The sequence below is a fragment of the Peromyscus eremicus genome, chromosome 7 (genome assembly GCF_949786415.1).
Source record: "Peromyscus eremicus chromosome 7, PerEre_H2_v1, whole genome shotgun sequence".
Taxonomy (NCBI): Eukaryota; Metazoa; Chordata; class Mammalia; order Rodentia; family Cricetidae; genus Peromyscus; species Peromyscus eremicus.
In genome coordinates, this window is record NC_081422.1 from 76,864,134 (window position 1) to 77,152,491 (window position 288,358).

At 37.9% G+C, this 288,358-nt stretch overlaps 2 protein-coding genes, 2 long non-coding RNA genes and 1 pseudogene across 8 annotated transcripts; 2 read left to right on the forward strand and 3 right to left on the reverse strand.

The window, feature by feature from the left end:
* Positions 1–694: 694 nt before the first annotated feature.
* LOC131914417 (uncharacterized) lies at positions 695–16,932 on the reverse strand. 2 transcript variants are annotated; one of them, XR_009380128.1, is made up of 3 exons: positions 16,865–16,932; positions 14,421–14,685; positions 695–1,953 (listed from the first exon to the last, which is right to left on the reverse strand). It is a non-coding gene; the product is annotated as an uncharacterized LOC131914417 (long non-coding RNA). The 2 variants fall into 2 exon arrangements; XR_009380127.1 differs by lacking the exon at positions 16,865–16,932 and adding an exon at positions 14,798–14,882.
* Positions 16,933–36,871: 19,939 nt separating this feature from the next.
* On the forward strand, positions 36,872–57,362 carry Irak1bp1 (interleukin 1 receptor associated kinase 1 binding protein 1). The gene is made up of 4 exons (XM_059268292.1): positions 36,872–37,254; positions 45,795–45,860; positions 56,602–56,732; positions 56,831–57,362. The coding sequence occupies exons 1-4, from the start codon at positions 36,943–36,945 to the stop codon at positions 57,096–57,098; spliced, it is 777 nt and encodes a 258-aa protein (XP_059124275.1). The 5' UTR covers positions 36,872–36,942; the 3' UTR covers positions 57,099–57,362.
* On the reverse strand, positions 48,314–61,729 carry LOC131915231 (uncharacterized). Its single transcript, XR_009380296.1, has 3 exons — positions 61,471–61,729; positions 50,145–50,319; positions 48,314–48,625 (listed from the first exon to the last, which is right to left on the reverse strand). It is a non-coding gene; the product is annotated as an uncharacterized LOC131915231 (long non-coding RNA).
* Positions 61,730–74,340: 12,611 nt separating this feature from the next.
* Phip (pleckstrin homology domain interacting protein) lies at positions 74,341–199,009 on the reverse strand. 4 transcript variants are annotated; one of them, XR_009380297.1, is made up of 41 exons: positions 198,761–199,009; positions 198,597–198,655; positions 198,412–198,441; positions 198,160–198,219; positions 181,705–181,855; positions 181,506–181,604; positions 165,581–165,741; positions 151,952–152,173; positions 151,562–151,662; positions 149,374–149,444; positions 148,213–148,313; positions 148,083–148,123; positions 147,268–147,366; positions 146,224–146,377; positions 145,680–145,814; positions 133,815–133,943; positions 132,197–132,422; positions 128,405–128,542; positions 127,511–127,694; positions 123,719–123,836; positions 120,767–120,907; positions 117,332–117,408; positions 114,076–114,307; positions 109,339–109,458; positions 106,686–106,793; positions 106,138–106,262; positions 105,929–106,011; positions 102,400–102,511; positions 102,178–102,239; positions 99,414–99,569; positions 98,499–98,619; positions 96,025–96,150; positions 92,471–92,540; positions 92,102–92,152; positions 90,877–91,026; positions 88,191–88,343; positions 87,321–87,484; positions 86,603–86,862; positions 85,845–86,042; positions 75,411–80,140; positions 74,341–74,832 (listed from the first exon to the last, which is right to left on the reverse strand). XR_009380297.1 is itself a non-coding variant. In XM_059268294.1 (41 exons), the coding sequence occupies exons 1-40, from the start codon at positions 198,798–198,800 to the stop codon at positions 79,503–79,505; spliced, it is 5,466 nt and encodes a 1,821-aa protein (XP_059124277.1). In that variant the 5' UTR covers positions 198,801–199,009; the 3' UTR covers positions 74,341–74,832; positions 79,464–79,502. The 4 variants fall into 4 exon arrangements, 3 of the variants coding, with proteins under 3 accessions (XP_059124277.1, XP_059124278.1, XP_059124276.1); XM_059268294.1 differs by having other exon boundaries at positions 79,464–80,140; XM_059268295.1 differs by having other exon boundaries at positions 74,341–80,140; positions 123,719–123,833.
* Positions 199,010–249,928: 50,919 nt separating this feature from the next.
* Positions 249,929–250,355, forward strand: LOC131915651 (placenta-specific gene 8 protein-like; annotated as a pseudogene).
* Positions 250,356–288,358: the final 38,003 nt, after the last annotated feature.

Consider the following 288,358-nt stretch of genomic DNA (forward strand, 5'->3'; position numbering starts at 1 on the left):
AGTAGTCACAGTTTATTGATATTTTTCTTTTTTATTTTTTCATAATTTTTTATTATTTTTTTAAATTTTATAATTTAATTTAATTTTACATATCAGCCACGGATTCCCCTGTCCTCCCACCGCCCCTTTACCCTCTCCCCAATCCACCCCCGCATTCCCATCTCCTCCAGGGCAAGGACTCCCCTGGTGATTCAGCTCAACCTGGTAGATTCAGTTGGGGCAGGTCCAGTCCCCTCCTCCCTTCACCCATGTATAGAAAATTATTTTCATAATTTTACATAGTAATGCACCACTTGGTTTTTAAATTTAGAAGACTGAGTCCCTTCCAATAGTCTTCTACTCTACCCTTCCCGAGGCCCCTGAGACCAGGGGCAATTAGGGAAGAATTGCATAAACCTGGCTGGGAAGAGTGGTCAGATACTCAGGTGAGGATCCAGTGGCCCTCTTCACCTCCTCCTTCTATGAGGGGGTAAATCAACCATCCATCAATCAGCAGAGCTGTGTTCATCTTTTGCAGGCAGACACAGTGGCTCTCACAGAGGTGCCAATTGTTCTGCTTACAGGGTAGCACACGAGTAGTAACTCCAAGTAAATAAATTCCAGAATATGCAAATAAATAAATAAATGGGTATAATAACAACATAAATAAGCAAGACACTATTTACACTTGTAAAAAAAAAAAAAAAGGGCAGTGTGACACTAGGCTCCGTCCGCAATGGTCAGCATACTAAATGCCCTTATGTTGATGCGCTGCATGTTTCATTAAACACTGAAAACTGGACATGGGGCACACACAGGGCCATCAGCTTTCCCAGATAATAAAAAAATCAACACATATGACAGCTCAGATAATTAAAGGTTGCTGATGGCCAAAAATGGACCCGCTGTGTACGACTTAGAGCCAAAATGACCAAGAGGTATAAGTTACTGACTGCAGTGAGACAAATGTTCATAAGGAGCAACAGCATTTCAGCTAATCGGCCCAGGCTGGAGTTGAGTGTCACATCAGAAGGTATGGCATAGAAACTCTGAAGAGTGGCCAAGGGGAATGGTGTAAACTGTGGGCATAAAGAGAAATACTTAACAAGGATTGGAGAAAACAGACACATTTAAAAAGCCCTGAAACTGCACGGCCTGTGCAGGGCTGGCTCTCCAAGCAGCCAAATGCAAGAATGAGAGGGCACAATGGGGGACAAGGCAGATGGAGTTGGAGCCCATGGCTGCAGCTCCTGGATTTGGGACTTAAAACATATGGAGAACCATGACGGGAGGCAGAAGAACAGACTGACTCCAAGAGATCTGCCCAAAAATTCAGAGCAATGGAGACGAAGGTGAAAAGGCCAGAGGCAGGAAAGAAGTCCAGAAGTCACTTTTGCCAGAGAAGACCATAGCTGAGCCATCACAGTATACGTACCCAGTGGTGCAATTTAGAGACCAACACCTAGAATTTCCCACAGACAACGTTTGACATTTTCTCAGCCAGTTTCATGTATTCATTCCGCAAATGTGTATCGGAAGTCTTTCTCTACTGAATACAGTTTCAAAGGCTGGGAACAGACTCAGGAACAAAGTGGAAGTAGACCTCTATTGGAAGGTGTTACATCCAAGGAGATAAACAAGTTTTTGTGTCAGGTAACAAAGGAATTATAGAGGGAAGAGAGCCCCCAAACTGTTCTGGTTTACCGATCAACGCCGGGGAAGGCTCTCCAATAAAGTTGACAGAAGGCTTGGTGAAACCAGAGAGTGGAGCGCCAGATATCTGGAATGAGAATTGTCCCAGCAGGGGAAAGTGCGTCAGCTATCAGGCAGGGTTCTGCTGCAAGCACTGAAACCATAGCAAAGTCAAGTTGAGATTACAGGACAGAACCTCATGGGCTTCGGATGGACCCTTCTGCAAAGCCATACTTCATCTTCAAATCAAGGAAGAAAAGTGTATTGCTGTGAACTGAGAGCCTGAATGAGAAAATAAAAAGTGAGACCATTTCACCTCCACAGAAAATTCCCTCGCTGACTTGCTTTGGGGATTGGGGTAGGCTAAGTACCATTCTCAATGACGTCCAGCATGATTTAGTGGCATCACTATAGCATGTTGGGCCAACCTATACACATAAGAACATAGTTTTTAACTAGGATGGTTTTTATATAGTCCTGTGAGAGGGCTTTTGGCATCTCATAAAATTTAAGGATTTGTAATCTACTTTTGACCACTTGAATATTACTAAGTCAGAGACTAGTATTGTCCTGATGTTTTAGTTTTGTCACAATTTTGTTAGTAAGAAACAACTATTGCTAAGAAAAATATAAATATCCATAAAGACCATGAGAATTAAATGTTCTTTCTAATGTCATTTACCTTAAGTTTGTATGCTTTAACCCAACTTCAACTTCAGTGACCCTTCTCTGCATAAAATGACTATCTCAGATACTGCTTAAAGACAGCATTTGTATATATCAAATTTATATATATTTGTATATATTTAATCCCTTCAGCATACTTAGAGGCCTGTAAAAGTGATGACTTATAAAGTAACTTTCATGAAGTTGCCATTCAGGTATAAAGTTAAAAGTAATGAATTTTAATTTTTAAAATTTTTAAATTGACTAAGTTCCTGGATACAACAAAAAATAAAAATAGCAATTTTGGATGAAATTAAACTTAACCAACACATTTTGTATATTTTTGTGGTTTGAAGATAAACTAATCCCTACCTTTGAGGAACTTATACTCTAGCCAGAAAAAAAGAAAGCAAAGGTGTAGCTGAAGTTTTCCTGTGTCCCACCTGGCCCATGGTCAGGACAAATCTCTCTCACCCACCAGTCCTGCAGCCACTTGGACCCAAGTAAACACACAGAAGCTTATAGTAATTAAAACTGCTCAGCCATTATCTCAGGCCTACCACTGACTAGCTCTTACATTTAAACTAACCCATAATTCTTATTTATGTTTAGCCACGTGGCTTGGTACCTTTTCTCAGTTCTGCCTTCACATCTTGCTTCCTCTGTGTCTGGCTGGTGACTCCTGACTCAGCCTTCCTGTTCCCAGAGTTCTCCTCTCTGCTTATCCTGCCTATACTATACTTCCTGCCTGGCTACTGGCCAATCAGCGTTTTATTTATCAACCAAATCAGAGCAACACACATTCACAGCATACAGAACGACATTCCCATCACAAAGGAGGGCAGGAGAAGGCGGGAGGAGGAGGGGAAGAAGGGGAGGAGAATGAGGAAGGAAGGACAGTACTGGTTCAGGAAAGGGCTGTACCATGCAGAAAAGACTAGTTCCAGCAGAGCATAAGCAGGAGCATGGCCCACTGATACAGATGACCAAGAAACAGGAGCAACTGTTCATGCCTTTGTGACTTCTTACAATGAGTAAATATAGGCCAGGCTATCACTACTGCCCAGGACTACAACTAGTACACAGGACTAAAACCAGTGCCCAGGACTACCACTAGTGCCCAGGACTCCACCTGTGCCCAGGATTCCACCAGTACTCAGGACTACCACTACTGCCTAGGACTACCAACACTGCCCAGGACTCTACAAGTACCCAGGACTACCACTACTGCCCAGGACTCCACTAGTGCCCAGGACTCCACTAGTACCCAGGACTCCACTAGTACCCAGGACTCTACTGCTGCCCAGGACTCCACTAGTACCCAGGACTCACTAGTGTCCAGGACTGTCACTCATGGCCATGGTTGCCACAGAGATTCCATTACCAACTGACTGCCTAGAGCTGGCACAAGGGAAGTGTAAGGTGAGGAACTGTGCCCACAGTAGAGGTCTTTGAATGGAGGTGGATTTTGCTTGGAAAACACTTTTGTTCTAGCAGTCTAAAAGTCCAGTTTTTTGGGGGGGTTTTGTTTTATATTTTTACTGACCACAGTGCCAACATAAAAAGAACGCTTTCTACTTTCCAATCACATTCTTTCAAGCTTGCAAATTTTTCTTTGTGCTGCTTTCTACATTTGAAAACACCTCCTCATTCTTCAAGGTCAACTACTCAACTGTGACAGTTGAATGCAATTCAAACCTATTGGTTACATTCTTTTTCTTTGGTAAAACCCCAGTTAATTACCCCAGTAGAGCTGAGATTTTAGTACAGCAAAGTGGAAGCTAAATCAAAACCTTCTTTTAGAAGGATCAATGCCAGCAGGAAGGAGTCTTGTGATCTCAGCACAGATGGCTCCTCATGTTTTGTTGAGTCCTTCTTGTATGGAAACTAGACTCCGGTAGGAGAGCAGAACTATCCTCAATTCCTCATAGTACCAAAAGCCTGAGGGATTTTTTCACACCTCAGAATTCACACTGTGGATTTGGCATTTAGCATTCACTGTGCCATTTTCCCAAACCACCAATTCATCATGGTCCTTCCTGGAAGGGCCTCCCAGCCTTACTTCCCAGGCAAATGCTATAGAAATTCACATTCATCATTTCACACATTTTCAGGGTTGACAGCAATGATTTAGTCAGTTTCAAATCTCATCAAAGTGGCTTTCAGTTTTGTATGAGAAATTGTTCTAAGACTGGAATAATGAAAGAATAATTAATTTGCTCAAACAGTCCAATGTCAGTGATTTACTCGTCCCAAGTTCAACACTCAAATCACACTGTTCCATTAGCATTTCCTGACTGACAGGCAGAAACCCCAAGAGTCAGAACATTCTGTATCAACAACTAATGGGAATGTAACTGAGCATTGATGTTTAAAAGCCCATAGAACCTGTGAGATTAAATGCTGATTGACCATAGGCCAGTTCACTGCTTAATACTAATATTCAAGTCCACCATGCAGCTCATTTGATTTGGTATGACCTTGGGGAAGTATTGTCCTTTTGAAGCTGTTATCTGTTGTAAAGAGTGTAAAGGACTAAAGACTTAAACATCAGCATGAACGCCTATGCCCACTCATTTTATTTTTATATATTTTAATGTTTATTTATTCTTACACAACGCATCCCAACTGAAGCTTCCCCTACCTCCACTCTTTCCAATTCCCTACCTACCTCCTGTCTCCTCCAGATCCACTTCCCCACCACTCCTCAGAAAAGAGCATCTCTCCTAGGGATATCAACCTAACACTGCACAACAGGATACAATAAGACCAGGCACAAATCCTCACATCAAGGCTGGGCAAAGCAACCAAATAAGGAGAAAAAAGGTCCCAAAAGTAGACCAAAGAGTCAGAGATACCCCCAGTTCTGCTGTCAGGAGTCCCCCCACCAAAAAAAAATAACCAAGATAACAATAATAACATGTATGCAGAGGACCTAGCGCAGACCCATGCAGGCTCTGTGATTACTTCTTCAGTCTCTGAGAGCCCCTATGAACCCTGCTTAGTTGATTCTATGGGCTGTGCTCTCCTGGTATCCTTAACCCCTCTGGATCCCACAATTCCTCCTCCCTCTCTTCCACAGAGTTCCCAGGAGAGCTCAGAGGAGAGGGGCCCCGATAGAGATCTCCAACCTCGGCTCTCTCTCCGCCTAGTGTTTGTCTGTGGGTCTCTGCATTTGCTCCCATCATCTGCTGGAGGCAGCCTCTCAGATGAGGCATCTAACTTTGAGAATACCAGAACATCATCAGGAATCGTTTCATTGATTTTTTTTTTTCACTTGTGATTGGTTCTACTCTGGGTCTCTGGACTATTCAGGCAGTGTCAGGCATGCGATCCCTCTCATGATACAGGCCTCAAAGTAGATCAGTCACTTGTTGGCTGTCCACTCCCACAAGTTCTGTGCCACCACTGCCCCAACACATCTTGCAGACAGGACAAATTATAGATTGAAGGTTATGTGGCCGGGTTGGTGCCCCAGTTCTACCACTGGAAGCCTTTGCCTGATTACAGAAGATGGCTGGTTCAGGGTCCATATCTCCATTACTAGGAGTTTTCACTAGGGTCACCCTTGTCAATTCCAATGAGTTTCCACTGCACCAGGTTTCCACATTGCCCCCTAAATGCCCTCCAATTCTAATCATCTCTTCCTATCCTCCCTCCTTCAATTCCATCCCACAAACTTGATTCCTCCTGTTCCTATCCCCACATGCCCCCAGTCCCCCTGCAAAATCTATTCTTTCTCCTTCCTAGGGAGATCCATGCATCCCCCTTAGAGCCTTCCTGGTTACTTAGCCTCTCTATGTCTGTGGGTTGCAGCATGATTATCATTTACTTAACAACTAATAACTTAACAACTAATATCTACTTATAAATGAGTACATATCATGTTTATCTTTCTAGATCTGGGGTTACCTCACTTAGGATGATTTTTTCTAGTTCCATTCATTTGGCTGGAAATTTCATGATGTCATTTTTTTTAGCTGCTGAGTAGTACTCTGTTGTGTAAACATATCACATTTTCTTTATCCATTATTCAGTTGAGGGACATATAGGTTGTGTCCAGTTTCTGGCTATTATGAATAAAGCCACTATGAACATAGTTGAACTTAGTGCCTGCTCAGAAAGTGTTCTGTTCAGAAAGTTGTCTCCTATACCAATTCACTCAAGCCTATTCCCACTTTTTCTTCTATCAGGTCTTTGCAGTAGGATGGAGCTCCCTTTGGGTATATACCCAAGAGTGGTATAGCTGGGTCTTGAGGAAGATCAATTCCCAACTCTCTGAGGAACTGCCATATTGATTTCTATGATGGCTGCACAAGTTTGCACTCCCACCAGCAATGGAGGAGTGTTCCCCTTGTTCCACATCCTCGCCAACATGTGCTGTCACTTGTGTTATTGATCTTAGCCATTCTGACAGTTGTAAGATGGAATCTCAAAATAGTTTTGATTTTCATTTCCCTGATGGCTAAGGATGTTGAACATTTCTTTAAGTGTTTCTCAGCCATTTGAGTTTCCTCTATTGGGAATTCTCTGTTTAGATCTGTACCCAATTTTTTAATGGATTATTCGGTTTGTTTATGTCGTTTCTTGAGTAATCTATGTATATATATTTAGGATATTCGCCCTCTGTCAGATGTGGAGCTGGTGAAAATCTTTTCCCATTCTTTAAGCTGGCATTTTGTTTTATTGACAGTATCCTTTGTCTTATAAAAGCTTTTCAGTTTCATGAGGGCCCATTTATTAATAGTCGATCTTAGTGCCTACACTATCAGTGTTCTGTTCAGGAAATTGTCTCCTATATCAATTCATTCAAATCTTTTCTCACCTTCTCTTCTATCAGGTTCAGTGTATCTGGCTTTATGTTGAGTTCTTTGATCCAATTGGATTGAGTTTTGTGCAGGGTGATAGATATGGATCTATTTGCATTCTTCTATATGCAGACATCCAGTTAGACCAGCACCACTTGTTGAAGATGCTTTCTTTTTCCATTGTGTCTTTCTGGCATTATCAGGTGTCCATAGGTGTATGGATTTATATCTGGCGCTTCAATTTTATTCCATTGGCCATTGTGTCTGTTTTCATACAAATACTATGTGGTTTTTAATTCTATAGCTCTGTAGTACAGCTTGAAATCAGGAATAGTGATACATCCAGGAGTTCTATTATTATTTAGGAATATTTTAAGTATCCTGAGTTTTTTGTTTTTCCATATGAAGTTGAGTATTGTCCTTTCAAGGTCTATAAAGAATTGTGCGGGAATTTTGGTGGGGATTGTGTTGAATCTGTAGATTGCTTTTGGTAAGATGGCCATTTTTAGTATATTGATCCTACCAATCCATGAGCATGGGACATCTTTCCATCTTATGATATCTTCTTCAATTTCTTTCTTCAAAGACTTGAAGTTATTGTCATACAAGTCTTTCACTTGCTTGGTTAATGTTACCCCAAAATATATTATATTATTTGTGGTTATTGTGAAAGGTGCTATTTCATAGTTTCTTTCTCAGTCCATTTGTCATTTGTATATAGGAGGGCTACTGATTTTTTTTAGTTGATCTTGTATCCAGACACTTTGCTGAAGGTGTTTATTATCTTTAGGAGTTCTCTGCTATAATTTTGGGGGGCACTTATGTATACTATCATACCATCTGTAAATCATGATACTTTGACTTCTTCCTTTCCAATTTGCTTCCCCTTGATCTCCTTCAGTAATTTTATTGCTCTAGATAGAACAAGTACTATATTAAAGAGATATGGAAAGAATGAACAGCCTTGTCTTGCTTCTGATTTTAATGGAATTGCTTTGAGTTTCTCTCCATTAAACTTGATGTTGGCTATAGACTCACTGTAAATTGCCTTTATTATATTGAGGTATGTTCCTTGTATCACTACTCTCTCCAAGGTTTTTATTATGAAGAGGTGTTGGATTTTTGTCAAAGACTTTTTCAGCATCTAATGAGATGATCATGTGGTTTTTTTTATTTCAGTTTGTTTATACAGGGGATTACATTGATTAATTTTCCTGTGGAAGTATCCCTGTATGTCTGAGAGGAAGCCTATTTGGTCATGTTGGATAATCTTTCTGATGTATTCTTGGATTCAGTTTGTGAGGATTTTATTGAGTATTTATATATCTATGTTCATAAGGGAAATTGGTCTGCACTTCTCTTTCTTTGTTGACTATTTGTCTAGTTTGGGTATCAGGATGACTGTGGCCTTGTAAAATGAATTTGGCAATGTTCCTTATGTTTCTGTTTTGTGGAATAATTTAAGGAGTATTGATATTAGCTCTTCTTCGAAAGTCTGGTAGAATTTTATGCTAAAACAGTTTGGCCCTGGGCTTTTTTGAGAGAGAGAGTTTTAATTACTGCCTCTATTTCCTTAGGGATTGTAGGTCTATTTAAATTGTTTATCTGATCTTGATTTAACTTTGGTAAGTGGTATCTATCAAGAAAATTATCCATTTCTTTTTGATTTTCCAATTTTGTGGAGTACAGATTTTTGAAGTATGACCTAATGATTCTTTGTATTTCCTCTGTGTCTGTTATTATGTCCCCCCTTTCATTTCTGATTTTGTTTATTTGGATATTCTCTCTCTGTGTCTTTTAGTTAGTTTGGGTAAGGATTTGTCTGTCTTGTTGATTTCTCCAAGAACCAACTTTTAGTTTTGATTCTTAGCGTGGTTCTCCTTGTTTCTATTTTATTGATTTCAGCCCTCAGTTTGATTAGTTCCTCTTGGGTACACTTACTTCTTTTTGTTCTAGAGCTTTCAGGTGTACTGTTAAGTTGGTAGTATGAGATCTGTCCAATTTTTTATGTAGGTACTTAGTGCGACAAACTTTCTTGTGTCCCATGAGTTTGAGTAAGTTGAGTATTCATTTTCATTAAATTCAAGGAAGTCTTTAATTTCTTTATTTCTGTCTTGACCCAGTAATAGTTTAGTAAAGAGTTGTTCAGTTTCTGTAAGTTTGTAAGTTCTCTGTTGTTTCTGCTGCTGTTGAAATCCAGCTTTAATCCCTCACAGTCTGACAGGACACAGGGAGTTACTTCAACTTATATGTGTTGAGATCTGCTTTGTGATCAGGTATGTGGTTGATTTTGGAGAAAGTTCTGTGAGGTTCTGAGAAGAAGGTATATTCTTTTATGTTTGGGTGAAATGTTCTGTAGATGTGTTATGTCTATTTGGTTTAAAACATCTGCTAGCTCCAGTATTTCTTAGTTTAGTTTTTGGCTAGAAGTCCTGTCCATTGGTGAGAGTGGGATATTTAAGTTTCCCATTATCAATGTGTGAGGGTCAATGTGTGATTTAAGCTTTCATAATGTTTCTTTTACAAACAGAGGTGCCCTTGTGTTTGGGGCATAGATGTTAAGAATTGAAGTATCATCTTGGTGGATTTTTCCTTTGATGTGTATGAAGTGTCCTTTTCTGTCTCTTTTGATTAGTTTTGAAGTCTGTTTTGTTAGATATTGGAATGACTACACCAGTTTTCTTCTTAGGTCCATTTTCTTTGAAAATCTTTTACTAACCCTTTACTCTGAGGTAATGTCTATCTCTATCTCTGAGGTCTTTGATGTTGAGGTGTGTTTCTTGTATGCAGTTGATGGATGGGTCCTGTTTTGGCATACATTCTGTTAGCCTGTGTCTTTTTATTGGTAAATTGAGTCCATTGATATTCAGAGATATCAATTATCAATGATTGTTAACTCCTGTTTGTAGCTAGAGTTTTCCTGCCTGGCCCACAGTCAGGACAAATCTCTGTCACCCACCAGTCCCACAGCCGCTCAGACTCAACCAAGTAAACACAGAGACTTATATTGCTTACAAACTGTATGGCTGTGCCAGGCTTCTTGCTAACTGTTCTTATATCTTAAATTAATCCATTCCTATAAATCTATACCTTGCCACATGGCTCGTGGCTTACTGGCATCTTCACATGCTGCTTGTCATGGCGGCGACTGGCAGTGTCTCCTCCCACCTTCCTGTTCTCTCAATTCTCCTCTCTGTTAGTCCTGCCTATACTTCCTGCCTGGCCACTGACCAATCAGTGTTTTATTTATTGACCAATCAGAGCAACAGATTTGACATACAGACCATCCCACAGCACCTGTTATTTTGTTGGTGGTGGTATTAGTGGTGATGGTGGTGGTGTTAGAGTTAGTGGTGGTGGTGGTGGTGGTGGTGTGTGTGCTCCTAAATATGTAAATACAACCTTCTTAGTCTGTATAATGTTACTCATATATATGTTTTTAGGGATGACTATTTGGTATTGGATAACCAATTGGAGTGCCCTTCCATGGGGAAGACTATATCTCCCACTCTCAGCACCATAGTTGCCTATGATTCTTCGTCTAGGGATAAGGCCTCTTGAGATTTCTCCCTTCCATGTCAGCATGCCTATTGGTGTTATCCTTGTCAGGATCTTGTTCAAGCAGCCTTATTGGTAAGACTTCATGAGTGTGGCTTCTGGCATTCCTAGAAGACATAATCTTACAATAAAGTCACTGTTGCTCTGGCTCTTACAGTCTTTCTTCCACCTCTTCCATGATGTTCCCTTATCCCTTTATGAGAGGAGAGGACTACACTTATCTGTGTGTATAAGAATAAATATTTATACTGCAGTTAGGGTATTTAAACCTTCTTAATCTCAGTTTTCTCCTCTGTAAAGTGGACATATGCTACAATTTGCAAGGTAGAGTGATCATAATAATGAAATGACTTCAAGTGCTTAAAAACCTACAGTGATTTATCATCATAATAATCAACTCATTATTATTGTCAGCGTCAAGTAACAGCAGAACTTCTACTATTGAAGAAATTTCCAGATCATATCTTCCCACACACATCAGGGCTTACACTGAGGGCAACTCTGTGAGGCCACACACCTCCTTTAAATAATTTGATTCTATTATTTTTTTCTTTGTGTGACAACTTTTGTTGCAAAAACATAATAATAACCAATTTTTCCCCTTTGTTGAAACTAATCAATCATTTAGAAACAGTTTCCTACTAGTTATATAGAATCTTCCAGCAAGAAGGACAATTTCCATTTTTGACTGTGTTTTTGAGTTTCCATCAGTTCTCTTCTTTATTTTTTTTTATTTTTATGTTACTGATGATCTTTTGCCTAATTTTTGTTTTCTGACACAAGTTTATGCTATATATCTCAAATTTGCCTTGAACTATGTGATAGTTTGAATGTAATCGCCTCCCCATAAGCTCATAAGGAGCAGCACTATTGGGAGGTGTGGCTTTGTTGAAGTAGTTGTGGCCTTGTTAAAGGAAGTGTGTCACTGGGGGGGGGGCAGACTTTGAGGTCTCTTTTGCTTAAACTTTGCTTGGTGTCACAGACCATTTTCTGTTACCTTCTGATCAAGAGGTAGCCAGCACCATGTCTTCCTGCATGCTGCCATGCTCCCTGCCATGATGATAATGAACTGAACCTCTGAACTATAAGTGAGTCACCCCAAAGTAAATGTTTTCCTTTATAAGAGTTGCTGTGGTCATTGTGTCTCTTCACACACACACACAAAATAATAACTGAGATAAACTACCTAATGACCCTTCTATTTCAGTCTCCTATGTTCTGAGAGTAAAAGAGTACATCCAACTTTTGACCAACTTTATAATCAGAGCTAGAGTTAGAAGTCAATCACCTTATCTGAAACTAAAGTCCATGACAATCCCTTCCCTGAAGCCAGCAGTAGGAAGTATTCCAAATTAGAAGGATTTCTTTTGTCACTCCTGAGATTGATCTCAACTGAACAATAATCAGATAAGACAGTTTCATGGGAAGACACACAAACCCAGAGCCACTTTAGTGCTATCCCAATATGATAATTTATTACATCAAATGTGTTATTTACTAATAGGTCACTCATTCAGCTAGAGTTAAATAGACATTGTAGAGTATGCATGGTACTTCATATTTGTATACACAGGGATTTTGAGTCCTATAGACAACAGTCTACATGACAGAATTAGTACAACATTTATGAAAACAATTATTAGCCTAAAGTAAATGTCAGCAGATAACAAATTCTTCAACCACAAGAAGATGCCCAAGTACAATTCTAGATTATACTGAGGGATGCTCACTGGGAAGCTTGTTGGGAAACCACAAGTATAATCATGTACTCAAAGAGATTGTTTTCCAGCATAATAATTGGTATGTGGATATAAATAAGTATGCTGAATTTGAAAATGACAGAGGGGCTGAATATAAAAACTAAGAATATAGGCCTATGAAAGGAAAGGAGTTTAATGTAAAAAGCAAAATGTAAAAAGCTTACCATCCACAAGTATTTCTTTTTTTCAGCTAACTTTGGTAGAATTAATATACTATTATTAAATTGAAAGTTGATTTTGTTGTAACATTATGAATGGTTTAACAAAACTGAATGACTAGAGAGATCATAGATAAAAATGTTAACATACATATATAACAAGCAAATAGGAATACTGGAAGAGAGTAGTAAATGCTATATTACAATTTACGTTGTTTACTTACAAAACTTAAAAAGCCAAATATATATATATGTATATACATATATATATACATATATATATATATACTATAATCATAAATGTCATTGGAAGGAGATGGCAGACTGGTGAGATGACTCAGCAGGTAAAGGCACTTATCACCAAGACCAAGGACCAAGTTTAATCCCCAGGACCCATATGGTGGAAGGAGAGAACCCAAATCTTCAGGCTGTCCTCTGACCTCCACATGTGTGCCCTGGTGTGTGTTCACATGCACATACACATGTACACATACACTAAATGAATATTTGGATTTTTTAAGATAACAACCATACACTGCAATTTACTATTAAATTACAATTTGCAAGACCCTGTCTGGGTTTGATTCACAACACTAGTAATGTGAAATAATACACATCTGCATTCTCAAAAATGAAAATAAATCCAACAATCCATGATTTTAAAACAATGAAGAATTAATCCCTAGAAATTTTAATTGAGTTTTGGGGATGAAAAAAAAATCTAAGAAACCCTGGCTTACTTTTTAAAGTCAAGATTCCATAAAATCACATGAAGCCTTGGGTTTTTAGAGAGTTAGAGAAAAATGAACTGAAATATATCATTGCGCATAATTCTTTTAAAAATGTCTGTGAGGTCAAAATTGGCATCGTCCCTCTTTTCATCAAATGGGGGCATGTGATTGGTGAAGGTAAGCCATCCAGCAATCTAGAAAAAGGTGGCATATGATGGTGTTTATTACACTCAGGGACCCAGCTCGAGGGATGGAGCACTGTGAGAGAAATATTTGTAATCTCCTACTGCCATCTTATGTAATGTCTTGTCACTGCACAGCACAAAAGAAGATAATGAAGAGGAAACACCAAAAACATCTTCTAGAAACTGGGTATCAAACTCATGCTCTTCACATAAAAATTGAATATCTATTACTTTATCATATAAAAAATTAAATGTTTGTTGCCACATCCTAAACTCTAATTACATTTAGATTTTTAAAAATTAAGCCACTGAGCAATTTGTTTATAATTCCTTCCCTATTGATTTCTTGAGCTCATTTATGGTGATCATATATACTGTAGTTTATATTCTATTTTAATGTAAAATGCTGGTTAACACTGCACATTAACCAGCTGCATGAGAAATGCAAAGTCCAAAATTTTTAAATGGATAACAATCCAGAAACAAAGTACAACTATTCTTTAAAGCAAATAGGTGAGCAAACATTGGTACGTCAAGCATAAAAGCAACAAATTTACACAGTTTTAATGTGTCAACTGTACTCAGTGCCAGAAGTTTGTTTTAAAATTACAGTGCAAATGCAGGCCTGAATTTGTGCTAGCTTTTCTATAAATTCTAAGAATTCCTGTTAAATGCATGTCTCTAATGAATTACTCCTCAAATATTCTCATACAATTTGGAAAGCTGTGGGGTAAAGAGTCTTCCTACTTTTATTTCATTGCCTAATAAGAACATCCTAACTAATATATATATATATGAATTAAGACTACTCTTATCCACATCACACACACACACACACACACACACACACACACACACACACAGCCAAGCAACCATAACTTACAGAATAAGTGTGTCTCCAAACAGAGCTGTGCTTCCTCTGATAGTATCCCTGACACCATCAGTTCCTAATGATCTGTTCAGCTTTCCACTCTGCTCTCCTTACACATTGTCTTTTGTCTTCATGCCCGTTGCCTCAGAGTCACAAACAGTTCCTGTAGTTCTAAATATTAAGTCAGTATCAAAGTTGGGAAAAATGACAGAGGACAGCACCAGATGCTTCTCTCCCTTATTCATCTTACTGGTGAGAATCATATCATCATTTCTAGCTGCCAGGAAAACAAAGTAAGTGATTATTCTGTTCATCACTATGAATCAAATTAGAAAAATATAAGAAATAGTGAAGAGTAAGAACACTGTCTACCAAGAGTAGATACTAACTTTGATCTAGAATACAATTTTAGATTCAGATAGTAGACTAAGCTGAAGTGAAGATCTTCCCTCTCTTTTCAAACATACAGCAATGCTGGGCAAAGTGTCTGGGAAAAAACACAGCAGAATCAACAGATGTACGTAAGAGAAATCTTCAAATGTGATGCCATAGACAACAGAACCAATAATAATATTAGGAGAAAACAGAAGAAACTGAAGAAATTTGTCTAAAACAAGCTCTGTAGCACACTGACAGATAGAGAACATTTCCATGGGGATGCCTTCCTAGCACAAGGTACTCAGACCATAAAGGCTGCAAAAGATGAGGCTGGTGCCCAGTAGAAAAAAATACACATGTCCTGAATGGCATACCAAATGGGAAGAAGTCACTGTCAGGGATCCAAATAACAGAGCAATCTCAAAGGACTCTACAAAAGGGCATTTGAAAGATCAATGTCTATTAAGGCAAAATTGGGACACATGGAAAAGAATAGGCAGATTCAAAACTGATTCAAGTATACGTTTTGCAAATAATAACTATAGCAGAATGGAAATAATTCTTAAATAACTTCAACTTTGCAGAAAAGGTGGAAAAGAATCTCAACTGTAGTCTGTTTAATGAAGCATTTTCTACTTGATATATTTTATGAAAAAAAATATAAACATGAGTTAGTGATCCTTTCAAAATCTTGTCTTTGTAAGACTCTTTCAACTTGAACAAATAGGAACCATAACCCATAAGAGGGCATGGGCAGTTAGGAAGGAGAACAGGAAACTATATTAACTATATTAAAAAGCTGAGGCAAGCAGATCTGGAATTAAGGACAACAGATGCTACAAAGTTCCAGGCAAACTTCAACTACAAAGTAAGACCTTACCTCATAAAAATTTTATTTATATATATATATATATATATATATAATATTACTTATATATTATATATTGTTATAAAACAAATAATATATAATATAGAAATATATTTAATGTTATATATAATTATATATGTGACGTTATGTTATATAATATCATTTTATATATATATATATACAATACATATATATCAATACACAAGATTTGACCTGTCCCTGTCATCCCACAATTCCCAAATGGTCTTTCATGTAGTTCACAGAAAACAAATGGAAAGGAAAAGGAGCTCAAAGTCACTTGTAAGAACAAATCAATATAAAAGCTACTGAATTTTGGATACAGGAATAGGAAGCCAAGGTCATCCAATCCAAAATTGTGTTTCTTTGTGGCCCTGAATATCTCCAAAATATTCTTACAGAAAAGATTGTAGTAAAATACGTAAGTATACCAGCCAAAAATCATCTCAAGGGGCAGAATTTTGGAAGCTCTGGGGATGGGAAATATGGAATAGTTTAGAGTTACAAATTTTCAGAACATTGACAAATAACATTTCTACATTTATAAACTTATGTAGTGTTCTCATCATGCAAATTTAAATGAGTGTTTGAAAAGTTGTAAAAATCAAAAACATTAAAATTTGTCTAGTAGATGGAACACCAACATTATAAGCAAAGATTAAAGGTCTTGCTTCATTTCCCATAGAAGATATGAGCGCTAATGTTCAAGCTCTTGTTTAAACATATTCAAGGTATTTTAGGAGAAATTTAATTTAAATCACTTTTCTCACTGAGGTAAAAAGGACAACAACTGGAGTAATACTCATATACAAAAGAAAGATTCTATAAAGCCTGAGACAATAAACCTTAAAATAAGTGACCTAGTCAGAAACTAACTCCCATTTCTAGACAAAGAAAGAACAAATCCTAATAGGGTTATAAATGATTTTCAGTTTTCTCTTTGATTCTTTTTTGTTTATTTGTTTTCATTTTTCGAGACAGGGTTTCTCTATGTACAGCCCTGGCTGTCCTGGAACTCACTCTGTAGACCAGGCTAGCCTCGAACTCACAGAGATACCTTTCCTTCCGAGTGCTGGGATTAAAGGCAGGCACCACCACTGCCTGACCTCTCTTTGATTCTTTACTAGGATGCCTGTGTATTGTCTTCTGTGATAAAAGAATATCAAAACCCAAAACTAACAATACAACTTACATGGCTCAGATCATCAGCCTAAAGAAGGGCACTAGGTAGATGTAGAAGATGTTTTAGATCTTTGTTCTGTAGGAAAAGCCATTCCAGAGTTATTTTTTATTTTAGTAGCTTCTGATAGATGATTAATTATTAATACAGAATCATGGAATATCAATATATTTGATCAATTATCCAATATCTAAATGATAAGTAATTTGATTTTTAACTATTTATCACAATAACTTCTTTAGTAGCACTTGTGAATGCTAAGAAAGTTGAAAAATAAGTTTCTTATACAAATAAAAATATTCAAAAAAAATCTTAATAAAGAAAAGTGACATTTTACTGGTCATCCTCCCCTCAAAAAAAAAAAAGGGAAACTAAAAATAATAGCAACTATGCCACTTACTTCCCAGTTCTTAAAATAATTTCCATTATATAGAAAAAAGGTGTTATAATAAACACATAGGAACAACTATGAAAAATGGCTGTATTATGTTTAATCATTAAAACGGAACTACAAAAACTGATCAACATGTTACAAAGTAACATAATAAAGTAATTCTTCCACAAACAACAAGTCCACACTGAAGACTGTACAGATTTAGATCACAATAATCTTTGAGAGCTCTTGATATGACAATGCCACATACATAGTACTACATACATGTAAGATCAATTACCAGCCTGGTTTTGCTGTGGAACCATCCTTTTCTACACTATGAATATGTATTGCTTTCATTGGTTAATAAAAAGTTGACAGGCTGGTAGCTGTCAGAGACCAAACATGGACCATGGAAAAGTACTGGCTAGGCCAGAGAACAAGCCCCTACCCTAAACCAGATGCCCCCAAAGATAAAGAACAGGTCAGACAGGTCAGGTAGCATAGCAACAGAACAATGGGCCCTGACCAGTGATCTTACCACCTAGCAGCCTCACGACTTGCACATAGTCCTTCACCTGCACGTAAGGCACGTCGTGCACCCCTTCCCTCCTTCCTGCCCCCTCCCATGCTATATAAGCCTTGCTGAGGAGAATAAAATTTGCAGCTTGATCAGAACACACTGTCTTGCTGTCTTCTCTTGTGTCTCCCATCCCTTTCATTCTCTCTCGCAGGTGGGTCGCCCCAGTTGACAGCCGGCTGGCCGGGGCAGGTAGCTGGGCAGGAAGTTAGACAAGAAAGCCAAACTGACAATGCTGGGAAGGAGAAGGGCAGAGTCAGGAGTCACCAGCCAGATACTGAAAAAAGGCACCAAGCCATGTGGCTAAACATAGGTAAGAATTATGGGTTAATTTAAGCGTAAGAGCTAGTTAGTAATAACCCTGAGCTGCATTTATAATTAATATAAGCCTCTGTGTGGCAATTTGGGAAGCAGCTGCTGGGTATTTAGGAGTTGCTGGTATGACAGAAACTTCTACCTACATGGTTTCCTAAAGTATAAGTATCTACATAAACTGCTGTCAACTCAAGTTTTAAGTACTGAGTCAATCCAAACCATGCAAGGTTGGCCCCGGTTGCTTACTGCTAATGGAATTATGCACTACATAACCCAAGTTGTAGCTGGAGTTTTCTCCAGTCCCACCCAGGCCCCCAGCTGCTCAGACCCAAGTAAACACACAGAGACTTATATTACTTATAAACTGTATGGCCATGGCAGGCTTCTTGCTAACTGTTCTTTTTTTTTTTTTTTTTTTTTTTTTTTTGGTTTTTTGAGACAGGGTTTCTCTGTGTAGCTTTGTGCCTTTTCCTGGAACTCACTTGGTAGCCCACGCTGGCCTTGAACTCACAGAGATCCACCTGGCTCTGCCTCCCGAGTGCTGGGATTAAATGCATGTGCCACCACCGCCCGGCTTATTGCTAACTGTTCTTATATCTTAAATTAACCCATTTCTATCAATCTATAAGTTGCCACGTGGCTTGTGGCTTACAGGTACTTTCATATCATGCTTTCTCTGTCTCTGGCTGGCGATTCCTGACTCAGTCTTCCTGTTCCCAGAATTCTCCTCTCTGCTTATCCCACCTAAACTATACTTCCTGCCTGGCTACTGGCCAAACAGAGTTTTATTTATCAATCAATTGGAGCAACACATTTACCAAATACAGAAAGACATCCCCAGCACCAAGTGATTCTTCTAATTCTATATCTTGTACGTTTGGCTTGAACTTCTTACATTAAACTCAAGACTAGGCTTGGGAAATTCTGCATTGACACCATCCTGTTATTAATGCTAAGGGACAAAGAATTCAGTGATGAGAAGTTAATAAAAGCTGTGCTAAAAAAGGAAAACACATGGTGAATTAATGGATCTCAACCTTCACTAAAATGCAAATCTCCTATTAATCTATTTAAAAAGCATCAAGAACTCAGTGGTTAAGAGCACTGGCTGTTCTTGCAGAGGACCCAGATAAGACTCCCAGTACCTACATTGTGACTCACAATCAGCTATAACTCCATTTCTAAGTGGTCCAATGCCCTTTTCAGGCCTCCACGAGCACTGCACATATACAGTGCATAGACACACACATAGGCAAAATATATAATGTAGACAAGTTACAGTAGCCACAGCACCAAGAAGTTATCTGAGTGACTGGCAGCTAAGATACTGACCGCATGTAAAGCAACACTTCTCCCTGGCTCTTACTCTTCCAGGGCTGTGAGAATAAATGCAGTATGAAAAAAAAAATAGATTTCACGTTGACTTCACCATATCTCCTATGTTATTTTTTTTAAAACTGTGTCGATCAAAAAAGAAAGGCATTTGGAGTTTCATTTGGTTCTATACCAAAGCTAAGCTCAATCTGTAGAATTTATATATAAAAATTCTATCTTTCCAGTACCCCAGTTTCGCAAATATCAACATGTTTAATATCCGTCACTTTCTTTTAAACAGATTTAAAAAAGAAAAAAAAACTATCTTCCAACTGTTCAGGTTGCTTCTCAAGGCATCTCCATGTAGCTGCTAATAAATTTTGCATTTAACTGAATGTAGGTTTAACAGAACCTTGGCAGAATGTAGTAAGAGAGATTGATGTTAATTATATTATTACTGTAGCTCACATTAACATTATTAATGCTGGCTATTAGTAATTTTAGATAATTTTATCATTATAAATATTCCTATCATTTATATTACCATTGCCTCTATAGCTATTAACACTTGTATTTTCATTATCTTTACCTCCATGTTCCTACTTAGTATAAAACTCAGAGGTTATCAAGCTTCAGAGACTATAAAGTAAAAAAGTATAGAATCATCTTTTTATTTTTAATTGTGTGTGTGTGTGTGTGTGTGTACAGGTGCTGATGGGGGCCAGAAGAGGGTATTAGTAGAGTTGGAGTTGCAAGTAGTTGTGAGCCTCTTGATTTGGGTATTGGGAACCAAACTTATGTCCTCTGCGAGATTAACCAATACTGTTAACCACTGATCCATCTCAGCACATAGTACCATCTTTATGTAAACACCAGTAGGAGTGTCACAGACTAGATTTCAATCTTGACTGTGCTTCTGGGTGACTCTGTACAATAAACTCACCTCTCCACATGGTTTCCACAAGTGCAAAGCCGAGACAATGAGATGATCTGAGACTTTTGAGAGAGTTAAATGAGATAGAATCCCTTCAGCACCTGGTAAAGCACCTCTACAGATGATCACCAAATGGGTAAACCTGACTTGGGGGAAACAAGAGAATCCTCCTGCTTTTGTCAAGTAAAAATAAATAACTGGCTGTGGAACACAAAAATGAAGTTACCTTAATGAGCTTTTCATTTTTGTACTGATAAAAATGTGTAGCCACCGAGAAAATCTATTAATGATTGCTACGAGAGAGAGTCATTTTCTTCAATGGTGTAGCCACTGTGTAGCATGAATCTTAACAGGTCTTATTAATAAAAAAAAAAAAAAACCTGGAGCTGGGTATTAGGGTGAATGCTGGAAGATCAGAGAAGTAGAACAAGCCACAGCTACCTCACCTCGCCAGTTCCTCAGCTGATCCTGTTTCCTCAGACTGGATGCCTCTGAGTCTTCATCTAAATGGATCTCAGCTGAACTGCTGCTCAAAAGCCTAAAAGCTTAACCAACCCTAGTTCCTGGTCCTCACGCCTTATATGCCTTTCTGCTTTCTGCCATCACTTCCTGGGATTAAAGGCGTGAGTCACTATGCCTGGCTGTTTCCAGTGTGGCTTTGAACTCACAGAAATCCAGATGGATCTCTGCCTCTGGAATGCTAGGATTAAAGGTATGAGTGCCACCATTTTCTGGCCTCTATGTCTGTCTAGTGGCTGTTCTGTTCTCTGACCCCAGATAAATTTATTAGGGTGCGCGATATATTGGGGAACACAATATCACCACACCACTGAGGTACTAACTTGGAAGGATAAAAGGCTCAAACAGAAAAGAAAGTGGTAACAGGGAATAGAGGTAAACACAATCACAATACATTGTATATATGTAAGAAACTGTCAAACATTTAAAAAAAAAAAAACCTTAGCTATACAAGTGTTATTAAAGACAGTCTGGCAAAATCAGTATCTGATACAGTGGATCTTCTGTTAATCTCAAATTCATAAATAAATAAATAAATCACTAAAAGAATAATAATGCAATTTCATTGTTTTGAGAGTTCAGAAATACATGTACATCTGCATCTGTACATACACATAAGCACTTCCTATGTTACAGTTTTGTGGCAATGGGGATGACTGTGCTCCTTTACCGAGTGTTTGGTGAGTAGTGGCTCTGTCGGTCAGAATTGGAGAGAACATTCAGAGTACAGTAGTGGGAGTCTTAGGGTTTGAAACTTTTCGAGGTGTTAATGGGCTTTTTGTTTAGGAAGGAAAGTAAGTACTGGTCAACTTGGGTCAGATCAAGCATTTCAAGAGAAGCATTCACAAAACTCTTGACAAAAATAAAATCTAAAAGCCAGAACAGATTAATTCACACACATACACACACACACACACACACACACACACACACACACACACGCAAAAAAAAAAACCCTATATATTATGAAAATGATTTGTAAACAAAGAAGGACGCAAAGGATGTGTGACGCACAGTCCATATCATGACTGTTTTGTCCATGTTCAAAAATAAGTCCAAAGATTGAAAGTATCAGCCACTTTGAATATTGTGAAAAAAGAGATTCTATGACGGGGGTGTCCGATATGAAGGCTCAACACACATACAACAAAAGACAGATGAGCAAGCTAACATTAAATAAGTTGGATAAATTGGCCAAGTTCATAGAGCTCCAGGGTAGAGATGGAAAGAGAATGCAATAGGTCCTAGAACGCTGTCGTCTCTGCTGGGATCCTAAGGATCCTAACATAATGCAAACTGTTAAACTTGACCTCAGGAGTTGTAGGGTTTCAGAGGTAAGAATTTATCTTTGTTAAAAAAAAAAAAAAAAAAAAAAAAAAAAAAAAAAAAAAAAAAAAAAAAAAACCTGCTTGATGTTTCCTAAAGTCTTTAGGAAGAAACAGATGAGGATTAATATTCAAATTAAACATGAGTCTCTTGATGGAGATAGATGACTAAAACCAGGAAGAAGCTGTTTACTTCAATAAGAGAGTTCCCTGCAGGAAGAAAGGTCAGTGAGAGGTGATAATGCAGACTTCTCACATCTGACAACTTCTCAATTTTGTTCTCAGCTAAAATCTGGTATAGTGTATTGATTAAAAGCTTAAACATGAGAGGGAGACTTTAACTCAAATCTCACTGAGGTATGTAACAAGGGCATCCCACTTCACCTTAACAGGATTCTTTTTCTCATTTTTAAAATGAGAATCCGGGGCTGGGGAGATGGCTCGGTTCATAGAGTGCTCGCTATGCAAGCTTGAGGACCTGATCCTTTTACCTTTAATACCCGTGTGAAAAGCCAGACACATTGGCACACATCCGTAATCTCAGCGCTGGGGCAACGGAGACAGAGGTGGTGAGGTCACTAGCCAGACAGCCCTGTCAAATCGGTGAAGTATGGGTTCAGTGAAGGATGCTGTTTTAGAAACTAAAGTGGGTATCAACAGAGAAAGACACAAAATGTTGACCTCTGACCTCCACACGCACATGTCCACAGGAGCACACATACTTGCATGTGCACATGAGCACCCACAGAAATATACATGTGCACAAACACACACACACACACACACACACACACACACACACACACACACAAAATGAGAATATATCACATGCTTTTGCAATAATTAAAACACCTGTCTTATGGAAAGAATCTGTAACAATACCTGGTCATTCATAAATGTTATGGTTATTGATACGGCTTTCCACACCTAGACTCCTAAGACTCATTCATCAAAATTCAGGAAAAAAATATAACCTCAGCAATATTTAAACCTCTCAAAACAAGATTTTTTTTTCTATAAAAATTTGTTCCCCCAGAACAGGGGCTGTCTCCAGTTATTTTACAGGCCTTTGGGACCCTATTCCTCATGCTGGGTCACCTTGCCCAATCTTAATGCATGAAGAGGTGCTTAGTCTTGCTGCAATTTGATTTGCCATGTTTTGTTGATACTAATGGAAGACCTGCCGTTTCCTGGACAGAGATGCAGGGGGAGTGGATTGGGGAATGGGAACAGAGGGGGACAGAGGGAAGTAGCTGGGAGGAGAGGAGAGAGGGGAAATTGCAGCTGGGATGTAAGATAAATAAATAAATTTATTTTTAAAAAATGTGTTCCCCACTCCTCAACTACTAGTGGGAGTGCAATCTTGTACCTACTGCCACTCTGGAAATCAGTATGGTAGTATCTCAGAAAATTGGGAATCAACCTACCTCAAGACCCAGCAATACCATTCCTGGGCATATACCTAAAAGATGATCAACCATACCACAAGGACATTTGCCCAACTATGTTCATGGCAGCATTGTTCATAACAGCCAGAACCTGGAAATAGCCTAGATGCCCCTCAACTGAAGAATGGACAAAGAAAATGTAGTACATTTACACAATGGAGTATTACGCAGTTGTTTAAAATAAAATAAAATAAAAAAGTCACCATGAAATTTGTAGGCCAATGGGTAGAACTAGAAAAAAATCATTCTGAGTGAGGTAACCCAGACCCAGGAAAACAAATATGGTATGTACTCACTTGTAAGTGAATATTAGATACAAAGCAAAGGATAAACAAGCTACAATCCACAGCTCCAAAGAAGCTAGGTAAAGAGGAGGACCCTAAGAGGGACATGCATGGATCTCCCCAGGAAGGGGAAAGGGTTAAGATCCCCTGGGATCTCCTGGGATGGGGGAATAGAAGTGAGGGGATGGGGGGGGTAGAACATGAGGGTTTGAGATGGCTGGGTTGGGGGAGGGATGGAGAGGGAGAGCAATGAAAGAGATATCTTGACAGAGTGAACCATTAAGAGATTAGGGAGAAATCTGGAGCTAGGGAAATCCCCAGGAACTCACAAGGATGACCCCAGCTAAGACTCATAGCAATAATGGACAGGGTGCTTGAACTAGCCTTCCCCTGTACTCAGATTGGTGTCTACCCTAATTGTCATCATAGAACCTACATCCAGAGGTGAAAGCAGATGCAAAGACCCACAGCCAAGCGCTTGGCCAAGCTCCTCGAATTCAGCTGAAGAGAGGGAGGAGGGATTATAGGAGCAAGGCAGGTCAGGATTATGATGGGAAAAACACAGAGATAGCTGACCCAAGCTAGTGGGAGCTCGCAGACTCTGGACTGACAGCTGGGGAGCCTGCCCTCTGAATGTGGGTGACAGTTGTGTGGCTTGATATGTTTGTGGGTCCTCTGGCAATGGGACCAGGACTTATCCCAGGTACACAAACTGACTTTTTAGAGCCCATTCCCTATGGTGTGATGCCTTACTCAGCTTTGATGAAGTGGGAAGGGGCTTCGTCCTGCCCCAACTTGGTATGCCAGCCTGTGTTGACTACCCAATGGAGGCCTTAACCCCTATGAGGAGGGAATGGAGGTGGGATGGGGGGGGGAGTAGGGAAAGCGGGAGAACAGGTGTTGGTATGTAAAATGGAAAAAAATTAATAAGAAGAAAGAAGAAAAAATGTGTTCCCAAAAAATAAAATTATACTTCTTGAAAGTATTTTCATAGTATTAAATTTTTCTACTTATCTTAGTGCTTTACACAAATTTACTTTCACGTAATAATAATTAGTAAGCAGGGCAGTGGTGGATCACACCTTTAATCCCAACACTTGGGGGGAGGCAGAGGCAGGAGGATCTCTGAGTTCAAGGCCAGCTTGGTCTAAAAAGCAAGTTCCAAGAAAGTCAGGGCTACACGGAGAAACCCTGTTTGAAAAACCAAAGTAATAAATAATAATTAATAAAATTGTTAATTAGTGATAATTAACAAAAATCAAAAATGAAGTCATACAAATAAATGTCATTGCTATATATTTGAGTTAATAGTGCTCTAGCTTGGTTTTTATTGCTGTAACAAAACACTGACCAAAACCAACTTACAGAGGAAGGGGTTATTTTAATTATACAGGTTAGGGTCCATCATCAAGGAAAGCCAGGTCAGGAGCTCAAACAGGAACATGGAGGCAAGAAATGAAGCAGATACCATGGAGGAGTGCTGTTTACTAGCTTGCATAGCTTGCTTTTTTATTCAGCTCAGATTTTCTGAGTGTTTTGTGCCTGGACTGTTTCAGAATTAACATTTTCTACGACTAAGCTATCCACTTCCTCCACCTCATCTTCAGACTTGAAATTCCCTCTTCCAAGTCTTAATCTGTTGATGAGACTTGCCTCTGAAGGTTTCTCTGTCCAGTTTCAGTTTGGGTTTTCTTTTAGAGATTCTATTTCTTTTCACGTTCTACCTTTATATCTTGAATTATGTTATTTCATTCAATTGATTGTGTTTTCACAGTATTCGTTAATGTATTTATTGATAACCTCTTTAAGGTCTTATATTCATAGTTGCTATTTTGAAGCCCTTTTCTTATGCTGATTCAGTTAAATTATTTTTCTCAGGGTCTAACACAATAGGATTTCTGGCTCCTGAAGGAGGTATATTGTCTTGTTCATGTTAGTATTTATTACGTTGGATCTAGACATATGGAGTTACGACATTTGAAATGTTTCTTGTCATAGATGTCTTGTCATCTTGTCTTGTCTTGTCTTGTCTTTTGTTGGGTGGACATTTTTCTTTGGATGTTATTGCCTACTCTGGATCCTAGCCAAGTGTGGAAGCTGTGGGATCCCTGAGTCCCAGCCAATATGGTGGCTGTGGGGTCCCTGGTAGAGAGCAGTTCTGGGTCCCAGCCAAGTGTGATTGTTTTGAGGTCTCAGGTAGAAAGCTGTTTTGCAGCTCAGTGCCAGGTAGAGAGCTGTTCTGCAGGTTGGTAGTGAGTTACAAAGGAATGAAGATGGCCTATAATGAAAGGTTGAGAGGGACAATAAGGAAAAACTAGAGGAATCTGGGATGGGGGCCAAGTACCTAGGGTTGGAAGTGGGCTAGCAGTGAGGAGGGGCTCCTGGAGGCAGACTATAGCAGGACGAAGGGTAAATCTGGAGAGACAGAATGGAGGACAAGAAGGAGGATGAAGGTCTCCTACCTGAGTACCAGCCTAGTATGGCAGCTGTGAGTCCTCGGTAGAGAGAGGTTCTGGGGGTCAGTGGAGTCACAAAGGAGAGAAAAAACTTTGGACTTTCAGAAAACTCTTTTATCACAATAAAAAACAGATCTTCTAAAACAAACAATCAAAACAAAATGCAATCCATTTTGATGAACAGAAGGATTGGTTTTAGTCCCTATCACATGGGAATTGTCCTTTAAGTGATCATCAGCCCAAGAAGAAGAGTGGTACCTGCAGAATGGAGACCCACAACTGACTGGACATGTCCTGCTGTGTTTACTTCTCATCATTGGCCTATCTGCTAATCTCTCTAGTTGGTTGTGGTGACAGTTCAGCCATGAGAGTGGACAACTCTATGTTGAACTACAGTTTTACCCTGCTGTATCTAACTTTGGCCAGAGATTTATTTTCTTTGGAAACTTTGAGTTGAACAAACACTTGAATACACCCAAAGGCCCTGCCCCCCACACATAGAGTGGGCAGAAAGAAGACACTCAGAGACCCCGCCCAATGTGTGGCCCACCCACAGCACAAGCCACTACAGTGTGCAAGTATGGGGTGTAGAGATGGGAGAGAAAGAAATGCTGAACAGCTTAAGCACTACAAAAAGAGGCAGATCTGGAGACTCAAGGAATAGCCTGATGTGAGTAGCGTGCAAAGCAGCTGTTACTGAGGGCCATGTCTGGGTCTGTGGCCACACAGCATCAGGGGTCTATGTTGATGTCCATGGCCCATGTTACCACCAAAAGTCAGGTAGATGTCTCTGGTAAGGACTGCTGCCTGGGACCACGTTGCTATCTAAGGACTGAATAGAGTTATAGCCTCACCCTACTGGCTGCAGCACTAGGAAGAGCTGGCTCTGTCCCTTCCTCACTACAGCACTTGGGACAGTGGCCCTGTACCTTGCCCAGACAGCACAGTAGGGCTGACCCTGTTGGCGAGGCACTAGTGAATCCAAGGGCATGAGCATGGGAGAGTTGGCTCCACTACTCATCTGTCTTGCTGGCCCTGATGGTGTGGATGTAGGTGAGTCCCAGTGCATGAGAGCAGAAGAACTGGCCCCACCCCTTGTTACCTGTGGCATTGGGTGAGCTAGCCGAGGCAGTGCCAGAGAACTCAACCTAGTGGTAAGGATGCGGGAGAGCTGGTGGTCTGACCAACTCAGCTATCACTCAGGTCCATGGCTATTAGTTGCCCTCCCCCCATCTATGAACTGCTGTGTTGTGGAATAGAATATATGTTTAACTATGTGAAGATGTGTTGCATTTGTTTATGCTGCATTTGTTTAACTACATAAAGATGTGTTGCTGTTTCACCTTGCCGCCAAAGGCACCTGATTGGTCTAATAAAAGCTGATTGGCCAATAGCTAGGCAGAGGATAAATTGATGGGCAGGCAGAGAGGAAAGGGGAGCCAGCCAGCCAGCCAAGGTCAGCCTGCCAGGGGCCAGACAGACAGACATGGAGGAAGCAGAAAAGCAGAACAGTACATAGATGAGGTAAACGAGCCTTGGGGCAGCACATAGATTAATAGAAATGGGTTATTTTAAGTTAAAAAAAGCTAGCTAGAAACAAGCCTAAGCTGAGGTCAAGCAGCCATAATTAATAATAAGTCTCTATGTCATGATTTGGGAGCTGGTGGTCCAAGAAAGCCTGCTACATTTGGCATGCAATGTGGGCATGTATTTTTACATCGGGCCTAAGAAAGCTAAAAAGAGAAAAAAACAAAAGGCACAACTTCCCAGCAGCCCAGTGCTTGTAGCCCACAGAGGTGCAGTGCTGCAGTACAGCAAGCACTTGAGCAGCTGGCATGTTAGGTAGAAACAAAAGCCTGCCACAGCGTGGGCACCAACTTCCTAGAGCTGGGGGAGTTAAATGCCAGTTAATGCAGCTCTCAGCCAGGCCCATGAGCCACAAAACTTAGCTCTCATGACCCAAGCAAGGCAAATCAGCCACCAGCTCAAAGCCATTTGGTGAGGTTAAGGTTTGGCTCACAGGGTCAGGGAATGCAACAGGTGCATAGTAAAGCAGGTCTAGACTGAAAAAAAATTCTTAACAAGTTCCAGTGTATTTCAAAATGTGTATCGGTGCTTAAGAAAGGAAAGAAAATAGGTAAAGACAGTCATAGGAAAAAATAAATAGTTTAAAAATAATAAAGCTTTAAAGAGAGAGTAAAGTAATATAAAGAAAAAAATCCACATAAAGATGGGAAATACACAGGGAGGCTGGATCCTGTATGGTGTTGTGTAACTTTGATTTTTTTAAATACTGATGTGTTGTTCAAATCTTAGATGGTCTTTTAATAATAAAAAAAAAAATTATCAGAGCCAGATATCAGGGTGAAAGCTGAAAGATCAGAGAAGCAGAACAGCCAGCCACTAGTTCTTACCTCTATGAAATTCCTAGCCTAAAGAGAGTGAGTTCCTATTTCCTCACACCTTATATACCTTTCTCTGCCCTGCCATATTACTTCCTGGGATTTAAGGTATATGTGCTTCCCAAGCAAAGGGTATGAGATCTCAAGTGCTGGGATTAAAGGTGTGTGCTACCACTGCCTGGATCTGTTTCTCTCTTATACTGGATCAATCTCATATAGCCTAGTGAAGCCTTAAACTCACAAAGATTCAGACAGATCTCTGCCTCCTGATTGATAGGATTAACGGTGTGTGCCACCACTGCCTGATCTCTATGTCTAATCTAGTGGCTGGCTCTGTCCTCTGATCCTCAGGCAAGTTTATAAGGGTGCACAATATATCACCACACTGATGATGAGCAAAGGCCAGCTGCTGAAAGACATTGGATTACGAAAGGGACTGCTGAATCAGACCAACCTAATACTTTAGGGATGTCTTAATTTTAAAATTCAGAAAATATGAGTGTTGGGGGAAAGGTTATGCTTTTGTTTCCACAGGAAGTGAAAGCTTGTGGGTTCCTCCAAGGTTAATAGAGATCAGGTTTGATTGGAGGAGACCTCCCAAAAATCTTGATTACAGACATAAAGAAATAAATCAAGAAAAACTACAAGACAGGTGAGGTATATACTGATACCTCTGGATGGGAACATTTCTGAGACTGGACAACAAATGTTATAACTAGTTTTCCCAGTACTTGATCATTATCTCAATTTTCTTAGGGTCCCCTGGAAATACCATTGCCCCCAGACAACAGAAAGCAGTCTAGAGAACACAACAGCCACATTCCCAAGAGATAGGGTGGGTGGTTTTTGGTCATTCAGTGGTTTATGGATGTTTGTCATCATTTAGGGGGGATATAGGAATATAGGATAAAAAGACAACTATTAACCTCAAATACTTTACATTGGTGTGGATTTTGGTATATTGATATAAAGTTATTTTTGCTATACTGAATATATGTTTCTTTTCTTGTTTAAGGTATTGTACATATGCAGCTCATTTAAAAATGTGACGTATAATTAAGAAATATGGGTTAGTAGTTAGTCATCTATAATAATGAAACTTATAGCCATGTTAGGTAATTTTTCAAGGTTAAACATGTTATATTTTAGATAGATAGATGATCTTCACATGCTTCAAAGATCTAAAGAATGTGGCATTTAAGATGTTTCATAACCTAAGGCTTTTCATGACAGTGAGGCATGTCTGCTCCTGGCAGCACCAATCTACTTCACAAAAGGATGATGCGTGTTGAAGAACATCCATATGGAGTTTGCTTTCATTGTGGCAAAGCTAGCCATTTGGACAAGAAACTGACCTTGTCTCAACTGCTGCTGACAGTATGCTTTACAAATTGGATAAGCAGGACACAAAGGCAAAAGATTGCTGAACTTTGCCAAGTCAAGGTGGAATAGCCCTTCAAAATTCCTACTTCACAAGAAAGTCTGTCAGACAATCTAGGTCTATAGGCTGAAGATGTATGCCCCAATGCTGCAAAGGAATCTTGGGTGACTGTCCTGGCATCCAGATGTCTTTGTCATTTCTACAGTTTTGAAAGTTGCTTGCTCTGCACTTCCTGTTTACTCAGGTAATATTATATCCTTCTGGGGTCTTTGATGGCGTTGAAGACTAAATAGTTATAGTTTTCCTTACTTATGACAGAAGGTAAAGTTTGAACTCACCAAGATAGGATAAATAATAGAGTATTTTCTTTGAATTTGCCAAATATAAATGGATTGGATATTGTAAATGTAATTCTTACCTGATAATTTAATTGTTCTTATTTTATATGGTTTTACTATGTTAAAGTTAAAACCTTTCCTTTTTATTTAGACAAAGCGGGGGGGGGGGGAGACATGGGATATTGTGGAATAGAATATTTGTTTAACTATGTGAAGATGTGTTACATTTGTTTATGCTATATTTGTTTAACTATGTTAAGATGTGTTTCTATTTCACCTTGCCTGCCTAAGGCACCTGATTGGTCTAATAAAAAGCTGAATGGCCAACAGCTAGGCAGAGGAGGGATAGGTGGGTCTGCTGGACAGAGAGAAAAGGGAAGCCAGACAGCCAGACACAGAGGAAGCAAGAAATCAGAATGGGCAGTACACAGATGAGGCAAACGAGCCTTGGGACAGCACATAGATTAATAGAAATGGATTAATTTAAGTTAAAAAGACTAGCTAGAAACAAGCCTAAGCTAAGGCTGAGCATTCATAATTAATAATAAGTCTCCATGTCATGATTTGAGGGCTGGCAGTCCAAGAAAGCCTGCTTCACTGCTGGGAATGGGCCAGTCCTGTAGACCCAAAGCTGCAGGATCTTCACGACACGGGGCAGCAACAGGATATCCAAGAGGAGTCCCGTGAAGAACCAGTATTGATAGTGTAGCAGATGCCAGGGGCCTCAAACCAGACCAATGACTCATTGTAATGAATACTTGCAAGTAAAGATATATGGACTAACAGGTATACTGTGTGACTTACTGTGACACACTACAGCTTTCACGCGAGTTTATTTTATTCTGTAGGGGGAAGGATGCAAAGGCAGAGGGCAGATATGAAGGGATGGGGAGGAAGTGGGACTGAGGTACATGAAGTGAAACCTACAAAGAGTCAATAAAAAGTTAAAATAAAACAGTATTTCTTGGCTATCTGTATTTTTTTTCTTCAGACAGTTGTGTGCAGTTCCGTGGCCAATTTCTTCATTTTGGACAGGTATCACTAGGTATCTGTGGCTGGCCTGGAACTCACTATCTAGAGATCAGGCTGGTCTCAAACTCACAGATTCAAGTTGGAAGTAGCAGCTAGCACCCCAGGGACTATGGAGCAGCTCTGAGGAACCTGGGAGACCCACAGAGGCTCCAAGGGGAGACAGGGTGGCGGAGGAGGAGCCAGCAGAGCTGGCACTATCTCCAGAACAACTTTAAAAAAGACAGGTCTTATGGGAAGATGCTTTTAAAAAGTGGACTCACCATATTGGAAGGCAAGATGGCACGGCAGAGCAGAGCCTCGTGTGGCAGAGAGTAACAAAGCTAGAGGCATGGCAGTGGTGAGCAAAGAAACATGACATTGTTAAGTAGGGCAGGTCCAGCAGGTTAGGGACAGTGGACCCAGCCTGCACAGCATGGCCTAGCCTGCAGCATGGAGCTATGAACTGCTTGCCCTGCTGTGGGAAGGGAAGCAGGGGGCTGTGGGTGCTGCCTGTGGGCTGCCTGACAGTCATACCTGGTGAGCCTTAGGGCAGCCTGCATTGAGGGCACAGAGGTGTGCAAGCATGCTGCTTTCTCAGATCCTGCCCCCAGGTGCCCTGCCCTGCCCAGCCACAAAATCATTCTGACTCTGAACAACAGGATATCTGAGAGGAGTCTCGGTGATGAACCAGTATTTGTGGTGCTTCCAAAACCAGAAACCTTGAAACAGACCAATGACTCACTGCAGTAAGAATTTGCATGTTTGGGCAAAAAAAATATACTGTGTAACACACTGCAGTTCGCAATGCCACTTCAATGAATAAATGTGAGATGGAGAGATTGGAAGGATGGCGGAACAGAGTAGCATGCTTACGTTAGAGAGAGGCAAAGCCAGAGACTAGGCAGTGGTGACAGCAGATGTAAAAGCATGGCTGCGGTGGATGGAGGGAGAATGTCATTGCTGAGCAGTGCAAGCAGGGTGGTGTGCAGCAGCCTAGACCTTGCTGAGGCTCTGTCCCTGAACATGCCTTACAGCTGCACAATGGCTCTACTCTGAGCAACAACAGCAAGACATCCGAGATGAAGAACGATTCATTTTCTAGATTGGGCCTCCTCCAAAGACCTCCATGGTCTTGTTGGTGTCCTCCAGAGGCCATGTTGGTGTCCGTGGTCCGCATTAATGCCAGAGACCATGTGGATGTCCTTTGGTGTCTGTAATCCATCCATACTGCCATTGGGGACCATGTTGAGGTCTGGGTTCTGTGCTGACCCTGGCTGTTATGGGCTTATGGGCAAGGAAGCTTCTTTTGCAGTGGTATCGATGACTGCAGACTACTCATAGTTGAGAATGAGAGGCATTGAAGGCTTCTGTGACAACCTCTCCCTCCTTCCCACAAAAGAAACAGTCTAGACAGGTAGCCACTGAAGAGTCCTTAAAAATTGTGACAGGTTTGCTGAAGTGTAGCTCTTCACAGTTGATGGCTTCTGGCATGGGTGAGGAGAAGGCCTCAGTTATCTTTAAGGAGCTGGCTACTGGGAGTTTGACCATGCCTAAAATGAAAATATAGGCAACACAAATTGGACCTGGTGTGTGTGTGTGTGTGTGTGTGTGTGTGTGTGTGTGTGTGTGTGTGTGTGTGTTTCTTTTGTTTTGTTTTGTTTTGGTTTTGTTTTTTGAGACAGGGTTTCTCTGTGTAGCTTTGCACCTTTCCTGGAACTCAATTGGTAGCCCAGGCTGGCCTCGAACTCACAGAGATCCGCCTGGCTCTGCCTCCTGAGTGCTGGAATTAAAGGCGTGCGCCACCACTGCCTGGCTCTGTGTGTGTGTTTCTTTCCTTTTTGGGGTGAGGACACAAAGGTGGGAGGGTGAACCCGGGAGGAATGGGAAGCAAGTGTGAACGGGGTGCACTGTGTAAAATTCCCAAATAACCAACAAAAAATATTATGCTGGAAAAAAAAGATCGTTACTATAAATGTATGGATTCTCAGAACATAATTAGGTGGGAACTGATCATCACACCAGTGACTCCCAGAAAGAGCTCTCTCTGTGGAAAGCACCATGGAAACTGAAGTTGCAGAGAAGGTTAGAGAATCCTGTGCTATCTCCAGTGCTGCCTTAATCAAAAAAAAAAAAAAAAATGCTCATCTCTGATGATACATAATGATGATGCACAATAACGATGCGTCTCTGATGACCCAATGATACAGATTTTGCTCTTACTCCATGTCTCTTCTCCCAGAACAAGAAAAGCAATTCGGATGCATGTTCTTGATTCAATCAACTTCGTACAGTTACCCTGTTCAAAATGGTTGCTAATGGCTGAGCCTTAACTCTGAGGAAGAAGCTGAACAAATAGATGCATTCATCCCCATCCATTCTCCTCCGAAAAACTCATCAATCATCGAGGCATATCTACTTTTATTTATTACATAGTTCTGTCACTGAGAACCAATCTGTCCTTTTAAAATTACTTTTATCTATTTTTCTGCATTCTGAATTCATCAGTCACCAAAACGACAGTTTTAAAAAGAAATCTTACTATTTGTTTAAATTTTCAGTACTTTAATTGCCAATAAATTGTTTAAACTGTTTCTTTTTTTCTTTTTAGTGTTGCAGGCCATTACTCATTCAGTACTTTGAGTCTGTAGGGATCGGCACATGCTCTGCCCTACTCCCTTTCATTTGCTCAAGTCCAATGTGACTGTGTGGAGACAGAGCTTTTAAAGAGGTAATCACGGCTAATTGAAGCCCCAAGAGCAGGCCTCTAATCCATGTAATAGGATTGGTCTTGTAAGAAGAGAAAGAGACACCAAGGATGACACTCATAAGGCACAGAGGCAAGGTCCTATGAAGGCAGCTGTTGCAAACCAGAAATACCTCAGAAGAGGCCAAACCTACTGATGCCTTGATCTTGAACTTCCAACCTGCAGAACTCTGAGAATCTGATGTGTTAGACAGCAGTGGTGGCCCAAGCCTATTAACAGTTTATCTGTGTTCTATTTTTTTTTGGGGGGGGAGGCAGGGGACAAGACAGCATTCTAAATATCCTTGTATACATAGTATTACAAACACTGATTTCCCCTCTTCTTGTTTGTTTTTGGTTTACATTCTTACAATTTTTTAGTGTATTCATTTTTTTCCCCAGACTTTTCCTTTATGGTTGCTTCAACGTTTGAAATATGCTTAAGAAAAAAAGGCCTTTCATTCTCAGAATTACATACAGGTACATATTTCTTCATTTTTTCCCCTTTGAATGTTATTTTCAGTGTATCACATAATATTTAGTTCAATTTCTTCAATACAATATAGCCAATTATACAACTTAATCATCTTTCCACCAATTTGAAAGTTTTATAGTCCTCTAAGTATACTTAAAACTTCTATTGTTTTCTCTCTTTTTGGCCGGTGACATCATTCATTCATTAAAGGCACTTAATTCCAAGGCTGAGGCCCTTTCAGTCCCTGGGCCTTTCTTTTACCAACAAGAAAATACAAATTCCTCCAATTATATGAGATATTTTATTTGTCTAGGGTTGTAATGAAAGACCCCCAGCCTCCCCGCCTAACATAGCTTGGCTCAGCTGCTTTTGAATAAAGCCTGAGAGGTACTGAGGAGCTCAGTTAGCCACCTGGCCCCAGAGCGAGGAACTAAAAGGTCAGAAAAAGGTCGGGAAAACACCCTGTACCCTAGACAGAAGCTAGGCGAGCTCGGGGAGAATCCACGAGCTGACCTGGGTTTGAACCTGGCCTGATTCGAATCATCCAATCAGAACTGGCCTCATTTGCATCATCCAATCAAAACCCTGTAACCAGGCTTCTTGTTTCTGTACCCGTGCCCAACCCTATAAAAACCCTCTGCTCCAGCCCGTGGGCGCGCCAGTCCCTTGAGCTTCTTGAGAGACTGTGTCGCCCCGGGTACCCGTGTTCCGGAATAAAGCCTCTTGCTGTTTGCATCTGATTCGTGGTTTCGGTGTGTTCCTTGGGCAAGGGTCTCTCCTGAGGGAAGACTGCCATCGGGGAGTCTTTCAGTAAAATCTGCATATATGTATGTGGAAGAAAGTTTTAAAATTATAATAGTATATATTCTCATCTGACAATAAACATCAGACTGAACAATTATGTTAACCTAATGATGAACCAAACGAAGAGATTACTGCCTAATCTAGCTGAATTACTGAATTATTTTAAAAACATCTAGTTTTTCAAAAGTTGAGGAAAAATCTCAGAGATTGTTGACTTTTTCAAGTTCCTATAAGAAACTACTTCCTACATTTTTTTCCCCTCAAAACTTTCTCCTCCCCATTCTGGTAATAAAATTCTAGTAGTAAACAGATCAGCTGTGGTCACAAAGACCACAGCTTGGTGATTAAGAAAATGACTATAGGCCAGGTGTGGTAGTTTTTCATCCCTGCACTCCAAAGGTAGAGGGAGAAGGGGAGGGGGGAGGAGGAGAGTGAAACAGAGAGAAAAGGAAAAGGAGGGAGAGAGGGGAAGGGTGGATTACTATAATGGTGAGCCTTGAAGAGGTAAAGTTCAGCTTCTCGTTATAATGGTTCTGTCAAGAAATGGGTCGAAACCTTGTTCGAGGTCAGTCTGGTAAACACGGTAAGTTCCAGGCCAGCCAGGTTTACAGGCTGAGACCCTATCTGCCAAAGGGGAGAGGAAGGTATATATACCAGACAAGTTCAAGACATGCCTGTCATCACCCACGCTGAATGCCAGTGCTCAAGACCAGCATTACTCCAAACATTTTAGAATTTGAGACTTGACAATCATTCCAAAAACTGTAGCTATGACCAACAGGCATCCCTTATTTTGTGTTTTCCTTATGCCTACAGTCTACATACAACGGGCCTCTCATCAACATTCAGCAGCTGAGAAAGAAAAAAAAAATTAACATTGTCCTGAAAAAACTGACTCGAAGAACCACATACTGTCCAAACTCTCATTGGCAAAACGTGGTTTATCTCAAGAATCAAAACAAGTAGTTGCAGGTAAAGATGATGGTAGAAACTAGGAGGCGGACCTGCACCATAAAACCCAGGAAGACAGGGCTGCAGGGGGGTCACACACTCCGGAAACGGAGGCCACGTCCGCTTGATGACCGAGGGGTGAAGGGGTGGGGTGGGGGGTAAAGTCACGTGGGAGGCCCGTGCTCAAGACCCGGAGGCCACGGTTGCCATGTCTCCTGCAGGCCTTGAGATCTATGGTCAACGTGTACCGACCTAGTGGGCCTCCTCCTCGCCGTCGACCCGTCTCCACTCTGCAGCTGCACCCCCGAACTCGGCGGCTCCGCCGCTCCCATCCCGGCATCCCCTGCGCCCGCCGCGCGCGGTAGCGGCGCGCGGGAGCCCGGCCTGAGTCCCCGCCTGCCCGCGGGCATTGCTATGGCAACGCAGCTGCCCCAGCCATGTCGCTGCAACCCGCCCCTCCGTCGCGGGTGTTCATGGAACTGGTTCCCTGGGCTAACCTGGGCCGGGAGAACAACTCGATCTCGGCCTTGGAGGCGCAGCCCGTCGGCAGCCGCCCCCACGTCGCCAAGGCCCACCCTGGAGCCCGCGAGGTCCACGTGAGCGGCTCGGCCGAGGTGTCCGCCAGCCCCGACCGGGCGCAAGTGGCCGTGCGGGTGAGCAGCACCAAGGAGGCGGCGGCCGAGGCCAAGAAGAGTGTGTGCCGCCGCCTGGACTACATCACGCAGAGCCTCCAGCAGCAGGGTCTGCAGGTGAGTCTGCAGGGGACGGGGTGCAGAGCGGGTGACTCTGGAGCTTTGGGGATGCTTTGTTACCCCAGTATTCATTCCAGGGCGCAGTGGATGCTTGAGCCTTCCTTCTCGAATCTAAAGGAAAGCAGTTATTGGCCACAGTGAACTTGAAATCCCACATGCAGATTGGATAGGTTTTTGTTTTTGTTTTTGTTTTTTAATCCGGTCATATTTGCTGCAGTGATTTTGTTTTTAAGCTTAGAGTGTTGAAATGTTTTCTTGAAAAGTTACATGTAAATGCTTGCCTATGTAGAATGTTGGACCATAATCCCCTTTGGGGGGTTGTTTTTATTCTGCATGTTGAAATTGGCAGGTGAGGAGCTTGAACTGCTTGCTCCCGATCAAAGGTTCATGTGGAGGGGATCTTCCGTGTAATTGCAGATTTGGCGTCCATTTCCGGTTTATGGTGATCACCTACCCCAAATTTCCCAACTTTTTTAGTTTTAACCTTTTTTTTTTTAAGTCAATATACGTAGGTATCATAGGTGAAATGCTTTTTCTTCCTAGACACGTCCGTGAAACAAATCACTAAATAGATAGTACCTTAAGCCCCCTTTAAGGAATGGGGCAAAAACGGAAATAGCGTTACTTACTCCACACTGCATCTCTGTTATGTATGTTTTAATAGCCCCATTTTCCAAATTTAGAGAGAGAAAATAATGCTCTGAACTTTAAAGAACGATATTTGAAATCCTATTCCTGAAACCACAATCAAGGTTGCTTTCAACTTTGCCACACTTCAGATACTTATGATCAAAGAAACTTAGAAGCCAAGGACAATCATCTATCTCAGGGTTATCATTGTAGAAAACAAGACCCTACCTGCAGGACCCGTGGTTTTCTGGGGTAACTCTGATTTGTTCAGAGTGAAACACAATCTTGCTTCTGTACCAGAAATGTCATACCTTCAAAAAACAGGTCTTTATTTTTAAAAGAAAATAAAGTATTGCATTTTAAGAGAAAATTTGTATTGCATTCAAAACCAGAATAATTGAAATGACCTGGTTGGGGGGGGGGGGGATCTCCTAAGCAACCTGCTGTAGTCCTGTTTGAATAATGTAGTTAGCATTTTATGTCATTGACATAGAACATGATCTGAACCCATGTTTCTAACTCCTAATATGTAAAACAAAATAAATATAGTAATTACACTCAAAGTCATTGTTCAAGGCAAGGTACAGGAAAACTGTAATTTCCCATATTGTCTTTGCTAGTGGAGGAAAGCACTCATACAGACAGCTTGCCCAACAGATGGTATAAAAATCATTCATAGTGCTTCTCAGGGTAAATTATGTTCTTCACCAAGTCCTTATAATATTATACATTTTAAACTTTGAAATATGGGCTTGTTTGTATATATACACCCCTCTGATTAAAGAGCCCCTCCCAATCTCAACACTTGCTTAAGGGATGGAACCTGACTTTCTCATCCATATTTCCTGACTTCTCTTCCTTCTTAATCCAGATGACTTCTATTTTGTTTGTAACGAACCAGACCAAAATCATATTCTTGGCATTCAACACTAATCCCTGTTATACAATACTCCACTTTTTACTTCAAATGAAGTGTGCCAGTCTATTATAATTCTTGATGCACTTATCTCTCAGAATGATTGCCATTTGAGTAATGCCCATATGCATAATGCATGCCATGAAAAATGCTTTCAACTGAGTAAAAGAGAAAAGAATGAAACAATGCATAAGTTATTTGCTCTATTGCTTGTAGATCATGAATTTATGAATTTGTAGGAAGATATAGCAATCAGTTTTAGTGTTGTTTTAATGGGAAAATGTTTTAAAGTTCTAAATAATGTTTACTTAACCAAGAAACATTTATTAAGCATTCCCTAATACTGTTCAGATTTATGTGGCACTTAACCTAGTATGGTCTTACTTCAGGGGCTGCTATAATGAAGTATCACCATCTGAGTAGCTCCTGGACAACAGAAATTTAGTGTTTGTAGCCCTGGAGGTTAGGAAGGCTAAGGCACCAACAGCTTTGGTTTGGTCTGGTGAAGATTCAGTTCATGGTACATAGGTGGCGCCTTCTCCCTGTGTCCTTATGTGATAGAAGGGACAAGGCAACTCACTGGGGCCTCTTCTTAATAAGGACACTAACTTAATAAGGACACTAAATTCCATCCACGAGGCTCCACCCTTGTCATCTAATCTCAAAGACCATTTTATACCCTCACAGTTTTAATATATGATTGGGGCATACAAGCATTGCAGATTAGAGTGAATAATTTGTTTTCTATTTTATATATAAATTTAGACTGTAAACTCCAGTATTTGCCTACTCATAATTGTATTATTTTCAATAACTACATGCCTCGGGCAGGTTGGTAGACAATAAGAGAGAGGAGAGATAATGGGGTGTGTGTGTGTGTGTGTGTGTGTGTGTGTGTGTGTGTGATATATGAAGGGCAAAATATTTAGAGACAGTTGTTTATCTTTTTTCTCCAAACCTGGCTTATCAACAGCTTCCAAAGAACCAATCACACAAGTACATTTAGTTTTTTTCTTCCAAGAAAAGCTTTAAAAAGCAACTGTATCTGTTCCTTTTTTAAATGTATATATTAATTAAAACTATATATTATAAGTGTAATTATAATATATATGAATGTGTATTATTATATGATTTCTATGTTAATTTTATTCTGTTTTGTTCTTTTTTTCCCCTTTTATTAAGCATAGATTCTTTACAGTTTCCCGTCCTCTACTCCTCCCAGTTCCTCCCTACCTCCACCCCCTTTCTGTCTCTCATTAGAAAAGAATAGAGGTCTAGGAGATAACAGCCAAACATAAATATAATTATAAGTAATAGAAAAATAAAGTGTAATAAGATAAAACAAAAACATCATATCAAACTTGGACAAAACAAGCAAACAGACCAATAAAAGAATCCCAAGAGAAGGCACAAGAATCTGGGACCCACCCGTTCACACATTCGGGGATCCCATAAAAATACTAAGCTAAAAGCTGTAGTATATATGCAGGGGACCTGCTGCAGACCCGTGTAGGCCCTGTGATTGCTGCTTCAGTCTCTGAATTCGTATGAGCTTTGTTCTCCTGATGTCCTCCAACCCCCCTTTCTCCCCCACTACTCCCGCTTCCTCCTCTTCCCTAGGGCTCCCCAAGCTCTGAGAGGAAGGATTTGATGGAGACAGAGAGAAAATAAATCCTGAGCCCTCTGCTGCTGGAATCCTATGATCAGAATAGAATAGTATGATTCATGCCACCCTGAAAGTATGTGGATAGTACATTGAGGAGATAACATTGATTTTTACCTTAAGAATTCCAGAAAGACTTCATAAAGGAAGTGACATTCTGTTAAAATGTTAAGCACTAGCCAAAAATAAATCATTGCTGTTCCACATCAGAATGCAGCAGGCATATATGTTAACAGCACTCTGAGTAATTCAGTATGGCTGGAACACAGAAGACAGCCTGGGAGAGAGTTAAGAGAGAAGACTAAAGGAGAGAACCGGAGGCCGAATGTAGAATTGTGTGGCTGTACAGCTTTACTTTTTCTCACTGGTGCAACTGTACCTGACAGAAGCAACTTGAGAGAGGAAGAATTTATTTTGGTTCACAGTTTCAGAGGGTCTCACCATGGTGGCAGGGGAGCCGTGGTGGCAGGGAAGGCTGAGTCTGTGGCATCAGGAGCTAGTCACATGGCCTGGAGCAGGAAGCAGAAAGAAAGGGACCAGAAGCAGGGCCAAGTATAACTCTGTGAGTGTGTGTGTGTGTGTGTGTGTGTGTGTGTGCGCGCGCACACACTCGCATGCACACATGCAGGCACATGCACATCTTCCTGTAACACACTCCACTTTATTCCCACCTCTAGCGGCCTACTTTGCTAGCCAGGCTCCACAGGCTTCCAAAGAGCACCACAAGCTTGGAAACAAGTGCTCAAAATACAAGCCTGAGAAGTTATTTTAGATTCTAACACAAGTGTCCTACTGGAGTGTCTCAATATTCTTTATAATTAAGACAGCTACTTACTGTTGACAGATCTTACACAATGCTGTCTCACTTAATATTCCTACCCTCTGATGTGCTAACATTGCTGCCTTATCGAAGAGAATTCTCAGGACCAGAGTGACTACTGGCAGATAGCTTGCCCACAGCTAAGAAATGACAAATTTAGATGCCATCCAAGACCTTTGACCCACGCTTTTAACTATTACAGGATGTTATTACTTTATTCTCTTGGCAGTAGATGATGGAGGTGTCAGGGAGGGAACATAGCAGGTGATGACAATAATCTCCTTTTATATGTTTGCTGGCCCAACACCTGTCTGCTATTATATGTGAATTAATTGTCTGGCCAGGCTCTGAAACTTCCTGCAAATGAGGTCATGCATTAATACCAGGAAATGATATTTTCCTGCCCCACCCTGAACAGTCTTCAAGTTAAGGTAATAAAGAACTGAGCTGAGAGACAGGAGTGGACAGGAGACCCCCAACTTCTTCACTTGTTGAGTGGAGTAATTGAGAGTTTCTGACCCAGCTGCAGTTTCTCTGCAGGGTCAATTTGAGTTGCCCCCGATGGTAATTTGCTTCACAACCCAAACTCTTTTGGTTCCTTTCTGTATAAAAAAATAATAACCCACTTATTTTTTTTTTTTGGAATTACCTTCAAAATGAACTAATCCAAACCTTGTTTCCAAATCTGCTTCTGGCCATACCCAAATTAAGATAGGGAATGGTAGGAATAGTTTGGCATATTCATTTGCTGTTGTTTTTCATGATTAAAAAACACATGCTACATATTTACACATGTGTATGTGTTTGTATATATGTAGGCTTATGAAAAACTTAGGAAGATTAGTTTATACCTTCTCCACTTGGCACAATAACCATTATTTTCTTCTGTAACTTTTCAAATTCATTAAGTCCAAAGAAGTGATATTTTCCCTTTTAACAATGGAAGTTAAGCTTTTTCCATATACATTTTTAGTTTGGAATATTTTGCCCATTTTTCCTTTACCTTTTCTGCATTTTAAGATTACCGATAACTTATGGCTGACATGTATTGCAAAAACAAATCTGCATCTGGGTTATATAACTTAGATAGTTTCAAACTTTCAAAGTTTTGACAGTTTATTTAGCCAAATTCATTAATCTTTTTTGTGTGTTTTCTACCTTTAATGTACTATTTATTCGGTCCATTATTGTAAGGCAATATGGCTATTAAATGGCACATCCTGGAATCTTTAGAGATCCTAAATAGTCCATAAATACTCTATTCTTGGAGTTTATATTGGTAAAATAACAAGTTTCATTTTCTTTTAACTAGGTAAGTAGCTGTGCCTGATAACCCTTATTAGTCAGCCTTAACTTTGCAAAATGATCTCCACGTACCTTTGAAAATGAAAACCTGTTTCACATAACTGAAAAGTCAGGTGGTTTTGTGGCTAATCAGGATTTATGTGGTTACGTCCCCTCGCTTTCCCGGTATCTTCCTGTGTGACTCAAAATGCTGCATCCATCCCAAGCCTTACATCACATGATGATAAGTCATCTTAAGAGATAGACACAGTTAGTTATTGTAACCACATTAGAAAAAAAAAGTCCTGTGGGCTGGAGACGTGGTTCAGTGGTTAAGAGCACTTTGCTTTTCGTTAAGCACTTTTTTTAAGTTGCTCTTTGCCAAGGGTCTTTGTTCGATTTCTAGTACACACATGGCAGCTGACAGCCCTGTAACTCCACTTTCAGGAGATCTGATGACCTCTTCTAAACTCTGTGGGCACCAAGCACACACATTGTGCACAGACATATATGTGAGCAAAACACTTGTACACAGAAATAAATCCAGAAGTAAAGCCTGAATGGACAACCTAAGCTTCTGTTTGTGGCGAGAGAAATGCTACAGACAAATTAACTTATATTTTGATATCCGCATGTCTGTGGTAAGCAAATGTGGGAATCCAAAATGGTTGTGATCTCTCAAGCTTCACTTGAATCACAGGCTATGACGTGAGGATTCCATACTGCCTACAATTCTGAAATATTCCAAGTCATTGGTTTTTTGCAAGGTATTTTGACTCAGATCTAGTGTAAAACATTGGGCCATTATGGTACTCCTATATTATCCATACTGTTTAAAGTATTACATCTTTGTAAAACCTTTGAGGCCATGTTCTCTCCTCATTATTATGTACTGGAAAGATTTCCTGCCTGCAGGGAACAGGGCATGTTAAATGAGAACATAGAGATGGGGTCTGTAGTTCTAGATGGTAGAAATGTCTACAGAACAAGTAGAACTTCCCTTTATATTTGCTATTAAGCATATATATTTCAGGATAATTGCTGATTTTACAATATTATGTCATAGTAAGTTTATTCAAATTTTTTCTGTATAGTTGTATGGTTTTCACTTTTTAAATTTATTCTTATATAGCTTTTTTATGGCTATTGAGCCTATTACCTTTTTCATAGTATTTAAAATAGCTATTCCTGTGTTGACTATTTTGTTTTAAAAGTCTGCCTTTTGTTGGGCGACGGTGGTGCACACCTTTAATCCCAGCACTAGGGAGGCAGAGCCAGGCGGATCTCTGAGTTCGAGGCCAGCCTGGTCTATAGAGCAAGATCCAGGACAAGCACCAAAACTACACAAAGAAACCCTGTCTCAAAAAACAAAAAATAAAACAAAAGTCTGCCTTTTATATGTATGTAGAAACAAAATTGTAACATAGTAAGGAAAGCCTCATGAAATAGGCTGACGTGGTATATTTATCAGCATAGCACTGCTGACATTTTGAGGTAGATAATTAATTCCCTTTTGTTGGATTAACCTGTGTATTGTAGGATGTTTAACAATATTCCTGGCCTCTAACTTATAGTGTAGCCAAAATGTAGTCATTTAGGTGCATATTGGTAAGTAAAAAGCCAGACCAAAAAGACAAATGTTTCATTATTCCATTCCTACGACATTCAGAAAAGACAAACCTGTGGAGGCAACTAAGTGGTTGACCGTAAAGGGGCTGCACAGGAGAGCCTTTAGTGTGGAAGACCAGTTCTTCACTCTGCTGGAGTGGCTGATACATCGCCTTATGCATCTGTCAGAACCCAAAGAGCCACAAGTCACGGAGCAAATAGTAACATTTGCAAGCTGGGGGAGGAAAGGTATCAAACAGGCTGTCAGACATGAATCCCAGGACAGAATTGAGACTGTGATAAATGAACCCAGTTCTGTTATAAACAAAGAACGGGGAAAGGCATGTCCTAAGTAACTAGGAAATAGTGTTTTAACTGGAAACTGTAAGAGTAAAAAGATAAAGGTACAGAAACCCCATGCTCTGATGGATAAGTCTGTTTTCCAGGGTAAACTAGTTCTGAAACTGCTGTACATGTATACTGGGGAGAATGGAAACAGAATGAACACTGATTCTGACCTAGAACTCTAAGTATCAAGAAGTGCTATGCTCTGCACAGCTCCAGGGATTCACCTAACTGAGGCAGAAAGGGAGTGAAGAAATGTCATACACATGGACACAGACAGACTGTGCTCTCCAATAGAGAAGCTGCAGCACCCCAGCAGCTCAGTGTGTTTATTATATGCAGTAGAGTGGGGAGGTGGGGTTGTTGTATATAGCTGGACAAGGAGGCAGGTTTAGTTACTCTCAGAGAAATAGTCTCTAGGGTGTAAGTGTGTGTGTGTGTGTGTGTGTGTGTGTGTGTGTTGAAAGTAAAGTGGCCATTTTCTGCACACACTGTCAGGCTTTGTCACCCCCATGGGGCTGAGGCATTGGGGTCCTTACATGGCTATTCCCATGTCAAACAATGCTCATTCATTCAGGACTTACTTCCTAGATTGTAGAACTCAACATTTAGCATCCTTCCATATCTGTGGGAAGATTCAGGGACAATCATGGTCATGTAAGTATATGTGTTGGTTGGTTGTGGGATCTTTCTCTCTCTCTCTCTCTCTCCCTCTCTTCCTCCCTCCCTCTCTCCCTCCCTCCCTCCCTCCCTCCCTCCCCCCTTTGGCTCATAGTTTGAGAAGTACATTGTGGCAGGGAAGGCATAGTGGAATTCTGTACTGTAATATTATGGGGTCTACTTCTGTCTTTAGTTTTCTCTATCCAAGAACTTTACATACAACTTGTTTTTAAATCATTCTAGCAACCATGTGGTATGTCTATTGACCTGATTTTATACATGTGGAAGCAAAAGCTCAAAAAATACTGAATAACTTACCAAGAGGTACACATGATAGGTACTTTGTCAAGTCAGTTCATACCTTCTATTCAAGTGACGTAAGTAACTAAAACCTGAAGTGAAAATGGATCCATTTTTGAACAAGTATTTGTAGGCTTCGGATTGATTTTATGGCAGTTCTAAGGAAGTTTGAAACATCAAGACAGGCAGTTCATCTTTTGTATACTATGTGTCTTCCTATTTCAAACTCAGGCTTCTTAATTGACGGGCAGAAACGACTAAATTCAATAGGCAAAGGTTTAGTAACTTCACTGTGCTACTTTCTGTTTCAGGCAGAAAATGTCGCCGTCACAAAGGATATTAGAAGAGTAGAAAATGCTTATCACATGGAAGCCGAGGTACGCACTGAGTGATGGGAAGCACCTGGACGGTGGGACAACTGCAGTTTGGGTGTATTCATTCTTCCGCTGGAACTTACCAGAGCAATGAGTCTTACGGCGATGATCAGAAACACTTTTTCTCAAAGTCATTCTGAGAATATGTGTCTGGTGAGGCATTAAAACAAATTTAATGAGATCTACTTAAGAGAAATGATGTAAAATGAAATAAAAACAGCAACAGGGAAAAAGCAGCTAAGTACTGCAAGACTGGTGAGCAGGAATCACTACAGAAAAGAAATTTTCCTTAGATTAAAAATTTCATGAAAAAGCTATAAAGGATTGAGACACCTTTAAAACATTCTTTTGTTTCTCAACACAATTACATGGTCACTGTGATAAAAAGTATTTAAATTTTAAATCATGTAGTCTTTATCCACATAAGCAGCACACTGTTTTCAGAATGTTCAATCCTTGCTGACTGAGGTCCCAGCATGCTGTGCTTCTCACTCTGAGGGCGGGCGGTCAGGGTTTATATCACAGTATGTCTAGTCGTGTAAGACAGCTATTTCTGACTTTCATGTTTTCATGAGACACTTAGTCCAGCTGCCGCCTTGTCACAGGAAACAAAGATGACCTAGTTAGAATAGAATCTTGTCTACCAGAGAGACTCTTCCTCTCTAGAGGTAGAAAACCCCTCCGGAAGCACCGGGTGCTCTCCTGTCAGTCAATGTGATGGTGCTTCCTAGCACTAATATTAAGGTTAGATCACTAGGGCTCCTGCTTCTCAGAGATGAAGCGTAAGATCAGAATATCAGGACAGAATGGACATTGGAAAGGTGACTCTTGTCCCTTGGGACAAGAATTTCAACAATAAACAATCATCTTCATTAGCTTTGTGATTGCTCATCTAAAATTTAGCTATCTCCAGGAAATTTACAATTATTCATTGTGGGCTTAGGCATTCATTTGACATAGTTATTTTGATAGAATGAAGAGTAGTCAGGCAGGATTCTAAATTATAGAGGTTTGATGTTAGTGGGATAGTAGATCCCTCTAAGGGTTTTACCCATTAGGAATTCAGGTTGTAATGAATATAGGAGCAGGCAATCCTAGTTAGGAGGGCAGATACTTTGTTTTTGTTTATTTTTTAGTCAGAGTCTAAATATGTAGCCCACACTAGCCTCAAGTTTATGCTCTTCCTATGTCAGCTTTCTGAGTGCTGGGATTACAGTCCAGCCCATCACTCCTAGTTGTACTTAGGTTTATTATTATAAAGGCTCACCAAGAGCTCAGGGGAAGAGATTGTTCCAAAACTTAACAAGGGATGGAAAACTGGAGGGTTTTTCAGATCACTGAGTTGCTTTAAGACTAAAGTTACCAGTTCAGCAAGAGTCCTTGACTGTGAGAATTGAGCTAAACTCTGTTCTTCCTTCTTCTGTACCTGCCTTTTTGATGTTCAGTATTCTGATTTCTTAAGAAAGCACTTATATATATAGAAACACTATACTGTACATTCCAGTACATGGTTGCCATTAGATCATCACCAGTTGTCAGTGGAGACCATGGCAATACATGCTTAGTCCACTTTTAATATTATACAAAGCTTCAGAATACTAAAGATGATAGAACTACTATGGTTTTAGTAGGACAGTACCTTACAGGTTGTGGTCCAGCTAGTCTCCCAATGGAAAGGCCAACAATCTGGTAGTTGCTCAGTCCACGAGGCTGGGTGTCTCCAGTGGTCTTCAGTCTACATTAGAATCCTAGAGAAGGTGGTTCTAATGCTGGTGAAGGAACGGACTCACCAGCAAGGGTGAGGGCAAGCAGACAAAGAGCAGAAGCTTCTTTCATCCTGTCCAGCTCCTTGGCTTTTAGCTGATTCCAAATGGAGTCCGGTTGACAACAAAGATTAGCCAACCCAAGAAGAAACCAGTAAAAATAGAAGTATTTGACTAATACTGTCAGCCAGCCTGACCTGCTTGACATTTATAGATCACTTAGTCCCCAAACCATGCGCCCATGCCTTCATCTGGAGTGTTTTCCGAGACAGATTATGTTCTGGGCCAGTAGCCTTAAGCACAATTGAAACATGCACAGTACATTCTCCAGCCATAGAGGAATTATGTTAGAAACCAATAGAAAGAAAGTTCTCTGCAAGAGCCTGAAAATATTTGGAATTTCAGTACCATGCTTTTCAGTAACACATGTATTAAAGAAGAAATTGAAAGGAAATTAAAAAGTGTATAAGTAAGTTTAAGAAAGACATCATTCCAACTGTGTAAACCTTTCCAGAAACTGAAAAAGGTGTAATACTTCCCAGCTCATTCTTTGGAGTCAGAAGATAATAAAATTTGGTGTGTGTGGAGTATGGGGCAAATATCAGAAAGAAAACTATACATCAGTATCAATCGGATGTTTTAAATTATAAACAAAGTTTTAGCAAATCCAATTCAGTTATATCTATACACATAATAGTGGTTCGTTTTAATTGTCAATTTGATATAATCTAGAATCACTTCAGATTCTCAATGAGGGATTGTCTAGATCAGGCTGGCCTGTGTGCACATCTGCGTAGGATTGTCTTGATTATGTTAATGATGTGGAAGACCCAGCCCACTATGAGTGGTACCAGTCTCTGTATTTGGGTTCTGGACTCTGAAAATGGAGGAAGTGAGCTGAGTGGTCGGTCAGCATACATACGTTCATTCCTGCTCTGCTCTTGACTGGAAGTCACTGGCTGCCTCATGTTCCTGTGTTGGCTTCCCTCAGTGCTGGATTGTGACCTGGAATTTTAAAACAAATAAACCTTTTCCTTCTTCAAGTTGCTTTGGTCAGGGTTTTATTACAGCAACAGGATACTAGGCCTCAGATACATACACAAGACAATCCATAATAGCCAAGTAAGATTTATCCCAAGCATAAAAGATTGGTTTAACATTTGAAAAAAATTGATCATTTTGAGTCACTATATTAAGAAACCAAAAGAGAAAAATGACAGGCTCGTTCTGGTAGATGCAGAAAAGGCATTTAATAAAATCCATCATTATTTCTTAACAAAATTCTTAATAAAATTTAATAAAAATAACAACAAAAATTCTCTGCAAACCCAGTGTAGTGGCATATAACTTTAATCTCAGTACTAGGTAGACAGAGGCAGGCAGAGCTCTATGAGTTGTGGACCAGCCTAGCCTATGTAGTGAGACCCTGTCTCACTGTATCAAAATTAATTAATCAATTTGATAAGGAGCATCTATTTAAGAAACTGCAGGTAACGTTATGCCTTTATAATGAAATACTGAATACTTTGTGCTTAAGATCAGGTACCATATAAAGATGATGGCTGCTCTTATGGCTTCTTTTTAACATTACACTTGAAATTCTAGTCAGTGTAGTTTGGGGAGGGGACAGACAAGGATAAAAATATCCAAACTGAGGAAGAAATAAAACACTTTATTTAGGAGCAACATTACCATCTATCTAGAAAATGTTATGAAAAAAAAATCTACTAGAAGTAATAAACATAAATTTTAAATGTCAAGGGATACAGCTGATAAAATATGCTAAAAACCATAAAACATTTCTGAGAGAAAGAACTAAGTAAGTGGAGAAATGTATCTTGTTTGTGATTTGGAAGACCCAACATTATTGATTCTTGTTCTCCCTAAAGTGAGTTATACATAGATTTATTACAATCCTATTCCAACTCCTAGTTAGCTTTTAAAAATAGAAATTGGCCGGGCGGTGGTGGCGCACGCCTTTAATCCCAGCACTCGGGAGGCAGAGCCAGGTGGATCTCTGTGAGTTCAAGGCCAGCCTGGGCTACCAAGTAAGTTCCAGGAAAGGCGCAAAGCTACACAGAGAAACCCTGTCTCGAAAAACCAAAAAAAAAAAAAAATAGAAATTGGCAAACTGAGTCAAAAATACATTCAGAAATGCAGAGTATCTCCAACCACTTTGAAAAAGCATCTTTAGTTATAATAGCCTCAAACTGGAAACAAATATTTCAGACAAACTGTGGTTTTATCCACATAACAGAACACCACATAGAGTAAAACAGTTATGCAGGAAATGGCTGGAACTGCACGTGCAATGTGCCAAGTTAAAGGAGTCTCCAAAGATGGCATATTCCTGGAAGACGCAGGTCTGTCAATCAGGCACAGGTTGGTTAACTGCCAAGGGCCTGGGAGTTGAGGAGCAACCAGTAATAAAATTAAATGAGATTTGTGAAGTAATGGGACAGATCTAATTATTTAGAAGAAGGAGGAGGGTTCATGGCCTAGGGGAAGACTTGGAACAGCTCACCTCCAAGGACCTCTAAAGCCCAGGAGCCAGTTCCACAGCATACTGGAGAGTCTTCAGTCTGACTGGAACAAGCTGGGGGTCTCCACGGTTGCCAAAAGGCCAGCAAGAAGCCCATCACCAGGCAGATTGTGACCATCCTGTGGAAGACGCGTCACCCTGAGCACTTCTTCTGCATCTACAGCCAATAAGAGCAGAGATCCTGGAACTTCTCTGAGGTGCTGACACTTCTGTTCCCCGTATGGAAGTGTTCATAAGAAGAGGGAGAAGCCTGCTGCTGGACACATTATTCTGGCAGTTTGCACCCAAGTGTGGTGGCTGTGTTGGGGCCATCCTGGACAACTCCATCCCACTCTGTGGCACCCTGAGTGCATGTGTGCTGGGAGTGTTGCCCGCTTTTTGTCAGCAGTTTCTTTGAGCAAATGGGCAGCAGTACTTGGAGGCACACTGCCATGGGCAGTGGGATTTTGTCCTCCTGTTATCAGCTGCTACATCAAGAGCAGGGCCAAGAAGTTCCAAATACCTGAAGTCAGTGCCTTCTGCCTCAAGCTGCTCAAGAAAGGCTTCTTCAAGAATCGAACAGCAGCCTCACTGCCAGAGCTTCCTCAAGCTCTTCTACATTGACCTCCTTCATCTGCCTCTTTCCCCAACTGCTGCTGGGACCCAGGGACCCAGGGGTGATGGGGCACATCCAACAGAAACTGGGACCTTGCCATCATCAGGTGCTGGCACAGGACAGAACCAGGATGTTGGGATCTTGCCAGGTTCAGTTCTCTAGAACCTGAGGGGCCTCCTTTCCAGTTCTGTGGCTATCCCTCCCAGGCTTCCTGCTTTTTGTTTTTTCCAGAGATGAAAACTGGGACCCAATAGGCTCCATGTGCATCCCTACAAATGGCCTGGCCAGACCAGGCTAAGTCAGCACACCACACCGAGGCCTCTCACACTCCAATTTAACCAGTGGAGTCAGGGCGGGAGAGCAGACAGGATCAGCAGAAAGCCTTTTCCCCCATGTTTCTCCCAACCTTATTACCTTGAGACTACTGGGGACACCTGGCCCCCTCATAAACCCCTCCATCCAAGGATGGATGTGCCCATAGGCCACTGAAGGTCTTTGGGTTTCCACTTTACCATCTCCCAGGATTTGAATGACTGCCTAACTTCCTCATTGCCCCTTTCATACATGCCTCAGGTTTACTGAAAAGGGACTCTCCAGCAATAATGTTTCATAGCCATTTTCTCCATCTCTGGGGATGTTGTGAGGTGGGGAATGTTGCCCCTGCCTCAACACTGCACATGTCTCAACACTGTACCAAATTTATAGATTCATTTATTGAGGTTTTAATTTAGATTGCTCAAGTTGATTTTACTTCTCTATGCAGGTGATTTTAAAGACATCCCCTTTTTTGTTTTTGTATTCTTGCAATGACCTTGGCTTTGGCATGGGGGAAGCAATTTTTTTGTTTCTTCTGAGAACAAGCAAATTAAGTTGGGAATAGCTCTTGACCTCTTTTGTAACTTTACAGCCTCCTCCTCAGGACTGTTTTTAAACAGCTATATTTTAAAACCTCTTCCTTACTACTCAGGCCAAGAAGCTCTTAATTAAAACTAGTTTAAGGGGATTTGACCCTTTTGGACCTGGAATTCTGAATCTCATCTGCCCTGCCTGTGGGGGCCCACAGAGGCTCTCTAGTGAGACCTTACTCGGGGTCAGAGAACCTGGGCTTGCTTTACCCAGCAGGGCTGCATAATGGGATGATTTGGCTACAGGTGTGGTTACCAGGGTCTACACTTGGCTGTACAGTGTGCTTTGATCTTGAAAGGGAAAGGTCTTTTGCCTCACCTCTGGGCATTGTATAAAAAGTCCTTTGGAATAAAATTTGAGGCAACTGGGTATTGACCCAGGGCCCTCCCAAAGCTATCCTGTATCTCTGTCTAGGTCTGTATTCTATAATACTTCCTCATTCATCTCTCCTCCCCATGTGAACCCATCTGCGGGTTGGACTGACACCTGCCTAAGGAAGGCAAAGGGGAAAGTACATGTTGTGGAGCCAGTTCCTGTCTGAGTAAGCCATCGGGAAGCCTATGTTCCCCCATGAACCTGTTGGCAACAAAGAAAACCCACAGAACACATATAACCCCTCACTGCTTCTCTGGGGCTCACCCTTCTGCCTTCTCTTGAGAACTGGTGTCTGATTTTGACCCAGAAGACCATAAATGTCTCTGGTCTTGATTCCACTGGGTACATCACTTCCTCAAACTTCCTAGAGACTGGGCAAAGGTGGTTCCCTTTTCACAGGTGAGATTCATGCTAGGAGCATCTGAAAAGAAGGCCCCAAGTTAATGCAGGGGAGGAGTCTAGTAGGGTTTGAAGTGAAGGACAAGATCTTATCAGAGCAACAGGAAGCTGCATAGTTCTGTAGTAGGCTTTTTTGGACCACCATCCCAAAGTCATGACACAGACTTATTATTAATTATGAAAGCTTGGGCATAGCTTAGACTTGTTTCTAACTAGCTCTTCTAACTTCACTTAACCCATTTCTATCAATCTGCATGCTGCCATGTGGCTCGTGGCTTTTACCTCTCCTCTTGCATGTCCTGCTTCTTTTGCATCCATCTGGCTACTCTGCCTTTCTTCTTCCCCAAGATCACTCTGTCCTCAGAAGTCCCACCTAACCTCTTCCTGCCTAGATATTGGCCATTCAGCTCTTTATTAAACCAATCACAGTGGCACATCTTCACATAGTATAAAGGAATATTCTACAACATTTCCCCCTTGTCTAAATAAAAAGGAAAGGTTTTTAACTCTAACATAATAAAACTATAAGCAGTAAGAACAATTATCAGGTAAGAAGTACATTCACAATGTCCAGTCCATTTTTATTTGGCAAGTTTAGAGAAAATACTCTACTATTTATCTTATCTTAGTGAGTCCAAAATTTTGTGCCTAACTTACCTTCTATCATAACTAAGGAAAACTGTAACTATAACTGTCTTCAACCCCATCAAAGACCTGAGAAGGATATGTTACCTGAGTGGACAGGAAGTGCAGAGCAAGCAACTTCCAAAACTATGAGAAATGACAGAAACATCTGCTGCCTGGACAGTTACCCAAGGTTCCTTTGTAACATTGGGCATTCATCTTCAGCCTACAAGCCTAGAATATCTGACAGACTTTTCTGTGAAGCAGGAATTTTGAAGGACTGTCCCATCTAGTCTTTGCAAAGTTTGGCAGTTGCCTTCTTTCATATCCTGTTTATCCAATTTGGACAATATACTGTCACCAGTCAAAGCAAGGGCAGCTTCTTTGCCCAGTGGCTGGCTTTGCCACAAATGAAAGCAACTTCATATGGAGATTTTTCAATGCCCATCATCCTCTTTTGGAGTAAATTGGTGCTGCCAGGAGCAGACGTGTCTCACTGTCATGAAAAGCCTTAAGTTATTATACATTTTAAATGCCATATTCTATAGGTCTTTGAAGTGTTTGAAGATCACCTATCTAAAATATATCTCTGTATGACCTTGAAAACATACTTAACATGGCTATAAGTTTGATTATCATAGATGTCTGTTAACCTGTTTTTCTTTATTATCCTAAATCACTTTCAAGGACTAAAACTACATTATCTATTTAAATGAGCTGTATAGGTACAATACCTCAAACAAGACTAGAAACATGTGTGTGTGTGTGTGTGTGTGTAATAACAAAAATAACCTTAAGTTTGTGTCAATATACAAAAATCCATACCAATTTGAGACTGGTGGTTGTTCAAAAGTAGACTCAATAATCCACTCTTTTATCCCATGATTTCTATACTATATTCCCCCTTTTTTCCTTCAGAAAGAGATCCCTGAATCTAATTCCCTTTGTTTAGCTTTCTTCCTGACCATGACCAATAACAACTTGTGACCAACCCCCCAAATGATAATGAACATCCATCAAACAACTAAAAACCACCCACCCCACCTCTTGGGAATGTGGGCATCATGTTCTCTAGACTGCTTCCTGTTGACTGGGGGCAATGGCATCTTTGGGGGACCTTGAGAAAATTAGGATAATGGTCAGGTCCTGGGAGAGCTAGTTGTAACATTTGTTATCCAGTCTCTGTGCAATGGGAAAGCGCAAGGCTTATCTGTAGTCCTGGCTAGAATAGTCTGTGAGGCTGGACCATCTCAGCCAGCAGCCTTGAAGCTGTTTTGGATGTAGACCTCTGAAGAAACTGCAACAGAGGCATTCTGAGAGGCTTGAGTACCTGAGCCACCTGTTTTCATTAGTGTCTGTTTCCCTTGCTCTGAAAACACACAAACTTTCAAAGGTCACACACACACACACACACACACACACACACACACACACACATACGTGCATTAACACAAGTATGGACTGTGCATTGTACACAAGCCAGCCAAAGATGATTTCCTTTTTTTTATGTTTGAGCAAGTAAAATGTGTGTCACCTTTCTTGTAGTTTTACTAGGTTTACTTCTTTATGTCTGTAGCCAGGATTTTCAGAAGGTCTCCCCCGATCAAACCTGATTCTCTTTAACCGTGAATGAATCTACAGCCTTTTATTTCCTGTGGAAACAAAAGCATAACCTCTTCCCCAGTGCAATACATTTTTTTGATTCCATCTTAAAGGTTTTTCCCCCCCATCTGGATCTGTCTTCACTGAGCATCTGCAGTGTTCTCTGACCACATGAGACAAATCTTAAACTGTTATGTCACCTGCTGCTCAGCTCAGCTTAGTGCTTGGTGCTCTTGGCTGGCTCCAGGCCACAGGCAGCGGCTAATAGCCACATCTCTGTATGCTGCTGAGCCTACCTGAGAGACCACGGTCACCAGGAAGCTGCAGTTGACTCCATGTTCCGAATTTTTTTTAACCTTTCTCAGGCCTTATGTGGATATATGTAGCCCCATGTTGGGTGATCTCATGCTCATGGATTAAACAGGAGCAGCCAGCCCTGGGCATTGGTCAAAGGAAGGAGTCCAGAAGGATCCATAGGTAGATGACCTAAACCAAGCATCAGCCTCTAAAGAGAGGCCCAGTGTAGTGAAATTCCAGAAGAGTGTACTATCAGGGCCAGGCTGGCAGCCAGCCCAGATCTGGGGAGGTCAGCCTGGTCACTTCAAAGGTTTGATATTGATTGATTGGTTTTTGGAGCTGGAGAGATGGCTCAGTGATTAAGAGCACTGGCTATTCTTCCAGAGGACCCAGTTCAATTCCCAGGACCCACACAGCATCTAACAAACATCTGTGACTCCATTTCCAAAGTATCTAATGACCTCTTCTGGCTTCCATAGGCACAGCACACGCATAATATACAACCACACATGTAGACAAAACTCCCACACACATAAAATAAAAGTAAATCTTAAAAGAATGGCCTTTGAAAGAACATGGATAATATATTGAAGTGGAGATACGGACTCACTAAAAGGGAAAACTTCAGGCTTTGGAATTTCCCAGTCTTGCAATTTAAAGTGACCCACTGAATCTTTGTTCCCTTGTCTGTTGCTCTGACCAGTATTTACTAAAACCAGATGGAACACTACTCTTCCTTGGCTAACATTTATGATCAAACACTGCTGTCCGTGCTGTATGAGGTCAGTTCCTCCCGCTCCTCTACAACCTGTGCGTATTCATTTTAACAGCTTGAGATTGTGAAAGGCCCTCTAATAGAAAAGAGTTGGTCTTCCATTAAAAGCTGAAAAGACTACAGCTTTCAAGTTTTGCTGAAATGAGACTGCTGCTCTATGTTTAAAGGTGGATACATAGGGAAATAGATTCACTTCTGTGTGTAGTAAGACCACTGGAAAGGGACACACCTCAGTGGTATCAGTAAAGGGTGACATACTCACTACCAATCAGAATCTAATTGAATAAATTAGACTAAGAAGTCAGAATGGTATCAGGGTTAGAAATTAGCCAAATAATGAAGCTGAAAGGGAGAACCCTCCAATTTTCAGAAAAAGTAAAAATGAATTTTAAAATGTTTAAAAAAAAATTTTAAATATACAAGCTAACATCAGATCATCTTAAATTTCATAGTCACAAGTCTTTAATAAGAAAATATTACAGCTATAAGCATTAAATGGGTTTTTTCTTATCTGGTGTATTTGTTATTTGTTACTATAAAAGAACCTTATAATCTGGCTTTACTCCTTCCTTTCCTTTCCTTTCCTTTACTTTCCTTTCCTGTCCTTCTTCCCTCCCTCCCTCCCTTCCTTCCTATCTGTTTATCTGTTTGAGACAGGGACTTGCTGTGTAGCCCTGTCTGACCTGAAACTTGCTTTGTAGACCAGGCTGGTCTTGAATTCACAGAGATCTACTTGACTCTCTCCCCCAAGTGCTGAGATTAAAGGTGTGCACTACCACACCAGCTTGGCTTTACTTTTTATACTCAGATTTAGACGAAATTTTAAAACTACATGACAATAACTTCAAGTATCATTTCACTTACAGGTCTGCATTACATTTACTGAATTTGGGAAAATGCAAAATATTTGTAACTTTCTGGTTGAAAAGCTAGACAGCTCTGTTGTCATCAACCCACCTGAGTTCTATCACACTCCAGGTTCTGTTGAGAATCTTCGGTAAGTTGAGCACATCTTTATATTATTCATCCTAAATAAAACTACTGAGTGTGGCAGTTCCTTTAATGTCATATTAATCTTTACTTTCAATCCCTAAGGCGGCAAGCCTGTCTTGTTGCTGTTGAGAATGCATGGCGCAAAGCTCAAGAAGTCTGTGACCTTGTTGGCCAAACTCTGGGAAAACCTTTACTAATCAAAGAAGAAGAAACAAAAGAATGGGAAGGCCAGATTGATGACCAGTTATCCAGACTCCCAGGCTCATTAACTGTACAACAGAAAATCAAAAGTGCAACAATACACGCAGCTTCGAAAGTGTTTATTACTTTTGAGGTAAAAGGGAAAGAGAAGAAAAAAAAGCATCTTTAAAATCCAACTAAAGCATACTGTATTTGTATTTCCAAATCTGTTTTTATATATTTTATAATGCTTATTTCTGTCCTGAACATACATGTTGTATGGTATACTGATTCTCTATAAAATCTGCCGCTTTTTGAACATAATCCACAGAATGCTTATGTTCACTCTCTAGTTTCCAAAACACTCTGAGAAATACTGTGAGAAATAAATGTATTAAAACACACTTTTGTATACTGACAATTTATATATTGAAAATAAAATGAACAAAAACCAGCTGATGTTGAATTTCTGCTTCCAAGAATAGTTGTTATGTCTTGTGTTTATGTGTCCAGTTGTACAGAAATAGATCAAATCTGAGCTGCATATCAAGAAAAAAAATTGTTTATGTTCCATAAAAAAAATGTTTCCCATTTCATCACAGTCTATATCTTTCTTTTTAAAAATTTCCTAGAATATTTTGATTATATTCTTTACCCTCCCCCAACTCCTCCTAGATCCTAACCCCAACATCTACCCAACTTTTATATTCTTTCTCTCTCTTAAAAAAACAAAATAAAAACAAACCAAAGTATGCACATGCTCTCTCTCACTCTCCCCCTTCTCTCTCTCTCTCTCTCTCTCTCTCTCTCTCTCTCTCTCTCTCTCTCTCTCTACACACACATACACACACACACACACACACACACACACACACAGAATGGATTCTGATTTTATTGGCCAACTACTCCTGATTTGATCATGAGGGCTGCCCTGAGGTGTAGTTCATATACCTTGTTGAAGAACAGTGTTTTTTCTCTCTCCCAGCAGGTACCAATTGCAGACAGCTTCTTGGTTATGGGTGGGACTTTGTGCCCACTTCCCCTTCTCTGTGCTGGATTTTATCTGGCTTAAACGTGTGCAGGTCTTGTGCATGCTGTCACAGTCTCTGTGAGTTCATATGTGCATCAGCCTTGTGTCTGGAAGAAGTATTTTCTTGGAGTCATCCATCACCTTTGTTTTTCACAGCCTTTCTGCCTTTTCTTCTGAATAGATCCCTGAGCCTTGAAGAGAGTGTGTTTGTTGATGATTAAGGCTGAATGCTCCAAAAATGATCTGCACATTGTCCAGTTGTGGATTTCTGTGTTAACTACAGTCTACAGCAAGAAGCAGCTTCTCTGATGAAGGTTCAGCAATGCTCTGATCTATGGATATAGCAATATGTCTTACAAGTTATTTTATTGCTATGTTCCTTTAGTAGAATAATAGTATGTTCCCCCCTTGGGCCAATGGACTAACTATTTTTAAGTTCTAGCCTCATTAACAGTGTCAGGTGTGAGTTCCATGGGATACTTGCTCATTCATGTTCATTTCTATTTTATTCATAAAAGTAGAAATTGGCAACAGCTTAGATGTTTATCTACTTATGAATAGGTAACAAAATTGTAGTATATTTACACAATGGAATAATATTCGGCTGTTAAGAAAAATGAAATTTTCAGGCAAATGGATAGTGCTAGAAACAATCCTTCTAAACTGAAGGAACTCAGATCCAAAAAGATACACATTGCCTTCTTTATGGGTTGGTGTTAGGTTTTAAGCTTTAAATATATGTGTTTCAATCAGAGTGACCACAAAAGTTAGGCCCTAGTAAGAGAATAAGAAGGAAGAGTGAATCTTCCAAAGAAGGGGAAACAATATAGTGTTATAAAGGGACAATGGAATTAAAAAACAAAACAAAGCCCCCAAAAATTAGAATAGGAAGATTAAATGAGGGGAGAAATAGAAGGGGAGTATGGGGACCACGAACACTGACTTTTGAAGTCATGTGAAACCTACTACTATAGAAGCTTCCTAAAGTATACACATTCTAAAAGGAGCTTATGCTGTGGAATAATCCTTCTGTACACAGTGAATATGTGTTACTCTCATTGGTTAATAAAGAAGCTGATTGGCCTATAGCAAGGCAGGATAAAGTTAAGTGGGACAATCAAACTGGGGATGCTTGGATGAAGGGGGCTGAGGAAGCAGGACACGTAGAAATTGAGGTAACAAGCCATGAGCCACATGGAAAGGGTAAATAAGAAATATGGGTTAAGTGTAAGAGTTAACTAGTAACAAGTCTGAGCTATCAGGTGAGCATTTATAATTTATATTAAGTCTCTGATTATTTGGGAGCAGGCAGTCGGGACAGGAAAACTCCACCTACAAGTTTAAATAGGGTACCATATAGTGGAGGAGACAATACCCCAACTAGATATATGCCACCAAATAAATTCCTCAGTATCAGGAATAGGTTACTTCTTTTTGCGATGTTGGCCAACGGGGTCCCATAGATACCCCCCTCTTCACCAAACATCATAGGCTTTTGCCAAGGCTACTCTCCACAGCCTGAGGGTAAGGCTCTACTGATGAAGACTCCACTGATATCACTGAACATGGAGAAATTGAGCTGGTGCTCAACAAGAAGATTCACCTCCTATGACTAAGGTGCTACACATAATCCTGGAGGAAAAAAGTAATCATCCATCTCACCCAGCTGTAAAGCCTGTGAGCTAAAATAGCAACCTGCCTGCAAGATGGGGCCACTGGTACAACAGTGGTACAGATGTTATGAGAGTAACCAATCACTTTTTTTTTATGTGGGTAGACTCTTCTTAACCATGGAAGGTTAACACACACACATACACACACACACACACACACACACACACACACACACACACACACGTATATGCCTGTGTGGTGATATATTGTGTATTTTAATAAAATTTGCCTGAATATTAGAGGAGAGAACAAGCCACTAGATTAAACATAGAGGCCAGGCAGTGGTGGCACACACCTTTAATCCTAGCACCCAGGAGGCAGAGATCTGTCTGGATCTCTGTGAGTTCTAAGCCACCCTGGACTACATGAGATTGACTCAGTCTAGGAGAGAAACAGAGCCAGGCAGTGGTGGCACACGCCTTTAATCCCAGCATTGGGAAGCACACATGCCTTTAATCCCAGCACTAGGAAAGTTGAGACAGGAAATGATATGGGTGGGAGGAGAAAGGTATGTAAGGCGTGAAGAGACAGGAACAAAAGCTTTTTCAGCTGAGGAAGCTTTTTCAGCTGCAGCCCTTTCGGCTGGAGCTCTGTCAGGCTGAGGAGTTGGTGAGGTAAGAGGTGGTGGCTGTGGCTTGCTCTGTGCCTTTGATCTTTCAGCTTTCACCCCAGTATCAGGCTCTGGGATTTTGTGTTAAAAGACCTTTAGAATTTCAAACAACATGCTTGGCTGCTTTTATGGTTCTATAATATAAGTTGAAAGTATGAAATATCTATAGATAATCTTATAAGGTTAGCAAGCACATTTTAAAGATTATTTATTTAGTGGGTGTGAGTAAATGCCACAACCAGCAAGTGGAGCTCACTGGACAACTTTGTAGAGTCAGTTCTGTTGGGTCCGGGGTCACACAATAATGGGAGACAGACCACACAAAGTCTAATAAACAAAAAGCAGACTTTATTCCAGAAAAAAAAGAAAGAAAGAAAGATCACCACGGGGCACAAAAGCGTGTCAGCTGGCTGAGACCACAGCCACGGTTCGGGATTCTGAGGATGTGGCAGTTGGAGGGGGATCATGAGCCCCTTCTTATAGCATTAGGCGTGGACAACGGAATTTTTACAGTTTTGAAGTTAAACTTGTAGAGACAAATTGCTTTTAGGTTTTACAATTTTCAATTAACAAAGTTTTAGAGGGTTTTAGCTAAACAGTATTTGTATATCCCTGCAGCCCTTCCTGACACAGATAATTGATGTTTACCCAAACCTGCGACTTTTCCTGACACAGTTGTGTTTCCATAGCGGGAGGAGTATGAAACAATGTAAAGCGGCTTGTCACGTAGAACACATTAAAAGTTAACTTTGGTTTCAGTAGTAAGTGGCAGGGGGTTATCAAAATACCTAACCCCAGGGCTACAGAGGGCAATCTTCAGTAAAAAGCTAACATTTGGGTTGCTGACGGAGCTGCTAATCATAAAACACAGAAGGGCCCAGTTCAAGGTTAGTCCCTATTTGCTGGCAGAGCTGAAGGCTGTCAGTTTCCATCTCTTAAGTTTTTAAGGTTTTATTCCTCCATTCCTATCTTATTCCTGTATTTCTGGACCCTTCAGTTTCACCTTCCAACCTGCTGAGGTGGTGCCTTCCTTGTTTCTGCTGATAACAGTTTGTAGTCCAGACCAGCTGATCAAGAGCTTCCTGGCAGCCCTCCTGTCCCTACCTCCCATTTTGTCATAGGCATGCTGTGGTTACAGATGAAGACTAAAGGTATAAAGTTGTTTATCAGCTGATAGCAATTTAACTTCTAATCACTGTGTGACAAGACTTTTCCTGGTGAGACACAACACAACACAAATGTACTCACCCGAGAGAGCCCATGGTTGACCCAAGTATGGGTAGCACCAAAGTGCAACTGGTGAACCAATGAATTCTGCAGGGATCATCTACAGGAACAGAGGTGAGGGGTAAAGGAGCAGAAGTGATTCTAAGACAGCTGCATCACCAAAGCCCCCTAAGCCTAGGTGACAGTCACAAACAGCTGCATCACCGAAGTCCCCTGAAGCCTAGGTGACGGTCAAAACAGCTGCATCACCAAAGCCCCCTGGAGCCCAGGTGACGGCTCACAAAGCTGGGAACCTGGAGCACACTGCACAGTCTGCAGGCAGCTCAACAGGATGGAAAGTGTACTCTCCAGGTGCCTCGATTGGTCTAAACCTCTTCCAGGCAGCTCTTCTGGTTTCTGCTTCTTCCAGGCAAGGTGGTCAGGTTTCAGAAGTCTTTGAAGCTTGGTTTGTCTGAGAGTGACCCTCAGCAGTCTTTACTCTTAGGAGGGAGGGGCCCAGTAAATCTGGTCAGTTTCAGAGACTTCCTTACTGAAGCTATCTTGAGTTGTTTTCCTTTTGTCTTAAAGAGTTTACCTAAAGGGCTGGAGAGATAACTTGGTGGTTATGAGCACGGACTGCTCTTCCAAAGGACCAGGGTTCCAATTCCCAGCACCTACAAGATGGCTCCACAACCTTCTGTAACTCCAGTTCCAGGGAATCTGCTGCCCTCTTCTGGCTTCCATGGGCAATGCATGTACATGGTGCACAGACAAGTGGGCAAAACACCCACACACATCAAAAACAAAAACCAATCCCAATTTTAAACTTTGTATGGTGGTGCACACCTTTAGTCTCAGCAGCTGGGAGGCAGAGGCAGCCTGATCTCTTTGAGTTCAAGGCCAGCCTGGTCCACACATAGTGAGTTCCAGGACAGTCAGAACTGCAGAGAGACCCTGTCTTTAAAAAAAAAAAAAAAAAAAAAAAAAAAAAGCCGGGCGGTGGTGGCGCACGCCTTTAATCCCAGCACTTGGGAGGCAGAGCCAGGTGGATCTCTGTGAGTTCGAGGCCAGCCTGGGCTACCAAGTGAGTTCCAGGAAAGGCGCAAAGCTACACAGAGAAACCCTGTCTCGAAAAAAAAAAAAAAAAATTACCTACAGAATAGAATGTTTCGATCTGGAGGGAAATTGCTAAGCACTGACAAAGCATGTACTGGTCTCGTGATGAATGACGTAAGGGACCTCACTCTAAAACTAGAACAAATCTTTCCTGACAATGTTTTCTTACGAGCTCCCTTTAAAAAAGGTACAAAAAGCAGAGTATTACAATTGGTATTAAAAAGGCAAAAGATTGTTTACAAAGCAGAGTATTACAATTGGTATTTAAAAGGCAAAAGACTGTTTTTCTAGGTATATTTGAAACAGACCCACTATTTTATATATATAAAATAGAAAAGTCTATTAAACAAGGTTTATTTATAGTAATCACTATTAAAAATCAGGAGTCCACTTAGTCACAAGTACAAGTCTGTTATAGTTGTAATTTAGCTTATTTTATGACAATTCTGATAGGACAGTTAGTTTAAGCTGAATATAAATAAATAAAAGCTGGGAAATAATGTGTAATTCAAGATGCAGTCCCTGGTATCTTCATAAAAATTACTGTGTCCTTCTCTGTAATGTAGGTCAAAGAAATACCATTACGGTCAGTTTTTTTGTTTGTTTGTTTGTTTTGGGGTTTTTTTTTGTCAAGAATGTGATACTGAGGATCCGGAAACATAAAGCATGAATTATAAGGTCAAAACAGAATTAATACATTTCCTACAACAAAATTTTGATGGAAAGTGAATGGTTATTTGTGCTAGGAAAACAAATACAGTTTAATTAAAATCAACCTAGATACTTTTCTACTCATAATTTAATGTAGCCTAAGTTAGTTCAAAATAAGGTATGTTAAACGTTAGTGACTAATCCACACCCGACATTATTCTCAGGGACAGGTAATAGACATCTATCAAGAAGAAGAAATATTCTCTTCTTTAGACTTACTTATTTTTATTTATGTGTATGGATGCATGTGTGCTGGGTGCCTTCAAAAGTCAGATGAGAGCATTGACCTCCCTGGAACTCGAGTTGCAGACAATGCCCAGGGCGGGTGCTGGGAACTGAACTCTAGTCCCTCGAAAGAGCACTCTTGACTGCGGAGCCATCTCTCCATCACTAAGAAATACTCTCAAAACCTTTTACCAGAGAGACATTTGTTTCCACTCTTCTGTCCACAATCTATATCTGTCTCAGGAGATTTCCACCCAGTCGCCAGATACTATTAAGGAATCAACCTCCACTCTACTATTGCCCCAGGACCAGCCCACCTCCCTAATCTCAGTGGTCCTACAAAACTAAACAGCCTTTGACTTGCTGACAAGAAAGGAGGCACATGTCTCTTCCTCAACAAAGAAAAGAATGTTGTTACTATGTAAATCAATCTAGCTAGTTAGAAAGATGGGATTAAAGACATCCATGAGCTGGCATGCAGATCCAGACCCTGGGAGCTAACTCAAATTAAGGACTCTCAGTATGGCGGTCTGTATCTCGTGTCTCTCCTCTGCCCTCAGATTTCGATCTTCCACATAGTAATGATTGCCCCATCTCTTCAGAATTTTTCAGGAAGGAATTAATGAACTACCTTGATGTTCAGTGAAACAGATGCCTCTGTCAGAATTCCCTCAAGTTTCTTATCCATTGCCTTCCAGCTTGAGCCCCTGCTTTGGACCAGCATTCCAAGCCCCACCTTTTCCAACATCCCTACTCAGCAGGAAGCAGCTTACCATCTACTACCTACCTACCTATCTACTGTCACTCCTTATTGTCAATAAAGGGCTAGAATGTTAGGTCCCCAAATGAGGCCCCAAAGTGGTAGTGCTGATGACAAGGACCCGTCTTCCTCCTGAAAGGGATTAGGGAACAGAAATCTCAAGCATTTCTCAGAAGCCCCTAAAGGCTGGCTGAATGCTCTAAGAGCAACTGTCAGCACCTACTCTACCTGGAAAGTTCCCAGGCTAACCACCTGGCTGTTCCAGCTTCTGCACAGCCTCCCCCTGCCATATAAAACCCAATAAGCTTTTGAAGTTGGACGCTGTCCTCCATTGTCGAAGGCAGCCCGGCAGTGGGGGTTCTTTCTCTCCATGGAGAGTGGATGGGTTTAGTGTTTTGTTTTGCACCTACTTACACCAACCAATTGCTCCCAAATAAGTGTGCCATTTGTAGATGATCACCAACTTCACATCAAAATAAACAGTTCTGAATGCAAACTAATCCAAGGCAAGGGAAGAGTAAGCAAGTCCGAGTGCTTTGGCCACAGTGGGTATTAAATTTTTTAGGGTTTCATATACTCAGTATAACTGATGGGAAGTAGGGAAGCAAAGGGGAACATTTATAGCATATGAGATAAAAAGCCAAGGAAGCAAGAGAATGTGCTAAAGTGGACTGGTCCTGAAACAAACTAATCATGCCAGAATTAAAGAAATCTTCCACCTGTCATGTGGCTTCCCATCTAGTGCAGCAGATGGGGGTGTGGGATGTCTATCTTTCAAAATAGAAGTGCCCTTTAGAAATAAGATTCTATCACCTATCCTCTTTGACATTTTGGACAGAAAATAGGAAAATAGTTCCGCATTTCATATACATCCATTTTATCCTGATCACATTAATTTGTAATCTAATTACCTTTTATCTGTCCTTCCCACATGACTGTCAATTCCTTATGTTGGACAGCTTTTTTAACAGGGACCATCAATAGCAGAGCCGCTGAATGCTGGTTTACACAGACTCAGAAAAGCGAAGGACATGGCGTTGATTCCAGATGTCTGTCCATTTGTGCTGTGTTTGCCTGTTATCTTTAATGAGCATGCTGTTTCTCCAAAGTTCATCTTTCTCACAAGAACATCTAAGCAAGTACAACTGAGTGGCAGGGTGCTTGCCTCACACACATGAGGCCCTGGTCTGGAAAAAACTATAGTTGTGTGAAAGCATACACTCCATTGTGTAAAGTACTCTCACGATGTGTTAGAACTGTCTGTTACAAGCCTATTGCATCAGCAACAAGTGTGTCTCTGCCCTGTACCTCCTGTTGCCTCTGGAAATAACACACACTTGTGCTCACAGCAGGCAAACCATCAACTTCTGCCCAGAAAAAAAAAAAAAGATGTTTTTGAAGTCCTTGTGTAGCTACTGCAAAAGAACACCTAATAAATTTCATTAACTTACAACTTTTAATAAACAATGCTTAAATTGAGTTTGTTTCCATTGGAATTAATTTAATTCCAAAGCTTATTTAGAAAATTGTATTTGTATTTGATAGTAATAATGAATGTGTAGCACATACAGTTATACTTTTTCCTTCTACTGAATAAATCATATATATGTATTACAATTCCATCTTAAAATAATTAGTGCAGTGATTCAAATAAATCAACTCTAGCCCAAGGGAAGGAAAAACCATCAAAAGCATTTTTTAAGTTTATGCTAAATTAATCATGTAAAGTTCAAGGTACTGCATTCCAAATGGAGCAAGGAGTGAAGTATAATTAATTCAGAGTTGAATGTCAACCGAATAAAATTTAAAAAAAAAACTTAATCTATCAAATACCACCCTACCTCAATATACCTGCAAAACAGGTTTCTTCATCTCCATTGTTTCCATCACTGTATTCAGTGATACAGATTCATATGACTTACACTACTGCACCCATTTCTAAAGTGATAGATTCAGTGATACAGATTCATATGACTTACACTACTGCACCCATTTCTAAAGTGATAGATTCAGTGATACAGATTCATATGACTTACACTACTGCGCCCATTTCTAAAGTGATAGATTCAGTGATACAGATTCATATGACTTACACTACTGCACCCATTTCTAAAGTGATAGATTTAGTGATACAGATTCATATGACTTACAATACTGCACCCATTTCTAAAGTGATAGATTTAGTGATACAGATTCATATGACTTACAATACTGCACCCATTTCTAAAGTGATAGATTTAGTGATACAGATTCCTATAATTTGCAATTGTCAATTTTAATATGCAGGTGGAATTTTTAACAAGAATTTCTTTGCAAACCACAAGGTCAGTATATATTTGAAGAATGATTATTGGTTTCATTGTGGAGAAATTTTGAGAACTCACAAAATTTCCAAGATGTTATTCCCCTTCTTAAATATTGTAGTCATTTAAATATTTCCTTATTTAATATTTAATTTAAGAAGAAATAGAGAGTTGAGTCTACACTTGATTATTTTATCTATAAATGATTAGGTACTTCACTGGTCTATATTGACTCTTTTTTGATTAATTTTATTTCATGTGCATTGGTGTTTTGCCTGCATGCATGTCTGTGTGAGGATGTTGGATCCCTTGGAACTGGAGTTAGAGTTAGTTGTGAGCTGCCATGTGGGTGATGGGAACTGAACCTGGGTCCTATGGAAGAGCAGCCAGTGTTCTTAACTGTTGGGCCCTCTCTCCAGCTCCCTATATTGACTCTTAACAGTATACAACTCTTATAGTGTTTGGAGATGATGCAGTAAATGCTACAGCAACCACACAACTGACTGACAACACTTGCAGCTAGCTCTGAAAATTGGGCAATGTTTGCCTTCATGCAACCACAGAATCCCTGCCAACAGGAAGGTAGAAATGCCAGCAGCATCCACAGGGCCCAGAATTACTTCTCACTAAGGAAGAAGCAGATGGTAGTTGGGAATAATACATTTTTTGAAGGACAATAGTTACTGTTATAGGTCTTATGATATCACTTCTAGAAATCTAGATGGAAGGTAGGCAGTATTTTCAATGCTAAGGTTTCAGTTTCCTGCTTATATTTGAACACTCATAGCCCAGTAGATGTTAAAACTAGAAAGAATGTGTACAAGGTAAAAAAACCGTTAAATCATCAGAAAGATGGGCTCTGATACAGTTGTTGTTAAACTTGAAAGCAATATCACTTATTTAGAAATGGCAGATGCTAAAATGCTTGAGATGAATAAAACCTGATTATATTAGCAAACCCTTTTTTCTTTAAGGCAATAAAAATCAAACTCTGAAGTCTCTTTCCCTTTGACTACCCTGCTTCATGAGCAGTACAAAGTTGCTGTTCCCAAGGATGCCCTTTCTCCAGTCATGGGTGGTCAAGACAAACGGCCCCTAAGTTTGCACACAGCACACGACATAACTGAGTCTCCCATACCACGGCCAAGGCCAGACATCTGTTCACTGTTGCCAATGAGAAGTTGAAATGACAGAAGGGTTTTCATGACTGATTTGGGGAAATGGATTTTGTAATTTTAAAACCATATAATGGTATTAACTAAAATCATAGAAACTAAGTCATTTATATTATTCATATCATACAGTTCTACTTTTATACTCTGCCAAAAATGTATCCTCCTTTCCAGCCAAACCTGAAACAAATATTTAGAATAGACGTCAAGTTGCCCCAATTGTTTCCCACAGTTTTCTCATAAAAAAACAAAACAAACTAAAATGAAAACTCCATAATCAAATGGAAACAAAAATATCAAAGTGGATTCTTTTTTCAAGGCTTTAAAGAGACTTTGTATAGACATTTTACATACCATTAAACCATCTTGCCTGTGGCAAATAGCTTCCTTATATAGAAATTATTTAGACTACTTTTATTCTCAAGAGCTACTGATGGGTTTAAATCCATGGATTACATTATTACATGAAAATTATATAAACATCATATATGAGAAATCTAGATAGCCAGATATATAAAGCTATCAAAGCAAAGAAAAGGATTAATCTTCTGACATATTCCATTACTACTGATACTTAGGATTTGAGGAAAGTTCATCTGCCTTGCTCTTTTTATTTAACAGGCTATTTCTCACTCTGTTGCCCAAACTGGCCCAGAACACCTGGCTTCAAGCAACCCTCTCTCCTCAGCCTCCTAAGCAGCACCAACACACTGTCTGTCTCCTCCTTCTAAACAAAAACTTATCTGTACTTCCCATTACCTGACCTGGAATGTTTATGCAGAAATAACATGTATAGACTACTAGAATCTTGGTGAATCCTTTTAAAGATTTGTTTTGTTTTTTAATTATGTGTATGTGTCTGTGTGTGAGTATGTGCACAGGTTTGTAGTTGCCCTCAGAGGACAGAGATACCAGATCTCTCCAGAGCCAGAGTCACAAGCACTTTTGAGCCATCTAATGTGAGTGCTGGGAACCCAACTCTGGTCCTCTGCAAGAGTGGTACCTGCTCTTAAGAACTGAGCTGTCTCTCTAGCCCCAAGAAGCCTGGTAATCTTACCGATAAATCAGAAAATGGCTTTCCTAACCTTAATTTACACCCAAAATATATAAGTAAAATGTGTTTTATAAATTAACTCGAAATACATTTTGAACATGTAAATTGAATAAGACTCCAAAAGCAAATATGAAAGCAGACCATATGTTCTAGCCTTGCCCTTCCTGTGTGTGGTAGTGAATGCTTTATATGAGCAGTACATACCTACATTCTCCAAAGCTTTTCCAGCAGTCATGGGTGTCTGGCTTGGTGTGCTTAGCATGCTTGAGATTCTAGGCTCATCTCCTAGCACCCTTCTCCAAACAGTGAGAATAAGTGATAAAACTTTAAAAATAGCATGTATGTTAATATGGCAAAGTTAGAACTGTCATTTCAAGACAGTCATATAATTTATCCAAGCATATGTATTTCCTTTAAACCAAGAGGAAATAGACCTCTTATGCAACAAGAGTATTAAAATACATAAGCAGACATGAAAGCATGCTCAACAAATTTGCGGTTGTCCTTAGAATAAGACATCATAGTTCAAGAATATTTCATACCAAGAATGCAATCATTCAATCTGTTTCCATAACATTTTTCTGGACTTTTTTGTCTTAAATGACCTAACAAAATAAAATGTTTTTTTTCTTCTGATTCAAATTTGTAAGGAACAATACACCAAAATAAAGAAACCACCAAGTGAATGTGTTTAAAATAGCTAATAGTTTTCACATTTGCATATTTTCTACAAAGTGACAGCAGCAGACCCATCACTATGGGCATCAAATCCGAGATGGTAGTGACAGGGAGCACAGGAAACCCTGACATTGGGATATATAAAAAGAAGCCTGAGATACAACCAGACTGTTCTTCTCGAGTAGGTCAGTCTCGGGAAGGAAGCCACAGAAACAGCAGTTCTTCAGGGTTAGATGACAGAAACAAGATGGAAGGCTCTTCTGAGAACATAGAACATTATGTGATCCACCTCATGTGCTGAGTATACCAGGGCCATGAAGGGAGGGCATGGGACTGGAGAAGGGGTAGAAGAGCTAGGTCCATGATCAGTATGTAAAAGAACACCAGAAAATCATTTGTATCATCTAGAGAAGTGGTTTTCAACCTGTGGGTCATGACCCCTTTGGCAAACCTCTATCTCCAAAAATATTTACATAATGATTCACAACAGTAGCAAAATTGCAGTTATGAAGTAGCACAAAAAAAAAATTTATGGTTGTGGGTCAGCACTGTATTAAAGGGTGGCAGCATTAGGGAGGTTGAGAACCACTGATCTAGAAGAAGAATGTGAGCAACCAGCTGAGTTACCATTTAGAGGAAAAGAAGAACCTGAGATGATGATAAACTTGAAAATTAGACCCTTAAGAGAACATGAAACTTTTTTGGTATTTGTGTTAGAGGTAAGTAGAATGCCACACAAAATATGAAAAATATTTTAGAAAGAATGCTTCTTACTAAAACTTTTTCCTGAAGGAGTATGCTATTTTTTTTTTTTTTTAAATCAACTTGACACAAATTAGTCACCCAGGAAGAGGAAACCTCAATTGAGGGATTGCCTCTAATTGAACTGTGGGCACTGTTTTGTGGGGAGATGCATTTTCTTGTTTGGATTGATATGGGAAGGTCCAGCCCAGCCCAGCCTGGGCAGGTGGCCTGGATTGCCCAAGAAAGCGGGTTAATCAAGTTATGGCAAGCGAGCTATTCACAGGATTCCTCCACCACCTCTGCTTCACTCATTTCTTGCCTCCAATCTCCTACCTTGACTTTCCTCAATGATGGGCTATAATCTAAGTCAAATGAACTCTTTCCCCCTCCAAGTTGCTTTTGGTCACTGTTTTATCACCACAACAGAAGTCCAACAGCTATCTAACTGGACTGAGGCCCATTCAACAGAAGGGAAATCATGACTGGGACTGAAACCCAAGTACTCAGGACTAGTGAAGTCAGGGATCTTAGAAGAGAAGCCACTGCTGGCACTTACTACACCAGCACAATTTCAACTACATTCTGAAACTTATGCTTCTGCCCACAAGGAAGTCCAGCTCTCACCCTTCTTCAGAGTAGCTTCTCTTTACAGCAAGTGAAAATAGTACAGAAAATCACAACTGGACTTAACACAGAGGGAATAGATTATGGGGAGTACAGCTCCTAAGGAGAAATCTTCAATATAACTGCACCCAATGCTCAGGGAACAATGTGGGAGAGTGAGCTCTGGAGTCTGTAAGAGTCAAAGGACCAGAATGTCTGCTGTGAGACTGTGTCTCCTAAAAATGGCTGCCTAATGAAGACCTGAACAATGACAATATTAATAGACACAGTAATGTAGAAGGGAGAAAAATCTCATGGAGTCACAGTACCCCTAGACAAAAATAAACTCCTTCAGGTAGAGAGGCAGAGAGAGGAAGACAGACAGAGACAGACACAGACACAGGGGTGGGGGTGGGGGTGAGGGTGAGAATGAATGACAATTAGCCTCTCTCAGGGATCAGCCTCCTAATTGGTTATCCAATACAAAATGGTCAGCCCTGAAACGATACACACACAAACAAAAATAAACTTAGCAGGTTATATTTATGTGTGTACCTATGTTTTTATGTAACAATAATAAACAAAAAGAGGCCATCAATTTTTGGGATGGGGTAGACGTGGGAAGGGTTGAAGGGAAGAGACATAGGAAGGGTTGGAGAGAAAAGGGAAAGAGGAAATGATAAAACTATATTTTAATTAAAATGTTAAAAATGCTGGGCGGTGGTGGCGCACGCCTTTAATCCCAGCACTTGGGAGGCAGAGCCAGGCGGATCTCTGTGAGTTCAAGGCCAGCCTGGACTACCAAGTGAGTTCTAGGAAAGGCTCAAAGCTACACAGAGAAACCCTGTCTCGAAAAACAAAACAAAACAAAACAAAACAAAAATGTTAAAAATAATAATTACAGAGGCTAACCCAAAGAAAATCTTTTCTGGAGATTAATTTTAATTTTGAAGATTAGTCATTATTTGAGTTTTGATATTATGACATCCAACATATTAAATAACTTGCTCTAGCAGCCATTTCTTCTGAGGAACAGTGCTTCCCAGGCTGCAAAGATCTAGCCCCACAAACTCTGACATTTCTATGCTGACTTGAGCAGAGCTCTTTTGCCTATAATTCCATTTCTACTGTTCATTACTTGATGATTACTTGTAAACAATTCATTCACTACAACATTCCAAAAAAATAGAACATGGCACAGAAATAGAGAATTAGTTGCAAAATCTCCAATAAATAGTCCATTTCCTTTCTCAAGTGATTGTATTACTTAGATAATATAACAATAAATTTTGTAGGTGCCTACTTAAATAATAGCCATTAAATTTGTTTTTGTGTGTGTGAATTAGCATTACTCCATTTTGTTTGAAAAAAAAAAAAAAGCTACTTTTCACTACTATGGGAATTTAGTTAACCTTTGGTTCTCCAATAGTAATGACAGAAATACCTCTAAATTTTGCAAGTGTTTTGAATTAAGTGACAGTGATTGCTACAGGGATTAATTACCAGGCTCAATATAAAAGCCAAATAGGAACCTCACAAACGAAGACGCTGGTGTGCTCAGTCCAGTAGTCTCACCCTCTGAGCACTTGCTGCGCCTTGCGGTTTGTCTCCTAAACTTTGTGTAAAGACAGCACCCTTTGTCACATACAGTTCTCTTTTTCCACCAGTCGATTAACAAATGACCAGCTAGTGCTTTCACTGAGATTTCTCCGAATCTTTGGAGCTTGAATAGCTTACCCAAACCCAACTCTTCACTGTGGGTACTGGTGCTGGTGCATCACTACCCACCTCAGTGCTGATGCAGGTCACTTGAGCCATCACTTCCTGCTTGTGTAGAAACCAGCTAGCTACACCAGGTGAAAACTTGAGTCTTCTCTGAACATTCAGCCCTGGTCATGCACATGACATTCTAAACTCTCTAAAATACACAGAAATTTTCCAAAGTCTTTATTCATTCATGCAGGTTTTTAGCTTTTTTTCCCCCATAACTAGTACTTTGTGGTAGGGCTGCTGTGGCTAATGGATCTGCTTTTAAATGCTTTGGAATGCATCACACCTGGAGGAGCAATTCAGCCCCAAGTTCCAAATAGGAAAAAAACAAGGTAAACCACTGAGCCACTAGTTAGGTCAAACACAGGTCTTTGAGAACAGAACTTATTAAGGCTTTCTTAGTACCAAGAATGCAGGCTGTACGTTCATGATAGGAAGCTGGGGATGGTAGGCAGATGAATTAAAATACTCTTACACTCTAGGAATTAAGCAGCTTCTACCAGGTGATTAATTTTGCTTTCTCACAAGGCTAGATCCTAAATTTAGAAAAATTAAAACTTCAGGATGTTTTACATTAAAACTACCTTTGAGATTTCTGCTTGGAAAACGAGATCCTTTACTGTTTTTTAATCAATAGTAAACAACAATTTACAGCAATGTTATTACAATATATTGTAACAGCACATCAAAACTTCAAAGATTCAGCAAATGTCACACTGCAATTTGGCTATGACAAAACAGCCTGCTTGGTGGTCTACATCAAATGGTAAATTTAAGACCCAGATACGAAGGTCAAGCTTTAGATGAGACTAAGATAGGCTATTTGGATTGAATTACACTTTAAAGATGAAATCCAGTCTTTTACCATGAAGATCAGACACGAAATGGCCTGGCTAGGTTACTCACTCCTTCACTGTCTGGAATTTTCTAATCTCAAGACCAGGGCTTCCATTGCACCATGTTTAGCATGTCTTACTGGCCCAAGATATTAATGAATTGGATCTTTCCTACAACTCTTTTCCTTAAATAGTAACCAACATATGGTAAATGTGTTAAAACCAGAACTACAAGGTCTTACAATTAAGCTTAGTCAGGGGCTTTGTGGCCTTTAATCTTACTGTCCTTAAGTATCAGGAAAACCTAGATCATAAAACTGATGTTATGACAAAAGAAATCAGTTTAAAGTAATGGTTTTGAACTAATTTTTCTTTGGTGGTTTTTCTAAGTATATATCAGGTGCATCAGTATCATTTAAAAAGAAAATATACCTGAAAATCATTACTTGTTTCAACTTAGAAATTTATTTACATGAAATAATTTAAATGCAATTTCTTAGAGAGAATGATTAGTAGTAACACAAATTACCATGTTTAAACTTAACTTTAAAGTCTTACATATAATTCCATATAATATTTATCCTAAAACTGGAGATTCTTAGAGTTCTTAAATATGTGTGGCAACCTAAAAGATCTGTAGGAAAAGATTAAAAAATAGCAATTTTTTATTGTTGTTTTGAGACAGGGTCTCATGTAACCCAGACTGGCTTTGAAATCCTGATCCTCTGGGAGTAAAACATGTTACCACCATGCCAAGCTGTAAAACAGCATGCTTACAGATCTGTACAAATACCTTTACAAAACTTCAGCTTTAAGTAAATGTTTATGCAAAATGTTCCCTTGACATGTAGCCCTCATAAAAATACCAAAATACTTAATTATCACCAATGCAGTAACTTATATACAACAAGCCAATAAAACTGTTTTAAATAGACACATAGAAAGGCAAATGAGTCTTTATTTTTAACCTTTAGTCACTCTGGAATTACATTAGTTGTCTGAAATCTTTGATAGTGATTTTAACATTTCACAACTAGAACAATGGAACCTCTAATGAACTAGAATTTACATAATGGCTTCTATATCACAATCACTTTGGTAAGTTGCCTACTGAGTATGTACCAACTGCTTTATGGTGTCCAGAACTAACCAAAACAAACAAAAGAGCAAAGAAATCATGAGGCTCTACAAAATGGCTTAGAAAAACAAGTTTTCTATTTATTTAAAAATAAGTTTATAGTTACTACATTGCAGGGACAGGAATTCTTACACATACATTCTAGTTTGTATAAAAGGATTCCAAGAATTATGCATCAAAACTAACATAGAAAGTGTCCACATAACAGTAAAGAAAGGTCCAATCAATATGTACAAAAAGAAAGGGCCTGCTACCGCGGTGCAAGACTGCCGTTTATGACATGATACTCCAGGTCTAGAAGAAATAAAACAAAAACATCAATAAAGCTAAATAATTTTTAAAAACTCTGTCACTTATTACATACAACAGATTTGCTTGTGTTTAACATTGCTTTCTGTACAAAATAAACATAATTTTAATTTGAAATGTGTCAGTTACAACTTTAACCCTTTAGGTCAGTTGCTTTTCAAAACTTGAGCTATGTCCTACACGTCTAAATATCCCATGGCGGGATTTAGTAGTTTTCTTAATAACTTTTTAAGACCTGTCTCTTCTTGCAGTTTCAATATGGTCTAAAAATGTAACATTGTATCTTATTTTTTAATTTATTGTTGTGATAAATCAACACCCACATCCTTGAAAGTAATCAGCATGTGTGTGCATCTATCTGCTTTGTAAGTGCATGTACTATAATACAATCCTGAACCTATCTTCTTAGCTCTTTAAATGTAGAAACTCATCCATATACTACTATGTATTTGGTTTGTGCCATATAAGGTTAATTTCCTGATATTTTTATCTGCATTAAAAGTTTTTCAAAAGAGAGCTATTGAAACTAAAAAATATATTTATAGCTCAGATAGTCTACTCACTGTAATGTGTGCAGGGTCACCTCCAGAGCGCTCACAGTGGTACTTACAGTCTTCTGACTCAATCTGACCTCTTCCTGGGGTACTGTACATAGTTCAAAATGACTTTTCATTTGGAGCACTTTGATAAGTATAATTAAAAACAAAATAGTTTCTTAGTAGATGCATAAATTTTAGTTCAAGTCATCCAGAAATCAGGGGAACTAGGGAAAGTCTGCACTTTTTTTTTCTTTTTTGATGGAAACAAAAGGTGCACTTTTTCCAATTTTAACATAAGACAACTTATCACCAAATCAAGCTACTATTGTTAGCAGTATCTTCTAGATAAATAGGGAGTAATTCATTCTAGACAAAAGAAATGCCCCCAACCCCGTTCTCATTTTTAAAATACTACACTCTCTGCATATAGGATAAACATTGATAATAGCCCTTTAATCACTCAAGTACGTTGGTCCTTTCAACCTACTCAAAAATGAACTTCAGGTGAACAAAATATTAAAAATCACTTTGTTTTCTTTAGAGAGAAAGCTTAAAACCAGTTTCTTTCAACTTAACATTTGAGACAAATTTATAGATAGCTATGGATGTATAAAACGGAATGTCAAAATTGAACACTGCCGACTGAAATTAATCATGCAAATGCTAACATCTCACAGGGCCAAAATTTTATTTCAATACACCTATGAAAGTATCTGGTTAATCTACGACGCTACAGCTAAGGGACAGTTCTGTTAACAGTTCTATGGTAAGGGAATGTTTGCTGTTCAGGGTCTTACATAATTAATTTCCAAGGGAAACTGATTCTAGTCAATCTCTTCTCTCTGACGTGGCCTAATCACCCAACAAATGTTCTACAGTTATTCTAACTATAGTAAGACAGTTCTGTACTAATCCACCAGTCTTTAGAGTTGGAGTGATACAACGCAGTAAATACAATGGCAATAAGGCCCTTAATCTTCAGTTTATACTTGTATGCAGAAGACAGATTGCTCTAGAGAAGGCTGTGAAGGGGGAGATTTTAAGAACCTACATATCTGCTTCCAAAGGCTGATAGATTGTATTTAAAAGGAGTCTTTAAATAAACTGCCCTGTGACAACATTAAAATTCTTTTAAACTCGAGTTTTGTGAAGTCAGGATAACATAAAAGAACAAAATTAGGTATATAAACTGATTTGGGGGATGTTGCTGCTGTTGTAGCCCTAGGCTTAAAGTTGGTTTGTAGCTAAAGGTAACTGAACTCCTGATGTTGTTGCCTCCACCTCTCAAGTGCTGAGATTACAGGTATGTACCACTGAGCTCAGCCTGGAAATTGATCTTTTATGTTCCATGCACTAACAATTTTAATTTCTAAAGTTTCCATAAACTTGATATTTTTCTTATTGCTTAACTAAGACAAGTGCCAACAATTCCTTCTGGTCTATAAACAGTACATACATTGATGTTAATATCTCAAAGGAGACTTTTCCAAGTGGTAAAACCCAAAACATGATGACTTAAATTTCTTAATTCAACTTTTGCAATCTACAGAAGCTAAATTATAAAAATATAAAATCTGTATCTGGTATTAATATATCTTAAGGGTTTCAGTTACAAATAATCTGATCCAAGTCATTCTGCTTTACTAAGAAACCAGTGTCTGAAAAAATGTCCAAACATGGTCATAAATACACAGCGTCTTTAAAACAGAAATAATGTATTTCCTTGTTGTAGGAAAGATGGAAATACTTATTTCACTGCTTAAAAGTTGGAATTATCTGTGCACCATTCAAGAGGTCCTCCACACTAAGACTGTGTGCGCTTCCTTTTACTGAGCACTCCTTACAACTGCATTTTTTTTAAAAATGGATTTCAGTCTATTTTTCTAATACAATGCAGATAACATCAGGAAATTACATTTTTTCAAATAGATTCCCTTCAAAAGCAACTAGTTACTTTAATGACTTAAAATTTCCAACATACACACTATCATTTTTCAATAACGGTGAAATTGACTCATTTTTCTATATAACATGTCATCCATTTCTGCATTATGAAGAGTTAACTACTTAACTTTAATTATATAGTTCAATATATTTGTTAGAAAAAAATAAATGTACAAAAACCTAAAAAATTTGAAATTAGTTTTTAACTGTAAAATCACAGCAATCCAGTCAGGATCTGGAAAATGGTTCACTTAGTTTCACTGGAGGGTTTCTGTACAAATTTCGTTACAAATGATCTAAAAAGCCCAAATGCATCACTTTTCATTCTTCAAGACAGTTAAATGACAGTTAACATTTGTCCTTATCGGAAACAAGGAAATAATTATATAATCTAATTATATATTTTGCCAAGGTTCAATTAAGGACTTTATTCTCTACATCAGGATCATTCATGCTGATACATATTTTTCCCATCCTTTCTTTTTAAAAATGTAGTATCTGAAAATTTTGGTTACATTTTTGTACCATATCAGTCCTCAGAAAATACTACATTCTTAAAACTTAAAAGAAAAAAAGTAATTTTAAACAATAGAAATGGCATTTATGTTGGTTTTCAAGGTATAAAATAACTAATGTACCATAAACAAATAAATAACTGCTTTCCTTTTCCATAGCAGTACATATAGTAATACATTCTCCTAAGTCATATAGTTATCATTTACAATAGACAACTTAATTTTACTAATGATGCAAAAAATAATAGAATACAAGGCACAATCATTAAATGGGCGTTTCTCTTTAGAGTGTATATTGAGATACCAGCGTGATAAGGATACCGTAAAAAGTGCAGAAAAAACACAATGTGCAATGAGACCACTGTATAAAACATGATTGCATAAAAAGTGATTTGGCCTATTTTTAACTTTTAATAGTTGAAAATAACCAATCTTTTCCTTAAAATTAAACTATAAAGTATGACATTTTAAAATTGTTTTTATTCTACTACTATCTAAAAAAATCCTGAAAAAAGAATTTATACCTGGGTAATAGTATGCGTTTGTATATATATATTCAATCACACCCATTTATCAATATACACACGCACACAGACATGGTTCTTTGTAAGTCATTTTAGCCTATTGGAAATGTCTGAAATTTAAAAATGACATTAATCCAGATCAAGTAAACATCAAATTCCATACTTTTTTTCCTGTATTTTCCTTGAATCCTTTAACCACTTAAACATTGTCTCTAAGATATCTCTGTCAAAGGACCCACCAGTGCATTATTTTCCTACTATTAGTACCAAAAAAAAAAGAAAGAAAGAAAAAAAAGATACAACTCAGCATAATTCTGTAATCACTTGCTCTTTAGAATATATAGCTTTTCCAGTATTGAAAAGTGTATGTTGTCCTGACAGTCAAAAACAGGCTTTCCACTGCACTGATTCTCAGTCTTTGGCACAATAAACAGAGATAGAGTGACTGATACAAGAATCAAGGTCTGAAAAATTAGACAGTCAAATGTTTTCCAATGTGGATATGTTTCCTTTGCATCAATACATTTATTTTCTCCTTAAGTTTGGCAGAAATGGAGTAAAACGAAAAGCTTCCTCTAGATGTTCTGTAGTTGAACACCCTACAACTAACACTTCTCAGGATAACAAATGGTGGGATCTTTAAAGTTAGCTTTAGAGGAAACGTTTCTTAATGTACTGCTACTCTGTGTAACATCTTTCTTCCTAAGGGCATGACTTCTGTATCAGTAAAAATGTATCTTACTTGGTCAAAAATAATTCAATTTACCAGGAAACATTCTATCACTAGGAATACTATGCTTCAAGAGTGTAGCAGAGCTGTCTCTTCCATAAATAAATCAGGAATTTATAACAGGTCCTCAATTTCAAACAGTGAATGAAATGAATGTGGAAATGAATAACCTACCTAAGGGCAATAAATAGCAAACATTTGAAATATATATGTATATAGATTTTCTTTTTCATTCAAAGACGTAAATTATTTTCTAAATTTGTTTGTTTGCCTCCTTTTTTCCCAAGTCAAATTGTAACATTCCCTAATCCATCATAGCAGCCAGGAAGCAGAAACCTTAGTTCTACTTACTCCTTAACTGTACCTGCTTCATAGACTCTGAAGTACAATATTTTGCTTCAAGTTACCAACCAATTAAATTAGCCTTTGCTTTTTCAGTCAACTTTCGGACCCGTCCTCTACTAGAAGTCCCAAAAGTCAAAGAGGTGTCTTCAAATAACAGCTGCCTCTGTTCTTCTTCTGAGTCATCCTCATTATAGAAAGCTGTCCTTCGACCTTGGTTTCTAGTTCTCATATGAGGTTCAGAGCCTTTGAGTTCTTCAAACTCTTCTTCCTCATCTATAGGACCATCTGTTTTTTTCCGGTTACTTCTCCTTAACACTTTAACATTCGTAGGAACTATGAGTTCTGAATCTAGGTTTTGTGTTTTCATCTTCCTTTTGGGTTTTCTGCCTCCACGACTCTTTTTCTGTAACAAATCCTCCTTAACAACATTCGTTTCAGAAAGAAAGTTGCATGTTGAAGAAGGAACCACCTCAGCCCTGATTGGAGGCATGTTATTTTGCTCAGAGTTTTCTTGCTTTGTACACTGAAGTTTCTTGGGCTTTCTACCTCTTTTCTTGTGTGTAACTTCACCACTGCTGGTGTTAGCTTCTGCCTTAGGCTTCCTCCCAGGCCCTCTCTTCACAAGTTTTGATGGCTGTCCTCCATGACCATTTACTTGAATGGGTCCTGCTATAAGAACATTGTTCTTACAATCTCCTGAAGGGAAAAAACAGTACACTTAATATGTTGTTTAGCCCTCCAACTAATTGGTAAAGGTACTAGAATACTTCTATATAATAATACAATAATAATAAACAACAATTTAAAAAAAAACTCCCACTAAAATAAGAGAATTGATAAATTTCTGCAGCTATTACCTAGATATTTTTATTTTAAAAATGTATTGTGTGTGCACTTGGATGACGATGTCATCTATGTGTGAGTGGCACATGAGTCACCACACATCTGTGGAAGTCAGAGGGCAACTTTTGGGAGAGAGTTCTCTTCTACTTTCACATGGGTTCTGAGGACAGAAATGAGGTTGCCACAGAGACTTGCCAGGCAAGCAGTTACCTGCTGGCCCATCTTATTGGCCCCTGGGAAAAGATTCTTATTGAAGACAGAAAGAGACTTAAGTACAAATAAAAGACCCAAGTTAATACTGTCATTGATAGCAAAGAGTAGAAATTCCATGTCTGCCTCCTTTATTACACATTCTAATATGTATGTTAAGAGTTTTGTATGAATCACATTAAATGATCAAATTCACTTGCAGTTTATCACAACAAAATCTTTTACTGTTTAACTCACTAAACACAGGGTGTTTCTGTATCACCACTTTTAAGAAATTTAAGTCATGGAAAAATATTCTTAGAATACTAATTTTGACCTTTTAATTTGGTCATACCAATAAATGTTACTCTCTTCCTTTCAGTCACTTGATCAGTGAGAAGATTCAACAATAAAGACTGGAAAAATTCTAGCTTTTCTTTCATCTCTTATGAATGTGACCACAATAACTTCTATATCAAAGAAGAGTCTGGACTCTGATGATCTCTGTGTGTTCCCTGGACATACAAAGACTCTTCCTTCTTAATTTCCCTACCCAAGATGATTAGGAATATATCCGCTGCAATAACTTGTATCACTTACTCTCCATAAAAACTGCCATAGCTTTGATGCTCCTCACCTACTCTTATTTACAAATGTATAAATAAGTTACACCAAAAAGCCAAGCAATGTGGTACACACATGAAAGTCCAACTGCTGGGGAAATAGAGCCCAAGGGACCATAGAGCTCAGTGGCCAACCAACCTGGCCAACTGGGGAAATCCAGGCACAGAGGTCCTGTTGCACGACTACTAAATGGTCTTATAATAAAAGCTGAGGCCAGATACCAGGGTGAAAGCTGAAAGATCAGAGAAGCAGAGCAAGGCACAGCTACCACACCTTTTATCTCACCAACTCCTCAGCCTGACTGGGCCTCTGCAAGAGAGAATTCTTGTCTCCTCCGGTCTTATATTCCTTTCTCTGCCCAGTCATATCACTTCCTGTCTCAACTTTCCTAGTGCTGGGATTAAAGGTGTGTGCCACCACTGCCTGACCTCTGTGGCTAGCTCTGTCCTCCGCTCTTCAGGCAAGCTTTATTTCCTAAATTACAAACAATATATAACCATAAGGCCCTGTGCCTCAAAATAGAAGGTGATTGATTGAGAAACACTTTACATCAACTGCTGACCACCACATGCACACACACGTGTGCACATTCACTGTAAGACAACTGAATAGGAGTTTTTCTTTTTACATGCTATTCAAATAGTCTATCTCTTCATGTAATTGAATGGCAAATGATAATCTGTAATCACACAATATTGACACTGTATCAATCATGTAATGTGGACTATTATTTTGGTTAAAAATCTTACTGTTAACCAATCCCATGATAAAAGGCAAGAAATTTACCAAGTCAGAGCAAGGGGTGAAGAGGAAAAAAAAAAAACAAAAACCTGCAAGCCTCCCCCCATAAATGATTTTCTTTAGATCAGCTCTTTACAACTGTGAGGTAAAGGTGTGGTAGAGAAATGTGGGAATGTGCATAAAGTAGCGAAGGATATTCCACGAAGCAAACTGACTGAGGTCTGTGGGTTTTTTTTTTTTTTTTGCTTTACATAAAGACAGACTACTGATAAAAAACACTAAATATAAGCAGAGGAACTGGATCATTCAAAAAAGATCAATTACACACACGTATCAGAATTTTTTTTTTTTTGAGATACTGTGAAAAAATCTGACATGCAAATTATGGGCGTAGAAAAAACAAAGAAATATAATGCTAGACTTTCCAGAAAATCACAGAAGAAAATTTCTCAAACCTAGAGGAAGAGATGCCTTATGCAGCTACAAGAGGTCTAACTGAACACCAAATAGAAAGGATCACAAAACAAAAACAAAAACAAAAAAAAAAAACCCTACCCCACAACGACATCCCGTCAAAACACTAAAAACAGAATAAAGAAAGGGTAGAGAGAGAAAGGTCAAGTCATTTACAAAGGCAGGTCCATCAAAATAACTCCTAATTATTCAACTGAGATGTTTAAAACCAGAAGGCCTTAGAAAGATGTATTCCAAGTTCTGAAAACCTGAAACTGTCAGCCTAGATTATAATGTATAGCAGCAAGTCTATTAATAGAAGGAGAAATCAAAGCTTCCCAGGATAAGAACACTGAAAGAATTTAAGAAGACTAGGCCAGCCCTACAAATAATACATAGAAAGAATACATAGAAATGAAGAGAAAGATAAACACACTCAAGGGGCCACAGAAGATAAGTAAATATTAGGATAATAATAATAAAAAAAGGTCCAAGAAAACCCACAGACAAAACTAAACCAAACCAAAAAAACAATAAAACACACAAAAACCCCAACCAACCAAACACCACAGTGAAATGATAAGAACACAGACAAAACGTTGAATACTCTGAATGTTAATAGCCTCAATTCCCCAATAAAAATACAAGGACTAACAAACTGGGTTAGAAACAGGTTCTATTTTAAGATAAAAGAACCGAAAAAGTTGTTTTAGGAAAGAAGAATCATGAAATAATACCTAGTACTCTAATATCTGACAAAATGGAGCACAAACCAAAACTAGCAAGCACAGGTACAAATGAATTACAGGGAACAGAACACAAGCCACACGAAGGGGAGATGGGGGAATACTCAAGAGTTCTATGTGTAAGTGGAGATAGGAAGACTGAGGACAGCATTGGAGGAGGTTAGTCCAAACTAAGAATATATGAAAAAGTATTATGGAAATCCACTATTTTGACAGCTAATTTCAAAATTTTATTTAAACTAGGATTTTAATAGAAGAACCTTGTATGAGTGGCTACTGCTGCTCCCAGAAGATATGGGCTAGTAAATAAAAATCTCAGTGTCTGGCTCAGGATCTCTCTGAGTCATTGGTAAGGAGCCCCCAGAAGCACCCAACAACACAAGCTATTTCCACTGACTTTGACTGCTCACCACAACTAGATAGTTAAGACCTTACTGATGAAGCCATTCCTCACTTTGGGGACAGGGAAGAAAATCTCAATGGATCCCCAAACTCTCTCCCTGCTGACTGTTCTTACACAATACCAGAAGGTGCAAGTAGGTTTCAGGAGGAGAAAAGACAACATTGGTCTCATCCAGAACTGAAGCCTATATGCATAATACCAAGCTATCAGGAAACATCTGCCCACTGGAACAATGTTGTTTAAGGGGTAATCAACCATTTCAACTGGATTATGAGGCCTGTTCCAAAGGCAGAAGTTCATGCTTACTACTATATATCTTGGTCAAAAAGCCCATGACTTAGGAGACTATATGCCCTAAGAGGATGAACAGCTGTTTTTTGGTTTTTTTTGTTTTTTTTGTTTTTGCTAAATGCTCATACTGTCAAATGGCTTATTACTAAATATTTAAGTTTCTACCAATAGATTTGTGTTGCTATAAACTTTGGTTGGAGAACCTGCTTTCTTTAGTGGGTAGTGTTTAATGCTGAGACCCCTATCCAGTCCAAATGCAGAGTGTAACTGAGTGTTCAGCTGTGAATGGGGAGGAGAGTGGTGCTGACCTATGGACATAACATGGCTGTTATATACATCAACTCATAGCAGCTGTGGTTATCATCAGTACAAGATAAAGCCAGTCAAAATTTCAGCATGAATGGGGTAGAGGCCCCTGAGGCTCCATGCTTGGCAGAGTAGCTACTGGAAGTTAAGGACTAATGAGGGAGACCAATCACTTCTTTTAGGGATGTGGCTGGTAGTGTATTGTCCGTGTCTTAGTAGGTGGCCACAAACACATGTGAATAACTGCAGTATTAACTGGACTTGGGGTATTAGAGGAGAATATGGAGTTTGGAGGAAAACAAGCAGGACAACAGTGGGAGTCTGTAGGAGAAGTAATAGCTTGATCAAAATACATTGTATAAATACATGAAATTTTCAAAAATAAAAAAATTAAGAAATGCTAAAATGCTTATTAAAACACTTATCCACCATATGGCAAGTATAGGTGATTGTCTTTCAGAGGACCTGGGGTATGATTCCCAGCACCCACAACATGGTTCACAACTATTTCTAACTCCAGTTCCACGAGATTTGACCCCCTCTTCTAGCCTCCATAGGCACTGCATGCATGTGTTTCAAAGACATACACGCAGGCAAAACACTCATACACATAAAATGAAAAAATAATTTTTTAAGAATCCCAGAAATGATATTGTGAGAGTTAAAAGGAGACAAATTAAGAGGGGGGGGGGGGAGACCATCCAAAGAAGGAAGAAGGCAAAGATAAGAGACTCTCCAGTGGTCCAGGAAGAGGTAAACCAGGGAGGGAAGAACGGGTGGAAATGGGAGGATGAGGCAGACCACAGAACTCAGTGAGACAATGATGGCGAGGAGAGAAGACCTGAGAAGTGAAACGGAGGAACAGCTGGGAATTAAAGGAATTATACCCATGGAAGGAAGACAGAGGAGTTTAGGAGATGTTAGAGACGAACACACAAAACATAAAAATCTAAAAACAGTTGAACAGATTTGGATGCTAGATTGACACCCAAATTTTAGTCTTTGTAGGTGGGTAAAATATGATGTTTTAAAATGGACAAAGCCATTTAACCAAGAAAATTTGAGTGAGGTTTCTGGTCAGAATATTAGGGAAGAAACGTCTAAGGCACATTTTTTTGGAAACTATAATACAAAATGCTCATTAGTGGGCTATCTTTGTAATGTGGTAATGAAGCCATTCTTTTAATAAGCCTTACGGCATATTTTATTAGTTGCTTTCTCCCGTCTTTCAAACATAAAGCCTTTACAAAACAACAAACAAACCCTGCGCTGCAGGTTTTGGATTCCTAAGTATAAGGCAACAAGAGTTGAAAACCAGTGAGTTACCATTAAGTAAAGGTCAGTGTATTTTTTTTGTGACCTATGGTCTATTAACAGTTTATATTTTTGTTCTAGAAATATGAATACTGGGTTAACAAAATCCAATTTGTTTAGGTTTTTAACAATGAAGCAAGAAACTAGTTTACAACATTCAAAGTGTTTAATTCTAGAATAAATTTTTAGTTCCATATAGTTTTTTTAATCTTTAAAATTGTTAACAATGTTTTGCTTTTAATACAAAGCTGCAAGTTACTAGGTTTACCAGATTACACCCTGTAACTTTTAAATTGACACCTACCATCTCCTATAAAAACATTAATTGTAAGAAAGACCTACCATATACAAGTAACACTTTTATTTTTACTTTTTTTTGAGGCGGGGTACTCATTACATTGGCTTGGCCTCAGACCTGTGAACTTCCTTTCTCAGCCTCTCTACTGAACAACCATGTACCACCACACCCAGATATTAAGTAACATTTTACCTTGATCAATGACAGCTGATGACTTTGGAAGTGTGGATGCTTTTGACAGTACAGAGGACTTCATTTTACGTTTGACAGGCTTTTCCTTTTCCATGTTTTCTTTTACAGAGTTATTCCTCGTACCATGGCCAAATGTGGGTTGGTCAGGGCTTGGAAGCGTACTCAAGACCTTGGAATGTTTCACAGAATTTTCTAGCACTAAAACACAAATGTAAAAAGATGAGAAGCTAAGACTTAGTGAACTCCAACATAAGCAAAAGGTCTGGGATTGCTTCTAACCTGAATTGCTTCAATTAGCCAAGAGGACAAAAATTGAGTGATACTTTAGGCTTCTTCACAAAATCTTTCTTTTCTGTTATACTGGGATATAACCCAAAGCCCCATGTATACCAGAGAAGCCCAGTAATCTTCTCTCTAGTAAGAAATGGCTACAAGAAAATTTTAACAAGTGCAGCCCAACTAGAAGAAGCTTTCTCCTCAGTTTAAGATTATGAGGCAAGTCTTGGCAAATTGCTAGCAAGCCTAGGGTTTATATTTGGGTAGTCTCTATCAGTTTGCTATTGTTTTGCCCTACAAAAATATCCCTAAACCTCAATTTTCTTTTTCTCACTTAACCAATTTTTCAAAAAGAGGAAAAACAATAAAGAAAGCAACAACAATAACTTCAGGTAATTACTAAAACTCACGGAAAATCAAAAGCTTTTTAAAAAAGAGAAAAAAACCTACACCCTGATGTAGAAAGTGTGATTAAGTCTTACTTGTTTTTCCTGGCATGGCAGATGTATTATTTTTTGAAATAAAAGCTTTTGTGGCTGATGATGTAGATGGCTGCTCAGTGATAACTGGATCTACAGCTACACGGTTGCTCCTGGTTCGAACCACAGAATTGGATTCTGGTTTACCATTTATCTGAGCAGCATTATGCCTTGGCAGTACTGATCGTGTAGGTACAGAGAATGGAGAGGTAGATATTTCTGATTTCAGTTGGGGCTTTAAGATCCTTTTTTTCCTTTCAGGGCTGTAAATAACATTAGAACATTGTTAGTCACTCTTAATTCTCCACATAAGTGGTAAGAGTTTTATAACATTGTTGAATCCAACATTTGTACTATCATGAAATATGTTATAATATGAGATTTGTAGTGGATTTCATATGGTTGTGAGCCTTTGAAAAGTGAATATTTAGTGAAGGATCATCATAAATGCTAAAACTATATGACAGAAAGCATGATGCCATCATTATCCTAAAAATGCTGTTTTACTGTATAGATTTAGCAGTTTGAATTTAAGCACTTACACTAGTAAAGCTTTAGTTTAAAAGATTAAAAATCCTCCACATCATAGGAACTTGCATGTCAAATATATCATTCTGCAATATAGGGAATAGTAAAGGAAGCATTAAAAACCACCACGTTCTGCCATTTTGGATGACAAAGTCACAGATTAGCTAACGTCATCGAAAAGACACTTAAGTACCTTGAGGCGGCGCTGCTGGAAAGGGAGCTGCTTCTGTTTCGCTTCTTCCTCCTTTTGGTTATAGTATTTCTTTTATGAAAACGAAGAGCAGACTTGTAATCTGACAAAACTGAACTAATGTGTTCTTCAAAGAAAGCAGACAGGCGTAAACTCATGCTGTAAATCTACGGAGAGAAAAAACATCCATAAAACTGGTTCAAATGAAATTCTTCAAAAGAAAATGTCCATTTAGTAAATACTATAAATATTTTTTTGGTAAAATTTTTTAGAATTTAAATATTGCTGTTTGTATTTTTTTTTTGGTTCTCTTCTGATGCAAAGTATTTTACAATTGAATTATTTTGACTATAGACATTTGAGTTATTTTGAATTTTAGACATTTGAGATATTTAACAGAAAAGATTCTCAAGTTGGGAGAGTGGAAAAATTCCTCATTGTGAACTCTTATCATACTTAAACCACCCCAAAGGGCTGGAAACTCATTCCCTTGCTATCTAGGACTATAATCAAGATGATCTCTTCACTCTTATACTGCCCATTTTGTGAAGCTGTGTTTTGACCAAAGGTGACAGGCTGAACTTTTACAAGTCATTCTCAATTGGTTCTACTCATTAATATGGAACTAGGTAGGCAGAAGGCTCTATTTAACAAGACAATCAATCACACTACCTTTAAAAAGGCAACTATTCCTGAACTGCTATCAGTGTTTAAATGACATCAATTTGAATCACAAAAAAAGTACAGTAGAAAGCAGTAGGTCACTATTAATATTAACAACATAATAGCCAGTTAATTTTGCTCAAAGTTTTAAATAAAAACATTTACAGATTTGACATCCTTTGAACAAAATAAAATAATTTGATGATATACCCTTGATCTTTTGCTTGGTGTATATGCTTTGGAATTACTAAAAATGAGCCTGACATCTTTACATAACTCCATTGGTGACTCGTAATTCCCAGCCTCTAAAGTTTCTCTGACAGTAGCAAAGTCCATTGGAGTGTCAATGATGTCTCTATAGTCCTAAGAGAGAAGGAAACAGTATTATTACTACTACCAAAGTATCATTTTACAACACAAGAATTCATAGGCTTTCTATGGCAAGTTAACTCACAGAACTATTAACAACCATTTGTAAAACCAAAACAGTAAAACCTTAAAAACTTCGGTCCACTTATACATCTAATGAATGTCAACTCATTGAAGCACTATAAAATTATAAAATGAAGAAATACAATCGAAGTGGGGTTGGACAGATGGCTCAGTGGACAAGAGCACCTGCTGCTCTTGCAGAGGATCAGGGCTCAGTTACTAACACCAACATGGTGATTCATGACCATCCTTTGAGTTCAAGGGGATCCAATGCTCTCTTCTGAATTCTGCAAGCATCAGGCATATACATGGTAAACATACATGCAGGCAAAATGCTAATATGTGAAACAAAAATAAATCTACAACTTCCCAAAACATCCCATCTATATAAAGGCTGAAGTTACAGTCAAGTTTCAGAATTTACCTATTTAGGTACTTTTGAATAAACAATAATAATAAATGTAAATAGATGTCAAAAAGCCTGCATTCTTTGCGTAAGGGACAATAGAATTGTTGAAGTCAACTGGATATAAAATAGGGCAACAAGATGGCACAAAACAGAGGTCAAAGGAGAGCTAATGATCTCTGCAGTATATGGCTAGGAATTTATTTAGTACTACAGAGTATACTGAACTTTTCAATAGCACTCATTTCAGCTTTGGATTATTTTAATCCTGTTTCCTTTTGCTTTTACTCTTTCTTTTCTATACTGAGATGTGAACATACATTATTGATTTCAAGAGTTCTGATATACTGCAGAGTACACTCAGTTTTAAAATTCTCTACACTACTGTAAGTGTATCCCACAAATTCTGATATTCAATTGTATAAATTGAGATTATAAACCCATACATAGCACACCAGAGCTAAGAATGACCTAGGTTGTGGAAGGAATTATTCAGTTGGTTTAGAGTGGGTTCTCAATTCTTTCCTAACTGTGGCCCAAGGCCACGTTTGTTTCTGTACAGGGTTAATATTTTTTTTTATCTCTAGAATAAAAACATTAAGGCTCAAAACATAAGCAACTAATAGCAATAAGTAAATTGTAAATAATTTTTAAAACTACAACGAATTTGCAGGAATTAAAGGGAAGCCAAGCTTTTGAAAATCAGAGCGAGCTGGGCGATGGTGGCGCACGCCTTTAATCCCAGCACTTGGGAGGCACAGCCAGGTGGACCTCTGTGAGTTTGAGGCCAGCTTGGGCTACCAAGTGAGTTTCAGGAAAGGCGCAAAGCTACACAGAGAAACCCTGTCTCAAACAAAAACAAAAACAAAAACAAACAAACAAAATAGAAAATCAGAGCTTTGTATATAGCAAAAACTCAATCCTGGAATTCTGGGAAGGTGAGTTTCTCATTAACCCAATTTACTCCACTGTTACAATTAAACATTTCTTTTGCGTATTTAATGAGTCTGCTTCTGGCTTTCAAAATTGAAAAATTATTTTATAGTATCTATCAACAAACACTTGTCTATATTCATCATTTCAAATTAAAATGTCTATATAAAAATAATGAAGCTGGATGAAACCATATCTAGGTTGTGATGCCACATAAAACTATAAAATCCTGAATTCCTAAGTAGAAGAATTAAAAAATATGTATCATTTCAACCTGGATTGAGATTTCTGTGTCTCTATGCAATTATGAATAGCTGGACCATATAATTCCAACCCTTTTAACCATCCATTCCCTAAACTTCACACACTGGCATTATCTAAATTCATACAATAATATTAACTGATATATGCATGTAGTGAGTACTTACTTCATCATTACAAAACTATTTATTATGTATTTTCATTTCATCACCGTAATTCCATGAGAAAAATAGGTATTATTTTTGTTTTCTAGATAATAGCTGTAAATTCTTAGAATTAGTATGCAGAAGTAAAGAATATGTGCTGGTAAAGTTTTTTTTGTGGGGAGGGGATGTCAACATGACACAAGGTATAGAGGAATCTTTTTGAATAATGAATGATGTGGAATAGCTCAATCCTCTGTGGTGCTATCCCTGTGCAGACGGTCCTGGGTTGTGTAAGAAAGGGAGCTAAACAACACAGTAAGCAGCATTCCTCCATAGTTTTTGCTTCAGTTCCCGCCCTGGCTTCCCTTAATGATGGACTCTTAATCTGTAAGCCAAATAACCCTTTCCTCCCCAAGTTGCTTTTGCTCATGGTGTTTATCACAGTGGCAAAAGCAAGCAAACTAGGACAGTTGGTAAAAATTATATTCATATAGGAAAACTAAGTGACTTACTCTATGTTAAGACCATAGCTACATGTATAAGCAAGTTCTTTAGAGGCCTATTTTAGGTCATTTTCCATTTTACCACACTGTCCAATTTAAGAGTTCTTTGTAACTGAATAGGTAATGAGAACATATATGAGCTCATGATGAAATGAAGCCGAGTAATAAAAATTAGTGGAATAACAACAGTGTAAAACAATTTTAGAAATACTCACTGGATATTCAAGAAGATCTACTGGCTGTCGAAAAGGCTCTGAATCTTCACACTGAAATATGAGATTTAACAACTCTTGACATTGTTTCTTCCATGCTTGAATATCATAAGACTGAGCTCTGTTGCGTAACCTTCTTCTAGGTTGATGATCCTGGGGGGGGGGGGGGGCGGGGGGGGCAGGAGGGGGAGAACACCAACACGAGTACATTACTAACAGCTGTTACGCAATTCGCTTGATTTTTAGAGTGTGTGCACATATGTGAGGCCTTTGTGACACATCTGGTGCCTTTCTTCAGGAGCCATCAACTTTGTTTTCATTTTTTAAGTATTTATTCTACGTTCCGTGTTGTTTTTTGAGATAGTCTTTCTCTAGGTAGCTCTGGCTCCCTCAAACTCACAGAGATATGCCTGTCTCTGCCTTTCCAGTGCTGAGGTTAAAGGTGTATCATCTTGGGTACGTGCACTTATGTGTATGTGCCTGCAAAGGCTATAGGCATCAGAATACACCCTCACTCCTGGAGCAAGAGTGGTTGCTAACTGCCCAACACGGGACTGGAAACCCACCTATAATCTTACAACTACTGAAAACCTTGTTTGTTCAGGGTTCCTCACAGTAAGGTTGGGCTCACTGACTAGCAAGTGTCAAGGAACCTCTGTCTTCACTTCCCTAACACTGGGATTGCAATTGAGCTACACTATATCTGGCTTTTTATGTGGATGCTGGGGATTAAACTCAGGCCCTGATGTCTGCAGAGCAAGTACTCTACTCACTAAGGTACCATACTAGCCCCAATTTGTACTTTTAATACAGTCTTAGGTAATCAGACACAGAATGAGCATCCCCGACCTGAAAAGCTTGGCATGAGAAGTATTTATATTTGAAATCTTTCTGTTTTGCAATATTTGCATAGACTTTACTGGCTGAAGAATACTAATCAAAAATCTGAAAACCAAAATGAGAAACTTTTTGATTGACAATGGTCAAAAGCTATAGAGTTTTGAGCATTCTGAATATCAGATTTTCAGATTAGGGATGTTAAACCCATATAAAATATTAATTCAAATAAAATACTAACCTTTCTCAGAAAAGTATTTTTATAATTAAAAGTTTTTTGAACATTTAAATTACTTTTAATATTACTAAGTATAAAGGAATAAGCTTTTAATATACTTTAACAAAAATACTTTTGTAAAAACAAATACTATCAAAAGCAAAATGCTGTTACCTTCCTTTTTCGGGTAGAAGTTCCAGGTACATCAGCGTCTTTCTCTTCTTCCTTTGAGGAAATAAAACATCCAATTCATGAAACAACCTAGATCTCATCATTTGGTAGTTATTCCTTTCACACCTTAGAAAATTTATATCAAATATCCTATGGCACATAACTGAGCAAGTAAAGTCTCTTCCCAGAAAATACTTGTTTTCAATCGCAAGTAAGTTCTAAATATGATAGCAACAGTAAACAATACAGTACTGAACAAGAGCAATTTTCTACCAACTTTAATCTGAAAACTATTACACAGAAATCATATTTAGTATACTAGAACATGTAGTGTTAGTTAATGTAGCAACCACAGTGAAGTAAGTTACATACCTCAGAGTCAGACAAAACTTTCTTCTTCATTGAGTTGTAAACTGGAATTATGTTATAACAAGTCTGGTCCCTAAATAATCAAAGAAAATGTGGATGTCTAATTAGATTTTTGTGACTTTTAAGAATTTGTTCCTAAAACCAGATTTTAAGACAGAAACTTTTTTTTTTTTTTTTTTTTTTTTTTTTGGTTTTTCGAGACAGGGTTTCTCTGTGTAGCTTTGCGCCTTTCCTGGAACTCACTCTGTAGACCACGCTGGCCTCGAACTCACAAAGATCCGCCTGGCTCTGTCTCCCAAGTGCTGGGATTAAAGACATGCGCCAAGATGTCCTTAAGATAAAAACTTTAAGCCAAACAATTTTTCCATTGTTGACTACAACTCCTCTCCCAGCTCTTGGAACTGAACTCAGATTGTCAGGGTAGGCTGCAAGATCCTTATCTGGTAGGCAACCTCACTGGCCTCAACAATTCAGTCTTTATAATTTTTATCATTGCCGGGTGGTGGTGGAGCACACCTTTAATCCCAGCACTCAGGAGGCAGAGGCAGGCAGATCTCTGTGAGTTCAAGGCCAGCCTGGGCTACCGAGTGAGTTCCAGGAAAGGCGCAAAGCTACAGAGAGAAACCCTATCTCGGGGAAAAAAAATTTTTTTTTATCATCTCACATAATTCTATTGCTTATCCCTGAAACGACTTTCCTCTGACCTAATTTCTGAGTTCATCAGCATCTACTTTGTGACCTTAACATTCTTCTACTATGTTCTGTATTTTCCCTTACCCTTATTTTTCATAATTCTTATTAACTCATTATCCTTATAGCAACTTTTACTATCTCATAAAACTCTATTACAAAAGTAAAGTATGATTTTTTTCACCAAATACTTATTACATCACTTAGGATATATCTATTATGTAAAATATTTGCTGAATAGTCAACTGAAAAAGTATAATAATCAAAATTTCAAAGCTTATCTATCTTAAAAACTATTAGCTACAAATTTTATTTGAATAAAAAAAAAAAGCCAGGCATTTACTTTTAGAGATATGTAATATAAATTCTTTAAATCTATATTAACCTGCACTTCAAGATGATGGCATGACTTTATTTTGTTGGTGGTATTGGTGACTCTGAACCTAGGGTCTATCAAAAACTAGTATAGGGCTTAATCACTAAGCTATAGCCATGCCATCAAATAACTATTTGAAATCAATGTTTTCATAGACTAATCAAAAAAATATTTTTCTTCGCCTTCATTTAAAAATGAATTATATAATTCTATAGACTGTTTGAAAGAGATGTCACAGATAAAGTTCCCTAGGTAGTCTGTGCATGTTACCAACTTCCTCAAGAAAGGCAAAAGCACAGTAGTAAAACCCCCTAATTACACAGGGAACAGAGAAATGTCACAGGATGCTGTTGGAAAAGGGTCTCATGGTAAACTATCAGCACAGTATAACTAAAACCAATTACTTAATAATAAGTTACTCAGTAATTTTGTTGTCAATCCTATATAGAAATTGCCTGTAACTCAGCAAAACCCACTGATTTCAAAGAAAAGGGATGAATCCTAAGGTTATGTTCAAAAAGATTTGCTTAAAACAGTGGTTCTAAACCTTCCTAATGCTGTAACTCTTTAATACAAGTTCCTTATATGGTGGTGACCACCCAACCATAAAAATATTTTATTACTACTTCTTAACTGTAATTTTTCTAGTTATGAATCATAATGCAAATATCTGATATACAGGATATCTGATATGATCACACACACACACACACACACACACAAACGGGACATGACCTTACAGGTTAAGAACCACACTGGCTTAAAAGCCTGAATATTTCCTCTAATATATACAAATAAAAAACTAGTTATAGCCTTGTGGGCATTTAAAATACAGTATTACCTGTTTTTAAACAGAAAAATAAAAATTCTCTAATATAAATAGTGACATTAATATATAACTGGAACAGTTTTTATACCAACATTGTATTTATGCCTTGGCTTCAATTTCTACGGCTCAATTCATTCTAAGGACACATGACAGCTGAGTAAGGGAGGAAGTGTTTCTGCTTTAAATGGTAGTTACTACCCTTACTAATGTATGGAACTGATGAGCAGAATACAAACTTTCAATGGTTGTTACTACCCTTACTAATATATAGAGTTGATGAGCAGAATACAAACTTTCAATGGTAGTTACTACCCTTACTAATATATGGAATTGATGAATAGAATACAAACTTTCAATGGTAGTTACTACCCTTACTAATGTATGGAATTGATGAGTAGAATACAAACTTTGTGAATGAACATTTTTTTTTTTTTTTTGAGCTGTCTCCTGAGGTGGGCATGGTAGTTCACCCCTTTAATCCTAACCTTTGGAAGCAAAGGCAGGCAGATCTCCAAGTGAGAGCAAGACCCAAAACAATAAATAAGAAATAATAATGTCTTAGCCGGGCGGTGGTGGCGCATGCCTTTAATCCCAGCACTCGGGAGGCAGAGCCAGGCGGATCTCTGTGAGTTCGAGGCCAGCCTGGACTACCAAGTGAGTTCCAGGAACGGCGCAAAGCTACACAGAGAAACCCTGTCTCGAAAAACCAAAAAAAAAAAAAAAAAAAAAAAAAAAAAAAAAAAGAAATAATAATGTCTTAATGTTGCCTAGGCCATTCCCAACCCTGCCTCAGCTCCCCCAATAGCTGTGATAACTTCAATCTTGGAAATTCAAATTTAGTACCTTGCTGCACAGCTTAATACTTTATTAATAAACTTGACAGAGTAAATACGTATGATGTTAAAATGCAAAGTTCTCAAATCAAATGGCAAACATTCATCTGTATGTGCAATTTAATTTAGCTAAGGCAAATTTCCTCAACTGAGAATATCAGATAATAATCTCTACCACCTGTAAGATTATACATGGTTCAAAAAAACCAATGAAGGAAAAACTATTCCATGTTCAGTAAATCTTTACTGTGATTATTAATGTCAAAAGCTGTACTAGGGGCTAGAGAGCAAATTTAGTAGTTAGGAGCATTTATTGATCTTGTAGAAAACCCCCGTTTGGTTCTCAATGCTCACAGGGCACCTGAAAACCACTTGTCACTCCAGCTCCAGAACATTTACCACCCTCTTCTGCCTTCTGTGGGTACTGCATGTATGTGGTACATACACATTCATGAAGGTAAAGGCATCTATGAAGACGTATGGAATATATTGTAATTTTCTGACTAACTGTCGGAAGTGATTTTCTTTCTTTCTTTTTTTCTTTTTTATTCTGAGATAGGGCCTTACTATGTAGCTCTAGCTGGCCTGGAACTCTATAGCTAGACTATTCTGGCCTCAAACTCACATAGGTTCACTATTTCTACCTCCCCGGTGCTGGGATGAAAAGTATGCTTTCTATTTTAAAAGAGGAACTATGCTTATGTGACAATATCACCTATTTAAAAGATGATTGCAGTTTACATTTTAGCACCTTATACTTTAAAATATACATTTTAAAAATCACATCATTAATTATTACAACTATTATACTGAATCATGTATAACTTACTTTATAAAATGCAGAAGAAGATCGGTAACAAATTTGGCAGATTTCACAATTGGGCTTCCTGGCTCATTAAACGTTCGTGTATTATGTTCTATATATCGAACTTCCCACATTAGGGATGAAACACGCCTTAAAAAAATACAGAAATCTTAATCTCATATTTATAAATATGTGTGCACAATTTAAAATTATGACATCTGACTTTTTAATTTCACTCTTAAACATATTACATCTTAAAAATCTATATCTAAAATAACAATTATAGTAAGGTTCAAATGCATTCATTAAGAGAGAAAAATTTATTGTGTAGAAAATGTCTGGAATAAGACATACCAAATTAATAATGCTGATTTTTGGAAAGGGGGATATCTACAGGAAAAGTGGCAGAAGATGAATAAGTTTAATAGTTTGTTTTACTCATTTCTGAAATGTATGGTATAACTTCCTCCTCTCATTTCCATACAGAAAGGAAACCATTTTAATTATACTAATAGTAATTAAAATGTGAAGAAAGGTAAACAATAGATTGCTAATAAAACATAAAAAGATGATGAGAATCTGCAAGAAACTTAACTAGGAAGTGTTTTTGAACGTTTGGCAATGTAAAAAAAATTCTGGGGCTTCATAATTTTATTTCTAAAAGTAAAGGAAAATCTAAAGACACTTTCTGAGAACACAAAACAATTGTATAACAGTTAATCTTACTGATATGTGAACAGAAGCAATTACAGTTGCAAAACCATACAACTGTAGCTACTTCTGTGCATTTAAACATAAAATAAGGTATTAAATGACTAGTGGACAAAACTTATAATAGTTTTACCAAGGAATGAACGGTATCAGAAGAAAAACAAACTGTAAAAATACACAAAAAAGTAAAAAAAAAAAAAAAAAAAAAAAAAAAAACTTTTAACAGTGTAATATCATTTGAAAACATTCTGTCAAATAAGTACGTAACTCAGATTTTTAAATGTATTAGCAGGATGGAAAATAAATGATTTCTATTTACACATGCACAAGTTCCTTTTTATTGTTATAAGATTAACACCAAAGAAGCCTATTTAAGGCATACTGTATCTTGAAATTAAATTACACTTTAGCAATCGGCGTGTTTTTTAGCAGTGTGTCCATGAGAAAGTTTATTAGCAATAGTTGGAAATGCTAACTTCTTTTGCAAGAGGTAATCCAACAAGCAGTGAATGTCCCTCACGTCCTCCCATGTTTTTTTCTATCCTGTAGCACTATGTATAAACTCTCCTAAGCCTTGACAATTCCAGGTCTAGGAATACAGTTAATAGTCTCCATTCATTCTTCTCAACTTCTGCACCTGATAGTGGAAGCCTTCAAGATAGGGTGGCAAAGAACTTATCATAGGGAATTTGCTCATCTCTTTGTCTATGAAGAATTACCAATAATGATACAACAGCAAGTGGACCTAAAACCAAATAAGATCATCTTTCAAACCAAGTTGAATTCTATTTCACTTTGCTCAAATGGTTCTCACCCACCAGGAGATATATAGGGCAGACAGGAAGAATGACTTTTCTAGCTCATATGTCAGTAACACTGCTGCTATTAGGGCTTATGTTAGTCAGTAAGGACAGAGTAGTGTTGGACATGGCAGTGCTATATCCAAGGATATAACTCACAGCAGTCAGAGAACCAAAGCTACATTCTATACAGAAAATCATCAGTATAGGGTATGAATAAAAACTTTCTTAAACTTAGAAAAAGAATAAAGTGCTGCAAAAATGTAAAACTGATCATAAAAGGTTTTAATGCAATTATTATGCACATTAAAGTGTTGGCCTATTAAGCCATAGACACTAAGAAAAATAAACTTAAAAACACTATTTCATTCCAAACTATAGATTTAAACATATTTCTGTAAATATCTTAGGCAGCATTTAACCCCAGCACTTGGGAGGCAGTGGCAGGTAGGTGGCTTTGAGGCCAGCATGGTCTACATGGCAAGTTCCAGGACACCAAAGGCTACATAGTAAGACCATGTCTCAAAAAAAAAAAAAAAAAAAAAAAAAAAAAAACTAAAGAATTCACTGGCAACCAAAAAACATTATCCCACAAAAGCAAATTAACCATAAAAGCTTAAGCAAAAACTATAAAAACTTTTGTGAATCCTTTCTAATCGTATTTTCATAGGCATTCAAAGCACAATAAACAAGAGACTTACAGAAAATCTATTAAATATACTAGGAGGAATGAAGTCTTTGGCTTGATTTACAAAATGCCAATGAAAGAATAAAGTATTCATTCATAATCCCATAGACAAGCAGCATCAACACTGTAGGAAACTCTCAAAAGTTGATGATTCATATTTTATATTTTAACTTGACCACTATGGGGTTCATTTCCATCTGTGTACAGATAAAACTGAGAAACTGCGATTGTTAGTAACTAACTAGATGAAAGGATCCTTTAGAGATCTTTTGTTATCAGCAACATCAAATGGCTCTAACCTGTAAAACCTGTTTTCCAGTCTTTGTTTAATTGTACTTAGATCCGTTGGATATGCCACCACAGTGCAATACATGGGATAAGCTTGCAGATCCACAGGGGCCACAAATGCTGAAGCAATATCTAAAATACATAAGGTTATAAATCTATTTTTTGTATTTTGAAATTCACTGGTACATTAGGATGAAGAAAAAAATAGATAAAAATATTATCAGTTTATCAGCACAAGGGAAATAGAGCAAAAACTAGAATACAAGTTAAGATCATTTTATTTTTAAACTTTTTAAAACCTAAAGTAGATAAAACTATTTAAGATGGCATTTATAAGATGACTTTTATAAAGTTACCATTTTATTAGACTGTGGGGGCTGGGTATACAGCTCGGTAGTACAGCATTCGCCTACCATGAGCAAGGCCCTCAGTCTGACCCTCGGCAACAAAAGAAGAGGGGGAAAAAAACAAAAACAAAATTTCTAGATTTGAATACACAACAATATGCCCAGTGTCTTCAGTTCTTACTCTTAATTTCTCCCTATGTCCTTTGAAGTTGATTCTGCACTACTAGATTGTTGTTTAAATTACAACAATCTCCTTGAAAGCCCAGAGTTCAAAAGCAAGTTTTATGTCACTGGTGACTTTCATTTTCACAAACCAGGAAAATCAGCCCATATCCCGTGTTCTTCCCCTTCACAAAGACTTGGAAAGCCAGGACAAAACAAGCACAGCTATCCAAATAATTAAATTCAACTTCTGATCACCTTCCTCCTCCAGTTCCTATCAAGTCAGTGGAGTGCATGAAGGCTTTACAAACTGGTTTGTGGAAGACCCTGTGGCATTTATGGTGGACTCATGAAATTTAGCTACAGGAAGTTCATGCAACTTAGATGGATTTTCTATACTGACATGCTATTATTTACCTAGAGTCATCAACTGATTTATTCCTCCAACAATTCTTTCACATTCTTCATCCCTGGGATTGGCTCCCCATTCTCCATCAAGAGGCTTATAGATTAGTGACCTACATTCAACATCAGTCAAAGGAACACTGGTACCCAATTCTTCTGGAAATACAGCTGAAATGCAGATAGAAAAACACATCAGTGAACATCTTTAGTAATTACTGGTGAGTTTTTCCTTTAGAAATAATTGATATTACAAAACCAAACAAACAAACAAAAAAAACCCCACGATTTTCATAATAGACGAATTTTAAATGCAAATAAAATGTATTCTTAAAAAAAGACATCACATTTAAAACAACATGATTACTTATACTTAAAGTGTACTATAGCTAGTCAAGTTATATCTGGAAGAGAAAATACTTCTACAAAACAAATTTCAATTATCTTATCCATTTCATCATCCAACTGCCATTATTTACTTTAACAAAATACACACAGTGATAATAAACTGATGAAAATTTTAAGAATATTTTAATCAAAGCCTCAACATTTCTACTACAGGAACAAAGAGAACTATGAATTCCAAAAGAAAAATCTTAGGTCTTCCATTTGTAAAGTAATGCTTTTCACAAGCTTAAATCTTTAACATTGTACCTAAGAAAATTCCAAGTAGTCTTGAGGCTGATTCTACAAATGCACCAGGTAGTATTACTTCCTTTGAACTAGACTGTAACAGAAACCAAACATTGTATACAATCAAAATAACTATATGTGCATAAGTACGTGTACCCAAATAGAACAAAAGAAAAAAATCCTCAGCAGCGCCAATAGACTTCAATAAACACATGAAGATGTATTTAAATAGGTAATTAGTATTACTAATTCTTTTTTAAAAAATAGTCACAGTACTAGAAAGCCAATTTCATTTCTTTATTAGGCGAATCTGAGATGACAACAATCAAATCACTTCAAATTCAAACATGAGATTTAAACTCACAAAGACAAACCAAAGAGGCCAAATGGCATAGTTATAAATGGATATCTTTACATTTTCTATCCTTTGAGCAGTGTAATAAAAATGTTTATTACTGGTACTAAATGAACTAATTTTAGACCAATATTATCAACATGAAAAGTTTTTTCATTTCTAAGGTTTTCTGGCTGAGTTCACTTCCTATTTAATATTCACAATAACCACATGCAGCAAGTTAGAACACCAAAAAAATTTAAAAGTTTACATATTTACTTATTTTATATGTTTGGGTGTTTTGCCCAAACATATGTCTATGCTTGATGCCTACAGAGACCAGAAGACAGGGTCAGATTGCCTACAAGAAGATTTATAGATGGCGGTGAGTTGCTATATGGGAGCTGGGAACCAAACTTGAATCCTCTAGAAGAAAGGCCAGTGCTTTTAACTGCTCAACTATCTTTTCCAGTCCTGTTGTTTTGTTTTGAGATAGGATTTCACTATGTAGCCCTAACTGGCTAGCAAGTCACTAAGTAGATGAATCTGGCCTTGAAACTTGAGAGATCTCTCTAGTAATTTTTTAGGGTACATTAACTACTCAGAAACACCATTTATAAAGGTTTATTTCTATTATATTAAAAATGAGATTTTTTTTCTTGTTAAAAAATCTTTATCTGATGATACAGGTACACCATTTAAAAATCCAAGCACAGGACATAAAAGATTCTAATATACAAATAAATCATTTATAATCTACAATATACTACTTATACCCCTTTTTAGGCATGTATAACTATGTCCTACTTTTAAAAAAACTTAATTACCATGCTTCAGCCATTCACTCTTTTCCAGAATAAGAAGTACGTCATCCTCACTTTCCCAGGGCTAACTCCCCAATCCCAACTTTCCTAGGCTATATGTAAGGTGATGGTTACTGTTATGAATTGTAATGCCCCTAGCCATTGATCACTCAACATCTGTCACATATAATGGACTGTAATTCTGAAAGAATAGGAAGGCACTTGTTTAGAAAGCAAAGGATGAGTACCAAGAAAGTGATTTTGAGTCTTGGAAACTAGTCAAGAGCACATACAAAGTAGTAAGACAAGGTCCTGTTGATACTTCCACTAAAAAGCCTCACCTCTTAAGGACTATCTGCTGCTGTTACAAAAATGTCTCTGAACCCCTCCCCAAATAATCAATTTAAAGGATAAATAATTAAACACTTCTCTATTTTGTTCAAATATATTAATTTCAATCTCTCCTTTAAGACAGAGGTTCCAGATAGGGAAGAACTGTCAATCATGTTCACTGCTAAACTTTGTCTAATTATATACTTTATATTGGTTAGTCACAATAACCTTAACAGGTATCCAGTTTGGGTTTTGTTTTGTTTTGTGAGTCAGGTTCTTACTATGCAGCCCTAGCTAGGCTTGAACATACACGGTAAACCTCCTGCCTTTGCCTCTTGAGTGTGGGGATTGACCTCCAGCAGTAAACCAGTTTTCCTATTGAAAAAAAAAAAAAACCAACAACAACAAACTCCAGGGCTGAAGGGACGGCTCCCAGGGCACTGGTGCCTCCCACAAAACCTAACAGCGCAAGTAAAGTCCTAGCTACACAAGGTGGGAGAGAATCCACTCCTGCAAGTTATCCTCTGACTTTCATCAAAGTGCCATTACATATGTGCCCATATACATCACAGTCAGTCAGTCAGTCTGTCTGTCTCTCTCTCTCACATACACACACCCCAACACCAACTAATTCTAATTCCACAAGGTATAAGCAATGAACCTAACATACACTTACCATTATTAGGTATTAGTTCCATATCCCAAGGACTCATCTTTTCTGTATCTCCATTGTCCCAGCTTTAAGAAAGCAAAATTATTCCATTAAAAAAATGAAAAGTAAAATCACTTTAAACAAATAATTGTTTCAGTATTAAAAGAGGTATTTTTACTCCTTTACTGATAGAAAAAAAAATTTCAAAACCTCATCTAATTCAAAATACAGCCAGTAATTTCTTACCAAACATTGTAACACTGAAACAAACTATCAGGATACTCAGGTTGAAGAGGCTCTTGACTTTCAATTGTTCCAAACCACCAGGCATCATCTATGACTGATCTGAAGCGGTCACCTGTAGAAGAACAAAAGCCATGTATCTTATCACATGGGCATGTACTGTCGCTTTGGTTAACTACCTTTTCCTAAAGTATAACTCTCTAAGGTTCTTAAACTGGATGTTTCACAAGACAGAAGATGATCTATATATTCCAAAAATAAGTCAGAAAAATCATCACACATACAAAATATGTGACTTACACAATTTCTTAGATCTCAGTAGTAATGAAGCTTCTCCTTTTGTCTTAATCATTTTTACAGTGCAGCATTTAAAAGTCACCATTAGGACTATGTCTAAACTTCTCATATGTATACTTTGGGTTACTACTGATTAAAAATATTTATATTTAATTTTTTACTTCCTACTATTTCCCCCAAATAACAATCAAGACTTCATATTAAAAGCAAAATCATAAAAAATTCAGCTTGCCCTCTTTGTCTCTATCATGCTTACACTGTACTACACATTCACTCTCCCTTTCCTTTCTAAAGGGCCATAACAAAAAGAAACAACAGTGAAAACTGTCAGTCTTTGTAGAAAAAGAAAGCATGCCTTCATCCAATTGCTATGGTTATAGTACCAAAACTGCTTGTAATAAATACTTTAATAAGCTACAAGGGTCACTGTTTTTAATGTCAATTTTTTCAGCTTCCTGTTCTCATACGGCAAGGTACTCTTTTCCTTTGTGTAGTGTTTTTCTCTTCTGTGGCTGTCACAGTACTAAGTTTTCTCCTGTTAGCATAGCCAAAAGTATAAAATATATAGGTTCAAATAAAAATATTCATGTAACTAAATATATTAATTGGTTTTTGTCTTCATATACTCAATAATAATTATATTATCTATAGTAGAACAGTTTAAATGTCTTCTACTAAGATACTTTTTCATTTTTAACATACAATTAAGGAATAATGAATTAAGTTGCCAACTAATCGGTTAGTTACTATTTTCAAGAAAGGTATTTTCTCTTTTTTTTTAAAAAAATTGACTTAAATGTTTATGTAGACATGCATAAAATAAAATAGCTAAAATCAGGGCTAAGAGCCTTAGCAATAGTAGAGAGGGTGCCGAACTGGCATCCCCCTGTATTCAGATTGGTGAATATCCTAACCATCATCATAGAGCCCTCATACAGTAACTGATGGAAGCAGATGCAGAGATCCACACCCAAGCACCAGGCCGAGCTACAGGATTACAGTTGAAGACAGGGTAGAGGGATTATAGGAGCAAGGGGGATCAAGATCATGATAGGGAAACCCACAGACATAGATGACCTGAATTTGCGGGAGCACATGGACAAACTGACTGCTGGGGAGCCTGCATAGGACCGAACTAGGACCTTTCTGCATGTGGGTAACAGTATTGTAGCCTGGTCTGTTTGTGGGACCCCTGGTAACGGGACCAGGATCTATCCCTGGAGCATGAGCTGGCTTTTTGAAACTCATTTCATATGGTGGGATGCCTTGCTCAGCCTAGATGCTGAGGGCTGGGGGTGGGGTGGGAGGATGGTTTGGTCCTGCCTAACTGAGCATTCCAGGCCTTGTTGACTCCCCATGGGAGGCCTTATCCTTTCTGAGGAGTGGATGGGAGTGGTCGGGGGAGGTGGATGAGGGGCAGAGGAGGGGACAGAAAAGGAAATGGGGTTGGTATGTAAAATGAATTAAAAAAAAAAAAGATTAATAAAAAAATAGTTAAAATAAAAAAAGTTAACAGATCTTTTAAACTAGAATTCTTTTAAAATTTTAATTAAAATAAAATATTTTGCAAAATTATAATCTATATAATTTTGACTGGGAGAGTTAGATCCAAATTTAGATTCAAGCATGATGCACTATTAAGTCTTGTCATTGTTTCTCAAACATGTATTAGGAATAGTGAACATAGAGAAAAGCTATTTTATAAAACTTAGTACTAATATAATTCTTTAAATCTATAAGAACATTACAGAAATGTGAACTTAACAGACCAATTTCTTAGGGCTCTCCCGAGACGGACAAGCTTTGCTATACGAAGAGTCAGATACTGTGTATGAATCTAACCACAATGGACAGTCCTGTTAGGTTAACAATAATGAGTACCAGCCAGAGTCAACCATAAAACACTCCTGGTGATCTGAAGTGGCTGAAGATAAGACAAATGCATAAATAAAAGACCAACTAGATACTGATTGTAGAAGACATAATAATCTACTAATATAAAATATTTAAAGATCTACATGAAAATGCTCTGATGCCTATTTATTCATTCAAGATACCTGATACAATATTACTTTACTTCAATACAACTCTATGTAAAAGAAATGTGTGCTACATTGATTCTAGATTGGTTTCATCTTTGACTGTAAATACTGTTTGCTACTATTCAAATAAGATTACAAATTTGTTTCTTGCAATTCCTTTTCCTCAAATAATTTGAACTGCTTTAATTTTCATGTTTGTTTTTCTATGCATTTAAAGTATCTTTCTATAATACAAGTAGTATAAAGCACTTTTCAATATAGTTTTTTACAATTTTTTTTTTTAGATAATGTGAATTCAACCCTTTTCTTAAGATTTCCTTCTTGGTGATAATGTCTTCTAGATTCCTACTTCCTAGAGACTGCTGTACATCTTCCCTGTGCTGAACTCAGGTTTCTTAAGAAGATGTCATAGATCTCTTCTGTTTTACTCCTTTCCTCTCTTTCAGGTAAGCAAACAAAATACCCCTTTCACTCTGGGTATTTAATATGTGTGTCATTAGAGTTTCTTTTTATTCATGCTCCTGTCCTCTTTCTTCTTCCATTTACACTAAGTTTTACCAGATCAATCAAGAAAAACAACCTGCCAGTTGTTTAGGAGCACCAGAAAAAAAAAAATACTGATATATCAACTTAAACAATTTGTTAAACCATGCCATTTATACATCTACTACAATCCCCTCCAAGAGAGCAAACAATGGTTTGTTTGAAATTAAGAACTAATCAATGAGTAACATTCCCATTTGCATAATTTAAATAAAATAGCTTAAAAGTGTGGTAACCTATGATTTTACAATTCCAGACAGCTATGAACAATAAAATCAGTTTAATGTTCAAAATTCAAGTTCAAAATTTTAACTCATGCTATTATATCATCTTTTGTCCTCAAACACGATTTTTATTACTATTATGCTCAGATAAATAATTAATTTAACACATAAAACAGCTAAAAGGAAAAATTCTAAAATAATCTTGTAACGGTTAACCAAATGGAACAGAACATGTTTCATTTTGAAATTTAAACATCAAGTAGATTAAAGTATTTTCTTTCTCAAAACTTAAAAATGGCACTTTACTATTGGTATATTTACAATTTATAAAAAAAAGGCTCCCCTAACTACGAAAAATAGTGAATTATTTATAAAGGAAAGGGGAAGATATACAGAATACCTATGACTTCTAAATCAGTTACCCACCTATATTCCACCGCCTATATTTTGCGTCATCAAATTGTTGTCTCAAGACTAGGAAATCTATAACGTCAGGCATATCATGGTATCTATTACAAATAGAAACAGACTGATTAGGTCACACACCTAAAAATATCTAAGGTATGTTCAAATTTATTTCAATCTTGAAAAATACTCCAGTACTATCAAAGCACTGCCTTGGTATCAGTCCTTACTTCATGGTAAATGATCCACCGGTCAGTTTACCAGTATCAGGATCTAGAAAAGCAAGCTTAAGGCAGCAAAGGGTAGGCAATCCCACTTCATACTTGATACCAACGATCTTCATCAGTTCTTGTTCCTACAATACAGAAAACAAGGATTATCTCTGTGGAATAAACTGTGTGCTTATGCAGGCCAGAGGTGGATGCTGGGCTTTTTCTTGAATACGATCTGTTTTATTTAGAGACAGGAAGTCCCTTATTGACCCTGTAACTTGCCATTCTGGCTATAGTCTAACCAGCTTGCCTAAGTAAGTCCCTGCCTGTGCCAACCAAGCGCCGAACTAAGATGGAATGGCACAGACAAAAGGAACCACCGCACTATACTTCAGGGGTGCTGAGGAGCTGAAATCTGGTCCCCACATTTTCATGGAAGCATTTTCCACTGAACTATTTCTCCGGCATCATACAGTTTCTTACAGTCCAAAGAGTAAACCATAGAACTTCCTTCATAATTCAAAATGTATTTTTTACATGAAGAAATATGTCAATATCATACATACCCTTAGTTCCATTTTATGCCATGGCTGTTTTTTAGGATTGATACTATAAATTTTATTTTTCCGGGCCATTTCAACATATGCTTCATGTCCTTGTCTGAAATAATATACCTAAAATAAATAAATAAAAATCAAAACTAAAGGTGCAAAACAACACTAACATTGAAAATCTAATTTAGACATTACACAGAAATTCTAATACTAAATTTTTAAATGTTATTCCTCAAGTTGTCTAAAGACAATCAAAACTTAAGTATTCTAATTAAAAACTCTTTTGCGTATATACTCACAAAATTAAGATGTATAGCTTTTTTGTTTTTACTTCATTATTTCATTTCTGGATTCAAAATAAGTTAATCCACGTGGTTATAAGAAAGTCATTTATGCTGGGCGGCGGAGGCACACACCTTTAATCCCAGTACTTGGAAGGCAGAGGCAGGCAGATCTCTGTGAGTTTGAGGCCAGCCTGGTCTACAAAGTGAAATCCAGGACAGGCACCAAAACTGCACAGAGAAACCCTGTCTCAAAAATACCAAAAAAAAAAAAAAAAAATGAAGTCATTTATAACCAGGGGCTTAAACTATATGGTCATATTCTTTTGTTTTTATTTTTTAAATCATGTGTTTATACATATGCAGAAAACTTTAATTTCATGTATGTTTTATCTAGTTTGATCCTTAATGTGCTAACTCTTAAGTGCACAAACATGCATATGCATCTCTATTTCAAGATGAAACTTAACTGACTCCTAGCAGCTGTCCTGCAGAACAGGTATTTGAACAGTCTGCCACTACATATTTTGCTCATTAATGAAAGTAGAAACATTAGTTTACTTTTTTTTGTTTTTGTTTTTTTTAAGATTTAGGAGTTTTGGCTATATATATGCGCGCCACTTGCAAGCCTACTAGTGTCTGCAGAGCTCAGAAGAGGGCATCAGAGTTCCTAGGACTGGAGGTACAGAAGGTTGTGAGCTGCTATGTCAGTGCTGAGAATTGAACCTGGGTTCTCTGCAAGAACAACAGTGTCTTTAATTGCTGAGCCAAATCGAGTCCAGAAAAGCTTATTTAAACTGTGTTTAAATGATCAGTAGTATTTTCAATAGTCACTATCCTACATATTTTCATTCTATATTTTACTGCTCCTGTTGCTTGAAGAGTCACTAGAGTGAGCAGTGTTAAGTAAGACACTGATTTCAGACTCAGACGGGGTGATGAAGGCTCAAGCCCCACAACTGAAAAGACCATCTAAATAGAAAACAAAGAGCTGTGGCCATCCTGAAAGTCTTGCCATGTTATTTTGATGCTACATAACTTGGTAAGAAGTATCATTGTAAAGGTATAGTAATAGTCTAATCTCCAAAAGTTGTTGAGGCAAGAAGGATCATTAAATAAATAAATCATCCCAGAGTTTTCTTTAGATTCACTCTTCCACTTATTTCCATTGTAAAATTGTTAGTGCCTACTTTATAATATCAATTACTGTGCTTTGAAAAAGGAAGCCTCTATTTTAAGTATTTTTACAGTTAGTCTGTTGGATACTAGGTATCATCTCTTCAATATGTATAAAAATGAGAAGACATTATCCTGAGAAATTCTGATAGTCTTAAATTAATCTCAAATTCTTTTTTTTCCCACTCCATTGCCAGCCCCCAAGACAGAGTTTCTCTGTGTAGCTCTGGAGCCTGTCCTGGAACTCACTCTGTAGACCAGGCTGGTCTCGAACTCACAGAGATTCTCCTGCCTCTGCCTCCCGAGTGCTGGGATTAAGGGCATGCACGACTACCACCTGGCTTCAAATTCTTAAGTATAGTCTAAACGGGTTTCTTACTTTTAAGATTAATGGCTTTGAGGACAGGTAAATAATCAATGTGAGTAAATGAAATTCTTTCTCATAAAATTAAATGGAAACAAAGTATAAAATCTTTTTCTTTTAATATGCTATACATTTCTCTCTAGATTAGGAAAAATAAATGCATTTTTATTTAGAAATACAAAAGAATGTAGATGGAAGAAATCTCAAAAGGCCCTACCCATAGATGAAGAGCTACAGGAAATTAATGGCTGCTTAAAGAGGGAGAATTGGTATTCTACAGGGACAAGCCCCTTGGTAGTAGTCAATCCTAAACAAGTACACATATTCAACACTAAATGGACCCAGCAGGCTGCATGTACACATACTTATTTAGGTACGTGTACACACACACACACACACACACACACACACAAATAAAGAAAAAGGTCATGAATTTGAGGAAGGTGAGAAACAGGATTTGGGGGAAGGGCAGAAATATAAAAATAGTACTCATAAGAACATCTTGAAAAACTTAAAAAATAAACTATAATAGTAGCAAGAAACCTTAAAACAAAAATAAATGAAAAACAGCAATTAAATCCTTTGTTAAAATATGCCAGTTTTAAACATGGCAGTGAAGTCTCTATTCTGTCATACTATCTACTAAATTATCATATATTTATAGGAGTCCTGATGAATATCATTACTACATCCTTGGTTGTATTTTTGCAATACTGACAGATTTTTTTTTTTTTAGGAACCTACTGCAATCTTCTGAAGTGTGTTTCAAGAGCTATAAAAGATACTGAGGTTACTACTTGAAAAAACATAGGTAATTTAAAAAAATTTTAAAGTTCAGAAGTACCTCATCACCCATTTGTGGTACAAATGGACATCTTCTGGGAAGTGTATCTGTAATCCACGTTGAAGGCAACCATTCTTCTAATGTAAGACCATTTTCAGTTAGTTCTCCTACGGCCAATCTCTGAGAAAAGTGTGGAACAGCATTAGTAGTATCTTAAAATACAAGGAAACGACGTCTGTACAAAGATTTTATTCTCTAGCATTAAAGCCTTATTCTAGAAAAGCAGCAGACCTAGCAACAGTTATTTAACTTTTCCAAATCACTGATGGAGAGCTGGAGATTAGAGCAAAATGCATAGTTTTCACAAAACTCTCTAAAATTATCCTTATAGACACCAAACTATAAACTCTTGAGGTTTCTTCCCCTTTCAAAATAAGTTATCTTATAAACAGTACATACGGCCAAGTTAAAATGTGCTCAACAGTCTTAAACTCCTAGACTTAGGGTGACAGTAGTAACTAAGTAAGATTAAGTAGTACTGAGGCTCCAGAAAGCTAACTGCTTTCATGACAGCCATAATTACTTCCATGAATTGGACATTACACTTCTAAATAACCTAAGAATAGTCTCATTAATATTCAATCATTCACTCACACTTATTCTCTCTTACTTTGTCTCTATCTCTATCTTTGTCTCTATCATTCTATTTCTTTTAGACATGTAGCCCAGGCTGGTTTCTAACTTACTACGTAGTGGAGTCTGATCTTGAATTCTCAATCTTTCCTTTCACTTCCTCACTGCTGGCATACAGGAGCATCCCCCAAGGAAAGGTCTCCCTTCTTGTAGTCATTTCATTCTTTTACTCACCTATGCTCTTCCCACCAACAAGTGGTCTAATAACAATAGCCTTTATATTATATTACATGCATGGAAAATGAACTAAAAAAAAAAAACCCACTAAAACCTAAGTAGAGAAACTTTATGCAAGAGATTAAAAATGTGCTTGAGTGTAACTAAGAGTTGTACACTTTATTTTGTTTAAGCAAATTAACACTGAACTAATAAAAATCAAGCTGTGTTCTACCTACAGCTAAACCACACTGAATGAGATTGGTATCATACAGAAAAAGCAATACCATGACAGCAAACTTGTAGGAGACACTCCTAGAATTATTTCACAATATACATTTTCCTCTTATTCCTACTGATCACACATGGCATTTTTTAATTTAATGCCTCAGGAGTGTTCTCATCTTGAGGAACATGGTGAAAAAGAAAAGTCTTTGATAATTCTTCTATGTAAGAGATGGTTTCACTGGAAAATTGTAGGCTTAAAAACATAAGAGCAGCCGGGCGGTAGTGGAGCATGCCTTTAATCCCAGCACTCGGGAGGCAGAGGCAGGCAGATCACTGTGAGTTTGAGGGCAGCCTGAGCTACAGAGCAAGTTCCAGGAAAGGTGCAAAGCTACACAGAGAAACCCTGTTTTGAATAACCAAAAAACAAAAACAAAAACAAAAAACAAACAAACAAAAACAACTTAAGAGCTGACATATTTTAAAAGGATAGCTGAATGTGTAAGGAGGAACAGCAAATGACCTAGGGTCAAAAAGCACTATCTACCGAGTATTTTATTAATCAAGTTTTCTGAAACATAGCCACATGTATTTGTTTTGTATATCGTACATGGCTACTTTCATGCTATATTGGTAGAATAGCTAGCCCTTTCTTTTAGGAAATGGGATTACCTTCATAGTATTGGAAGGTGCTATGCAAGCTGCCAAGGCACAGAAGCAGCCAGCAGTGACATCTACGGACTACAACAACCAACATCGCAAGACATCCCTAAGGGTACAATGGTGGTACTCATATCTTGTTAGTAGCCAACGGCTGTCAAAGTGGACTCTAGGTCCACTCAACAGGAGGACAATCATGCCTAGTACTAGAAATCTAGTCAACTACACAAGGCTAGTGTGGTCATGGATCTTAAGAGGACAACCTACTACTGCCACTTTACTAAAAAAGCGTAATTCATGACTGCAATCTAAATCCGCAGGTAAGTGTAGCTCTTACCCTTCATTAAAAAAGCTTTGCTTTGCAACATGCTCTGGGGTGGGGGGTGGGTACAAGACACTGAGATCCCAGCTCCTTCTCTCTCCTAGTCACAAAGAGGCGAGTACACACATTCCCTACCATGAATATTCTGGCCTCGAAACATCAAAAGCCAACTTAACAGAAACTAAAACCTTGGAGCTTATAAGCCCAGATAAATCAATTCTCCTTTTGTAGCTATGATCTTATCCAAGCATCAAGAATCATACTAACACAGACCACCAAACCCATAAATTTCCTCTCAAACAGCTCTGAATTTACTAGTTTTATATACTGAGGTTGTGCTCAAAGGTTTGCTTAAGAAGGGTTCTTTTGATAAAAAGGAATAGCTCAACTATGATATATTAAATAAGCAATTATTTCTCTCAATAAAGAAAGTATCAGTAGCTAATAAGTAGTACAGAAAGTATAAACTGTATACTAAATAGGAATAACCAAACGTGTAACTAAGATTTTGGCATCATGCAGAATCATAAAGACACATTTCATTACCCAGTGATGCCAGGGAAACTTTAAGTATTTGTTTGAAGCAAATTTCTGTCACTGAGTATTTTACTATTACAATGCATTAAGTATTTTTCAAAACTTCTTGATTTGTTATTTCAGATTTTCTTATTTTGGAGGTACAGTTCACTTTCTCTCCATAGATCTCTAGGAATGCTTTTAGGCTGACTGAAATATTTTTCAATTTGATTTCTGAAATATTATCTCTAAAATATGTGGCATTTCTTTTACTTTTGGGACATTAGAACATATTGTTAATTACACATTAGTTTCACAATAAGGATTATGGCTTTCACTTATTTTCATTGATCACATTACTTTATAAACTGAGTTCTGAATAGTTTATTGAATTTGCTGAAGAATTCTTTTGTTGCCATTTTCTATATCTACCTTATGCTTTGCTTAATTAAAAGTCAGTCATATGGAAAATATTCTCATTTTTTCATATATTCAGTAATGCACTTATTACTTGCTTAGTGAGTGCTTTTCGATCTACACGGTACTTCTAGGAAGGAAATACTGTTGTCCTGCCTGAATTAACTTGAAGACTATGTAAAAAACAAATTTGCTATCCTGTTATAGAACAAAAGTCCAGTCAAAAGGAACAATCCATAATATCTTACTCTCATTAAAGCATGCTCCATAAACAGATCCTGCTACAATATTCTGACACAGCCAAACAACAGAAATAAAATACTCCACGCAGGAGATTCAAATACAGCACTGGCTCTGACTACATTCACCATCATTCATAAGGCACAAACTGAGGACAAATGTGCCACTGTCTTCTGTAAAGCTTCCTCACAAAATACAAAGGAGTTAAGAAGAACCAACACTTCACTATGAAACCAAATTATCACAACTTATAATTATATAGGTGAAATAAATATGAATTCAAACAATAAAAATCAAATAATTAAAACAACACAACTAGATTCTTATAATTTCCAAAGCTTCTTGAGAACAAAGAGCCAGAGCACACTAGTATTTAATTCTAAAAATGATAACATATTTACATCTAAAAAATGTTAAAAAAATAATTCTTTTTTAACTTTTTGGTGGGGGAGGCTATCTTTTTACATAGCCTTAGTTATCCTGGAATTTGCTATGTAGACTAAGCTGGCCTCAAATTCACAAGAATTTGCCTGCCTCTGTCTCCCAAGGGCTAAGACTAAAGAGATGTAGACATGTATAACTACACCCAGCTAAGAATAGGTAAACATATATTTTAAAATTTTTTTCTATTTACCCAAATATGTCCATTTACTATAGTATTATCTTTAAATTAAAAAAAAAAAAGCGCTCTGTGTCTGTGTGTGTGTGTGTGTGTGTGTGTGTGTGGACACCACATGTGCCACAGTACACATTTGTAGGTAATAGGACATGAGAGAGATCAATTCTTACATTCTACCATGTGGGACCCAGGGATCAAACTTAGGTGGCCAGATTTGGTTGGCAGCAAGCACTTTCACCTGCTGTCTCCATGAGCCATCCCCAGACACTTACTATAGTATTTTATTTATTTCAGAGGAAAAAAACAAAAACAAAAAACTGTCTTACTCCCATTTCCTGGTTAAAGATTTTTAGCTTCATGAGTACTGGTTTTCTGTTTCCTTTTTTCTTTTCTCTACTCTCTAATTATCCAGACTCATTAAGTAACCAAACAAACACATTACTATGTTTATGGTTTATACACTATACTTAATGAAAACTTACTATAAGAAGTGTATTGTACCCAATATTTGATTTGTATTTGCTTTATGGTCAACTATGACAAGATGTTTTATTTATATTTCATGTGATGTCTCCCCTGGAGTTTCTCTGTATTTTTAGCAATGACGATTACGATAGTTAAATATAAAGACCATTGGTAGACAAAATCCATTTTATATCATTATTTTGCTTACATAAATAAATCTCACTGGATCTAAAAAATGTGTTTTAAAATTAAATGCTCAAATATTTAAACTATGGTTATGTTCTGAGTAAACATTCTTAGGTGTCTGAGTAAACACTTATGTCAACATAATCTCCATGTACTTTACTATTGCTTATTATAGAATTCTGAATTTTTTCTATTATTTGTTAACAAACCTCAAAGACATTTATGTTGGATTTTTCACATTTATGCTTTAAAGCACTTCCCCAGAAGAAAAGACTAGACTTAAAAATTTTAAATCAACCTTTTGTTTTCTTTCTTTGGGCTTTTTTTTCTTTGGTGATGTTGGTCCATCTTTTTCTTCATTTGCTTTTTTTCTTTCCTTTTTAATATGTTTTTGTTTCTGGTTTTCAGATTCATCTTCTTCATCTGAACTACTTTCTGCTTTCTTAGTTTTATGCTTAGGAACTTTCTTTGGTGGCTGCAAATTAATTCCAGCATCTGCTGTCCAATCAGAATAATCACTGGAGTAGTCACTAGAAGGAGAGAAGCAACTTAAATCACATAGGGTACAGTTTTAAGACCATTTTATAAAAAAATATATAAAGACTTTAAAAAAAAAAAGCACAAATGAACTAAAAGGTATTTCATTTTGATCAACTCCTCATAACCTTCATTATCTAAAAACAAATTTTACAACTTTCTATGGAAAAATAAATTTAAACCTTTTATACTTTTAAGAAGCATACTGTTTTGCATATATATATATATATATATATATATATATGTCAATAATACTTGCCATACAAGAAATAAGGAATGGAGTATCATCTTTTTCAGTTCAAACAGAAGTTAGAAAGAGCCCTGGAGAGCCAGCATGCATACACCATAATAAGCAAACACAGGGATTTCTTTTATGAGGGGATCTTGGAATTCTTTTCAGTCTCTAAAGTGCTTGGGACTGAAGCCTTGTAAGCATTGTACTACTAAACTAGCCAAAGTATAAAATTCCTTTGTATTTTTAAGACAGGGCCTAACTATGTCTGGCTGGCCTCCAACTCACAGAAACCTACCTGTTTCTGCCTCCAGAGTACTGGACTCAAAGGCATGTACTAGCACGCCTAGCTTAAGGATGAAGTTCTCAACCAATGGGAATTCTCATGGTGGCAGATACTGAACTGGCAGCTAAAAAGTGTGTCTATGCAGTAGGAAGGTTGAACTCATAAACATTTACTTAGCATGTAAAATGAAGTTTGGTTCAGTGGTAAAATCTTTTTTTCTTCCCTAGCATACAGGAGGACCTAAGTTTGATCAACTCTAGGACCATAGTAATATATTTAGTGAATACTATTTTATTTACCCTTCCATTATGGAGAAATATACAAGATGAACTCTCTTACATGCCACTATCAATCATGCTTGCCGTTATCTTTACATTTTACCTTTAGAGATACAGCAGTCATGATATGGCACCCTACACATATCTACCTATACTGTCTCCTGTTTAATTTTAGTACATTAAAATATTTGCTTATTCTGCATAGACTTCTAACTATAAATGTCTTAAAGACATATGAGTTAGAGCATATTAAAATTTATAATCATATTACATTAAAGCACTAGCTTTGCCGGGCGGTGGTGGCGCACGCCTTTAATCCCAGCACTAGGGAGGCAGAGCCAGGCGGATCTCTGTGAGTTCGAGGCCAGCCTGGGCTACCAAGTGAGTCCCAGGAAAGGCGCAAAGCTACACAGAGAAACCCTGTCTCGAAAAACCAAAAAAAAAAAAAAAGAGACCTTGTCTCAAAGAAAGCACTAGCTTTATGTGAGGTCTGATCTCATAGTTCCCATATTAACCAGCAAGCTAACAGCACATTTTGAACAGTAGTTTTACCCATCACTGCCTTTTCCGTAGTCTAAATCATCTTGATGGTCATTTACCTGACTCTTTGTGAGAGTAATCATTGCAGATCAGAATCAAAGAAATAAAAAGTGCTTTCTAATATGATCTGATTTTTTTTTTTTTTTTTTTTTTTTTTTGGTTTTTTCGAGACAGGGTTTCTCTTATGTAGCTTTGCGCCTTTCCTGGAACTCGCTTTGGAGACCAGGCTGGCCTCGAACTCACAGAGATCCGCCTGGCTCTGCCTCCCGAGTGCTGGGATTAAAGGCGTGCGCCACCACCGCCCGGCTATGATCTGATTTTTTAAATGACTTCGTTGTTAGATTTTTCTGGCACCTCCCTATTTACTTCTGGCTGGCCTGGGTTTTACTCTGCGTGCCAGTCTGGCCTCAAGCTTGCAGAGATTCTCTTTTACCTACTTCCCAAGTGCTAGATAAACCCATGTGCCACCAAGCACGACCTTTAAAATGGCTTTCAAAAAAATCTAAATAATGTTTTCAAACTCTCACTTCTCTAGTATGGGTTTTCTTCAACTTATGAGCATCAGCTGCCAGTCATTGGAATATTCAGTTCTTCAGAGAAGATCTGATGACAAAATAAATACACACCACAGAAGCCATGTTTTTCACAACAAAGATCCTCAACAGCTAGCACCACCAGTGCTCTTTCAATATGAAGAGGGACTATGATGTCTCCTGGTTTAAACTACACTATTTCTAAAATAGCTGCTAAACCAAAAGAACGTAAACTTGTTTTCACTGCTCAGCTTCAAAAACAGAAAACTATTAAACACAATCTATAGACATCTGTATATCATTATTAAGAATCACTACAGAGGGACAGGAAAGCCTTTTATCCTAGAACTGGTAAGAATCTTATAGAAATCTTACAGCTTCCACTTAATGTTTCCTTTGGAAGTCTATTTTAGGAACTGCTGAGGCAGGAAAAAAAATATAAGGAACAACTAATAATTTCCTCCCCCAAGGGTGTATTCCCATTGACCATTAAAACCTTATAATGTAAAGGCTATTAGGCCTTTAAAAATGTGAAATTCCACTGTAAGTAGCTGAAGGATTTCTCGCTTGCATAATAAAAACAGGATGGCAGTAGAAAGATGCAGTTTCATTTCATTGATGGTAGAGAAAATTAGTAATATCTCATAAATCATCCACGTAAGAGCTAATTCAATAGGAAGCCCTCTTTATTTTTATAATCTGATACTTAAACATTCCTCAAAATCGGGCTGGAGAGATGGCTCAGGGGTTAGGAGCACTGGCTGCTCTTCCAGAGGAACTGGGTTCAATTCCCACACCCATACGATAGCTCATAACTGTCTGTAACTCCCGTCTCAGGAGATCTGACACCTTTACATAAATGCAAATAAAATGAAATTAAATAAATTTTTAAAAATTCCTCAAAAACAGTAGTGAAGCTAATTTATAACTCTGTATGATAAATACATCATTCAGAAATACAATAGCAAGTAAGCAGATGAGTTAAAAAACATCACTTTACAAATCTAGTTGCAATTTTTCTTTAAAGACATATCAGAGAAAAAAATCTAAACTTTTGTTAACCGAAAGACCCTTCAAATAACTTTATATCCAAGATGTGGAGGGCAGCGGTAGAGCAGGTGGTAAAGTCAACCTCCCGTCACTTGTACCTGGAACTGCCGTCACTGTGCCATGCCCGCTCCTCTTCCTCAGATGTCCCGCCACTGACAGCAACCACTTCACCTTCCTGAGACAGGGAGCACAGGGTTCATAAGATAATGCCCAGCACAGTAGGATATCTAAAACCTGACTTGGTAAGTAGAAAAATACAACTTTTGTATTTTTATTCAAAAAAGTTGAAACAAATGTTCATGAGGATTATCTATTAATAAGTAGCAGATTCAGAACACTTCTCGGATAATTGCCACGTTTCATTTTTACTTTATTTTTCAGAACAGAAAATTAAATGCAGGGTTTTGGACATCTGCATCTGTAGCCTTGTGATTCTCTTACATGTTTCCTCAAGTGTTAGAATTACAGGTTTATACAAAAAAAAAATGGGCTTTATTTTTAAAAAGCCTAAAAATAAATTTATTAAAATGATTAACGCCACACTTAACATGTGAAACTTATTTATACTTTTTGAATCTTTTTAAAAGCTGTTTTCTTTGTAGATGCTTTCAGAATCTTAAAATTAGTTACATTTATATTTTACTTATTACTGAAACAACTTTACAGAACAGTACGTTCCGTCTCCAGCCTCATTTTATCCAATGGGAGATTATTACAACGACAAAAAGACACAGACTGATTCACCTCTTAGTAACTAGTAAAAGTCCAGAGAATATTATGGGTGAAGCTATTTTTTTTCATAAGGCCGTTATCTTTTGTTATAAACCTTACATAGCCTTTTAAACATTTATTTATGTGTATGAATGTTGTCTCATGTTTGTATTTGTACCACATGTGCCTGCTGCTTGGAGGTCAGAGACAGGATTAGTACCATGGGATTAACTGGAGTAACAGTTAGTTGTGAGCTTCCATGTAGGTACTGGGACCCGAACCCAGGTCCTTTAGAAGAGCAACAAGGGCTTTTAATTACTGAGCCACTTTTCTAGCAATAGAATATTTTACTTTTTAAATTTTTAATTAGAAATATAATTATATCATTTCCCCCTTCTCAACACTTAGCTCCCTCTCACTGGCCTTTTTATTACTGTTTATTTATATATTTATTAAAAATAAACATATACATGCAACCTGCTGAGTCTGTTTACTGCTGCTTAGTTATGTATTTTTTATTTTTAAGGGAAAAAGTATTCCTATTTTGGTGTCTTAGTGAAGAATGGGAAGTATATAACCATGCAAGTATTTAGGTAAACTAACTGAAATCTATAAATAAATGATAGGGTTTTTTTATATTTCATTTTATTTCTTTCCTTAAAAGAAGAGAAACGAAACAGTTACTTTCTACATTCAAAACATTAAAAGATATTTCAACCAAAAAAGCTAGGCTTCCTTTCATTAAGAATTATTTTATATTAACATATTCCAGTTTTTCTAAAAAAATTTACTTAATTGCTATAAAAGGATGCTAAACTTCACTAAAATGTTCATGCCACTTATGTAACTGTCAAAATACCCAAGTTCCTAGTAAACTAAATAGTAAAAGTATTTTATAAAATTTTGTATTTAAAAGAACATTATAAATCTCTCAAAAAGCAAATGATTTGCCCATGCGTACTTTATACTCTTTGGTCTTCTTAAATGATCAAGAGACGAGCAAGTAAAGACCTATTCCTACTCACGAGGCTGAGACAGGGAATCACTGGGCTTAAATCTGTCTCAATAAAAATCAAACCTTCCCCTGAATTTCTCATACCAGGTTTAATTAATTTGTAGTTTTCTTGTTTTGCTAGACTAACCACACCATTCTAACTTGGCTGTAACAGAACTTAAAGCCACTGCATACTAACATAATTTTTTAGATAACCAAGCACTGCAAGGCCATTGGTTACTCTTGGAAGAGTATGTGGACTTAGAAGAAGTAACTATTCTTCTAAGAAAGTGCAGAAGGCAGGCCTGTGGGAGGCAGCTAAGTCTGACTAAAACCTACCAAACGGAAAAGAAGAATCACCAAAGGAGAAAATTTGCTTGCAAAGGAAAGTGACTAAAACAGCTGGTTTATTCTGGCTAATATGAGAAAACAGCTCTTTCCTTCTCTCAAGAATCTTCTTCACTATTCAAACACCTAGTCTGTAAGAAAATTAAAAAATAATAAATCCTGATGAAAAAAAGAATGACAGAATGATAACACTGAATTTTCCCCCCTCTTTTTAACTTAAAATAATGTTTTTTTTTTAAGAGATGGAGTCTCAACATTATTGCCAAAACAAGCCTCAAATTTCTGGACTCATGTGTGCATCCTGCCTCAGTCTCCTAAGTGCTGGACTGAAGAAATATTATTTCATGGTACCTGAGATTTGCAGACTAACTTACACTGTGGATAAGGTCATCCCAGACACTCAAGAAAATTCTTACATATGCTTAGCACAAGATACAACTTGGTTTCAAAATAGAATAACTATCACTAGGGTAAATTCATCTCTCAAGATTAAAACACAATAGGAACTATGAAAGGAGGAGAAAGGATTTAGACTGAAGTCCTATGTAAAATGGTTGATGTTTGCTGACTGACTTAACTTTCAAAAAAACGTACAACTTAGTAGAGACAACACCTGTAAAGAAAACTGTGCACACGTAGTAGCGAAACGTTAAGAAGCTCTGAATTTGTTACTGAGGGTAAAAAGTAACCCAAATGGTCAACTGCTTCTAATTACTGTTAAGTCACACTAAACCAGAGCGTTATGGTACCAATTTCACAGCTCAGCTTTAATGTAAAGGGGACCTCATTTAATGATTAGTCACCATTAACAGTTACATATATGTAAAGTTTAAACATCTTTGAACCTCAGAACCCTTACAGGATGTGGTGGTTTGAAGAAAATGACCCCCAACAGGAGTGGCACTATTAGAAGGTGTGGCCTTGTTGGAGGAAGTGTGTCACCATCATGGTGGGGCTTTGAGATCTCTTTTACTCAAGCTTTACTCAGTGTGATTGTCAGTCACCTTCTTGTTGACTGAAAGATGTAGGATTCTCAGCTCCAGTACCATGTCTGCCTGTGTGACACCTTGCTCCCCACCATGATAATGGACTGAATTCTGAACTGTAAGCGAGTCACCCTAATTAAATGTTTCCCTTGTAAGAGTTGTCGTGGTCATGGCGTCTTCTTACAGTAATAAAAAGCCTAAGACAGGATTTCCATTAATTAGTATTTGTACTTCACAAACTCTATCACCAAGGTATTCTAAAATTTTACCAAACAGAACTAAGAATAATTAACCAATAAGGACTATTTGTTTTTTAAATCTGACACTGAATATGTGACCTCTCTGGAAGTAGGTTTTTAGTAAATGAAAGACATGACTACTATAAAACCTAAAATGCCATATTAAAATTATATCAATGAATGCACGAAATGAAAGTCATTTTTGAAAAATAAGTACAAGTGATAGAGAAATTTGTGAATATGCTAAGCTCTTACATCTGAAGAACTAGTCCCATTTTCTATATCCTCCAAGGGTCTAGGCATTTCTTCCAGCGCAGATCTTGTGCGGTAATTGTGTTGATTTGCTTGTTGCTTTTTGGAATCTCCAACATCTAAGAAATGCTCATGAGCATGATTCTGGAAAAAATACAATGAAATTTATTCACAATAGATTTTAAGGAACAGGTTTTCTTGTTTAATAGTTATATTATGGAAAATTCATACATATTTAAAATATCACTAAAATTTCTGAAATAAATCTCAGAAAGTCAGCTACAAGCTGGGCATAATGGCTCACTCCTTTAATCCTAGCATTCAAAAGGCAGGGGTAAGTGGATCTCTGTGAGTTCAAGGCCAGTCTCACTTATATAACAAGTTCCAGGGCAGCCAGGACTATATAGAGATCTTGACTGAACCCCTACCCTCACCAAAAATAAGTCACCTGCAGATGGGCACATACAAACAATCAGAACAAAACTGACAAACAGTGACAGAAATATATTCAAATATAACATGCTCCTAGAGTGAAAAGCAGAGCACCATGTCCATAAGCACAGACCTTGTCACAGAAAACCGGATGCTATGAAAAAGAACTAGCTAAAGATCCTTAAAATAAAAAAACTAATCATTTAATTAGTAACGGGGAAAGGCAGTAGGTTGACCATACAGACTGAAATGTATGCCAGTGAGTGAGAGAATCAAACAGGCTAATTACTGCTCAAAGTTTCAAATAAAAACAAATTTGAAGCCGGCGGTGGTGGCACACGCCTTTAATCCCCGCACTCGGGAGGCAGAGCCAGGCGGATCTCTGTGAGTTCGAGGCCAGCCTGGACTACCAAGTGAGTCCCAGGAAAAGCGCAAAGCTACACAGAGAAACCCTGTCTCGAAAAACCAAAAAAAAAAAAAAAAACAAATTTGAATGATTCACAAATGCCTGGAAAACATAGTACTTGGAAGGAAGGTTGGGGCAAGAAGATCCAGAGCTGAAACCTTGCCTCAACAACAACAAAACAAACACAAAAAACAAAAACCACAAAATGAAAAACCCCATCCCAAACGTTTTATGGTTTCAGAACTGAGTTGAACAAAAAAAAAAAAAAGAAAGAAAGAAAACTTACATTAGACATATCAAAGTCAAACCTGAAAACACTTTTTAAAATGAACCTGACATTAGACACTAAGAAGAGAACAGCAGAAAAAAATCTGACACAAAGTAATTTTGAACCTAAAATTATATCACTGCTGAAAAGTGAAAGGAATGTTCACATACAAATCTAAATTTTATAGAAATCTTAGAAAGTACATAAAGGTATAAAAAGGAAATAATGTTCTACTTTAATATATCATTCCTTTCATTTAGCATAAGAATTTTTAACTATTCAAATTCATGTTATTTAAAATTGCTATGTTCTCATTGTGGGAAATCTCATCCAAAATTTGACACTTCTAGTAAGATAAATTCCAAATTGAAGAATCTAAGAAGCATTTTAAATGCTTTGATTTGAGACAGGATCACTCATTGAAGTACCTCAATGATTCATACAGTGAACAGAAAGCTGGCTGTTAACTAACACTTGTTTTCTTGTCCTTCAACACAAAATAAAATCTACTTATTAGAGTATCATGTGATGATGCTTTGGCCAATGATAAATCTGGCATAACGTTATTAAAGCAGTATGAAAGAGCCTTCCTCAGGACAAGCATATATACTCTTCATACTTTTCTCTTTTGACTGACACTTGTCTGAAGAGTCACACTATCTTTAGGAATGTGGTCAATCCTGGAGGAACAGGAAAATAAAATGTCTTCAGTCCTCACTAAAAGGGACCATTCTCCACCCTGGGTTACAAAGATTTTTTCATTTTATAAATTTAAATTACATTTACTTATTCGTGTGTCTGTGGATACGTGGTGCCCATGGTGAGGTCAGAGCACAAGGTTGTGTGGTCAGTTCTTACACCATGTTGGTTCCTGGCATCCAACTTAGCTTATCAGGCTTGGCAGAAATGCCTTAGCAGCTGAGCCAATCTTGTCAACCTCTACCAAGGACTTTTATATTTTTGGTTGTGAGTCTAGCCTTTAAAGGCTGAGCCACAAAGATTTTTACATGAAAAATATATTTCAATTTGTTTAAGCCATTGTAAGCTAGTCAGAAACCAATAATTTTTTTTTTGTTTAGATCACTGTTCAGTAGTAACAAAGGCTTGCTTAAGAAGCTGTTTTATACACTCTTCCTAAACTTCAGAACTAATGGCTATGAAACTTGCCAGCTAAGCTAGAGGAGGGAAAATTCAAGCCTTGCAGGGTAGAACCACTGAAATGACAAAAAGACAAAATACTAGGGACAATCAACCTGCCTTTATTCTTTAGGGGTTTATTTATGTTTTGGCTGTATGTCTGTATGTGAGCCATGTCACATGCATTCCTGGTGCTCATAGAGGCCAGAAGAGAGTGTTGGATCCCTTGGAACTGAAAACAATTGTGAGTGGCTAAACCCTGGTCTCCTCTTCCAGCAAGTGCTCAAAACCACTAAGAGAGCTCTCCAGCCATCAACCTACCCCACCTTAAGAGTGAAAAGGGCTATTCGCTATTCTTTTTAGTAGATATCAGCTAACGTGATTATTAACAGATGAGAATAAAACACCAATGTAGGGAAAAATAAAAGTCATGGAACATACAACTAATGGAAGAACTGAAAAATACTTCTCCATAGGTTGACTATAGATTATTGAATATAACATATACATAAAACTTGGCATGGGGAAAAGATATGCTAAGAGATAGGAAATGCAGACACAAGTTTTAAGTGAGAAATAAAGTAATCCTAATAAATAACCAGGAAATATACTAATTTTTCATTAGTGTTATTTTGCTTATAATATTAATGCTTATAATTTTAAAAGGAAGGCCTAAAATGGCCATAATATTAAACATCAAATCAATATTTACCTTTGAGACAGTAAAAATTTTATTTTCTTTTGCAACAGTTAAGTGCTTCCTTTTCTCTTCTGACCTGTAACTCTTTATTTCCTCTTCTCCCTTTGCAGTTCTCCACTCTTCTTGTCTACTAAAAGAGAATAATTAAAAGCCATAAAAGCCATTTTACAACTGATTGCCTTTCAAATGAATGTTAGTTATTAAGGTAACAATGTGAAGTTAGTTCTGGTATTTTCTTTCCATGTGGAACACGTGGCTCAGGACATAACTAAAATACTAAAAAGAGATTTCTTTTGATTCTCCCCTCATTTCGAACTCTTTCTGCTTGTGGTAATTATAAATCAAACCAAGTATTAAATTCTATGAAGTTATATCAAGACACATTCCTTATTAGGTATATGGGTTGTGCTTAGACAATCTTACGTGTCAAACAGGATATGTGAAATCTACTAACAGCAGAGCCTTAAGGTTGAACCACCAATTCCTGAAGTACACATAATTTTTCCAGTGACATAGATCAGACCCTAGTACTCAAAAACGAAACTAGGTTCTATACCAGACCTCAAGCTGAAACTAAATAAACAAGCAAACAAAAAAAATTAACTTTGAATTTTAACTTCATTAAATCCAACTCTTTAGAACTAGAGAATTTTATTTTTACTTTAACTTAGAAGTTTTGTTGACCCGCAAGGTAATTTAATCTTTGAGCTTTAATTTTTCCAAAGAGATTTTGTAACAGAAAGATAATTAATATTCAAAGCACACATACATTGTTGATACTTTCATAATAGAGCATATTAATACTTTCATTTTACTTAGCCACAGTTCTCTAATGAGTCATATTTAATGGAAAATGAAAGAAGACAACTTCAAATTTAAGTTTTTGAGCTTTTTATACTTTTATGTTGAAATAATCTTAAATTCATATATAGATGTAAAAAAGAGGGTACGGGAATTCTTAACTTGCAAAACTACATTATAGTATCAATATCAAGGTCTTGATACTGATGAAAACCACTAATCATGTGGTTTCTCCAGTTTTACTGCTACACATTTGTGAATGTTAGTTCTATGCAAACGTATTATGTGTAATGTATATTTACCACAACAATCAATATACAGAACATTCCATCAGCACAAAAATGTCTCATTTTGCCCTTTTATTATCATACCAACACCTTCTTCCACTTCAACCCTCTCTCCTCCTAATTCTTAGTGGCCACTAATTTGTTCTCCAACCCTGTAATATTAATCATTTCAATAATGTTCATAAATAAAATCAAACAGTATGCAACTCTGGAATTGTTTTCATTAAGCATCAGTCCATCAAAACAGATTTATCTAAGTTATTTCATCAATAAGTTGTTCCTCTATAAAGTAGAATATACCACAGTTTGTTTAATCATGTACCACTGAAGGAAATTTGAGTTTGTTCCTATAGTTTTTGACTATTGCATTCATGAGCTCATGGCAACTGTGAATACCTTTACAAGACTACGTATGTCTCTCAAATTTTGTGATGGATGAGGGAGGGATCCACAAAGTCACAAACCTCTCTGAGTATTTACAGGCAATTAATGGTAGCATTAGGGGCATGAGTTCTCACCCCTCCCTGAGATATTATTGGTAGTCAATGGTTGCTGGGGAGGAGTCATTTCCTTCAGTGGTATAGCCACTGGTAAGCTGCCCATGGTTCCTATAAATTACCCCTCACCTATGCTCACTCAAGCAACCATAATTCAACAACATACAAATACAGAAAGCATGAGAGGAGGAAACAGTCAAGAAAATCAAGGGGACAATGAAAATTATAGGGAGGCACCAGAGGGAAACAGGGAATGGGGTAAAAATGATCAAAATAATCACACACATATGGAAATGTCATAATGAAGCCCATTACTTTGTATGATTACTATATGCTAATAAGAGTAAATTTCCAAGATAAAATTGTTGAGTCATATATGACAGTTGTATAATAAAATACAAAACAGTATTCCAGAGTGTACCTGTCATGTTTATATTATCACAATCAAACAAACAAAATCACAAGTATAGCAGTTTTCTCTCTAGTTACCCAGTATTTGATGCTATCACTTATTATTTGAGATAATTTGATAGGTACACAGTGGGATTTCATTGTAGTTTTACTCTGCATTTTCCCAGTAACTAAAGGTGCCGAGTATCTCTTTATATGCTTAATTTACCATCCTCTTTGGTGAAATGCTGGTTCAGGTCTTTTGCCCAGTTTGTGGTTGGATTTTGCTTCTTGATCTTCCTGCAAAGGGTTGGGGTCACAGGCATGATCCACTTTGTACAGTGTTTACACTGAGTTTTTGAAGTTCTTATATGTTAAGCTACAAGCCCTTTGGTTAGATTTAAATTAGTGTACTACTCTGCCTCATTTCAGAGCTACATGAGGCAAACTTTAAATTGCCTACCAAGTTTAAGTCCTGGAAAGATTCCTAATGGACATATACTGGATGTTGGATCCTTTGACCTTTAAAGTGACAGTCACAATCTTGCTAAAACTCAGGATTAAAGATAAATGGATAAAGAGATAAAACAATCTTTGTAACATGTCATTTACCTATGCTCTATACTTCTCTGGATTTTAATATGTGTTTCTTGCTTGATATTGTTTGCAATGGTTGTAGTTCCATCTTATCTAGGTCATTATCCCTCATTATTCCTGGACAATATTTGATAACCATTCCTTTGTATATAGTCTTGTATTAGGTTAGAACTTTCTTATTTAGACAAAAAGGGGGATATGTAGTGGGTAGCCATTCCAGCTTTGTTCTGGAAGTCCCAACCCCCATTGAGACTTCGGCAACTGTCACGCCTACAAGGCGGGGCCAAGGGAGGCGCCTGGGGACCCGAGATCTGGATTGGCGAACACTCTCTTGGTTCCAGGACCCTGGATGGTGGAGGTGGACAAAGCAGAGCTCCAGAGAACACCACTGGACTGTGATACACCTTCCCCAGACCCCGCGACCTACCTATCCCTTAATTTGTAAGTTACGCCATTAAATAAATCTCCTTTTAACTACGTGGAGTGGCCTAAATAATTTCACCAATATCTGGCGCTCTATCATATACACACTTAAGGATAAAAAGTATTTTCAAATGTAAACTATTTATGTATTTACCTCTAAAAGGTGTATCTTCTTTATGCCTGTGAATGTGATGTAAATAATGAGTAAAGAGCACTAAATACCCTATATAATTCTAACTAATGCCAAAAATGTATTTGAAGATATAAACTGAGAGTGGTTGGAAGATGGCTCACTGGTTAAAAGAACCTGACTTTGGATCCCTAGCATCTGCCCACATACCAGATGCAACACCTGAGTGCATCCTTCACACCAGTGCTGGACTACGGGAGAGGACACACACAACACAGGTGAGTCCTTAGCCACTTAGTCTAGTCAGTCAATGAGCTCCAGGCTCAGGCAGTGACCTCGTGCCTAAAAACAAGTGCATAATGACAGAGGAAGACACCTGCCATCAACCTTTAGACTCCACACGTGCACACATAGGCCAAGGATACCAACAGGACAAAGTAAAATTTGAACTGGTACTCAATACTTAGTGAACCTAATTTATGACCTTTACTCCTATCTAAACCCACCTCAATTCATACCATTTACACAAATCGTTCTAGAAAAACAAACTTAGGAATTCATTTTTTGCCTTACAATACTAACTTAAAAGGAATCACAAGGTTGAAAAGGTGTTTTCAAGACTATCAGTCAAAAGGAATGCAAGGAAGTACGGTAAATACCAACTGATAATTCCTCTTACCTAGCTACACCAGCCGAGAGCTCAGGTACCACCACCCTTCGGCTCCAAGCAACGAGATCTCGCTCTGTGGCGATTTCACTTCTTGGGGCGTTGCTGTGCATCTGTCGCACACCTTCAATCTGCCCACTGCGCCTCAATCCTACATTTGGTGGTGAATGCACTTCGGAGGTAGAACTTACAGAGCCTACATGGGGGTAAATCAGTATGGTTAAGTTCTGCTTAGACAGTCATCTCACTTAATTTATAACCAAAAGACCAGTATTTTCTTCCACACAAAGCTTTTACAGCAAATGATTCAACTACCACTATCATGAGCAAAACCACAGGCAAAAGTTTAATGAAAACAGAAATGTGGCTATTCAACTGATTGGATAAATTAATAAATCATAATTATGGGGTGTTAAGTTCAAGTACTGTAAGTATAAAATCATTACTTTAAAAAAATATCGCTAAGTCTTTTGGGAATTAAAAAAGAATCCAAGGACATTTATGGCTCACAAATTTAACTTTTCTCTTAACCTTAAATAGACAACACATAAGAGTGAGGAACTAAAACTTCGATTTTACTGTGTTTTGAAAAAGATATAATAAGCTGATTTTTCATGTTTACTGTAAGATTACTTGCCCAGAAGGAGTAAAGCACTGGTTTCTACCAAAGCATTGAGGGAGTAGGGTGGTGGTGAACAAAATCTTACTTCTAACGTTTACTTTGGGAAATATGGACTATCCATATTTTAAAAATTCACCTTTAATGTATAGGCATGTATTTATTCTTTAAAAACGTAATCTTTTGATAGTCTTTTTCATTTTATGGCTATATTATTACTGTTTAGTCACTGCTCTACTGCTGGAGATTAGATAGTCTCAGTTTCTCCAAGTACCATCTCAGCTTACCTCTGTTTAAACGGCTGGTATTACTGACACCTGCTTCACCAGAACGCCTCAGGTCTTGTTCCTGCTGTAGTCTTTGAATCATGCTGTCTAGAGGACTGATATCCTGGTTTGCTTGCTGGCTTAAAACTTGGTTCAATCCTATGCAATATTACAGAAAATACTAATCAGTCTCACAGAAGTCCATAATTAAATAAAAGACTTAAAATGGTTACCTATAAGTGATAGGAAAGAAAAGATAACCTCCATAACCTATTTTTAATTTTCAAAAGGAATGATGAGAAGGATGACTTCATATTGTTTATGTTTATTATTATTCGAGCATTCACAATCCTAATGGAAACCAAATTAGTTCCATTATACAACTGAAAAAACAAACACTCAAAGTCATACATCTCGGAAGAAGCCAAAGTACAATTTCCTGTTTACACCTGAATTTCTGACAACTGTCTCATTAATTCAGCAAACTCTTGGCTGTCTACTATGTGCCTGAGAATATGCCTGTTACTAGAGATCCAGTGACAAATTAGACATCAAGATCTTTGTCCTACAGCAAACTACCCACAATGATTGGGGCAATTCAACAATAAGCCTGCAGATAAATGCATAATGTGAAAGATGTTAAAAAAAAAAAAAAGGTGAGAAGAAAGAGAAAAAGGAACTGAAAGACAGCTATGGTAAGCCAGAAGTTAGAGCAGCCCTCTTGGAGAAGGCAGAATTTGAATGGAAGCTTAGGTTAAGCATGTGAAGAACCCGTCAGATCAGTGCTTGGAAATATACAGAAATTTCGTGTATTTAGCCCAACCTACTTATTAACACCTCCTATTCTCGCTAGTCATATAAACACTTGACTTCTCTTTGTTCTTTGAAATTTCATCATATAAAGATACATATGATACTTTGTTTTCACTTTGAAATTTTTCCAAAATTCCCTTGAAAGAATAAGCTGTTCCCCTCTTTCAGGTCCTTATCAATCTTCTATCTTAGTACATAGGCAAATATGGAATATAAAAGTTATCTCAATAAGTTAATTCTCAAATCTAGCATAAACTGAAGCACATAAAAATGTTCAATCTTGGGGCTAGAGAGATATCGCCCAGCAGTTAAGAACTTGTGCTAGTCTTGCAGAGGATCCCAGTTCAATTTCCAGCATCCACATGAGGCAGCTTACAACTACCTTTGTTAACTCCAATTCCTTGGAGATTGGACACAGGCAACCACACACACCAGCCCACTCCCCTACATAGACACAATTATATGAAAAATAAAATAACTAGGTCATAAAGCTAAAAAGCAAAGAGAGATAGAGCTAAAGCCATATTATCTACACTCAATTTCCTAATTTGCTACTAGATCATATTTCAATGTTGATTAATAATTTGGTATAGCCCCTTTAAGTTTACAATTAAAGAAATACATTTAGGTATCAATATAACAAAACTACACTTAAATCAATTTTATTATTACAATAGGCTACATCTAGTTTTACTTATCTTTCCAGTATTTAGTAAATAAATTTTCAAAAATCCTAAATTTACAAAAAGTAATGCTAATATTTTCTTAAAACATTTGGTTTTGTTCAATTTTGTATTAAGTACTTTTGTATTTCAGAATGCTAAAATAATGACAATTTTGAGAACTAGAAAAAAATTGAAAGTAAATACTAAGAATGGAATTACTACTGAAGGTTCTCTTATGAATCATTGTTAATAACTGCTACCAATCTTGGTTTCAAGATCCCGTCATTTTATAATTCTGTTATGCTTTGGACCTGGAATGCTTCTCCCAGACATGTGCTGTGAAAGCTCACTCTCCAGTCTGTGGTGCTCTCCTGAAATTGTGGGCCTTGCTGGAGGAAGTAGTGAGTAACAGTGGTTAATGGCCACACCCACCTGCGATTAGTCTCCCTTCTGCTGCCAATGAACAACTCTCCCTCTCCCTCCACTGACTGAGCTGCTCCAATTTACTCACCACACTATCATCAATGTCACCCAGAGACTGGAAACCTTACAATAACTACTTCCTGCTTCAGTTGCTACTGTAGGGTATTTTTCAGCAAAGATAAAGATACCTAGCACTACATCTAAAAGCAACCACAGAATCAGGTATATGGTAAATGTCTATACAACACAACTGTAAAATTTCTGTTTCCTAAATTCTTAAATGCAATAATTAATTATCTATAAAAGCTTTATATAAGATGTAAAATGGAAGAAAAGTAACAATTATAACATTGATATTTAAAGAATTAATCTTCTTTAATTTCTTGTGCCTAAAACCCTTGATAAGGAAATTATTTTGAGACCTGAGAAAAAAAACAATCCTTGCCAGTTGTACTCCAAGATATTTCATGCATCCTCATTAATTTTAATTCCATGAATGGTACTTCTCTAGTACTGAAACTTCTAGAATATGAATATGACTAGTTATCAACCAGTAGCTATTCTTAGCTTCTGTGAGTATGCTAAGAAACATTGGTTTGAACTTACATATTAGATATACAAGCCCACTATAAAAGTGGCAATGGAGGCAATTCTCTGAATATTATTTTTTTTTTTTAACCATCCATCATGGAGGAATGTCTAATTTAAGAACCAGCACTTTCTATCTAATATGTCAACTTTTTTCCAATTTTACACCCAATCTTATAGCTTGCTGTATCACATTTTGAATCTTCGGTTCTATTTATAGGACCTAAACTCATACTTCATTCAGCACACAATCTATTCAGCTCTGTCCATTACAATATAGTATAAAACCTGTATGTATATTCGCAAACATTCTCTTTAGTCTAAAATATCATTCCTAATGACAAAACTGGTTTAATCTTTAGAGGTTCTTTATTATCTTCACTTAATAACTCAGTCAATGCTACACTTGTCCAATAGGGAAAAAAGAGTCTACATACCCTGTCTACATTTTAACTACTACTCAACTCATCAGCTCATTTCACTTCAACATTCCATGACTTTACAGAAGCAGCTCTCTGCATTTTTCAGCCCTATCTTCTCACAAACCTTTAAAAGTTGATCACTTCTAAACATGTCTTTAATCCCAGCACTCAAGAGGAAGAGGCAGAAGGATTTCTGTTCATTCAAGACCAACTTGGACTAACATAACGATGGTCAGACCAGATGGCCCTACAGAGTAAGACTCTGCCTCAAATTTAAAAAAAAAAAAAAAAAGTGATCATCTCTTTAAATATATACTCCAACATGAATAGTCATTCCAGTTTTAGATTTTCTCGCTGTTATTAAATTCACTAATATCAATCACAATTACAACTATGTTGTTTATAACTGTTTATTAAACTTTGTGACTAAGTTTTTGAGAGCATGGATCATGTTTAATTTCTTACTGAATATTCAAGGCTTAGTAGGTCAGGATAGAAGAAAGTTTTCAATGTTTGTTAAATGAATAAATGTTTTCATTTATGAAGATCCTAGTAATCCCTTGAGGTTGGAAACTGCTATGAACCAAAATTATTAGTTAAAATCTCCAATTTTTGTTTTTTTTTTGTTTTTCGAGACAGTGTTTCTCTGTGTAGCTTTGCGCCTTTCCTGAGATTCACTTGGTAGCCCAGGCTGGCCTCGAACTCACAGAGATCCGCCTGGCTCTGCCTCCCGAGTGCTGGGATTAAAGGCGTGCGCCACCACCGCCCAGCAAAATCTCCAATGTTTTAATTATCTTGTAACGTTCATATATTTATTGGAAGAACTTCTCATTTGTTCACAACAAGCATGTGAAAAGTTTAGAATCTGTAGGAAATCAGACACCTATGAAAACGGATCCTACCTGAAGAAGTGACTCCCATCTGAGGGATGAGCTGCTCCTCCCTGCAATTCTCACGACCAGGAACTAATCTCTGGTATCTTGAAGGATGAGGATTTCCGTCAACATCAACCAGAAAAGGGGGAGGCATGAGATGAGGTGCCTGCTGAGTCTGCTCATCTAATACAAAATTGTTGGCATCACGAATAAGGGGCCGATAATCACTATGAAAAAACATCTGATCTGCTATCTGTAAAAAGAAAAGTCCATAAAATATTAGAAAAATAAAATTTTAAAAAAAAATTGATAAAATTTCTAATAAAAGCCCAACACTATACCATAGATTATGGTATTTCACATCTACTTAAAAGAACAAAATGAGACTGGGATTTAATTTCAGCAGCCATGGCATGTTTAATCTCCAGAATTAAAAGGAAGGATTGAAGGAACCAAAGAATTTTCTATTCTTAAATCATTTTAAGCATATTTCTATATTCATCATTGTACAGTATAAGAAAATCTGTTTTCTCTGTAAACAAGTGTGACATGTCATATACATTAAAAAAGAAATCATCATTAAAAATAAGCTTTTTAATTTAAAATTACATCTAGGCATAAAACATCCAATGATACTTTTACTTTCACAGATACTATGCTCTATTTTAAATCTTTAGGAATGTGATATTTTGGGGAGAATTGAACACAAGAGTCCCAAACACGCTATACTACCAAGCTACACTCCAAGTCTCAAGACTTAAAATACTAACATAACGAAAAAGAAAGCACTGATTCTAGAGTATTTTCAATAATGTAAAATTATTATGAACTCAGCCCTGATAGATATACAACTTCAAATTTTCATTGGTTAATTTGCAATGTCTTAAACTAAATTGTAAATTATTCATTCATTATGCTACAAACAAAACATTTAATTATTTTAACCACTAGTCCTAAAGAATATTTAGCAACAAAACCTTAGCAGACCACACAGTCTGAGAATCACATGAAAGCTAAAAAGTTACACTGACATAAATACGTATCACCTAAACAATCATTCCACATAATTTAAAAAGCCCTTCTATGGGCACGATCTTCTACTGAAAGTTAATTTATCCAAATTTAAGAATTCAAATCTAGATTGTTCTAACAAGATATGTAAAAAATTGTTCCTTCTGAACTAATTATAATTACTATTTAATTATAGAAAAGTATAATTTTATAGAGGTATAAATGTCTTTACACTGCTTTCTAAAAGCAAGTCTCTATACTATTTAAGATATGATTCTTTGAGCTGATTTTAAAGATCATTTTTAATTATGTGTAGGGGTGTGTGCATATGTGTGTATATGTGTGTATTTGCATATGGGTATGCACACTCAAGTGTAGGTGTCCACAGGGGCTGGAGGCATCAAATCCCCTGGCACAGGAGCTACATATATATGTGGTTTTGAGCTGCCTGCCATGAGTTCTGGGAACCAAACTCAGCTCCTCTGAAAGACAGTAAGTGCTCTTAACGACTGAGCATCTCTCCAGCTCCAAGCTTTCTATTTCTAAAAATGTGCATTCTCACCTACAACTAAGAAAAATACATAACCCCTAAACACCCATGACAGGAAAACAATGCACACTTATCATACTCTACCTTGTCATACTTGCTACTGGACCCAAAACCAAAAATTAAAAGATGTCCATGAGAATCTGTACAAGCAAAGTGCTGACCGTCAGGGGAGCATTTGCAGTCAAACACTGCACCATGTCCTTGGCCTTCAATCTGAAACATATTTAACCAAAAATCAGAAAACCGTCATTAAAATAATGAAGAGCTGGTACTACCGTTACTACATTTTTATAATGCAAAGATTTAAAAGTATACATACATCCTGATAAAGGGAAAATTAAGTATAACAGAGTACAGTAAAATTTGTGAAAATTCATGAAAACTTCCAGATTAACAGCATTGAAAAAGAAAGAATCCTAGTCACAACCAGACACAACTCAGAAAATAAAAATACACAGAACTGCCCCCCCCACCCAGAGAACTCTACTTCACATTTATCCCAGATTAAAACATAAATGAGCCATACATTCCATCTATTTCCATTCATTCCTGCCTTTTCTGTAAAGGCTAAGAACATGGAGCAACGGTAGCAATTTCTTTTGTAACACTCAGAAGTACTAGCCAGAGATCACTGCTTACAAGACACTAAATTTCATTCGTTTTGGTTTAAAAAATAAAAATAAAAATTCCCTGGTGGTCTGACTCATCTTTTAATGGTGAATTTTAAAGGTTAAAGAAAAGGGTTTTTTTACCTGATAATTGTTTTCTGTTTTCCAGTTCCATTAATCCAGAACGAATGGATTTCTCCCTGCAACCTGTCAATCAAACAGAGGTGGCCAATCACCACTCTGATTTTTTTGCTCTCAGTGCTTCTTCAGACTATGTTCCAGTTGAAAACTTCTTTAGCAGTGCTCTGAAAGAGGTAAAAATTCTACCCTATCTAAAGCACATCTAGGGACTGAATTTCAGAAACATCTAAAATAGGGAGTTGACTCCCAAACAAATAATAACTAAGGATGATTTTCAACAACTGTGATTGGATTTCTGGATTAGCAGAATCGGAACACACACATTATCAGGTAAGAAATACCTCCTTTCTGTTCCGGTATCCACTGATCTAGAACAAACTGAACTTGACTGCTTATCTACTAGGAAATGCTTGGATAGAAAGAAGTAGTAACTTTTGAGTATTAAAAATTTGGCAGAAAGATTTAAATGCAGAAGAGCCACTGATATCTCAAGAAAAATAAGTACTTCAGTCAAAAGAGAAAACACCACTCTAAAATTCAGCACATAGGATGGTCTCAAAAAGACAACTAACTTTGCCTTTTGATCTCTGAAGGTTAAAAAAATATATATCTAGATAGGTATAGATATGATACTTATTATTGATAGGCCAGATGCTGACAACAGAAAAGAAAGCAGCTCTCCATAAAATTATTAAAGAAAACAAGTAAGCTTTCCTATGCTAATATATAAAGAACTTACCACATAAAAGAAATGAATCATTAATGACATAGGATAGTTTCTTGGGCGTAAAGAAACTTGAAGGTAAGATAGCAGAGGAAGGTACCACTTTGGAACAACTTCAAAAACAAGAAAGGACAGAACTACTTTCTCCATAGTAGTCTAGGACATTAGCCATACAGCATATGCCAGAACTGAAAAGACTGTAAGTAGAAACGTCACGATTCACATTGTAAATGTTCAGTACTCTTACAGGCAAATAAATGCTATACAAGTTTACAAGTAACTAACCACATGAACAACAAGAACAAAAAATCTCTGAACGTCTAAGCCAGGAGAAAGATGTTTTAGTCATCAGTTCACTCAAAAAGTTCCAAAAGGAAAAAGGCAAAGATTTTATAAATGCTTCTGGAGCTACACTTTTATATAATACAACTAAGTTTCTAGTTTTAAGCTACAATAGTATAAAGGAAGAGATGTGAGCATAGTTACACTTAGCAACAACAAAGGAAACCTTCATGAGCATGGCATCCTCTCTGGATGTCTTAGTCATCTTGCACTGCATTTAATTTGGTGGCAGGGGGTAGAGTGGGCGTTACTCAAGTTTACATGCATGCTATCTATCAATGTGCTCATATTTATAGTTAGTAGATGCCCAGAAGAATATTTTGGCTGAATTGGAACTTATAAAGCTCTAAAACGACAATCATACAAGATCTCTGTGTCCTACATAACACAGTATCTGAAAAGCCATTGCCGCCAGGCATTTTGCAAGAGAGTTCCTGCAGGAAGGCCTGAAGAGTCTAATGTGAAAAGCTGTGAAAGAATACATGGATTGTGTTAGAGACCCAAGGATGTTGGAGATCACAAAGGAGTGGGTTATCACTAAAGGAAGCTACCAATAGGGAGTGTAGGGAGTAGTACTAGTCCAAGAGGGATAACTGTGTTTTAGTCAATAGAGCTCAAAGAACAGAACCATCTAAGCTCTTTGACATGAAGACATGGCACTCTGAACTTCAGAATTTGCCCTTCTGGGTTTAAGTCTTGCTGTGGTTCAATATTTCCTCACTATGCCCGGATTCCTCCTTTTGGAATGGTATTGTATATTTTGTGTCATTTCATTCTGGAGTATATAATTATTTGTTTTTTTTATTTTACAGGGAGTTAAATTAGTTGTCCTGAGTCTCAAAAGAGACTTTGGACTTTTAAACAGTCTTGAAAGTGAAAGACTCTGGGACTTCTAAGTTGGACTAAATGAATTTTGTTTTGTGATATGGCGACAAGTCTATGGAGGACAGGGAGTGGAATGTGGTGATCTGAATGAAAATGATTCCCACAGGCTCATGTTTCAATATGTAATTCCCAGTTAGTATAACTGGGAAGGATTAAGATGTGTGGCCTTGTTGGGAGGAGGTGTGTCACTGGGCGTGGGCTTGAGGTATCAAAAGTCAATGCCATTCCCAGATAGTTTCTTTCTCTGTCTTCCTCTCCCTCTCTCCTTCCCTCACCCTCTCTCTGCCTCATGCTTGTGGATCGTATGTAAGCTCTCAGCTTCTGTCCAGCACCATTTCCTTCCTGCCTGCTGCCAAGCTCCCTGTCAGGATGGTCAAAACCTCACCCTCTCAAACTCTAAGTCATCATTAACTGCTTTCTTTTTTACATTGTCTAGGACATGGGCATTTATCACAGTAATAAAAAATTAACGAAGAGACTATCCTACTCACATCATTTTTATATTGTGTATTATCACTGAAAAAGTCAACAAGGAAAAAAAAAACAATTCTCTCTGAAAAGGATTTTACATTTTAAACCAGTTAAGGGATTTATAAATGAGAGTTTGAGTGTATATGTGTAACTAGGAAGCAATGAATCTTAAAAAAAAAAATTAATAAAAACAAAAAAACTCTATTTGTAAAAGAATTATATGTATATAAAAATATGAGATTTATGTTCCACCTAACAAAAATGAGTAAATATAAAAATGCATATGATTCATGCTATTTATTTCATGTTATAATAAAATAGTTACACAAAACAAAGCAATGACAAAATTTTAAAGCCAAGCAAGACTTCTTCCAGGTGAACTATTCCTCTAGTATGCAAATATTAAGACTATAAAACAAAACTCATACATATTAAATGGTAAAAAATAGCTAATATAAGACATATTCAGCATTACTATATTCTTATACTATACTGCTTTTTAAAAGTAGAAGATGAAGCTTATAATAGTGTCCTCCTGATTAGAAAATTCTATGTGACTAAGCTCTAGAAGTATTTTTAGAAAATGAATGTTAAACCCTTGTCAAGAGAAGTGGAAGACCAAGAAGAACTCTGCTAGTACTAGGGAAATAATCATCTCCTAGCTCTGTTGAAGAATGAGAGCAGTGAAACAGCTGGTGAGAATCCAACTCTAGTCCTAAAATCATGAGGTTCCAGGAAGGTTATTCAAAGACCTAGATAAATCCGAACATGAATTATATCAAAAGGACTAAAATATAGACTAAAACAAGACTGACCAACTGGAATGAAAAACATGTACTTCTAGAAGACCTCAAAACAAACACAAAGATGAAGTAGCTTATGCAAAACTACCCTATTAAAGAAGTATGCCAATTCTATGACCAGGGCCACTTTGCTTTTCTCATTGAATTTTTTTTTTTTCATTCTTTAAATGTACAACTAGTTGGAAGGGACCGCTTGCACTTGAGCTAGAAAACATTCCAATAACTTCTTTAGGACAGACTTATATCCTAAATATTAAATAGCAAAGAGCATTTATATTTAGAAAAACCTCTTTTGTGTATAAAGAACCCTTAGAATTAGGCAACACTGGGAAAAATAAAAAAGAATGAATACTACATGGGCCAGTGATGAGTCAGTGGGTAAAGGGGCTTGACATCAAGCCTTATGACCCGAGTTCAATCCCTGAGATCAACACGGTGCAAGATTAAGAACCAACTCCACAAAGTTGTCCTCTGACCTGCACCTACACACCTATCCACACAAATGTAATAATAAAAACTAGTTTTAAAAACTTCATCCAATATACTGAACATACCTTCCAATCATTCCTATAGCTTAAACCAAGATAATGTATTAACAGACATTATCCACATTCTATTCATCTAGTAACTTTTTAAACACCTTAATAGGTTGTCACTGTTTTTAATACTGGAAATTCTTTAATGTATGGTAAGGTAACTACATATAAAGTAAAAATAGCTATTTAAAAGAAATTTTACCAAAGATAAAATTGTAATACCTGCTATGGGATAAACTAGTGAATCAACTACTACATAAAATAGAAACAATTTATTATATAAGAATGATTTTGGAGACTCAGCTTTAGAAATTCATCAAAATAAAAATAAATAAGCCAGCTCCAAGTATAATGGAATTCTCCTTCTCCCAACTCTCTGAAAATAAAATGGGGACTAAGACACCTTAGGGATTTTGATCGCTTCTCCTGTCCATTCTGCCGATTAGGAGCATTTTAAAAAGGCTAGTTCTAAACTCTCTATACCACTCTCTACCTCTACCAAGAAACAATTTCGTTCTGAACTCCTAGAACCTCTAGTCACAGCATCTCCAAATGCTTGCTGGACAGTTCCACCATAGGAAATCCACAGGAAATAAACATGAAATGAACTTTTAAAAAATCTGTTCTCTCTACCTTGAACTTCTGTTAATAATGCCATCACTGTCAGAGTACCTCAGGCTTAACTATCTGAATGCATGTACTAAATCTTTCCTCCATGTTACTCCTCAGCCTCTATCAGTCAGAGAAAAAATAAGTGTTACACATAACTTTTGAATTCATAAATTTCCTACTTACTACCTACTCATATAATTTTTCATCTTTAAATAACTAAACTAGGCCTCCCTAAATCTACTTAATTTCATACTTGAAATATGACTCCTTACAACAAAATTAGTTACATTGGTTTTAGGGCTGTATTTATGAAAACCACTAGAATGTTTCACTATTTCAATTACAAGATCACTTGAGGCTAGTGTTAATCTCTCTTCACTGTGGTTTCAGCTCACTACCTATTATTTGTAGGTCTATTACAAACTCCTACATTATTTCATCAACACTTATTTTTTAAAAGATTTATTTATGTATATGAGTGCACTATCAACTTTATATCAGAAGAGGGCATCAGATCCCACTACAGATGGTTGTGAAGCCACCATGTGGGTGCTGGGAATGGAACTCGGGACCTCTGGACAAGCAGCCAATGCTCTTAACCACTAAGCCATCTCTCCAGTCGAATACTTATTTCTTATATTGTTCCTCTTATTAATATGATTCTTTCATACTGACTTTATATTTATTTAACCTTTCACACAGAGTTCCAATTCATTCTCATAAACAAAATCTGGATCATCCCACCTGAACTGACCACTTTATCTTCAGATACAGCAACTATTTATTCTAATTTATCTTGCTATTTCACATCAATATTTATCATTTCAAGAATGTTTTAGTTCTTCAAGTTAACTGTTAACACGCTAAAAACAGCCATGTCTTTATCATTCTGGGGACACTGATGTTTTATAATCACAACATACATTACTTAAATATTTCCTAATAAAAATGCCTTCAATTCATTTTTACATCATATATAAATATACATACTTCTAATTTTCAAATCCAGAGATAATGGTTAGCAGACCAAAAAAAAAGAGCACTATGCAAGTTGCTCAACAGTATGACAAACTGAAAACTAATTTTTATGTCAATAGAAACTAATATATGATATTTCTGTACTAATACAAAGATGAAAGAGAGAATCTAAAGAGCCTAAGAAACTTGAAAATAATAGTTATATATACTGAGAAAAGTGAAGGTAATTCTATATTCAGACAATGGAACAGAAACTACAAGCATTCAGAATGTTTTACACAGACACTATAGATGTGATACTACCTTACTAGACAGTGAGAGGAATGGAGAATGAAAGAGGGCGGGGGAACAAATCTGAATTCCCAATTTCCAAGCGGTTAACATGATAAGCTACAGCTATTTTCAGCTTTTCACTTTCCTAGATACACACAACTACAATTACCTAAAACAAAGGTCACACTGAGAACATGCTAATATCAGAAATAGGCATTTGCAAAAATCCTGAGTGGTTTATTGGCAGCCTCTACTCATTTGGAATGTTGCAAGGAGAAATACATTGTTCTGGATTAGTGGACACTGGAACATTTTTAAAAGACTCTTTAAGTAAAGAACGGTTAAGAGAACAATTATAAAAATAAAGAAAACTTTATTAAACAAAATCTCTTAATTGGAATCTACCCATGAAACAACAAAAGCAAAGCAGATTATCAAATTCAGTAAAAAACAAAAAGCATTTGCTAATTAGACATACTGTATTTTTTTAATTAAAATAAAAACCAGATAAGAAGCATCAAACTACAGCTTTGAATAACCTGACAAAAATAGAAAAACATAGAGTAAAAACCAGTGATGACTAAGAGATGTGAAGAGCAACGAGATAAAGCGAGGGAGCAAAGACAAGAAAAATCTAGTAAAGGGCATGCAAATGCCACTCTGAGCACTGTTAACTTATTACTTAATATATATACTACTTGTACAATCTATACATTTAATGTACACTAGCACTAAGAAATTTTAATCTTTAAAATTAAAATCCATTTGTAAATTTGTTAATTCTAATTATACTGTATGACAGTTTAATGGAAAAAGGAGAGGACTAAAACCAACTCTTGTATTTTTTTTTTAAGACCCATTTAAGCTTCTAGTAAACTTTAAACCTACCTAATTCTTTCTAGAATTGTAAATGACACAAATTTTAGTACAAAGAGTATGCAGCACACATTTCAAGTTATTCCAACAAACAACTGCCTTTAAGCATTTAATTGGCATTTAGACACTGTAGTTTCAAAAAGCTCTTAAAAGTTACAATTATGTTTTATTCATGTCAATGCCAAGCAAAAACATGGGTTTTAAGCTATACATAATTGGTTTTGAGTATATATAATATACACTATATGCTTTAATAAACTGCCCAAACATATAGCATTTTTCCTTGATTACTTAGATTATGCAAGGGCTGTTCAAGCTGAAAAATTAAGTACTAACATAGTTTCAAAACTTACTAGACAAGAATAAAGTACAAAGTCTAAAAACTCAGTAATCTTTTTGAGGAATAATGTCTTAATGTGTTGTTCACTTCTTTACAATACTCTCTTTAGATTCTTTCTTCTCTAGAAAAGGAAGAGGAAGAATAAATAGGAAAGCAGGAAGGGGGAGGAGAGGAATAAAGGTTGTTTTCTCCAAATGTGATGAGACAACAGAGTAGAGGAGTTGAGAGGAATGTGTTTTAGCCCTTCACTAAGCATATTACTTATTATATTCTTGTATATCTCATAATTAACAGAAACAAACCCAGAGCCTGCCTGTCAACTGTTTTTAATCAGTCTGGTCCTCTGAAAAGAAGTGGTAGCAATGAAAACAAGACAAGTTACCCCATTATTTTTTTCTGAAATATCATTAGCAGGCTGAGAATTCAGTTATACAACTTTGAAGTGAAATCAATTAGAAATTATTTAAGCATAAAAGAAACTATGTGAATTCTCAATCCCAAACCTGTTGTTTTGTTTACAAATTTAAATAGTCCTAAAATAAAGCAAGAACTTTTGAAAAAGTCTTAGTTTAATAGAAAAGAATGCTTACTTGAATGCTGACTATTGGTACTTATTAAAATAGTCTCTTAATATATAGCTATTAAAGTTTTATTAAAATATAATGACTATCAAGTATATACATTTAAAAATTTAACTTTTCACATGAAAAACTTTAATAATACAGGATTTACTTCTTAAGATTTTAAGAACAGGGCTGGAGAGATGGCTCAGAGGTTAAGAGCACTGAATGCTCTTCCAGGTCCTGAGTTCAATTCCCAGCAACCACATGGTGGCTCACAACCACCTGTAATGAGATCTGGTGCCCTCTTCTGGCCTGCAGTCATATATGCTGTATACATAATAAATAAAAATAAAATCTTTAAAAGAAAAAAAAAAGATTTTAAAGAACAGACTTCTAATTTTCCTAATTGGTAAAGTATAGAAAATGTTGAGTTATCCATAACATTGAATTACTTTTTAGATTAATTTTATTATCTTTCAAAATTATAATATATATATATATATATATACACACATTTAGACATGAATCCAATTATTCAGAAAACAGAAACTAATGCAGAAAAAATATTCTAAAAATATGCTTAATACTAATGGGTGGGTTGGTGTTGTAGTGACAGACCAAGCCCAGTACCTTGTGCATGTTAGGTAAACATTTACTTCAGCATTGGAGCTATATTCCCAGCCCAGCCCTAAACATTTATTTTAAGTACTTGTATATATTTCAAAGACTCATTCTTTTAAAGGCATAGCGTTCTTTCCTTACTTTCTAGCTGTTGGTCCAATTTACTTATTCATTTTATAATGAGTGAATTTACTCATTTTATAAACTTCAATCTTTAAAATTCTTTAAAATACTTACTATATAAGCATTCAGCATTTCTAAGACTAAACTGGAGTACTCTGAGGATTATTCATTCTCAAATTCTACAAGGGATGACTAGACATGACAAACAATGCTCACAAATATTTACAAATATCAACTGTGATTTAGGATGAGAAGTACAACACAACATCAGAGATTGCATTAGGACTCATCAAAGCTTTGTTGTATTTAACAACTCTGATTAGTTACACAAAGCCAAAGAGCTAAACTGAGGCCACAACTCAACAGTGGTGTGAGTGAACAGTAAGACCATCAGCTTCTATCTCATTCAAAGCTGTTTTTAATCTCTTAGTAGCAGTATTGGATGCTTTTTCTGCCATCTGCCCATTAAATAAAAAGAACAGGCAATGAAGTGAACAGAAAAGACCAAAAGAAGTATGGCAGTCACAGAATTGACAAAGACTGTGAAATAAAGATCACACAAGAGCAACTCAGAATTTTATCACTGTTAAATTATTACTCCTAGACACATCACTAGCTGGGTTTAACTGGTAGTTGTTACACAATGATACTGGTAATTTCTCAGCTACCGCCCTGAATATAATTAGCATTAAGAACACACTAGTAATAGTCTTATAAAACATGAAAATTTTATACTTAATGTGTGATCAAAGCAAAGCTGGTCAAAGTTTTGTAATGAACACTTTCTCCATGGAACTAGAAATAAAAATTACCCTTCTTTATGAAAGGTTTTCATAAAGCTACAAATTTGTAGAGTTTGGTGAGTATACTGAAATCAATTAAAAAATCATTTAAAAATTAGAAACCACTAAAAACCATTAAAAAATAAAGTTAATCACTTGCTTTTAATGAGACAAAAGGTAGTATATGCTCTCTCTTTGTAACAAAAAGTTTTTTTTAGCTTGTTTTTTCTCAGTTTGAAGATATTAATAATTACACAAAATTTTAAACCAGCTTTTAGGTTTTACTATTTATTGTACATAGAAAGAATAGAAAAAAAAATTTCCTTAACTGAAACTAAAACAAGCAAAATTATTTCCTTTTCTTTCCTTCTTTACTTAAAAAAATGTGGTCTCAAATAGCCTAGGCTGGTCTGGAACTCACTATGTAGCTAAAAATGACCTTCAACTCTTGATTCTCCTGATTTCATCTTCTAAAGGCTAAGATCACAAGTATAGACCACCACACAATGCTTCAAAAATAAATTTTATAGTAATTAAGATATGTTTACAATCAGATTTCTGGTTACAGAACTAATTTGCAATAGCAGGACTAGAAAAATCAATAAATCTAAAAGTGCTACAATTTTTAGGTCTGCTGAAATGGTAAAATGTTAATGTTCCAAACTTACCTGATGAGGGAAAATTCAGAATCAGTGTTTAATTGATTAATTGATTTAATTGCAAACTACTCTTCATTTCTATAGCAGTGTAAAAACACTCTTTGGAAATGTAAATTACTGAGGGGAACGACTAATGTGCGCACAGTTAAGGACCAACTGAGAAATGATCAACTACCTTATTCAACAGAGATGTTTACAAAAGGAGCAATCCAGAAATATGAAGATAGAAAAGAGAAAAAAGTTTACCACATCTATAAATTTACTTTATAACAAAAACAAAAACTCTACATAATCACAAAGGAAATCCATTCATCACTAACAACTAACCAAAATAATCATTTTTCATAAAAATGGGAATTGTACAATTCTTATTTCTTACCTTATGTACACTAAGGCTCATCCATGGTGAAAGCCAAAGTCAGTCACTTCACTAATAAAACTTTTTACTCGTATGATCGATCAAGGATAGCATTCACTGTCATTCTATCTCCATAAGCAAAACATCTTACAAATAACTGGGGGATATGAATGCATGTGTGGCCCCAATGAATCGAAAACTACAGGCCTAGCACATGCTGAGAAAGTACTATCATCAGCTATATTCCCAGCTTGAAAATGACTGATCTTATAAAGTGATTCTGATTTTTGTTATTTTGCTAATTATATCATCTTATGCCTTTTAAAGGATTTCTGCTTTTAAAAATCTAAACAGGTGGGCTGGAGAGATGGCTCAGAGGTTAAGAGCACCGACTGCTCTTCCAGAGGTCCTGAGTTCAATTCCCAGCACCCACATGGTGGCTCACAACCATCTGTAATGAGATCTGGTGCCCTCTTCTGTGTACATAATATATAAATAAACCTTAAAAAATATTAAAAAAAAATCTAAACAGGTAAACATAGTAGGAACATGTTTCTTTGTCTCCTCTCATTGTTGACTAGAAATATAGAAGTAGTTTTTCATGTGACTGTACAGTGCAGTACTTAAGGACCCTTTGTATTTCATACACTGGTGAAAGAGGAGGGCAGATGCTGATTAGCAAGCTATTTATATAATCAAACCAATGATAATTTAAATGTTCAACAAAAATATGCCAATTTACATAAGAACACAGTGTGGAAGCAAAAGGCATGGAGCCAAAAGAAACATCTAGCACACTATCAATTTGACCAAAATTAAGAACTACATAATTCTTTGGCTTCAATTTTAAAATTAATATACTCAAATCAAATTATGTTGTACCAAAAAAAAAAAAAAAGAAGAGAGAAAGAAAGCCAAACAAAATGCACTATGAAGATTTATTTATAATTTATCCACACTGGCTTTCCAAACACATTTTCTTCCCTATAACTTCATTTACACGACTAACTCATCAAAGTTTCACAGATAAAATAAAACTAAAACTAAGCCAGTTATCACAATACTTAGGCATTATAAAATGAACAACTAATTTTAAGTTTGGTATCTCAATAAATATGTGACATAAATAATTCCTTATTTGTAGACAATTAAAGTCAAAATAAGGCATTAAGTTTTAAAATGGATTTCGCTTGTGATATGTAGAATACTTCTATCAAAAATTCTCCACAGATATTAAACAAGAAATATAATTACCATGTTAAAATAAGATCGAACTTTGACTCCTCTTGCTAGATCCCACACTATCACGTTTCCATCATGACCAGCAGAAAAGAGAACTCTAGGATCAAATGGGTGTGGCTCGAGAACAAACACCTCATCTTCATGACCCTGAAATATTTTGAAGTAGCAAAGCAGTTATAAATACTTAAAATTTTACAGGAGAATGACAATGGTTCTAGAAATCATTATTAAATTGGCTAAACTTTCAACTTTACCAATGCTTAAAAAAATAATAGACTGTACTAATATAATAGCACTGTTCATGGCTTAGGTATTATTACTAATACTCAAGAATATAATTAATGCATTCCCATACAACAAACACATGGAGCAATTTACAATGCATTTCCAAGTCAATCCTGCTTGCATTTTTTAAAATCATTCCCAGTTACCTATCAAGTCCAGTTACCCAAGTAAGCAAGAGGATTTAGACAACATATTGGCTTTATTTTATTTATTTAGACTACATTCTAAAGTCAGCCTCAGTAATATTAAAAGTGTGGGTTTTGTTTCTCACCATTAGAACATGAATCAGTTGACCAGTGTAAGAATTCCAAACTTTCAGAGTCATGTTATTAACTGCAGTTATAACTGTGTTGTCATGTCGATCCCAAGCTACCATAGTTACTTTCATTTTTGTGATTTTGTCTTCTATCCCTTGTAGATTTTGGCTGAAAAAGACAAATTTACTGTTTACACTGACATTATTAAAATAGAAGACAAAGATAAATGTGTTTTTATTTATACTTTATAGTTATTAACATGAGTAACTATTATAATTACTGAAAACAGTTGAACTGACAAAATGGCAGAATCCAAGATTTCCAGGATTAAGCCATTGGGAACAGAGACCCTGGGGGAAATACGACTGCTTTAACTACCTATGGTCCAGCTGCTTTATGCCATACTGCTCATTGTCCCACCTTTTACTGTTGCTACCATTCTATACTAACTGCGCTGTTCTCTCATCCACTGAGACAACTAAACATAAACACAAGTAGAGAGAAATAATCAAAACAACAGTTACAACATGGATTATAATTTTTCTTGGCTGAAGAAAGCCACTGGGTAAAAAAAGTCATCCTTTTGGGAGCCTTAGTTGGTAGGGTACTTGCTTAATAATATGCAGGAAGGTTTGGGGCAAACCCCAGCACTGCAATAAAACCATGGGTGGTGCCACCTGCCTAGAATTACAGCAACAGAAGGTAGAGTGATGGAGGCAGGTGGATCAGGAATCCAGTGCCAATTCTGACTACAAAGTAGGTTCAAATCAACGCAGTACATGAGATCTCAAAAACAAACAAAAACTAGACATAAAATATAAGATACTTGGGTTGAAAACATTTTCATCCCCTTAATAAAACTGAACTAAAAAATTAATTCAGCAGATCTTAATATTCAGGGCAATGAGATAGTTCACAAAAATCATCACTGTTCACCTCCAATAGTACTTCTGATTATTAAAGAAAAATAATGATCTTAACATGGTATACAACTTTATAGCAAAGGTCATTCCAATCTGCAACATTTTAAAAATCAATAAATCAAGCTCATCTCTTACCCTGCTGGACGAGTAGCCATATCTAACAAAATGCTTTTCCACTCTCTTCGTTTAAATTGCCAAATTCGTGCTGTCCCATCACGACTACCACTCACAAACCTGTTTAAAAAAAAAAAAATCAGTCCAATCCCATCAAGGGCGGGGAAGCATCACAGAGGCTTTATCAAAATGTACTTTTCCCAAAATTCTCTTTTTAAAGGACATCTTTATTTATAAAATATTACAATATAATAAAAATGATTATCTGTCTCTATAAATCTAAGAACTCCCAAAACTTTATGAGCTTGTAAGACCATTTTAATAGGTCATGAACAAGCTAATAAAAATAATACTCAAAATGATTCAAGACCACTTAACAAACAGAATTATTATTTTCCAATGGGAAAAAAATTGCTCCTCAGTATCAAAGATCTTGATTTGTTCTATTCAAGATACCAAGAAGTAGCTTCATTTTCTTTTAAATCCAGAACAGCAGAATATTTACAGAAAGCCATCTTTTTAAAACCTAAGAATGTCTCAAATGTAATGTGGTAAATTTCCAGTTTTTATCAAAGGCTTCTCTTCTGATAGATAGGACAGACAAATGTATGGATAAAAAACAAAAGAAAACAACAATTAAAAAAACCCTCCTGTTAGAAAAATATCCAAGTAACTAACACTGTGGCAAATTGGGTAAGGCGGCTATATTTTTTTCTTCAAGAATGAGAAACTTGTACACAACTTGAAATCTGACTACAATTACCTTCATCTTCTAACTTTAAAGTTTCAATTAAATTAGACAAACTGAAGTTGCAATTAAATTAAACATATTTTACCTGCTACTAGTGTTGGAAAACTGGATACTATCAACTTTGTCCTGTACAAAGAGAAAAACATAAAGCAAAAGCTGAGTATAAGTTGATTCACTGAAGACCGTACCCATCTAGATCCTTCACCAATACTCACAGTATGAAACTCCAATTCTGATATTTTCTCTGGCTGACCTGATCCAAAAAAATAAACTCTAATAATATGGTCAGTGCTTCCAGTGGCCAAAAACATTCCACCTATGAAGAACAACAGCACACTTTTATAAATAAAACACAACTTCCACGTGATACTACTAACTTTGCTGAGTCTTCTTTTGTCCACTTACGCACCTTATCCTACTTTGCCAACTCACTCAGTAATGTGCCCACACCAACTCTGCAATAATACAAGCCTGTTCTCAAAGTTCACTTACATCAGCATACTATAGTATATAAATTTTACTTTAAAAAATCACTATTTGTATGACGATTTTATTCATCTTGAGAGCAATACTCTAACACAACATCAAGTGTTAGACACACTGAGACATTTTAAGAACTTTTGATAAATGATTCCACTTAACGGGCCTTAAAAACAACACTGTAGCTTTAGAAAAAGAGCATACATCCACAGTATGGAAAAAAAAAGCAACTTCCTATGAAGAACCTAGGTTTGTCTTGATGGCAGCAACAGATGCAATGGTGTTTACTTCTTTACCCTCAGTCAATACTGCTACCTACAACTACCTAATAAAGAAAGGTAGATTAAAAACGGTGGGAGGAACAGATACTGGGAACATTACATATCAATCTGTTTATCCTCATTTTCTTTATTAATTTACTTTAAATACCTAGGTTATAAAACCTTCTGGTAATCATTTAAAATGCTACTGTAGAAGGTTAATTAGAACAAGACTCTGGAACAAAATAAATAAATACATCATTTTTTAAAATTTTTACTGATTTTTATGGAACATCTTCAAAACCCATGAAAAAAATCAGCTTTAAAATACCTTACTGCAATGAGATAGTATAAAGAGTCATTCTTTAATCAGTCAATTTTGAAATCACTTATTCGCTCCTAATAGAGAAGTATGGCATTCATGTGATTATATATGCTAAATTCCAGAAAAGTTCAAATTATCAAAAATCAAATTGCCTAATTTGATTTTAATTCTTTTTTGCTTATTATCCTTAGTATATGTATAGGAATACAATATATACTGCAGCAGAAAATATTTTCATAATTTTATCTCTTTGAGAGGTGTTTTCTAATGCACAATTTTAAGTTGAAAATTAAAAGGGTAAACAATCATACCAGCACTGAATGAAGAACAGATCATCTGAACTCCAGGCCGAGGGCGCTCTGTAAATTTTGTAGGTCTTGGACTTTAATGAAAAAAAAAAAAAAATCATTTAAAAAAAATCCTTATGAAACACAAGAAATAATCCCATCCAAAAATTGATCTTGGAAAAAACTTAAATAAGTAACAGATGGCTATCTTCCTAAAAACATCAAAAATCAAAACATTATCAGCAGACCTGTAAAATTCTAGAGATAAATTCCATAGTACATTCCCATACATACATCCATTAGTACATGGAACAATCCTAAAGTCACTATCATTCTAGAAGTGAATCATATCCACTTTTGATCAACTTCAAATTTCATATAGAATAGCAACATACAAATATATAAGGAAATAAATTAACTCCAAAAATGAACACATTGACAAAAGAAGGTTACCTCTGTAGTTTATATGCATTATATGACGCTGTTAATTGAGCTTTTCCTTTCTGTTTAAAGTTGTATGTGTTGCGGAATGTATGTGTGTGGCAGCGAGAAGCTGACAACATGTGTCTTTCTCAATGACTCCACCTCATTTTTTAGACAAAGTTTGCTAATACATTAGATCTCACAGATTGGCTAACCTAGATAGCCAGCAAGCCCCTGGATCCTACCTATCTCTGCTCCCCTACTGTTCCCTAGTCGCTGAGGTAACAGATGTGCTTTTATGTCCAGTTTTTTACAGGGTTCTCATGCCTGCATAGCAAGCACTTGACCAACAGGGCCATCTCCCCAGCTCTTGTTCACCTTCTAATAGAACATGATAAAACAGTCTTCCAAAGCACAAGAATTTATCCTTTATACTAAATCTGAAGGCAATGTGACTCATGTCAACAATAAAATTCCTCCAAATAGCATGATCAACATAAAATAGATTACATCCAACTATATTTATATTAGTTATAGCGACGCTATAGATGTTTCAAATTACTATTTTTAACAAGTTTAAATGTTATAACTACGTTGAAAAAAATCAAACATTAGATTTTAAATATGACAATAGTTCTAATGCATGTAACAATGTACACATAATGCAATGATATATTAACTGTATTTAAAACCCTATTTTTACCTTTTTTTATCAGAAAAGAAAATGAAGTAATAATTAGGGCTGTGTGTTATAGTACACTATCTAATTTTATTAATACATAGCACTAAAATTTGAGCAGTTTTCAGTTTGTGATCATTTAAGAAAAGATAATACAAATAAATGATCCTTAATCCCAGCCCTTAAGAGGCTGAAGAAGGATGACTACTCAAAGATGAGGCCAGCCTGGGTTCCATGATGAGTCCAGGCCAACATGGGTTACAATGTGAGAACCTATTTTCAAAAAAAAAAAAAAAAAAAAAGGCACATAAAGCAAAGTACTACCTGGAACTAATTTTTTCAGAAGTGGTTTCAGCTATGAGAAAACCTTTCTTTACTTCGGTGTCCTTAATCAAAAGATTAACTCTTCCGTCACCCTGATTTTATAAACTAAAATTGAAAAAAATTTAGATGTATTTATTTTATTTGTATGAGTGTTCTACCTGTTACGTATGTACGTTCACTATGTCATGTGTGTGCCTGATGTTTGTAAAGGTCAGAACTGGGCATCAGATTCCCTGGAACTGGAGTTCTAAGCATTCTTAATTGCTGATCTATCTTTCCACCTCTGCACACCAAGACTGCAAACCAACACAGGGAAAGCAACACTGTGAAGTGCTGCTGTAGAGTATTTGTAGCTAACTTAATGTAGCATAATGAAACTTCAACTGCTATCCTAAATCTAAAATAAAGGCTAACGTTTACAGACTTAGTAATGCAACTTACATTATTCTAAAGAATAGCATTAGCAACGCCAATATGTTCTCAGCACAAAATTAAGCTACTGAGACAAAATTATACAGCCCACAGAAAGACATGGCAATAAAATATATCCTTTAAGGAAACAACTGGGCTCAAGGCAAAGATAACTAACATCAATAAGTATGAGGGGAAAAAAATTTAAAGCATGAAAAAATGGTGAAGCATAAAACTGAAAGAAATTAGTGAAAAACCAAAGCTTATTTCTATTATTTAATCCAGTAAAAAATTAAATATATTCCCTTTGTTGGTTATCTTTTAAACTTTCAACAATTAAACACACTCATTTTATGGAATAAAATAGCAACTGACTTTATTTTAAGAGTTCCAGCATCCCAAAGCCAAAAGCAAATAGTGCCATCTGCCCCAGTAGAAGACAGGTATCTCTTTGAGCCACTGCACAATGGTGAGAACTGAAAAGCAATAATAGGGAAAACAGTCTTTACAAGAACAAAGACAGTCCAAATAATGAAACTCTCTTTTAAAAAACAAATTAATAGAAACTAATAGTAACCAGAAACACAGAATTAATTAATGATTGCAATGACATTACAAGTCCATACAATTCATAAAACAGGAATACTTTTCTGTTTTAAATCTTAGATACTGTATTGTAAAAGAGACTTCATAAAACTTAACTGAATTTTAATTAAAATTTAAATTTTTAAATCAAAAAAGGTTTCCTAGAGTTTAAACAATTACCTGTAGTGATGTAATGGATGCACTGTGTCCCTGAAGAACAGCCAAAGGTGCACAAGTTCGAAGACACCAGACTCGGATCATTTTATCACAACTTCCGGCTGCTATCATAGTATTCTCATAGTTAACAGCCATGTCTGAGATTTCAGCAGCATGTCCTCTTAAAGTAGCTAGCAATCTCCCATCGTCTGTGGCCCAGATTTTCACAAGACAATCATCAGAACCCTTGAAAGGAGAATAGACACATTGACAGAATTAATCCTATAAATAATAATTCAAATTGTAATATTAAAAAATGAGTTATGTCCATATATCAACAATTACATGGTACGCATTGAAAACCAGAAAATCTTAAGAACTATTCTTCTTCCTAAATTCCTTATTTTATTAAGCCATTCAATAATTAAAATCTGTGTAACCATAAGCAAACAAGAGAAGATAAAGGTAATAACTAATATGCATCAATGGTCCCCACCCACCATCTACAATTAATTACCTCTACCTCCAATCTTACTACCTCCAATCTTACAAAGAAATTTGAATTTCTGCAGTAACAATACCAAATCTAATTGCAAAACAAATCTATTATACATTGGTTCCTAATATCATATATGTCATTTTGCTATACAAAACTAAAAGTATGGTAATTTGGAGAAGCTTCTAGAAAGCTGAAAGTGTAACAAACAAGTTTACTATTACTGACCTTCAGCTGAAATTTGTGATACTGGCTAAAATCGCTGTTCAAAAAAAAAAAGGCTTGGTTCTTTGAAGCCAATAAACATATAAATTTTTTGTTTAGCTTAAATGCAGTAAGAAATTTTTAAGGAAAGTGTTCCTCGTTAATTCTTCATCTGGAATATTACAATTTCACATTCCAAAACAGAGATGAGAACTTCTGAGTTCTATTTTTATCTTTTAATATGAAAATCTCAAATATTTAAAACAGTATAAACCATGTCATTAATCCTCATATAATGATCCTAGAAACTCAAAACTATAAGTTAAAATAGAAAACAAATACTTTTAAAATTACTGAGTGTCTGGCAGGATCTAGTTTCACTATGGTTTCATGTAACCATTCTTCTAAGATCTTCCAATCTAATGCAAATAAAAAACAACAAAAAAACCAAACCTCTAGATCTAAAGAGAAATCTACAAAGGCAAACAACTCACAGAAGTTTTGTGCTTCACACTAATAAAACAAAGATATGACATGTACAATAATCACATACACAGTAGCGGAAGTTAGACAATGTATATTAATTCATACTCTGCCAATCCTACCTGAAACATTGCCCACTTAAATACAAACTAGTTGTGGTTGAGTCCTGAGACAAACTAGAAAAGTTACTAAGAAGCAAGCAATCTGCACACTAACTTAAAATATGAAGTAACGATGTGAAAATGAAGAAATATGATGATCTATAATAGACATCAAGCAGGGCAGTACCAGGACAAGATGTATTTTTCAAAGAGTACTTTGTCATCAGTGTGAATGAGGCTAGAAAACAGGAAATCAGTTCAGAGCTGGTAAAACAGTTAACCGTAAAATGAATAAATTGTTACTAGAGCAGTAAAGATACTAAAAAAGCAATATAGTAAGTTGTTACTAGAGCAGAAGAGAAAGATTAGAAAAGATCAAGAGGAGGACTAACAGGGATAAGAATCTACCTGCACATCTGTGGTAGGTGAAGTAAGAACAGCACTCTTTGACTTCTGAAAACAAAGTCTATCCCACCACCTAGCGTAAGTACTTGCTTAAATATAAAAAGGCTTTATTTTCACAACACTCATTTAATTGAATTCTCTTAATTCCATAAATTGAGTCAACCCATTCATTCCAGTCATTTAGATTCAGTTCCAAAATTGAAGGCAAAACAATGTCACCACTTTCCATTATCTATTTCAATAAACAAGTATATTCAGAACAAACACATGTACACAAAACATGTACAGCCTCTTTCCATAAACAAGATGTAACAACTAATTACAAGGCACTGGCACTGCATTAGCTATTGTTAAGTAATGCAGAGATGACTTAAGGTACATGGTAAGAGACACAGGTTGTGTACAAATTATATGCAATTTTTTATAGATGCAACTTGAACAACCACAGAGCCCGGATATCCACAAAGGACCTGGAATCAACTCCTCCAAAATATCAAAAGACAACTGACTGACTGACTGTATTTGGTTCTGACTTGTATTTATTACAAAAATAGAATTTTACACTAAACATTCATATAACACAAGACAAAAGCTAAATGTGTATAACTCTGCTTCCAAATACTAGTGTGACTCACTTTTCATAGGAATCTAAATAAGAATTTGCTTTATATTCCATTACAATTGTTTCCCATGTTAACAAACTATGAACACTTCTAGCTTTCTTATAAAAACTTCAGCTTTAACAAACAATAATTAAATGGCAACTCATGCTCCCGCCAGCCACTTCTCACAAATTAAATTTAATCCTATTGTATTCCTGAGCTTATTATTTAATAATTGTACCAACTTAATACTAACTTTATTATTCTGCCCTATTCAAACGAGTGCCAATAATAGAACTAATGTATATTTCTGCTTATGTATTTAATATTCTAAGTAACCTTTTTTCCTCCTATCAAATAACAGGAATTTTAATCAACTACTTAAGGAAATCTATACTATACTACTCAAAAACCTATTCTTGCTCCTATGGAACTCTTGATAGAATTTCAAACAGAACACTAAGTATCAGTAAGCAAATTCTACCTCATGCTTTATTACTTTTGATCAGTAATTTTTTAAAGGAAATTTGAAAGAAAAAAATCAACTAAATTCTTTTAAAATGACTGTAAAAATTACAAATACAGAAAACAATTAACCAGAAAGGAATATAGAATATTGAGAAAACATTTTTTTAACCTGCATGGGTATTGTCTAGATGTATGTTTATATACCATATTCACGCAGTACCAGCAGAGACTAGAAAAAAACATCCTGTTTTCTGGGACTGGAGTTACAGGGAGCTGTTATTACCATGTGGGTGCTGGGAATCAAACCCAGATCATCTGAAAATTCAACCAATGCTTTCAAGCACTGAACAATCCCTCCAGCTCTGAAAAAAAATATTTCTAAGAGAAAATAAACTATGTAGGATAACACACTTGTGACCTGTGTAATCTCAACATGTGGAAGACAGAAGATGAGGTCAAGGTCATCCCTGGCTACATAGTAAGTTTGAGGCTTAACTCAGGCTACATGAAACTCTATCAGGAAAAAACAAAAACAAAGCATAGGGGGCTGGAGAGATGATTAGGCAGTTAAGAGCACTTGCTACTCTTGTAGAGGAGCAGTTTTGGTTCCCAGCAGCCACCTGGTGGCTCATACTGTCTCTAACTCTAGTTCTAAGGGCTCTGACAGTTTCTAAACTCCATGGCACCAGGCACGCACCTGGGCACATACATACAAGCCAGCAGAAACACTCATACATTTAAAAAAAAAAAAAAAAAAGACCAAACTGAAAGTATAGATGCATAAATGCACTATAAATTGTTTTATTTATTTACTGTTGCTCGCTAGGTATTAAACCCAGTGCACTGAGTCCAAGAAAAGTACATCACTGCTGAAGTACAGCTTCAATACCTTACACATGTGTTTTATATAACTGTGAAAGGTAAGTTGAAAACTGACTAAAAATTATCCTTTAAACAGATCAAACTGTTGATTAGAATTTAAACAAGCTTTCTTTCCTTGAGCCTAACTGCAGCACCACAAATGATACTGAAGTTAACAATAAATCAAAGAGTAAGACATCAGACTCTAATAAAAGAAAAATGTTAAAATCATATTGGGTATTAAACAAGGACAATGTTATATGAATGGTGAAAAGGTTCAATATCAACATGGTATATATTTAAGATATATAAAGGAAAGAGACATTCATGTGAAGGAGAATCAGAAGAAAGACTAGACTCTATTCTCAAGAGTCTAAAGTCCTATCCTCACATCAAAGTTAGTTGCTGGTTTTGGTAAGATAGTAATTCCTCCAGTGGATAGAAATCTCATGTTTCACTAGAAGTAATGGGCAGCAACTGGGTACCACTTAAGGGAGAGCCTATCACTAAAGACTGAACTACAATAAGAGCCTGAGATCAAGGTTGGGAAGTCACAATTTGGCCTATTTCAGCCACTGAATGATGAAAGGCTCAGGGAAATTGTTGTGGAGGGGTGGGCAGTGAAAAACCAAAGGGCACAGATGACAAGAGGCTAGGTAGAGGACAAGAAGTGTGTCAAAAATATCCTGCCCTTGGTGGCTAACAACAGATCTCACCAACTGAGAAAACTCTAGAGAGTTTGAGGCCTGAGCCTGAGGACAGTGAGGATCAACCTCTGCATCCATGTAGCTGAAGACAGCAAGCAGATCAATCTCTGTAGCCATGCATCTATGCCTAACTGCTACAGAGCCTACAAACTCCAGGAGTTCTTGAAAAAGCAGGAAAGCAGATCTGCCTCAGGGTTTGGTCCCTTGTCACACTCCTAATAGGCTTGGAAAATATCTGCCAGATAAAATAGCCACACCAGCTGTAATGATCTGGAGAGTGTCAGGAGGTTCAGAGAACCAGGCCAGTCTTCAGACTGCAAAGCTCAGTATGTCCAGAAAAGGACCCTAGTAGGTGAAAAAAAAAGAAAGAGAGAGAGAGAGAGAGAGAGAGAGAGAGAGAGAGAGAGAGCTACCAAGGTATAGACAGGTCAGGTGGACATTAGATACCTGTCTAATACAGATACAGCACTAGTACAGACCATAGGAAATACAAGATGCTCCAAGCTTCATATTAGGTAACCGGCCATCTCCAATCTGAGAACCCAAGAAGAACCTGCTCAAAAAACCCTCATTCTTTTCTCTTACAACACAGCAGGCTGGCCTAGAACTCACAGGCAGATCCACCTGGCCCTGACTCTTAAGTGCTGGGATTAGGGGCGGGTGCCACCAGGCACAGCCACATCTTACTTTAAATCACTACAGTATTTCTGTTTCACAGTGTTTTAAATATTTTCAAGGTTGTTTGTTTAGTTCCTCTTCATACATCACCTGATTTTGTTTATACTGTTGTCATTACTGAGGAGTAGTTTTTCTTTTCAGTCTATTACTGGAAATTGTTTTGTTTTGCTTTAACTTTTTAAAAACAATACTATCTCTTATTCTCCCCCTCCCATAATATTCTCCTACCCTTGTTATTATTCTTTCCCTTTTTTATACTTAATTTTACTCTCCCTCTATTTCTCCATTTTCTGGCCTCCTTCCTTTACTTCCTAAAAGGGCTGGGGAAAGAGAGTGAAATAGATATTTGTGAAAGCAAAGAAGGGGACATCAGGAGAGGGGTGTCCGAGTAAGGAACAAGTCAGGACAGGAACACAGCGAGGACAGTACAATAGGGTGACAAATTACAACAAAACAAGACACATGTTCATGAAAATGCCACACCGAAACAAATGTCAAAAGAAAATAAATTTTAAGATATATGTATGAAGAACACTGAGAACAATTTTTAAAGCAAATCAGGAAAAATTATGTAACTAACCTCAGCAAACATAGAGAAATAATAAAACAAGCATACAAATATTATTTCCGGAAAAATGGGAACAAAAGAACAGACCAAAAAAGTGAACGAAGTTTAGAATTTCAGTTGAATAAAGGCACTTATGAAGGAAAATTCCCAAAATCAACACTGAGAAAACCTAATATTTAGATAGCATTTAGATATATTTAGGCAGCACAAACATCTTGACTGGCATTGTTTTTTTTGTTGTTGTTGTTGTTGTTGTTGCTGTTGTTTTTCAGTAAAGTCTCAATGCCCAGTAGAAACTGGTAGTCATCAGCTGCAGGAACATTGTATCCAGATACTAACATCTAATCTAGAAAGGCTTAACCTAAGGAAAATCAGAGAAGGTATTAAGAGCATGATTTAACCTATTAAAGTAGCTACTAGAGAATTTCAATTGACAGACCCCACTTATTTCTACTATTTCTGAACAGATCTGAAGCTACAACAGAAGGTCTAGGATAGAGAACAAAACTTAGTTACTAGTTTATAAATGACAATGACAACAGGAGAATTACAAAGAGGTACCACTTAGAGTTCATAATTATAAGAGAATGCTATGATAAAAGAATCAGGCTGGCTACAAAACTGAAATTTTATTTTGGGGTTCACTTTAAATCCAATTATAATGTTATATAGTGTTAATCTGGAAATAGCATGGACAAAAAAATAAGTAGTTATTAATAATATACTCATAATTAGTGTTCACTGCTATGTTTTTACTTGTCTACTGTCACTAAATCTAGCATGAGCTGAAAAACGGTACAACAAAAATTTTGTGCAGCCTTTAGCTTACCTAACCTTCTGTAAAAGTAAGAGACCAAATGTAGTGGATTTTTAATTATTATTTCAAGATATCCTGTCAATTAAGATTGGAGGCAAAGAAGTTAAAATATACTTTCATTCTGAAAGTACAAAGGTTTGATGAGAACAGTAGGATTTAAGCAAAATTTAGGTTGGTCCGAATCAAGGAATTTAGTTTAATGTAACCTATAAGTTCACTTATTTCTAGCGCTAAACTTTAAAAGATCACATATATCATATTAAAGTAAGGTGCCTTTGAAACAGGCCTTTATGCTGGACTCACTGCTATTTTATCTAACTGTTTTAAGTATTCTATAAAAGTGGTAGTAGTAATAATTGCTTCCTTTTAATATATCTTCTACTAAGATCAGGCTGTCCATCTAAAAAAGTTTAAAATTTTATGAATCCCTCTATAAATGGCCGTATTTATTTTAAAAAAAAAAAATGAACTGCAAGCATTCTTCTGGATACAACAAGTCTAGGCAACACATATCTGACAAGGTGTATGGCTTTGCTCTTTTGAGGAAGGAAACTTCTACAAGTCTGACATGGCTTCCTATTTTGTAATGCACTACAGTTTGATTTTCCTCAAGCTTCAGAAAACAAATGCTGTATATTCTACATAAAAATTTCATTAAACTTTAACACAAAGCTACAAACCACATAAATCTGATACAGAAAACAAAACACAGTCAAAAATCTATATTCACAAATGTTACTTTCTAGAAAGCAAGTTTTACAGTAATTAACAAGTAGTAACTTGTTATTTATTAAAAAGGAAAGCTGTTTCAGAACTTGATGATAATTTTTCATATGGCTTACTCAATAAGTAAACTACCTTTTCCAAGTCCATTCCAGATGCTGATCTAAAACAAGGGCTAGAGGGTTAGAAGTGACAAATATATAGGCTAGGGAGATGACTGGGGTTATGAATGCTTCCTGAGTTCAGATCCTAGGGTCCACTGAGTGTTCTGCAAGTGCCTGTGACTCCAGCTTTCAAAGGGGCTAACGACAGGAGGATAACAGGGGCTTGCTGGATTTTAGCCTACCAGAGAAAGCAAGAGCCCCAGGTTCAGAGAGAGATGACTTCTACTTAAAACAATAGGTTAAGAGTGGTAGACAACACCAACAGTCTCTTCTGGCTTCTGAACATAAGCACTCCTACATACATGTACACATGCACTCACATCACATATACGTAAATAAATTTTTAAGTGACTAGTATGTGAAATATTAAATGAAAAAATCTAATATGATAGAGAGGTTAAGTGATAAATTATGGTTCATGTTTGTGTAGGTAGAAAACTGTATACATTTGGGAACACAACAATTTTGCTCAGTTGGCCTTAAAATTTAAGCCTGTAAATCTTTCACTGACTTTAAAGAGGGAAAAAAGTCACACTTACTTAGACAGACAGATAAACAGACACAGGGAGAGAGAAAAAGACAAATTTTTGCTGAACTCTTTAAGAGCAGGCTGCAAACCTGATACACCATTCCTTTCTAAAACAAGGACCTTCACTGAATAAATAAGCTAGCTAATATAAATAATACTACCTTCAATCTGCAGGACCCATTCCGTCTGTCAACTCTGCTTAGGATGTACTCTTCTTTTTTGGCACTGGACTCCATATACACATTACATTTAACTGTCATATTTCTTCAGGCTCCCCTACCTGGAATCCTTTCTTATTTATGTCCTCAGAAGTTTATAAATATGGTCTGTACAATGTCTCAGAACCTAGCTATCCATATGACATTATCCAGCTAATCCAGTAACAAAAGTTACTGCAAAGACACTACATTTTCCTCATTAGAAAAAACACTTTTCAGGATGCACAGTGTCAATACATCCTACAACTAGTAAAGTTAATTTAGTCATATTATTTCCTATTTTTCTCACCTCCAATTTTTCCTCTTAAACAATTGGTACCTTTTGGGGCATAGTGCAAGATTATGTCAAGATCTTCAAACCAAGATTCCCTCTACCAGCCTCAACCTGCTAATAAAGAAATTAACCACATGAATGGTTTGAGAAAACAATCCAATCCCTAGCAAAGGGAATAAGTAGGTAGCAGAAAGGTTTTGAACAATAGTAAGAAAGCTCTGTGTTTGATACATAGGGAAGGTAACAATGTAACTAAAACACAGAAAAGGGGAAACTTAGCATCTGTCAAAGTTACTTGTCTTAATCAATTGGAGCTATTGTAACAATACCTTGGGGTGGGTAATTTATAAACAGCCACTTAAATGTTCAGAGTTCAGGAAGCTGGTAAATCTAAGACCCAGAGACTAAGAGATTCTGCTTCTAGTAAAAAGCTCTGTGTCTACTTCCTAAGTAGAAACTTCTAACAGACCTGATACAAGAGACAAACAAGTCCCCTTGAGCCTCTTTATAAGGAAATCAACCCATTCACAAAGTCATGACCTAACCATTACCAAAAGGTATACCTCTTAATAGGGATTAGTTTCAAGATACTTTTGAAATGGGAGTTTGGGGGTGGGGACCACAAACATTTAGATATCAAACATTTAAGGTATCAAACTCGTAAGATACCTTCAGTATTATTTTGCCTTATTCTTGTGTCTTTCACGAAAAACTCATCTCTTGGCTTCTAAGATGCTCTTCTCTACCTACCTACTACCCTCCAGAATCAGAGGCAACTGCCCATGCCAGTTATTATGTTCTTTTGTCAGTTTTAAAAGTTGAAGATTAAGCTTTCTTCAGCTGTATGTAATGTTGCTTTCCATATGAATGATTTTTCAGCTGAATCTTCTAGGCTATATCTCATTCTTGTGCCCACTGTTCTTGAGAATGTGTATTTGGCTTCCCACATAGGCCTCTCAGACACAAGAGCAACATGTCCAATTTAGCAGACATTTCTGCTTAAATGACTGACTCAGTAAATGAGATGGCTTTCTGTGAAACATGTATATATTCTCATACTCGTCCTCACGTGTGTACATGTGTACGTGTGTGTGTGTGTGTGTGTGTGTGTGTGTGTGTGTGTCAGTCTTTTAAATTGTATAAATCTTATTTTCAATTTCCCTGTGATTGTTGCAGCTTTGTTTCATGGCTCACTGTTAGGACCTTTCCAATTTACATCACTCCCAACATCACTGCTGTTTTAATCCATACACTGCAATAGGATCCGTAAAAGGTAGCATACACCCACAATCCCAGCATTTTGGCTGAACATGAGGCAGAAAGATGGTGAATTTCGGAGCAGCCTGGTTTCTGTAGGAGTCCTATCTAAGAAGAAATGCAATGTATGCTTTAAATTTATCACTTGTTCTCTCTTGCCCTAAGGAAAGACTTAATCTTTAGCACATCAGATAGGAACTTGATATGGTTTTCTTCCCATCAGCATTTCTAGTTCTTGCTCAATGATAACCAATATTAATTCTGTGCTATATCCAATAATGCACAATTATATATTATAGTTTCTCAAAGTTTGTAAAACCCTTTCTCTAACTTGGTAACATCCAGTCAATTCAGCTAAGGTGTTCATTCTCCAGTAAATTCCTTTACCATTTTCTATGATTGAATGAGGGACCTATTCAAATATATTAATTTAGGTGTCCTATATCAGAAAGTTTCTATCATATGGTATCATTACTGCCCATTTACTATTTGTAAACAGATGTCTTCAAGTTTTATACCTCCAATTCTTAGAATAGTGACAGGTTAAGAGTCAAATTCATTAAAAACACCAACCCATATTCTTTACTATAACCTCTAGTAAACGTAGCATTTTACATTCCTTTGCCTTAATCTCAATGGAAAAGAAATACATTTTACCTTTCTGAAAGGAGTTGTGGGATCTCTGTCCCTTCTCTCTCTCTCCCTTTCTCATTCTCTCTCTCCTTTTCCCTCTCCCTCTCTCTTTCTATATGAGACACTGTATGTGCCTCACTTTATGTGCCTGGCTGGCCTGAACTCTCTACATAGAGCCAGGCCTGACTCTGCCTTCTCCGGAGTACTGGGATTAAAGGCTTGCATCACCGCACCCGGCTGGGATCTCTGTCTTTTATGTGCTCAATGAACTTTTGTATTGCTGCCTTAGTCCTGAGAATTCATCAACTCTGTTTTTCTTTCGTAAACATAATTTCAGGCAGTGATTCTGAAACCAAGTAAAAAGATTAAAGGATTAAGAATTGGAAAGTAAAATTTAACTTGTAATTATGCTATCTCTTTCCTTTTAAAAAATACTCTACCAAGACAATATTATTAAAATAAATTAACACAAATAATAATAGTTTCCTAAAAGAAAATTTCACTTACCAATTACAAAGAATTCCTGTAAAACTTTTCATAGCATTTATGAACAAGAGTTTAGCTGGATGCTAGAAAACTCAGGACCTAGTCACTGAGTTCAAAATCTAACATCACACAAGCGTTTAAGACAGTAAAAACAGACGATGTTTGCTTAAGTCTGTCTAGAAATTAACAGCAGTAGGTAAAGCTCAATGGCTTTTATCTGTACCCCTTGATAGCTACTAATCACATGCAGTGTTTCAGATCCTCCCACAAAAACCCCGTTATGTTGCTACTATTATTATCCATTTCCCTCTCTCCTTCTTTAGAGGTAGTAAAGCTGTGTGTGACTAGAGCACTCTGAGGTCAAAGCTGATGCTCTTAAGGATAGTACTAAACCTGTATAGTTGGGCCTTTGCAGAAGACTCAAGAGAATTAGTCCCTTGGTAAAGTTTTCGAAAATACCCGAACCAGCAACTTAGAAATAAAATTGTAAGTCTTAAAATATCCAATGTACTAAAAGAAAATATTGGTTAGTCCTTTATCAAATTGTTAATCCAATAAATATGTCAATGTGTTGACACATGAACTACTGTCACAAGCTTTACCTATCCCTCTTCAGTTTTCAAGACCAAACTATAAAGTACTAGTCAGCTCAGTATGTTGTGTGCTTCTAGAAAGTTGAATGAGAAAATACCCATCATCAGTTTGACTCTACAAGATAAACATGTGCAGTAGATATAAATGTGCCGTTACCCATTTAAGTGATAATACAAAAACAAAAGTAAATTGAAAAAAATAGGTCTCACCATCTGACACATGGCCTCTGCAAGCACCTGCACATAAACTAATGCAAACACACACACACACACACACACACACAGAAAATAAATTTTAAAACACAAAAACCAGGCTCTATTAGCATTTCTACCCGAAGGTACTATTTTAGAGTATATAACTACAAATCACCATATGAATGAAAACTATGAGTTTGCACAATTAGCAAATTATATCACATTCTTAAAAATATATTTTAGAGTCTTGGTAAGACTATACAATCATTATTATGCTCCTTTTCTTCCCTTTTGTATATGCCTTCAACTAAAGGAAACACCAGGAGGCAGTTTCTTCTTTACTTATTCTTCTTCCCCAAGTGAAATGCCCTGAGATGCCCATTTTCTTGTAAGGCCAGATAATAAATAATTTCAACTCTGCAGGCCATATGATTCTGTGATAAACCATACGACAATGCTTTGTAGTTCAACAGTGACTACACGCAGTAGTCTTTATTAAAAAAAAACAAAAAACAAAAAACAAAAAAAAAAGAACTATTTCCAAGAATAAGTGGTAAGCTCGATTGAGCCTAAGGTAGTTAATTTGATTATTCCCTGGTTCAAAGTACTTTCAAATGTTGTACTGAAAATTTTATTAAGCTCAAAAAATAGGAACAAACACAGTATATCAATGTTGTTTCATTCAAAGCATTCTAAGAGATTATGCATCAAATTTCTATCAAATCAGATAATCCTGCATAAATTTGATATTTACAATCCATATTTCTCTTAAAGAAAGAACTCCCATAAGGTCCTTTACTCACATCAACAATAGAAAAGCTGTGCTTTTTGAAATCATCCAAGTGACAATGGCGCACATTTTTTTATGGTCACCAAAATACAAAACCAACACAATACTTCTTCTCACTCTCATTTACTACCACTTTTGAAGAAATTCTTTCAAATATTAGAAATGCCTTGATTTAGGTTTTGAAAACTAAACATTAACCTATTAAATTAATAGCTACATTGATATTCAGTTACAATTTAAAAGTCAACTACTGATATGGCTGTAGCAAGCACAAAGCAAATACAGATATCTGCTCTTCATGAGTTTAACAATCTATAAAGAAGCTTAGAAATTTTTATTTTTGTTTCATAAAAGCAATGGAAATGATAAAAGCTAAAAGTAGGAGATATTGATACCAGGAGTAAAGTACAAATGCCCAATGAATTAAAATCAATTAAAAAAAATGTGAAAATTCTTTCAGATGTTCTTTTCTGTAACTGTTCTATAGATAACTGGATATATAGGTAGTACTTAATTTATGTGCAAATTTACCCAAAGAAAAACAAAAGGAATCTATAATTATTGTTACTTTAATTAAAATTAGCAGCTGCAGAGATGGCCAGAAGTTAGGAGTATTTGCTATTCCTGTAGAAGACCTAGGCTGATTTCCCAGAACCTATATACACGCTCACAACCATCTATTAACTCCATCTCCAGGAAATCTGATGCCTCTTCTGAGCTCCATGGGCACCAGGTGCGCACATACATATGCAGGCAAAACACTCATATGCATAAAAAAATAGAATAAATAAATCTTTAATGTTAGCAGCAGTTCCCCAAATTCAAAAATGGGAATTTCTATTTGAAGTTCTATCTCCCACTTTCTTGTTTCAAAAGTAATTACGGACTGTTAAGGCACTTGAAAAAAATAAGTTGAAATACTTCCAAAATAATTTTTCTCATTCAAAACTGAAAAGCCCTGCTGATCACAAAATCCTAAGCAAAGAGTGTCACATATGCTCAGAATTTCTATCACCATTTAAAGGAGTTTTCTCAGGTTAGCAAATAGTTCTCTGCAGACAATACTTTTCCACAACTTGCCTGGGCTCTTGGTTCTAATTAAAAATATGACATAACCTTTTCTAAGAGCCCCATCATCAGCCTATGTGATTAATATTGAGAACGCACCACATAGGATATATGTAACTGTGATTACACTGTAACAGGTCTAAATTTAGGAACTGCTAAACTTGGAAAAAGTTTGAATTTAAATAAAAACTTCTTAGAGCACACTTTTAAAATTGCCCAAATTTCCAGTTTCCCATTAAAATAAAAAGCAAAATTTTTACTTCAAGTTCTTATTTCAACAATGTTTCTTCAATTCTATCTACCAGTAAAGATAAGACTTTAAAAATGACTTACAGTAAATATCCGCCTGCCAGTTCGATCAAAAGTTACACAGTACACCGATGATAAGTGTCCAAGAATTCGTTTATGCATCTTCATATGCTGATACACTGCAGTTGGAACAAGTCGTTCAAGTCTGTATTTCCCATTCAGCTTCCTTGAAAACAGAGTATCCGCTACCAAAAAAACGGGGGAATATAAATGTACTCCAGAAACAAACTATGTTTCTTAAATTCAGATTTCTAGAATTTGTTTCATTTATCACATGCTGCTTTAAAAAAAAAAAAATGCTTTCTATATGGCTCCTAAAGTCTTCGAAATAAAGAAAATAATTTATTGCTTGAAATAAGTGTCCTCGTTATTCTTACAAATAACCAAATGAAGTCAAATGATATATCCAAAGTCACATTCTTTAAAAACGCATCACACACACACACACACACACACACACACACACACACAAACACACACACACGCACGCACGCACCTTTTAATGCTAAGAAATAAGGTTCCCTTACAAAAACAGTTTAATCTGGACTCTAGTAATTCTTCTTCACCAATTAATAATACTCAAATACTCTAAATATGTCTCCAAGAATGATTTAAAACACATCTTTCCATGATTGAAAACAGAGAAGTCACTTGGGGATCTTGACTTTAAGAGCTGACTGAGGCTAATTTTCTGCTTTATATGCTAACTCCAACACAAAGTGTTCTCATCTAACTTAATTACTACTGTACTTACTTCCTATACATAATTTATGGACAGAGAAGATAATCAATAAATCTATGCTGACTGATTTTGTTTTTAACAGAAGGCGGCCGATTTCCCCCCCAAAGTACATGCCAGCACTACAGTTTCTCACTTGAACTTTTTATCAGAAAATTTCTTAAAAACAGTATATGTAGTTTATATAATCACACATACTATTATGACACACACACACACAGTATGCTATCTAACTCAAATTAGAGCCTAGCAAAAATTATAATTTATGAAACAAAAGTATCTCACTCAGGTGTTTTTTTCTACATGCAATTTTTGACTCACACTACATTTGTGTGAGTTCTGCTGAAAAGATAACAAAACTACATGCTTCACAGGTTTTAAAGTAACACTATTTCAAAGTAAAATTATATATGCTTATATGTTCTATTACTATAAAATCTTATTTGAATACAACAGATGTCTACTGTTAGCCTATAAATGCTATTCAATAACCTAACCCTGAAAACATCACAAGTCATCTGAGAGCTGTGAATTAACTTTCTTAGTTAAGTTTAAGCAAGTTATACAATAATTCACAGTTACAGGAAACTCAGTAGGTTTCCATGATAGTTTAGCCTCTGTCATGCATTTCTTACCCACAGAAATAACCTGGTAATAAAGCATCTAATGCTTGGCTTCAATTTTATTTTGTGGACACAAAACCAGTTATCAACTATCCTTCAGAAGCAAAATAAAACTGTATTATTCAAATACCACAGACCCACTGACATCTCGGACTCACCTGTCTGTACCGTAAGAAAATAATTAATTAACATGCATCCCAAATGATGACAGTGTTATCAAGATGTACTTTACCTCCTTCTACCCAAAACTTACAAAATGCTTAGAAATTCAAATTTTATAATATTTAACACTGTTCAGGTATGAAAACACATCTGTTGGAGACAATTAAAATAACAAAACTATTTCACAATGACTACCCATAGTATGTATCAAAATTTTTAGTCAAAACTTTTTTAAAAAATCAGAGTTGATAATATATTATTTATAAAATATTTTATAGATGAGAACATGTTACTGCCTTAAAAATGGGGTTTACTCAATCTTCAAGATAACTAGAATTAAATTTCAGTCAACTAGAAAAAAAAATAAGCCGGGCGGTGGTGGCGCACGCCTTTAATCCCAGCACTCGGGAGGCAGAGCCAGGCGGATCTCTGTGAGTTTGAGGCCAGCCTGGGCTACCAAGTGAGTTCCAGGAGAGGCGCAAAGCTACACAGAGAAACCCTGTCTCGAAAAATAAATAAATAAATAAAAATAAAATAAAATAAAAAAATAAAAACCCCACACCACAGGAACAGTGAAGTTTGCAATAAAACATTCTAGAAACACAAGAAAGTATCTTTAACTACACTCAGTGACACTTAACAAGCAATTAATTATTTAGCATTCTATCCTGTAGGAGACAATATTATGAAGCTTTCAACTAACTTATGAACCTACCAACAGCACTAAGGATATGGCATAGTAAGGAAATAATTAATATATAGAGATACCAGGTAATCAAGTTGGTGTTTCAAACCTTGTAATTACAAGAATTAAAGAAGAAAGTACATATTAAAATACAATTGAAGAGGTCAAATTTAAAAAAAAAAAAACTATCAAAAAGGTAGGTCATTTTTACAAAAAAAAAAAAAAAAGATAATCTAGGAATCAATGACCTCACATTTTTTCTTTTATTATCCCATTACTATAACATCTATCTATCCTACTAGATCTAACTATTTCACTGAAAAATAGAAATTACCTTGTATTTCATTCACAAGCAAATGCAGAGCCTTTTAAACAAAAAGGAATATAAGTGAATCTTAGTTAATAAGATATATAAGGCTGTTCAACGTAATTTAGTGTTCAATGTAATTTAGTTTCATGGGAAAAGACATAATGGCAATTACTCATATTCTAATAATGAGTTAATTATATTTTTGGATAAAAAGGAAATGTCTCAAATTATAGAAATTTAAAAAATTTTACTAGAGCAGAATATCACTTTTTTAAATGAGCATGGCTAAACAGATGTAAGGAGATACAAAGCAACTGTTCTTTTATTAGATTACTTATAGCTTTAACTAGAAATATAACTTTGGTTTAAAAGTATGTTTATTTTCCTAATTATGGAAAAAGGAAATAGTTCTAAACTCGACCAAATAACACTAAATCACTTTCCCTTGGAAATTCTTTCTTATCATCCCAAGCCAAGAAGATACTCCTCTAGGCAGCCTACTGAATTTCAAACGTTTCGTTACTTCATGTCCCAGGACTACCACCTTCTCTATCTACAATATTTTCACTTCACTCAGAATAATCACCAACTTCCTTTGATACTGACCTACCAAGGTTTTACATAAACTTGTCTCATATGACGGTTAATATTAACTATCAACATGACAAGTAAGGAAGCAGGTCTCCAGGGTACACTTGTAAGGGATTATCTATATTAAAACTAACTTCTGAGAATGTCTGTGAGAGACTGTCTTGATCAATTAATGTGGGGAAAACACTTTTTTTTTCCGTTTTTTGAGACAAGGTTTCTCTGTGTAGCTTTGGAGCCTGTCCTCAAATTCACTTTGTAGACTAGGCTGGCCCCGAACTCAGAGACTAGCCTGCCTGTCTACGACACCACTGCCCAGCTGAGGGAACACATCTTAACTGTGGGTGGGACCATTCCCTGAGCAGGGGGTACCTTCACTATATAAAATGGAGAGGGTAAGCTGAGCTTTGGCATACATGAATGAATTCACTGTTCTCGGTTTTAGACTGCGAATGCAATATAACTAGCTATTCAAATTCATGATGCCTTGATTTCCCTCCTAATGAGGTACTGTAACCTGGAATTGTGAGCCAAGTAAACCTTTTCCCTATCAAGCTGATTTTGCCAGGGTATTTTATCACATCAACACCTGTCTAACTTCATTTGTTACTTCTGTCTCCTTTGTCAGCTCCAGTTGCTAATCTGCTTCATTCTTCCAACACTTCAGATATGCTCCTAATTTAGGGTGTTTGCATTAGCTGTACCTTCTGCCTACCATGCGCACGGGGGGTGGGGGGGGTGGGGGGTGAGGGGGGTGGGGGGTTGTTCTTTTAATCTTTCCTCAAATGCCTGGCACCTTTTCTATGAAACCAAAACCGATTTTCCCATTGAAAATCATAACCACTCTCACCACTGGTAACACTTGATAGCCTTTATACAGCCATGTATTTGCTCCTTTACAAAACTCATTTACAGATAAAACCATATTTTTATGTACCATATTTATTTCCCACCTCTTCCCATAACATACAACATAACTCCACAGATAATGTATTTTGTTTGTTTTATACTTAGATTAGTCTAAAACCTGGCTATTTTCAGATCAACACATATTTGGTAAATTAATAAGTAACACAGCAATAAAATAACTAGATTTAAGAATAAGATGAAAATGGAGGATCTCTGTATCTGATAAATAAGAAGATATTTTCTATCTCCAAATACTGTTTTGTATTTCAACTACTCTACTAAATTGACTTATTTACAGATGAGAGCATAACTAAATTATGTTTACTCAATTTCCTGAAAGTAAATCAATAATGAAATAAAAATGTTAGAAATTATTAGCCATTTGAAATATCACTCCCTTTAACTACCATAGGTGAAAAGCCCCCAACACTGTAACTAATACATGTGTATGTAAAACAACACCCGTGTATGCAGGATATCGAGCTGAAGAGTTCAAATCCACTAATTTCTGTACCAGAAAGACAAAACTTCCCAAACAAATCACTTCTCTCTTCTAGCTATTTCTCAAGAATTGGATTATTTCTCTAGCCACATATGGTACATAGTCAATTTAGAAAATAAAACATAATTGCAAAAGTACAATACATAACCCCCACCCAAAGCAATTTCATAAATTATACAAGTTTTCTTCAAAAACCATTTAACATCTATGCAGTATTTGTGTTCAAATCTGACAACAGAGATGATAAGTTACTTTTTGTTTTTCCTTTTATTGAAAATAGATTCTTTTCTCACATAATATATCCTCAATACAATTTCCCCTCCCTCTGTTCCTCAAAGTTCCTCCTCACCTCTCCCTACCATCCTTATCCAGTCCCTTTCTGTCTCTCGTTAGAAAAGAACTGGCTAAGAGATAATAATAAATACAACTAGATAAAAGAAGATAAAACAAAAACTATCACATTGAAGTTGGACGAGACAGAGGGAAAAGAGCCAAAGAGAAAGCACAAGAATCAGAGACTCTTGTCTGCACATTCAGAGTCTCACAAAAACACTACACTGAAGCCAGACATAATATACATGCTGAGGACCTGGTGCAGACCTGTGCATGCTACTTTAGTCTCTGTGAGTTCTTACAAACTTAAACAAGTTTTTTTGTTGGTTTTTTACTTTTTTGTTTTGTTTTGTTTTTTTGTTTGTTTGTTTTTTCAAGACAGGGTTTCTCTGTGTAGCTTTGGAGCCTATCCTGAAACTCAATCTATAGACTAGGCTGGCCTTGAACTTACAGAGATCCACCTGCCTCTGCCTCCCTCCAGAGTGCTGGGATTAAAGGCATGCGCCACCACCACCCGGTGCAAGTTACTCTTTATACACTTCAGTTTCTGCAGATATGTTATGGAAAATCATTTCCATTTTCCACAATATACTTGGCTCCTATGTAATGCTGTCTTTTGACACTATTTATCACATTTTACACAATCACTAATATCAATTTTTTCTGTGTTGCTTTCTCCTAATTCAATAGTCCTCCTGAGAAAACAGTACAATAAACATCTACTTTTCAAGATTTTTGTTTACATTTCTCATTAAGGCTTTTAATACATCTGCTACTTTAATATACATTATAAAGTAAGTTTCTGAGAGTGATCTTCATAGTTTCATATATTTAAAAGTATAGTCACAGGGAGTAGAACTCTGGAAGGAGTAAAAGGATTAAAAGGTGTGGCCTTGTTGGAAGAAGTCTGTCACTGGGGGTAGGCTGTGAGGTATCAAAAACCCATGCTAGGCCCAGTCTCTCTCTGCCTACAATTCAAGATGTAGTGCCCAACTACTAATCCAACACCAGGGGTGTGTGCCTCCACACCCCCCACCATGTTGATAATGGACTAAACCTCTGAAATTGTAAGCAAGTCCCCAATTAAATGCTTTCACTTAGACAGTGACTAAGACAGAAGTTGGTTACAAGAGTAAGGTGTTGCTCTAACAGGCCTGACCATGCTATTTAGCAGGGGTAATATGGAAGACTTTGGTTGGGACTTCGGACTAGAAAAAACTGGTTATGCTTTAAGTGGGGCTTAATGGACGATCATTATAGGAACATGGAAGAGAATGCAAAGGGCAATTTGACATGTGAGGACCCAGCTCAAGAAGTTCCATAAGGGAAGAATATTAATAAGCAGCCTAGAGACCAATTTTATGATATTTTGACAAATAATATGGCTGCTTTTGCCCTTGTCCTAAATATCTGCCTGAGGTTAAATTGAAGAGTTTTAGATTAATGACATTAGCAGAGGAAATTTCAAGACAGCCTAGTATGGACTGTGTGTGTGTGGTTATTAGTGGTCATGCTTAGGCTGATCTATAATGAAAAGGAGCAAGCTGAACAAAAAAAAAATATAAAATGTAGTGTGAGGAGAAAAGGAGCACCAGGAAGTGTAATGGAGCTAAGTCCTGTGCTCAAGGAGATAAAAAGTCTAAAGAAAAGCCTGATGAAGAGTTGCCTGGGTCATGATGTCTCTCCACAGCAATAGAACAGTGACTGAGACAACTTCTAAAGACTTTCTCCCCCAAATAACTAACCACTGTATCTAGCCTTTCAATTTTACTCATTCTTTTTTCTATTAAACTGTGATTAACAATTATTACAGGCTAATCTATGTCATTACTAAGCACTTTAGTTTTATAATTAATGACATTTTAATGTTTCTGGGTATTTTTCATTATAAGTCTATTTTAAAATATTTTGTTCTTGAGTATTAACTAATTTTGAAGAAATTAATAAGTAAAAATATTCGTTGCAAGTCTCAGTTTAGAGTCATTTGCTGATAAAATGACATCTTTCATTATCAAGTTCCTCTCTCTGGGTCCAATTTTCAATGCAGATGATTTTCTATACAGTTCAGCAACATCACCCCAGTTTCTTTTACCATACAGGCACCAGTGTACCGAGCCCATTTTAGAAAGGAAAAGAGCACATACGCAAGCACACAGACAGCAGCACAGAAGAGCATCTACGGCCATCTTGGTCACTACATTTTCAATGACAGGAAAGAATACATATGGCAAAAACCAACAACTAAGTACTAAAGCAGAAATAGTTTCCCTCTCAAATGGTCAGACTTTTTCTCCTTTTGCAAAGTACGTAGTAAAATGTACAAGAATTCAGGTAAAATTGTAAGAAATTACCCAAGTTCTAAGGTCAAAATTAACCACAATTTTTAAAAAGAACTTTACGATGAATAAAACATGTGATATACTACCTATTGTCACGTAGGACAGCTGTTTCCCCCTAACATCAGAACTGGAGGGCCCAGAACTACACATTTACAAAATCAAAGCCTATCTATCAGCCCAAAGAATACAAGAAGAAATGCAGCTGCAGGTTTCAAGCCTGGGGAAACAATTTCTGTGAAAGAACACTTAGAAGAGAAGAAAATGAAGAGGCAAAATATCTAACTTAGAAAGTATTTTGGTACAATTTGAGCAACCCAAGTCTTTTTTTATACAAAATAAAAAATCAGATAAGAAACATTGGGGTATTTTAGCAGAATGTTGTTCGAAGAAATGTATATTAATTTTATTACCCTACCTTGCCTAATTTAATTCTGTGACTGTGATTTAAAAAACACTCAGACTTGAAAAGTTCCCTAGTATCCTCTAAGTAAAATGTTAACATAAGATTTATAATAATAAACACCAAAATGTTTCCTAAATTAAAACAAAAAAGAATGAACTGTGAATAATCTGTAACTAGGTTTCATTTTAATCTCCACAATGTCAAGAAAGATTTTGTACATAAGGTTTACAATCAATTTCTGTAAATTAAAGACTATAGAAATCTATGAATCGATGAAACTAAATTTTAATTACAACAAAGTGATAAAAACCTAAATGAGCAAAAGAAAAAAAAATTATCATGTGTCCCATCTTTAATGTTAGTGAAATAGTACTGTATTTCTAACTAAACATTCAGAGAGCACTTTCTCTATCCTTCTAAGTTTACTCTAAACAAATACTTGTCTTTACAGGGTAAGAGTGACTTCAGAATTTCTATCATACAAATATACTGTATGGTATAAAGTATTTAATGTCAACATTTACATAAAATGTTGTTAAAAGGACCACAAAAGGGTTCCAATAAAAAGATGTATGACAGTGGCAGTCAAAAACAACAAAATATGAGATATATAGATATAGATAGATCTATCTATCTATCTATCTATCTATATATATCAAATATATTGAAAAAAAAATGACTGGAGGAAGAAAGCCATCAACATCTAGCCATTATAGCTAGAGAGGCTCATGGTAAAAGGATTTCAGTAATGTAAAATCTGGGCCAAATAGATGGTCCAGTGGCTAAAGACCCTTGCCCCAGATCCTCTGGAGTTTCATCCTCAGGGTGGAATGAGAGAACTAACCCCTACTAGTTGTCCTCTGACCTTCACAGGAGCACTGTGGCACGAGTACAGCCACAAAAATAATTGTATTTTTTAAAAGTTAAATATTAGCAGATCAACTTCAATAATGCTGAAAAATGTCAATGTACTGTATCTGGAAATGAAGGCTCATAATAGGTATATTTACCGAGTGCTTTCCTACATTCTAGAAACTGCTCAATGCAGTAGTTTCTTATATATATTATCTTTACCATAAGAAACTATATGCCTCATCAGAAAGAAAACTGAAAGTAAACTATAATGATCCCAATACTACGGTGCTTACATCAACATTAAGAAAAAAGACTGAAAGGAAATATTCCAAACTATAAGCATATAACCAATTACACTGGTTTTTTTTGTTGTTTTTGTTTTTTTTTTTTTTTTTTTATAGCTTTTCTCTATTTTCCAAGCTTTCTCCTACTGGGCACATATTCTTCTACAGTGTCTAGAAAGATTAACTTAAATCCAAAGCTTGATTCAATCACATTAGAAATAAGCATATTAAGGAATATGAAAATATATTATGCTACAGAAACTGCCCATTGCCAATTTCACATGGGCTGAAAACTGATATAAAGAATTCACATATTGGTGGACACACTATAACCCCAGCATAAAGGAGACTATGGCAGAAAGAGTGCAAGCGTTAAGGCTAGTGTAGGGCTCCATCATAAGACAACACCTCAAAAAGCAAAATCAACAACAAAAAAATTGCTTTAAAAAAAAAAAACTATCACATATTCTGATTTGTAAGCCAGAAAATAAACACAACAGACCCTCAATTTTGGCTGTTGCAGGATATTTGATCACACTGTGTGAAAATGTGTCACTGTTTTATTCTGATGAACTTAATAAAGAGCTGAATGGCCAATAGCTAGGCAGGAGAGGATAGGCAGGATTTCCAGGGAGAGAGAGAAACTCAAGAGATGAATCTAGGTACAGAGGAGATGCCAGCGAGACACAGAACAAGTTGAACTTACAGAACGAAGGTTAAAAAGTCATGTGGCAGAACTCAGATGAAAAGAAACAGGTTAATTTTAGTTATAACAGCTAGTTGGGAACAAGCCTAAGCTAAAAGCCAAGTTTTCATAATTAATAAGTCTCCATGTCATTATTTGGGGGCTGTTGGCCCAAAAGAAAGTCTGACTACATCTGGTTTTAAGTAAGTTTGATTTATAAAATCTCTCACTGAGTGGCTGGCTCAGTGGGTAAAATGTCGGCAATGCATGCATAAGGACCTGAGTTTGAACCAGGGCACCCACATAAAAACTAGACATGATAGCCTTAGTGCTGAAGAGGCAAAGACAATAATATCCAGGAAACTTGCTGTCAGCTGAGCAAAATCAATGACCTCTAAAGTTCAATGAGAGATCCTAACTCAAGAAATGAGGTGAAGAGCACAGAGTATGACATGTGACTATACTTCTGGCCTGCATATGTGTATACATGCATTTGTACCTGCACATACATACATTTACACAGGAATACTCCCCATCCCACCACACACACAAATTCACTCTGCTTTTAAAATCAAAGAAAGATAGATCAAAGATAGTTATGTTCTATTTTATTTAGGAAGAAAGATTTAAAAGGGAACATCTAATTCACTATAGAAGCATGAAAATTATTAAGGTTATGATTAATAAGTAGAAGTTATATTACATTAACAGAAAATGACAACCTAAAAATCCTAATTTGAAGGCCAGATAGCATGTGGAAAATATTTCAACATGATTTGGTTCATTTCTATAGCACCACCTGGAGCAGAACAAGATAAATCACATAATTAGCAGCTCCAACTTCAGCCAAAGATGATGATTACAGTATTAAAAGGACAATCCCATAATCAGTTTCATAGTAATAATTAAGAAAGGTAATGGGGAATAGAAGATGGAAATAATCTCTTGGACAAAAGAACAACCATGAAAGCTTTTCTCCTTATTTTACTAATGTAAATAAAAGGACTGATATACTTAGGAGTTAAATCTTCACATGTTGAGCCTTAGTGTTCAGTTGTTTTACTTAAAAAAAAAAAGCAGATTTAGTCAATACTTTAAGAGATGAACAATGTCTAAAACGCAGCAAAGTAGGTAAAATTTCAGGCAGGAAGAAATGATAATCCTAAAAATTATGCAAAAGGTTTCCTGAGCCAAGTACATAAGGAATAAAATGAAAAGGAAAAGATAATGACTATATTATTACTAGAAATGGTATTTCTTTCCCCTTTACTAGAAATCAATTTGATGCTACTTCAACTAAAAAATACTACAGTAGAACAATACTTTTAAATTTTAAGTATTGGCAAAAAGTTTACTTATTTCAATAAAAATTGTTTACAAATTTTAGTTTTTGGCCAGGCATAGTAGCACACACCCTTAATCCCAGCTCTTGGGAGGCAGAGGCTGGCAGATCTCTAAGTTCAAGGCCAGCCTGGTCTACAGAGTGAGTTCCAGGACAGCATTCTACAGCATTCTACACAGAAAGTCCCTGTCTCCAAAATAAAAATTTAGTTTTTGGTTGGTGCTGAGGATGAAACTTAAAACTACCTTTAAATGTCTACGCTTAAAATGCTATATAGTTTTTCTCTATGTCAAACATTCCAGTCATTTAACTTTGAGCCAACTAACATATTTACAGAGCTCATATGAGCCAAGTGTGGACAATAGGATATTAATAGAGAAAAGAAGTGGTACTTACCCTTGTGGAGACTGAGTCTCGAAAGGCAGAAAGATAGGAAATAAGGGCTTACAACGTGCTGTGAAATAGTATTTTAACTGGACAAAGATGTGTTACATTTGTTTATGCTGCAGAATATTACTTTAACTGTGTAATAGTGTGTTACATTTGCTTGTGCTGCGTTTGCTTAACGATGTAAGGATGTGTGTTTAATTATGTAAAGATGTGTTGCATTTGTTTTGGCTTGCCTGCCTAAGGCACCTGATTGGTCTAATAAAAAAGTGAACAACCAATAGCTAGCAGGAGAGGGATAGGCGGGGTTAGCAGGCAGAAAGAATAAATAAGAGAAATCTAGGCTTTTGAGAAGAAAAAAAGAAAAGAGAGAACAAGGAGAAAGAGGGGGATATACCCAAGGCCAGAAACCAGGCAGCCGCTAGTCAGCCAGACACAAGAAGCAGTGAAAGTAAGATATACAGAAAGAAAAAGTAAAAAGCCCTAAGGTAAAAGGTACATAAAGAAAAACAGGTTAGTTTAAGTTAAAAGAAATACCCAGAAACAAGCCTACGCTAGGCTGAGCATTCATAACTAGTAAGTCTTCGTGTCATGATTTGGGAGCTGGCTGGTGACCCAAAAGAAAAAGCCTGGTACAAACAACTCTTCAGCTTTCTGCAGGCCCACACTGAATGCCAAAATGATGTTGGCTATTTTTGCTCTTTTGGAGGGCTTGCCACCCAGATCCCCCACCCCCTCAAAACACACACACACACACACACACACACACACACACACACACACACACACACACAAAGGCTTATTCAGGCTGGCCTTGTTTCTTGCCAGCTTTCCTCAAATTATTACATCTTTGGCCTCTGAGCTTTTTCGTTTTCTTACTTCTGTATATCTTACTTTCACTCTTACTCTGTGGCTGGTTGTGTGGTTGGGTGGCTGGCCCCTAGCGTCCTCCTCTCCTTGTTCTCTTGCTCATTCTTCTTTTCCTCCCAGATTTCTCCTTCTGTTTATTCTCTCTGCCTGCCAGCCCTGCCTATCCTTTTTCCTGCCTTGCTATTGACCATTCAGCTCTTTATTAGACCATCAAGTGTTTTAGACAAGCTAAGTAACACAGCCTCACAGGGCTAAACAAATGCAACATAAACAACAGCAACACATCTTTGTATCATTAAACAAATATTCCACAGCATAAACAAATATAACACATCTTAAAATAATATTCTACAACAAACAATGGTATTCACAAATAAAGGTATAGATTAGGAAATTATGGAACATATAGTAAAGGTTCTAAACATAAGGGGGAAAGTTTAAGTAATTTCTCTAGAAATCTAAAAACTGAAAAAATAAATAGACAAAGAATGTTCACAGGAGGTGAATAGATTCCAAGTTGAAGGAACAGTGAGTACAATGGCCTGGTGCCTTAAAACACCATTAAAAAAGTGGAGACAGGAGATGGCTCAGAGAGTTAAAGAATTTGCTGCCAAGCCAAATACCCAGAGTTCAATCCCCAGGACCCACATGGTGGAGAAAAATCAATTCCCACAAGTTGTTCTCTGACTTCCATATGAATGTGTATTATGTGCATGCACACACTACACACAAACAAAATAAATGCAATAAAAAAATTAAGAAGTCAATTATAGAGCTGGACAAGGTAGTAGAGGCTTGTAATTCCAACTCTGCAAAGTCAGCCTGAAATGCACAGTGAGAGCCTATCTCAATAAAAAGGAACAAAGAAAAAAGAAAAAGCACCAAACACAGTAAGTCTTGTATGATTAACACACAAAATACAAAAGAACAAGTGTCAAGAGAAAAAAATTAAGGAGTGAAGATGTGGCAGATGCATTTTAACTAAATTCCAGTGAAAATGAGTTTAAAGTCTTCAGGGAGAAATGCATAGAATAATGTAAGATTTGCTTTAAGATAATTTATTGTAACTTTCTCTCTTGGCAGCAATGAAAATGAAACTGGAAAGGAAGCAACTAAAAGCAAAAGCTGACTTAGTGAAACAAATCCAATTATTCAAACTACAAAATTTGGGGTTAGGGATGTAGCTTAGTTGGTAGAGTTCTTGTGCATCCACAAAGCACTAAGCTCTATCCCTAGCAGAAGATAAACCAGGTGTGGTAAGGTACACACCTATAATCTCAACTCTCAAGAGGTAAAGGGAGGAGAATCGCAAGTTCATCCTCAGTTATAAGTCTAACACATGAAGATTCCTTTTATTTTCTTAAGGAACCGAGTACCTGATTTCAAATTCAAGTACTTATCTGACAATATGTAAACCTGAAAGAATATACCACACTTCCTTATTTCTACAGTTCTTATACTAAGGCATACTTCCAACAATTATTATACTCAAATAATAAATGGACATAGCCGGTATGTTAGTGCATAAATAATTTCACAGAAGTAAAAGAGTTCTTACTATATAGTAGACATATAAAGACAAATGCAAAAGATGCACACCAAAGCCAACAGAGAACACACTGAATTTGTTACCACATCTACCATTTGGTCTCTTCGTTAATAAAAGGGGTCTTTTACAGAGCTGCTATGAAGTGCAGATGACACCACTGGTTCTGCAAACTCCCCACTATTTTATACTAACAATTACTTATATTGGCTGTCCCTAAGCAATCAAAGCATTATGTGTTACAAAAGTAAATTATTTTATGGGAGACTATTTTACTACATTGAGTCTTATTGGAGGAGCTGAATAAAGCACTAATATCTATATAAAATCTACTCAAATCCTAATCAAAGGATTCTTGAAGAAATTGAAAAAGTCAAAGGCCTAATGAAAAGATGACAATCTGTTTCATTTACAAAGATGAAAACCCAACATCAAACTCAACAATCACAATGGGAAAATACATAGTGAGAACTGAAAGGAGAAATGGTGAGTACATCCTAATTAGTAGTTGAGTTGATTGTCAGATACATCATGGGATAAGGTAATCTTTTATCTCATCTATAACTTCAAACTAAACTTCATCAATTATTTACTAAAGAAATGAAAATGTAACTTTTTTTAAAGATTTATTTATTTATTTTATGTATATGAGTACTCTGTCTGCATGCATGATTTTATGCCAGAAGAGGGCGTCAGATTTCATTACAGATGGTTGTGAGCCACCACGTGGTTGCTGAGAATTGAACTCAGGACCTCTGGAAGAGCAGCTGGTGCTCTTACCCACCTAGCTATCTTTCCAATCCCTGAAAACACAACTTTAGAAGCACTAAACTCCCTATGGAAATTGCTATTTTTCAAAAATTCACCCCTTTGTTTTATCAGCCGTAACTTGAAATAGAAATTGAAACAAAATCTTACAAATCTTTGAGAGCTATCCTCCTATTGTATAAAAGAAAAAAAAAAATGAAGGGAAAAAATGACCTTGGATGGGGCAATACCCTTTTCTCTTTACAGAAGACAGAAGAGTAAAAAAATAAAATAAAATAAAATAAAAAATTTTAAAGTTAACATTGTGCCAAATGGAAATGAGAAATAAATTTAAAGAAAGATAAATTAAGAAGCAAATGGCAATATAAAAAGAAAATAGCTAAGTTTGAAATGACGAGCCACAAACTGTAAAAAACCTGTTATGCTAAAACTATGATGAAGAAAACACAAGAAAATGAATTGTGAAAGGAAAACAGCTACTGTAAAGAGCAGGTTGGAATGAATGTGCTTAGGTGATCAGCACTATGTGATGAGTAAGTAGAGGGGTAAACTATGAACACAAAGAAGACAGGAGTAACAATGAATAGAGAAAAATTGATCAATAGGAAAAAGCTGTATAGCATAATTTACATAAGATTAATATTAAAATGGTATTAAATCTTACCAATAAAAGATAAATAAACAAAATATAACCAATTATAATTATATATCATGTAAATATCAGGATAGTTTTGAAAAACAGGTAAGAGGAAATGACTCAGAATGCATCGCAGAAAGAAAAAATTGTAAACAGCAAAGAGGGTAACAGACTAAATTTTAAAAAGTCCATTTCATTAACTGAAGTTCTAGAAAGGAAAAATAATGAAGCAGACGTTATTTAAAAAAAAAAAAAAAAGAAGAAGAATTTTTCAGCTTCACTAAAAGACATTAGGCAGGAGAGTGCACATGAGAAAAGAAGCTAGGACTAACATGAGATCTCTAAAGGCCAGGAGCTGACATAATGGTAAATAAAACAAATTTATCTCTAAAATGTCATAATTTACCTTCATGTATTTCTTTGGGAAGAGCAAAGGTAAAGTCACAAAAAAATTAAGATTATAGTGTTAGACAATGTACTGGAAGGGAGAAAGGTAGAAGACAAGGTCAAGAAGTCTAGTCTTGAGGATGGTCTATTCACAAGACAATGTCTAGTAGTATAGAGGTGATAGGCTGTGTGTATAAAGCAATTCAAGAGGCAAACTTATTTGCAAATTTGTTCTCTTTGAAACTTTAGACAAAAAATATGCAATGCTTAACCAAACTAGTTGTTTACTAACATTACAGCTAACTGGAATTATGATACTAATTAACTAAACATAATTATTAATAAGGAAGTTTTAGGAAAAATAAAACATTGAGATGACCAATCTTCATAAGAAGCAATGCCTATAATTTACAATTGTACATTATGTTCATTATTGAAACTATTTATGTAAGAAAATCTGAGAGGTTTTTCATCTTTGAATGTTGATATACATAATATATGCATAATATAAAGATCTCTGACATCACAGTAACCAAAAACTATTTTCAATAGGTTTTTACCTAGAGGACATCACAACATAGTAAACCCAACTCACCAATGCTAGGCGGGCTACCATAGTTAACTGGAGACTCTGGTGGCCTTCCACAATGTAGTGCAGCCAGAGCAGATCCTTTCCATACCACATGCTTGCAGCCTATCAAAACATACATTTTATGAATACAAAAATAAAATATAAAAACTAAGAAAAAGAAAGTCTAAATTGTAAAAAAAAAAAAAAAAAAAAATGTTCATACTTTTATTTGTACGTAGCAAGGACTGTCTCCCAGCTCCCAATAAAGTTTGTACTCCAGGAACACTCTGAGGAATTTCTTGCTCAAGAAGAGGTCCTAGTCGATGACAGATTTGCAGCAAGTGATCAGGTGCAAGATGTCTATAATACTTCACCTATTATGTTAAAAACAGACATAGATACCTATTACGTCCCAGACAACAGTTTCAAAAATTACAATCTGTTTAGGTTAGTCAACACTGTTTTCACTCCAGAAGAATGATCAGATTTTGTTAAACCACTTAACTCACAGAACCAAGTTGCCTATCATTTAGTATACTAACGAAGAAAAAGTTGCTATAAATTAATGTAAACTAAATGTAGTTAAGTTCTATAAATTAACATGCTGGCCAATGTCAATACTAAATAATGATAAACATACAGTTTCAGGGCAGGGGATACAGCTCAGTTGGTAGAGCTTGCCCAGAATGCATAAGGCTTTGGGTTTTTATCTCTAACACTATATACCTATAACACTATAGATGTGGTGGTCCACACCTATAACGCTAGCAGTGTGGAGGGCCAGATGTTCCCCTGTGTAAAGTTGAGGCCAGCCTGGGATGGAAACTCTGAATATGCCCAACCTCCATAAAAATATATAAATATATATATATATATACATACACACAGCATTTGGAATTTCAAAACCTTAAAGCAACAACAACAACAACAAAAACCCATAAAATCCGTGTTAAGAAACTGCTATTATGTCTCTAGAATAATTAAAAATTAAAGACAATTAGTATTTTTAAATTCTCATTATAAAAAGTTTAAGGGTATTTAATATACCATTTTTTTTTTTTTTTTAGAGACAGGCTTTCAACTATGTAGACCATGTTGGCCTCAAACTAAAAGAGATTGCCTACCTCTGCCTCCCAAGTGCTGGGATTAAAGGTACCACCATGCCCTGCCATGCTTATTTTTAATTTACCAGAAACCTTTAAAAGGGGTGGGGAGGGAGGCAAAATTCTAATTGTTATATCAAACAAGTTTCAACAGAAAAATAAGCTATCTACTATAAAAAGATGAACCACATTGAGAAATCCACACCACTGATTAACATATCAGCAATTGAAAGCATAATGTTCATTCTTTTTATTATTTCATCTTTTAATAAATATTCTCAAAATCCAAAATGAATTAAATTAGAATATATGCTATCTTCCACTTTACATTTACCTCCCAAAGTTATGAAATATGTCCTATTGTAGAAACTAACCAAGTAAGGTGCTCTTCAAACATGTGCTAAGAACCATCATGACTCTCCATAATTAAGAATAAAACCCTTTCCCTGCCATTTTCTGTCTGCAGTAGTGGTTTCCAGAGGCCACATACACAACTTATGACTTCATGACAGAGTCAACAAAGACTAATGGTCTAAGTAAGGCAGCTATTAAAGATTCACAAAAAGGTAAATAAAAAAGCCATTTCCCTTATAAATTTGTTTTGAAAGGTTCTAACATAGATGTTACCTGTGATAACATGAAATTAGATTACTATACTGGTGTCTGATAGGTTTCTAGTATATGAAAAAATAATGGCAACCACCAGTAGAGTACAACACACATTAACAAAGGAATGCAGTAATCTGTAGTGTTGAAAAGGGGCTTGAGCCCAAGTCTCCAAGTATTTTATCCACTAGGCAATCTTAATATGAATTTCTTAAAATACCAAGGGCTATGAAAATAGATAAATCCTTTTATTATATCTCATATTATCTGTTATATTCTTTTTATTTTCCCCTTCTCAGTGCTGGGGATAGATGGCCTTGAGCACGCAAGACAAGCATTCTACCGAGATACACCTTTAGGTTTTATTATACTCGGAAGACTAGCATACATATTTTTTAAAGTTGGCTTCTAACATGAAGCCAGTAACAGAACTCTTACTCCAGAAGACATTCCTGTTGTGAAGATAACTTGGAGTCATACTGTCACACTGATAATTAAAAACAGAGGTCTAGAATAAATATATTTAAATGGTTAAAAAGGCTTGGCAGAATGAATATCTTTAGAAAAAGAGGGACTTAATAAAATATGCATTACAAATGATGTACAATATACTCTCCTGGCCAGTGTCAGTAAAGCCTCTCTGACTCCAGAAGAATCTGTTTTTAATTTGGTCAACCCATAATTTCCCTGACTTGTTTAGCTACAGCACTACTTTCTCCCTAGTATCTGTCAGACTCAGAACATACTTTAAGAAACACTAATGATGCCTGGTGGTGGTGGTGGTGGTGGTGGTAGTGCGCACTCAGGAGGCAGAGGCAGGTGGATCTCTCTGAGTTTGAGCCAACCTGGTCTTCAAAGTGAGTTCTAGGACAGCTAGGGCAGTTACAAAGAGAAACCATGTCTCAAAAAAAAAAAAAAAAAAAACACAACACTAATGAGTAGTAAATTAGTAAATTATCTTTAGCATTTATAAGAAAACATAACAAAATAAAAGATATTTAAAATTATATTTACACTTTTCTCTGATAAGCCCCAGATTTTGAATGTTCTTACCACACAAAGATATCATAAATGTATCAGGTGATGGATACTTAAACACTGACTGATAACCATACAATGAACATATATCTAACATTGCACTTTACCTCATGAAGAACTGTGTGTCAACTGAAAATGTAATTAAGCCTGAGAAGATGGCTCAGCAGGTTAAGAGTGCTTGGTGAGCAAGCATGGGGAGCAGAGTTCAAATCCCTAAAGGCCACAGGAAAATCCAGGAGTGGTCATACATGCCTATAACCCCAGCACTGAGGACATGTGACAGGAGAACTGCTGGGGCTTACTCATGGTTAGTCTAGTGACAGGATCAGTAAAAGACCCTGTCACAAAGGCTCAAAGGACTAATACAGTGATGGAGCAGAACACCTGCTAACTAACACACACGCAGACACACGGACCTTAAGTTATAAAGGCCTGGAGTATTTATAAGGGGTCTTTTGGATCCAAACTTAAAACAATTATTGCTTTAAACGGTTTTTTAAATTTACGTGTGTGTGTGTGTGTGTGTGTGTGTGTGTGTGTGTGTGTGTGTCCCCAGTGCCTGCAGAGGCAAGAAAGCATTCGGGATCTGGAGTTACAGGGGGTTATGAGATGCCTGAGGCAGGTGCTGGAATCTCAACTTAGCTCCTCAGCAAGAGCTACAAATACTCTTAAACACTGAGCCATCCCATCTCTCTGGCCCAAATATAAATATTTTAATGTGACCTCTGAAACTGCTCAAAATTCCTTTTCAGTTTTTTATTTTAGCAAGGTGAAGTTTATAATGGTCTTGTTTTAGAATCTGTACGCTGAATACTTTTTCAAGTAGTAAGACTGGTAACCTTTTCTACAGATCTCTATCTTTTAGTAAAATATTACGAATCCACTTTGACTAAAGCTTTCTTTGATAATGTAGAATATTCCAATTTTTCAAACTCAACTTTCACTTTCAAGTTAGAAGAGACATTCAGTTCTTAAATGCAATGCTTTCTCCAGTTTCTGAGATATTAAATATAGAAAACTGACTTGTCTACTGGAAATCTTTTTCTTTACCCACCCACTTCCAAACCTCATTTTCCTCATGTCTGTCTATGCTTCACTGCCTTCTGTGAGCTGTTGTTATACACTACCTTAGTTAGTCCCTTTTTGCACATCTCTTGTTTACGTTTCAAGTTTTCCCTGGTCACCCATAACATTTCAAAGTATGTATATTAATTCTTAATAAATCTTTATACTTTAAACCTCAGTAAGAATCTAATGATAACTATAATCCTCATCAGAAATCCATTCTATGCCTCTCTAGCAGGGATTTCAGAAGACATCATACTATATTGAATCACTGACCAACTAATTTGTCTGTGTCCCATGTAAGACACAGGATTAGACTGGTTTACCTATGTACTAGGTACCTAAGAACTTGAGGGGGTTAATAAATGATTATTTAGATAAATGAACATGTTAACAAAGACTTGCTTACTTCGTCATTACCCAACACTGAAAACATTTTATTAGCACCTACTCTAGCACATAAAAATAAGAGAAAACAAAATGTTTGACTTTATGCATTCTAGTGCTTTATTCTAGTGGTTTCAAACATTTTTCAAAGCCATAGAAAATTCCCCAAATAAAATTCTAAATGAAACAGGAAAGTACAGATACTGTATTAAAGTATTCTAATGTAAGTAGCCCCAAGCAATACATATCTCCATGTTCTATTTGCCACTATTTCTCTTCAGCAGTCTATAAGGTATTATCACCAAAAAAGGGTGGAAGGTGAAAATAGACTAACAATGTTCTCCTTCCCATAATAAGCTCTTCTGAGTCCTTTTCCATACCCCTTTTGTCATCTATGGGGGGGAATTTTGTTTTCTCTCCATCAAATCCCTAAAGCTACAACTGAACCTACTCCACTTCTTAGCACAATTGCTACCCTTAATATATATGATCTAAATCCTCTACCTATGCTATGAATCCTAACTTGATTTCAAAGAAACCCTAAACTATAAGCTAGTCCTCCTTATGTTTAATGTTCTTCTCAAGTACCTCCTTCCTATTCATGTCTACATTTATTTAAATATCCTCAAGTTTCTTCTTAGCAAAACCCCCAAATCCTGCCTGACTTGTTCTCCACCCCCTTTCAGTTTAATCATCCAGACGTGTTTCTAGTCTTTGCCTCCTCAGAAACATGTTTTGTTGTTGTTGTTTTGATAGTTCATTACCAGTCTCACTTCTTCTCTCACTCTCCTGCCTCAGTCAACAATAGCTTTCACTCGAATGAATTAAAACAAAAAACATTAAGAAATGCTCAAGTGGCCGGGCGGTGGTGGTGCACACCTTTAATCCCAGCGCTAGGGAGGCAGAGCCAGGCAGATCTCTGTGAGTTCGAGGCCAGCCTGGGCTATAGAGCTACACAGAGAAACCCTGTCTCAAAAAAAAAAAAAAGCTCAAGTATTCATGGGAGGGGGCTTCTAAAATTATCTATTCTATGACTCAAGCTATATCACTTTTTGAGATACTATTTTAGAAACATAAGCCAAGTAGGGCATTGTTAAGAGACATTAAGACAGAGTGAAAGTGTTATAACTGTTGGCTATGGTCTTGGATACATTAAACCACATGTGATGTCCTTAGCACTGCACCTGGTCTAAGAGTCAACTGTTAATTAATTATACTCCAAGTTACACATTACGTATTGACTCATATATTGGTGAATAAATACAATAATAAAAATAATGACATAGAATGTAATATACCCACATACATGTACACAAGTAAGCAAGTGTGGGGAAAACTGGGATCTAAGTAAGATCACACTGTATCAAAGTCATTATCGCCACGATTTCACAAAATGTTCACTCTGGACCTATGTGCACATAGGCTTCCTCTATTTTTTCTTACTTGTGAACCTACAAGTACTTTAATACAAAATTCTACTAAAAAGTAACGCTGACAGTAGATTTCTAAGTTTATTTTTAAAATAAATACAGAAGTACCAGAAAAACAAAAGCCTCGTTGGGGTTTACCTTAACTTTTGATTTTTTTTGTGGGAGGGTTTCAAGACAGGGTTTCTCTGTGTACCTTTGGAGCCTGCCCTGGATCTCCCTCTGTAGACCAGGTTGGCCTCAAACTCACAGAGATCTGCCTCGCTCTGCCTCCCGAGTCCTGGGATTAAAGGCATGCGCCACCACTGCCGCCCAGCGATCTTTTTTTTTTTTTTTTTTTTTTTTTAAATCTGTAGCTTAATGTTTCTACCACCATCTAGCCTTGATATCCAAGCTATTCCCTGGCTTTCCTCTATCTGTGGAACCACTCCTTCTTACAGGTTCACTCTCTTCTACCTAGCCACAAAGTGGTAAAGCTCCTTGAGGTCCTAGTTGTCAGAACCCAAATCCACACATGATTTCCTCACGCTACACATTCTCTCTTTGGACAATTCTTAGCTAATTCCCAAATTTACATCTATTCTTAGCCTTGGCCATTCAACTTCCTCAGGACACCTTGAATCCTAGGAGTCTCTGTAAGAACTCATTTGGAAAACTGCAACCATGGACCTTCATGTCAACACTCCACACAAAATGCTGCAAAACAGGGACTGTCAATACCAATTAGGTACTCAACCTTAAAAGCCAGAAGCACTTTACCACAGCTATCAATGTTTACTGACCCTTTCCCCAAAGAATGATCCATAGGTCTATAGCAATGTTTCTCACATCAGGGTCAAAAAACTTCTCTGAAAAACAACACATCTCTTCTTATTTCTTTTTCCACTTTGATCAAAATCACTTGTGTATCACTTCTTTCTCAGATCACATATAAGAAATATTTCTGGAATTATTAACTACAATTTGTATGGTATAATCATTTGAGAATGTGATTTGAAGCATATTAGAAAAAAAAAACTAAGGTGGATGGTTGGTTAATCTGCATCTGGGTAAACCAAGCTGTTTCTGGGTAGCATGCTATACTGGTCAGTTTTTTGTCAACTGGACACAAGCTAATGTTATGCAAGAAGAGGGGCCTCAATAGAGAAAATGCCTCCATTACACTATATACATACAGTGTGTGTGTATATATATATGTCTATAAACAAGTCTGTGGAACATTTCTTGACTGATGATCATTTTCTTGATTGTGGACTGGTATGGGAAGTCTCAAGAGCTTACTGTGGGTGGTGCACCCCTGGGCAGGTGTCCTGTGTTGTAGAAGAAAGCAGACTGAGCAAGCCAAGGAGAATAAACCAGTGTACTGCTCCCTGCTTGTTTCTGCCTTCAGCTCCCTGCCTCCAGATTCCTGCCTTCCTTAAGTTTTTGCTTTTACTTCTCTCAGTGAAGGACTGTAACCTGAAGTTGTTAAGATAAAATAACCCTTTCCTCCCCCAAGATGCTTTTGGTCATGGTGTTTATCACAACAATAAAAAAGCAAACTAAGATACAAGCTATTCAATATAAGCACCTATCCCTTCTAGACAAAGTTTGGCAACCATCGGAAGGTAGTGTTAAAGGGTAATCGGGTGCTGGAGAGATGCTTCAGCGATTAAGAGCACTGGCTGCTCTTCCAGAGGTCCTGAGTTCAATTCTCAGCAACCACATGATGGCTCACAACCATCTACAGTGGGATCTGATGCCCTCTTCTGGCATGCAGGTATATATGCAGAGCATTCATTCATGGAAAAAAAAAAAAAAAGGTGTAATCAGTAAGATGTTCCCATGAGGAAACTGAAAGCCACTGATTTCCACTAGACATACTGTGATTAAGAACCTTTCTTACTCAGCCAGACAGTGGTAGGGCACACCTTTAATCCCAGCACTTGGGAGGCAAAGGCAGGCAGATCTGAGATTAGCCTGGTCTACAGAGCAAGATCCAAGACAGCCAGGGAGGGCTACACAGAGAAACCCTGTCTCAACAAACCAAAAGAACTTCTTACTCAACTTTTAAAGAAAAGGTCAGCAGCTCAGAAGACATCTCAAGTCAAAGTAGCCAGGCATTCTACTGGCAATGCGAATGGAGAAAGCACTAAGTCCAAGTGTCCTCATCATCACATAACTTATTATTATTTAAACCATCTGATGTCCTTAGCACTGCACATAAACAGTCAACTATTACTTCAATTATACTCCAAACACATATTACACGGTGACCCACATATTGGGAAGAAAACTTGTCTAATCCAGGAAATTGTTTAGGGTATCTTTATTTGTTAAACTTTCATACAAGTGTATACTGCACAATGGGCATATTAGTCCTTTTATTCCCTTGTCAGTTTCACTTCTAGTTTCATGACATATACACATGACTGATTTATCAACACAAAATCCAGCAAATTTCCACTGTGAGATTAGCTCCACAGACTCATTCCAATTACTTGGTTTGCTTATGTTGACCTAAAAATGTCCTTCCTTTAGCAAACCAATATTTATGAAAATGAAGCTCAGCATTGATGTTAATTAAAATACTCACTTCATATTCATTCCTTCCATGTGACTAGACCAATAAACTTTGTCAGATAAAAAGGGTTGGTTATTTCTGCTCTCTATATTTTGCACTATAAAAGGCCAGTTGAATGGAATACAACTCTCATTTTTCCAATTATTCTAGAATATTAAAAAAATTACAAAAAACATATTCACTGTTTATAAGCATAATCATAAAAACTCCAAAACTTTAAAACTAAGTTTCAAAACTTCCAAATTTATAAGCTATTATGATTTTTTAAGTATGTGTTAAATTTTATCTATATCTTTAGAGCTAATATGTATTTTCTACTAACTTTTTACTAGCTTCTCCACAGAAAAATATGTTGGTGCCAACTATTTTTCAAAATTTAATCTTTTAAAGATTAAAGATTTGCAAATAAATGCAAGGAAACTCTATGTCATAGGTAAAGAAAAGGTAAATTTGTTCAAGGATTTATCTTCAGAAAATAGGAAACAAATTAATCAAGTCCAGGTCTCCAGATTCCAACACTGTTTATAGTACTGTTTCCTTCTCAAAACTTTAGTTTTCCCCAATAATTATACAAGATTGAGCATTAAAATTTAATAGACTCTATAAATCAAATTTCCTAAGTTAGGTTAACTAACTTGAGAATTCTTAAATTTTCATCATTTCTTTATAGGATGCTTAACAGTTAACACAGACAGAACTTGGCCAAATATCAAAATTAACTTGGAAAGTCTACTTACAAGGTACTTGGAAACAAACACAACATGAATGCCTGTCTTCAAGAATTCAGTCAACCATAAGAATACATTTAGTAAATTTAGATGATGTTATCAATACAGTATCTGTCAATTAAAGAAAAATGGCAATACAAATATTTTCAACTTTATTCACTTAAAATCTGATTGTTTTGCTTTAAAAAAACAAACAAAAAAAAAAAAAACCCTCTTCAGATTCCTCCCTACAGCAAAGTAGGGTGCTCTATTCATAGAGTAACACACTGAGTTTTTAAAATCAAGTATTTGCTATGTACAATAAATTCTCAAACCTATTAGAGTGTAATTCAAAACTCAAATTTATGAATCTGATGAAGATACTTTCTAATGAAAAGAGGGTGAAAAAAGTCCTTAAATTCCTTATTCTTAAAAGTGTCAATGTAAATAATACTAACAGAACAACCAGTTTCATTTTTAGCTATGTTTTAGTTTCCAGTATTCAAAATAACTATCACCTAACATCTAGAGATAGAGTGAAGTTTCAGACATGTGTTTCACCAAGCTGCCTACAAACTAATGTTTCTGCACTCCACAAGTAAACTAGAGTCAACTGACTCAGCTTACAGTAGTTATTTCTTGCCTTGTTACACTATAACCCTTCCTAAGTTCTATACATGCTCTCCACCCATGACAGAAACTCAGGACATCATGCCATGACAACTGTGGCAGAATCCACGCACTCTTTGGTACTGCCTCTGTTACATGCTACCATCATCTGTAATGCCATGGATAACTTAGATGACAAATCTCATTACAGTTTCATTTTTAACTAAGCAAAAGATATACCAAACTATGCTGCTGCTTAGATTTCCTCAATATCAAAACTTATCATCCAACCATCCGTGAAAGGTCAAAGACTGCACATGCATGTGTACTGAGTAACTAACGGTAGACTTAGACAAGCAATGACTACCTCGTATGCATAATCAAGTTCTCAAAGTTACATAAATGACTATTCTCTATCATTGTTTTTTACTTACAGTATCTTACATTCTCAAATTCCATAAATAAAAATTAAAATTTCCCCATATCATAGAATACTTATACCTTTGTATAATCCACATGCATTATTAATTGCAAACTTAATAACTTTCACTTTCACATATTAATTCTTAAAAATGGATTCTCAAAAAATTTTTTCAAAGAAATTTATTAACTTTCATGAAACAAAATATGAAACTAAAAACATGGTAATTTAAGTTTTTTAAATTTGATAGCCCTTATCACTTTGATATAATTACAAAAGTAAATTAAAATTCCTAAATAGATAAGTTTTTTATGTCCAATGTACTCACATAATGCCTGATCTTCCTGAAGTCAATACAAAATAAACTAGGAAATTATTTTATTATCTGCTAATTCAAGGCCAAGTAAGTTAATATTAACATATTGTTCTGAGAATCCTAAAATACACATAAGAAAACTACTCGAAAGAATGAATTCACCCATTAGGTTAGGTACTGCTCAAAATAAACTGCCCATGTGTTAAAAGCTCTCCAGGAACAGGCAGACAAGTCACAAAACTTGGACAGAGAAAAATGCCTGCAGGTAAAGAATTTCCAGATGTAATCAACAAAGACAAAAAACTTGCAGACCATCTTAACAAAGAACCTCTAAATGGATTAAAAACTTGACAGTATTTATTTAAGCTAAAGCTAACCGAAGAATAACGCGAATTTTGAATTATTAAATTGCTTGGAACACATCTTTAAATAGACTAAGAACAACACATGTGACAATTCTCACAAACTGCCCTGGCTTTAAATTCCACAAACTTCTGAATAAAAGGAGCCAATGTTAACACTCAGTCTCTCTTTACCTACTCCAAAGTACCGTACAATCTTCCCTAAAAGAAAAAGCTTCATGACATCTTTAATCAGTTCAGGATTTTACTTTCCTCTTCATTTTTCTATTGTTTTTCCTTCTCTCAGCACTGGAATCAAACCCAGACAGGACCTCATTCATACTAAGCAAGTTCTTGACCACATATAGAGCTGTAACTCCAGCCTCAGTTCAAGATAACTCAACCATCCAAACATTTAATGTTTGCTATCTCACAGAAAATCATAGCAAAATTAACAGCAAATGTCTACAGACCTATCCACAATACCTAAGGAATTATTTATTTTACATTCGCGGACCTTTTTTCTATTTCTTAGGGTTATTTCATCTTCAAGTCTAAAAAGTATATTAGCAGTACTTTCTAAAGTTTCAAAGTAGCTTTTTTTAGAAAGTTATGAGTACTTGTATCTCAAACAGAAATGCTTTCCTTATGAAAACTTTACACCACCACAGTTCTACAGCCTTTACTACTGTCACTACGGTTGCCAAGGGCAAATGCAAACCGGACACCAATTACCACTCCAGCCTTTTAAGGTGGATTTCTCATCATCAGACATTTTAGACATTAGCAAATAAATGGATGCCTTTGATACTCCTGTCTCAGTCATATAAACCACCACCATGCAGTTAGGAAAGGAACAATTCCACTACCCCTTTATACCACATTTTCAATGTGAGTATTAAGAATCTAATGTGGATTTATTTCATTTAAAAATTTATAGGGCTGGGGGATAAAGTCGGTTAAGTGCTTGGGTTTGGTCCCCAAAACCCATGTTAAAAAATACCAGGCATCTACACTTGTAATTAATTCTAGCTCTGGAAAGGCAAACAGGTAGATAGGTCCCTGGGACATGCTGGACAGTCAAACTCACCTAACTAGGAGAGTTTTAGGTCAGTGAAACTATCTGGAAAGAAAAAAAAAGAAAGAAAAAGAAAGTGGGTAGTGCCTGAGGACTACCATCTCAAGGCTGTCCTGATCTCCACAATCACACATGCATAAAAACCCACATTTACAAGTACACATATAAATCGTATAAATGAATCCAATTTTTAAAAATGATACTAAGTACCAAGAGAATTGCACATATAAAAAAAGATGAAGTTTCAGTCCTTTAGCACATACTGTTTCCTTTTTACCTAACACACTGTATCCCTAATTATAACTGTAAGTCATTTTAAACATCCAGTTTTGTGAACTATCAAGCTACGCTTATTATTTGAAACTCTTAAAAGGGGACAGCTAAAATTCATTATGTACATGTATGAAAACTGCCAAAGAATTTAAAATTAAAGGAAAAAATCCCCACAAAAGCCTTGTAATGCTACCAATACATATATACCTCCTCATATGCTCTCTTTCAAACTGGAAAAAGAGTTATACAAGTCTTCTAAGTATCTTAATCCTAGTTTAAGGACATCTCATATGTTATCACTTTCCTTAAGTACACCTTTAAGTTTAATTCCATGACTCAATTTAATCAGCATACTCTAAATACATGTATACCTAAAACATATACATACTTGAGTAAATTCTATTCATCTCTCAATTTGAAGCTACTAATAACTTACTTAAACCAAAGTGAAAAACACAGAAATCATACAGCAATGAAGAGGTATTCTACAATTTGGCTACTATCTCAAAAACCTTCATCTTTAAGAGAAGAAATGTATTATAATAACTCAGTTGTCAACTTGACAAACCTGGGAAGAGGAACTGCCTCAATCAAAGCGGCCTGTGGCCATGTACTGATGAGGGTCTAGCTCACTGTGGGTGGTACCCAGCCTAAGCTGTGAAGGGAATAAATCAATAAGTAGCATCTTCCATGGCCTCTGCTTCAGTTCCTGCCTCCAGGTTTTTGACATAAGTTCCTGCAACTTCCTTCAGGGACGGATTTTGATCTGGGAGTTTTAGGATGAAATAACCCTTTCCTCCCCAAGTTGCTTTTCGTGGAGATTTTTATGCCAGCAACATAAACCAAAATAGGAAGACCACCAAAGAATGGTACTATGAGAAGCATTTATTCAACTTCCAAAATGGCATGATTTCTACAGGCTTAGTTTTCCAGTCTGGAAAACTAAACTCCAAAAATGAAGGCTAAGAACTTAAAAACAATGCACTGCTATTTCTAACTCAAAATCATACTTCCTGATAATTTTCAATCCGTGCTTTTACATATGGTTACAAATAACCAAGACAAAAGAAATTATAGTTTGCCCATATCACCTGCAAGCTATCACCAGGGTTTAAAACAACAAACCACATCTCCTGACTTATAATTCTTTCACTTTGACAAAAAGATATTTAGTAAGATGCAATCAGTTTAAGGAAAGAAAAGTATGATTTTTTTTAAAGCAAAATTATATCATTTTAACAAATTAGCAAAACATCAACTCTAATGAAAAGAAGAACTTGTAAGAAATAATGTAATCAAAGCATCCCAAGTCTGGTGAAAATGCTTTAATAATCTGCTTTAATATCTAATAAAATAGCAGTCAGGACTAATTAAGGAGACAAGTGGGAAGCAGAACTAAAAACTCAACAAATTCAAATACATGAGTTAAGAAATGAGCCACGTGGCTCATGCCTATAATCCCAACACTTGGGAAGCTGAGGCAGAGGACAGAGGCCATCCAACTACTGTAAGGCTGTAGCTAATTCAAGACCACCTTGGGATAATTAAAATCCCACAGGAAAAAAAATTGAAAATACTGTCCAAAAAATAGACCTCTTATTCTATAGAAATTTGGCTGGACTGAAGATGTGGCCAGCTCAATTTCGAAGGGCTTATCAAGCATGCGCAGAGCTCCTTGGTTCATTTCCTAGTACTGCATAAACCACTGGTAATTCCAGCATTCTGGGAATGGAAGCAGAAATTCAAGGTCAACTTCAGCTATGCTGACAGTTCAAGGCAAGTCTATCTTTAAAATAAATAAATAAATAAATAAATACTTTTTTGGCTTAATACTTGGCTTCATGTAAAAGAATTCTGAAGAATACTTGAAAAATGTCCTTTACCTTTAAAAAAAATTACAGGTTAACAAATATAAACTCTGAATAAACTTAAATCAGTCCTCAAAACAATTTTAATATCCTATCATATTCCATTCACTTTTAAAAGAACATTTTAAGTGTTTGCCCAGCTAATAATCCATCACATTCTTAATAGCAAAGACAAAATTCTCAGCTTGTAAGAATCCCCTTTTTCAATCATTTATATATAATCATTTATATATACTGTATCAATTTTACTTTTCTTAACTTATAAAACTTTCAAAACTGCACTAAACACTCCATTTTCCTCTGGACCAAAACTGAATCATTGCAATTCTATTCATAGACTATCAGTGCTGATCAATACTTATTTTTAAACTCATTAAGTATAAATGTACATCTTCTTCCTAAAGATTTTCTAGAAAATTCCAATTTCACATTAATTTTTCCACTTAAAATACTGTTCAGTTTCTTGGTTAATACACCAACAAACTATTTCCAGGTAGAAGTAGAAACTATTGAAACTACATTTTTACACACCAAATAATTTTAAAGCAATTTTTGTTAATTCAATTTGATGTACAAAAAGTAAAACTTTAAGCCATGAGATTAAATTAAGACAACAGAATATACAAGAGATTTGCGTGTGTTTACTAAAACACATTATTTTCAGATCTACTAATGTGCTCAGAAACCTGGCAATCAAAATGTCTTCAAAGCTAACTAAAATTGCAATTAAAGTGAGATAAAGATAAATCATATTCTCACACACCTCAGCACATAACTTGATAGATACAAAAGCACTTCCAAGGGTGCCTTGCATCCAGCAGGCAGTAAACGCTGAGTAAATAAAAGAGCAATAATCAACTCCAAGTTCCAGGAGGAATTTTCACCTGTCTTAAGAGTAAAGCCGTTGACTATAGAGATTCAAAAAACTCTTCAAACAAGAAAAAGCACCTTCGTGGAAAACGTGGGCCTCTTGGTAAGTAGCACACTAACAAAGGCAATTTAAGAAATTTGAAAACCATGAATAGCTCATTTTACTAATATTTGAGCCAATGAGAACCCCCTCTAAAATTAAATTAGGTCTAAATCTAAATCTGCAGTAGTGTTTTCACTAGACAAACAAAATTATATTCCTACACAGATTAGCCATTCTCGTTATTTGGTCAAACACTATTAATTGCTTTGATCAAAAAACATAGTATTACTTAAAAGTCTTCTAGTTAAAAAGACAGCAGTTTCTATTGACTTGGAGTTTGTGGGATTTTTAGAAAGGAAAACTGAGTTTGATAAAACTGTATCTTTGTGACAGTATTTTTAGAGTTGGTTTTTCTTAAACAGCAAGGAAGACATGGAAATTAAGATTTTTGCCAAAAATTATTAACCTAAAAACTTAAAACATCGAAAGCAATAAACCTTGGCGTTTACTTCCAATCCCAATCACTCTGGGATAGGCCTAAGTATTGACTGAACTACCCTAAATCGCTACCTGAAATCTAACTTCAGGCATGGAAATGAAAAGCAGTCTCCATTAGGTTTACTTAAGCCTAAACAACCACGTAGTCATCAATAGTTTACGTTAAAACATTAAGACATGCACACAAAAGCTATGCGAATTCTATTCAAAACCAAAGCAATCAGAATCATGTCATGCCGTCGCCTCACAGAAGACATTCTGAACTACCAAAACTGCCTGATCACTGACAACACGAGGAATTACATCTACCTCAAGCAGTCACAAACGTGTCCAAAAACATTGTTTTCAAAGTACTGTCTAAATTTCAACTGTTAGATGGGCCCTGCTGTAACTGACTATTCAATACATTCATACAAACAACTTCTATCAGGGTAGGCAAACTACAGCTCTTTTAATAAAGTCAAGTAGCAGTGAGACTTTACCTTTCCATTCACAATACTCAAGTGATAACTCCATTTGGGGGAAGCAATTTTTTTTTTTAATTATTGCCTTGAAAGACCCACAAACTATTAAAAAAAAAAACCCACACTATTTTTCAAGCAACTAAGCAAAACATCTCAATATAAACAAAAAATTAAGAGCCAAGCTCCAGACCACGGTTACTATGCAGCTAAAAATCAAAGCTCTTCAATGCTCTTCATTAATGATTTTTAATAATAGGGGACATACCCCAAGAATCAGCAAAATTAGAAAACGCCTGTTAAAACTTCTCGGTTTCTACTTCAGCAGGTATGTCTATATAAATGCACAATGTGCCTCTGGGTAGCTACCATCAAAAAAAAAAGGTAAAAAAAAAAAAAATCTTGGTCTGAATCTACGGAAAGAAAAAAGGAAAGAGAGAGGGAGGGGGAAAAAGGGAAAAAGAAAAAAATCTTGCCAAGGTTCGTCCGTTGGCTGAAAGGCCTTCTTGTGAAATGCTAATGCCACTTCGGAGCAGTTAGTCACCAGCTATTGTGTGGGTCTGGAGAAAGCTGAGCCGGCCGCGCGTGCAGAGCAAGCAAGGAGCTGGCGAGCGCGCTCCCCAGGCTTGCGCCGCTCCCGCCGCCGCCGCCGCGTCGCGCGCGCGCACCCGCGCCCGCCCGCCCGCACGGACGCGCGCGCCGGCCCCTCCTCCTCCGGCCTTGCACTGCACAACACTCATGACGTATCTTTATTTCTAGCACATTAACAAAATATCACAAATAAATTGTCCGCGGCCCCTGCGGCCCCGGGGCGTCCGCACCCCCAGCCGCCGCCCCCCGCAGCCCCCGCTCCTGCCTCCCGACCCTCCCCCGTGGCCTTTGCAGCTTTCCCGTTCCGAGGCCAAGTTTTTGTCTCTGTAAAAAAAAAAAAAAAAATTGCGGGAAATTCAATTTTTATTCGACTCGGGGAAAAGTTTCTTTGCTGTGCGCTGCGAATGTCTCACCAGATTCTGGTAGGTCCTGGGGTGCTCCTTCCCAGTCCAGTCGGTGCGCCGGGGCAGCAGCTGCGGGGACAGGACGCCCGGTGAGCGCGGCCCCCGGCCCGGCCCGCGCCGCTCCCCTCCCCAGCCCGCCCCGCGCCCCGCCGGGGACCCCCCGCGCCCCGCGCCCCTCGCCCCGCTCGATGCCCGGGCTCGCGCAGCCGGCCCGAGGAGGCCGTGCGGCGGCGGGACGCGCCGACCCCGCCGCGCCCTTACCTCCTTCTCGGCCACTTCGCGGATCAGCACCTGCAACAACAAAGCGGGGCAAACGCTGAGCCCCGCGCCCCGGGCCGCGGCCCCGCCGCCGCCGCCGCCCGCCCGCTCGCCCGCCCGCCCTCCCCCACGCCCGCGGGCGGCCACCGCGAGCGCCCGCCCGGCCCCGCGCGCCGCGCGCCGCCTACCTGAGCCGCCTGCTGACAGGGTCCATCTTCCAGGAACCGGGCGATGAGGAAGTAGAGCTCTGCGCGGGAGAGAGGGACGGGGAGACACGGGCTGAGCGGCCGCGGGGGGCGGGGGCCCGCGGGCGAGTCCGCCCGGCGCGGCGGCCCCGCAGCGCCCGACTTACCCGATCGCAGCTCCGAGAGGCCTTTCCTCTCACGAGACATGTTTGCGGGTCACTTCGGGGCCGCCGGCGGGACACCCCGCCGCTGAGGGGAAGCGGGGACGGTGCCGCCGCCTGCCCTGTAGCTGTCAGTGTGTGCTCACGAGCCGAGCCTCGGCTCCACCATTCAAGCAACGGCGGCGGAGGCGGAGGAGGAGGAGGAGGAAACAACAACTCTCAGGCAGCGGCCCCGGCTGCGGCCGCCTCCGCCGGGATCCCTCCGCCACAGAAAGGAGTCCGCGCCTTCGCGGCCCGCACTCGCCGCCCCCGCCCCCCGCGGGAAAAGGAGTGCCTCGGCCTAGGCCTGCGCCCGCGCTGTCACCCCTCCTCCGCGCGGCCCCGGGCCGCGACTTATTTATTTATTTTCCAGCCCGAGAAGATGCCGGAGCCGAAACGGCGGGCTGGCTGGCTGGCTGGCTGGCTGGCTGGCTGGCTGGCAGGCGCTTTCTCTAAGGAGGCCGCCCGCGGGAGGGAGAAAGGGAAGGAGGGAAGGAGGGGGCCCGGCACGGCTGCGCGGAGGGATCTGACGCACACGGAGCCGCAGCACAGGCTCTATTCAGCGGCGCTGGCTGGGCTGAGATGGAAGTTAGTTTCTATGTAGCAGAAATAGGAAACAAATGAAGCAAAACTGCCCAAAGAGGGGAAATGCCGGGAGGATGGGGCTCACTCTCACGCACGCACAGAGACACTCGGGGAGCACTCTCACGCTGGGCCAAGTCGGGATCGCGCCGCCCTGCCCGACTTGAACGCTAGTGTTTGCTTTCTGTCTTGCCATGTGCATGTGTATAAAATGCTGCGGATTGGCATCTGTGTAAGTCTTGTCCTGCGATATTTCTGCAGCCTGTGCAAGTGTTGTGTAATTTATTGGAGTGCCGTGGATTGCCATAGAGGTTCGGGCTGCTTTTTTTTGTGAGGCACTTGGCGTTTTGCAAACCCGTTATTTCCCGAAGCCACCTCTGCATATTTCTTTTATTACTACCATTGCCTGAAGCGTTCGATTTTTTTAAAAAATGTTTTTTTGTTTTGTTAAACGGATAGGAGGAACTCCAGATTTTGTACTTCAGATCATCTTTTCCCCCTTAATACAAAAAGGCTAGTGATGGCTAATTAGGGATTTGGGAGAGAAGAACCGTAAAGCTTTTTAAAGTGTTTACAAGAAGGGTTAATATAAACGTGAGGGAAAGGAAAGGACGCTAGCTAATACTTATCTCTAACTGATATGAAGGTAAATTACTGACCGGTCGATAACCTACCGAAGGTTATTGAAAGAGTATATTACAGTTTAGCCAACGTGATTAGTGATTAAATAATTTAAATTATCTGTGTATCTTGCAGTTGACTTCGTCATGCTAATTAATGGCTTCTAATTTGAGGTGTAAACCATTCCTGTTTACAGTTAATCACCGGAGGACTTCTTAAAAACAGACGAAAAGCAGAAACAAAAATCTTTCGTAAATCAGAATGTAATTACTGGTTTCATATGATAAATCGTTCATCTTTGTTTTGCTGATGAGGATAGGGGCCTTGTTATTTTTAAAACGAATATGGGTGAAATTAATGGAAACAATGGAAAATGCCATTTGTTAGAAAACAAGGACACCAAGTGATATTTATCTCCAAATGATTTAAACACTTTCCAAAAAGACTTTGAGAGGTCAGTTTTTTAGAGGTTGGCATTTTAAAGAGAATTGGGATAGTCGTTCTTTTGTTAATCCTTTAACAAAAGATCCTCTTTGAAATTTTTAGATAATAAGCTGCATTTTTATGAGTCTGATTTTAAAAGGTAATTTGTGAGGTAAGGACCAAGAAGCTGTGTTGTGGTTTTTCCGGATTGTTCCCTCAAAGCTCGCACCCTCCTAGCTCCTTGCCTTCCTGGTGGGAAATGCTGCAGCTGCCTTGGGCTGAACTGCAAGAGTGCACTAAAACATCAGAAATGCTTACACGTGGAAGCAAGAGGGACCAACCTCAACCCTTTTGGAATAATGGGATATAAAATTGCCTTTTGTAACTCAATAAAATAGAAATGAGAGGTTACCATGATTGGTCCTGTCACTGCCTCGTTATCAGAAGAACTGCTAGTAAGCTGACATGGCTATCCTCAGATTCTGAAAATGTTTGCCTTTTTAAAATCATTTTATTCTTACAGTGATAGGTGAAATAGACTGCTTCTAGATGCTTAGGCTTAAAAACATATTTTATATGCCTTTTGCAATTGTATTTATTTATATGGCTGATACTGTTTTATCTTTACTTCTTAAAATGTGTTATTTCTTTGCATAATTGTGATATTCCACTGGGAAGGTCTTTAAATCAACAGATTATGAGAACTAGAAATTCTACTTGACGTTTTCTGGTTCTGAATGCACACACTAATCTAATGCTTATGCTTAAATTTTTTTTATCCTTGTGAAGTAAAGTCAAATTTCGACATGTAATGCAAAATTTCTCTGGGTAAAGTTTTCTGTACATCTCTTATAGGTGTTTGGGAGATATGCAAAGCTATCATGATTATATCATGTGTGCTTTTTATGCAGAAGCCTTGGGAGCTTTTCATGAGACTAAAATAAAAAATAAATAAACTTGTTTAAGAAAAGCCTGCTTCCTTCTGAATATGATATTCCCATTGTTTTGACTAACCTTTGACAATGTTTTTAGTTTCTTTTTTAAAAACTTAGTTTGAAAACAGTATAAGCTTGCCTTTAAACTAATTCCTATCAATACTTTGTATTAAAAATACAGAGAACTTGACAAAAATTAAGAATTTTTTTCTCCCATTCTCTCAGTCCAATAAAGTATTATTTTCCCTCTGGCTGTTAAATTATATCCTGCTAAGTCCATTAGCTTTTTTTTTTAAAGAAAAATAAAATAAAACCAAGATCACTTCACATAAGTCTCTTTAACATCAAACATCAAACATTTCAGTTCACTGGAGCTTGCTAAGTCATCTATTGTACATCTATATGCAAAATGTCTGTGCTTATCAAATAGAAGTTCCTGTTTAGAAATCCTGTATTTTATCCCAAAGCAGAGTGTGTACAGTTATTTTCACAGGTTATCTGTTTCTATATAAAGAGAGTTGAGATTCCACCCATAGCCCTTTCTATTTTCATCTCTTTCATGTACTCCAAAAATACCATTTTAAAAAAAAAAAAAAACTTTCTATGAATTTTAACTAAAAAGGTGGACAAAAACAGAAAACAAACAAAAAACCAGAAAACAAATTAACAAACAAAAAATGAAAGGAGAAAGAGAAGAACTCTTAGAAAGCTGAACGTAATTTTTATATGATAGTTTAAGAGAATTATAAACTTTTCTGAAGTTTCTATGAAATTCCATACTGCACCCTTGGCATCCCATGAAACAAGCTAGACATTTCACAAAAACTTTGTATTGATCTTGATAAGCAATAATTCTTTTTAAAAAAATCTTCCATTTAAGTCTTCTCTAGAACAAGATGGCTACTAATTGCAGTTCTGCTCCCTTTATGAAATCTGATTTGTCTCCTGTAGTGTGGTGAACGACACATAACTGAAACTCATGGATTCAGTGTGTTACCTTATAAGTTAAGTCGTGTTTCTGTCTTGGTATCATGTTATCCGTAGGGGTTGTGGTGGGACTGTTACATTGTTTTGTTATTTTGTAATACTGGGCATTGACCCCAGGTTCTTGCTAACACTACTTAGGCAGTCTACCTCTGAGCTTTGCATTCTCTCTGTTCATAGGCTACTTTCATAGCAAAACGTTTCACCCAATGAAATGAAAAAGAAGAAAGCATCCTTCTCCAAAGAACACACCTTTTTAAAAATGCTTGTTTGCCCTGAAGAACAAACTACATCCTGCTGTTAGGAGGGCGTTGTCTAGTAAGCCACGCTCCTGTGGCTTTGCTCTCCACCACTGGGTTCCTGCTGTGCTGTCTTTGTCTTCTCCCATCCTTCCGTCTCCACAAAGTGTGAAGATCAAAGCTGAAGTTCAGGAGCACCTATAGAATTCTGGTGCCTTTTCAAAGAGCAGGTTTGATTTACTTGAATAAACCACCCCATCACTTAATAAGGTTTTTTGGTATTTAATGGTTATCCCTTATTAGATATTTAATGATTATCCCTTATTAGATCACTGAAAGAACTTTTTTACATAAACTGTAGCACCTTTCCTTATAATCTGTAGCAAATATTAACTAGATTTCAGCAATCATATATTCCCTTCCCAAGTTTAACATTAGTAAATCATTGAAGCTTTTTTTCCCTCCAAATTAAATAATCCTGTTAGTTTACAATTGGTACATGTTAATTTATAAAATAAATACATGTCTTCATGGATAAATTTATTTTTTTTTTTTAAAAAATCACTTTATGACTTTAGCAGTACAGTTGGACGTTAGAGAAAAGAAACAGTTTGGGAATATATTTCTCCAAGATTCAGAGCAGCACAGTAAGTGAAGTAAAAAAGGCTGTTCCAGGGGGAAGAATACATAAAGATGTCTGCAGACTTGTTCAATCCTAGCAAGGTGCTTGATGGACAGGGAGTGGGCTGGACCCAGAGAACAGTGGGAAGAGAGATGGGGAGGAGGGATGCCGAGGCTCCCAGAAGTTGCTACTGGAGGGATTTAAATGAAACATTCTATTACTCATGTGATTGTTGAGACAGGATTTCAGGACAGGAGTTAGTCGTCTCTTGCCTTTACATGTACTTAATTCATAAACTTCAAGACCCCCACCGAATGAAAATGGATTTCATTATGGAAAGGGAAGGAAGGGAGGCTTCTCTAGCAAATGCTGAGAAATTTTCTCAAAAGAAAAATGCCGAGGAACCAAGGACACCGAAGTAGACCTGTTGGCCGGGAAGGAAAAGGCTCCAAAGGAGTAAGACCTAAACTTTCAGGCTGCCAGTAGAAGTCAAGTCCAACTCAAACTTGAGAATTAAATTAGTTTCCAATGAAATTTAAAGATGTGACGGACATTATAGATTTAGCCCATTTGGTAATCAAAATGTTCTTTCCAACTTCAGAGTTAGAAAATAGGCGGCCTAGGTATAATTTACTTGTAAATTGCTTTTGTTTTCCTATACGTGCCTGCATCTTGCAAAGACTGAAATGTAACTGGCTAACTCGCACTAGAGTATCCATCAGGCCCTTATAGAATAATACCAACATTATTCTAGTGAGATATGTGCGCTGAAGTTTATGAAAGGTTTATCATTAGATTCTGGGATTGCAAATCCTATTACCTTCATAATTCGCATGCTCACATTCAGGTGTGGAAAAAACCGTACTGAAAGAGAATGATTTATAGGCAAACAGCCTTTCCATGAGACATTGTAGTAAGTACACACATGCTGTTTGCCTTCAAGAGTTATTACGTATCGTATCACTGGGCATCCCTGGGGGACTAGCTCACTAGTATTAAGAAAGTAGCACTACACAAGAAGGAAGAAATACATTATTATTTTGTTGTTGTTGTTCTGCCATTCTTATCCTGGCTTAGCATGTCTTCTTAACTTTTATCAATTATTTTTAAAAAAATCAAAATGAACGGTTTCCATTCTTATTCTGGCTTAGCATGTCTTCTTAACTTTTAACAATTATTTTTTAAAAACTCAAAATGAACGGTTTCCATTCTTCAAAGCACTCCTCTTTTCCCTCGGTCCCTGACTTTTCAGGTCACACTGTGCGCTTTTTCTAGTCCGTCTTGGGTTCCTTCATAAGGTCATGCCTCAGATTTTCACCTTCCCCCAACACTCCTCATCTTCAGTCATTTTCAAAATATCTAAAATTGTCCTCCTCCTCCATCACTGAGACTTTAATTTCTAGTGGTAAATCAAGTATGAGAAGCAAGATCTGTAATCAACTCAAAAAAATAATTTCCATTTGATGTGATCGGTTTGGATCTACTGTAAGAACTCTAAAAATATATATACAGATGAATCTGGTCCCTGCTTTTTAAATTGAGGTTATCATACATTAAAATCTTTAGCATCTCTAACTTTCAAGTGTTCCGGTTATCAAAGGAAAGGCTGGGAACCATTTTTGAAAAAAAAAAAAAAAAATCAGGAAAGCAGGGCCTTTTCCTCTCTCCCTACATCCCTCCTTTTCTTCCTTCTCCTTTTCTCCTTCCTTTCTCATTTTTCCACAAATATAAACAAATGAAGTCTAAACAAGTGGTTTATGCTTGTGCCATGTATGTATGCTTTTTTTATATTACTAATTTTTTTCAATGTGTCTGACCAAGTCAAAATGAAAGAGGCCTCTTTAGATATTAAATTTCACACAAAGAAATTAGTGAATTTTCACTTATCATTTTTGCTTCTCTCCAATTCTTAGATTGTGATGCTTCTAGCACTTACATAGGCTTGAATTTCTTTATGACTAATTTTGCCTAACTTCACCTCTTTACAAAATTTAAATTAGAAAAAGCGTTTGATTATTGGGTCCAGATCCCATACTACCTTAAATTTTTAAAGAGTAATTTATGATATAAACTTGGAAAATTTTCTGTGGCTCACTTGTAAGGATATTTTCCTCCAATAACCATTACCAGACCCTTTTCTTTTATTAGGATAATTATTAAAAATTGTTTATTCCTTTGGCTCTCAATTCTTTTCCTTTCTTGATCATTTACTTCTTATTCTATTTTACTAATAAACTATTTCAATAGAACTTTACTTTTTAAAAGTAAAAAAAAAGACAAATAGGAGTATCTATTACAAGTTCTGGTATCACGTACTACTTCTGTGAAGATGTATTTCTTTTTCTGGACAAAAGTGAGTTGACATGGAAACCCCAAGTCCATCTCTAGCATCTGCCCCTTGCCCCGTCTGCCTTGCTTCATACAATAGCATCCTCATTGCAAATTCTTACTTTCTGTGTACCAGCTGAAGAACCATCATTTAAATGCCAGTTTGCAGTTGGGGCCCCTGTTATACACTTCACTCCAACACACAAGATAAACAGATCAGCACAGGTGGTCCAGAGGCCAAGAGTGAATGTGAGGCGGCAGCATCCCCATCTAAGGGCTATACCTGGAAAGCAAAGGTTTTGCTGGTGGTCTGGCCTGTCTCCCTCAGTGATCCGGTTATTAAAATCAGGCTTTATTTAGCAGCAATAACTCAATTTATTGCATAGACTGCAAGAGATCTGATCCAATGGCTACATAGACCTCTATAGTTTACCTTTAGAAAAATTCAGAAACCAGAAATAGAAACAATGAATGTACTTATTACATGCAGACTGTGGTTTTGTGTCTTAACCTAATTTCTTGTATTACAAAAATATAACTTTTGCAAATCCAGGAAAAGATATTTTTCACAAATTTTATGAAATAATCGCCTAAGTACAATACGGACTCCTAGACTGCTTTACAGGACTTCTTGGAGTGAGAGTAGGCTTTTAACATCTAATTTCTAGTAAGTTAGTTTTAGTCGTGCAACTGGGTGTGGAGAGTTTTGAGCCGAACGGTCCTGTAGCCATGCTAAGACTGAAACTTTGCTTAGAGTCAAAGTCTCATCCACACTTATAGGTGGGTGAGATGATGCAGTAGGTAAAGGTACCTCCCAAGCCTGCAACTTGGGCTTCATCCTCAAGACATTGTAGGAAGAGAGAAGTGACACCTGCAAGTTGTACACTGACCACCACACACAGACACACACTAAATATAAATGTAATAATTTTTAAGTTGTATTGAATACAAAAATATTTATAGTGTGCAAAGTTTTCCTTCCCATCTAGTTTTCAAAATTACAAACCTACATTCTCATTTTTTAAAAGATTAAGCCTTGGGCTTAAGAGTGCAGCTAATAGAAGAGCAGTTGCCTAACATGTGCAAGGCCCTGGCTTCAGTGTCTAACACTGAAAAAAAAAGTTAATTCTTTCTTAAACCAGGATATTTATTCTTCTAGAAATTGAGTAATTTTCAAAATAAAATTTTTAAATGTGGAAACTTTCAAATACTAAAAAAAAATAAGTAAATAGAAAGTAAATCACTCATGTACCTAATTCCTAATGTTAGTAATTTTCCAATTTTTGATAATCAGGCTTAATATATGTTCCCCAACCAGCCTTCTTGATTAACTGTATTAGAGTGAATTCCAGCATTACTCCTGTAAAATTTGGATGTGAATAAAGAAGTTAATTTCTAGCTACTTATTTACTGATTGTTGGACTCAGTTATTTACTACCTCTATTAAACATATGTTGAATGTGACCATATTCTTGACACTGTATTTAGTCTTGGAATTGTTTGGACCCAAGGCTATTAGGACCCTTTAAAGAAACCCTTTGATTAGAGATATAAACTGATAACCAGTGGAATCACATTGCTCAACTATTTCAGCCCCATCATGATGTTCTATGACACTAGCCAGTCAAGATGACACTTGAAATGTCCCATTAAAATTCAAGGATGACCCTAGTTTTCTATAATGGTACAAGGTCATGGCCTGCCCCCTACATCTCTATGCTCAACTGCATCTCATGGACCATGATCTCTTTACTATCTTCCAGGTAAACATTTAAATTTTCCGAAGATGACATCTTTTTGTTTGTTTGTTTTGTTTTGTTTTACAAATACTGGTATCTCTTTTTAGAATTTTCAACTCCAAACCAGGTCAGTCTGATACAGTTTTCAAGATGCATAGCGTAAAAAAAATTGCCTGTTTGGGAAACCTTCTTTCCCAAAGAAAGAACAAGTGAAAAGCTATTAGCAAACAAGCCATGAGCTGCCCATACTCTGTGCTTCTAGATAAACTTTTTTAATGATTTATTTATTTTTATTTTATATACATTGGTGTTTTCCTGCCTGCATGTCTGTGTGAGGGTGTCAGATTCTCTGGAACTGGAACTACAGACAGTTGTGAGCTGCCATGTGGGTGCTGGGAATTGAACCCAGGTCCTGTGGAAGAGCAGCCAGTGCTCTTAGCCCCTGGATAAACTTTGTAAGTCTCTATAGTTACAAAACATTCAGGTATAGTAAAATTGTTGGCTTCTTCTTCTGACTAACTGTATATTTGTTTTCTTTCTGTACCTTTGACAGATACCATCCATGACCAAAAGCATCTTAGGAGTATTTATTTGGCTTACACTTGCTGGGCATGGTCCCTCATTGAGGGAATTCATAGCCAGAACTCAAGTAGGAACTCGGGGCAGAAGCCATAGAACACTGCTTGCTGTCTTGCTTACTCACTCATGTTTAGCTGGATTCCTTACATCTCAGGATCACATGCCTAGGGAATGTTTCTGCCCACAATGGGCTGAGTCCTCTTACATCAGTTAATAATCAAGACAATCTCCACCCTCATGTCAATCTGATCGGGGAAATTTTCAGTTAAGACTCCCTTCTCAGGTGATTCTGGGCTGTCTCAAATTTGACAATGAAAGCTAACACTATACTAGGAATTTTGTTTTTGTTTTTGTTTTTTGGACAATCCCTGAACTTTGGATTTCTGCATCTTCATTGTGTGCACAATTCAAAATATACAATAGCCAATAATTTGTGGCATTTTCCTTAAGATAATTTTATTAACTAGACTATGGTCACTTCTGGAGGTATAGTAAGGTGCTCTCAACAATGATTCTAGTTTTTCATAATTCCGTAAGACTAAAGGTGGAATATGAAACTATTGATAGTTTTCCTGTTGAGGGAAGAAAACAAAAGGTAGGTTGCATTTAAATGAAACACCAGAAAATCATGTGACATTTAGATATCAGCTTTGCCCTTTTCCAAGTCTTTATAACAGTATTAGTTGAATATAAAATGAAGAAATGATATGACTTATAAAAGGTCACAGAGTACAAAACAAGCCTAATTTAAATTAACGAACATACATTTTTCTCCTTCATATTCTTTCTTGCCACTTGACTTTATTATGCCTTTTATAGTATAATTTTCTTAAATATCTTTTAGGCACGAAGTGCAGAAGAGGGTCTGAGTCATTTCAAGTACAACTTTGCCAGTTCCACATTTAAAATGGGAACTATGGGCTGGAGCCATGGCTCAGAGGTTAAGAACACTTGGCGCTCTTGTAAGTTCTCTTACAGGGAAACTATCAATGGTTACATATGCCACTGTCCAGTTCCCAGTGCCCATGTAAGGTGGCTCACAACTATCTGTAACTCTAGTTCCAGAGGTTCTGATGTCATTTTCTGGCCTATATGCATGTAGTGCATATGCATATCTGCAGACAAAACACTCATACATATAAAGTAAAAATGGATACATCTTTTTATCAGCTCTTTGAGAATTTTGTACAATATACATTTATCATTGTAGTGCAAATTCCAATTGGTCATAATAATAAAAACCTGGAGTCAGGTATAGGGGTAAATGCTGAAACATCAGAAAGACAAAAGAGCAAGCCACAGCTACTTCTCACCTCACCAACTCCTCAGCCTGAAAGGGGCAGAGCTCCTGCCTCTGCCGGCCTTATATTCCTCTCTCTGTCCAGCCCTATCACTTCCTGTTTCCTCCTCCCTAGTGCTGTGATTAAAGGCATGTGCCTCCCAAGTACTGAGATCAAAGGCTTGAGATCCCAAGTGCTGGGATTAAAGATGTGTGCCACCACTGCCTGGCCTCTATGGTTAACTAGTGGCTAGCTCTGCATTCTAATCTCCAAGCAAGCTTTATTTGTTAGAACATAAACAAAATATCACCACAGATCATATTCACCCTCCCTCCCCCAACTTTTCCCAAAGACACACCCCTTCCCTTCCCACCAACTTTGTGTCCCCACCATTAATGTGAATTTCTGCTGCCTAAAAATTCTTGGATGTATGTTTTTCTAAGTATGGTTGATTTATTGACCCTTCCTTCCACAGTAATTGATATTTGCCAGTTAGAAATTTGTGTCCATTTCTCTTCTCTAACCTGGGATTTGTTCTGACTTGGGCTAACACAGGTCTTGCACGTTTTGTCTTAACACTGTAAATTCATATGTTCATCTGCCTGGCTGTGTCCAGAGATCATTTTTCTCTATAGTCATCCACTACCTCTGGCTATTATGCTTTTTCCAATTCCTCTTCTGCTATAATCGCTGAGCCTTTGGAGATGAGGGAAGGGTATATGTCTTAGTTAAGGTTTCTGTTGCTGTGAAGAGGCACCATGATCATAACAACTCATATCAAGAAAAACATTTAATTGGGGCTGGCTTACACTTTCAGAGGTTTAGTCCATTATCAGCATGACATGGAGCAGGGCAGCCTGCAGGCAGACATGATACTGGAGTAGTAGCTAAGATTTCTACATCTGGATCCACAGGCAGCAGGAAGTAAACTGTGTCCCACACTGGGTATAGCTTGAGCATATGAGACCTCAAAGCCCGCCCCCAAAGTGATACACTTCCTCCAATAAGGCCACACATACTTCAACAAGACCACACCTCCTAATAGTGCCATTTGCTGTGGGCCAAGCGGTCAAACACATGGGTCTATGGGGGCAATACTTATTCAAACTACCACAGTATATATGTTCCTTTGAAGGCTGAACATTCTACAGTCTCTTTTTGTCTGTATTAGCCAGCTGATCATTAGCTACTGTAAACAGAAACATCTCTGATGAAGGTGGAGAGATATCTATGGGTATAATGATAATTCAATAGGAGTTGGTTAAGTACTATGTCCATTTAGCAGGATAATGATAGTAAGTCTCTCCTAGGGCTTGTGATCTGTATTATTACAGATTCTTGTCAAAATAATGGCTCTAGGTATGAATTTTATCTTGTCAAGTGGGACTTGAATCCAATCAGAAAACAATGGGTTACTCCCACAACATGTGTACCATTATTACACCAATGGGTATGTCTTGCCATTATTGTAGCTCACAGGGTTCACAGCTCTGTAAGAGTGATGGTTAATTTCCCCCTCCAGTAGTATGAATAGCACCTTCAAGCACTGTGAAAGGTAGCCAGCAGAGACAAAGTTTTCAAGTTAAGGCCAGCTTGGTTTCTCTACGTCCAGTAACTCAAGTATGTGGTGTCTTCAGCAATTGAGTCTAACTATCAAGTTATGGTAGGTAACCAAGATCATTAGCAATTGTAATGTTTGGGGGTCTTTGGGAACTCGATGTCCAATGATTCCAAAGGAAGTAACCCATTCCTATGACTGGGCTTTTTAATTTGTTAGCCTATAGTGTCTAGTTGTTGCCCCTATAATGAATGATAACTCCTTTTTAACTCTCTCCATGTACATAGATATATTTTAGGAAGCTTCTACAGTTATAGACTTCCTTATGACTTTTTGCAAAGGTCTTTAGTGTTTTCTATCCCGTCCAGTTTCCCTCTTCTATCATGCCCTCTTGTCATCCCCTCTCCCAATTTATCACTTCTTGTTTCACGATTCCCTTTTAACCTTTTATACCAGTGTATTCTATTTTTCCTCCCCTGAAAGACTCTTCCCATGGGCCCTTAGTAATTTCCTGACCTCTCTGGGTATTCCAAATGTAACATACATATCTAAAGATTCAAAGCTAACCTCCATAAATGAGAGAAACTGTGATATTTGTCTTTCTGGGTCTGGGTTACCATGCTCACAGTGACTGTTTCCAGCTCCATCCATTTAGCTGAGCATTTCATACTTTCTTTTTTCTTAATAGTTGAATAATATTCTAATGTGTAAATATATCCACATTTTCATGACCCGTTCATCAGTTGAAGGCCGGCTAAACTATTTCCATTTCCTGGAATAAGGATAAACAGGCATCTCGATGGTAGGATATAGGGTCTTTGGGGCATATGCCCAAGAGTGGTATAGATGGGTAATGTGGCAGATCTATTTTCAGCTTTTTGAGGCGCCTCCACACTGATTTCCATAGTGGCTGAAAAAGTTTGCGCTCCCACCAACAGTGAATAAGTGTTCCCCTTTCTCTGCATCAATGCTAGCATTTGTAGTTGCTTGGTTTTTGTGTTGTTTTGTTTTATTTTTATTATTTTTTCCTTAGCCATTCTGACTGAGGTAAGGTGAAATCTAAGAGTAATTTTAATTTGCATTTTTCTGTTAACTAAAGGTGTTGAACATTAAAAAAAAAAAATGTTCTCGGCCATTTGTATTTCATTATTAAGAACTTCATTAGTTCCATGTCCTAGCTTTTAGTTGGAGTGTTTGCTTTCTTAATATCTAATTTTTTGTTGTTCTTTATATATTCTAGATACTAGCTCTCTGTCAGATATGTAACTAGTAGATTTTTCCCCATTCTATAGGTTTCCTCTTCACTCAAGTGATATTGTCCTTTGTTGTCCAAGTACCATTTAGTTTCATGAGGTTCCATTTATTAATTGTTGGGTTTAATGCTTGTGCGAATGGGGTCTGCTTAGAAAGTCTTTTCCTGTGCTAATGAGTTTAAGCGTATTTTCTATCAAATTCAGGATATCTGATCTTATGTTAAAGTTCTTGATTCATTAAGAGTTGAGTTTTGTTCAGGCAGAGATAAGTATTACATTTCATTCTTCTACAAATAGCTATCCACGTTAACCAACACCATTTGTTGAAGATGCTGTCTTTTCTTCAAATGTGTATTGTTGGCTTCGTTGTAAGAAATTGGGTGGGCTGTAGAAGTGTGGGTTTATGTGGGAATTAAATCTGTTTTTATGCCAGTGCCATGCTGTTTTCACTACTGCAGCTCTGTAGTACATCTTAAAATCTAGGATGCTAAATAATTTGTCAAAACCCATATCCTCTTTTCCACATGTCAACCAGCACTGAGATATTTCTGCTATGCTTAGTTAAAGGGTAAGTGAGCAGAATCACCAAAAGAGAATAGTTTATCATGAAGCAGTCAACATGCCCTCTGTATAAGGTTTATCAGGGAATAACAAAAGACAACTAAGAAATCTGGAGAAAAAGTTGATATTCAAACTTTCAAAATGGTTTTGACAAGACTATCAGAGACTATTTAAACAATCCTCATTATGAACCAGCCTGGTGATGTCATGATCTGCTGAATATAAGGAGTCTCTACCTTGTGTTCTGCCAGACCCTTCCCTCCATGAGGGACTGACTGGATGCTCTGAAACCAGGAGGCAAAATAAACCAGAGGGAGGAGAGGGAAGTAGAAAAAGAAGATGAAGAAGGAGGAGGAGCCGGAGGAAGAAGGGGAGGAGGAGAAGGAGAAGGTGGAGAAGAAGAGAGTGTAGAGAGAAACAGAAAAGATTTGAAGAGTTAAAATTATTGTATGATATTTTGCTTGTGTTCTGACAAATAAAGCTTGCCTGGAGATCAGAGTGTGGAGCTAGCCACTAGTTAACCATAGAGGCCAGGCAGTGGTGGCACACACCTCTAATCCTAGCACTTGGGAGGCTCATGTCTTTGATCCCAGCACTTGGGAGGCTCACACCTTTAATCTCAGCACAATCAGGAAGTAGAGACAGAACTATAAGGTGGGTGGAGACAAGATCTTGGCCCCTTTCAGTCTGAGGATTCCTACAGGTAAGAAGTCTCTAGTGGCTGCTGCTCTGCTTCTCTGATCTTTCAGCTTTAACCCAATATCTGACTCCTGGTTTTTATTAATAAGACTAATTAGGATTGCACTTTATAAAATAACATCGACAAGAATCATATCAGTGGCCTTAGGGGATTTTACCTCACTTAGCATTACTTTCCCACAAATAATATAAGAATAAAGATGTTTACCTAACTTATAAGGCCATCATGAGGACTGAATTAGATAATACTATTTATAATAAAAAGCTAAAATTATTTACTTAAATACAGTGCTGAGCATTGAGAATGGTCAGACACTATTCTAAGTGTTTAATAAATGCCATCTTACTTCATCTTCACAAGACCCTGTAGCTAGAGTTTTCCTGCCTGGCCCATGGTCAGGGCAAATCTTTGTCACCCGCCAGTCCCACGGCTGCTCAGACCCAACCAAGTAAACACAGAGACTTATATTGCTTACAAACTGTATGGCCGTGGCAGGCTTCTTGCTAACTGTTCTTATAGATTAAATTAATCCATTTCTATAAATCTATACCTTGCCACATGGCTCGTGGCTTACCGGGATCTTCACATGCGGCTTGTCATGGTGACGGCTGGCAGTGTCTCCTTTCACTTCCCAGAATTCTTTTCCTTGTCCCGCCTATACTTCCTGCCTAGCCAATGGCCAATCAGTATTTTATTTATTGACTAATCAGCAACACATTTGCCATACAGAACATCCCACAGCAAGACCCCATGATGAATGTGCTGTTATTATAGAATGATAAAGTACCTTGTCCCGTGTCAAGCTAGTAACTTGGAAAGCCGAGAATCAAACCTTGAAGACTCCAGAGCCTCTACTCAGCCATTCAGTCTCTTGACTCCTGTGTTAGTAGGATGTGCAAATCTTTCTCTGTGTGCAACACTAGCCACATAATAAAGGCTTAATAGATGCTAGCTCTTACTGTTTTCACCCTGTCATCTGAAGAAGTAAAGTGTCACCTGTTGGCTGAGGACCTGTCTCATATTGCATTTGTCTGATACAGTGCTTTACTTTGACCTAATCAACACCTCTCTAATCAACACCAAGGATGGCTAACCAGTCTAGTAATTTCTTCAACAATTAGCTTCGTTTTGCATTATAATAATCGGTCACACAAAATGATTGGATACTCTTAGGGGTATACATGATCTTACAGTTTTCCAGCTTTTATATACCATTGTATTATGATTTCCCTCCAATCAAACTAGGATTTTTCTCTATTTTATTTTATATTAAGGAACTATACATACAAAGTAAAAAATACACTTAATAAAAGTATAATTTGCTGAATACTTAGCAATGTATATACCCACACAAACTACCACACAAATAAAATCATAGAAGTCAGGACAGGAATTCAAGCAGGGCAGGAACCTGGAGACAGGAATTGATGCAGAGGCCATGGAGGGGTGCTGCTTACTGGGTTGCTCCTCATGGCTTGCTCAGCTTGCTTTCTTCTAAAGCCCAGGACCAGTTCCCTCATTTTCTTTCCAAGAAAATCACTTTTCTAAATTTTATCTCATGAATTTTTTTTTGCTTGTTCTTGATTTTTTAGATAAATGAATCATAGAGTCAAATATTCTTCCATGCTTGGCTTCTTTCCCCAGCTGTGCCATTCTAAGATTCATTCATATTGTTGGATGTATCCATAGTTTATAGCTATATATTGTTTCATAGTATTTCACTGTATGACTGTTCTATAGTGTAGTTTTGCATTTGCTTGTAGGGAGATATTGCTTTGCTTTTCATTGGAGGCAACTAGGAATAATATGGCTATTGTGCATGGCCATAATCATATGACCATTTACTATGTACAAGTTATATATATATATATATATATATATATATATATATATATATATATATATCAACAGAATTGATGGAATCCAGGTTGAACATATTTTTGGCATTTGTAGATAATCCTAAATATTTTCATAGTGATTACACCACTGTTATCAAAAATTTACGAGTTCCCAATTGTTTCACATCCTTATTGAAAATTTTAAGATTTTCAGAGTTTAATTTTAGCAATATTGTTGGATGGTGTATTAGTTAAGGTTACCCTTGCTATGATGAAACACCATGACAAAAAGCAACTTGGGGAGGAAAGGGTTTATTTGGCTTACACTTCCACATTACTATTCAGCACTGAAGGAAGTCAGGACAGGAATTCAAGCAGGGCAGGAACCTGGAGACAGGAGTTGATGCAGAGGCCATGGAGGGGTGTTGCTTACTGGGTTGCTCCTCATGGCTTGCTCAGCTTGCTTTCTTCTAAAGCCCAGGACCAGTACCCTTGGGGTAGTTAGTGGCACCACCCACAATGGGCTGGGCTCTCCCAATCAATCACTAGTTAAGAAAATGTTCCACAGGCTTGTCCAATCTTATGGAGGCATTTTCTCAATCAGGGTTCCCTCCTCTCAGATGACTCTAGCTTGTGTCAAGCTGACATAAAACTAGCCAACACAGATGGGTAGTGGATTTTTATTATAGTTCTAATTTGCATTCCCTGATGAGACATTTCCTGAGTCAATTCTGAATATATGTGAATGTAAGTCCAACCTGACAACCAGTTTCTTGAAAAGCAATGCTTCATACATTTTATTTATTTCAGCCAGTAGAGAGAATTCAGTTTCTGCTATTTTCACCCTGGCTGGAAGCCTAAGTCCATTCTTCAAGTTTTAATACATCTATCTTACCCAAATCTGAACAACTTATCTGTCTTACACTGTAGTTAAAGTTGCCTAGTAATTTTAATACCTCAAACCTTTGACACACTAAAACAAACAAACAAACAAACAAACAAACAAACAAACAAACAAATAATAAAGTAACTTCTCTCAAGGAGGGTAGACACTAGCTTTCTACTGCTTTATTTAGCTCATTTTCACTGATCAGCTTCATAAAAGGTCTTCAGTGTAAGCTGTTGGGATCAATTTGACAGTAAGACTTTGTGTGATGAATGCATTCCCTAATTTTAAAAAAATAATCCAAGCAAAAGCCTTAACCACTCTACCCAATTCTTCTTCACCACTGCACCATTCTTGGCAGGAAGCTTGGAAACCAGCCATATTCTCCTTTGAGGCCATTTTCCCATCCTAGTGAGCTGGAATGTCATAATGACATGCTTGTTTTTTTTTAAACTATTCAAAAAAAGGAAAAGTAGAAATTCTTCTATATAGACTTGTGAAAAGTGTGTGTGTAGGCATATATATATATGAGTTGAAAACTCAAGAACTAAAATTTGAACATTAGACAAATTTTATGTTTAACTTCTTTGAGGTTCTCAGTGAGCTCCGTCATCTTTTAGGCTTGATCATCTCCTTTGTGAGTAATGTGTACCTCAGGTATTTACTGCAGGCTGGCAAAGTTCTTCTCTTCTGACCTATCTTCCAGTAAGCATTATTCCTCTATTCTGGGTGTTGGATAGACTTCAATGGCAGGAAAAGGCTGAGCTCACAGCAGGTTCATTATACACGGAATACTGCAAAACCGTTTCTTCCAAAAACAAAAAAGCTCTGTGTAATTGTGTGTGTGTGTGTGTGTGTGTGTGTGTGTGTGTGTGTGCGTGTGTGGGCATGTGTATGCTCATATGTGCATGGGAATGGGTGTGTATGCTCATGTGTGTGTATGTGCTTCTATATGCATGTGTGTCTGCATATATACACACAAGCAGGAGTAAAGAACAGTGGGGGAAATATGTTTATCTCCTCAGCCAGGAGGCAAAAGAAAAAAAGAGACCCAGGTACCATTATCTACTTCACCAGCACAGTCCCAATGACCTAAGGAGCACTAACCAAACCCCACCTCATAAATATCTACCGATCCCAAATAGCATCACCTTTGGAGCTGAGTACTTAACACAGGAGTCTTTGGAGGCCATTCAAGATCCCAAGCTATAGAAACACTCAGAGAGGGTTTGTGTTCCAAAGTGCTGGAGTCTTCCATGTAATTGCTTTTCAGAGTAGAGAAACAGAGCAACCAGACATTGTTAAAGTACTGCAGAATACCACTGAGGGGAAATCAGGAATCCAGACTATCCACCGTACTTTTGGTTTATGTCTTGCCACATTCCCAGCCATAGCTGATGGCTTATCACCAGAATAATCGGTCTTTTGGTAGTTTCAAAAGTATACTTATCTGGTGTTTAGTTTTACTTTTTTCTTACATTAAAAAATAAAAACATACTCAGATGAAGCCTCTCTTTTTAAGCCTACAACATATTTCTAAGAAACTAACATTTGGCTGGGCGGTGGTGGCACAGGCCTTTAATCCCAGCACTCAGGAGGCAGAGGCAGGCGGATCTCTGTGAGTTCGAGGCCAGCCTGGTCTACAGAGTGAGTTCCAGGACAGCCAGAACTGTTTCACAGAGAAACCCTGTCTAGAAAAAACAGGGAAAAAAAAAAAAGAAAAGAAAAGAAAAGAAAAGAAAAGAAACTTACACTTAGAGAAGACAAAATTGCTTATTCACACATGTTCAGCTTTCAAGGGAAAGCAACTAGGTATTGGTTTCCTGGTTGCCTGTACCAAATCATGAAGGCAACTTGATAAGACTAATTGTCCTTTATACTAAGACTTGGACAGTTACTCTCCTCACAGCAGACTATTTCTTACTTTTTCTCTTTCTAGACAAACAGCACCAGATTTCAGAATGTATGACAGTCACTTTAATCATTTAAAAATAATCAATCAACTCTGTTGAGATTTAATTTAATAAATGGAGTGTTATTATTTATGTCATTAAAAAAAAAAATCAAACCAGAGCCTTTAAAACAGCTTATGTTTGTGATAGAGCGTACTTTGTTTTTCTGAATAGTTTTTACAAAACAGTATCTTGTTCAGCTTTAAAGAGTGATTTAAGTTCAAGATACGCAGTGTGACGTTTTGCTGTGTGTATATGAAATGTTTCTTAAGAAGGGCTAGTCACCTGTCACCTCAGTTACTGTATTCAAGACTTTTCTCATTGTTCGGACATAATACTTGACAACAGCCAAGTATGGTGGCTTATGTCTAATCCCGCCACTCAGGAAGCTGAAGCAAGATTGCCAGGAGTTTGAGACCAAAGCAGTCTAGATGGTGAGGACCAGGCAACCCAACTGTACACAGAAAGACAGGGGGAGCAGAAGAAAGGATGGAAGGAGAAGGGAGGGGCATGGGAGGGGACAGGAGAGGAGGGGGAAGGGAGGGAAGGAGAGCTAAGCACCTTTTGACCCTGGCACATTCTTTGACTGAGTCTATGCTCCTCACATGCTCTGTGTCATGGAAGTTTGTGGGGTGACTCTCCTGAGCTCTTGCTGGTCTCCTCTCTTTCTGAGATGTCTTTGCCTTTTCATTCACCTCCTTTGTTTGACACTTGTGGGATTATTAAATGGTATGCTTTTACTGGAATTATGTTTTCTAGAAAGCTCTTCTTATTGGTGAAATTATTAAGGCCACTCCGCCTAGTTAAAAGCAAAGTTTATTAGTGGCGTAACTTACAAATGAAGAGATAGGTAGGTCGCAAGGTCTGGGGAAGGTGTATCGCAGTCCAGCGGTGTTCTCTGGAGAACTCTGCTCAGTCAACCTCCACCGTCCAGGGTCCAGGAACAGAGAGAGCTGGCCCATCCAGATTGTGGGTCTTCAGGGTCCTCCTTTGGCCCCGCCTTGTAGGCGTGACAGTTACCGAAGCCTCAATGGGAGTTGGAACTTCCAGATCAAAGCTGGAATGGCTACTCACTACATCTCTGACCTACCTCTTCTTGTGGCCACTGTACCGAGGTGACCATTTCTGCCCCAACGTGGTCCCTTGAGCATAGGAATCAGGCCTGAATCCCCATGGCTTGTCTCAAGACTTGGCTTGGGCCAGCATCCATAGAAGGTAGCGGACCTCAGGAAAGAGACCTACCTCTGGGACAGACAGATTCTGGTTCCGATCCTGGCTCTGTCACTTGAGGACATGGACAATTTCTTTTCTTACTACTGGCTTGCTGCTAAGTAAAATTGTCCACTGACTCCATAGATGGAGTTCTAAACTACCAGGATAAATTGACCAGACAGTCATTATCCAGCTACCCTAGGGATAGCAGGGTAGGAGAGGCTCCTTAATATCTACAACCTGAAGCTGGGCATAGTGGCTCAGGCCTGTACCCACCCCAGAAGTTGGAGGCTGGGTCAGAAGGACTGCTTCAAGTTTGAAGCCAGCCTCAGGTACATAATGAATTCATCCTAGGGTCTCATAGTGAAGCCTCAACTCAATAAAGCAATAAAGCCAAATTAGTAAATGAATTAAAAACATGTGACCTAAACCCGGGGAATCCAAGCCGCTGGACCGTGTAGAAGGGAAGTTACACTGGGGGTTTGACTAGTTTAGCTCCACTCTGACGACTTCCTTCTCTTCTATCCCAAAGCCATGTAGAAGGTTTTATTTGCGAGGTTCACACCCTAAGTGTGTAAGAAAATGCAAGCGGGCTGGTACCAGTGGGAAATGGTAGCAGAACAAGGCGATGCCTTCTCAAGCTCTCCCCGTTTCCTGACCAGCCCTGAAGAGGCGCAGGTGTGTCACTGGTGGCTTGGGGCTGTCACCATAGACTATATTGGGAGAGAGAATGCCTCGTGGCAATTTATGGACAGAAATAAAGAAGACAGAATTTCTCTATCTCCCATTCCCCCAACTAGTTCAATTTTACACTATGCGTATTAACTCCTCTCCAAGTCTAGGTTTGTGTGGCCGCATGGAATGCTAGATCCCATGTTCTGTATCACTCCATTCAAGTCTGGTGGGAAGAAGCCAAAACCCTAGGCACATGGCTAACAAATACCAGAGAGAAGCCGATATTGTGCATATGACAGGATCAGTATAATTCAGCACTCCTTTCTCCTTTTCTACTAGATGGCTAACACCCAGTGTTCAAAGACTTTTCCCAAGGTCACGTTGCTACTGAGTGCTGGTTTCGAGACTTTAGCATAGTCTGTCCCTGGAAACTGTAGAAGACCAAGGTCAAGAACTTGCCACACAGGCCTGACAACCTGATCCTGGAACCCACAAAAAGCCAAAAGACTCCAATCTCTAATCTCAGCACTCCTACTGGGTGATGGGAAGTGGAGAGGGAATAGTAGGAGAGCAAGCCTGGGGTACAGAGACGGATAGAAGAAAGACCTTTCCTCGACAAGGTGGGAGGAGAGAACTAACTCCTGAAAGTTGTCCTCTGACCTCCATGTGTGCACTGTGTCATGCCCAGCATGCCCCCCACCCCATGGAAAATGTCAAGATAACTTAGATTTTATGGAGCATGAAAGAGAGATTCACTAAAGGTTTCCAGCTGCAGAATGATACGAGTTAAGAACTTTTAAACACAGCTGCTAATCTCCCTGCTCTGTCATCTCACTGATAAAACGGCACAAGTGATTCCAGAGAGGTGCAGGCATGGGAGACGGCTTTGAGGATGGGATCTAGAGCCTCATTTGACTTTCAACACCACCTACCAGCCACCCTCTGTCTCCACCTAACCTGTACCTACTGAGGAAATGAACTAAGAAGGTGCCACTGTGGGGTGGGGTCGGGGGAGCAGCTTGACCACACAGCTGCCATGACAGGCTTAGAGGCCCAGACGCAGTTTCTGGCAGGCAACACCTGGACTCAAGAAAAGCCCTAAGCTGACCCCACCCAGTGGGGCCTGTATCTAAGAGGAAATACCTGACATTCCAAACATTCCCTATACCCCTAGACAAATGTCAGCCAGTCAGGGTCCCAACCCTGGAAATCCCCTCACCCCAACCTCTGCTAAGATAAAAACCCCACCCTGCCTGGGCTCTGGGCTGTCTGCTCTCACCACTGTGTCAAACAGAGTCCAAGCTCTGAGCTTGAAAATGAAGGCTCTTTGCTTTCATATATGGGATTAAGTCTCCGTGGTGGTCTTTTGGGGGTCCCCGCGATCTGGGCATAACATCACCAATCTGGATTAGAAAAGCCAGTAGGTGAAGAGAAAGGTGCCTGGAAGGCCAGGAAGAAGAGGATCATGTCTCTCCAAAGGCGACCTGAAGTTCAAGGAATCTAAGCTGTTCATATGGCGAAAAACCGAACTAACTGTGCCTGCCCTTTACCCACATTCTGTCTGAATGTTTCAGCAGATACCAAATTGGCCCTCCACTTCTCTTGATACCCAGGAATGTGTTAGGTGCCCAGTAGTCCAAGTGCACTCCACTGCTTGAATGATAGCGTTGCATCCAAGACTGGCACTGACTTCTCAGAATAGGTGGCAAGGTATTCTACTGGCTCATCCTCACCATGGGTCAGCTGAACCTTGGGACTGTGGAGGTCCAGACCTGCTTCAGTCCGGGTGAGGTGGTGCTGTCTCAAGTAAGTGTCCTAACACCATCATTCCTCCACTCCCACCCCCACTCCCGTTGTAAAGTTTACTGAACTATATAGTCACATGTTTATTTCTGGTAAGCACATCTTCTAATTTAATTTCTTTTTTTGACATTTGGCAAGTTTTCTTCCGTGTAAAAAATAGTACAAGTTAAGGCATACTTTGAAGGTGTCTTTCATCAGGCTGGAGAGACGGCTCAGCAGTTAGGAGCACTTGTTGTTCTTGCAGAGGACCTGGGTTTAATTCCCAGAGTCCACATAGTAGCTCACAACCATCTGTGACTCTGGTTCCAGGGGATCCAACACCTTCCTCTTATCTCAGTGGACACCAGGTATGCACCAAGTACATAGACATACATGCAAGCAAAACACCCATACATATAAAAATATATAAAAAAAATACATTTTATCATCCATTCACATTCTTTAGTTTTGCATGCATATTTCAGATTCAAATTATACTTAGTTCTTACTTTGACAGTTTCTCATTTCAAATATTAAATGCAAGAATTAAAGTGTGGTGTTTGTGTGTGTGCAACAGTCGTTCATCTACCAAAGTGCAAGTACACTGAAGCATTTTACTATATTATTACTATTTATGGGTTCATGTGACATGCCACTTGATTGATAAATAAAACCAGATTCTGATTTGTACTGACAAATCTTTTTTTTTTAACTGATGAAAGACTGTCCGTATGTATTTTCTAAACTTAGTAATCACTAACTTTGTCCATTATAACCATTGGGTGAAGTATTTTTTCCTCGAAAGGAAACTCTCTGTGTAATATCAATATATCAATATAAAATATCAGGATGAGAAAAGAAGAAAAATTTAGTAGCAGCAGTTATAGTTTCAAAAGTAATATGTGATTGTAAGATATGCTGGTAATGTATTTTATTTATTGATGGCTATGATATTAATGACAGGGATGATATGGTTTGGTCTTGCTGGCCCGTGACTTTCCTTGAATAGTGGTAGGCAGTTGGCTGCACAGGTGGCCACAGCAATTTGTCGAACTTAGCATGATATAACTACTATTTTAAGACCCGTTTCTGAAACCCAAGCAGATCAAAGGAATTGAAACTGATCCGTTGGTATCAAACTACAATTTCCATGCTGCTTCTTGCTAGAGCCCTAATAAACAAGCGTATTCAATTACTTTTTTAAAATAAAGTGTATTTATATAATAAAATTTTGCTTTACAAAAGGACACATTAACATTGACATATTAGGGAACAATTATTCATAAAAACAAAAATATGAAAGATAAAAAAACAAAACTATGTGTTCTTTAACCCAGAACACAAGTCCTAGGCAGGCAATGGGATTCAATTAAATGGTAGATTCTAAAATTAAAAAAAAATCTCAATCTTGTTACAGCATAGGCTACAAATCAATTAAATATGTTTTGTAGTAACATATGGCGGGGGGGTGGGGTGGGGTGGGTATAAACAGCTCAAAGAAGAAAATTTTATTTTATTTTAGATTAATTTAGTTTTGTTTTTCGAGACAGGGTTTCTCTGTGTAGTTTTGCTGCCTGTCCTGGATCTCACTCTGTAGCCCAGGCTGGCCTCGAACTCACAGAGATCCTCCTGACTCTGCATCCGGAGTGCTGGGATTAAAGGCATGTGCCACCACTGCCGAATTTAGACAGATTTTATTAACTCTGTGGAGTTTTGTTTTCTTTTTCTTTTCCTGCCTTCTAATCTGGCATAATTTGATAATTTTATTGTGGATTATCTCAGTGATAGAAATCCAATGGTTTTTCATTAAGAGTCCCTTTCTGATAAGATCTTGTGATCAAGATGAGTTCTGTCATCTGTCAGCTCAAGAGCACTTACAGAGAAGTCCAGAACAGAAGGGAAAAGATCCCTCTGGCCCTTGCCCAGATGTGATTGGCACATTACTTATCCATACGTTGCCACTCAGATGCTGACATGCCTTGGTCTCCATGATTCTTTAGTTAAAAAAATAAACTTTAAATAGCAAATAAGATACTAAAGTGAGGCATTTACATCATTTCAGAAGGAAAGATTTCTGCAGACACAGAACCACAGCACTTTGGAAAATACTTATTTCTGTGTCAGATATGATTTTTATTAATGGATATTTCATCAATAAAAGCATAATTGACTTGTATCATCATAAAATATATATAATAATAATATCTGTTACAAGGCAAATCTTAGAAAAATCTAAAAAGCCAGACAGTGGTGGCACACGCCTTTAATCCCAGCACTCAGGAGGCAGAGGCCGGTGGATCTCTCTGAGTTCAAGGACAGCCTGGCCTACAGAGTAAGTTCCAGGATAGTCAGAGCTACACAGAGAAATCCTGTTTTGAAAAACCAAAAAGGAAAAAAAAATCTAAAAACCTTAAAGAGAGGCAGTTATATTAAAATTCTCACAGTTTAATGAAGGAAAATGTTTACTGTGATTAAATACAACGCCAAACGATGCCAGCAGTAACCTGGATGATGCATGGGGGCTTGTCTAAAGTTGCAGACTAAGGTACTTTAGTCGTAGGGCCCCTGGGTCTGGGCTTGGCCTCTGTTCTTCATATTATAAGGAGGTCACTGGGCCCTGGCTTAGACACCACCCTCTCTGGGAGCTTGTCCTAAGATAAAAGTCAACATTGTCTGACAATAGCAGCTTCTTAGAATAGAAAGCACAAGAGATTACGCCCTTGGACTCCTACTAGGAATAGTCACTGCTCTTTGTGACCCATTACAAAATCCACCCTTTCAAAGTTGTGCAGAATTTCTCATTAACTGTTTTTCTCACTACTTCCGAGGCTGGAGAGGTTCGTGCTGCACCTCCCACCTTTATTTTCAGAGACCTGTGCTAGGAGCAATCCTCTTCAAACAAAAGCTTCCTTTGGAATAGACTTTCCCCTCGTCCCTGCCTATCCTGCTCCAGGGTGTCCCTAGCCTAAGGCTCTCAGGATTACCACTAGTCTCAAGCCAGGAAGGAGAGTGTAGGGTTCTATCTACAAACTGAATGTGTTTCCTCACCTCACTGCTAAGCTGCTGAATGACCTTGGACTTAACTTTCTCTAATGGCCAGTCTTATTGTGATACAGAATAACCCCTGTAAGGTGGACCATGGTATCAATAGTAAGATTCATGTGCATTATGTACTTCTAAATCTGGGTCAGTGCAGGTGAGTTGTTTAAGACTACAGGATTTCATCACAGTGCACATATGCCCTAATCGGAAACAATAAAAGACTCTTAAGAGCAAGCTTTATAGATGTATTTCTTTTTGACCTGAGGTGTAGCTGGAGAATTTCTCTCCAGCTCCCGCCATCAAGTCCCGCCAGTCCCAGAGCCCACTTATAAAATAAACACACAGACTCTTACATTATTTAAACTGCTTGGCCATTAGGTCAGGCCTGTCATTGTCTAGCTCTTACTCTTATATTTAGCCCATTTCTATTAATCTTTACTTTGCCACATGGCTCATGGCTTATTGGTACCTTACATCTTCCTTGTCCTGATGGCGGCTCCAGTGTCTCTCTCTCAGCCTTCCACTTCCCAGAATTCTTTTCCTTGTCCCGCCTATACTTCCTGCCTAGCCAATGGCCAATCAGTGATTTATTTACTGACCAATCAGCAACACACTTGACATACAGACCATCCCACAGCACTGAGGTAAAATATTAAATGTTATTTATCAGCCAAAAAAAAAATCAATTAAGTATTCTCTATCAGTTCAATTGATACTGGAATAAAAGAGTATATAGAGACTTGGCTGGGTAAATCTGCTATAGATTTATTACGTATCTTGCCATTTCAGTTATCATGAGCCTCAAAACACATAGTTTTCAGCCTTTACAGAACTGAATCATACAGCTGTTTGGACATTTTGGCTCATTTCAATCCCAATTAGCCCCTAACCTCTACGAGAGTTGAAAACGGGCCTTCAAAGTGGCAAGGGAACTTCTTCAGCATACCAGTGGCTTCTTTGTTTTCGTTTGGTTTGGTTTTTCGAGACAGGGTTCCTCTGTGTAACAGCCCTAGCTATACTGGAACTCACTCTGTAGACCAGGCTGGCCTCAAACTCACAGAGATCTGCCTGCCTCTGCCTTCTGAGTGCTGGGATTAAAGGCGTGCGCCACCACCGCCCAGCACCAGTTGCTTTTAGTATACTTTCTGGTAAAAACCTCTCACAAAAACTTTGAAGAGTCTTCTTCTTTAAATTATTTAAAAAATTAAATATAGTAGCAAAATCCTACATAGTCTTCAATCAACAACATGCATGAATTAATGATGGACTAAAACTTTTCATAAAGAAAAGAATATTAGTCATTAAACAATTCAGTTGAGCCTTCTATACTTAATTTAAAACTTTTAAACTATATATTTATTTGGGAAAAAAAGTCTAGTCATAGCTAATGATCTGGTAGAGGCACATAAACACATGGATCCCAGAATTGCATGTTGCTAGCAATTTTTTTTTATTTAATAGTTTTTTTTCTATTTTACATACCAACCACAGCTCCCCCTCCCTCCCCTACTCCTGCTCACCCTCCACCTTCCCCCCACCCCATCCCCCATCCACTCCTCAGAGAGGATAAGGCCTCCCCCATGGGAAATCAACAAAGTCTGGCAGATCAAGTTGAGGCAAGACCAAGCCCCTCCCCGATGCATCAAGGCTGAGCAAGGCATCCCTCCATAGGGAATGGGCTCCGAAAAGCTAGTTCATGTACTAGGGATTAATCTGGTCCCACTGCCAGTGGCCCCACAAACTGCCCAAGCCACACAACTGTCACCTACATTCAGAGGGCCTAGTTTGGTCCCAAGCAGGTTCCCCAGCTGTCAGTCCAGAGTCAGTGAGCTCCAACTGCTCGGGTCAGCTGTCTCTGTGGGTTTCCCCATCGTGATCTTGACCTCCATGCTCATACAATCCCTCCTCCCTCTCTTCAGTTAGACCCAGGGGCCTCGGCCCAGTGCTTGTTGCTAGCAATTTTGATGATGTCATCTATCTTACAGTAGTTTTAGGAGATGGGAAGGAGGAATGAGGTAAATAAAGATGCTTTATTTTAACTGCCAATTATTGCATCAACATAGTTACATACTTTTTTCTTTCAGTAGTAAATCATAACCTAAGAATAAATATGTATGTGTGATATTTAAGAATTTTTCAGAATAGTGTTAGGCTATCGTCAGTTGTGATACCACTTTAACCTGTGGGATGTCATAATCCATGCTCAAACCTTGATCTCCTCAGCTCCCTTTGGCCTGACAGAAATAGCAGTGTTTTTGTTTTTTGGTTTTTTTTCCCCTGTGCATATCCTTTTGGCTAAAGCCAAACTACTACTACTACTACTATCTTCTTCTTCTTCTTCTTCTTCTTCTTCTTCTTCTTCTTCTTCTTCTTCTTCTTCTTCTTCTTCTTCTTCTTCTCCTCCTCCTCCTCCTCCTCCTCCTCCTCCTCCTCCTCCTCCTCCTCCTTCTTCTTTTTGTAAATTAAAAATTGTGCTTTTCTAGGGGGCTGGAGAGGTGGCTCAGTGGTTAAGAACATGGCTGCTCTTCCAGAGGTCCTGAGTTCAATTCCCAGCAACCACATGGCAGCTATCTGTGACTGTCTATAACTACAGTTCCAGAGGATCCAACACCCTCACACAAACATACATGCAGGCAAAACACCAATGCACATTAAATAAATTTTTTTAAAAAAATTGCTTTTCTAAAGAGCCAGCTGAATGGATAGATAGTCAGTGCTTTGATGTTTTGATGGATAGATATCCAGTGTTTTAATGAAAGGCTTTCATTTCATAAGCAAGATCCTAATTTAACTTCAGAATTTAACATCAGATAACTGCCGAACAGATGCTTTGTACATGCAGGTTTGCACATGGACAGAGTGACGATGGATCCCTGCTTCCCTAGATAGCGGATGAGTCTGTAAGTAAACATCACTGTAAAACACAATTCAACATTAGATGTACTAACTGTGAAGTGAAAAGTACCTGGAGTTGGGAAGGTACAGTGTCTTAACTTTTCTGAATATCGCTCTGAGTCCTCAGCTCATACTTTGGATGTTAGAGCAAGGGCAGCACATTGAAAGGGTGAAAAACCCGGAACACCTCTAAATAACTACAGCATAACTGATGGCATCTGGACGTCTACATGGCACAGAATCCTCAACTCGGAGGCAGCCATCAGTTCATTTGTTCTTTCTCTCATGTCTTCGTGGCTGATGCCTCTGTTATGAGCTCTGTCATGCCTGCTAGGTAAAATCCTTGAAAATTCTAATAAAGTATCTTTTAAAAAAGATTCATTTTTATTATTTTTAATTGGTGTGTGTGTGTGTGTGTGTGTACATGCCTCTGTGTGTGTGTGTGTGTGTGTGTGTGTGTGTGTCTGTGTGTCTGTGCTTGTGTGTGGGTATTACATGGGAGTGTAGCTACCCAGGTCAGAGGTACTGGATTCCCCTGGGAGCTGGAGTTAAGAGTAATTGTAAGTCAACCAATGATGTGTGCTGTGGGATGGTCTGTATGTCAAGTGTGTTGCTGATTGGTCAATAAATAAATCACTGATTGGCCAGTGGCCAGGCAGGAAGTATAGGCGGGACAAGGAGGAGAATAAAGCTAGGAAGTAGAAGGCTGAGTCGGAGTGACACTGCCAGCTGCCACCATGACAAGCCGCATGTGAAGATCCCGGTAAGCCACGAGCCATGTGGTAAGGTATAGATTAATAGAAATGGATTAATTTAAGCTGTAAGAACAGTTAGCAAGAAGCCTGCCATGGCCATACAGTTTGTAACCAATATAAGTCTCTGTGTTTACTTGGTTGGGTCTGAGTGGCTGTGGGACTGGCGGGTGTCAGAGATTTGTCCTGACTGTGGGCCAGGCAGGAAAACTCTAGCTACAGATGTGAGTACTAGGAATTGAACTTGAGTCTCTGCAAGAGCAGTGCATGCTCTTAACTTCTGAGTCACCTGTTCAGCCATCATAATACATTTTTTAAAAGGTGTGCTTTATTTATAATTATGTGTGTCTCTGTGGGGGGGGGGGTATGTCACATGAGGGCAGGTGCCAGTTTCAGGGATACCCTGAAACTGGAGTCATAGGTAATTGTGAGTTGCCCAGCTTGGGTGCTGATAACCAAACTTGGGTCCTATGTAAGAGCAATATGCACCCTTAAATACTGAGCCATCTCTCCATACCCCATGGTTTTTGTATGTATGTATGTATGTTTGGTTGGTTGGTTTTTTAGCTCAGCCATTCACTTCTGCTTTAGGCTTTCCAACTTGACCTATTAATTGTCTACCTGACAGGTACCTTACCTGTGTAAACTTCAGTTTTGACAGGTTAGGTGGTAATAGAGAGATATCAATTCTACCACACTCAGGAAAAAGGAGAATTAAATTGGCTCTTGTAATTGAAGAAAGTGTTGAATGAATAACCAAACTATAAGTTAGGGAAAGATACAGTTAAGTCATGAGAAACCTGTAAGGAAACATAGAGGAAGGTCAATACTAGTTATATGGGCAGAAAACTAGCATTTTCTAGAAGAGGAGTGTGAGGCAGACCATTTACAGATATCCCCTACATTGCAAAAAATCAATACATTATTTATCAACCATCCAGAAAACTCTGTGGCACTGTAGGTGGGAAAAATCTGGGGGTACAAGCACCATGATTACGTGTAATCGGTGAAGGTATTGCAACAATGCATGATTGACATCTTCTAAAATTTGCCCTGCAATACTAACTCTAAATAGTCAAAGGGTTTACAAAAATGGCATTGTGATGAAAATATTTTAACTCAACGCAGTAATTATCTGCTCCCTTTCACCACTCAAAAACACAAACGGCCCTTTGGGCACACAACCAATCTCAGCACTCCAGAGGAAGAATCAGGAGGATTTTGAGTTCTAGACAAGTTGTGGCTACATAGTAAGTTCATGGCCAGCCTGGCCTAGGGAGTAAAACCTTGTTTCTGAACAGTAACCAACCAACCAGCAACAACAATAATAACAAAATACCCTCAAGTAAAAGGGAATAGGAACATTTGATGTTTCTCTATTTTGATTTATACATAGGTTGTAAGTATTTTGAAAGCAGCCTAATGATACAGTCTAAGGAAGGAAGAAAATGTCAGTGTGCGGTCTAACAGTTTCCTCTGATATTGAAACATTCCATTCTGCAGGTAAATTCTTTAAGACAGAAAGTAAATGACTCAAAATAGTTTCAGGAAGTCCCTGAAGTTGACCAGATTCACTAGACCCCCTCCATGCCAGAGTAAGTAATAAAAGCTGAGAGTCCCCCTCAGGGGAGCATAGCCAAGCTGCAAAGAAGACTCTCAACCTAGTCAAGCTGCAAAGAAGACTTTGAGACCAGACCAACAGTCTGGAAGAAGCAGAAACCAGCCAAGCTGCTTGGAAGAGGGTTAGAGCTACTGGGGCACCTGGAAAGGACAGTATCCAACCTGTTGAGCAGCCTGCAGGCTGTGCAGTATGCCCTAGGCTCTCAGCTTTGTGAGCTGTCATGCATGCTAGGATGGGCTTTGGTGATGCAGCTGTCTCTGAGTCATTTATGCTACTGTAAACAACCCCTCATCCACATTCCTGTAAATAAATCTCAATAAAACTAATTGGTCCTCCAAGTTGAACTTTGGTGGTATCCGTGCTTGGTCTGTTGTGAGTCCCCGATCTAGGGTGAATAGATGTGTGTGTTGTGTCTCCCTAGGAAAGGTTTTGTCACACAACACAGAGTGAATGTTTCCTGACTTTCATAATTTTGTTAACAAATTTCTAAAACATTAGAGTAGCTGAGAAATTTTGCCATAGGAGAAAAAGGAAGAAAAACCAAGCAAATAATAAGAAGAAATATACTTTAAAAAGAATAAAATTAGTGATGTGGGAGCAGAAAAGGCAAGCGGAAATTATTTTGGAACACATTTTAAAAATCAGATCTGTTTATGTCATCAGAACAAGGAGACTACAGAAATCAGAGTTCATACACTTCATTACACTTTCATCATAATGTTAATATCAATCCTATTATTGCTATATGGTCATGTGACTGCCAGTGGCAAAGCTAGAGTCTAAATGCATGTTCTCTGGCTGCAAATTGCACTCTTTCTCTTACTCTGTATTGTCTTCCATTCAGGCTGTTTGTGTGCTTCCTATATGCTTAGATTAAGACACTCTACCTCCAGCACCTAGTAGCTAAGAGACAACAGGCAAATTACCTTAATCTCCTTAGGTTTATATTACTTACCTGTACAGAGGAAACCATGACATCCTGTCATTATGGAGATACTGAAAGGTTAAATAAGGCAATGCTCTTTAATAGTAACTTTTATATGTATAAGCCATTGTTGCTAAGACTTATAAAGAAAAAGGTTGGCAAGATTGCATAGTCAATAAGTTTTATCTTTGAGGACTAGTAGGAACCTCAGTTGGAAATAATTGCTCTCTAAATTAGACATACTGTAGGCCATTGTTGAGTTATCATTACAAGCAGTTTATGTCTCCTCATCTTGCTAAAGGTGTCATGAAGTGGATAAATTCAGAGCAGATTAACAATATGATTAATGTGTTGAGTAGATAAGACCTGCAAGAAAAGATGGGCTGAGAATGGGAATTAATTAGTCTGGAGACAATAACTGTCTCTTAATACTTAAATCATTATCAGAAAAAGATTGATCAGGGGCCAGGCGTGGTGGCACACACCTTTAATCTCAGCACTCAGGAGGCAGAGGCAGGCGGATCTCTGTGAGTTCAAGGCCAGCCTGGTCTCCAAAGCAGTTCCAGGAAAGGCACAAAGCTACACAGAGAAACCCTGTCTCAAAAAAAAAAAAAAACAAAAAACAAAAAAACAAACAAAACAAAAACAAAAACAAAAACAAAAAAAAGAAAAAGATCGATCAGTGTGGTGGTTTGAGAATATCCTCTGCAGGCTCATTATTTGAACATTTGGTGGCACTATATGGGGAAGTTTAGGAGGTGTGGCCTAGTTGGAAGAAGTATGTCACAGGAGGCAGGCTTTGAAAATTTGAAAAGTTGTGCTGTTTCTAATGGCTGTCTCTCTACTTCGCCCTTGCAGTTGTGGATGTGATCTCTCAGCTTCCTGCTCCAGTGGCCATGCCTGCCGCTTGCTGCCATGCCATCTCTGCCACTGTGGATCTAACCCTTACTGACGGTAGGGTAAGTCAATAAACTCTTCCTTTTTTACATTGCCTTGGTCAGGGTGTTTCATCGCAGCAACAGAAGAGTAACTCTATTTTTCTTCCTGTTCTTTGAAAAGTAACGTGAAAATTATTATGGAAGTATAGTATAGATATGAGAAAGAATTTGCTGGTACAGTTGTTTGTTAAAAACTAAAGTAGGCTATCGAAAGACATGGAATCTCCTTTGTTAATGACTTCTCCAAAGAAAAATGGGCACAAATCAGTTTTGTTTGGTCAACAAGAGATACTTTCAGTCACAGAACTAGAAAGGCTAAATTCCTGGGATCTTCTTTCAAAAAGCTCTCTGGCTAATTCCCTTAACAAACATAGAAGATGTAGAAGTTTTTTCTAATTATTTTTATTAAAATATGCAAACTATGTGAATGCATTACTATTCTACAGTATTTTAAGTTGATGTATTCTTGTTAATATGCTTGTACCTAAGCAGGTAACTTCTGTAGTACTTGTGCAGATACCCATGAATTTGTGTCGACTTTTGAAAATAATGTGGTATTCTGTAGTACGAATTCTAATTGATCTTAATAATAAAAACCCAGAGTCAGATGTCAGGGTGAATGCTGAGAAATCAGAAAATAAAGGAGCCAGCCACTAGAGAGACTTCTTACCTCTAGGAATCCTCAGACCGAAGTGGGGGCTGAGCTCCTGTCTCCTCCTGCCTTATGTTACTGTCTCCACCTCCCTAGTGCTGGGATTAAAGGTGTGAGCTTCCCATGTGCTGGGATCAAAGGCGTGATCCTCCCTAGTGCTGGGATTAAAGGCGTGAGTCACCACTGCCAGGCTCTGTTTCTTTTAGACTGGATCCATCTCTTGTAGCCCAGGGTAGCCTTGAACTCCTGGTCTTCCTGCTTCCCCCTCCCAAGTGCTGGGATTAAAGTTGTGTGCTATTACTGCCTGGCCTCTATGGTTAACTAGTGGCTAGCTCTGCCCTCTGATCTCTAGGCAAGCCTTATTTGTTAGAGCACCAAATATCACCACAGTACCCTTTTGGTGAATATAGTTTCAAGTAACTTGAATGTAATTTATTGTCCTTTTTGTCATTTCCATAAAGCATTGTGTCTATAAGGTCTCGGTTATTTCTCACAGTTTTGTAGCCTTCAATGATACACAGCATGTCTTCCTTTCTATATGTTTCTTTAGTGATGGGATGGGAGGTTGTTTCAAATTCCCTGTTCTCGCAAACTGTGGTGTGAAAACTATATTATTTTATGTGCTTCATTTTCTTTCCCTTTCTTCTCAGAGTGTGATCAGGTAGTCATTCCTAATTTGGGCAATTATTTTGCCAGATTGTTCTACAAAATCGTAGCAAGCAGTTGAGAAGAGGCTCTGTTTCCTTATCCACATTCGGTGATACTGAACTGGGTGGTTTCTCATCCGCTGAGTGGAGGGCAGAATTGAGTAAAAGAGTTACTCACTTCTAGTTTCCTTCTTTACTTATTGAAGTTATATCCTTTAATGTGTTATTACACGTTACCTTTATTCCTATATGTGTAAGGTTTTCTGTTTTATTGACTCCAGGCACACCCTCTATGATCACAGCTGTTATTCCCTTGTCCACTCCTGGTTTGTTACATTCATTTATTAGTCTATTGTAAGTGACACTTAGGCTGGTAGCTGACATCCTCACATTGTTAAGTCACTCCATCTAAAGGCAACTTCCAATTTATTCAACTCTTCTTTAAGTTGTTTAACAGGGTTTTAACTTGCCTCCCAAAGGGATAAGGTACCTTACTTTATATGTGGTTGTCCCTGTAGAAGCTAGTATTATTAGTAATTTAATGTATGTGTTCTGTTAGTTCATGCCCTGTATGTAGTGCTCAAAAATCTCTCAAGACTAAAAGGTGTGTGTAATGTGATCTGTGAAGTATCTACACAGCTCCTGTAAACACGGATAGTGATGTGTTTTGTTCATTAAACCATTTTTCTCTTCCAAAATGCTTCTAGCAAAATAATAAATTCAGCCGGGCGGTGGTGGAGCACGCCTTTAATCCCAGCACTCGGGAGGCAGAGCCAGGTGGATCTCTGTGAGTTCGAGGCCAGCCTGGGCTACCAAGTGAGTCCCAGGAAAGGCGCAAAGCTACACAGAGAAACCCTGTCTCGAAAAACCAAAAAAAAAAAACAAACCAAAAAAATAAATAAATAAATTCTAAGAGGTGATTCCTTTTCAAACAAGAAGTTGTCCAATCATAATACACTTAAGCAGTAAAGTAACTCAGTTCCTTATTTATATTACAGAAATTATAAAGACTTCCTAATGTGTGTCATACTGTCTAGTGTGCTCTAGGAAGAACTACGATTCTGAGACCACCTCAAGGCAACTGTAAGATAATAATTGTATTCATAATCATTCTAAAATACTTTTTCTTTCCCCACCTTGTTGCTCTCTGTACTGATGATGCAGCAAGAGTAATGGTAAAACCGCCTGCACTTTTAATCAATCGTGAATCCAGACAGTGCTTCCAAACTGTACCAGTGGACATGTCCTTCACTGACCTGCATGCCCAGCAAAATAGTAATGACAGAAGCAAAATGTAATTAAAACATTAGTTTCATTTAGTAGGAATATGTTTAGCAGGCTGTGGTGGTACACACCTTTAATCTCAGCACTCAGGAGTCAGAGGCACGTGGATATCTATGAGTTTGAGGCAAGCCTGGTCTTATGAGTTCAGGCCAGGAAGGCTACATGGTAAAACCCTGTCTCAAACACTATGTATGTATGTATGTATGTATGTATGTATGTATGTATGTGATATCTATCTATCTATCTATCTATCTATCTATCTATCTATCTAGAGCATGTATATACACACACACACACACACACACACACACACACACACACACACACACACACACACGAAATAAAATGTCTGTAGAGTATTTCCAGGCATGGTAGCACATGCCTCTAAACCCAGCACTTAGGAAGCTAAAGCAAGAAATACCATGAGTTCAAGCCCAGCCTGAGCTAAATAGTGAGAATTTCTCAAAAAACAAAACAAAATAAATAAATAAACCACAAATCTTGCATTGGAATGAACAGAGACTCATTTTATTAAATCTAAATACCTAAATGTATGTCTTTTTTTTAATTTTAATGATAAAACAGAAATTATGCTTGGTATGATAGTCATCTTAAGAAAAACACATCTGCCATAAAAAAAAATTGCCATTACTAAAAACCGCGGCACCCATTTGTTTTCATGGAACATTAGTACAACGTGAGAAAACAACTGGCAGACAAATTTAAGGCAAAGGACTTTGGTATTTTGCAAATGCTTTCTGAAAAAATTTATTTTAATTGAGTCAAGTTTAAAGCTGTCAAGTAAAAAATAGAACTTTGGAGATTTTTATACATCCCATGAGCATGACAGCGTCCAATATTTAAAGACTTTCCTGAATGTGTATTTTTTTTTTTTAAAAAATAAATATGTCAGCATTTAAATTTTTTTTTGTGAACTAGTGAATAAATATTTTCCAAATGGCCAATGTAGGAAGTTTCAAAACCATGCTAGATAAAAGACCCATTCAAACATGAAAATCAACTAATGAATTTATCCATAAAAATTAATTGTTGTGGTTCAGATTCTATATTGCATGTAACCTTTAAGGACTTAGTTCTCTTGAGCATTAGCATAATATATGAATATATGCAGTTATTTAAAGCACTTATTAAATATCTAGTACTAAGACAAATTTCTTCATATATTGTCAGTTGTTTTTTTTTTTAAACAACTTGTTCTTTTGAGCTATGGCCTCCCTACGTAGCCCAGACTGGCCTCAAACTCATAATTCTTCTGCTCCAACATCTCAAATCGTGGATTGCAAGCATATGTAACTATGCGTAGCAAATTTCCTTTATATTTTGTAACACAAGTTTTAGGTGACATTTCTTGCAGGATAGAGAGTGTATCTATCACAGATAAAGAAGGCAATGGCACCAGCTTGGTGAACCGACAAGTTTCATTGGGGTTCCTTTTCTTGTTTTGTTTTTTATTTTTTAGTTTTTGAAACAGAGTCTTACCATGTAACCAGCTGCCTTGGAACTTGCTGTGTAGACCAAGCTGGTCTGCAACCCACAAAGAGCCTCTGCTCCCTGATTTGCTGGGATTAAAGCCTACGATGCCGGGCTATGTTAGAGTTTCTTACAGGATCCTTGATGACACAGACTGCTGTATCACTGAGGAGCTCCAGTTGGCATGGTTTACAACTCTGAAAACCTGCATTACCAGAGTCCCCGTGCACAACATGCAGTCAGCTACAGCACTAAACAACAGCATCCTCTCCTCCAGTGACTTTTTACTGCTTGCATAGCCTCAGAAAGGTGCCTTGGAAGTCTCAGAAGTTTCATGAATTTCTTGAATCTTAAAAAGTGTTTTTTGAATTTCATGAATCTGTGCCTTTCCTCTGGGAGGGAATGTTTCAATCTGGAGGAAACAACCACACAAGAAGAAGCAACATATCACTACAGATTGACTGTGAATACAGATAAGAGGAACCAGGCAGGATGTGCAAAATGAACAGTAATTCCAGTCTATATTTTTCTGTTTTAAAAAGCCGACTATTCTTCCCAAAATGTTGTTTATGTTAATAGGACATTGGGTTTTTTGTTACTTTTAAGTGAGCAAATACAGAAATACTTTCAAAATCTGTCTCAATTTCTAACCGCAATTAATGGTAGACATAGCACACACACACACACACACACACACACACACAAAGAGTTTGGGTCTTGAGTGACTTTTTATTGACAAAATTAATAAGTCCACTCCACGTAGTTAAAAGGAGATTTATTTAATGGCGTAACTTACAAATTAAGGGATAGGTAGGTCGCGGGATCTGGGGAAGGTGTATCGCAGTCCAGCGGTCTTCTCTGGAGCTCTGCTTGGCCCACTTCCACCGTTCAGGGTCCCGGAACAGAGAAAGCGCTGGCCCATCCCGATCTCGGGTCTCCAGGCGCCTCCCTTGGCCCCGCCTTGTAGGCGTGACACTTGCCAAAGTCTCAAAGGGGGTTGGAACTTCCAGATCAAAGCTGGAATGGCTACCCACTACAACTTTTAAAAGTATAGACTTCCTGAGATGAGTAAATGTGAGAACTATCACTCTAAGCATAGAGCACACATGGAAACAGCATTCTCCTTCTAATGGATGTGTGCAGATATCTTGACACATAAAAATAGAATCAGATTGTTTAAGAGCATTAAAAGAAATATGATGATATGATGTACTGCCTAGATGTACATTAATTAATTAATTAATTTTTAGGTTTTAGAGACAGGATTTCTTTGTATAGCCCTGGCTGTCCTCAAACTTGCTCTGTAGACCAGGCTGGCTTTGAACTCAGAGATCCACCTGCCTCTACTTCCCAAGTGCTAGGATTAAAGGCATTTGCCACCACCACCCAACTCTAGATGTACTTCAAATCCAATGCCCTGGGATGTCTTTTCTGGGGCAGTTGCATGCTAATCAAATTAACACACGAGTTATTAGTAAGAGCAGCCAATTGAAGGACCCGTGGAAGATCAGCACAAGTAGGGAGAAAGTATTTCATCATCTGAGATAAGGGAAAATCAGAGAAGAGACCAATGTGTCTGTGATGGAGCAGCAGTGGGAAAAGCAATACCAGAAGTTGGAGAAATAAGCAGAGCCTATGTATCTGTGATGTGGGTTGAAACAACTGTCCAGTGGGACTATGTACTGAGATGTCAGGAACTCCCCCGAGCTGTTGTGTGGAGGATGGATTAGTGTGTCAGGAGGGTAGGGGGAGTGGTGAGTAGAGCCGCCAAACCACCAGGCTAAGGTGATGGGAATGGAGACAGAATAAAGAGAGTAAAACCTAGACATAGCCCGATGGAGGCAGTAGGACCTGGTGTTGGATTTGGGAACCGAAGAGAGGAACCCAGGCTGATTCTTAGGTTTTTGACTAGAGCAACCAAGTGATTAGATATGTTTACTGAGATATCCCATCACTCCACAATCATCACCATACCTTCCTTACATTCCCATGTGACTCTCCATCCAAGTTGCATGGAAAAATCCAGAATCTGGTCAAACCTAAATCTCTATTGACTCCTCAACTGTGCCTGAGCAATGAAATACAGATGTTTGCCCAAGCTGTGTGATGGTTCTCTATGATCTAAGTCTTCAGTGGTTTAGCCTAGCTGTACAATGCTACTAGAGTTTCCTGAAGAATTCACCGTCTTATTTTCCTTGATAACTTCCTTTATCTTGTCTTTTCTTTCAACCCCCTCACTTCTCTTCTCTCTATTTTTCTCAGCCAACAGTGACCTTCGTTTCCTGTTCCACCCAAAGGTGGTTTTTATGTCCCCGATCACATCTTCCCAACTAATGGAACTTGAGCCTTCAAGATGCTGATTGCAAAGGATGACTTACTTGATCTAGACCGGAGACACACTCTGCTCTGACGCCTCTTCTTTGTCTGAGAGCATTATTCTACTTGACACCACCTATCTTCCCGATTCTTGTTACTTCTGTGGCACTCCAATAGGGCATTCTCTCCTTCCACTCTTCCCTTCCATCGGACTCCTCCTTCAAACCACAGACTCCTATATTCAACAACCACCTGCAATAACCATGTCGAGCTTTAGTAGTTATTTCAAATTTAGTATCCATCTGAGCTCCTATGCTTCCCTGCCCTAAAGGAATCTGTTTCATCTGCAGTATTTATAATCTCAACACTAGAGTTCCATTTTGCTGAAGCCAAGACCTTGGAGTAACCTTGCTTCTTCTCCTGGCCCATCTACTTGTAAAATCCCAGTGGCTCTAACTTCAAAGCATACGAGCGTATCACTTCTCAACGAATCTGTTGCTAGCCTTCTAGCTCAAGGCATCCTGAGCTCTTGCCTTGGCCCTCCTAATTAGCATCCCTGCTTCTGCCTTTATCTTGTTATGGGATATCATAGCAGAGGGATTTATTTAAAGTACAATTTTAATAATGTCTATTTAAATTTTTTTCAAGGGCTTTCCATTTCACTGAGTAAAAATCTTCACTGTGGACGCTAATAAATGATCTGCTCCTTGTCAACACTTCAACTTCCTTCTCTCAAATGCTTTCCTTCTCCTCCGCTTCTCAACCTCGTTTCAGTAACATTGGGCTGGCTCACTGTCCCTGAGCACATTAAGAACACTCCTAATTTAGGTTCCTTTCCACGTATAGCTCCCTCCATCTGGAATGTTCTTCTTTCAGATATTTATATGGCTTATTTCCTCACTTTTTTCAGGGTTCTTTTTGAATACCATTGTATAGAGACACCCCAGGAACACTTTTCAAATTCCAGGTAAAAATGGAGAACTGAACAAGTGCATTTCTCTCCACACCCTCTTCAAACTCACCAAATGGCAACTAATAATGTATCTCATCCCCCAATCTCACCGAGACAGTGACAATGAGAGAGACATTAAGATCAAACAGAGACAGTGAAGTGTGAGAGTCATAATAGAAAGCTACACACAAACACACACACCCAACACATACCACTCTGTGGTTATTCATTCCTATTATGTAGCTTTCTCTTGACATCACTTAGCCTGGTTAATAGAAATAAAAATAATGATTTATTTCCTAGTCTCTTTCCCCTGGAATATTGTTTGAATGCCATCCATCTTTTCAGGTTACTTTGATGCTGTTTCCAGGCTTTGGAATTACTATATAATTTAATTCAATACAAGTTTTGGGCTGAATAACTGGGGACTGGGTGAAGTACAATTTGGGGGTGGTCTGTGAAGGGCAAAAGAGTCGAGTTGATTTTGGGAGATAACGATGAGATAGATCCTGATGATAACATCAAGTGGAAATTTGATATTTGAAGCTAAAAGAATATGTCAGGGTTAAAAGTGAGGTGATTAACATTTTAATTAAACAAGCTCATTTTGAGGGAGTATGAACACAAAATGAGAGAAAAGTGAAATTCTGAACCCTAGAAGATGGCATAATAACCCTAGAGGTCAGGCAGGATAGTTTTCAACCCTTTATAATCATATACTATCACCTGTTAGAAGAAAAAGGACTAACTCAAACTAACAGTGTGTAAGTATTAATTCATAAATCGTGCATGCATATCACTGTGCAAATATATCATGCATATTATAAGATGCACAGGCATAGATATTAAAAAACCATGAGCTGAAGGACTTCCAGTTAGAGGAAGTATTGAATACATGCATTTTTCAGCTCCCTCTTGGAGGCTTACTAGAGTGATAGTAAATGGATGAAAAAAAAAAGGTATAAACCATCAAGGACGTTAGAGTCAAGAGAACAAAAGCAAAATAATACCACCAGGGTGATGTCTGAATGAAGAAAGATGAATGGAAATTGAGTCACTAGACCCAGAAAAGCGGAAGTGCTTGTCAGGAAAGCAGAAATGAAGTCCGATTTACTGTGTCCCATACCTGTCCTTCCCACAGCCGCCAACAAAGCTCAGGAATTGGTGTCTGGCACCTCTGCTGGGGAAGTGTATGCTGTTCACTAATAAACTTGGCTCACTGTTTATCTGAGAAGCAGTTATACCCCCACCCCCAACACACACCACTGCGACTCTGTACCACCCAATGACTAGCTCCCTGTTCCACAAAGCAGCAGATGAGAGTTTTATTTTCCCGAAGGGGATTAAACAGGGGAGCTTTGACTAAAGGGTATCAAGCACACTTAAGGATAGAAATTCAAAATGGAACACAGGTTTATTAAGTCAAAATCAACATCAGATTACTTAAAACTGCAATATCAACAAGGAGTATCTATGCTACTAAGGGATATGGAGGCAGATAGCCAAAGAACAATGTTTTGATATGTGATGATGATTGCCAATGGAATTCACTCACATAAAGGCAACTTTAAAATAATGAAGGCTATATAACATTTTTTTCATTTCTTATAGCCATTTCAAATATTTATTTCTATTTCTTTTAAAGTGCATGGCTTGTTTGAACATTATCTTGGTACATGAGTGTAGACATTTTAAAGTAATTGCATTTTTGCATCCTGGGTTGGAAGTAGGCATAAATATTGATTTCTTCTGCACTATGTAACAGATGACACAGAGTCTGCATCAAGTACTGTGGCATCACCAAAACTTATTTCCGCATTTCTTGTGATGTATGTGTCTACAGAAACCATCCCTGGAGACATAATAATATTCTGAATTTGTAATGTTACACTTTTAAATGTATACATCTTGATCATACAATATATTCTGTACCCCATTCACAGCAAAACTGTCTTTGCACTGGAAATGATCATCTTTTGTTTTTCCTTTCTTGTAACATCTTTCCTCTTAAGTGCTTGTCTTTCAGGCATTATCGGGAATATGACTTCCTCTTTAAAAGGTCCCCTTGCCACCCTCATCTGTAACTAAGTCATTGTTTGTATAAGATAGCATCTTATTTATACCTTCATGACAGAAATCCCTAACCTAGTTCATGATTGTATTTTTAAGTTTGGTAATTCTCTTAGAACAGAAACCATGTCATCTATACTTGTAATCTGCTGTCCTACCATCCTGGGCACACAGCAAGTGTTCAACAAGTACTTGAATTGATGTTTAAAAATGGTTTTGTATTTATTATCTCATCTTATTTTCCCAGATTCCTTCACTTACTAGATTCTCTTGATGTAAATATTTGTCATATGCATGAATTTTATCCAGGCAGTGTCTACTGCCAACAATTCGTACTTCTGCTGTCTTTTCTGGGACTATTAGCATCTTAACCTGATTTGGGTATCTATATTACTGTCTTGAAATACTTTATTTGCCCATTAGAATTATTTAATGATAAACTTTTCTATTTTACTCTGCCTTACAGCCTTTGAATGGCTACATCTGTGTCTGCAGGCTATCGACTATAAGTGAGTGCGTTGAGCCTCATGCCTTAAGTTATTAGAAACTAGGTGAAAGTGTTTTTTAGCACTCAAACAACAGGCATTACAGCATTACAGGTCACTGATCCCTAAGTGGTATTCTTACTGCCTAGAAAGAAAGGTGAGAGGAAGTCAAAACACTACCTGGCCATCTTCCTTAGCGGAAGAGACAGAGCTTGGGTCTAGAGAGATGAAAGAGGTTACTCTGTGAGACTGAAGGGGCGAGAGCTTTAGAGAGAGAGAGAGAGCACTCCAGAAATCTTCCCAGAGTCCCCTCACAAGTCTTGTGGCTGAGTACTGATTTGTGACTGCAGAGAAGGACTACACAACATCAAAGAAACCACCTCTTGGAAGGAAGAGGCCAGGCAACCCTCCAGCTCACATAGACAAGCAGCAGTTAGTGTCCCAGTAGTCAGACTATACTAACCTTGTCATGAATGGTGTTAAGTGGGGGTCTCAGAAGGACATTGTCTTGGTAATGGGGACAAATTACCCTAGGCTGAATATTATCCTATATCTGCCTAATGGAGTTCAGAGGGACCAAACTGATTCCAAGAAACAAAGCCTAGTACATGCATACAGCAAAAATCAGCAGCCCACATTGTAAAATTAGTAATATCACCATTCAACCAAATATTTCCAAGCTTGGAAAGAAGCAAGAAAATATGCCCCATAACCAAGAGAAAAATCAACAAATGCATACAGTCACTCACAGATGACAGAGCTATACATAGGTGTTGCAGAGGTCTGAAAGGAACACAGACATGATGATGAGAATAATGGAAGGTAGTTTACAAAAGAGAAACTAAACTTCTACTTATAAAAAGTATACATGATCTGAAATGAAAAGAAAGTAAATGAGATGAGTAGATCATTTCTCATTGGGGATACAAAGGATTGACTCACTGAATGACAGTACTAGAATCCATTCAAAATGAAATAAAGAGGTAGTTGAAAGAAAAAAAAAAGGCATTTGACTAACGAGCGAAGTGACTGTATTTAGAACAGCACTTCTGGGTGTGGTTATGAGAGTGTTCCCAGAAAGACTCAACACCCAAAGCAGCAGAAATAAGAAATTACTTCAATGCACTCCTCATAAAATGGATTACAGAATATAATCCAAGAGCTTTCAAATAGGTGGAGAAAACATATCCCGACCAAAGCCCAACAGAAGACAACATTGGTCAGAGCACTAGCGCATTCAGCAGTGTGAGGCAGCCCTGAAATGGGCAGCCATCTAAGCCCCTGGAATTCAGCAAGGAAAGAAAAAGGCGACGACACAGAGTCTCTCTGGAAGAGATTGTACAAGATAAACATAGGAAAAGCCTGGATTATATTAAACAAAAAGGTCAAAGTATACAGAAAAGAATCCCAGAATATATCCTATTCAATGTCATAAAATGAGAATAATTTTGACGGCATCAAGAGGGAAGGCGCATATCATGGATATAAGCACAGAAATGATAATTCAGCTAGCTTTATACTGGAAACCATGTCAGCAAGAATTCAATGCATTGGCACCTTTAAAATGCTGAAGAAAAACAAAGCCAGAACTTTTAATCTAAGTTTTTATACCTGGGGGAAAAAATACCTTTCAAAAAGAAGGTGAAATTAAGGTTTTCCCCTAGTTAAACAAAAGCTGAGTGTCAGTATTACCAGTGGGCTGGCAAAATGAAAGCCGGCGAGGGAAGTTCTTCATGAGAAGGAAAATGAAACTCAGAGAAACCGTGGTCATTGCAGGGAAATGGGGAGCTCCAGAAATAGTTAAAATGAAAGTAAATACGAGAGGTATTTCAGGACTGCGGGCGTTGCTCAGCAGCACATGCTTATCGTGCACAGGGCCCTGGATACAAGCCCCAGCATCAACGCAACAGCAGCATGCGGTGCCCTCGTCTAAGTTATTTTAAGAAACATGGGCTTCTTAGGGCAAAAATAGAAGCAATGTCCTGTGGGTTTGTTGAACATGTGAAAGTGTAATGGATCACCTAAGTAGCATGTATAAAGATAAGAAAGGACTTGAAATTTGTGGTTATAAGAGATTCTTTCCAAATGATGATACTATTTGAAAAGACCACAATAAGTTTAAAATTAACAACAGAATCCATAGGGCCTTTTAACATTTAAAAATAAAAAGCCAGTATTAGAGGAAAATAAAATACAAATCAATTCAAAGACAGATAGAGATCAAAACAAGAGGGGGAAAAACAAATAAGAAAAATAGAACACAGTCAACCAACTGGTTGGTTGCAAATATATCATCTTCCCAATGAAATTAAATAAAAATTATGTAAGTCAATACTGCCCAATAGAAGTATAAGCAAACAAGGTTCTGGTAGCCACATTTTCTCTCTCTTTCTTAATTTAACAGGTTTTTTTTTCATTTTTACATACCAACCACAGTTCCCACTCCCTCCCCTTCTCCCATTTCCACCTCTCCACCTTCCCCCCACCCCCATCCACTCCTCAGAGAGGATAACTTCACATTTTTTTTTTTTTAAATAAAGGAAAGCTTTTAACTGGGAGCTTGCTTACAGTTCAGAGGGTGAGTCCATTATCATAGCAGGGAGCATGGCAGCAGGCAGGCAAGCAGGGTGCTAGACAGATAGCTAAGAGCTACATCCTGATTCACAGGCAGAGAGAGAGAGAGAGAGAGAGAGAGAGAGAGAGAGAGAGAGAGAGAGAGAGAGAGAGACCTGGTGGTCTGGCTTGAACTTTTGAAACCTCAAAGCCCCAGTGACACCCTCCAACATGGCCACACCTTCTAATCCTTCTAATCCTTTCAAACAGTTCCACTCCTTGGTGACTAAGCAGGATCATGATAGGGAAAGCTAAAGAGATGACCAAACCAAACTAGTGGGAACTCATGAAAGTTGGATCAATGACTGTGGAGCCTGCCTGGACTAGGCCTTCTGCATGGTGAGACAACTATGTAGCTTGATCTGCTTGGGGGGGTCCCCTGGCAGTAGAATCAGAATCCATCCCTGGTGCTTGAGGGGATTTTTTGGAGCCCACTACCTATGATGGGACACCTCGTGCAGCCTTGAGGCAGGGGGAAGGGCTTAGACTTGCCTCTACTGGATGTGCCTTCCTATGGGAAGCCTTGCCTTCTTGTGTGTGGGGGAACTGGGGGGTAGGTTGGGGATGGGTTGGAGGGGTGGGAGAAGGGAAGAAGGCGATCTTTGATTGGTGTGTAAAATAAATGAAAAAAATTTTCTTAGTAAAAAAAAAAGAATGCTTGCTGCTCTTTTAGAGGACCCTAATTCAGTTCCAAGCATCTATGTCAGGAGGCTCAGAACTACCTCTAAGTCCAGCTCCAGGGGACTTGATGCCCTCTTCTGGCCTCTGCAGGCACTCACATGCCTGTACACATATACACAGACACAGACCACACACACACACACAAAAATAAATATCTTTTTAATGTAAAAAGATAGGAAAGAAAAGCAATTCCTGACTAAACCCTGTTTATAACAGATGAACTCTAAATGTAAAGATATGGACCAATTAAAAATAAAAGAATGAAAACACTCACCAAAAGAAAGCTACTTTAGACATGTTAATATCAGATAGACTTCAGAATATGAAAAGGGTTCATTATATAATGATAGGGGGCCAGTTTACTAGGGAGGCATGGCATAATTGTGTACTTAATAATCTCCAAATGCATAAACCCTAAAACAATAGTAGTGAAAGGAAAAATAAGTCTAACTATAATTATATTTAGATGTGTTGACATTCTTTTCTCAGTAATTGATAGAATAATTAAATTGCATCAGTAAGAATGTGAAAGAAGTGAGCAGTGCTATCTATCAACTTGATAGTATTATAAAGAACACTCTATTCCCAAATAGCAGAACATATCCTTTTCAAGTGTACAGAGAAATATTTCAAGGTGGGCTGTATTATAAAGCTTAAAACAAAACAAGCTCTTCAAGTTTCAAAGAGCTGACATTATTCACAGTGTGATCTCTGACCACAGTGAAGTTGACCAACATATCAGAAAGTATCTGCAAAAATCCTCAACTACCTGGAACATAAATGGCCTGAATATTGGTTAAAAGACACAAACACCCTAAAGAGGAAGCCATGAAAAAATTATAAACTTTTAAAATTTTTTTTGAGAGAAGTTCTTATTGTGTAGGCTTGGGTAGCCTAGAACTCACTGTGTAGACCAGGCTGGACTCAAATTCAAAGAGATCCGCCTACTTCTGCCTCCCAAGTGCTGAGATTGAAAGTGTGCACCACCATGCCCAGCCACTTTTTTGTTTATTTATGTTTATACTTTCTTTTTGAGACCTCTGAACTTGAGTACTATATCTACATCACTCCCTGCTTTCCTTTCCCCTTCCATTTATGGTTTCTTCTTTAATTTTTCTATCTCTATACATAAATACACACACATCCATACATATCTGTACATACGTGTATGTTATATTGTGTGTGTGCACTGAGTGTATATATATATACATATATATACACACATATATGTATATATAAACATACATATGTTCTGAATCCATTTAGTGTTGCTTGTATGTACATGTGTCCAGGGCTAACCATTTGGGATCAGACATCCTACATGGGAGCTTGTGTCTTGAGGAAACTCAAGTTCCCTCTCTCAGGAGCTGTTATCCACCTGCAGCTCTCTTCATCTAGGGGTGGAGCCACGTGAAATTTCCCCTGTCCATGTTGGCATGTCAACTGGCATCATTGTGCCTGTTTATTATTAATGTAAGAAGGCTAGCATTGCTCTTTAACCAAACAAAAGAGACTCTTGCAAGCCAGTATTCCACAAGAATATAGGTGCAAAAATCCTCATCATAATACTAATAAATCCCAGATAGCCATATGTATATTAAAACAAAATAATGTAACAAGATCAAATGGAGTTTGTCTTGGGAATGCAACACTGGTTCAGATAAATCAGTGTAACTCGGATATGATGTTAAAAACCAAAATTAGAAAATGGATTCAAGCTTTTCAATAGACAAAGAAGCATTTGACAAAGTTATAGACCAAACCATTGTAGAAAGTTCCCAGAAAGCTAGCGATTAAAGAAAATCTCCTCACCAGGCATGGTGGCGCACGCCTTTAATCCCAGCACTCAGGAGGCAGAGGCAGGCGGATCTCTGTGAGTTCGAGGCCAGCCTGGCCTACAGAGCTAGTTCCAGGACAGTGATGGCTATACAGAGAAACCCTGTCTCTAAAAAGAAAAGGAAAGAAGAAAATCTCCTAATCTGTTAAATAACAAAACTACACCAAGTGCAATTCTCTGTATTCACAGCCTTCATGCTTTTCCTGTAGACTAAGGCGAGAGTATCTACTTCCGACACTCCTCTTGAACATATCAGAGGTTCTAATTCACACCACAATGCAAGAAAATGAATAGAAGACTATAGATTATATGGGAAAATGTTGTCTTACATTGTTTACAGATTATATAGTAGCATATTTAACAAACCCAATGGAATCTATACATAAACTACAAAGATTAATCTGTGAATTTAGCAAGGTTATAGGCTAAAGTGTCGGCATAAAATGTTATCTAATCACTGTATATTAACAGTGAATAATTAAAATTTGTAAATTTTTTTGCAATAGATGTTGTTAAGGTATACACTATCTTTAAATTAATCTGTAGGTTCAGTGTATATCCACTCAAAATCCAGCAAATCTCTCTTGTGGAAATTGATAAAAAATTATTTAGAAATTAAAAGAATGTGAAATGCCTAAAACAATCTTGAAATAAAAGAGCAGAAGAGAAGATTTATACATTTATATTTCAAATAATCAACTGTAGAGATGAATGAAGCACAGGGGATGAAGAAATAGACAACTATGTGGTCACTTAATTTTGAACAGAAGAGTCAAAGTGATTCAATCAGGAGAAGGGGGAGGAAATTCAAAGAGGATAGCCATTAAAGCACACTGGAACTCTAAGATATCCATGAGGATGAATTTTGTCATTATTACACACCACATATAAAAATTAATTCAAATTTGACCACATATCTAGGTATAAGATTTAAGATGATAGACCTTCTAAATGAAAACGAAAAAACAAAAACAAAAGAACCACCAAGGAAGATATCAGTGACCTTAGAAGCTACAATTATAAAGAAAATAAAAGAGCTAATTTGGATTCTAGCCAAATCAAAACTATTCTTCAAAAGTCAGTTAAGCAAATAAAAAGACAACACATAAACTGGAAGAAAATATTTGCAAAACACATCATACAAGACTTAGATCTAGAATATATGCAGATTTCTTTCCACTCAGTAATAATAAGACAAAAAATATAATTAGAATTCAAGCCAAGGGTTTAAACAAATGCTTCACTAAGGAGGAAATGCAGTAGGCAAATAAGCTTATAAAAATGTCTCACATCATTAGTTATCAAGGAAATGTGAGTTTAATTCACACACACCTGCTAGGCTGGCTCAGCTTTGAGATTGCCAAATGCTGGTGAGGATGCTCCTCTGAACTCAGAGACTGCTGGAGAGAATTTAAGCAGTGTAGAATTTGGAAAAGAATTTTCAATTTTTTATAAACATTAAACACACAATTTCCATATGATTCCATAGTTATTTAACCAAGAGAAGGGAGCATATGCCAAAATAAGAAGAAAAACAGCACCAGGCGTTGGTGGTGCATGCCTTTAATCCCAGCACTCGGGAGGCAGAGGCAGGCAGATCTCTGAGTTCAAAGCCAACCTGGTCTGCAAAGCCACTTCCAAGACAGCCAGGGCTACACACAGAGAAATCCTATCTTAAAAGTCCCCAAACCAAACCAAACAAACAAACCCCCCCCCAAACAGCACTCAATATGCATGTTCATGATGACTTATACAAGAATGTTTATGCAAATTTTCTCAGAATAGACTCAGGTTGGAAACATTCAAAACACCATCAACCTGTGAATAAATTAGCAAGTTATGGTATGTCCACATTATGGACTACTATCTAACAACAAAGGAAGGAATTACCTATCCACATAACACCAGATGCCATAAAGCATCGTATTTAGTGAAAGAGCAAGAGCTATGTATTGTGCTATTCTGTTGTATGAAACTCTAGAAAAGGCCAAACCACAAGGTTAGCAAACTAGTCAAGGTTTTCAAGAGAGAAGGAGGAGGGATTAACACAGTCACAATGCAGAACTTCCATCATCATCACGCTTCCTCCCTTTGGAGTTAAGCCCGCCCCCTTCTTTAGAGACCCTTCTTCCTGCTGTCAACCTTAAGCAAGGAGACTAGCTACATTGAAGCTGGGGACAGAGACTGGTAGAGTGGGTGGTTTTGGAGGAAGGCTAAGGTGGGAAAACATGAGGGAGGGAAACGTTGGTGAGTGTTTCAAAGTTGTTCTAGATTTAGCAACATTCTCTCCCAGCACCTTCTATTTCCTCTTTGAGGTAGACAACACTCTGGAGACCACTTGTTTGAATATCAGTTTTCTGGATAACCTGTAAACATTTAGCAGGCTGTCATCTCACGGCTGGGTCTTTGTAACATCACAGGAGATGTTTGATACCTGGCTAAACATCCTCTCTCACTCTTAGAGCTGAGCAACGCGCAGTGCATTATTTCAGATCCCTGCCCTTTGACTGTTTCTTCTGCTTGGGATGCCAATTCCTTGACCAGCCTTACCCTCCAGTGTTACTTCAGTGAGTAAATTCTTCCTTCCAGTTCCAACTGTAGCTTAAAGGTCCCCTGCAGAATACCTCCCTGCCTCTGGAGACTTGGGCCAAGCCTATACTTCCTAAATTCTTCTCTTACAGTTCTTGAAAATGATGTTGCCATATCTTTTTTCCCTTCTTATTTAATTCTGATTCTTCCCCCTTGCATAATAGGCAGCACTCAGCAGACCTTTAATCAACATTTGCTAAATGGATGATTTCTTTTCCTACTAATCACATGATATATACAGAGCAGCATTAACCTTACATAATTATTAGGTTTGAGAAGAGAATAAACCCCAAATCTCCTCCATGGAAACTAAAAACACGGCGAATCAACACTGACTAAAGTGGATGCCAAACCTCAAATCCTTGGAGAGACCTGTTATGGGGACTTCCAACGGCAGCTCAAATGAGATATAAATAGACCGTAATGCAACCCAATTTTCCTTAAGAAGTTCTTCAAAGATAATATAATAAATTCACGTGTACAATTCCTTTAGCATTAGAAGTTCATAACATTAGTAAGATTCAACTCCAGACCACAAGACGCTTCCTGCTCCAAACCTTTTAAACTTCTAGGGCTTTTGAGACCACGCATCAAAGATGGCTCAGGCACCAACAGTCTTCGTGACGCAACCTGGATTTGTTCGTGCTCCCCCAAATTCCAACTGGCAGACCAGCCTGTGTGATTGCTTCAGAGACTGAGGAGTCTGCCTCTGTGGGACGTTTTGCTTTACATGCCTTGGGTGTCAAGTGGCAGCTGACATGAATGAATGCTGTTTGTGTGGGACAACTGTGGCGATGAGGACTCTCTACAGAACCCCATATGGCATTCCCGGATCTATTTGTGATGACTATATGGCCACCCTCTTCTGTCCCGTTAGCTCTCTTGTGCCAAATCAAGAGAAACATTAACTGGAGGAGAGCCATGAATTCTCTCTCAGGAGCTGGATGGGGAGAGCTCTTGCTGAAGCCCCAGAATCCAGAACACGCCTCTTTAGCCCCGTCTTTCGAAATCTTTCGCAACTGAGGTGCGATGGATGACCAGATAATTACAAGATGATGGCGTTTTAGAAATTCGACTTTTTGATTTATTTTAAAAGGATGTTGCTTTTTGACTTGGCTTCTCCTAGTTCCCATATCATCAAATATTCCAGCTTATACATTTTTTTACACTTTAAACATAAACCAAATAAAAGATTTTACTAAGAGGAAAAAAAAAGTTCACTACATTAGCTTGATAATTAGATGGGAAGTCATGAAAAGATTATGTTAAGTAAATTTTCATGTAGTCTAATCCAGCCTTCTGTGAGGCAAGTACCAGTGTTAATTCAACTGATTTTTCTTTTAAAGTACAGTTATCTACTTACTTTCAGAAATTAGAATTAAAACGTGATTAGTGGAAATCTTCTAACCACAACAAACAAAACAAAAGAATCCTGCTGGCATGTAAGGCATGTATTATGTCGTGTGTGTGTGTGTGTGTGTGTGTGTGTGTGTGTACAGTTGGTACGTATTGCTCCAGGAGAAGCCGAAGGACATGCAGGTGAGTGCAGACACTCCTATGTCTGTAACATTCATCAAATGCTGGAGGAGGGGTGGAGAACTCAGAATTGGGCCTAAAATCAGTGTGTCCTGTCCTTGACAATAACAATGAGATTTGAAAACAGAAAATGTCACTGATGGAAGTTTAACATCTCAACAGTTGCAGTTGTTTAAAAAAAAATACAGGCACAATTCAGGAGTAAAAAGAAAACAATAGCATCAAAAAAACAAAAGAGCAACAACAATAAAACCAAACCAAAGCAACGTGAACCAAACAGCAACAAAACACATCTCCTCTTGCCTGGTTAAATCCTTAGTGCCATGATCACAACAGAAAACAATAAATAAGTATAAACCCAGTGAACTTAGAAATCTCTCAATTTAAATAAAGTGTGCTGATCAATCTTGATTTCAATTTCACTGGATTAAGAAACCCCAAGGAGATTAGAAAACATACAAGATGCCTTCTTATAGATACCTGAAGATCATTTAGGTTGAAATACTAAGGCCTACGAAGTGTGGGAAAGCCCATGGGCAAATGTTCAAGAACTCTCTATGGTTTGAGGGTCTTAGTTTGCTATTGACGGAAATGAGTAGGAGGGAATCAGAAGGCTATCTTGGTTCTATGTCTTAACTGTAATAGTTGGATCACTCACAGAAACATGTGAATTTTCTCCAAGTATAAAATAAGGCCTGCCTACGTGAAGCTGCAAACTACCTCCAGGAACATCAGGGCATGCAGGATAGTGGTCAGACAATCTTTACTTTTTCCTTCATTTCATGAGACTCAGTGAAGAGCCTTCTTGGAAACTGCCTGGCAAGCTAGAACATGTCACATCAGCTGGCAGACCTTACCCTAATTCCATTCCTGTCTCATCAGCCTTTCCTAAAATCTAGAGCTCTAGAGACTGTCATGTGCCTATGTAAATCCTACCTTGCTATTATTTCCTGATTGCATTGTTCATTTAATATTTAGTCAACCAAACATGGGAATCTAGTTAACACAAGGGATATATTGCTTATTGTTACTGTCCTCATAGTGTTCATGTATCATCTACTGTGAAAAACATATGGAAATCAATAAGCCAAATGTAGGATTGAACATTATAACAAGGTAAAGAAAACAGAGAAAGTGTGTGAAGAGAGTTTTACTATGTATAAGTTTCAGAGTAAGTCTGTTGGGATGTTATATGTAAGATGCTACCTAAAGAATGATGTATATGAGTGTTCCAGAAAAAGAGACACCTGCAAAGCTCTAGTATGAGAGAAAAGCTAGGAACATGGGAAACTCTGAGTGAAGTCACAGGATGATACTGGCCAGGGTTGGAGAAGTAGAGGAACAATCATTCAGGGCTGTATCAAACAAAGTGATTAGTTTGGAGCTTGTTCACTAGCATGGGAACCACTGAAGGCTTTCCAGCAGAAAGTATGGTTGTTTTGTATACTGAAAAGAAGACAGGAAACACAGTTAAACATGGAGACACATTGGGTCTGTTTGCTGCCATGAAGCTAAGCTGTAATTGTGAAAAGAAAGTAGGTACTATCACTGAGGGCCTGACCTGGGGACAGGAAAGGTACCCAATCCATGAATGAATGACTATATCCATACATTTCATGGTATGGCACAGCCCTCTACATTAGTAACATTTATAATAACAACTAATGAGGTACAGACTGTAAATCTAGCACTCATGACTGTGAGACAGGAGAGCTGTGAATTTGTGTACTGTCTGGGGACAGTCTTAGACTCTGAGACCTTGTCTTAACAAGAAACGCTACAGGAAAGAGAAGGACATAAGAAGACATTGTGTCGAGGAAAGAGAAGGACATCAGAAGACATTGTGTCGAGACAATGTGTTTAACGTTCTATAGCTAGAATAAATTCAATATGAAAAGTACATTCAGGCAGGCAAAGAAGACAAGAGCAGAAAGAAGAGAGAGGACAGCTTCCCCCGCCTGCCGATGATACTGTTTCCTCCAACTCATCCCTCTGTGAATGTCTTCGGCTGATGTAAGGAACCTATTCTTGACTACAGGAAACATATGTTGTTTCTAAATGCTATGCCCTTACAAACAACTTACATTTTTCCTTTTTTAAAGGATATTCATACTTGATCTTTATAAAAAGTACCATCATCATCAGAAATAATCCAAGTAGGAGTATGATCTTTTGGATGTTTGCTGGAATTAGTAAAGTATCTCACCTTCCTTGTTCACCAAAGCATGAAATGCCTCTGGCTATGCATGTGCAATGTGATCTGAACTTTCCCTCTGTGACCACACCATCCCAAGCAGCGGGTCATCTGATTCAGCAATTACTCAGTTTGCATATGGATGTCCTTATCAGTAACATGTTTCATGCTGCATTTTCCATTCTTGTTTTGGGTGTGTTGACCTAGTTCAGATCATAAAAACAGAGCTCAAATTGCCTCTTAATACATTACTGACAAATCATTTGCATATTGTTTCTATTTAACTTGCTATAAATAATAGTAATAATAATAATATAATAATGCCTTTGGGGGTCACTTGGAACTGAACTTTTCTGTTTTCAGCCCTTTTGTAGGACAAGTTTCATGTGGTCCAAATTATACGGAAGGAAGATGAGGTCCTCAGGCTCTGTGATACTCACAGCTCAGCAATGTCTAAAAGAGGGGAGAGAACTGGCTGGGCCTTGCAGGTCCAGAGATTCCAACCTTTTCAACAAGCACATGTTGATGCTCAGAAAGCTGGCCAGTCTTATCTTCAGAATCAAGAATTCTGATCAGGACTTGGCAAAAACACTTAGAAATGTGGACCCTATAAAGCAAAATTCTCCAGTCGTAAGAGATCTTAAAGCTTTTATTTTTAAAAAGGCAACTATATATAGTTATAGTTATAGGCAATTATATATATATTTAAACCTCATTTTTCAGACAGTTGTTTTGTTTGAGGTGCCCAAACTTACATGGTTGGGACAGCCAGTGTTTTGCCTCAGTGCTCAAACTGAGAAACTGAAACTGGTGGAGGCTTTTCAAGCAGTAAAAAGGGAAACTGCCATGTCAAATGTCCAATGACAGTTTGCACGTTTCCTAAAACTAAAAAATCTAAATCCATATGGAAAACCAAAACCCAAAGGGAATTACAAGTAAAACCCCAAAATCAAAATAGCCAAATAGCTAGAGCAATCTTTAGCTAAAAGAACCAAGTGGGAGAGACATGAAACCTGACGACTATTGATATAACTTCGTTGACGTCATTGATAGCCTGCTCAGGCTGGGCATTCAATCCTCAACAGTGGGCAAAAGTGTTTATAGATACAGATTATATAGATGTAAATCTATACATGGAAATATACATACATACACATACATAGTGGAACTCTAGTAATAAAGGCAGCGGGGTATTAGCATAAAAACAGCCGTATGGAGCAATGGAGCAGAGTTTGGATCCTAGAGAAAACCCTCTCATTCAAAGCCAGGTGATTTTTGAGGAAGATACCAAGAACACGTGCTGAAGGAAAGAGCAGCCCCTTCAGCAAACAGCACTGAGAAACTTGGATTTCCGTCAGAACGAAGTCAGACCCCTCTCTCTCCCGGCAAAGACTGACTAAGAATAGATGAGACTTAAACATATGATCCAAATTATGAAACAGCTAGAAGAGAACACAGGAAAAAAGCTGCAGGACACTGAAATGGTATTTTTTTTTTTATTTTGATAAAACCTCAAAAAGTGCTGAGAACAAAAGCAAAAACAGACAATTAGGATGAAGTCAAACTGAAAAAAAGTTCCCTAGGCAGCAGGAGGGACAACGAAGAGAATGAAGAGCCACCTACCAGATAAGAGAAAATGTTTGCAAACTGTTCATTTGAGAAGAGTTAATATCCAGAATCTGTGAGCATTGAAAACAACTCAATAGTGTCCCCCAAAATCAGACTTCAAAATGGCGAGCAGACTGTCCTAGTCATATGTCTATTGCTGTGAAGAGACACCATGGCCAAGGCAACTCTTATAAAAAAAAACGTTTAATTGGAGGCTCACTTACAGTTTCAGAGGTTTAGTCCGTTATCATCATGGTGGGAAGCATGGCAGCAGGAGGGCAGGAGCTGGAGTGGTAGCCGAGAGCTACATCCTGATCCACAGGCAGACAGGGAGAGCCTGGACCTGGCAAGGACTTTTGAAACCTCAAAGGCCACATACATCCTCCAACAAGGCCACACATTCTAATCCTTTTCAAATAGTGCCACTCCCTAATGACTGAGCATTCAAATATGTGAGCCTATGGGGAAATTCTTATTCAAACCACCACTCAAACCTAAAGAGACATTTGTCAAGAGAAGACGTACAATTAGCCATCAGAACTTGAAAAGGTTGCTCAGGCTGTGAGTCCAAGGGAAATACTTATTAAAACCACAATGCTGTGTCTCCCCTCCCCTCAGAATGGCTATTGTTAAACAAACAAAACAAAACAAAACAAAACAAAACAGAACACAGCAACAAAACCTTGAAGAAAGTGAGTACCTGCGAGGATGTGGAGAAAAGGAAATACTTATACACTGTTGTTGATAATGTATCACAGCTATTCTTAACAAGGTACAGAGGTGCCTCAAAAAATTACAGCTAGAACTGTAGTTAGTCTCTCAGTTATACTACTGGATAGACACTCACAAGAAATAAAGTAACTCTGTCAAATGTATATCTCAAGTTTATTGCAGCACTATTCAGTTATTTATTTGTTTATTATTTACTTCTAGATTTAAGGCAGGGTCTCTTTCCATAGCTCTGGCTGGCCTGGAACTCACAGCTCTGCCTGCCTCTGCCTCTCGAATGCTGGGATTAAAGATATACACCACCGTGCTGGGCTGCAGCACTATTCAGAATGGCTAAGAAATGGAGAATTTTAGTGCCCTTCAACAGATGAGTGAACAAAGAAAATAGAGTATATGTACACTGTGGACGACTATTCAACCACACAAGAATAAAATCCTGTTCTCCGCAGCAATGTAGACGGCACAGTGGAAGTCACGGTGTTAAGTGAAGTAATCTAGGCACAGAAAAAAGAAAAATCACATGTTCTCACTTATATATGGAAGCTAGATGGATCTATGGCCGTGAGGAGAGAGGTGGGAAGAGTAGGGGAGGGAGAGGGAAGGATGTGGTTAGGCTAGCCAACAGCTGCTAAGCTATGCTTAATGAGGATGAATGATTTCTGGTGTTCTAGTACACAGTAAGAAGAGGCTAGGTAGTGGTGATGTCTTTAGTGTTCTTAAAATTTTTTTTTTCAAGTTTTCGCAACAGAGAAATTATTTTTAAAATGGGCCAATAAAGCCGGTGGCGGTGGCGCACGCCTTTGATCCCAACACTCAGGAGGCAGAGCCAGGCGGATCTCTGTGAGTTCGAGGCCAGCTTGGTCTACAGAGCGAGATCCAGGACAGGCACCAAAACTACACAGAGAAACCCTGTCTCAAAAGAAACAAAAACAAACAAGCGGGGGGGGGGGGGGGGGGGGGGATGGGCCAATAAAATGGCTCAGCAGGAAAGGGCACTTGCCAACACCCTGACAACCTGAATGTGATCCCCAGGACCCACTTAACTAAAGGAGGGAGCGGCGCGAGTTATCTTCTGACCCCATTCATACACAAGCCCTGGCACTCATGCGTACACACATGTGTGGCCACAAAATAAATAAATAAGTATAATTAAAAAGCTTTTCAGTACTTTTACTCCTGATTAAAAGGAGGCTAACACAACAGAAGATACATTGTAGCTCCTAGACACTGTGCCGCAGCAGTATCGTGGAGTCTGGTGACTGCACTCGGCTTCTGTAGACCTTCCCACGGTGATAACAGAGACTCGGACCGCTTGTAACACATTCAAGTGATTACTGGGGGCGAGCCCCAGCGGAACACTCTACAACAACCTTGAGGCAGAAGTTGACATTCCCACTTTCCTAATGAGGCAACAAAAGCTCTGTTGCTCTAAGCTGTACCTCCTAGCGTCTCTCAGAGAGACCTTGCCGCTGTCTGAAGAGTAGCTGGTGACTCCTGTGCGCCTCTCTGTGGAGGAGGTGGTCGGGGGTGTTTGTCAACTGCACCCTCGTTTGGAAGTTCTTACGTCTGGACAGTCTGCACTGATGCACCCAGATCTATTAGATTCAAAGATATTCTGGGTTTCTTCAGTGTAGAGGAAACAAGTCCAGAGTATGCGTCCAAGTTACTCAATATGTGAATCCTACTGTAGAGTGAGAACTTTAACGTCTTTCTTTTAAAAATTTTAGTGTGTGTGTGTGTGTGTGTGTGTGTATGGGGGTAGGTGCCACAGTACACACGTGATCAGATGACAGCTTTTTGGAGTTGATGCTCTCGTTTACGTGGGTTTTAGGGATTCATCTAAGGTAGCTGAGCTTTCTTGGCAGGTCCCTTCACCTTCAATAGCCCACACGCTTCTTACTGCAACGTTTGTTAGCAGCAATACCATTGGCACACTTAAAGACAAACTTTCCTTTTTAGAGTCTTCCCAGCAATAATTTCCTATTAGAGTCACAGTACTAACAGGAAGGGCAAAGAATGCCACCATCCTCACACATGTGTACACGTCCCCCAATATCAACACTCTGCCAGAGTGGCACCTTTGGTGAACTTACCCTGGCACATCCTTATCACTCAAAGCTCATAGTTTGCATCTGGAGTCAGTCTCTGTGCTGTCCATTCTGCAGACTCGGACACATCTCTCATGGCATCAACATAGCACTATCGGAGTAGTTTCAGCATCCTAAAATTTCACCTGACTCTGCCCATGCAACCTTCCTCACTAATCCCAGGCAAACACTGATGTCAAAACTTTAGTTTATCATAATGTCACATGGATGCAACCTAGCCTTGCACTTCTTTTGGATATCCCCTCCCCACTTATTAATGTGCATCTAAAGCCCTGTGTTCCCTCGTGACCCATGAGTTGTTTTTTTTTCCTATCAATCTCATGATATACCAGAGTTTATTCATTCACCCATTGAAGGACATCTTGGTTACTTCCAAACCTTGGCAATTACAAACAAAACCGCTTTAAACATCTATGTGGATTTTGGGGGGAAATGGTTTTCGATGTCTTAGAGTAGATGTCAAGGAGCATGCCTGTTTGTATGGGAAGACTGTGTTTAGTGTTGTGAGAAACATCCAAACTGGCTTCCAAAGAATCGGGACCATTTGAGACCTTTGCCAAAGCAAATGGTATTATGTTTTTAATTTTAAATTCTATCTTTTCATTTCATTATGCTGAAAACAATTGTCTCTTGCATATTAACCTTGTGTTCCATAACTCTTCGACATTTATTTAATAGCCTCCTGAGTTTTTCCTTTGCTGAATTTTTAAACTTCTCTGAACAGTCTGCTGCTGATGTGCTGTGTGCTAAATGACGATATGCTCACTATCAGGATCCTATTTTAAAGATTAAAACCTGAGCTCAAGAACATGCCTGCTACCAAATAGATTCCTGATACGGTTTGAATGTGAATGCTCCCTATCCAGGACTGTCCAACCCTTTGACACTGTGAAACAACATTGTCATCTATAGTTCACATTCAAAACGCTCATAAGGATCACTAAAAAAAGATCGTAAAAGTAATCATAATAGTTCAAGTAAAGCTATAAGTTTTTTGTTTGTTTGTTTTTTCGAGACAGGGTTTCTCTGTGTAGTTTTGGTGCCTGTCCTGGATCTCACTCTGTAGACCAGGCTGGCCTTGAACTCACAGAGATCCACCTGGCCTTGCCTCCTGAGTGCTGGGATTAAAGGTGTGCACCACCGCTGGGCTTAGTTATAATATTTTAAAAACTATTTTTATTTGTATTTTATGTGTATGAATGTCTTGCCTACATATACGTATGTGTGCTACATGTATGCCTGGTGTCCACAGAGAATAGAGGGGGACATTGTATTCCTTGGAACTGGAGCTGCATAAGGTTATGAGCCACCATGTAGGTGCTGGGAACTGAACCTGGGTCCATCTACAGGAGCAGCAGTGCTCTTAACCTCTGAGCCATCTTTCCAACCCCAAGTTTATGATTTTGTGTTGGGCCTTATTCAGAGCTATCTTGGGATTGCTGTGTCATGTGTTTTAACACGTGGTACCCTAACAGTGGTGCTATTTTGGAACGATATGAAACCTTTAGGGCATGAAGCCTTGCTGGAGGAAGGTCACTGGGGCGGGTCAGACTCACTTCCTGTCCACTCTCTGGTTTTGGACCATGGAGGAAACATGAGCAGCCTTGCTGTTCATCTCTGTGCCATCCCTGCCATGGGCTGTAGCTCTCTTTTTAAACATTGTAATTGTATTGTAATTATTACTGCGGGGGTGGGGCTTGCAGATAACATGGTGCACGTGTGGAGGTCAGAGGACAACTTTCAGGAGTTGATTTGTTCCTTTCACTGTGAGATTCAGTGATTAAATTTGGTTATCAGGCCTGTACGGCAGGCATTTTTTAACCGCAAAACCATGTCACTGGCCCAGACTGTAGCCCTTCATAAACTGTGATGTGAATTAAAGAAATCCTCACTTCTTTAATCATGTTTTGCCACAGCCAGGGGAACAGTAACGGATATACTCAGTGGAGGCAGCTGCCTGTGTGGCTTCCCTTGATTGAAGAATTGACCCCCAGACATGCATAGTTCTCGCCTGTGACATACTTTCCTTGAAAGCTATGGAAGAATTTCTAGCCCAGCTTTCCTCTGGGAAGCAAATCTGAACTCTTCACTTCCAGGGTGTCTTAGTTTCTTTTTCGATGGCTGTGACAAGATGCCCTGACAGAAGCATCTTAGGAGTGCAGCCTGTCAGGGCAGGAAATGAAGACAGCAGGACTGTGAGGCAGCTGGTCACATCACCTCCACAGTCACGAACAGAGAGTGGTACAAGCACGCTGCTGCTCAGCCCTCACTCTTCACTTATATAGTCTGGAATCTGGTCAGGGAATGGTGCCACCCACAGTGGGGGGGTCTTAGCAGCTTAATTAAGTCAGTCAAGATAATCATCCCCATAGGCATTCTCCGGCCTATCTCCTAGGTAATCTAGATCCTGTCAAATTGGCATTTAGCACTAGCTGTCACACAAGGTGACAGAAACAGCAAGGTAGACCTTTAGTTGTGTGGACTTCTATGTTCTTTCTCTTACATCACCATAATCTTTTCTAATGATTACATTTATTAGTCGGGGGCATGTGTGCCAGAGCCCAGTGAGTGAAGACCAGAAGTGGCTTGCTGGATTCCCTTGTCTCCCTCTACACTGTGGGTCCTGGGGATTGAACTCAGGTCTTCAGACTTGCTGGCAAACACTGTTATACACTGAGCCAGTTCACGGGCCTCCAAACTCTTTTAACAAAACAAAACGGAAAAAAAAAGATGAACACTTTCTAGTCATTTCTAGTAGTAAATAGGCAATGGATTAATCCTTTACACAGAATAAAGCATACAGAATGACTGACGAGTGTTTGACCACTGACTTCCAGGGGGAATAGAGATAATCATGCATATGCATACGAGATATATTCCTGCACTATAGAATTTGAAATCACACGTAAAGAGGAAAGACTTCTGTGAATTTTCAAGACTACTTCTTTGTTAAAAGAAATAAAAGAAACCAACCTCTCACGTGTGTGTTTTCACCTCTAGATTTCAGAATGCTAAGATGTTTGCTCTTTCTTTCTTTCTTTCTTTTTTTTTTTTTAAGAAAGAAAATGTTTGTAATAGTTGAAGCCTCAAACGCTTTTTTTCCCCCGAGCTTTCAAGGCCTGAAATAGAGAAGTTAGGACGAACTAGAACTACATAGGAGGAGAAGCAGAGCGAGATTCTGGGGGAGTTCTGAGCACTACTCGCGCTCTTGATGTGATCCCTCCGGCTTTGACTTTTGATTCTTGTCCCGCCCACTTCTTCCGCACTGTTTTTGTTGTCCTCACTCCTTCCCTCTTGTTTCATTTCCTAGACGCCACTTGACCATCCCCTCAGTGACCCTGCCTTTTAGGTGGTCCCCGACATGCCTCTCACTCCCGGCTCTAGCCTTTGGACTCTCTCTGCTCCTGTGTTCCCTCCTGATTCCTTCCGGTGCCTGACTCATCCCAGGTCACAGCTTAGCCGGGGCCTGCATGGGCGACTGCCTTTCTGTTGGCTTCCTAGCTTCTCCTCCATTCAGTCTCAGTGTTAGCCGGGATCCTTGAAGGTCCGACCATTATATTAACCAACGACCTCCATCGTGGGGACAGGTGGGGCCCTTCATATAGAAAAAGATCCTAGTATTACTTATTTATTTATCTCTCATAGATTACATCCTGGCCGGTTTCCCCTCCCACTACTCTCTCCCCCTCCACACAAAAAGTCCCCTCTTTCCCAGACCCACTCCTCCTCCATTTCCTTTCAGAAAAGAGCCGGGCTCCCAGCGATATCAACCAAACATGACATAACAGGTTACAATAAGACTAGGCACATACCATCATATCAAGGCTGGACGAGGCAACCCAGTAGGACGGAAAGGTTTCAAGAGCAGGCCAAAGAGTCAGAGACAGCCTCTGCTCCCACTGTTAGGAGTCCCACAAGAACACCAGCTATGCAACCATAACACGTATGCAGAACGCTTAGATCAGACCCAAACAGGCTCTCTGATTGTTGCTTCAGTCTCTGGGTGCCCCTATAAACCCTACTTAGTTGATTCTGTGGGCTGTGTTCTTGTGGCGTCCTCCAGCCCTGTGGCTCCCAGAATCCTTCCTCCTGCTCTTTGGCAGGGTTTCCTGTTCCGGCTCCTGCTCCATTGGCTGACACCCCTGTGCTAACATCTGGGCTGGGATCCAGTCTATGAGTATAGCAGAACATCATTGGGAATCATTTACTTTTTTTCCTTTGCTAGTCATACTTGGTTCTATCCGTGGTCTCTGGACTGTCCAGTCTCTGGTTCCTGGCCCACCAGGCAGTGTCGGGGTGGGCTCCCTCTCCTGGCATGGGCCTCAAGTTGGACCAGTGATTGGTTGGTCGCTTACACCAGTCTGTGCCATCTTTACCCCAGCACATCTTGCAGGCCGGACCAGAATCGACGGTTTTGTGTCTGGGTTGCTGTCCTAATTCCTCCCCTGGAAGCCTTGCCAAGTTACAGATGATGGCCAGTTCAGGCTCTGTATCCTCCATTACTAGGAATCTTTGCTAAGATCTACCCTGTAGATTCCATGAGGTTTCCATTGCATTAGATTTCCACACTGGCCCCTAAAATGCCCCCAATTCCAGTCATCTCTCCTAGTATTCTTTCCCTCAATCTCACCCCTGATTCCTCCTGTTCCCATCCCTACCTGCCCCTAGTCCAATCGTGAAATCTATTGTATTTTAATGATCCTAGTTTTTTGTTTGTTTGTTTGTTTTTTCGAGACAGGGTTTCTCTGTGTAGTTTTGGTGCCTGTCCTGGATCTTGCTCTGTAGACCAGGCTGGCCTCACACTCACAGAGATCTGCTTGACTCTGCCTCCCGAGTACTGGGATCAAAGGCGTGCGCCACCACTGCCCGGCTCATGATCCTAGTTTTTAAGGAGCATTTTCTAACAAAAGTCAGGTTAGCACTCACTATTAATGTTCTGTGTGGTGTGAGTGAATGAAACTCTGTTGTCTTGGGCAAGTTCCCCTTGACTATGTGATTAATTTTTCTAGACTAAAGAAAAGACACAGAATATAATATAGTTTGTGTAGGAATGTAGCACAAATGACAGAATGCCACAATCAGACAGAAGAACATTATAGAAACCCTCACAATTAGTGGCTGAAGTTATGTCTTAATATTTTGCTTTATTCATAGCCTAAGCCTTGTCATCTATTTAAAATTTAAATTTAAAGAAACTTGATTAATTATTATAAACTTCTTAGGGTACTTGGAAGGACTTTTTTTCTTAAACATTTAGGTAGTTTTGCTAATGTTATTAAGGTCACCTCTTTTTCATTGTTAATATTATATAATAGAGGAAACATGGTCATTTATAAACCCCGGGCATACATAGCAAAATGCACTTTTCCATTGCTGAGTCTGTGGCCATTCTTTTCTATCACAGGTGACATGCTACAGTCCCCTAGCTATTAAGAGAGTGTCTCATAAAACCTGAGTTTTATATTAACTGGCTGAATTGGATAGTTTGTTTTCCATGCACGGTTTCTTTAATGTTTCATAAGTAGTATATTATAATGGTACTTGTAATTCTTCACTGCTACTTTTGCTACCAACTAGATTTTAAATGTAAGTAATTATATATGGCTTTTATTGTTTTTGTGCAGCTGTTTATTCAATAAACATTCACTGGAAGCCTTCTGTGTACCAGGCACTATTGTAGAAAGTGTGAAATGTATGGGTAAGATAAAATTATTCTTTCAAAGATTACATAGTTCAGATGAAAAAAATCAAGTAATTACTTAAATAATTATAATACACTGTGATATATGTCAAAATGGGTATTAACAAATTGAGGACTGAGAGCCTTCTGCCTGTCTGTAAAAGTTATAGAAAGCTACTGGGAAGAAAAGAAAGGATCGAGGGTAAAAGAGACAAGTCTACCTGACCCTCAAGTCTGCCACACATTGTTCCTTTCCACAGACAGGGAAAAGTCCACTTCTAGCTACTCTGCTGTTAGGCCAGGTCGCATGACTAGTTTGGACTACTAAATTGTGAACAGATGTCTGTGTGTTACGTCTGGCCTGAGGCTGTGAAGAGCTCCTTTGCAGATTCCCAGACCTTTTCTTTCCCTGTCGTTGGGTGGGGTCGTGCTGATGAGGCAGCCACAGGATCACAACTGGCTGAGTTCACGAGTCACCACAACAAAGACGTGTCTCTCACAGTAAATCTTGACTGTAAACGTCAATGGGTTGAGAATCACCCAGAAGACATCTCTGAGCATTTTCAGTCAGGATATTTTCAGTTTAACAAAAGAGGAAAGACTCACCCCGAATGTGGATGGTGGCATTTCATGGACTGGAGTCTCAGACTGAATAAGATGTGTGTGTTGGGGGGGGGGTTGGGGGGGGGGAGTTCAAACTGAGGACCAGCACTCATCCCTTTTGCTTCCTGACTGAAGATGCTGTACAACCAGCAGCCTCATGCTCCTGCAGCCAGTCCTTCTGCATCATGACATCATCAGACTGAGATAAAATAAGCCCTTCCTTCCTTAAGTGGCTTTTGTCTGGCATTTTGTCACAGCAATGAGGACCTTGACAGATAAAGCCAATTCACAGAGCTAGCCAAGTCTGAAATGAAGTTGATGCGTGTGTGTGTGTGTGTGTGGGGGGGGGGGGGCGTGTATAGTTTGAAATTGCTTGGAGAACTGGGGAGATAGCTGGTTTAGTGACTAAAGTTATTGCCACACAAACATGAGGACCTTAGTTCAAGCCGTAGCACCAATGTAAGAAGCCAGGCAGACAGGGAAAGCCGAGACAGGTAGACCCCTTGGACTTGCTGGCCAATCTGCCTAATTGGTTAGCCTCAGATCACATAAACAAAGTGGATGGTTCTTGATAAATAGCCCTAAGGCTGTCCTCTGGCCTGTGTACCTGCACATACATACATCTACTCCATACATGCACAAAGTATTTTATATTAAGCCATTGGAATTATGTGGATTTGTGTGTGTGTGTGTGTGTGTGTGTGTGTGTGTGTGTGTGTGTGTGTTACAACAGCACAGCATACTTGATTTTGAACAAAATATAGATTTAATATTCAGTATCTTATGGAACATAATTTTAAAGAGCTGGAAGATAGAATCATGGTCATTAGTTTAAAAAAACCTTAGAGAAAAGTGATCACCTTTCCTGTGAGCCATGTAGAAAAGGTTAGGGAAGGACAAAACCAGGAAAATTCAGAGGTAGAAAAGGAGGAAACTGAACTTGTTTATCTGTGACAGCTACTATATTGCTGTGAGGTCAGAGAATAAGTCTTCTGATGAGAAGGTAAAAGAAAACTGAAGAAAGTAAAAGTATAAAGTCGTTGTTGAGGAAACATTACTAAAAAGAACGGAAAAGAGACAGGAGGCAAGGGGGGCTGGGCATTGGTGCTGGGCCACTGGGCCTCTAGGTCACGTGTTTACAGTAGTAAGTCAACATGCTTTCGTCATTTTCTGTAGCAGTGACTACTGCCGCGAAAGGAGCATGGAAAAAACATCGCTGTGTAAATAGTTGGGGTTGGAAAGTTACTGTGTGAAGATGTAGTCTCTAGATTATTAAGGGAGTTTGGAAAAGTTTAGTTGAAGTGACTGATACTCCAAACAGACGGATGTGGAGCTAGCAAGGGAAGCTGGTAAACCAAATACTCTGTAAGAAACTGAATGTTTTGGTGGAGTTACAGAGCAAGTGTAGAAATAATGGGCGAACACAGGAGGCTATTGGTACATAGGCTCTAACGTAGTGCTTGAGAACATGCTGTCTGCATTTCATTAACAGTTTTGCTCCTTACTCGTTGTGATACGTTAGACTAGTTATCATGTTTTCCCACTGGACCTCAGGCTCTTCAGAGGAAAATTTAACCTACATCAAAGAGCTTTATGATAGATGTCCAAATGAATTCAAACTCACAAAGTTCTCAGAATAGCACTCAGCATAAATTATTAAGTGGCAGTCATTATGATGGGGTGTATTCTGACATGGTTCTTGAGGTGCCATGCCTACAGGAAGGCTCTGTAGAGCAAGGACTCAGAGTGGGCAGTGTGTGGGCGCTGCATATTCTCAAGATGCTGGAGTCAGGCAAAGAGAAGGCTGTGGGCCGGTGTGGCCTCCTTAGTCAGTACAGTGATGCCCCGTTGGCTGGGAGAAAAGTGTTATAACCATGGCATCAGCTTCCAAAACTGAGTAGCCACTCCTACCACTTGTAGCTAAGACTGAGGGCATGAAAATGAAGAAATTGAAGACTCTTCTTTTAAGTGTTTCAGAATGCATCATCAAGAAAGAACCATGTCAATGCAGGAGGACATGAACAAAGAAGAAAAATTTGCTGATGTATGTGAGTGAGGAATCTCACAGGCACTCTGACCAAGTTATTTTTGAAAATGAAAAAGCAGTAATGACAGATGGGAGAAGGGAGAAGGAAGTTTCCTAAGTGGAGTGGAGGGAGGTGTATGCACCATGAGCCAGCATTTCCAGGTAGGAGATGGGAAATTAATTTGCTTTTAATTTTTGTTTACCTCAGTTCGCATATCCATTTTTGTTTCTACACTGGTTATAATATATCCAGAGTATATGTATTGTAAGTTGCAATTAAAATCTGACTTTATTTTTTATTGTTTAAGTAATATAAATGCCTCCACTACATGCAAGATTGTTGAAAAATAAATAAATTAAATATTATTTAAACTATCTGAAGTCATAGAAATGATGGCCAACTCACCAATATGTTACAAAGTCATCAAAATGTTAAGACTAAAGTTAGACAATAATGGGGAAAGAAAGTAATAGTTCAATTTCACTTATCAATATAGAATGTAAAACTCTTAATAAACATTTAGAAAGCAAAACCCAACAGGGTATCAGTCATGACCTTCATCACCAAGATTTAAATACAGTTCATATCAGAGGCCTTTCAATAACATACTTTTGCTACTTAAAACCATCACAGTGGATGCTAAAAGGCCTTTGCTTGCATTAAATAGAAATTTTTATTATAACTCTATAAATAATGTGAATAGAAGGAAATCACCTAAACATGATAAAAATCACTTATGCAAAACCAAGAACAAACACGGCTGCAGACTCCATTTAAGAGTTCTTCTTTGGGCGTTTGATAATATGCCTGAGTATGTAATGTGATGTTTATTTAAATGTATGGGATACTTATCTAAAATGGAACAGCAGGCTCCATACTAGAGATAACCAGATATGAGTAGAAATGCAACCCACTTAAAATAATACAAAATAAAGTACAAGCAATATTATAAAGTAAAATCATAAATGAATAAATTTAATAAGAGCAGTACAGGGCCCAAGGGAAGAGAAGAGAGTCATAAGATCTTATTGAAGGGTTGCACTAGGGCTAAGAAAATAGAAAAAAAAAAAAACTCCCATTTCCAAATGCAAAGACTTACTATTACAAATACATCAATCTGCTCAAATTGTTCTATATATTTAATGACTTTTAACTAAAATCTCTGTGGTAGAAAAGTGGATTATCCTACATTTTGCATGGAACAGCAAATGTCCAAAAGAAGCTAAGAAATATGTGAACATGAAAAATAATGAGAGTTCCTGTCAGAATGCTAAAATATGGTACCAAGTCAGCATAACTAATGGTGGGGTATTACCTCAGGGATAGACTGATTGATTAGGAGCCTGAACAAGACTGCAGTAAGCTCGGCAAACCTGCTGTAGATTGAAGGTCATATTTCATGTGAAGGGGACAGCGGCTCAGGCAATAAGCACTTTATTCACACATTAGTAAGTAGCAAATTAACTATTTATTTGAAAAACTAGTTGAATTTTTATTTCCTATCCTTTACAAAATACGGTATTAGGGTTTTTTTTGTTTTTTTGTGTTTTTTTTTGTTTTTTGTTTTTTGTTTTTTTTTGTTTTTTGGTTTTTTTTTTGGTTTTTTGAGACAGGGTTTCTCTGTGTAGCTTTGCGCCTGTCCTGGAACTCACTTGGTAGCCCAGGCTGGCCTCGAACTCACAGAGATCCGCCTGGCTCTGCCTCCCGAGTGCTGGGATTAAAGGCGTGCACCACCACCGCCCGGCCCGGTATTAGTTTTTAAAACTAAAACATAAAATAGTAAAACTTCAAAAAAGTACAATTTAGATGACTATATATAAACTTTTATAAATTATATATGTAATATATACGTGTGTGTGTGTGTGTGTGTGTGTGTGTGTGTGTGTGTGTGACGTATTGGGGATAGACTGAGGTAAGGCACTATAAGTTCTTTCACACTCTCCATGGCCTTAGCTGACTGCACTGTGAGCCCCGTGGCTAGGAAGGAGCGAGTTGATTGGCTTAAGCAGAGGAATGTGTGCACAAAAGAATTGCCACAATTTGGTTTTCTGTGTGTGGAGGGATTTGTATGAGTCTTACTTTCGTCGTTACACAGACAGTCTTACTTTCGTCTAGGTTGGCCTAGAACTCACAGAGCAGTCTTGAACTTCTGACCCTCCTGCCTCTATCTTTGCGGAGCAGGCGAATGTTAGGATTACGGGCTCTGCTATCATGCCGGGTTGATGTGGTACTGGAGACTCAGTCTAGGGCTTCCCGAGTGCAAAGCCAGCACTTTGCCAATTGAGCTATTTTTAGGAATCACAGGTATCATCACCACAATTAGGAAGATAATCGAGCTCTTTTGATTGTGGGGAAAAGTTATTGCATAATAATAGTAATCTGGATGGAGTATGGACTTATATATTTATGTACTCTTGTTGACATGGTTCTCAAAATATTGTAAGAGAAGATTTTTCCTTCAGTAATTTGCAATGAGCTGAATTATATTTCCAAACATTTTAATGACAAATAAAGTAAACCCTTATAGTAGACATTCATCACAAGTAGATTATCAAATAAATAGATAAATGAGTGTGATATTGATATCTATATTCATTTAAACACATTATAAAACACGGTTATTGAGCATGAGTTTTATGCATGTGCCTCCTTCCTAGATGACAACTAAAATTACATTTCTTCCTCAAACACTGTGCTGTTTGAGGCCTTTGGAACAGTAACTTTTGTCTGAGTAGGAAGTGCACCAGATCCTTCTGAGCTGATGTATTTAAGAATTCTGAGAACTAATCCTGGGCAAGCCGGGCATCCCAGCAGCAGAGGGGTATAGGGTGTCCTCACACTTGCTTTCCTAATATCTCAGGCTATCTTCCCCATTCCTTGTTCTTGCTCAGGTTCTCACAGCCCAGCAAACTCTACTAGGTGCTTCCACACATGGTGGTCTATTTTTAGGCCTGGGCCTGCCTGGGGAGACCCTGAGAACTTGAACATGTGCTGAGAAAGAAGCTGAATGGAATAAAGGCTAGAGAGGAAACCTGAGGTGCCTGGTCCTTCCTGTGGGTTTTGGCAGCTCCTCCTCTGAGGAGTGAAATTCAGTGCAGAGCCTTGAGAAGGGGCCACAAGAATGGACAGGATTGTGGATGGGAAGGAAGGTAAAGCTTGCTTATGTGCCAGGGGGAAACACAATGGAACTGGGTTACGGAACCAGGGAAAGTTGAGGGCAGAGAGACTGTGTTTGAAGTCAGATGAGATCTGAAGTAAAAAATGTCATGAGTTTTGACCAAGTGCTAAGCATGATTGGGACTTACCTATAACTTTCCAACCATGAGATTTAAACACATTCCTTGAATCTCTCTGAGCCTGGGTTTTTGTATTTACAGAATGCCTTTAATAATTGCCTTGTAGGGTATGAGGCCTGGAGGATTTAGACCCACATAAAACGCTCGAGTGGGGCCTTGAACACAGGAAATACTTATAAACAGGAGATGCTATTACTTTGTCTTACTGTCTATATTCTGAATAAAATCCATTCTATTATGCTCATAAAAAGGCAAAATTAATAAATAACAATTCAAGAGGAGGTATCTTAGCTCTGGTTTCTAACTCAGTGGTGCATACACAACCAAGGGGAAAAAATTACAGATGTTTTCTTGGGAGCATAATTCACACATAACAAAGCAATGCTCAAGAGGGTTATTACTCTGCATTAGCCGGACACTGTCCATCTCTGCTTTGTGGTTACTCAGCAAGAAGAGGAAGCCTTCTGCACAACCATGAACATAGGTTAAGTGTAGTACAAGTTTGAGGGCAGACAAAGGCAAATCAATTGATCTACTCTAGACACTGTCCTAACTAAATGGAATAAATCCCAAGAGCAAAGTTAAATAAAAGATAGGTAAAAGAATCAATATAAGCACAAGGAACAGGAAAGCACAATGTGGTATATGAGACCTCAAGATATTTGGTGATGATTACTAAACTTCAAAACAAAGATTAAAATGAGTACTAGAAATATAATTGTGTGTTCTAAGTGAAACCAGAAGAACTGAAGAATTTGGGATTATCCTGCACTGGTCACAGCCTTTGACTATTGACTTCTAAGATTTGCTAACCCTTAATAAAAAGTACCATTACGATCCTTCTGCACCGAGAAGAGCAGCAAATGATGTCCTCACCTTTGCCTTTCTGTCTGCTTGATGTACCTTTCAACTTTTTACGTTGGTGGCGCACACCTTTAATCCCAGCACTCGGGAGGCAGAGGCAGGTGGATCTCTGTGAGTTTGAGGCCAGCCTGGACTACAGAGTGAGTTCCAGGAAAAGCACAAAGCTACACAGAGAAACCCTGTCTCGAAAAAACCAAAAAAAAAAAAAAAAAAGCAGTTGATACGAAAGGTCTTAGAATCATGGGATTTCACAATTAGCACAACAAACATCAGCTCTGTTGCTCACAGTGGTGTCTTGGAAAATCCTGTAAATTTCCTAACTTCTGCTTAAACATTATCACTATGATTCCTATAGTGTCCGAGTGTGCTTTTCTGCTGCTGTGACACTCCGGGGGTGGGGGGCGGGTCGATGTTGCTGCTGCTGCTTACTGGCTTGCTCCTCATGGATGGCTCAGCATGCTTTCTTAGTCAACGCAGGACCACCATCAATCAAGGAAATGCCTCACAGACAAGCCCACAGGCCAGTCTGATGGAGACAGTTCTTCAGGTTTGCCCCCTCTTCGCACACAAGCCTGATTTGTGTCACATTGACAAAAATTAGGCAGCACAGACACCTTTCTTATCTGCAGTTCTCTCTGCAGGAGTATGAGAGTTTTGGTCTTCACCGTCTTGTCCTTTCTCCTTCACCAACATCTACTCCCTCAACTTGTCTAATTCTGAAATTAACAGACATGATCTACAATTTTTTCACATATGACTTCTTGAAGAAAACCTCTAAACAACCTAAAATTCTCCCACTATTTTAAGATTTCTGGATCCCTGGATCTGGGAGATAAGTGGAAGTGTGTGTGTGTGTGTGTGTGTGTGTGTGTGTGTGTGTGTGTGTAAAATTATAGACAGAGTCTAAGGGTACCTATTGTAGGAAAGGTCTTTTGGGAGTAACATTTGGTGAAGATTTGTGTACAAAAACTTCACTGGAGATTATTCTAGGATCAAGAAGAGGGTCTGTGATAGAGTTACAGACTTTACCCAGAGCCTGGGTTTATATTAGGGCATGGAGTCAGTCTTTACTCTCGATGTGAGATGCCTAAAGTCCAGCTTCCTAAAATGTGGGTTGTGATGCCATATAGAATCATGTCACTAAATGCGGTGATCTCAAAAAACTGACGCTAGTGAGAGGTTTCTGAATATGTAAGAATAAAAATTGAATTCAAAATCAAGTACGGAGGGATCTGAGGGGTTTCTGAGAGTGCCCGTGCTGGTGTTTCATCCTGCTAGGTCACTGCGGGTCTGACCACGCAGCATGTGGATGTGCATGTTGCCATGCACAGCTCTCGCACCACACAGCCCAATGGATGCCGCCTGAAGCACACTGATGCAGATTTGAGCTATGTGTTTGTTATGGATTAGAATGTCTTCACTGTGCTTCTCGAAAGTTTTATGCTCTTATAGAAACATAGTGGTTTAATTGTCGAAACAGACTTTTAATATTTGCCTAGCATTCATCAAATAGGATTATTTTGAGTTACATTGTGTTAGAATGTCTGATTTGAAATTTTTTTTTATGTGAGTTGCTGATTTCAGTTTCATTTTTAAAAATAATTAAATGCATTTGGGATGAAAATAGTAATGAATTTCCAAAAATTTCTGAAATAAGCCCAAACAGACTTGTGCCATTTTGTAGGTATTTCTGTGGTATAATGTTCTCAGCACTGATGTTTATAATATCAAAATATCCACTAACCCTGGAAAATGTTAAAGATGTTCAACGTCCTGAACCATCAAACATTTCAGCTGAAATTTAATTCTTTATGTGAAGATAAAAAGCACATCTGTCTCATTAGTATGCAAATTTGCTTTCATCTTTAGTAAATGGTAAAATTGTATGCGTCCTGAATTTAAATTTTTTTTTTATTATCAGTAAAGGTTTGATTTATACCCCTGTTTTCTATATTAGTATATCCAGGGTCACCTAGAAGTTTCTCAGGTAAAAAGAGTCACAAGTGGAAGAACCTTTAGAAGCTTCAGCCTAAGGGAAGAGGCCCAGGAGGGCAGCTACTTTCCACTAAAGGAAATTCCTAGGTCCTGGAGGAATAAAACTTTTAGTCACAGGCCAGGAATGTGAGCGGTGCAGCTCAGCACCCTCTTAGAAGTCATGGAAACAGATGTTGCCCTCTGGCCATGAGCTGGAGACTGACCGTTGAGAGAGCATTCCACTGGCCGCTTCCCTGACATGTGCAATGCCGAGCTCTTACATTTGGGCCATTGCATTGGTAGAGGGATTGAGACAGTGGGCTGTGGAGGACAAATTCCCTGCTTTTGAGTTTCAAAGGCTGACGCTTCAGTCCAGACAAACATCTTTAGACAAACAAGAAGTACAAGGTTTCTCTGCTGGGGGGGGGGGGGTGTTCAGTGGCAGCGCTCTTGCCTAGGATGCGTAAGGCTCTGGGTTTCATCCCTAGCATTGTGCAAGAAACCAACAAAAAATAGAGATAGCATAGAGATAGGCCAGGGATAGAGCAGTTGACCAGCATGTTCACCTTCGTAGGTTTGAATCCCAGGCAGCTTTAAGGAAAGCCTTCCTCAACCTCTCCCAGACTGAACAAGGATTCTCTGAGCACTAATCTATACCCCTATTTTTTTTTACGTTAGTATACCCAGGGTCACCTAGAAATTTCTCAGGTAAGAGAGTCACAAATGGAAGAACTTTTAGAAGCTGGTTCTGTGGAATCATGGGGGTAGGACTTGGGGTGCAGAGGCCCAAGGAGGCCAGCTGCCTTCCACTAAAGGAAAATTCTAGGTCCTGGAGAAATAAAACTTTTAGTCACAGGGCAGGAATGTGAGCAGCACAGAACCCTAAGTTCTGTAGAACCATGTGGTAGGACCTGGGGTGCAGAGGCCCAAGGAGAGAAGAAGGTAAGACCCTGTTCCTGCCCCCAGGGAACTTACAGACTTGCAGTGACAACAGATTCAGTCAGTAAAGAACTGAACATGGTGGGGATGAGGCAGTGGTTCAGTCTCTAAAGTGTTTGCAGGGTAAGCATGAAGACTGGAGTTTGGCTCCAGAACCTATGGGGGGGGGGGGGGGGAAGCTTGTTACTGCGGTGTGGGCTCGCAAGTGCTAGTGAGGCAGAGCCAGGTGACTCCAGGGGCTCACTGGCCAACAAGGTGAGCTCCAGACCAGCGAAAGACCCTGTCCCCAAATTAAGGCGGGTGGTACCTGGGGAATACCTGGGACTGTCAACTGCCCACAGCACTCACTTGCACAGAGGTGTGGGCCTCTACCTGGATCTCTTCTCCAGCTTTGAAGGGCCCTGGTGCTTTTCCTCTTCTGAAGCATAGCAACATCACACTCCATTAAACCTAGCTTTGCCTCTATGGACAAGGATTTCTGAGAGTGTGAAAAGTAGCACACGCAAAGCACTCAACGCGGCCCGTCACCCTTGGCAGCAGCTCTACCAATGGCCCATCTGTAGGGTGGGCAGGAAGAGAATGCCTTAATAAAACCTTCCTTAAAAGCAAATGTTCAAAACTATATGAATGGATGCAAAATGGCCATTTTTTTTTTCTGTTTTTGTAAAGCTTTGCAGAAGTTCACGGTATTTTAAAAGACATTTTACAATTGACTTCTTAATTGTAAAACTGTCGTAAGCTTATTATGGAACTCAAACCACATGAGTGAGTGCATTGAGTTAAAAATGTGAAAACCCCCTTTCTGTTTCTCCCCTCTTTGTCATTGTCTCTTTCTCCTAATTTCTCTCTCCACATATGATGACTATAAATGAATAGTTTTTTTATGTATTTTTTCACGTCTCAGTGTGGTCTTTACATTTAAAGGTATCTTAAGAGAACAGAAAACTATTTTTGTTCGTTTTTTAAAGTTTCCTCTCAGCTGAAATCAGACACAGAGGAGGAACACTAGACAGTGACTAAAAGAATACACATGCACATATATATGTATATATGTACACACACATAGAGCACACATGCACACACACATATCTATATCTATATCTCCACATAGAAAATACATGCATACATACACATATGAGGCGGTGCTTCTTGCTGTCATATGTGACCTCTTAAAAGGAGAGGAGAGAGGGATCAAATAGTTCCTTCTTCCTTTTATGTATTTGTTTATTTTTTGTAGCTAGAGTTTTCTTGGTCCTGCCTGGCCCACAGTCAGGACAAATCTCTCTCACCCACCAGTCCCACAGCCGCTCAGACTCAACCAATTAAACACACAGAGACTTACATTACTTATAAACTGTATGGCCGTGGCAGGCTTCTTGCTAACTGTTCTTATATCTTAAATTAACCCATTTCTATTAATCTATAAGTTGCCATATGGCTCGTGGCTTACTGGTACCTTACATCTCGCTTGTCATGGTGACGACTGGCAGTGTCTCTCTGTGTGAGCCTTCCCCTTCCCAGAATTCTCCTCTCTCCTTGTCCAGCCTATACTTCCTGCCTGGCTACTGGCCAATCAGCATTTTATTTATAGAGAGCGATATCCACAGCAATTTTTTATCCAGGCATGACTGGACTCCAGATGACTTGGGAGTTGAACCCAGTTCCTCTGGAATATCAGTCACTGCTCTTAACCACTGAGCTATCTACCTCTTGTTGTTCCTTTGGCAGCAGCTGGCATCTCTCCTGATTCCACCCTTCTTCTCTCTGTATCTCTGCTTGGAGATACAGCTCTGTAAGTTTTCTTGCCATAGGCCAAACCAGGTTTATTTATTATCCAATAGGAGCCACACATATTCATAGCATACAGAAAGATATCCCACAGCACATATGTGTATGTAAATAACTTCTACAAATCAAGAAGCCTAGAATGGAAGGAAATCAAAAGTTTCCTCTTAACGGTCTTACCAACTTATAAAATACCACTTTACTAAATAACTGTACATGTAAAACCTCAGGGCCAGCCTCGCCAGAGATATGTCCTTCAGTCTGTATGTCAGGGTGTGAAGAGCAATGGAAAACATCCTCAGAGAAGGGAAGCCACGTGTTTCTTTTACCCTTCTTCATAAACATTTAGTGCAAGTTAAGAAAATGTGGTGAAGACAAAGTAATGATTGATGTTGCCTTTGTGTACAATTAAAAATAGCATTTTATTGATTCTTTGAGAATTTCAGACAATGTATGTTGATCATATTCACCCCCAAATCTACTCCATCTCCTTACCCACCCAACTCTGTGTCTTCTTTTGTGTTTAAAGTCCATGAGTTCAGTCTGTGTTGCTCCAAAACTCTTCCATGTGGGGCCAGTCCCTAGAGCATGTGGCTTACCAGAGATCACACCCTGAAGAGAAAACTGACTCTCCTTCCCCCAGCAGCTCCCCATAGCAAAGAGCTCCTCAGCGGGGGTTGGGACTGTGTGCCTACTTCCTCTCTTCATGCTGGGAGACATCTTCATTCAAAAGAACACCAAACAAAGAAGAAAGCAGACATGTTAACTATTGGAAAGCTGTTCAAAGATGTGTGTATGTTAACGGCACTGTAAAGACTTTCAAAACAGTCTTTTTAGGTCATCTTTTGCCACCGGTCTAAATTTTACAACAGAATGAGCTTCACTGCTTGATGTAGCTGACACCCCGCCTTCAGAATATGCATTTACCTAAGAAAGAATTTCGTAGATTGCACTCCTGAAAATTTATAGACAAAAGGAAAGGCGAGTAAGGAGGTGGGGGAGAACTCCGGAATGCCTAATGAGAACCTTTGTTTTATATTCTTTCAAAAACGATTATGTTTTCAGAAAGAATATAAATAAATGTATTTTATGGTGAGTTAATTCTTAAAGATGTTTCATACATTTTTAAGTGAACACTTTTCATGAATTTTCTCTTTTAACCTGATAAGTGCAGTTTAAAATTAAAGAACAGCTACAATTTCTAGTAAAATCATTATCATCTGATTTACACAAGATATGTCTATGTATTCGTGAAACAGAATATATCTGTGGCTTAATGTGATAAATGTGAATAAATTAAAATATAATTGCATGCTGTTTTCTCTAATTTATTAATTAGGTCTTCTTTATTTGGTTTACTATTACCTACATAAATAAACAGGTTAATTCCATGTTAAATTTTAAGGGAAATATATATGAGATAAATTCACAAAGCACCTAAATTTACAAATGCAGCCCTGGTAATATTGGATTTGTTTTCATAAAACAGTTATGTCATCTGTAAACATACAAAAAAAGACTTTCACTTGGATAATTTAAATCCCAGACCATCTTAAGACAAATAGCTTTCCATAATAAAACCAAGCTTAAGATTGTTGTTTGTTTTGTTTTGTTTTGGTATACATTATAATATAAATATTTTTCTTGTACAGTTGTGGATTTAGTAGGTAACATACACACATACACAACATTCTCCTACCTTTATTTCTTGTGATGCTGTGTGCAGAACTAGGGTTCAAGCCCACAAAAACGAACTAAAATGAAACTTGCAAGTCTGATGACTGCTAGAGTTTGATTCCAAGCCATGAAAAACTCCAGCTAATTAAACAGAAACCATTGGGGAGGATATAGACGAGCTCACAGAATCAAAGAGAAAGCTGACAAAGAGTGAACTCAGGAAGGACAGATCTCAAGGCATTTTAGGGAGGAAGGCAGGAGGGAGGCAGGAGGAATCTGTTAACAGTGTCCTAGGCAAGCCTCATTGGGATGAATTTGCTTTGATTATTTTTCTGTCAGCCTTGCTCTACTCTGGATACAGATTTTCAGCAGTGTGCATGAGGCCATTTTGCCTGGGGCAGTTTGGACATTGTCTATGAACTTCCACAAGGAGACCTAGTAGATGGAAAGCCAACTGCAGTTCCCCAGATGAAAAAGATTTGGGACCGAGAAATCAGCCAGTTCTTAGATTCTAAAGTACAGGCTACTGTAGCTACCACAATACTTATTTATAAATGCTACATATGACTTTAACAATGTTGGTCGTTAAAGTATTCATATGGGAGGTTATTATAGCCAAACAAAGCTTTCATTAAAAATAATGAATAAGAAAAAACAGCACAATCTTATTTATCATATTGTCTCTACCTGCTTGTTACTGCTATGCTTTCAACGGGACATGTAAGCCTTAGATAGATAATCTTTTTGCACTTCAATGAGCATAACCTACAAACCAAACTATATCCCCCATGGTTCTTTAATGTAGTAGGAGATCTCAACTAACGGAGCCTTTCCCAGGGTTTAGTTTCTTCATTCACAAACAAAAGACTACAATGAATCCCAGCTGCAGGATTCATTCTTCCACTAATTAAAAGCAGGTAGAATTCTTGGCTGCTACAGCCTTCTGCCACACTTTCCAGGGTCAGCTACCCCATGGGCTGTTTTTAATTCCTGGAACCTGCGTAGTGGGAGGAGAATATTCAGTCTCTTTACAGGAGTTGGCATGAGTCACCTATTTATTTACTCATTCAAGCAGTCCATCATTCACAGACCTAGAGTGTGGCAAACATCTTTGAATGAAGGTGAGAGACACTACTGTCTAGAAGCCTGCACATCCTGGTACCTAATAATTCCTCTGCAACAAAGGAAATCATGAATTGAGAGAAAACTGAAGGAAAATCCATCTCCTTATGTTAATAGTAGAGATAGGTTCTTTATGAAAGCAAGGACAAGGGCCCGCCTTCTATTAGAGGACAGAATAGAGTCAAAGCTGGCTCAGAGGGGACTACAGACAAGTTAAGACTGTATATTTGTTCGTCCAGCAGCTAGTGAATGCCTCTGTGAAGTCACTTTGTTAGGTAAGGAAGAATAGCTGGAGAGGCTGAGGGAATATCTAGAAAAGGGATGGAAAGATTGTAAGAGCCAGAGGATGAGAAGGAATGCTGCAAGATCGTGTCTTCTAGACATGACAGGGATGATGCACACATGAACTCAAGAGTTGCTTGCCCAAGACCTACACAACACCAGTCTACATACCAAAGTAGAGGTGAGGGATTTAACAGGACCTCACCCTAGGATGAGGAGCCACAAATCAGTGGCTGCTAAGAGAGGGGAGGGATCAGTTTTCACCAGGGAAGAGCTGCCAGATAGGTTTCCCAGTCCCCAAATGGTCACCGCTAAATACACGCAGCACTATTTAGACTCAGTAGGTTGTTGTTATTGTTGTTGGTGGTGGTGTTAATGGTGGTGTGTGTATATAACAATAATAACTATAAAGAAGGGGTTATTAACTTGAGAGGGGGAGGTAATAGAGTCACGGGCGGCGTTGTAGGGTCAAAGGGGGTCGTGAAAATGAATGAATGCAGTTTACTGACGTATGAAAGTATCAAAAAAATTAAAATACAAAAATAAAAGCCAAATAGTTATGGGGGAAAAGTGGCTGTGAAAATGAACGATAATATAAGGGGTCAGAATAGAGAGGGGAGGAAGGAAAGGTATTTAAGGAAGGAAATTCCAGGAACAACATACCTACAGCTATCACTTCATAAGGACAGAAGACTCTCAGTGGCTCGTGATTAGTGCCTGCCCTCTGCTAGGAAGAATGCAAATTGTTTTCAAGGTGTCAACATTTCTTAGCAGAGACCGGCAGTGCTATTATTTCGGTTTTATAGTTGAGAAAATGATTAGAAAGTGTAGGCAATCTTTCCAGGACATTTAGTAGGTGTGGGATTTGAACCCAGAAATGTCAGAATTCCAAGTTGTGTGTCTAGTTTAAGCTAACTCTCTGCAGATTTGTAATAACTGAACAAATAATCACCCACTATGAATTCAGTCACCTTGATCTATTTTAGACTAATTCTAAATACCATGCCAGTTTGAAAGAACAAATTAGTACCCATAGCTATAAATATTCCTCTTAAAATTATACCATAATTTCCTTTGTATGGACTCTTCCCCTTCCCCCACCAAACTCCAGGACTAAATTGTCCCTCCATGTGGCCTTTATTGCAGAATACTTGAGTAGAATTAGAGGTGGATGGGAGTTAAAAAGTTAGAAAGCATGGTCATTGCGTTTGAGTGAAGAATAGCAATATTGGTTCATAATAACTCATAGATGGATGCAGTTGAGAGCCACAGTGTTCTAGGTTCTCAGGAAATCTATCTTGGGAGTTTGAAAGAAACCTGAAGGAAACTAAATTAATAGCTTGTCATGGGACAACTGGTTTACATTTCCCCTCAGTTTAAGTCACAGCTTTAAAAGCTGTAACATTTTTTATTCAATTACAGGATATCACTTATTTTCATAACCATACATTTATATACATATATTACTTAGAAATACATTTTTATGATGTTATTTTTTTTAAATATTCAAAATTAGAACTTCAAATACTTGGGAACTAAAAATCAATAAAATTTAACAGCCTGATACATACAATCTGTTAACTCAGCCACAGAGCACAGATCAATCTGAGCAGTCATATAAAAGATAACTTTTTAGCCGGGCGGTGGTGGCGCACGCCTTTAATCCCAGCACTTGGGAGGCAGAGCCAGGCGGATCTCTGTGAGTTCAAGGCCAGCCTGGGCTACCAAGTGAGTTCCAGGAAAGGCGCAAAGCTACACAGAGAAACCCTGTCTCGAAAAACCAAAAAAAGAAAAAAAAAAAAAAGATAACTTTTTGATAACTACAATTATTTTGATAGCTGTAGAATTGTTTTCCATTAAATAATGAAAATCTGAGGTCTGAGGACTGACATTTTTCTCTCTCAATTGTTTTTTCTAGCACTTACAACCTAGAAAAATACTTCCTTTCTCTCAACTCCCATAGGCTCTCATTGTCAAATCCTATCCACATTATAAATGGCTGAAGTATGTGTGTAATTATTATGACCCTGCTGTCCCTAAGGCCTTTCAAGACACTGTCAGTACAGAGCTCTTCACTGGGCTCATGTCATAGGTTACTCCACGTAGCTGTAAGCATGGCCCCAGCCACACGAATCAAGACTGCTTCACATTATTTTCCGAATGTATTAACAATATAATAATGTCAGAATTTTAAAGTGTTCATGTCTGAGGATGAGTAACATAATCTTACAAATAAATTGAATCTAGTAAGAAATTATTAAAATTTTTTTTTTTTTTTTAAAGATTTATTTATTTATTTATTAGGTATACAATGTTCTGCCTGCATGTTATCCCTGCAGGCCAGAAGAGGGAGCCAGATCTCATACTAGATGGTTGTGAGCCACCATGTGGTTGCTGGGAATTGAACTCAGGACCTCTGGAAGAACAGCCAGTGCTCTTAACCTCTGAGCCATCTCTCCAGCCCGAAATTATTAAAATTTAATCTGTAACTACAAACCCCCCTCCCAAAAAATGAAAACACCAGGCTATAATAAGAACAAGTTAGAGAAATTAAAGCAATTCAATTGTAGGCATCAAAAGACAATGTATGTAAAGTTAGAGTGAAACATACATTTTATGCTTTAATTATAAAGTATGTCATTCAAAAAACAATCTTACTTTTCAAATTGGTAAAAATAAAAACTGATTTCTTTTTAAATTGCCATGTAACTAATCCATGAATAAAATTACTTTAAAAATTTTAATTATATTTATTTATTTTGTGAATGTATGTGGGGGTGGGGATGTTGGAGCCATGGCACACATGTGGTGGGGGGTCAGGGGACAATGTGCAGGAAGCAGTTCTCTCCTCCCACCACGTATGTTCAGGGCATCCAACTCGGCGTCAGGCTTGGTGGACAGGATCTTAACTGGCTAAGTAATCTTGCCAGCCTGGGAACTGCTAGTCTTGATTCATACCTCATATAAATACAGAGGAAAATTTGAAAACAAAGGCCGTTTTACACAGCTACACTAAGACAAAGGACCATGCGCGCCACCCCCCCCCCCATTTTTTTAATAATCAGGCATCTTGGTTATATTGACAACATTCAAATTTGCACCCCCGAGCAGATCTCTTTTTGCTTCCCCAGATTCAGACAGCTTGCTGTTTCTCCGGGTTCCTTTTAGAGCGCTTGTGGGAACAACAAGTTCAGCATGCCTAGATGATTCTGTGTTCCTGAGTCTTACACCTGCTGGTGTGTCTGGTAGTGTGGCCAGGCAAACAGGACCTCCAGCTGCTAGAACAGCAGCAGGGCAGGTTCTGGATTGCTTCTCCCCTCCCTTCAAGACCACTCAACTCTAAAGCACTGTCTCTTCCACCTGCCCAGCACTCTCACACTCGTTCTATTCCTCCTGACCCCCTGTCAGCTTCCTGTGGCCTCTGCTCTCCTCTCCTGTTCATTACCATCCTGACACTTGTCCTTAGGTCATGCTGAACTATGGTGATATTGTGTTCCCTAAAATATCGTGCACTCTAATAAATTTATCTGAGGTCAGAGAACAGAATAGCCACTAGACAGACATAGAGGCCAGAAAATGGTGGAACTCATACCTTTAATCCTAGCATTCCAGAGGCAGAGATCTGCCTGGATCTCTGTGAATTCAAGGCCACACTGGAAACAGCCAGGCGTAGTAACAAGAGCCTTTAATCCCAGGAAATGATGGCAGAAAGGTATTTAAGATATGAGGACCAGGAACTAGAGCTGGTTAAGCTTTTAGGCTTTTAGCAGCAGTTCAGCTGAGACCCATTCTGGATGAGGACTCAAAGGCTTCCAGTCTGAGGAAACAAGATCAGCTGAGGAATTGGCAAGGTAAGGTGGCTGTGGCTTGTTCTGCTTTTCTCATCTTCCAGCATTCACCCCAATAATGGCCTCAGGTTTGATTTTATTGATAAGACCTGTTAAGATTCATGCTACACTGAACTGTGCTGAGTTCCATGTGGAGCAAGGTTCTTTGTTTTTTTGTTTTTTGTTTTGGTGGGTGGGTGTTTTGTCTATGTTGCTCCCTTGGCCTAGAGTGCACACTGTGGTTCACCATCTATCTGTCTTCAGCAGCCTCTCAGGGAAACGTTCACATCATTTTCTCTTTCCCTAAATCACCCATCTTTATTCTTCCATTGCTCCACAACTTTTCCCTTTATCATGCAATTTAAATGTCCTTCACATATCCATATTACTACTGAATTGTTAGCCAAGACCAAAGAACCTGGTGATGACTTTCATAAATATAAATGAATGAACATTTCATCCATCAGAATCCCCAACTTTTAGTTTTCTTTTTGCCACATTCTGAACAAAGCTCCTATATTTGAGTTTTGAGGAGAGAATTCGCATAAGCTCTCTCGATCACCGTTAGCTGCAGTTTAGACAGTTTGCAAGGATCAGCTTTCTCCTCCCACTACCTGAGTCCAGGACAAGCACCCCGATGAGTGAATCTTCATTTTTCACTCCAGGCTACCCCTAGGGACTTGCAGTGCCCTCTGTTGCATCCCAAGAGGCTCGGGGTTAGATATTCAGTCACACATTTAATTAGGGAAAATATTAGCCAGTGCTAGGCCGAGTCATTCTTGGAGAATGTTCTCCCACATCGCTTCCCCAAGTGGAGAGGTTGTGGTCTGACGTGGTCTTTTGTCACAGTTGGCTTCTTATCTGAATTTTCGCTGTGGGCTTCTGGTGTCTTCTCTTGGCCACCTCATAACTGGCCTGGGCTTTGGCTTCCCGCCAGTGCCCTCACCCTCCTTGTTTGGAGTACATGGGCCTGCTGCTTGTCTGGTCTTGATGCTGGCAAGCTCAAGGCAGGGTACGTAGCTGCCATGGTCACCAACTGCAGCTGAGCACTCCCTCTCACTTTCCCATTCTGCTTCACAGCCACAGCCACATGACCACCACAGCACCCTAAAAAGGAAGGCACCTGTCTGTCACCTTCAAAGCCTTTCAGAGTGAGTTGCATTTTTTTTGTTTATTTTATTTTATTTTATTTTTTTGAGACAGGATCATGAGCTTCAGACTGGCGGAGGAAGACTTGGGTTTCCAGTCTTCCTGTCTCCACTTCCCTAGTGCTTGGATTCCAGGTGTGTTTTGAGGGTTCCAAAGTGAATAACCTCATTTCTCTTAACTGATATTTCTCTGTCTCACCTACTGGATAGTGTGTTATAACTGTTAGGATTCACGACAACTGTGTGTTATATGTGTGTATGTTTTACATAATCACTTTTCAGAGCCTCAGTTCCTTTTGGGAAATGATAATTATTTAGGATTTTCTGTTCCTCTTACCGAGTTCCAAGACACTGTCAGGACTTCGTGTGGGTGGATGAGCAATGTGGTAGAATGAGTGGCTTTCTGACTTTCAATTGTAGGGTGGTCCTGAAGGACCCACAGAGGGCTTGGAAGTCAGATGCCTGGGTGGTCCTTGGGCTTGTGAGTGCTGGTGAGTCCTTTGTACCCACCACTTGTCCACTTGCCTGTGTGTGCCTCATCTCTGGACTCTGGTAGCCCGGTGGTCCTTTCAAGGTTCTTTCTTTAACCACCAAGAGCCACACAGGCTAAAGAGGCAGGAGCACAGATGTGTCGTTCTAGGTAAATGTCTTCTCACCTCATGTCTTCTCCTGTTGTTCCAGAGGGAAGAAGAGTCCACCCATCAGCTTTGAGTGCTCCACAGTGCAGCTGCTGCACTACACGTTCGGCAGGGCTTCGACCTGGGAGAGAGGGTTGAGAGCGGAACTCACCTTCTCCCTCCATTCCTCTTCTCTGTTCAGAAGCTTGCCTGGGCTCAGGTGGACTGACGTCTCTCTATTCTCTCTGTTCTTTCCAAGCCACAAGGTCTTTCCTCAGATCTTATCCTCAAGTCTCTCCTTGCCTGAAACTTGGCAGTTTCCATGAATAAAGTCAACATGGGCTAAAAAATATTCAGCAAATTGTTGAGTCTTTTGATAGGTCTGAATTTCAGGATATGAGAGTAGGAAGCAGACTTACTATGCCTGCTTTCAATACTGAAATTTGAATACTGAACTTTTATTTGTTTTTGTAGTCTAGATTTATTATAACCCCACTGTCTTGGGGAGAATGCATGAAAGCCACACATTAAGAAATGTCATTGGGCCGGGCGGTGGTGGCGCACGCCTTTAATCCCAGCACTCGGGAGGCAGAGCCAGGTGGATCTCTGTGAGTTCGAGGCCAGCCTGGGCTACCAAGTGAGTTCCAGGAAAGGCGCAAAGCTACACAGAGAAACCCTGTCTCGAAAAACCAAAAAAAAAAAAAAAAAAAAAAAAGAAATGTCATTGGTATATGTCAAAATGTTCCCTTTAAAGTATTGAATTGAAAAAAAACACATTAACAAATTTCACTTATTTGAACTTATTTTTAATAGTGAAATCAGTATGAATTAGCAAAATGTTTATCATTAAAGAAAAAAATTAAGTATGTAGAAAAATGTAAAATATTAGATATAAGAAAGGAGTGCCAGCCGGGTGGTGGTGGCGCACGCCTTTAATCCCAGCACTCAGGAGGCAGAGCCAGGCAGATCTCTGTGAGTTCAAGGCCAGCCTGGTCTCCAAAGCGAGTTCCAGGAAAGGCTCAAAGCTACACAGAGAAACCCTGTCTCAAAAAACCAAAAAAAAAAAAAAAAAAAGAAAGAAAGAAAGGAGTGCCTATTATTGACCTTTGGAGGGATTAAGCTGCATGTATTTTATAGAGATCATTGTCCATTTTATACATATGTTGACATACATAAAAGTTACAGACATATTATATATATATATATATATATATATATATATATATATATAAATTGTTTTACATATAGGAGTCAATTTCCCAACTGATTTTACAGAGGAGAAAATAACACACAGATTTGTGGATTGTCAGGTGTCAAATATTTGTTGTTTGTCTAGGTTTTCCTGATGCTAGAATGAATGAATAACTTTCACAAAAAGCCTTCTTACATAGAATGAGTTCAGAGTTCTAATAAGCAGCAGTGTGAGGACTATAGTTAGTGATAGTTGTGTCTAGTATGAAGATTTATTTTTTGCTAAGTGAGTAGACATGGCTTGTACCAGGCTTTTTTGTTGTTGTTGTTGTTTTTTTGTTTTTTTTTTTTTTTGTTTAGGCCACCAACCAGCTCCTAAATCATGACACAGAGACTTCTTATTAGTTATGAATGCTTGGCCATGTCTTAGCTCTTACTTTAATCTGTTTCTCTTTATCTATGTTTTGCCTCGGGACATTTTACCCTTTTTTCTGTATATTTTACTCTCCTACTGTCTCTATGTCTGTCTGTCTGTCAGCTGCCTGGCTTCTGGCCCCAGGCATGTCCTCCTCTTTCTCCTCTTTCTCCTCTCCCACTTCTCTCAGTCCTAGATTCCTCCTCCTATTTATTCTCTCTGCCTGCCAGCCCTGCCTGTCCCTTTCCTGCCTAGCTATTGGCCGTTCAGCTCTTTAATAGACGAAGCAGGTGCCTTAGGCAGGCAAAGTGAAACAAGTACAACACATCTTTACATAATTAAACACACATCCTTACATTGTTAAATAAATGCAGGATAAACAAAAGCAATACATCCTTACACAGTTAAAGTAATATTACATAGCACAAACAAATGTAGCACGTCTTTACATAGTTAAATATTCTACAACAGTAGCTGCTCTTGCCACAGGTGTGTGGGATAGTGATTGTGCAACTATTTGAGATGATGGATATGTTAATTTTTCACAGTAGTAACTATTTTGCTACATACGTGTTTTATAACATCATGTTGTGTATCTTAAATACAAACAATATAGGATCCATTGTAGGCGGAAGTAAGTTTCTGTCCTGCCTGCCTATTCCCAAATACCCAGCAGCCGCTTCCAAAATAATTGACTCAGAGGCTTAATATTAATTGTAATTGTTTGGCCAATGGCTCAGGCTTATTATTGGCTAGCTCTTTCACTTACATTAACCCATAATTCTTATCTATGTTTAGCCACATGGCTTGGTACCTTTTCTCAAAATGACATTCTCATCTTGCTTCCTCTGTGTCTCCCTGGCAACTCCTGACTCTGCCCTTCCTCTTCCCAGCATTCTCCTAGTCTGCTTGCCCCGCCTATACTTCCTGCCTGGCTACTGGCCAATCAATGCTTTATTAAGCCAATTCGAGTAACAAATCTTTACAGTGTACAAGGACATTATCCCACAGCAATCCATTAAAAAAAAATAAAATCCATCTTTAAACATAAATTGTATGGGGCTGGAGAAATGGCTCAGAGGTTAGAAGCACTGGCTGTTCTTCCAGAGGTCCTGAGTTCAAATCCCAGCAACCACATGGTGGCTCACAACCATCTGTAATGAGATCTTGTGCTCTCTTCTGGTCTGCAGGGATACATGCAGACAGAACACCGTATACATAATAAATAAATCTTTAAAATAAATAAAATTTAAAATAAATAAAATAATAAATAAATTTAAATAAATAATAAATAAAATTTAAAATAAATAAAAAAGTAAATTGTATGAAGACCTCTTTACTAATAAATGAAAGACTGAAATTAGTATATTTTATATAGAAATGACCTGACAATCCTTGAAAACATTTTCTTTTATTCTTCTAGCATGGAAGTTTCCACTGTTTATTTTCTTTAGATTTCATAAGTGTTGTAATGAAAAGAGTGGGTACTGGATTTGCCTACCTATTCATAAAATCCACTTTAGAAGGATTTGCCTTTATGCATTTTACTGTATGATTTCACAAATTAAACATAATGATTCCTTATTATATGTGCCATTTAATCCACTTTCTCTAGGCACTTTATGATTACAAGGCATAAACATGTTTACTCTAGTCACAATTTTTTTTTTATAAAAAAAGTCAAAGGTCACAGACATCATTTGCCAAATAGCTGACTGGATTGGCACAATGTAGATGCTTTCAGATGCTGGATCTAAAACTAAGGTGTGTAGAAACATGATGTGCATGTGAATCACTTGCTTTGGAATAGAGGCTGAATATTCAACATAGGCTGAGGTAGCTTTTTACAAGAGAGGCAGCTTTTTGAAAATTGGAGCTTTTAAAACAAAAAGTTTTAATTATACAAAATAATTTAAGCTTCTGAAATAGATAAAAATGGCAATCAAAAATAATTTAAACTTTCTTACTCCAATGTCTGAGGTTTTCGGTTCTCACATCATTTTCCAGTTAAAGGAACAAAGGCTCCTTGGAAAACTGGATGGCTTTCAAGCTTGGCCAGGGACTCTACAAGTTGAGCCCAAAATATTTGGGTAGCAGAAAGATGTCCTGAACATACATGTTCACAGAAGTGAGCAAAGGAACACAAAGTCAAGAGCATGAAGAGATGAGACAATGTGAGCAATAAAGCCAGATAGGATTAAACACCAAATTATGGAATAAATGCCCATGAATCCAGACCAGTATAAATTAAAGGTTAAATCAATCAGTAAATAGAGAGCTGAACCTGGTGATGATGTCCCATAATCCCAGCTACTCATGAGCTCAAGGCAGTAGAACTACAAACTCAAAGTGTGCCTGGACAACAGGGGCCTGTTAGAGTAACTTAGAGAGATCCTGCCTCAAAACAAACAGAAGAAAGAGCCTAGCATACTTATAGCCTGATTTTAATCCCTCCCCAATAAAGGAACAAATAAATGGAGGAGAAGCAAATCTCTCATGCAGAAGAAACCCCCAAAATTGTTCAAAAGGTCACTGGGGAGATGGGGCCTCAGGAACTTCTTTATAAGGGAGAAGCCTGATAAACCCAGTTTTCCCAGGTAATGAGTAACCACAGTGTAGCAATTTCATGACTTCCATCCTGGAGGGATGCTAGTCAAGACTCTGTAAGTAAACAAACAAAACAGTACTTTTTTTTTTTTTTCCAACATCAGGGCTAGGGAAATGGGTCAGTGGGAAAAGCAACTTACCAACCATGAGAACTGAAGTTTGGATCCCTGACACTCACAAAAAAACGAGGCACCTGCTTGTAATCTCAGTGCTTGGGAGGTAGAGACAGTTCTCTAGGCAGAGTAGCCAAATCCCCCAATCCTGAGCTCCAAGTAGAGAGAGAGTCCCTAACTCATTAAATACAATAGAGTGTAATCAAGGAGAATGGCTATGTTTTGTACGGTCCAGTGAAGGTTCTGGTAGTGATATTTTGGGTTTCAAATGAATGAGATTACTAAGTATGTACCAAGCAAAAGTAAAAAAAAAAAAAAAAAAAAAAAAGCAAGTCATAGATACCAAAACATCAAACCAGGTGCTCATGACCTCCATCAGAAGTCACAGGAAGGCAGTCAGTCAGTCGGAGTGCCAAACTGAGAGCTAGCTCCATGGATGAGCTCTGGCTTTTCATTCCCACCATAGGTATGTTTATTTCATGGGATAATTACAGTTTCAACCTCTGTTGAAAATGCTTTACTCACTAGCTGCTCTTGAGAGCTACATGTTTTTAATACCATCTAATTGTGTGTTGTTTTCTCTTCTTCCCTGTCATAGTTAGGGGGCAGCTTCTTCAAAAAATAAAAGGAAAGAAAGAGAAAAATTGAAGATTAAAAGAGAAAATAGGAAGCACATGAACCAAT

Bases quoted from the DNA above. Each gene is read 5' to 3' on its own strand.
- Irak1bp1 (XM_059268292.1), top strand. From the start codon at position 36,943: ATGTCGCTGCAACCCGCCCCTCCGTCGCGGGTGTTCATGGAACTGGTT. The intron at 45,861-56,601 runs GTACGCACTGAG...TTTCACTTACAG, and splicing joins CTTATCACATGGAAGCCGAG to GTCTGCATTACATTTACTGA. The intron at 56,733-56,830 runs GTAAGTTGAGCA...TCAATCCCTAAG, and splicing joins GGTTCTGTTGAGAATCTTCG to GCGGCAAGCCTGTCTTGTTG.
- Phip (XM_059268294.1), bottom strand. From the start codon at position 198,800: ATGTCTCGTGAGAGGAAAGGCCTCTCGGAGCTGCGATCGG. The intron at 106,794-109,338 runs GTACTTCTGAAC...TATTTATTTTAG, and splicing joins TACCACAAATGGGTGATGAG to GTATATTATTTCAGACAAGG. The intron at 91,027-92,101 runs GTAACAGCATTT...CCCCCCCCCCAG, and splicing joins CTTCTACCCGAAAAAGGAAG to GATCATCAACCTAGAAGAAG.